General features: G+C 41.7%; 5 protein-coding genes and 1 long non-coding RNA gene across 23 annotated transcripts in view; 2 read left to right on the top strand and 4 right to left on the bottom strand.

Annotated features, from left to right (window-relative positions):
- mob2a (MOB kinase activator 2a) overlaps nt 1-31,392 on the bottom strand; it is an 82,111-nt gene extending 50,719 nt beyond the window's left edge. The window contains exon 1 of the mRNA XM_032522521.1: nt 30,875-31,392. Coding sequence (XP_032378412.1) covers nt 30,875-30,891 — 17 coding nt within the window. The 5' untranslated portion in view covers nt 30,892-31,392. The remainder of the gene's footprint in view (nt 1-30,874) is intronic.
- A 15,220-nt stretch (nt 31,393-46,612) lies between these two features.
- On the bottom strand, nt 46,613-101,203 carry dusp8a (dual specificity phosphatase 8a). 4 transcript variants are annotated; one of them, XM_032523356.1, is made up of 7 exons: nt 100,895-101,203; nt 93,976-94,390; nt 78,079-78,217; nt 51,213-51,379; nt 50,938-51,097; nt 50,612-50,735; nt 46,613-50,289 (listed from the first exon to the last, which is right to left on the bottom strand). In XM_032523356.1, exons 2-7 carry the CDS (start codon nt 94,210-94,212, stop codon nt 49,074-49,076), a joined length of 2,043 nt encoding a protein of 680 aa, XP_032379247.1. In that variant the 5' UTR covers nt 94,213-94,390; nt 100,895-101,203; the 3' UTR covers nt 46,613-49,073. The 4 variants fall into 4 exon arrangements, with proteins under 4 accessions (XP_032379247.1, XP_032379246.1, XP_032379248.1 ...); XM_032523355.1 differs by lacking the exon at nt 100,895-101,203 and adding an exon at nt 100,644-100,869; XM_032523357.1 differs by lacking the exon at nt 100,895-101,203 and adding an exon at nt 96,758-96,971.
- Nucleotides 101,204-103,084: 1,881 nt separating this feature from the next.
- Nucleotides 103,085-119,023, bottom strand: ptpn5 (protein tyrosine phosphatase non-receptor type 5). Of its 6 annotated transcripts, none has more exons than XM_032523918.1 (14): nt 118,473-119,023; nt 114,514-114,662; nt 113,180-113,444; nt 112,498-112,620; nt 112,253-112,348; nt 111,855-112,111; nt 111,583-111,775; nt 111,029-111,113; nt 110,601-110,680; nt 110,292-110,429; nt 110,072-110,182; nt 106,301-106,461; nt 105,878-105,991; nt 103,085-105,690 (listed from the first exon to the last, which is right to left on the bottom strand). In XM_032523918.1, exons 3-14 carry the CDS (start codon nt 113,435-113,437, stop codon nt 105,597-105,599), a joined length of 1,710 nt encoding a protein of 569 aa, XP_032379809.1. In that variant the 5' UTR covers nt 113,438-113,444; nt 114,514-114,662; nt 118,473-119,023; the 3' UTR covers nt 103,085-105,596. The 6 variants fall into 6 exon arrangements, with proteins under 6 accessions (XP_032379809.1, XP_032379808.1, XP_032379806.1 ...); XM_032523917.1 differs by having other exon boundaries at nt 118,655-119,023; XM_032523915.1 differs by having other exon boundaries at nt 114,553-114,662; nt 118,473-119,022.
- A 23,134-nt stretch (nt 119,024-142,157) lies between these two features.
- Nucleotides 142,158-204,129, top strand: ptprjb.1 (protein tyrosine phosphatase receptor type Jb, tandem duplicate 1). Its single transcript, XM_032523388.1, has 36 exons — nt 142,158-142,394; nt 166,852-166,873; nt 167,606-167,815; nt 168,045-168,302; nt 169,031-169,291; nt 171,779-172,036; nt 173,333-173,590; nt 176,264-176,524; nt 179,092-179,352; nt 179,637-179,894; nt 181,281-181,538; nt 181,700-181,885; nt 183,107-183,370; nt 183,814-184,068; nt 184,196-184,327; nt 184,367-184,489; nt 185,590-185,850; nt 186,022-186,282; nt 186,369-186,620; nt 187,725-187,994; nt 188,105-188,368; nt 188,508-188,771; nt 188,886-189,035; nt 190,747-190,948; nt 191,674-191,789; nt 191,895-191,982; nt 193,582-193,626; nt 193,738-193,746; nt 193,852-193,939; nt 194,248-194,338; nt 195,157-195,233; nt 195,419-195,553; nt 199,406-199,522; nt 200,677-200,837; nt 200,958-201,093; nt 201,194-204,129. The coding sequence occupies exons 1-36, from the start codon at nt 142,329-142,331 to the stop codon at nt 201,350-201,352; spliced, it is 6,477 nt and encodes a 2,158-aa protein (XP_032379279.1). The 5' UTR covers nt 142,158-142,328; the 3' UTR covers nt 201,353-204,129.
- A 3,128-nt stretch (nt 204,130-207,257) lies between these two features.
- osbpl5 (oxysterol binding protein-like 5) lies at nt 207,258-269,559 on the top strand. Of its 10 annotated transcripts, XM_032522740.1 has the most exons (24): nt 207,263-207,489; nt 228,281-228,342; nt 243,633-243,717; nt 245,595-245,750; nt 246,002-246,069; nt 247,314-247,394; nt 247,742-247,843; nt 248,958-249,161; nt 250,177-250,261; nt 250,606-250,768; nt 255,354-255,567; nt 256,985-257,169; nt 258,043-258,124; nt 260,832-260,930; nt 261,112-261,208; nt 261,424-261,522; nt 263,361-263,458; nt 263,608-263,697; nt 264,395-264,531; nt 264,865-265,044; nt 266,231-266,360; nt 267,223-267,337; nt 267,448-267,550; nt 267,785-269,559. In XM_032522740.1, exons 4-24 carry the CDS (start codon nt 245,615-245,617, stop codon nt 267,918-267,920), a joined length of 2,604 nt encoding a protein of 867 aa, XP_032378631.1. In that variant the 5' UTR covers nt 207,263-207,489; nt 228,281-228,342; nt 243,633-243,717; nt 245,595-245,614; the 3' UTR covers nt 267,921-269,559. The 10 variants fall into 10 exon arrangements, with proteins under 10 accessions (XP_032378632.1, XP_032378627.1, XP_032378631.1 ...); XM_032522739.1 differs by lacking the exon at nt 243,633-243,717; XM_032522732.1 differs by lacking the exon at nt 243,633-243,717 and having other exon boundaries at nt 245,595-245,765.
- On the bottom strand, nt 252,674-271,713 carry LOC116693644 (uncharacterized). Its single transcript, XR_004332967.1, has 3 exons — nt 271,590-271,713; nt 271,473-271,530; nt 252,674-252,773 (listed from the first exon to the last, which is right to left on the bottom strand). It is a non-coding gene; the product is annotated as an uncharacterized LOC116693644 (long non-coding RNA).
- Between the last annotated feature and the right edge of the window lie 5,787 nt (nt 271,714-277,500).

The raw sequence follows: 277,500 nt of genomic DNA, 5'->3' as shown, positions 1-277,500 counted from the left end.
ACTGGATTCAAACCCAGGATGTTTATGGTTATATGTAATGTGCTTTAGTACTTTGTACAGCCCAAAAGTTACGGTTTTAGAACTTAAATGAAGCAACCAGGAAGTGCCTTGAAAAAGGAGCTATTTTCAGCTTCAAAACTAATCCATCTCTGCTCCATTATCATGGAGATGACTTATAAAGGACAAATCATCTAAGAGCAAACACTTAGTTCAAAGAATCCTTAGAGCATGTCCACAAAAAAAAATCTTCTAAAAAGGTGCCCTGCAACACAAAACCAGTTTTGCTTGCATTTTTTGAAATATGTTAGGTCCATATCTGTTTGTGTGTTATGTGGTGAATGTGAAAATGAACTGTTACCTCCTCTGCCAGCTCTAGCCACTTAAAAGAAATAAGAGGAGAAATTCGGCCAATCACAACAGCCGGTCAGTCTGACATCATGTTGCCTGAGCTCATTACTATTCATGAGCTCACCCAGTGGCGCTGGGTAAAGGATGCTGATAACCAGGCTCTTATTGACTGGCTGTTAGCCAATCAGAGTCAAGCAGATCAGCTCGTTGATTATTACTAGGCCCGTTCGAGATGAACTGCCCCTCGCCTGTAAAGTGGACGAGAGCGGACAAAAATCCGCTCTCAAGTCGGACAGTTTATGGCCGATTCCGGCAGCCTTTAGGCTGAACAGGAAGTGACAAAAACACTGTGGTGCGATTCTGATTCCATAAAAGGGTATCAGACCCATATATCAGCTTGTACAGTCTCTAGTTATTTTAATTATGACAGAGTAGCTGTCAAAATGCTCTACGTGTGATGTGTTGCTGATGTTAATTAACAACACACTGTAGATGGTCCGTGATCTGAACAGATTTAGTCTCTCTGACTTCTAAATGGAACTATAAGCCACACAACATGTAGCAATTAAAATCAATAAAACCGTTTATACAAGACGTCATCATGTTGAGGCGATGGTGAACCAATCAGCTGTTAAATCGCCTGGGTGTTGCAGTCGGTGAACGGCAACTGCGCTGCCTGCGTCTCAGAACTGCGGCCTCCTTGATCTCGTGAGGTCATCGTTGCCTATGTGTGCATGTCAGAGCAAGTCGGGATCAAGTCGGACACAAATCTAACCGGGATGCAACGGGCGGCGATCGCCGGTGCTTGATTCTACTCAAACCTGGCTCATCTCGAGCCTACTGATAACTGGGAAAATCAAGCTGAGTCCCCCTGCGGGCTTTCCATACCACGCTAGAATGGCTTTAAAAAAAGGTAACCAAGGTATTTTTTTTCCACAAAAACGTGTGACAGAGTCCATCGTAGAACGTCAGACGTTACCATAAAGTAATGAAATACATGTGGCAGGGCCACTATAACAATATGAAATGCCTTATTGACTTTTGTCTGTATAGGTTTGGAGGGATTACGGTCACAATAAAAATAAAAATTAAAAAAAAATAGCTTTTAGGGTTATTCAGCATTACATCATGAGAGTGTGGTGCAGAGTGTGTGTGTGTGTGTGTGTGTGTGTGTGTGTGTGTGTGTGTGTGTGTGTTGGTGTGTGTGTGTGTGTGTGTTTCCTCCACTCCCGCGAAAGCACTCAGGCTCGGTTTCAATGGCTCCCAGCTCGTTTGTTACAGAAAGAACAGTCTGGCACCAGAACTGCTGATCCATCGCATCCCTGCTGCTGCTGCTGCTCAGTCGGTCACTGCAGAGTTACACAGCAGCCCCTAGAGGGAGGAAGAGGAGGAAGACTCCGGAGGGTATGGGACGAGGACGCTTGGAGTCAAGAAAGGGAGGACGGAGAAAGCAACGAAGGGTGAATACTGCAGACCACAGAGGCCCGATCAGCCTAGGCTTTTATTGATGCAGTTCCAAACAACACCCCCTTCCTTCCCCCTGCTATTCAGTCTCAATCCGTTGCTCCTTCCTGAACTTATTCATCGGCTGTACCTTAACTTTCCATGATTTTATGGCTCCTTTTGCTGTCCCTTCATTAAGCTAATTCAAGCTTTCTTGCTTCCTTCGCAATCCTCATTTGTATTCAAGCCTCTTTTCCATGCACATTCTCCTCTTTTTTCATCTTCTGTCCATCGAGCTCAATCCCTGCCCACATTTCTCTTCCTGGTGTAAAAGATGTTAACTTCGAGTGCGTGTCCATGCATACAAATGGCGTTAAAAGATGCCGATGGAAGCGTCGATACGCGATGTCTTCTCTTTTTTTAGTCTGAGGAGGAAGCTGCAGATTTTCTCGGAATGTTTCGATCATGAGGCTCAAACAAAGTATTCGTTCCAAGTGCGGAGAAGCTTCCAGAAAACAGTCACCGCTAGCCCTGGCCCCTACACAGGCTTTCGAGGAATACATTGCAAAAATGCTGGACCGCAGTGCACAAACACACTCCACTGTGGCTACAGCAACTTGAGAGCATGTGTGATAGGAGAGATTTTAGAGCGACCATGGCACTGTATATGCCAAGTCCCCCCCCCCATCCACCCACTAACACACACACCATTTCCTGCGGTTATACCAAAAAAGATCTTATGAAACTACTAACATGTGTGTATTACGCAATTTAATGTACATTTGGATACCAAGAACCTACTGTTTCTCTCACCCTCTCATCCAATATGTACACACACACACAGACACACACACACAGACACACACCAGAGATGTGAGCTGGGATTATGCCAAGGGGTGCAGTATGAATGGGCCTTTAAATACAGCCAGGCTGGGCGACGCCAGGAGTCGGTCTTTCACATACAGCCTGGCCTATAGTGAGGGGACACCATTAATAACTCGACATTAATAGTACCCTCAGTGTCTCTGTCTGAACATTTAGTCGCCCTATAGGCTTCTGTTGCTCTCTGTCTGACCCTCTAGGCTATCGCCGCAAAGCTGAGGGAGCTTGCAATAATAAAGTCTGATACTGGTCTCTTAGTATATAGAAACCCATGAGAGTTAGGTGAAATAACAGGCTAAATGACAGCGATGTTGACGTTTTCTCAAATGTCTCCTGGATGCACCCAAAGGCAAATGTTATGTCTGGGTGTTTCGGGCCTCTGCACCAAATCCGCATTATCTTTCTATATCTAGACAGCTGTAGGCTTCAATTCAAGTTCCAGGAAATGAAATGCAACCTTACCCATGCACTGATCCCCGCTCAGGCATTTTTAGAATGTAAAGCTCAGGGACAGCTTTGGGAAACCATCTAATTTGTAAAAGAAACAGTACCACTTGGTTTTCATTTTTCATTGTTATTTTACTGCTATAACAATTTTAAGAGGCCAATATACTGGTAGCCAGCAGTGAAGAAACCATTGAGTGAAACAATGAGTCCATATTGGTCTGTAGGCTCCGGACTATGACATCCAGTGACATTTTTCACCATTTTCTGACATTTTTTAAATCAAATGATGAACCAAAAAAAATAATGATATAATAGTATTGATAATAAAAATACTACTCAGTTTGGCATTTAAGAAGCCTGGAGGAAGTTTACATTCTACATTAAAAAAAAATAATTATCATTCATAGTCATGATGGACACAAGGAACTGAAGATGGGACTTGGATGCCACCTACTGTTAAATAGAAGTAATGCACCGCTCGTGTGTCAAGAACACACTAGAACAGGGGTCTCAAACTCAACTTACTTGGGGGCCGCTGGAAGTAGAGTCTGGGTTTGGCTGGGCTGCATCAAGTATTCCAAAAAAAAACCTCTATTTCCTCCAAAAAGGGCGTGGAACTGCAAGTGCTTTAAGTCCCTAGATCTGATATGGTTGGTGCATTTCACAACAGACATCACATTGTCAAACCTCAGGCATTTGCCCCAAAGGGTACTTAGCTAGCTTGACAACCGTTACGCTGCTGTCAGGAGACTACTACGGTAGCCCATAAGTGACAAGCGCAATGACAAAAAGTTTCAGAACGCGCGGGCCGCACTAACACTTATCTTCGATGTCAAGTAGGGGGCCACAAAATATCATCCCGCGGGCCGCAATTGGCCCCCGGGCCGCGAGTTTGAGACCCATGCACTAGAACCTCCGCTTTCTCATTCCCTCTCTGGGGCTGCTGTGCCCCAGAGAGGTGAAGTGCTGTGAAGTGAGTCGGGTTGGGCCGGAGGAGCCGTGATGAGAGATAGGCAGCGTGCAGAGGCGTAGGCCATCACTGATGTCCCGTTGACCTGTATGGTTGGCATGGGAATTGAGTTTTTGTCCCGGCGAAGGAAGGGAGGAGGTGAGGACAGGAGATCAAAAAAAAGGAAAATGAAAAAGACAAGGGAAGAAAGAGGAGAAGGAAAGCAGCGCTGATGCCTCAGTGATGTGTGGTATTGCTGGCATGTGAAAGACATCGAGGGCATGTAACAAATGGAGGGAGACGAGGAGAAGCAGGGCCTGTGTCGGTGGCAAAACCACTAGGGTGAGTGGTTGAGCACCCGTCCAGGATCCTTTTGGAGAGAAACCCATTTGAAAGCTTACGGCTTTTTTTTTTTTTTTTTTTTTACTCAAAATATACAATCAGTGAAAAAGACTAAATCCCAGAGAGGGTTAGGGTGGTAAGGCTGGGCGATGTGGAGAAAATCAAATATCACAATATTTTTGGCCAAATACTTGATATCAATCCCGCAACGATATTGTAGTGTTGACTATTGGTGCTTTCACAAAAAATCTGGGATATCTGAAAGGTGTCTTTCCAAGATCTTAGGCACAGGAGTGATGATAAATAAGGTGGTCATTTTTGAAGAAGCCCTTCATTGATTAATAGATAGATTAATATAAAAGATAGTGCTGATCTCGCCTGACAGAGAGGACGGGCCAGCCCACCTTCTGATATAAGACAATGATGGGGGTGGGGGGGGGGGGGGGGGGGCCCTATGGGTTGTCAGTAATAAATCTAACAGCGCTGAGAGACAGACAGCACCTAGATGTTTAAAAGGTCACATGACATGGTGCTCTGGATGCTTTTATATAGACCTTAGTGGTCCCCTAATACTGTATCTGAAGTTTCCTTTATATAGACCTTAGTGGTCCCCTAATACTGTATCGGAAGTCTCTTTTATATAGACCTTAGTGGTCCCCTAACCTACTACTGTATCTGAAGTCTCTTTTACATAGACCTTAGTGGTCCCCTAATACTGTATCTGAAGTCTCTTTTATATAGACCTTAGTGGTCCCCTAATACTGTATCTGAAGTCTCTTTTATATACCCCTTAGTGGTCCCCTAATACTGTATCTGAAGTCTCTTTTATATAGACCTTAGTGGTCCCCTAATATTGTATCTGAAGTCTCTTTTATATAGACCTTAGTGGTCCCTAATACTGTATCTGAAGTCTCCTTATATAGACCTTAGTGGTCCCCTAACCTAATACTGATCTGAAGTCTCTTTACATAGACCTTAGTGGTCCCCTAATACTGTATCTGAAGTCTCTTTTACATAGACCTTAGTGGTCCCCTAATACTGTACTGAAGTCTCTTTTATATAGACCTTAGTGGTCCCCTAACACTGTATCTAAAGTCTCTTTATATAGACCTAGTGGTCCCCTAATACTGTATCTGAAGTCTCTTTTATTTAGACCTTAGTGGTCCCCTAATACGTATCTGAAGTCTCTTTATATAGACCTTAGTGGTCCCCTAATACTGTATCTGAAGTCTCTTTTATATAGACCTTAGTGGTCCCCTAATACTGTATCTGAAGTCTCTTTTATTTAGACCTTAGTGGTCCCCTAATACTGTATCTGAAGTCTCTTTTATATAGACCTTAGTGGTCCCCTAATACTGTATCTGAAGTCTCTTTATATAGACCTTAGTGGTCCCTGATACTGTATCTGAAGTCTCTTTTATATACCCCTTAGTGGTCCCCTAATACTGTATCTGAAGTCTCTTTTATATAGAATATTATACAATATTGTGGGAAAATGACCTGATACACAAAACTACTGCATCCTTAATTTGGGACTAAAGTTGTCTACGTAGATGGGTTTTAAAAGTAAATTTGGAGACATAAATTATCAGCATCCACCAAAAGATCACAATGTGGATATCCAAAACTACCCCCTAACTTCACTTGAAATATAAAAGGAAAATAGATATAAAATAAAAGACTGTGCCTCAGCCCAGAGAAGAACAGAACTACTGATCTTTGTCTGCTTTTGGCTGGTGGAGGACTGTATCGCTGGTCTGATACGGTCATGTGAGACTGGACTGGATAGAGCCGACGGTGCCCGATGCATGCTGGGAAGGCCTGAGAGCCATGATTATGCAACAAGATCTGATCTCATGCTCACTGACTTTATGCCACCGCTGACGGTCTCTGATTGCTCCGTCTCTCGGTCTTTGGAATTGCTCCCTGTTGTCACGTCACTCTGTCACGCACCCCCCCCCCACGCGGAACACACTAACTCGTATCACCTGCTGAAATCAATATGGTTAGAAATGGTGTGCACATGCCACCTTCTGGCAGGTGCAGGACAAATGAAAACATACTGAAGTGAAAATATGTAATGTAAACAACACTGCTTTATGCTCCCATTTAATACAAAAGTCAATCTTTTGACCATAACTGGGTCTTCTTCAGGCAAATGTCGGACCCATTTGACAGAGGGATATACAGTGGCTTGCATAAGTTGATCCACCCATGCTAAAGTTGATTAAAAGGACATCTTTTGGAAATGAATCTCGATGCCTTAATTAAAATTTTTTAGAGAAATACAACCCTTTAAGGACACCAATTTTCTTTGTGATTGAATAATGTGTTGTAAATAAATAAATGTTCTTCCTTAAAATACAGGGGGTATGAGTACACACAACCCTATGTTAAATTCCCATAGAGGCAGGCAGATTATTATTATTAAAGGCCAGTTATTTCATGGATCCAGGATACTATGCATCCTGATAAAGTTCCACTGGCCTTCGGAATTAAAATAGGAATTATAAATTCCTCTTTTTAAATCAACTTTAGCGTGGGTGTGTAAACTTATGCAAGCCACTGTACATCCCTCTGTCAAATGGGTCCATTTGGGGTTCACTAACCCCTGAAGAAGACCCAGTGGGGTCAAAAGGTTGCCTTTTGTCTTCAATTATAAAGCAGTGTTGAGGAGATTACATTTTTTCACCTGACCAAACAAAGTTACTTAACTGTTGACAAGTAAGCCTTTTTTATATAACATCTTTATTAAGTTTTTCTTTCAAAGGGCACATACGGTATTAAAGAAGACAGCCATTAAGTAAAGAATAAAGCCCTCCAGGTAAGCCTTTTTTGCCTGGTAGCAGGCCCCTGCCCACTGGCCAAGCCATGTGAACTGGACAGGTGCTGCCCTCCTGTGGTGAAAAAAAAAGAAAAAAAGACACTACATCTAAATTCTGCTAACCGCAAACTATCAGTTCTTCCAGAAGTCGAGCTATAGAGTTAAAACGCACAGATAACTGCGTGCATTTCCAGTCAGAGACAACAGAGGTCCCGAGCTGTGGCTCTCTTACTGTTAAGGTAGTATTAGCAGCCCAGAGACAGATGAAAGAGTGGCAAGGTTCCAAAAGCACATCTGGATATTAGGTTCAAGGGGATTTCAATACCTTTCAAGGTTGTTCCCTCATTTCATATCCTTTGTTAGGGTCACCCTTAGCTTCATCCAAACAGAGGCTATCCAACCACATAGCAACGATTTTAAATTGTTATTTGGTGATGAGTGACAAGTGACATTGCAGAGGTCCGTTTACTTTGTTGTGGAATTGAGGCCAAATCAATGCAGAGGTTCACAGAGTTGAGGCGTATTAATAGATTTGGTATCTTGACAGTAGTTTCTTTTCTCTTTTTTTGTTTTTAAAGTAGTAGTTTTCTGGCTCTTCATATATTTTCACAAGTGTTAGATGTTGTTTTTGACAAATACACAGACTTTCAAGGATTTGTGCAGCCTGTGGGAACTCTGTGGGTATCAGTACAGTGGAGTAAAAAAAAAAAAAAAAAATTGGATTTTTTTAATTTATAAAAAAAAAATCAACAGTTTTCCAGCTACTGCCACTGAAACATCCCTAAAATGGAACTTTCGGCAGTCACATCCCTAAATGGCAGATGCAGGGGGAACAAACACACCACAAACAACGTCTAGATCAGTTACTCAATTGTTTGTACATCAGTGCAACGGAAATGTGAAGTGGCAAAACTTTTAATGTAAGTCTCCAGACTCGTTTTTATGGGGATAATGCAGCAGAAAGTGGGCTTTGAGCACATGGAGCATGTCCCAGCAGCTCTGAGCTGATGCAGGAAAAAGCCTTAGCCAGCTAGCTAATGCCCACTCTGGAAAAGACACACACACACACACACGCACACGCACACGCACACGCACAGCACACGCACACCACACAAAACGCACACCACAGCACACGCACACACACACACACACACACACACACACACACACACACACACACACACACACACACACACACACACACACACACACGGCGGCAGCTGTACAGTGCACGCTTCAGGTGTGTGTGTGCATTATCCGATCTCGGACCAGTGATCTCTAACCACAGCTGCTGACCTTCCAGCTGTTAAAGATGCACTTCAGATAGACAACTCTTATATCCCAGCTTCAGTGAAGGTCTCACTGCAATATAAGGACAGAGGAAATAATATGGCCTGGTTGGCTGCTAGGAGCAAAGCAGAGACAAAGCACAATGAAGAAATGATGTGCGTTATTTTCTGGTATAAAAAGGAAACTGCGATAAAAATATTACATTTTATAAATGGTGATCATTTTTAACAGCCTTGGAGGTAATGGGTACATTTCCTGGCCCTTGTTTTTTTTTTTTTACATCAATATCCCAGAGGTCACTTCACTACACTGTCGAATTAACTTGTATAAAATATGGCACAGAGGCTCACTATCAGTATTCAGGCATGCAGTGCTGCTGCACAGAGGGGTTAGCGGTCACAGGGAAGGGGACACGTCGACTAAGCGAGATGGAGGAGCCCGAAAGACATGCGGTTAGAGACGGAGCTCACATTGCCGCTTCTGATCAACCGAGTGCAGGGTGACAAACGCGCAGCTGGAGCCAGCATGAGGAAGGCAGCACTTCCTGTGTTTGTGTATCTCACTGTTTGCTTTCCCTTCAGTGCAACGAGGGACAAAGTCTTCCTGCGAGCTCCAGCTCCAGACTCCCTCGCCTGGCGGAGAGGCAGAACAATGAGGAGGAAAGGGGAGCATGTTACAGTACAGGGCGGGGCAGGGAAGGAGGTAAAGGAAAGAAAAAACACACACACACACACACACACACGCAAGCCAAACACGAGGCCAACACGAGGCCATATGCAAACAGAGGCACGGATCCAGGTGTACATGAAGATACACGCCCAGATAACGGATGACTGCAATAACGTCAAATACAACATGAAAAAGGAGGAAAGACAGAGACCCAAAGAAGACAAAGAGACCTTACGGCCTCCAAAATGTTAGCTCCCTTCATTCAGGCAGCGTCAGAATGCATCACAGCTCACATTCAAAAATATCTTATAGGGGCGACCTAGAGCTCACCCAGTAGGAGCGTGGCCCGGGTTCGAGTCCGACCTGTGGCCTTTTGCTGCGTGTCATCCCCCATCTCTGCCCCCCTTTCATGTCTATCCCCTGTCACTATCAAATAAAAGGGAAAAGCCCCAAAAACTAATCTTGGGCTTTTATCTATATTGTATACCCATACACATATATATACACATACTGTATATTTAGCAGGGCTAAAAATGTCTTAACATGAAAGAGTCCCTAGTCCCTACCACCTCACCAAGGATACATGCAATCCACTGTGATTATGAGATATGTCCCATCTGCATGCACTGTATTTCTGCCCCCCCCCCCCGGCTCTGAGCAACACATGAACGCAACAGAGCCGACCTAAACCCCTGACCTACTGTTCCTCTACGAGAGGAAACGGATGTGGGGAATGGCTCTCGCGCTCTCATTTTATCTCGCTCCCACACCAAACCGACGTGCAAATGGACACAGCATCAGGTTTGAGGACAGAAACGGCTTACATTGCGGATCTCCAGCGCACCAGTTTGTGCACATATAGGCTCGTTCGGAGCCATAAATAGACCTTTTCCTATTTCTATGTGTTGCTGGTCCTGGCTTTTGAAGTTGAGCCAGGAAGGTCGTCACAATGACTGAATCCAATGTGTGATTAAAAGGGGCATTCCACTTATCTTGGCTTGGACTTTCAGAGTACAAAACACAAAGCCTGCTTTACTAAAAGGTATGGGTTATTGAAAGCGGGGAAAGTCCAATGAAAGATGCTTTACACTGCATTGTGGGAAATGTAGGATTCAGTATTTTTAGAGGCTGACTAGGGATTAAAACATTAGACAGGTCAACCATTGATGCATCAATTTTGACAATCATTTTTCTAACTGTGTCACTCAGAAGTCTAAATGTAATAAATTGCTGGAGAACACAGTTTTCCTATATATTTTTGCCCTGAACTCCAGACCTTTTGAGACCTCCAGACTATGTGAAGAAAAAAAAGAAGAAACAATTTTACAGGCCAACACGTCAGTATTTTCATCCATAACTAAATTCTATATCTCTGTATGAAGTATGTCTTTGTGCAAAAATATCTCTGCTCATTAGTTTCTCCATTAGTCAACTAATTGTTTTGTCCGATAATAGTTAATCAAGCCTGTTATAAATTCCCATTGCCCAATGTGATGTTTTTCATCATCCCCCCACCTCAAAAAAAAAAAAAAAGATATTCAGTTTGCGATCAGATATTAAGGCACATTGTCACACTTGAGAAGCTAAAAGATGACTCCATAGTTGCCAATTAATGGCTGCTGATAAAGGTGAAATGAATAGTTCCAGCAATGACTCCTTGTTGTTGCTCAAATATGCACCTGAACTTTAGCTAACACTCAAATATTCCCTCTCGGCATTTAATTCCTCCTCAACTGACACGTCGAACCACGGAGGGAAACTACAGAGTCCTTTCAACAGACACGTCTTTATGACATGTGGTATATTAGTTACGTGGATGGGACCAAGTCGCGTTCAGGGCTGCAAGCAACGCTGTCAGCGACAATGAATGACAAGCACTAACTTGTTGCATAAGAATCAGACGACAGAGTATGTTGCTGGCTGCTTCTCAAAAAGCCGAACATAAGCAGCACTGCTCTGCAGAGGCAACACGAGGTGTCTGAAGTAGAGCCCGACCGATATATCGGCGGGCCGATATTATTGGCCGATATTAGGCATTTCCCAATCTATCGGTATCGGCATTCATAATGGCCAATTTAGTTTTTAAATATTCTTTCATCAGAATCATTTATAATGACAAATAAATGATTCTGATGAATGAGTATTTAAAAACTAAAAACGGACTGTCAACCATGTTATGAGCGTTGGCGTTGCGTAGTCTGTCCACCAGAGGGCGCTCTACGACGTCCCTGTTGGCAACACTGATTATTTTTTTGTTAGTGTGTTTTTGATCAAAAGGACTTTAAGTTTCATATCTTAAGTTTGCATTTTTATGCATTTTATTTATCAGAACTTTGACATATTTTGATGTCCCTCTGTTGTGTTGTGACAATAAAACAAATTATTATCATATTGTTTTAGTGAGAACTCATAAATAACAACACATAACTAATCTGTGTTTTGTAAAGCGTTTCTGGATTTTTTTGTTCTAAATACAGTATATATATATATACCGTATATAATATATATATATATCGGCCGATATATCGGCATATCGGATTTTTAAATAACCAAATATTCATATCGGTATTGGCCTTAAAAATCCTTTATCAGTCGGGCTCTAGTTTGAATGGAGGACGAAGAGGAGGGACGAGTAGCAGAGCAGCAGAGGGACAAGAGAGAAGCTAGACAGGAGGAGGTCAGGGGTCACGGTTCCCTTCTCCCTCCATCGTTGTTCAGGCTAATCTCTTCCATCTCCCCTCCACCCGCCAGCTCACTTGGCCTCATTTACCCAGCTAACGACCGGCCATAAATCACCAGCACGCTCCTCGCGCCTCTGGTCTGTAGTAGCCTGGTCTGCTCCCCGCACGGGAGTACGGGTCAGATACAGGGCTGCACCTTTTAATCACAATTCCATCGAAATCTTAATATGGACATATATATATCAAATATTTGTCAGACCGTTGTGAATTAAGTATCGTGGTCTCCCCAGCCTACAAATCATATCCTACAGATCTTTGGTACAGATCCTTGAAAAAAATCCCACTATAAATTATAAATTATTTAAATCTCTCTCTCTCTCTCTCTAATAAGTTATATTTAATCCTTGTCTCCTATATAAGTGCATTGCAGTTCTTTTAATGACGGTACTGAAACTGATGTATTGCTATTTTTAAGACCCCGCGGTTTACCGTATTACCGCCGTATTTACCGTATTAGTTTTGCCTGAAAAGAAATAGTCAACGAAAAGAACTTTCATCATTTAGATAAAGAAGCATCTGATAAAATAATAAGTAAACAAGCCTATGAAGCTGACAAAGCATTGAGCGCTGAGGGCCAGATGTACATAGCGTTATCGGCGCCATGGGCAACCCGCACGCTGCGATGCTTCAGCTTACGTCCTATTCACCAAACCTGCAAGTCGTCGGGTAATCAGCGCCTTGCTCCGCCCACTAGGCCGTAAATTGTGCTGTAGCAAAGCGTGGAGTACTCTGATACGGCTATGTCGGATATGTTGACTGTTTAAAATGATCCTGATGCCAAGACGTAGCGAGGAGTTTGACTGCTAGAATAGAACGTGAACGCTGAGGCGGAGATTCAACGTCATCATTGATGACTGCTTAATCTGTAACGCTCACTTGTGCCTATCCACAAGGATGTCATTCATTCATTCATACATTCATACATACATACATACATGCATACATGCATACATGCATGGGGAATGTTATACATTTCAGTTAAGTTTAGGTGTTGACAGACTGAGTAGGACAAGATAGTGAGAAGTCCTTCATTCCCTCCTTCCTTCCTTCCTTCCCCTGGCTTCCTGGAATAAACTGAGGCAAAGTGAGCTGCTGGCCTTGCTCCCACGCCTGAATACGTCCTAATACCCTGTGTTCACAGCCAGTCTTAAGCACAGCTAGCTTCTAACCTAGCCCCTAATGCTACCAGGCAGTTGGCTCAGTGTCGGCATTTGTCACGAGCCGCCCAGCACAGAGATCACTGGTGATTAAAAAGGCTTTTAGAAAGGTCACGTTTAGCAGGTCTACGGCAGGGAGAACAACAGAGGAGGAAAGGCCGGGGGGGGGGACATCACGCCAGACAGCTGTGTATGCCAGGCCTCGACTGTGTCAGAATGGTGTGTGGAAAGAGGAAGGCCACAGACACCGATATTTGGTTATTTTAAAATCCGATATCCTGATATATCGGCAGATATATATTTTTAAAAGAAATCCAGAAACGCGTTACGAAACAAACAGATTTCCCTAACATTAGTTATTTGTAGTTATGAGTTCTCACTGAAATAATATAAGTTTTATTGTCACAACAGAACAGAGGTACATCGAAATATATTAAAAGCCTGATAAATAAAATGTATAAAAATATAAACGTAAGATATCTTAAAGTCCTATGAACAAAAGCACAATAATCAGTGTTGTCAACAGGGACGTTGTAGAGCGTCCTCTGGTGGACAGACTACGCAACGCCAGCGCTCATAACATGGTTGACCGTGCGTTTTTATTTTTTAAATATTCATTTATCAGAATCATTTATTTGTCATTATAAATTCATTTTGAATTTTGTTTATTGGCCCCACACCACACACACACACACACAACACACACACACAACACACAACACACACACACACACACACACACCACACACACACACACACACACACACACACACACAACACACACACACACACACACACACACACACACACACACACACACACACACACACACACACACACACACACACACACACACACACACACACACACACACACACGAGGCCTTATAGGGATCATATCCTCTGTTTGTCTTATGTCCAGCCATGAACTGGAGACCCAGTCAGCAGCTACCATACAGTACTCTCCTTCTTTCCAAGTCAAACTTTTCCCTTAAAACATCTCCTCCTCCTACTACCCCTCCACATCCTTTTTTAGATGTGAAGCACCTCATTGAGCGGGCGCGTGACACGCTCCCAAATGTTCATGTTTGGCAGGCTGCAGCGGGCTGTCGGCATGGCAGCATGTTATACGTCCGCAGAGACGCTAACTGCTGCCGGTTGGACACTCAGGCTGTTTGGACATGACAAGAAATGTAAAGCTTTCTCCATTGGTTCAGGAAATACACGTTTACGTTTTTTCTTTCACATTTTGCTGACTAAAAGCTGGATCAATTTATCAAAAAAATGACTTACAAAAGTAATCATTAGGTGCATCTTCAGCACTACTTTCTTCAGTCATTAGTGGAAGTAATCAGTGGCCATTGCCCACCTCTGCTGTAAACGCCTGTGTGGAATGTTGTGTCACAACTTGTAGCTGCAAACCACTAAAGGAAATTGTGTAAATTATGTCTACTAAATCTCACGTGAAGTCTATACTGTCAACCCTGGGTTGTTCTATGCGGATAGGTGGCGTAGGTTTGAAACCACTGAATGGCATCAGCTGGGTGGGGATGGGGGTGTTCTGCAACAATTACAGTCCGTGTCCCTCTTTTAAGATCAGGCCACATCAGAGCTACACCCTGCTCCCCCTCCCTCTATCTCTGTCTACATGCTGTCCGCACCCCCTCCCCTTCCGTTGCGGTCATGGTGGCAGGAAGCGGAGATGTACTGTCCATATGGGCAGATCAGAGCCATACGGCGGGGTTGTCACATACTTATGAAACATATGGCTGCCGGGGCTGGCCTGTCAGCTATTAAGCCTTTTCTACCGCATTCTCACGCAAAACTTACTGACTGCCTCCCCGCTGTAGGTCACCTCAACCGCATCCGCCTGTGCTATGCGAGTATCAACGCACATGAAGAAACACACACAGGAAATCCTTTTTCTGCTGTATCACTTCCTATGGCTTGCTGCACGTCAGTCACTTCCTTCCATGTCTTCTCTTCAGCGATCCCTTGTCCAACAAACCTCAAACACATCTCATCATTAGGGGTGGGAATCACCAGACGCCTCCCGATAGGATATCATCACGATACGTATGCCATGATACAGTAATATTGCGATTTTAAACAATATTTTGCGATATATTGCATTTTCAACTTCTAATTGATCCAATTTCAAACATCTGTTTCATCTAAAAAGATCCATTTCTCTGTTTGTTCATATCATTTCAATGTTATTGCTGCAAAATGGGATTGTCAAGCAGACAAACTGACCGACACATATATAATAAAAGATCCATACTTGGCGCCTGTGTATCGATACAGTATTGCTACGGTAAATATCGCGATACTATGCTGTATCAACCTCCCCCCCCCCCCCCCCCACCCTACTCACCATGCCCTGCTCATTTAACACAGTAACTCCTGACCCCTTTCAGGGCACCGTTTCTTCCTTGGCAGGTCAGGCGGTACCATAAAGTCCATTTCCCTTTTTGTTTCCTGGCACAAGGCTATTCTATGGAACTGCTCCCCCCCCCCCTTACTGATAGCAAAGAGCGTGATTACTTTAATGTTTACTGGTAATGTTCATGGGGCTTTACCTTTCCCCCACTCATTCATCTATTTATTGCTGGCCTCAAAGATAGATGAACAACTAAAGTCCAATCAAAGAGACATCTCGACAGACAGACAATACATGGACAGAATAAAAGACACACCGTACCCAGTTAATGTCTAATTGAGTTTAAAGAAATTAGCCCAATCTATCACAAGCTCTATTCCAGTTCTTCCCATTTGTTGAAGTGACTAAAACTCTCTGCAGATGAAGCCATTGCATAATTCTTACTTCCTGCCCAAAGCCGCTAAACAAAAAGTTGAAAAATAAAAAGAAGGTCAAGAGTCCTCTCCCTCGCTCCAAGTCCAGTAGGGCGTCTTTATATTCACATCTATCATGTTCAGTAGGAGGGTTCCCATCGTTATCTACACTTGACTATTTTCCCCTCTCTTCTTCCTGTCCTTTAATCCCCCGAGTGTTCTCAGACTGCAGCAACTTTTGTAATCCCATTTAGAGAGGGTATGCATGGCACAGGGCCGATTTGGACACATGCACTGTGACGGGGCGCATGGCTGCACAATACACTACCTATTTTAGCCCTCAAACACAGACCTGGAATGATGCCTGTATATATATACATATATGTTTATTTAGAGAGTTCATACTTATATGTTAATGATCACAAGATTAATCTCACCTGTTAACCTAGCCATTCCTCATTGTTAATGTGAATTGTATAGTGTGTAAATGTTTAGTATATTAAATTCATTTTGGCTGTTTGTAACCTTTTAAACTGTCTAGTCACCTGAGCCACCCCTGCATTGTAGAGTTGGTATGATCCAATTTGAGGGGCCTATATACAGTGGCTTGAGAAAGTTTACATACCCAGGCTAAAGTTGATAAAAAAAAAGGAGTTTCTTTTGGAAACTGATCTTGATGCCTTCATAATGTTTTGGGGGAAAATCCAACCTTTTAAGGACACCAATTTTCTTTGTGAATGACTAATGTATTGTAAATAAATAAATGTTGTTTTTCTTCTTGTTTTTTTTTAATTTTTTTATTAAGCCAGTTACTTCATAGATCCAGGACACTATGCATATTCCCCCCCACACATCATCGCATACCCTTCACCATACCTAGAGATTGGCAGGGGATACTTTCCATAAGATCATCTCTCAATGCAAATCAAACCAGCTATTAAGCTAACTGAAATAACACCATGCCTATCTCTATGTATGGTGAAGGGTATGTGATGAGGAGGGGGAGGGGGGGGGGGGGGGGGGGAGATTTTAATTCCAAAGGCCAAGGGAATTTTAACAGGATGCTTTGTATCCAGGATCCATGAAACAACTGGCCTTTAAAAATAAACATCTGCCTGCTTCAATGGGAATTTAACATAGAGGTGTGTATATTTATGCACCGTGTATTTTTAGGAAAAACATTTATTTATTTACGATACATTATTCAATCACAAAAACAATTGGTGTCCTTAAAAGGTTGGATTTTCCTAATTTTTTTAAATTAAGGCATTCAGATCAATTTTCAAAAGATGTTTTTTTTATTCCTCTTTTTAGTCAACTTTAGCGTGGGTGTGTGTACCTTCTCAAGCCACTGTAGGTGTAGGTCACGCCAATTACTTTTATTTAGTGAAAGTGTTTTGTTTTAGCTTTCCTTAATTCCATTTATTTTTGTAACACTCTTCTGCCTGATCGGCCGTACTTGGGGTGAATAAATATCCCCTCTCACCAACATCATCTCCGACTCACCTTGTGTTTTTTCACCTGCTCACGACTACTTGCTACATCTACCCACAACATGCACGCAAACACCAACGTGCTCATACACACAAACAGGAGAATGCACACACCTACACATATACAGCCAGGGGGAATGGATGGGTTGTTGATTAAAGGGGATGAAGAAAATAACATGATGCTGAGAAAAGAGTAAAGTTTGAGAGGGGAAAAAAACGAGGTGAAGGGGGAGTACAGCCTTGAGTACTGGGATGAGCTTGGCCCCCTGAGGCGTGTGTGCTTTTAAATGCATAGTGTGTGTGTGTGTGTGTATACTTGGCTTTGCTTGCCTGATGCAACGCAGAGATCTCTAATCCAATTACAGTTCAGACCAGCCTAGCGGCCTAGCCTCAGCCGCCAAGGACAAACCAAGCTAGCTTACACCAACGCTAGCAGCCCACCAGCCTCTGCACAGATTTAGCAGCTCACTGCTCGGCTAAGGCCTCGCCCTAGGGTGCAGACCACATCCTGGTGAAAAATAAATGAAATCACAATTAAAGGCTTACACCTCCAAGACAACTTAGGTCACTTATCTCTCACTGGTTGAATAAAGATCTACTTTTCTACTGGGCAAACACTCACAATCTTGGTTTTTAGGGTTTTGGGACTCAAACCAATGAATGCAAGATCCAGAGAGTGTCTCCAATGCATATATATGTCTCTTACCTTCTGTTGGCTTTCCCTCCCTTTCTAGTCTGCACACAGCTCCATTTCTCTCTTTCACCGGCAGCCCGGGCCCCCACTGTTAAATCTCCCTCTCTGTCCTCTATTGCAGACCTCTGCTGTTTCTAATCTAGCTTTGTGACCCGCATTGCCTCTTCCCATTTATCTCCATATCTCACCTATTGCCTTGGTGCCACTTTCGTTTCCCTCCTTCCCTCGCTCTTTCTATATTCCCCTGATGCTCTCCTGCCGATCAGCTGCTCTCTCCTCTTCAGTCTTCTCTTTCTTTTCCTCTGTTTTTTTTACTTTGCTTGTTTCGGTACCCCCCCATCTTCCCATTTTCCTTTCTCCAATTCACATCCCAACTCTAAGTTTATTGCCAAAGTCAAGATGGTTACGTTGTTGAGCCGTTTGTATTGTATTGTTAGTTCCCACTTGTGATCCGATTTGAATGGGATTTGGTGGAGAATTACACATGATGCAATTAGGTTACAGTATTATAATGGAGGCGCCCCACCTCGTCATGTTATAAACAGAGGACTGAAGACTCTCAGGAGAAATGGTTAAGCTTGTATTAAGGTATATTAAACTTTGGGGAAAAACAAGCAGAGATGCTAATTCCCCAAACTGCGGGGCCGATCAATAGGTTAGACACCACATTGTGCCTCTGTGGGATAATGGGGCTTGTTTACGGACATGATTAAACATGTATCTACTGATACGGAGTCACTTTATTTTGGCGATCCCACCTAGGGCTGGGTAGCCTTTCAAAATGTTCAAAAAACCTATGCAAATTAGTTGAAATGTAGTGCTGTATTGTTGTTAAAGGGTGGGGAAAAGCCTTAATATAGTTTAAATTGTGTTAACTTTATAGTATTGACTAAGAGGCATTCCACTTCATATTCCTGATTTCCTAGGATTTTTACAGGATATTAATAATGCAACCACTGCAATTCACACACAGGCATGCTGTTAGGGTGAAATCACCAATTATTAGAAGTTATGTGGGAAAAGATTTCTTTAGATATTGAATGAACAAAACTAGATACCGTGGATAAATGTTAACTTTGACTATCCAAAGACAAAGCTATTGTTAAATTAAATGTATAGCCAGAGACAAATCTGAAAGACTGTAACCAGTCCTGAAATAAATGCAGCCAACTGTTCTGCAGAGTGTCCCTTGTGGGTGGATGGCAACAACAACCCTAAATCCTGCTGCGGGGGGGGGGGGGGGGGCATTTATTTTGGCTGATCTTAAGACAGCTCTAGCTGAAAGCTCTACATGACTATGATACACTCTGACAGAACAGTAGGGGCAGCCACCGGAGAAACCAGTGAAGTCCAGCTTACACACACACATTATATTACATTTTTGACAGGTGAGTTAGGTGAGAAAGGGGAGAGAGGGGGAAGACATGCAGGAAATCGTCACAGGTCGGACTCAAACCCGGTGTTTCTGCTCTACCACTGAGCCAACCCGGGCCGCAGAGGCTGCTGGTTAAATGTCAGCTAACTGTGCGGTTGACATTGCGAAATGCAGCCTGTTCAAGCGTTCTGAACAGGTCAAGACCCATTCGAGTGGGTGGAGAAGCTTCACAAAACACAGCCAACTCAGGTATTGAGGTTGCATTTGCCGCCTCTTGATCCTTCTCAGTATTAAATTGCACCATACCCACACTGCCTGTACTGTCCTCAGGCTTTTGAAACCTCATCTTGGATCAAACACGCTGGCGAAAAGGGGGAAAAACACCACACCTAGAGACTCTCCATCTCAGGTGCTTGTGAAAGTGCCTAATAAAGCCTTGCATGCATGCAGATTCTCCAACTATCCACTTGTGTATATTGAGTGAAAGGCAACCTGCTGAGTCATTCTGGTATCGCGTTCAGTTCTGGGACTTGCCGTGTCCCTTGCCCCTCACGACCTCATAAGGGGCAAGATTCTAGATTGACTCTTTAATGTTTAATTTCTTTACTGCATTGTAACTTTTTTTCTCATGTTTTACCTGTTTTTTATTTTTATTTTTAATCATTTTTATGCAAAGCCCTTTGAATTGCCCTGTTGCTGAAATGTGCTGTACAAATAAAGCTGCCCTTTCCTCACTCCTGACAGTAGAATAAGCCATTAACCTATATGAAACTTCCAGTCAAGCAAAAGAAGAAAAATGCCGTGATATATCCTAAAAAAAATATTGCGATACAATTTTTTGTTCATACCGCCCAGCACTAGTATGAGTCTCTTCCTCTACCCGGGCTATTTGTCTCTTCAAAAGACATTCAATAGAGCCCTTATATGTCCCTCAAGTGCACACTGATGTCCTAAAACACTTGTTGGCATTGTGTCATTGTGTGGCCTGGGGAGGGCTCACTTATAATTCATTCAGAGCTTTTCTTCACAAACCAGCTAGTTGAAAGCCACACTCCACCATGATGGTGCACTACTGAACCAACTAACATGAAATAGGTTGTACATCACTTAAGGGAAGGCAAACAGTAGTTCTTTCTGCACTGACGGCACGTGTCGCTGGTGTGTTGGAGCTGCTGGTCGGGAATGTTACTTCACCTTCGTGTTAAACCCAACGTCATCGACACCTCTGGACCACGACAGCTGAGCTTTTACGGTGTGGCGAAGACTAGAGCCCGACCGATAAAGGATTATTAAGGCCGATAATGATAAAAAATATTTGGTTATTTAAAAATCTGATATGGCGATATATTTAAATCCAGAAACGCGTTACAAAACATAAACACATTCCCTAACATTAGTTATTTGTAGTTATTTATGAGTTCTCACTAAAATTAATATGATAATTTGTTTTATTGTCACAACAGAACAGAGGAAGATCAAAATATAGTTCTGATAAATAAAATTTATAAAAATACAAACTTAAGATATGAAACTTAAAGTCCTTTGAACAAAAACACATTAACAGAAAAAAGAAAAAAATTCAGTGTTGCCTACAGGGCCGTTGTTGAGCGCCCTCTGGTGGACAGACTACGCAACGCCAATGCTAATAATAACATGGTTGACAGTCCGTTTTAATTTTTTTAATATTCATTTATCAGAATCATTTATTTGTTATGATAAATGATTCTGATGAATGAATATTTAAAAAAATAAATTGGGATGATAGAAATAGATCGGAAAATGCTTAATATCGGCCCGCCGATTTATCGGTCGGGCTCTAGCGAAGAACCCGCTGCTTACTTTTTTGCTCTGTTGTGCTACTGGGGAAGAGGATTGCCAAACGTTGCCCCCCCCCCCCCGCAAAAAAGAGTGCCACAGACGTGATGAACAGCGAACACCACCATAGATCAAAGAAGGTGGCTGATGTCAGAGATGGGAGCTGAGGACTTGTTTGTTTGGACTCTGTCCCTTTGCTTTCCAAAAAAAACCAGCACAATACAGCTTGTCCAATATTACTCTGCATATAGACCATTCTAATACACCGTGATAGCTTTTGTTGTTAAACACTTCTCAGGGAGGGCTGAGGCTGCCCTGGGCTCGGGCAGCAGACAAGCACGCAACCGTCTCTGCACATCAGCGTCCCGGGAGAGAACGAGGGGGGGTGGAATTAAAGGGAGAAGACAGCTAGACAGAGAGAAACAAACAGAAACCAGGGAGTGAAATAGAGTGAGTTGGAGGGCTGAGAGTGACTAAGATGCCCTTTCTGGGGAGTAAACAAACCAGCTAGCCTTCTCGTCATCCAGCCAATCCCTCAACGCGACAGCACACCACAGCAGAGTAGCTCCAAGCATTCGGCCGGGGCCGGGGCCGGGGCCCCGCTCCATTCAAGCAACGCCGAGTTGATCTTAGCTTTACTTGGAAACGGAGGCTCATAAACCAATGATGAGAGAAACATGAATCTCTGTGCAATTGATTGCAATCCAATAGGAATTCTCAGCAATAAATACTGATCAACCCTTTTCATTTCTGTTGTATGGCAACGTTTGAGGTGAAACATTAACTTATGTTTAAGGGAGGTGGACAATCTATTATTTGATTCAACAGCTATCTGACGGTCTTCCATTTTTCTGAGACATTAAGTTATTGCAGGACTGTACAATTGCATTGCATTTGACGGCGGTTCATTTTTTTCTGATCATAAAGTGACACAACCACCAAAACCTTTTCTTTGGTTCTAGTGAATAGAAGACAGGAAAGTCCAAGTCCCCACAGACAGTTGAGGACAGTTTGAGCAACAGCTCAACTCCCGTATTACCACTTGAAACTTAAAACTGTTTATGAATACGTTATGCACTGGACAGCACCTGTCAAAGCAACAACAATAAAATAAAACGAGGCTAACTGTCACTTGCAACACAAATTTGTAAAACTACATTGACACAAAAGATTTGGCTGGCTTACGTGGTCTTAAAAAAAGGTCTTGGCCTGGGCTGCCTTGTGTGTGTGGGGGTCGTAAAGCAACTTTAGTGCCAGACACAATAAATTGACCTTTAATAGAGCGGGATTCTTACTGACACACAGAGAGCCAACAGAAGTCGTCTTCACTGTAACACAAACAAGGTTAAGAGCCCTTTCCCAGGCAGACAGCGAGACTTTCTGCTTAGCGGACTACTGAAAGCACTGAAAACCACTGTGAATGATTGCAAAGCTAGAAATAAAGACCGGAAAGTCAGACTCCCATCCTGGCCTAGACCCACAGAACCCAGTGACAGCGTCGGTTAGTTTCTATTCTCGAGCAGGTGACTGCTTTGAGAGGATGTCTGCTCATCTGTCACAGCTTATTACATATACAGCCTATCAGCACCGCATCTGCGGAAACAGCCACCTGGGCTGAGACTGTGTGCAATGGTGTGTGCAGATGTGTGTGTGTGCGTGGAAATAAGGCGGCGGGGTTGCACGAGGACAGGGTTGCAGTGTGCAAAGTCCTCACTGGGAAGACCTACATACAAGCAGGGCTAGTACTGTAGAGATAACGGTTGATATCCAAATAGAGATTTCTGAGACCAATTTATTGACATTTTCTTAATGCCATTTTGGAGAATTTGTGTGAAAGACATGCTTTCTGTAGACCGTTTCACTGCTGTCAATCTGCCACTGCATGTCCCGTCATATATGGTTTATATATATATATATATATATATATATATAATATATATATATATATATATATATATATATAAGTGTTTTTTTCCACACTGCAAACTAGCATTTCAACATGTAAACGCAGGAGGCTGTTGCATAATTTAATCATACTACAGGTTATCGCCATCAGTTAATTAAATTTTTTGATCTTGACAATTACACTTTTTAGCTGCAATCAGGGACACAATCCTACATTCAACAGCAAATTAATCCTGAATCCGAAACAAAATGATATGCAGTCGTATCGTAGGCCTTTTGATGGTTTTTTGTTCTCCAAGGATACAACCTCTCTCTCATTTGATGGAAAGTTCCATGCACATCTATGCGTTAGAAATGCTCCAATGGCCTTTCATAGATGAGGGGGGAAATGAAAGAAACGGTTATTACAGCAACCCTGGGTGCCAGATGTGAACATGCCCACTTCACTCTACTCTATTAATATGATCAAACCACTGTGACAGGAAATAATCTCAGACTATTTGGATGGTTTGGTTTGAGGCCGAGGAATTGTCTTTATAATGTGGTGTTCCCTTCATCCTTTCAAACTTAAAATACATAATCTTGCCATACTCACATTTGACATGACAAGTGTCTTTCTTTGAAGATTATTTTTTGGGCTTTTCTGACAGGACAGTTAGGTGAGAAAGGGGGGGGGGGGGGGGGGGGGGGGGGGGGGGGAGACATGCAGGAAATTGTCACAGGTCCTCTGCGTCGAGGCATAAACCTCTTAGTACGTGCGCGCCTGCTCTACCACTGAGCCAACCTGAGCATGTCAACTTGAGTTTTGAAGTTACGAGCGAGTCACAAAATAGTTCCCACTACCACAAACAATGAGAGAACGCCACCCGTAAATAGCTCCTGTGGGACATCGCAACACACTTCTTTTTGGGTGTGAGCCACAGGGAACGTGACAGACGTCACGCACTGTAGAGGAAGTTCAGCCCGGGACTGAATTCCCCTTCTCTATCTGCCATCAGACCAATCACCTGACGAGGTCTTCACTTTCGTTATTGCTGTCAACTGCCGCTAGTTCTGGCCTGGTTCAGAGGCATTCACACCTCATGGTTCTCCAAATAATATGCCATCTGATCAAACTTGCATTTGGTGTTATTTAGTGCCAGTACAACAGTGGTGGAATATAAGGAAGTACAAATACTTAGTATAATAATTATTGTACTTAGGTACAGCTTTTTCACACACCTGTACTTAAGTAGAATCAATAGTGCATACTTTTGACTTTTACTTTGTTACATTTTGCAGCATTTATCTATACTTTCAACAACGTTACGTTACAGTTTCTGATCAGTTCCGTTCCCCCCCCCCCCCCCCCCCCCCCCAGCCAAACTGTCTTCCTGACTGCCACACGTTTGCAGTCCAGTTTATGAACACCGATCCGATACCACATAATAAAGCCCTAAAGGAAATCTAGGTTAAAGTAGTTTATTTATAATGACTGCTTGATATCAAAAGAAAGTTCACATTGTTTGTGTTTATTCATGTTTCACAAAGAGTTTAACTTGACCCAGACTGACAAAGACAGAAATTTTACCACATCCATACAGGGATAGTAGTATACAGCTGTTAAAAACGTATGAAATATATGACACACTGGTATCAGATCAGTACTCGGTATCGGCCGATACGCAAGTTCAAGTATCGGAGTCGGTATAGGGAAGCAAAAAAATGGTATTGGACCATCTCTAGCCAAGACCCGCCTTTCAATAGCATTTATTCTCCCGGCGCCTTCTGCTCCCGGTACTACCACTGCACCCGTTCCTGCTGCTGCTCCCGATACTCTGCTTGGTCATGTGTGAAGCATCCATTCATATAGGGGTAATATACGACCCGTATATATTTCTCTTAAAAACACTCCCGGTCTTCCTCAGCTGTGAAGCCACGTAGCCTGTGTCCTCGCTAGGTAAACGTGTGCAGCATTCACTGTCCTGTGGGAAATAATGCAAAGTCGACCTTCATGCACATCCCATTGATCGATAAGCAGAGTTATAATTCAGAATGTAAACTGGGCCACAGATGGTAAGCACAATTATATTAACCTAAAACTAACTTATTTAAAATGCCCCAACCCATACAGTTTTTTTTTTTATTATTATGATTAGTAGAATAAAGACATTTAGAGAATAAATCATTATGCAAGTACTTTTACTACTAAAAGTAGATTCAAAATCAGGTACTTTTTACTTTTCCTTAAGCAGGGCTGTCATTGTGGTACTTTTACTAAAGTAAACAGGTCTATTTGTACTTTTACACCACTGCAATACAATAAGCCAGGTTTCATCACGGGTAAATATGCGATTTCAATGCCTTAATTTGGAAGAAGAAATTATTTCTCTCGACAAAACAAACGTCAAACACATCAGTGTTTAATGTCATCTGTCAAGAACTTTCGCAAAAATGCCAAAATAGTCTAGATACAAATTGAGCAGAATTGGGATTTACATCTGGAAACCTCTGATCAAAAAATAATTATACATATGTAAGATTCTTACAAGAACTTAGTATTAGGGCTGCACCGTATGAGGAAAAAAATACATTATGCAATAATGCTGTTGAATATTGTGATAAAGATATTACTTGAAATAAAAAACAAACAGATGAAGTGTGCTCACTTCTGCATTTCTACTGCTTTGAAACAAATTCCTTGTTGAATTGAAAACGTTCAACATTTGAACAAATTGAACATTGAATTGAACATAAAAGGCTCCACTAAAAAAAGAATGACATATTTCAGAGTGTTTTCTACTGAGATTCTCTTTCAACTAACACAAAACAAATCTGTCTTTTGCGATATGGCGCAGCCTTTCGTGATGTGTATATTGTGCCATGTATTGTGCATCCCTATTTTAGTATCCAGCCCTAGTCATACAGAAGTTTTCTTTTGTTCCAGAAAAACATGTTCAAAACAAAGACTGCCCTCTGAAATCCCAGAACCTGACAAAAACAATAATCATGCTTAAAACTTGCTACCCACAAAATTAGAGAGGCTACACCAAGCAAGTGCTTTTTTACTGGAATCCTTCGTACTATCACGTGCATTATTCAGATGATGTGGGATAATGGTGCGCTGCCTATATTACATTAAGTCACAGGTGATGCAGCGCGAGCTAAGTGTACATTAAATCCGACTCCGGCTCAGGTCTGGCAGCTCCACTCAGCTGCTGTAGTTTCCATTCTCTTGCTCTTCGTTCAGCATTACCGATCCGACACTCAAAAGCGGGGGGATTAAACATCTGTCAAATCCTGCCTATTTTCCCCCAGCGGGAAAAGACACATTTAAGCGTCTCGCACCTCTCCAGCGATTTAAAGTCCTGTCAGATTCTGAATCTGGACCGATGAGGTCGTTCAGCTCTGAAATAATACTCTGTCCAAAATAAATACAGTACACTAGAATGCACTTTGTAAACACAACTTGGCTTGCATTTTAAAGGCAAGCACTCAATAGAATTGAAGTGATATGAACAAACAGATAAATGTATTTGTTACGATAAAACAGATGTTTTCTTTTGGGGACGTCATTTGAAATTGGGAAAAATTAGAAGTTGGAAAAAAGAATATTGCAATATGTTTAAAAACGCAAAAATATCGTATGGTGGCGTAAGTATCGTGATATCGTATCGGGAGGCGTCTGGTGATTCCCACCTCTAACTGTGTGTGTGTGAGACCCAAATACAATGAAATCTCAATTCCCACCCCTAGTAAGCACATGGGGGATACACACCAATAGAGCTGGGCGATATGGAGAAAATCAAATATCAAACACCAAATACCTCGATGTCGATATTGTGGCTAGGGTTGCAAATTGGTGCTTTCACAAAATATGCACACAATGACATTTTTCATTCATGCAACCCCCCCACCCCCAGTGGCCTTTCAAAGTTAGCATTTTGAAGCCTTAATTACAGCGCCACCATGTGGCCGATGGGTTCATATTTCTATAGAAGCACATGCACACCATTTCCAGTTATTCCTTCAAGTTTCCTGTTTCTAGCTCAAAAGGAATTTGAACCGGTGCAGCAGACAACAAATAATATCAATAATAATAATAATAAATAAATCAGACAAACATGGAATGGTTCTACCACTTCACGGTTTGAACTCTAATAATCACAATGTCGCCACAATAGGGCGCCCTCTGGTGGACAAACTTTACAACGGCAACACTCGTAACATGTTTGACCATCTGTTTTTTTATTTAATTTTTTAATTATTTATTTATGAATGAATGTTTTTGAAGAAAAAAAAAAATCAATACTGATAGTTCTGGAAATGCCTAATATGGGTTGATAATATCGACAGGGCTCTACCACTCGCTTCCGATGCATTCAGCTCCCATACACACCTCGTCCCTGCATATATGAACAGTAGACAATGTGTGGCTTTGGCATGAGGGTAAAGACAAATTGTCAGCATGCAGAAACGCCAGCGAGCACAGGCAGGCTGTGGCCTTCTCTTCTACTCCAATGTGTTTTTTTGCTTTCTTCACCTTCTCGAACACCAAGGCGTAACTGGGTGTTGCTTTGGAATTGCTGACAAATCACTACGCAAACTAGTTTAGGTATGACAGCACCAACTGTTGGGCAAAGAAGTATCCTTATTTCACAAGGAAGAGGAGGTTAAGACTTTTCAACAACATGTAAAGGAACTGATGCAACTGGAGACAAGTCAATGCAAGAACAAGTTACCAAAACCAGGAAAAGCAATGTCATAAGGAGAAGGGAATTTGAGAAAAATAAAGAATGCTCTCAGAGTGAACACCACCTCTACCAAAAGTGCACAATTCTTTTGGTTGCAACTTCTCAAAGTGTTCGCATAATGTGTTCAATTATGTCAGTCTGTGTGAAATAGTCCATGCATAAAAATACCAAAAAACACATGATAACTTTTTTTAAAGAACATCCATCTACCAAGATTGGAAGAAATGTGTGAGCTAAAGAAATGGTGGACAATGTGTGTGGGGCAAATATGAGTGAGACAAAGATAGATAGATACGTGTGAACAAGGCAGTGCCAGGGAAATTATTTTTGCTCATATGCCTCACAGTTCAGGAGTTATGAGTGAGAATGTCAACAGCTTTATAAGGGGCAATAATGTGGTGTCGTCTGCACCCAAAATCCAAAACAATTGTTGCCTAACTACCTTTGATATTACACTGAAGTTTTTAAAGGTCCCATGGCATAAAATGTGACTTTATGGAAGTTTTTTAACATTAATATGAGTTCCCCCAGCCTGCCTATGACCCCCAAGTGGCTAGAAATGGGAAAACAAAAGCTCAGATGGGCCGATCTGGAATCTTGCTCCTTATGAGGTCATAAGGGGCAAGGTTACCTACCCTCTCTCTGTTTTGACGGCCCAGAGAATTTGGCCCACCCATGAGAGAGAGACATCAAGGCTTTCAAACAAGCAAAGTGGCAGTTGGTCAACCCCCCCCCCCCCCCCCCTCTTCCTCAAAAGCTACACACTCAGAAATGGCAAGGCCTAAGGAAAGCTCATTGTGGGACTGGCTCTAGTGGCTTATATTCTGCACTAAGACTGAATTTTAAGAAAGAGACTTCAGAAACAGTATTAAGGAACCACTTAGGTCTATGTAAAATACTTCAGATACAGTATTAAGGAATCACTAAGGTCTATGTAAAAGAGACTTCAGATACAGTATTAGGGGACCACTAAGGTCTATATAAAAGCATCCAAAGAGCAGCATGTCCTGGGACCTTTAAAGTATTTTCCACAGATATCCAACCAACCGACAGACAGACACTAGCTGGATCACAAGTAATAGTTCGTCAACACTGATAGTCTGGTTGTACTCTGATTGGGGGTTTGCAGGGACTGCATTGTTATCTTTTAGCCCAAATGTTACCATGTTAAGAAACACCCCTGATAGCATGCCTTCACCCTTCCTCAGCCCTGATCCGCATACAAAGTGCTGTGGCCAGGCAGCCAACCTATTAACCAGTCAGCAAAAACAAACATCTCATACAGCGACACACCTTACTGTGCAAGTCCAAACCTTTTCGGCTATGCCAAAGAACCTGATGTTCCCCCGTTTTGGAAAGACATCTGATCCCACTGTGTTCCACAATTAAGCCTTGATATTGAGTCTTACCCATGTGCATGAAAATGTGTTCTTATAGAAGAAAAGAAACGCATCTTGGACTGTGATTTCACAACCTCTACTTTACTTACAGGCAAATATGACCCACGTTCTGACCAGACAGCCCAGTGCCTTTACGTTTGCATGGCAAATGCATTACGCAAGTCAACACATCTAAGTTCTTCAATAACAAGCTGAGATTATCACACTGATGTCCTCGATCAATCCTGATGAACATGGCCTTGATGTTGGCTGCAAAGCATGTGTCAGACTGAGACAGGTGCATCTCATGTAGAGATGTTCGCCTCCAATATTGCCTAAAATGCTAGTATCGGAGAGTACTGGAGTTTTTGCACCGATCCAATACCACGTAACAAAGCCCTAAAGAAAATCTACGTTAAAGTAGTTTATTTATTTCTTTTTGCATTATAACTGACTGGCAAACTGGATGTTAAAAGAACCTGACCCAGACCGACAACAAAGATAGAAATCGTATCACATCCATACAGTGATAGTAGCATACAGCTGTTAAATCCTAATAAAATATATGACACACTGATATCGGATCAGTACTCGGTATCGGAAGATACGCAAGTTCAGGTGTCGGAATTGGTATAGGGAAGCACAAAATGGTATTGGACCATCTCTTATCTCATCCAGTGGTAGTACTGAACACCAGCTCTCACCCAAGCCGATGACTCAATCCGTCTCAAGCCAAAAACAAAAGTGACAAATCAACATTATAGACTTCTGTTAGGTGTCTTCTGCATCATCAGTTTAAAAAAACATCTGCATAACATCTTAAACACCTGTACTGTGCATCTCACCTTGATATCTGTTGTATTTCAGTTAAATTAGTCACTGCAATTAACCAACGTCTGCGTATTTAATGTTTATTTATCATTCGACAAGGTCTTTTCTCTAAAGTATGAGAGCTCTACTATCCTCTATCAATGAGTCTCTGTTGTGTCCCAAAGGTTGCACAAACATTAGTAGGCTAACGTTAAGTTAGCATGACTGCTAACAGGTCCTGTGAGAGCGGCCAGCGCACCTTGCACTGGAAATAAATTAAAAACCGGGCATATAGCCGCGTTAGCAAGACCGACAGACTGCTAACGTTAGCCCTCTTGCTGTGTTAATCATTCCTATAAATAGGTTCCCTGTACAGCAAACTGGCGTCTACAGAGATATTCTCACAACCTAATCTGGGCGCTGCCACCGTTGGCAAGATAGCTGCAGGCCATAGAGATGCCCCAAAATACCGCCTGGCCCTGGGTCACAGTAGGCTGGTTCACCGTTACAGGATGAGACCGTTGCCAGCTTTGCTATCAAGCTAGCATCGCAGAGCTAAGCTAAGCTAGGCAAAATGCTACCCGCTTGCGGCTGTATTAATGTGTCAAAGTGGAAACGTATCAGTAGTCAACACGACAGTGCACCTGTCTAATGCTGACTGTGCTGGTGTCGACTACTGGGGGGTGAATTTGCAGCCAGCATCAGAAAGACTGCGCAGTTGACCTGACAGAGGAGAGAGTAAGCTGGCTAGGCACGTTAGCTAGCTGTCTGTAAGTTACTCACCCCATTAACCAGTCCATGGTGCCGTCTGTAGCTAGCTTAGCTAACGTTAGCTGGCAGGGGATGAATCCACCAGGAGCTGGAGGCGACCCCCTAGTTTATCCGGCCACCACCCTCGCTGCCCTGGCTGCCTGGTCCCCGAGTCCCGTCGCTGTCCCCGGGGCCCGTCCCAGCTGCTGGATCCTAGCCGGTGAAAATACAAACTTTGAGCGTTTGTCCTTATTTTGATCCTCAGCTGGCTCGGATCATGAAGTGGCAGTAACACAGTCAGATCTTAGCTGGTAGCGGGAGTGCAGGCATTGAGTGACTTTGACCTACGAAGGCGAGCGGAGGAGAGCAGGGCAGCGGTGTGCGGTGTCCAGTGTGCAGTGGCGCCGAGCGAGGCTTGTCTGTTGGGATGCCGCTGGTCAACTCGGTAACCTCTGTCATGAAGCCTTGTATGGCTACCGTGCTAGCTGACAGCCTGAACCTCCACTGGAGCTGCTGCTTTCTGAGCGAAGTCTAAAATCGGAGTCCGGAAGTAAACACAGACCCGACCCACTCTGTCTCTCAGTGCGTAAAATGCGTGTCACGCAAGGCTGAATGATGTATGCAATGTGAGCGAGTTAGAAAAAGGTAATGTCTGTTTTTTTTGGGACTGTCCACGCATTTGCAGACATAGACTACTTAAGAGTTACACTTTAATGGGAAGATGGTCCAATCTTCTGTTTAATTCTTATAACACGTTATTCTAGGGCAGTGGTTCCCAACCTCTGGGTCGGAAACCCTCAAGGGACCCAATAAATTATAGGTGTATGATTGCAGGGCTAAAGCTGACAGAACGTGCAGAAATTTTGAGATTTAAATTAGACAAACAAATCTGAGAAGAAAAAAAGCACTGCATATGGCACATATGGCAACACGAAATCTATGTGATGAGGAGAGGAGTCACAAGTAGCCTAGATTTTATTTTAAAGGGTCAGGAACCAATGTTTTATGAAAACCTGATCACCATTGGGTTAAAACTTAAGAGGACAAGCTCTTCCAGTATAATGAATTGTCTCATGGACCTAGAAATGAATACGTTGGTGCTGTCAGTCTAGACCGAGCTTGACCAACCAGACAATGCAGGCAAATGATCCGGGGCCACAGACCCCCGGGGGCCACAAATGTCACTGGGGTTCTGGTAATTTGATCAACAGCAAATGTGTTAGCAAATTTGCACCACAAAAGTGCAATATACCAAAGGCAGGTCCGGCAGTATAAACTATAATAATGAGCTTAAATATTTTAATTTGTATGGCGCTCACGTTATACATGTATGCCCATCCTTAAATAAAGTTGTAATCAGCCCATGCATTACCACAAACTATACGACATACCAAAAGCTTGGGGTCAGATAGTATAACTCCAGCCTCTTACATAGCCTACTGAGGTCTAAGTGTCTGTAGGCATAATTAAGCTGTCACTTGCAGTCTGCTATGTGCCACTGTTCTGATGAGAATCTGAGACAACATGATGCACAAAGTTTAGTAGGTTGGGAGTCAGCATTTTTTGCATCAGGTCCCACCAGATAATCTGTCCATGTCTTTGCCTTTAGTGAGCCTCCTGTGGTTTTCATAAGGGTAACATATGGAATAAAACCCAGAGAAATGGCATTGGAGCCCATACATTTCACTAAGAAAGCCTTCATGTGCACTGACCCTTCACTGTAAATCTGTGCAGGCAGGGCAGTTACAGTAATGGCCGCGATGTATCACTGACTAAACTATTATATACTATCAGCCACACTGCTCTGCTTGTTCTACATCGACTGTCCGGAGGCACAAGAGGCTGTTTTATGTCCTCACCCACTTGAGAGGTTTTAGTTAACTGATTGCAATGTTACAAAGCAACGCACCGAATCCTCAATCTCAGCAATTGGCAATTTTTCTTGATAAAGGACTTAAAGGTCCCATGGCATGAAATTTGCCTTGCCATTCAACACTCTGTTAGGTTGGGCAAGAAGACATTTGATCAGCTATATTTCAGTAATCCAAAGAGCTAACACATGTCCTCCCTCACTGATCCCGCAGTTTTTAATGCCACTAATTATCAGCCACTCAAAATTGTTATAAAACAGGTAATTAATTGATCAAGGTAAGTTTGATTGTCAATAATTTGATAACTGATTCATCCTTTAAAGGTCCCATGACATGGTGCACTTTGGATTCTTTTATATAGACCTTAGTGGTCCCCTAATACTGTATCTGAAGTATCTTTATATAGACCTTAGTGGTCCCCTAATACTGTATCTGAAGTCTCTTTTATATAGACCTTAATGGTCCCCTAATACTGTATCTGAAGTCTCTTTTATATAGACCTTAATGGTCCCCTAATACTGTATCTGAAGTCTCTTTTATATAGACCTTAGTGGTCCCCTAATACTGTATCTGAAGTCTCTTTTATATAGACCTTAGTGGTTCCCTAATACTGTATCTGAAGTCTCTTTTATATAGACCTTAGTGGTTCCTAATACTGTATCTAAAGTCTCTTTTAAATAGACCTTAGTGGTCCCCTTATACTGTATCTGAAGTCTCTTTTATATAGACCTTAGTGGTCCCTTAATACTGTATCTGAAGTCTCTTTTATATAGACCTTAGTGGTCCCCTAATACTGTATCTGAAGTCTCTTTTATATAGACCTTAGTGGTCCCTAATACTGTATCTAAAGTCTCTTTTAAATAGACCTTAGTGGTCCCCTTATACTGTATCTGAAGTCTCTTTTATATAGACCTTAGTGGTCCCCTAATACTGTATCTGAAGTCTCTTTTATATAGACCTTAGTGGTCCCCTAATACTGTATATGAAGTCTCTTTTATATAGACCTTAGTGGTCCCCTAATACTGTATCTGAAGTCTCTTTTATATAGACCTTAGTGGTCCCCTAATGCTGTATCTGAAGTCTCTTTTATATAGACCTTAGTGGTCCCTAATACTGTATCTGAAGTCTCTTTTATATAGACCTTAGTGGTCCCCTAATACTGTATATGAAGTCTCTTTTATATAGACCTTAGTGGTCCCTAATACTGTATATGAAGTCTCTTTTATGTAGACCTTAGTGGTCCCCTAATGCTGTATCTGAAGTCTCTTTTCCAAAATTCAGTCTTGGTGCAGAATTACAGCCACTGGAGCCAGTCCCACAATGAGCTTTCCTTAGTATGTGTCCCTAGTCCCTAGCTTTTGCCCCTTATGACCTCAAAAGTGGCAATATTCCAGATTGGCCCATCTGAGCTTTCATTTTCTCAAAGGCAAAAACCCGGACACTTGAATGGACACTTGACTCATGAAGTGAAGTTTTCGTACCATGGGACCTTTAAGTCATCATCAAGAAAAAATGCCAACTGCTGAGATTGAGGATGCTGTGCGTTGTTTTGTATCATTGCAATTAAAAAATGTTGAAGTATTGGAATGACGGTTGAATAAAACAAGACATATGAAGTAGCAGTGAGTATGGAGGAATATGGAAACATAATTGACAGATGAATGAAATCGATAATGAAAGCCATTGTTAGTTACAGAGAATCGTGATATATATAAATATATATATATATAGATAGATAGATAGATAGATAGATAGATAGATAGATAGATAGATAGATGTATATAGTATATATATATAGTACATCTGTATTTGCAACTCAGAAAATACAAACTGTGATTTATAACTACACAGTGGTATTTGTCTTTTCTTTTTTTTCTCTGGTGTTCTATTTTGGTACAGGAATATCTAGTTACATATTTCATAACTGACCATTATTTTAGGTTTTAATAGATCTTTCCCTTCTTCAATTCCCTCCTCTCTTTCACTCATTTTCCCCTTTAGGAACACCATCCGTCAGACGGATGCAGTTTACAAAGATGCAATCAATATGTACTTAGCCCTGCAAAAATGACTGGTCTCCTCTCTTCCTGTCTGTCTCTCTCTAAAAGACCATTAGAGCGAGACGTGGACGTCATTTTCTGTCTCACCCTCTTCCTCCCTAGTTCCTCCTCCTTTCCCTTTCTCTTCCATTCCTCTACGCAGCATCCTCCGGCTTCTATAAATAACAGTAGCCTACAGGTGACAGAGAGGGCATTCAGAACAGGAGCCCTGTTAACAGGAGGCAGAGCCACACGATTGGCTCGTTGACACTCCAGCGCCCCGCTGCCATCCAATCGGTTCGCTGAGAGGCGGAGTTACAACGATGATTGACAGGACGCCCGTGGAACCTGATGTAATGCTGTTGACAGCCACACGGGGGCGGTGTGGGATGTTTTGTTGACAGCAGGTCTGTGCAGACATTACACAGCATTAACTTAGCATCAACTCTAGTACTTAACCCTTGGTGTTGTCTTCCTGTCAAAATTGAAAATCAACACTTTTTAATCGATTCATTTTTTGTTAAGTTTTTGTCCCTTTTTCAACACTTTTTTTCAACGTTTGTCACTTTTTTGACATTTTTAACCCTACGTAGCACTAACTTATTAACTTTAGTTTTACAGTTATTTTTGGAATTTATTGTCAATAAACCTCATTTATAGGAAATCATACCTAATGTTTGATTTAGAAAAGCAGAAATTAGGAATTATTGAGATTAAAATTAAAGGAGTGGATGTTGATGGATAATCACAGACTGGAATATGTCAACTTTTACTCAATACTATTTCAAAAACACTTCCATTTGTTTTCGCCTGATGCTATAAAATTGAATAAGACACCCCAAAATGAATGAAAGTAGAGATGTGTACTTGCCAAAGTAATGTAATGTTGTGTGGAATCCGTCATGCTATTTTGGGTAGTTAAAAAAACATTGATATAGGAAAACGGGTCAATTTGACCCGAGGACAACATGAGGTTATAACGTTCAGCTGGTCCAGGATCTGTGGTATGAGTTGTCTTCCACTCAAAATGGAGAGAGTCCCCGAGATGCGAGGTGAGACCTTAGGTCAGCTCTGGTGATAGACTAATAATAACAATGTTTATTGATCCCCAGTGGGGAAATTACAATTTACACTCTGGTTGTTAATAATCACTAAACACAGGCCTGAAATACACACATGCTCAGGACCTATTCATGCACAAATGGAGAATTGTCAGAGTGAGTGGGCTGTCAGCTGGACCAGTGCCCTGAGCGGTTGGGGGGGGGGGTACGGTGCCTTGCTCAAGAGCACTTGGCAGTGCCCAGGAGGTGAAGTGGCATCTCTCCAGCTACCGATCCACACTCCGTACTTTGGTCTGTACAAGGACTTAAACCGACGACCCTCCGGTTACAGAAATAATAATTGAGGGGTTGGTTCATCCAAATTTTAACCAACATATTTTTGCTTAGTATCTACAGTACAGGCCCTTCAAAGTTTAAAGAAAGGCTTAAAATGGTCAAACCATTTATTAAAATACATTCGCATATTTACAGCTTCATAACGTCTATGTTTGGTCAGAAATTTTTTATTTGAGAAAAACAAAAGGGGACAATACATATTAATGAACATTTTCACAAATGTAAATATGCCAGATTGTAGCCTTAGGCTAATTTCCATCTGCAGACCCCCTGGCAGGTTGATGGTACACAAAAAATAATAAATGCATACAAATACACTACACACAGGCTATATACAGAGAAACAAGGACAAAAACACTGATCACATCATGTCAGAACAGACAGTCACAAGAAGAATGGAGAACAAAGGACATATAGAGACAAAAAAAAAAAAATCGACTATATTACACAAACCACAATTTTGCACATGCCCTGTCTAACCTGATATTGCACTGACCCATATAACACCACCCTATATTGCACTGACCCACATTTTTAATAATGCAGTAACTCTGTTTTACGTCTGATATATAAAAATTCACTAAACATGATCACAAGTTTGTGTGTCCCTCAGCCACACTTTTAAACGACTCCTAAAAATAGGAAGACTTGTGCTTTCCCTCACTGATAGTGGAATACTATTCCAGAAGCTCACTCCCTGATATGACAGAAATGGATTTTGACAGCATGATATTTCTTTTTTAGCAAGTAAGTAAGTGATTAAAATGAAAGTAAGTAAAGTGTAGCCCTGCAGCAAAGCGTTAGGTTTCCAGAAAGGCCTGTCCCCGCCAGAGTACAGTGGAGGTCAATGCAATTTAATTTGCGGTACTCAAAGCATCTTTTATAAAATAATTCAAATTACTATTACTACTTTATAATCTTCATCAGCCACAGAGCTAACGGTTTCCATCAGAACGACTTTCTACATATGAGCCAATGACCTACAAAAACTCTACATTAAAACCATTTAAAGGTTAATCTGGGATTACTGGAATGAAAGCAGATATCTCAGAGACTGATATTGTAAAACCTGAGCTTTGTGTGCCTTGCTCATGAGCAGGTGCAATGACCTGACCTACATGTCTCTTTACAATTTTTAAACTAGGATTCATAGTCTCTCTTGTAGCCCGTTTGCACGGCAGACATTTTAATATGTCACAGCAGAAGAAGCACAGGTGGAAATAATAAAAAATGAATGATGGCTTCAGTTTCAGGGTCCTGGCTTTGCGCTCACACTGTCCTCGCTTACTAGGAATAGAACAGAGCCATTGTTACAGCCTATTGCTCTTGGCAGTTTTAGTCTCCTCCGACCTCTCCATTAACCCTTCACCCACTGTTTATGACACCCTCCCATTACCAAATGCATGACAGCATAGCGGCATGACTACATTGACCTATGCTCAGTCTGCAGTGACCTAAGACCAGCCCAGCGAACTATGTTTACCTCTCACAAGGACTCGATCCGCAGTGGGATTTCAGAGCTGGTGCCAGAGATGTGCTCTGTGGGAAAACGAGCTGGGCTCTGGTCGGGTGCTCGACTGAGTTGGCCAATGTCACTTCCTGAAATCCATCCACCTGTCAATACTGAGCCATCCGGGGGTCGATACGTTCCCATTTCAAATCATCACAGTCGGTGCAGTGCGTGAGAGAGATCTACGTCAATTCCTCACATTTACTGTGTTCAAATTAGGTGATTTAGGTGTTGATTGGCAGTGTTTGTTTGGTTATGGATTGCAGATTAGAGACTGTACCTTACATACAGGAGGCATGGGGAGAGCAACATATTACACCTTTCAGACTGATATGATTGCAATGCATTACAATAGGCATAAATTAGAGACATTATCAATGTTTTAATCACACCTGTGCTTTTCATGGATTACCAAAATGAAAATCTTGTAATGACAACGCAGTATTTCAATTTCGCTATTATTGATGTAGAGCGGGAAAGCATCCAACAGACCACTTCACTGTCATATATTATTCACATATTACATTGGAGCTCAGTGGAGAAGTTGGTGGTTCAATCCCTGGCCCTGCAATTCCATCTCTAAGTGTCCTTGGGCACTGAACCTCGATCAGGTGGGGATGTGTGTGAGTGTGTATCTGATGAGCAGGTGACACCTTGTACAGCAGCCTCAGCCACAGTGTCGGAATGTGTGTGAAGGGTGAATGGTTCCTATACTGTGCAAAATTAGTTGTTAAGACTTGAAAAAAGCTATATAAGAACAATCCATTTACATTGCACTTACATGTCTAAATATGTCCTAGTTTATTTGACTGTTAAAGGGCAAGGAACCTTGACATATATTTTTAGTTAACAAGGATCCGGGCTGTTGCCCAGCAATGAAATTCCATTGAAAAGGTCCATTGGCTTTTTTGACCTCATTGTAGAAAAGCACAGGTGTTATAATGACCTTGACGACAGTTGCGTTGCATTCAAGTGTCCGTTTGAGCCCGGCAGCAGCTTTATGAAAAGGTCTATAGATTAGTAGGGAAGTCATCTGTACGTGAACATTTTTTTTCTACATGAGCTTCAGTGTTTGTATGGAGAGTGACTCACAACCATGCTGCGTGTTGCAATATGGTGACACACAGACACAGACACACTCCTCACACACTAGGAATGTCTTATGTTGAATGATAAGATAGGAAAAAAACGACCTTACCAGATTTTTCCTTTGTATGTGTCTCTTTTTAGAATGAGAAAGCTTTGTGCGCGCGCGCACGCACACACACACACACACACACACACACACACACACACACACACACACACACACACACACACACACACACACACACATACCTATAGATCAGCTCTGTGCTGCCAGGGTGAGTGAGGTACTGGCTGCCCCATGACTGATATGATTTATTCATAGCTGGCAGTCGTAACTTAAAAAGCCATTAGGAGGCATTAAAATGGAGACACCTCACATTACTCTTGCATGAATAATACATGTTCAAGAGATTCAATGAGGGGTGTGTACCCATTAGTGTTTGTGTGTTTACATATTTTACACAGTAACTCGATGTGACATTCGTTTTTGTAGCTTTTAAGGACAATTGTTGACAATTGACAATTGACAATTGTCCTTACTAAAACTGAAACTATGCGTGGATTGGAAGAGCTTGATTCCAGAAAAAGTTCCTACCCACATTATTTTTTTTTTTAAATGCTCAAGATCAGCACGTTACCTAAATAAGTGTGATATGATGATGATAATAAACTCCCAATTAGACATGATGTCTGTTCAAAAATAAAGGAGGTGCATTCACCTAAGTGGCTTCTTGCACACAGGCAGATGTGTGTGTGTGTGTGTGTGTGTGTGTGTGTGTGTGTGTGTGTGTGTGTGTGTGTGTTTGTGTCATAGACATGTTTACTGTTAAAGTCTGATGTCATCACTAATGGATTCATTATATCAGTTTCTCAATGATGATCACACAATATAAGGTGATGGTAATGGCCACTTGGCTTTGCGTAGTCGGCACCGCCAAGTCTGTGTCGATTCAGTTCATAATGTGTGTGTGTTTGTTCTCGTGCTTGTGTCATTGCTGGCTCCACACCGACGGCTGATGTCTTGGTGCGTGAGTCAGTCCCCGCCACATTATTACTCATGTCTGCAGACCTGCCTGGCTCCAGCGCTCCCATCCTAGAAAGAAGGCGAGAGGTGGAGGAAAGAAAGGGGGATCGATTAGAAACTCCAGATGGAGATTCGGTGTCGTAGTGTGAAAGATGGGGAGCTTGTGGGTGAAGGAGGGAGAAGAAGGGAGCAATGCAACACATTTAAGAAGAGGAGAGAAGTGAAAGCAGAAGGATGGCACTGCGCAAAAAAACAAAGTGGTGCATGCACAGGCTTGTCTCTAGTGCATCAAACCCAAATCAACCATAGAGAAATCTACAGAACAGTCAATGCATCCTGTTTTAATGCAATAACCTTTCCATGGACACAATGATACAGCCCCCCCCCACCCCTCAGATTGCAGAATTACAGCCAGTAGAGCCAGTACCACAATGAGCTGTCCTTAGTATGTGCCATTTCTGAGTCTGTAGCTTTTGAAGAGAAGGGGGGGGGGGGGGGGCAAGGTGGAGGCCGGGGGTGTGGCCTTGACCAACTGCCACTTTGCTTGTTTGAAAGTCATGATGTCTCTCTCTCATGGGTGGGCCAAATTCTCTGGCCGGGCAAAGCACAGAAAGGAAGTAACCTTGCCCCTTATGACATCATAAGGGGCAAGATTCCAGATCGGCCCATCTGAGCTTTCATTTTCTCAAAGGCAGAGCAAGATACCCAGGGCTCGGTTTACACCTATCGCCATTTCTAGCCACTGGGGGACCACAGGGAGGCTGGGGGAACTCATTTTGATGTGAAAAAAACCTCATAAAGGGACATTTTCATGCCATGGGACCTTTAAGCAAATCAGACATGAAGTCATTTTCTGCCAGAAGCAACTGAACAGAAATAGCTTGCATGTGGCTCTGAGGTCATGGGCAGAGAGAGGAGGAATGATAACAGAGCGGTAGCCACAGACGCCGTGCGTCAGCAGCAAAGAAGTCTGCTGTGTGTGACTTTCTGTCTTAGTAACACACAAGTCATCGCGTCTTTGTGCTTTTTAACACCAAAACAAGGGCGTGTGTTGACAGTAGAAATGGATTTTTGTTTTCCAAATAGGTCTATTTTAAGGTATTACAGTATTTTATGTCAACAACTTCTCAAGAGTACCCTCAGATACATCCATGTGTTATTACTGTAACACATTTTGCAGCAGATGTGCTAAGTGAATTTAAAAAAAAACACATTGGTATTTTACAAATCAACATCACCACTGATGTTGGAGTGAGAAATAATCTCTTATTTTTTTATTGAAATGATCTTCTCAATAAAAATCCAATTGTCACAACATCATTTTTTTTATTTTTTGAAACTAAAACCAAATTGGTGTGTGGCTACTTCATGGCCACCAACATGGCATGGTGATACCTAAAACACTTTGATGGTACTTCAAAATCATTTTATTATTAATATCCTATTAGTATTAATAATAATAATGTTTACTTTCTTAATCTCGCAAGGGGAAAATACAATGTTTTCACTCTGTTGTTGATACACACATTACACACACATGCTTAGTATCTATACATGCACTAATTGAGAGATGTCAGAGTGGGGGGGCTGCCCATGGAAAGGCGCCCCGAGCAGTTGGGGGTTTGGTGCCTTGCTCAAGAGCACCTTGGCAGTGCCCGGGACCACTGCCAGTCCACCACCATACTTTGGTCCGTATGGGGATTTGAACCAGCGACCTTCCGATTCCCATCCCAACTCCCTACTGACTGAGATAATGCCCCCCCCTTACAGTTTTCCCATGTCACATGATACTGTTTTTGTTACTGTCCAAATAATTTTTTACATATATCATTATAAGAGGGAAATGACAAAGGTGTGTTTTAATAGTTAAATAAATACAATTATGTGAATTTTACTGGACAAAAGTAACCACCATATTACAAAAATCAATGAGGTTTATCCCTGTCAATTTTATTTGGCATGCAAAGTGAAAGAAAAAAAATCCCTTTTACCTCTGGTGAAGAAGAAAAGTTGTGCGCCAGCTAAAGCTAAAGATCTAAAGACGAGTACGTAAGGCCGTTGAAAGTACACACAGAGCTCGAAATTACACATCTTCATGGTTAATGCAGGAAAACAATTACCTTTAATTTAAGTCTGTGAGAAAAAGTAAAGTGTGAAGAAGAGAGCAAGGCGTTCCCCAGAGGACCAGACCAGCTGAGGACCCGGGCAGGTATGGGACCTGGGTTGGTCTGGCTACCTGACGGAAAAACTTACACTTACACGTGTCAAAGCCAAACCTGGAATTAGTCTAGTCCTCATACCGGTCCTGATCACTCAGCGAGATGAGGCAGCGTCTGACCTCAGCAGGGCCACGTTGACCTGAAGCAAGTCTTCTTCGGTGGTGGTCCGGGATGTGGTTTTGGAGGTGCAGACGCTGAGCCACGGGATATGCTGAGTGTTGCCGACTTCAATGGCAGAAAGTGTGTATGTGTGTGTGTGTGTGTGTGTGTGTGTGTGTGTGTGTGTGTGTGTGTGTGTTGACGAATTGATGGGGTTTGTACCAGGGTAGAGAGTGCTGATGGGGCTGATGCTGAGAGGAGAGAGAGAGAGAGAGAGAGAGAGAGAGAGAGAGAGAGAGAGAGAGAGAGTGAGTTGCAGTTTGTTCCACCATTAGAAGGACAGAGACAGATGTCAGCACCATCAGCTGCTTTGGTCAGCACTTTGAACACACACACACACACACACACACACACACACACACACACACACACACACACACACACACACACACACACACACACACACACACACACACACACACTGACAGTGAGGAGGGGCTGCCCCACTGTTACATACAGCACACAGGGAGGAAATACAGTAACTTTCTCTTTTTTCTTTTTCCATTCATTTCGTTTTTTTTGCCGAAAAACAGAAGCTAAGCGAAACCCGAGGACTGGCAGACTGATGCACATTCAATCCGCTGCTGGCTCGACTCGCGGAACAAAAGTATTGATCGCCTCTCACCTTCCTGTCAGGGGACAAACTGAAGCTGCTGAGTTTGACTGGGCGCCAGCAGTAGGTGGCAGCAGTTAGTTACACAACACCTGCCCTGAGTGATCACAATGGAACTACTTTCTGGTTTCTGTGGACAAATCAAACCACTTTAGACTCCATCAACGCCTCAACCTCCACAAATCAACCAGATGGATCCCTAACCCGATAGAACCCATTTCTGTGATTTGGCTGTTGTTCATATCAAAGGCTCCAGACAGCACAGTGGGATCCACGCAGCCTCTTTTTTTTTTTTCTTTTTCAGTGATTTGCCAGTCTAGACACCCCCTCTTGTCTTGTCGTAATGCTGCACAGGTGGCCATGACAACACTAACTGCATTAAGTTGGATTACCTGAGGCCTACTGAGCCTCAGAGCCAGCCAGGGCTTCCTCTTCACCACAGGCCTCACAAAAACACACACATACACACACGTACACACAGAGACGCACTTGCCTGCTCCTGCAGAAAATGCCCTAATGATCTGCCTGGCTTCGTTTATTCAGCTCATTTCACTGCGGTGAGTTGTAAATCATGTTGAAATGACGACGGACTGATGAACTGTGCTCATGACTGCACAAGGGCCGCAGCAGGAAGACAGTATTGGACACATATGTGTGTGTTGAGGCTCTTGTTGGCCTGGCACATAGGAGAGGGAACTACAACAGGAGGAACTACAACAGGATGCCCGGCCTTCCAGCCCACAGGGCTCAACGTTTTCGCCCGCTCGCGTGAGAGATGGATAGGGATGAGAGAGAGGTTAGAGAGAGGGAGACAGACAGAGAGAAAGAGCAGGACGAGCAGGCTGCCAGACTACAGGGTTATATAAGGACAGGAGTTTTCCATGGAAAAAAAAGGGCAAGAAATGCTGTTTGGAGTCAGTCGTCCTTGGTGACGCGTGGAAAAGTGTGGAATGCTGTGCTGACGCAACTTTCGAGCAGTGAGCGCGTGTAATGACTGTGTTTGAGATGAAAGGGAGCAACACAGAGGGAGAACAGAGAGGACGAGAGAGTGGGCATGTTCTGTGAAAATATGTGAGTGCAATTTGGATGTTTGTGCACATGTGTGCGAGTGGAAAAGCCGAGATAGAGTGCTGTAGCCTGCTGACGTAACAGTTCCTAACTGTTTCCATGTAGAAGGCCTGGGACCAGGCGCCAGGCAGAACCCTAGCGTGGATCAGTCTGGTACCCATCAGACGATGTGAGAGGGAGGAGACTCACTCACAAGCCCGCACACACACATGCAACAAACATCCGCTAGCGCCAAACATGACCATTCATTCCCATACACACAATGCACGTACACATTTTCCACGTAGAAACACACACGTGGAGTTACGGAGACACTTACAGGCCAGATCTATACACACACGCACACACTGGCCAAGACACAGATACGGACCATGGACTGCTGGAGAGGTGCCAATTCAACTCCATGGGCACTGCCGTGGTGCCCTTGAGCAAAGCACCAAACCCTCAACTGTCTATGGGTGTTTATGGTGTTATGTGTTTATGTGTGTGTATTTCGGCATTGGCAACAACACAGTTTAAAACAATTGCTCCACTGATGGAAATGCTTCTTTCTTTCTTTCTTATATATATATAAAATATATGAATGAAAACTAAACAAAAAGCTATGCACTATGCAAAACTGCATCAGAAAGCTATTTCCGGCCACGGTAGGAGTTTACAGTACGTTGGCAAAAAGAAACCTGCGTAGAAATGCAGACTTCAGCACAGTGGACCGGAGACTGTCGACGGGCATGTTACCCGAGATCCAGATCCATATGATACCAGCTGAGGGCACCTTGGAAAAACAAAAACACACATCCCATACAGAGGAAGCATAGTGGGAAAGGATTACCCGTTGGGATCCAGGTGATATATAGAGACACCAACATGCCGGCTCATGTTAGAGAGAATGAAAGTGAAGAAGAAAGTGTGATTTACTCCATTAACACACTGGTCTTGTGATGGGGAATTCCCATTATGGCAATAAAATGAACACACACACACACACACACCACACACACACCACACACACACACACACACACACACACACACACACACACACACACACACACACACACACACACACACACACGCTAGGACAGGGACTCAGCTGGAGATGCTGGTAATGTCCTTACCTCTGCCTGGCTCCTATTGGATTGAGTGAAAAGCTCATTAAGACAGCATTGTACTCATTGAAAAAGGCCAAGGGCCATCTGGTTTTGCATCTGTATGTGTGTGGTGTGTTTCTGTGTGTGTGTGTGTGTGTGTGTGTGTGTGTTGAAAGGACTTGCTCCATCTTCTTTGCTGCTTCTCCTTACCTCACCCGTCCCAGAACAACACGCTGGTTGTTCCGGCTAGATGAAACCAAATGGTTGGGCTTTCGGGGGGGGTGCTTTATTTGCTGAGAGATGTTGTGTGATGTTGATTGCACGAGGTGAAATTCCACCATGACATCACGAAACCAAAAGTGCCTTTGTAGTCAAGCCCCCATTGAGGGGACTCGATGAATTGCATCCAAATCCAGCAGAGGGGGACGCCGTTTCTTGTAACACCGGTGTACTCTGTGTCCTCTGGGCGCAAATACTGTGTCTTTCTCTTTCTCTTTCACACGCACACACACACGCCACTAGCTCGCCTCATTCTCTCGTCCCCTGGAGGTAAACATTGTTCAAACACATCACATCATGGCAAACACTGCACCCTCAGTAGCCGCCCTTCCACTCCATAGAGTCAGTCTGAGAGGAGACGGAACATCAGGGTGACGTGTCCTGGAGGAGTGGCTAACAGGTCGCTTCGCAATTTTTTAAATATATATATATATATATATATAAATATATTCCTGAAAGGGGGCATGCCTTTGTGTGGGTCCCTCTCTCTCTCTCTCTCTCTCTTTCTCTTTTCTATGGGACTGTATCACTGATGGACGTACGCAAACAACACACACACACACACACACACACACACACACACACACACACACATATGCATACACGCTCGCATGCACGCACGCACGCACGCAGGCACACACACACACACTCACACACACAGTGCCTTAGGGAAAAGAATGTACTTTTGGGGAAGTTTTCGCTTTCTCCATCTCACTCTCATATCTACATGACTATATAACTTTTAATTTTTACACTTTGTTTTTAGTCAACAAACATATAATGTCTTAATTATTGGGATGCAGAGGTACTGGTAGGCAGATTTAGTTAGTTCTGGGTGTACATGATAGAGCCAGGCTAGCTTCTAGGCTAGCTGTTAGCCCATTTCCAGTTTTAAGCTAAACTAAGCTAACCTGGTGGTAGCCTCATGTTTAAGCACATTTAGCTCAGGATACTTTTGCACTTTTACGTTAAAGTATTATTATTAGAGCTTTACTGTAACTTGAAGTAAGACTATTTTTTACATTGTGGGACCTTTTACTTTACTTCACATTTGTACTGAATTGTCTTTCAATCTTATTTTTGCTATAAGCAACAGTTTGGTGTAATCTTAGCACAACTTGGCTTGCCTTTCCGAAAGTTATTTGGAACACATCTGCTCTATTAAATAATTCAGCATCCCGTCAGCATTTTGTGGGACAGTCTGAAAAAAAAAAAAAAAAAAGCAATCAATGAAGCCGTGCTGTGTGGTCAGAGTGGAGTTAAACACAAAATCGATATCAAGACTCCAGGACTCGGGATGTTGTAATGTGTTGTTTGTCTGTTTGGTGGGATTCCCTTCCCGGCCCCTTAGTTTAGCCCCAAACCAACACACAAGAAGAAGAAGAAGAAAAAGAAGAAGAAGAAGCAGAGAGGTTGTATTTTGTCATGTCTGTATTTTTGTCTCATCTTCACAAAACATGTACAGGGGAAGGAAAAGCCTTTCAATAGAACCTGAGGTATTTTTGCATCAAGCAGCCTAAGGTATCAGGATTTTCTTTTCAAAAACTCATCTAAATTCATCAGTGTTCTTAGATGAGTTGCTATTTACACAACAACATAATAATAATCATAATAATAACAATATAATATTCCGATAACAACGATTTAGCAAATGGGACAGCCTGCATCGTCTTTGTTACAAGTCATAAATAATTCTAAGAACATTTCTTAAAAATATGAGGAGGAGGGTGAGGAGAGGAGAGGTTGCTTGAGTCTGGGGGGGGGGGGGGGGGGGGACTTACTGTTGCTGAAGCAGCCCAGGGTCAAAGGTCAGAGATCACCATAGAGAAAAGTGAATCGAGGGTCGAAGAAAAAAATTTAAATTTAAAAAAAGAAACACATTTTTACATTTACATTTGAACCATCTCGCACCAGGAGAGCAACGTTTTCAATTTCTTTCACCTCAAGATATGAAGATCCGCTTTACTTTCATTCTGTTTCGTTACGCCGTTTTCATCAAAGCTTTGGAAAATAAGAGCAAAAAAAAAAGACAGAGAGGGGGAAAGCGAGGACGTGGATTGTGCTGATGTACCAGCAGCTGTATCTGTACCCTGGGCCGGGGCTTGGCTCACTGAAAGATCCCCTGAGAATGAGAAAAAAAAAGGGTGTGTGTAGGGCCTAGGCTTTGAATATTTGAAAAGAAGTATAAGTGCATACAGTATAGGGCGTGTGTGTGTGTGTGTTGGTTCAGCTTTGGTGGGACGCGCTATGATGATGGAGAACTGGTGCTGGCTCGGAGAGGACTCTAGGGCGAGTCTATAAATCTCAAACCTGTTGAAGAGTACGCATTTGTCTGCATATAGTTGTTTTACTCGTAATGAGTGATCAGTGTATGGAACTACTTTGTCTTCCTCAGCACACGGTCAAAACCCTTGAGCCCTCAACTGGGACAAAATCAGGAGTGTACGCTCATCCTGTTTCAGTGGGATGTCTGTGCCATCGTCCAAATATGAAACAGAGGCTCTATATGTGTACTATCAAATCTTAAGACCTTGCTTTCCAAATATCTTGTTGCCATGGGTGTGAGGGGGAACTCTACTCGGTTACTAGAACGCTGAAAAAGTGCATTTCAAAGTCATACATCACTCTCCAAAGAAGGAACGGCACATATTGCTTGAATTTGTTGAATGTGTGTATTTGTTTGAGTGTGTGCTCATAAATACCATACAGCAAATAATAATAATAATAATAATAATAATAATTCAACAAAAGAAATAAATCCACAAAACATTATATTATTTATCATTACCAGAATGAACCAATACAATAAATTAAAACTATAACTGAACAAAAAAAGTCCATTAAAATTGCTATATGTATTCATATTGTATATATAGTATTTGTCTGTCTGGAGTCAGCCTCTCTGGTGCATGCTCAGTGGTGACCATACATCGTGACTGGGAGCAATGGGGATGGGGGGGTGCGTCTATGGCGGAGCTGAAGGGCCCCGCCGCAATCCTAAAACCTCGGCCCCATCACGCTGTTAACACTGAAAACACGGGAGCCAAAGTCAGGAAGGACACACTGTGCTTTAAGAGGACGGTGGGGGGGGGGAACACTGCCTGCTGCTACGAGTCTTTAAAAGTCTTTTCAGCAAGGAAATGCTGGGGATCCTTCATTGTTTGGATACAGTACCGCTTTTAGATGAAGTCCTTGGGATCTCTCTCCCTTGTGCTGTGTGATGTGATGAGACGGTACTGTTAAGGAGTTGCTAAGCAGAGTTTGTAGCAGGCAGAGCCACTGGGACAAGGGGGGTGGGGGGGGGGGGGTGGCTGGACGTAGCCGTGCAAGGTTTTGAGGCTTTCGGACACATGGGTGAAGCTTTAGGAGGAAACATGGGACTTGGTTCAAATCACAAGTTATACACCCACTGAAGTACACTACATTTTACCGCAGGCAAGCATTTTGTGTCCAAACTCTGTCAAAATAGGGATATTCTATATAGTAAGGATGCAACATGACACTTGTCCTGGGTCACTTCTTTTTATCTCTCACAGAGCTCCGAAAAATTAAGAGTTTCAGTACCTACAGTCACACCCTTAACCCCTCCCTCCCCCAGACTTTTATTCAGATTTGTATGAGAGTTCAGGATGGCTAAGGATAACATCACAGGCTCCGTCTCAGGTGCGAATGCTAATTTTCCTGCTAACCTTTTCACATTAATTCTTTGCTTGAGTATATATTTGTCCTTCTCAGTTGGAGTCTTTAACACTGTCTGTGAGGGGAGCACAAAATGAGCCTCTTCTGCTCCCTGTCATATGTCCTCCTTTTGCACTCCCTCTAACCAGGTCCATTTGGGCCCCCAAGGGACAGCCCTGATCATATTCATTATCTGTCAGGATACCTCAATGATCTCCATGCTCCCAGAGAAGCTGGACTGCTTCCCAATCTTCCCCAGTTCTTCCCGGGATCGGGTCTCGGAGATGCCCTCCTCAAACTCCATCTGACAGCTGCGCCGCTTGAACTGCTTCTCTGATGCAGGCCCGCTGTTGTTTGCACTGTTGGACAGGGTCACTGTGGTCGACGACGTAGAGTCCCGGTGGTCTCTACGGGTCTGGGGCGATGAGGGCTTCTCCCTCTGGGATTTGTCTCGTAACCGCACACCTTCGCTGCACCCGAACGCCATATACGCCGAGCTACTCCCAAACCTTACCGACGACTCCTCTCCTCCTCCACCCCCTCCTCCTCCCAGCTCCATCTCTCCCTCACCGCCCTCCACTGCCCCAAAGTGCCAGGGAGCATCTGTGGTGGGGGTGACGGGTGTGACGGGAGTGGTGGCCTGGACAGTGTCTCTGTGTTTGGTCCACATGGCCTCAGACCCCATGGTGGGAAGGGAAGGTAGTGAGAGAAGCAGGGAGCCTTTTAGATTCTCGGCCACGCTGGGGCTCTTGTGGTCCAACGACAAGCTGAGGGACTGTGGAGGGTGGTGTGGTTGGGAGTGGGCTGGGGAACTGCCGGAGCAATGCTTGGGTTTTCTCCTGGGTCTGGATGAGGAAGAACCAGACCGATGGACTGGACCCAAACCTCCAATGCTGCCCCCGCTGCCTGGTGAGGGAAACGGTGAATCGGCGGAGCCGGGGCTGTCTAGGACGGGAGACTGGGAGCAGACACCATTGGAAGTGCCTGTTCCTGGGCTGTCAAGCTTGCACAGCTTGGGGACGTCTTCAGAGTGTGTGGGTGCCAGGCTGGGGCAGGGGGTACTGGGGGAGTAGACCGACTTAATGTCCAGGGAGAAGGAGCGTTTAAGCCGGTTAGTGTCCATGATTCGCTCTGCGGAGAGGTGTAGGCCGTTGAAGCCTTGCTGAAGGGAGGTGGGTGATGGCACCTTGGGTTCTGGTGGGATGTGTTGGTCTGCCACCGATGAGTCATAGTTGCTGTGGTGACCATTCATCTCGAAACCTCCATTAACTTCTGAGCTTTTGTTTTCAGAGATCTTGTCATCAGTGGTTGACGTTAAAGCTTGCAGTAATTGCAGGCCCTTCTCAAACTCCAGAAGCTGACCCAGGAAGTTGAAGTTGGGGGATATGGACGGCCTTCGGTCCTTAACAAACCTGTTAGGAGGAAAAAAAAGAGAGTTGGAAAATATTAGTCACAGGAAATCCGTTTTAACAAGGCCACTCTTGTAGCACTATCCCATCCCAAGGTTTGACAGGAAATCTCTTCTAAATTCATTACAAATACTGAGGGTCAGGATTACCCCAGATGACCTATAGGCGTAGGGTTTGACTGAAGCACCACACATAATCCTATGTTATGTCCATACAGTTTCCTGGCAGGGTTAAATCATCTAGCATTACTTTCAACAGTGAGTTGCCTTTTTACTGGGCCTGACACCTTAGCTCAGTTGGTGGTTGTTGGGAGGAGCAAGCCTACCTGTAGGCATCATCTGATGACAAGCCCATTGTCTTCATGATGTATGCGATGGCGATGGTTGCTGAACGTGAGATTCCAGCCAGGCAGTGCACAATGACTCTGCAGTTTGACACCTTAGCTTTGTCTGTTGGGGTGGAAACGAACAGGTATGAAGACAAACGTTTAGACCAAAGTGTCCGGAGACAATCAGCGTCTATTGAAAGCCAACTGGAAGTGTACAGGGGGGATATTGAATATCATGGCTTTCTCCAACACATAACTGGAGCTAATCTTCAGCCTCACTCCAAACACATGATTGTGTTATTACATCCCCCCACCCCCCTTACCTATGAATTCATTAGTTTTGTCCAGCCAGGGAAGCAATTTCTCGCAGTAGTTGTCATTGACTGGGATGCGCATGAAGTGGCTCTCGCTGATGAAGTCTGGCTTGGGGCAGGTGTTGCTGGCATTCAGCACATAGGTGATACCATTCTGAGCCATCAGATCCTGCAGAGATAAAGATACGTTGACTATAAGGTTATGTTTTGTTGCTAGGAAACAATAACAAGTTAGTTATCTTCCAATGGTGGTGAAGAAATGAGTGAAATTATACAAATTCTACCTTGTTGAGGACGTCCTTCTGTGACCCCAGGTAGAGGTGTGGCAGGATGCGAGTGGGCCCTACATTAGCCACAGGCAAGCAGGGCTGGGACAAGCTCATAGGTAGAGAATTGGCAGGCTTCCCTTCACACAGGCCGGGGAAACAGGAGGTAAAAGCAGCAAAACCTCCTGCAGAGAAAGGAGAGACGGAGAGAAGGGGTTAGGGACATGCTCTGTAGAAATGACTTTCTACAGAGCAGTCACACAACACACTGGGAACTCTGCAAAGACTCCTAAGAACATTGTGCCACTATTAGCAGAGCAAATAGACGTCCTGTAGGCTTTCAGGGGTGAATCTGGGCTACACTGTCTGGGCTTAGTGCAACAGGAGCAAAAAAGAGGTTCTGTGTGCTTCTGTGTGCGAGTTAGGTTAGCTGCTGGGCAGCCAGGAATGTGTGTGTCTGGCCCTTTAAGAGGCAGGCGGCTTCACTTTTGGCATATGTGTATATATCTGTGTGTGTGTGTGTGTGTGTGTGTGTATGTGTGTGTGTGTGTGTGGGGCTCTGTTTCCTGCATGAGCTCATGTCCTGTAGCAGTGCATTGCGTCAGGCTGGGGGAATGAGAGGGGCCACAGGTGCAGGGCCAGGACAGAGGCCCAGTAACATCACCCTGACGACTGCACAGCACACACACGCACACACACACACACACACACACACACACACACACACACACACACACACACACACACACACACACACACACACATACACATACACATACACATACACATACACACACACACACACACACACACACACACATCATTACTCTGCAGTATTGCATTGTATAACTACAGGGTGAGGGCCAACGAGAGGAGTTTGGGTGAGGTGTGTGTGTAAGAGGCAGGCTTCACTTTTGGCATATGTGTATATATGTGTGTGTGTGTGTGTGTGTGTGTGTGTGTGGTGTGTGTGTGTGTGTGTGTGTGTGTGTTTTGAGGAGTGGGTAATGACCTCTCTGAGGAGTGTTGGAAAGGAGGGGAGTGCTTCAAGGAAACCCTGAGCCCCAGAAAGGAGATTAGAACCTAATCTAGGTTCAGCCCTGCCTGACCCAATCTGGTACATAGCACTCTCTCTCTCACACACACACACACACACACACACACATACACATACACACACACACCCTGTCACAGAGTGAGAGTGAGTTAGACATGACATCACTGTTCTAAAGTAGCACACACAGCACAGCGCAGGCAGGACACTGCCTTCCGTTGTAACACACACCCAGCTCCGCTACTCATGTAGCACACACACACAACACACACACACACACACACACACACACACACACACACACCACACACACACACACACACACACACAACACACACACACACACACACACAAAACAATTGTCCAAAAATTGTTCAGAAGACAGCAGCTTTGGCATTTTGCACTGCTTCACAACACATTAGCTACTAAGTAGTCTTGGATAGAGCCTAAAAGCTATTATGGGTGCAGTGTCCCTTTAAGAGCAAAGTGAAGAAGGGTAGTCTGTCTTTCCAGCTATTAATGGCAACCGGTGGAGCAATGACATCAGCGCTCTACATGAGGTGGAGGGTAGATGCATAGATGTAGATGTTGTGTGTATGATCCAAAAGGTTTGGGCTCTTTAGAGTAGACTAAACAGTCTTTGTTGTTCACAATTTGGCTTTAGATGGCGCTGGCACTGTACAATTTCCACCAGAGCCTCTTTCTAGTGATCTTCTGGGCAGCCTTACAGTGTCAGTAATTGATAAAACAGAGGGAGGAAGGGTAGTTCTTTGAAGGGTTTCTTCCTGGTTTCTCTGTTCCCAAGCTGCTGCGGCGGAGCCGTTCAAACACATACACATACACAAAGAAAATAAATGATGCTAGATAGCCCCCACCACAGATATATGTACTGTATCAGTGTGAGGAAGCGGTATGTTCCTGGAGACAGTTAAATCAACAGGAAAAGCCTCACGTCACACAGCAACCATTTCCTTTTCTAAGCATGGACATTGTTAGAGAGTTGGTAGAAGGACAGGACGTTTCACAGTGGAGACAGTGTTTGTGTACACTGAAGAGAAAGTGTGTTTGTGTGTGTGAAGGGAAGTGAACACGTGAATGATATACTCTCTAAAAATATTCGCGCCCTTTGATCTTGTGTGATTGCCGTCGCTGATTTCATCTCGTGTGAAATAAGCATAAAAACGGCAGGAAGACTGGCGAGCCAGTGTGGAGAGTGAGTAAGGGTTACTGGCATTAAGGGAGACTAAAGTCAGAGATAAGAGAGCAGGACTGAGTGTGCCCGCCTGCTTTGTTTAGGGGCTATTACTGTACAGTTACATTACGTCAACACAATTACAAACACCTTCCTTGTAGTCAAAGCTTTCACAGTTGCCACAAATGGACATGTTAGTTACACAGGAGATAGCGTGTTATTGTCTCCTCGTCATCTGGCCCCACTCTACTTAGGGTTGCCATGATGGTGAGGTAGGGAAGTGCTGTTAATGACAATTGGCTCAACATGTCCCCTGAGTGCTGTCAAAATGGAATAAAACAGACATATTAGGCCTCAAAAGGTAGACGAACAAACACACACACACACACACACACACACACACACACACACACACACAGCGAGCACCAAATAACTCAGAGACATGCACTCACATTCTCCAAAAGACAACGATGACACATGCGTCCATTCCAATCGAAGCATGCAAAGCACACACATAAACACGTTATCCAGTCATACTGAGGTCACTGTAAATACCCTGTGACACACACCAGCCCAGCTGTCTGAGAAGATGACATCAGAAAGTCAACTGGGAGAGATGAGTTCACCTTCAGTGCAGCATGATAATCAGCAGAGACTTGCTACATTAAACTCGAGAGATGCAGCTAACTGGCTGCACGAGTCAAGGTAACTCATGAGATCCCTTTGTCCTAGGTTGTATCCTACCCGACTGTTTCAGTTGAAAATGTACTATTCAAACTGTTATTATTGGGATTCCGGATCACTTTTTTTTTTTTTTTTTTTACAGCTCTACGACATGTATCATGTACTTCTGGAAAATATACTTGGACAGGATGGGACTAACCCAATTTTGAAGACATACTCTGAGTGAAAAAAAGAGAAAAAAAACGGGGTAGAAAGAAAACACACAACCGGGAAAGAGGGCACTGTGTCGCCATCGGCAGTGCTAGCCAGTGGTGACTTCCTTTTTCCGTTTTCCACAGCCCACTTCATCTCTTATGAAACTGCTTATTTTCCTCCAATGCCCTGTCAGAGCCGAGAACTCAGGCCTCCTTTGTTCACTGGTTCCCCCTCCTTAGTCATTTCCTGCAACTAAATATTCCCATTTCACTTTAACCCGCCTGTTGTCTTCGGGTCAAATTTGACCCCTTTCCAAAAAGTTTCTATGTCACAAATTTGGGTTTCTTTCAAACACTTTTTTCAATTCAAGTAATGTGGATGGTTACCAACAGCACTCCTCAAAACATAAAATAAATAATCAGTTCACTACTTTCATTGAATTTGTGAGTTTTTTTCAGTTTTATAGCATTTGGAGAAAAAAACAATTGGTAAGAGAACTTTGAATAAACGAGAGAAAAATGTCAATAAAAAGTGACTAAAATGGGAACAAATGTCAAATCAAGTGACAAAAATGTGAAAAGATGTGGAAAAAAGCCAAAAAAATGTGAAAAAAATTGGACAAATGAGCTTCAAAATCTTTCAATAGGCTCAGAAAAAGTCGACAAACGTTGAAAAAGTGACAAAATTATCGGGGGAAAGACACGAAAGGGTCGACAAAGACGACCAGAGCCTCGATTAAAAGGTTTTTCATTTAAAATTTAAAATTTAAATTTAAATTTGGTGGGGACATCACCTATCCAGATTTTCTCTCAAGTAATTTCAGAGCATTCTGATGTACGATTTTAAAATTAAGGCCTTGAAACCAAGGCTATATTGACAGTTTTTCAGGCTAGTAAAGGCATATTCTTCTTTAACATTTTCCAGGTTGTCGGGAGGAAAATAGAAGGGTTAAGATTGCAAATATTATCTCCCAGACATGTGTTAGGTAGAAGCTATTTGGATCAATGTCTTAGCTTCTGGGGGCCGTGCTGCAGATCGATGCAGAGAGCTGAAAGACAAATGGAAGTGGAATCCCGGAGATATTGACACACAACACCTGCCTGGCTGCTATGGTTAATGGGAGCTCTGCTGTTACATCACTGCACAATTGACTGCCTCGTCAATAAAAGCTCACCCCCCCCCCCCCCCCCCCCCGTCCCTGTGGCCTCTGTGTGTGTGTTTCAGTCTCTGTGTAGATTTCAGTTGCCCTCTTTAACTTGTCTGTTAATGGAGAGGACAGACACACACACACAAACACACACACACACACAAACCACAGCCTGGGGGCAGTTATCTGCCAGAATGAGTCTTCCCACATCCCTCTGCCCCTCCCTCCATCGCTCTCCTCTGTGCTTCATATCGGGGGAGACATGACGCCATCCTCTGTGCCCCTCCAGCTGTCCCCTCCGCTATGAAGGGACATTAGCATCTCAATGTGACCCCCCCCCTCACACAACATGACATCATTGCAAACATGTCCCACTCAGCTCCACAAAGGGCTGTGCTCCAGCCTGGAGAAGTGATGGCAGTGTGTGTGTGTGTGTGTTTTAGGGGGTAGAGTCTGTCAGCAATGTGTAGATCGACAGACCGAAGATGAGTTGGTGGGACGATCGCTTTTCAGGTAGGACGTCGAGTCGGCGATGGCCGGAAATGACTGTATGATTAACATGTCATCCTGGCTGATGGTTAAACTGTTTATTGTCCCTCTATCTTAGTGGACAGATAGCGGGGCCATGTCTCTTTGATCGGCTGCTGTTTCAGCAGTATTGTGTTATAGCAACACAGGAACATAAACCCTCCTGTAATTTAGCCTGAATTTGCAAGTCTATTTCCACAGAGGCACTTCTATTTTTACCACGCTGATGGCAAATGTGTGATTTTGTTGATATCTTTCTCTGAGCTAGTTTTACACTTCAGGACTGGACTGTCCATGCACATGTGCACACAAAGAACCACACAACTAACAGTGTGAAGTGTGGCAGGTGTGGAGGGCTAACTGCTTTGAATCAGCTTTCTGATATGCATACAGCGTCTACATTTGCATACACACTTGTTATTTACGCCCATATTCTCATCCATTTATGACCCAAAGGATGATTATGCAGTAGATATTTTGTGCAAAAATGCATGCAAGTGGGTTGGTATATAAAAAGGATTTTTGTTTCACAGCACATCAGCTCTGCATTGCCTCATCGCTCTGTGTGAAAGGTGTTATGTTAAACACCTGCAGTGCACACTGCACACATATTGATAACATAATCTCCACAAGACACCATTCTGCAGAGGGAGAGGGAGCAGGAGCGAGAGGAAAGCCAAGAGCAGAGGAGAAGAAAGGGAAAGAGAAAGAGCCTTTGTGATAGTTTTACATCTCAATGACCACAGGCTGAGAGAGCATGAGCACTATGTCATACCGCGGGTCACAGCCCCCCCGCACCCACCCCTCATCCTTTTTCTCTCCTCTCTCTCCTCCTCTAGCTTCTCGTCTTCATCACGTCATCCCCTTAATCCTCCGTCTTCCCATTCTGTCTCTCTAAAACACATTAACTGCGCAAAAACAAAAAAGGTGAGAAAAGAATTAGGCGGGGGGGTCGAGATGTCTTCTTTTGGCCTGTTGTAGCAGGAAATCTCACTATTGATCCAGCACGCGTCCTTAAAATTCAATTCACATTTATCTTTCACTTGCAGCAGCTCTGGACTGGAATACATCCATATCTGAGGGTCCACTGTGCCTTTGTACTCATCTGCAGTGCACAAACTGTTATCAGTGGCTTTCCTTTCATACTGTACACACCTTCAACTCTATGCAACAGTGGTGCATTTTACAATCCCCAGCAATTTTTGAGTTTAGATTACATAATCCTATTAAATCCTACTCCTAGCTCTCTGTATTACAGCTCTGTAACCTCTGTATATAAAGGGCTATATATCCTCAACATATTTCTTTCTTATTAACCCGAAAGGGATACTCTCATACCCCTATTAACTTGCAGCAAAACACACACACACACACACATACACACATACATCACTTTTTTTGATCTGAATCCAGGTGGATACACACCTCGTAGATCTCTCCCCTGCTTCATTCGGCGGACCCTAATCTTCAGCCTCATGTCGGTGTCCTGCAGGTCCGGCCAAAAACAGTCCTCCGCTGGGGCAATCACCACATCCAGAGGCATCCCCCAGATCAACTCTGTGTCATGCACGCACACACAAATGGAAATGTTCGGGTTCGGGTTCCCCCCCCCCACCCCTCCTCCTTGGAGCAAGCCCTCGCCACGCAAAAAAAATGTCAGAACAAACAAACAGAAGTGTTCTCCCTTAAAGGGCTGATTGAGATGAGCCCACAGTCGGAGTGTTACAATCCCAAATAGACCAAACTTCCGCGGGTGCTCAAGTCCACTCTGGTCAAGTCAGCTGTTCCAGTGTCCATCGGAGATTGGACCCAGTATAACAAAAACTAATTCCAAATGTATGTGGACATGCTCCTCAAGTTCACCCACAGAAATGCAATGACCACAAAAATTCCTAAAATGCGTCCTGCGTCAGAATTCAGTAAATCTGTGGTTTGGTGGAGAATAGTTGCAACACAGAGAGCAAAAGGAAAAACAAAAGCGAGTCGTCTGTATTGCCTGTGCGTATGAGCCGACTGCAGCTGGTTTACAGAGAGCCTGTGTGTCCCTCTGAGCGCTCCCTCTGTCTCTGTGAGTCCACAGCCACAAGAGCAGCCCACTATTGTTGTGCTGCTCCACTATCCCCGTCTCTCATTCGCTCAGTCACTAGCTTACACTCCTCCCTCTCCCTCTCCCTCCTTCTCCCTCCCTCTCTCTCTCTCTCTCTCTCTCTGCAAAGAGGATGACGGAGCTGCACTCTCTCCTCGAGCTCTGGAGGGGAATGAGCTCACTTGCCGTGAGCTCAGACTCTATCCTCCCTCCCTCTCTCCCTCCCTCCCTCCCTCCTTCCTCCACTACCTCCCTTGCACCCTCCCTCTCTTGTGGAGCCAGCGCTCCGTCATAGCTAATGTCTAAGGCATGTAACCACATTCCTTACTCACCCAACAAATATGTGGCCACCTCAGGGGCCTAGCTGTGGAGCAGGAAGGAGGCTAAAGACACAGTACTACAACACTATGTAGATAGATAGATAGATAGATAGATAGATAGATAGATAGATAGATAGATAGATAGTTTTTGATCCGACAAAATGGGAAATTATAGTGTTACAGCAGCAAAATATCAGTCGAACAGCACAGAATTTAAATATAAATGAAATACTAGTTGATCACAGTGAGGACGGGGACATTGTGTTGGGCTTGTGTTGCATGAAATATGCTTCTTAAGATGATATTTGCAAGTTTGTTAGGCTTTGAGAAATATCAAAGCAATAATAAATAAAAACACATTCATGTGTTTTCAGTGTACCGTATTCACAGTTAATTTATATTAAATACTGAATAAGATTGTACACCTTTATCAAAGCAAAGGGATGCTTATATTTGGTCGATTGCCTTAAAAGTACTGTTGCTTCATTTGCTGCGGAGGGGGATTACGAGTGTCTGTGTGTTGAAAACTGATTTGTTTCTGAAGGTGAAGGAATGCGTGTGACTCCGCCGTGTTTCCTGCGCTGGTTCGTGTCTAACGCGCCTGTCTTTGGACACCGTTCTCCTGTTCGAGGAGGACAGGAAAGAGAAAGAAAATGAAGCTACGGAGACAGGAGGAGGAGGAAAAACAGAAAAGAAAGCAGAGGAAAAAACAGAAAGGGAAGACCGGAGGTGATGAGACGACCAAACGAGCTCGTGGTCGGCAGCCATCACCCCACGTGACGGGCCACAGACTTGGTACTTTACTATGGAATGACAAACATGCAGGCCACAAGTCCAGCTATGGAGCTACACGCAGTGCAGGACTTAACATAACATAACTGAAGTAATTATTAGGCTAATACAGCTATTTTAAATACGTTCTTAAGCCCCGAAATGTTAACGTAAGTATGTATAGCTGATTAAGTTAACATGGCAGTTCTATAGCTGTCATTTTAAGTCATTCAAATTCTTGCTGGTAATAGATAGCACAGATTCTTTTAAAAGAGCACCTGTCTAACCGTCTGTCAGTCTCAGGTTGAGACATCATGATTACTAACTACATTCACACCAGGTCAGACGGACTTCAAGTACATTCGGTCATCTCCCCAGTGAGCCGCGCTCCAAAAAAAGGCAAATAAGCTTGTGTAAGTAGTCTAGTTAGGGGGCCAGCTGCATGCTCACTGACTGACCTCATCTCATCGCTGAAGACCCCTGAATGATCACACACGGGTGAGAACGGCCGTCTGTCACCCGCTGTTTAGCAGCGGTTCACTGAGAGAGAGAAAAGGGTCACTTGGTGTTGATGAGCTCGGTTAAAAAATGCAGACATTGGTTTTGGGAGGATGTCAAACCAAGAACAAACATGGGGGATTCCACACATACACACATACCACACAACACAGCTGGTTGGAGCAGGTGTGGCACAATGGTCATCTAAGGTCACTACACTTCAAAAACACCGCTCGTGATTTTCCTGTGTGGCTCGAAGCCATAAAACCAGCTTTAAAACACAAAACTTCCTACCACCTGCCAACGCACGGCAGTGGGAGCCAACAGCAACAAAACAAAGTAGCCACTGGTGTTTTAATAGTCCAAGTCTTTGGAAATCCTAAAGCAAACACCATGCCCTCACTCTCGTTACACCCCTCTCTCTCCCCCAGTCCTCAGCAGGGTAACAAGGCTCAGAATAGTAGGCGCGTTAATTAGAGGATTACAGCCAAGACGCTATAAATGACAGCCGGGCCTTTTTTTATTGACGGCACATGTGTGCGCTGCTGCGAACAGAAATAGGTAGGACGGTCAACGCCAACACCCCCCTCCCCCTCACCCCCTCCCCTCCACTGACATCTCTTAGATTTAGAGCGTGCTTTTATGTATGGTAGAGGACTTGTTACTGGGACAACGCACAGTTTACGCAGAGACCATCCAAAACACACTGGGAGAGATTAGGTGGAGATGAGTATGAGATAGCGGTGTAAGACAGAAAAAAAGAAGGTGTATAAAGGCCAAAGGGGCCTTGGAAAGTAGAACAACATGATGCAGGTTTTCTCCGCTGGGAGTCCCATGTGTTTTGAATGGTGCAAAGAGTAGAAGAAGGGTTTGTTGGAACAGTAAGTTACACTTACGTGGAATTTGCCTTGGTGATACGTAACAAACATAATGTAGCAATTTGTTTTTATATTAACCCTCGTGTTGTCTTCCCATATACGTTTAGTTTTTCTGGGTCAAAATTTTAAGTTAAAACCTCCATAAGACACTTTTGTCACTTTTCCCAAAGATCTTTGTCGAGTTTTGTGGACATTTTTGTTGTTAATTTTGAAGTTTTTGAAAGTTTCTTCGGCCCTTGTTGTCACTTTTTGACGCTTTCTAACTTTTCCCAAAGTTCTTTCTCACATTTTACAATGTCTTTGTCGATTTCTTTCTAAGTTTTTTGGGCCGTTTTTGCTTCTTTTCCTACATTTCTGTCACTTTTTTCAGTGTTCTTAAATCTTTTTTCTTCTTAAAATGCTTTAAAATTCAATGAAACACTCAAATTCAATAAAAATAGTGAACTGATTCAACTTCTGAGGAGCGTTGTATGAAACCATCCACGTGAAACCCAAATTTCGGATTTAGAAACGTTTTGAAAAAGGGTCAAATAGGACCCCAAGGACAACAGGAGGGTTAACATATACAATGCTTTATCTGCACCTGACGGCTGTCAAAAAAAAACAAGTAAAAACATATTTGGATGACATGTTTTTTTGTGTTTTTTGTAGTTTTGTAAAGTATCACAGGTATGTGTCAGCCAATATATAACGTACTGACGTAATGGCGCTGTAAACTGACAGGTGTGGCCTGAAAGTTGCTAATCACTTTTGCACTTTGCCTGTAATTCTTTTACACAGTAGACTTAACATTTACTCAATTACGTGGGTGGGGGGGTTGACGGCGCAGTGGATGTGACACATGCCTTGGTGTGGGAGACACGGGTTCGATTCCCGCTGCGATGCATCACCATTGTGTCCCAGTGAGACACTTAACCCCTGGTTGCTCCAGAGGCGTGCGACCTCTGACATATATAGCAATTGTAATAAAAGCTTCAGCTAAATGACATGACATGTAATGTAATGTGGGTTTTGTAGATGGATGTTTTTTTCTGTTCTGTAAGAGTGATTCCCATTGCCCCCCCCCCTCTTTATTTTCTGTTAAATAAATAACTTATTTTTGGATTGTTTTAACCTTCTTTGTATATGCTTTGCGCCCATATCTATATTCTGTTTCTCTGTTTCTGCACATTGCAAACAAAACCAATTGCCCTTTGACTACTAATAAAGTTGTAATCCACAGTTTTCAAGAAGCAGCTTATGACCCCCCCAGACCTCTCAGGTCATCTGGGACAGGTCTACTTTCTGTCCCCAGAGTCAGAACTAAACAGGGTGAAGCAGCTTTCAGTTTCTATGCTCCTCATATCTGGAATAAACTCCCAGAAACCTGCAGATCCGCTGCTACTCTCAGTTCTTTGAAATCAAGGCTGAAGACCTTTCTTTTTGATGCTGCCTTTCTTTAAATGACTGCTCATTTCTTTAAATTTCTTATGCTGCACTGTAACTTTTATTCTTGTGTTTTATGTGTCCTATTCATGTGTTTTATTAGTTTTTAATGCTTATGATTTTTAACTGATTGTACTTGTGTTTTATCTGTTTAACTGATTTTGTGTAAAGCACTTTGAATTGCCCTGTTGCTGAAATGTGCTCTACAAATAAAGCTGCCTTGCCTTGCCTTGCCTATCATCACAGTCTAAAATTACCAATGCACACAATAATTCCCCAAAAATCTATCTATATTTATATTCTACACAAAAACCTAGCATGTAAGTTTGTACTAACATTATACTATAAATTAAAAATGTGTCATTTGATATATTTCATCAGAGCCCGTACCCACATCCCTCGTCTGTGAGACAGGCAGCGAAAGGAGAGTCATCCGACACCTCAGCTCATCTGTCAGGATATCACGGAAAAGAGAGACGTCATTCTCCAGATAGGGCCGGTAAGGTGATGAGGTAAAGTATTTGAGTTCATCCTTGAGTGTGTGTGTGTGTGTGTGTGTGTGTGTGTGTGTGTGTGTGTGTGTGTGTGTGTTGCAACCATGTGCGAAGAGGGTGAATGGAGCAAGGTGAGAGGAAGACAAGGGAGGACATTGCTGTGGGGGTTAGACAGGACGGGCTAGACAGTTATTTGCTCCAACATGTGTAAACACAAGCTTATGTGCACAAGTGGGTGTCTGTACGTGCATGTGTATTGGTGTGTGTGTGTGTGTGTGTGTGTGTGTGTTGATAGTGCTGGTTGTCAGGGGATCAGTAACAAGGCTTCTCTTGCAGTGATGTAATGCCTACAGGAGAACACAGCTGCCATGGTTGGGGGGTGAGGTAGTCACCAGGGGAGGGAGAGGGGAGGACGGATGGAGGGATGGAGCAATTGAAGGTGGGGGAGGTGCTGGAGGAGATTGGGGGGGGGGGGGGGGGGGGGGTATTAGCTAGCCGGGGGTACTGGAGGCAATTGGGGGTGTTTGAATCCATAGGGAAATGGTAGCTGAAATGATGTAGTCGTATTGCAAGGGGACATTAGCGGGGCTGTGGGGAATGGTGTGTGTGTATAACAAAGGACCTGGACCGATTTGAAGGCGAGGTAATGTATTCATCCATTAGATATGTCTTGATTTAAATCGGGAAACAACGGCAGAAGCATTGACTTGACTGCTTCGATTTGATTGGATGACCTACTTGGTCGGCTCAAGCCTTTCATTCACTATAAAAGAACTCATCTCAACCCAGTGAGGTTACCAGAGAGACCTGCAGTCTCTCTGAGAGTCCTGGCGTCCGGTTACCCTCGACCTCCTTCAGGCTACCTGTTTCCGCTTTGTCGCGCGCCTCTGGACTCAAAATCCTGGCGCGCCAAGCGAGATCTACGCCATTTTGACGCCAAATTGGCGCACGCACGCTTAGATGCATAGACTGTAAAACGGCCATAATACTGACACTAACAGATAGAGCACAAAAAAAGGTTACAACGCCCAAAATAAGGAATACAAAAAGTATGGTTTGTGGTTTGTATTGCAGCCCAGCATTAGTGTGTGTGTGTGTGTGTGTGTGTGTGTATATGCATCTCTCCTTATCCATGTGCCTTCCCAACTACATTTATCAAAACTCCCTTACTCTCGTTTTCAGACAGATAATTGAGCCGATTATGTCAAAAAGAAAGGTTGAGGAGATGAAGAACAGAGCAAGATGGAGGGATGTGCTTCTCAGAGGTAAAGACAGCACTGTGATTAACTACTTGGTCATGTGGGTGCGTGTGCTCGTGCATGCGGTAGTTCTCGTCTCTATCTGTGCAGCCTGGAGGGAGGCCTGAGACGCATCAGTCACGCAGAAGACCCCCTGCCCTCCAAACAACTTAACCCCCTGGAGGAGCTCAGCACCCGGGGCTACTGCAGCAGTAAATCTATCTCACTAGCCAGAAATTAGTTTACACACACACAGATATACACAGTCAAGCAAGCGCATATACAAAGACACACACACAAAGAAAGAAAGAGAAGAGGGCGAGCTATCAAACACACCAAGGGGGGCTTTCAGGACCAGACGGGCCCTCATAAACCAGATGAACTACTTAGAAATCTCAGTTGGAGATGTTGAGAAAAAAGGGGGGGGGGGGGGCAGTTAAGGCTCAATGTGAAATGCTGCTGGCAAATGCAGGAATGTGCTTATGGTATGTTTGCATGCACATAAAGCTGTGCATTGACTTTGTGTAAAAGTGTGAGTACATAAAATGTATGTTATTTTTAGCCGGGAGTGAGAGGGCTCACAGCTGTTTTCCGAGGTTGTCTATAGATAAGTACTGTGTGTGTGTGTGAGAGATTGAGAATAAAGGGTAAATATGAGCAGGAACCATGCATCGGTCTTCAGGAATAAAGTCATGAAGAATGTGTGTGTGTGTGCGATCTGCTTTTTTTCTAATTTCCCCGGAGGTGAGTTGGTCTACACAGAGTTCACTAGAGCACACCAGAGTTTTAATTGTAAACGCTGATGGCCTGTGCTGGGATGCACAGGGTTTCCTTGCAGCACTTGAACGCAATAACACACCTTAGCTCCTTCTTTCTAACTGTGTCTCGCATGTCTGGCACACACACAGACACACACAGACACACGTGACAGAGAGAAGTTGACAGCGGATCAGTTTGTTTTTAATGAGTTGGTAGCGCTGGTACATGCCGACTGACAGGCAGGCCTCAGATCAGTTCAGTGTTAGTTAGTTCCTATCAGTGCTGCAGGCGGGCTGACAGACACATCGTCCTGACAGCAGTGCTGGAAGCCAAGCCATCTGGTCAACACACACACACACACACACACACACACACACACACACACACACACACACACACACACACACACACACACACACACACACACACACACACACACACACACACACACACACACACACACACACACAGTCTACCTGTCTCATAATAACCCCCGACAGTGTCAGACCGTAGCAGGATGTTTCTCTGTAGTCCATCCAGAGTGTCTGTCTGTGCCTCTCACTGACTGCCCCCCCCCCCCCCCACCCCAATATTCTTTAACACAACAACTCCTATTATCTCATCACACACAGTATGACTCATGACACAATGGAAGGAATGAAATGTAGAAAAAAAAAATGTTTTTCCCCACTGACCTCAAATGCAAATCGGTGCCTTAGGAGAGGAGTATTTTCGAAAATCATTCCTTTTCCAAACATGAATGGAAATTAAATATTTCTGCTTCCAGTGGCACACAACTTTCATTAATTCACTCAAATACGGATACTAAATCAAAGATTGTGGAACAGATTTTTGTGAAAAAAAATACAGTGTGCCAAAAAAAAAAATGTACATATTAATTCAGATTAAAAAAAGAACATATTACTTAACTGTTCATTCAGCCTTGACATTTAAGGCGTTACACCCTGGAGACTGCATTAGGGCGTACAGGACATGGTGACAGTATCGCATCACCCGCAGTCAGGGTTGGCTTTCCTGCCATTACAGGCCCTGGAGACTGAGTGTGTGTGTGTGTGTGTGTGCGTGATTGTGTCACATCCTCAATGCTGCAGTGACATCACTCCGCCAGCCACAGAAGAACAATAGAGAAGGAATGACGCGATGCTGCGAGAGGAACTGGGCAAGCGTTTTTCTGCGTGCGCCCTGCCAATGGCTTTATGGTGCTTTAAAAAAAAACTATTTTTAAAGTGCTGGTTGTATTTCTGCCCCTTTTTTTTTTTTCTTCCTAAATCGAAAGACACTGTTAACAGTGAAAATACACAAACACTCGTGACACACATTTGTAAACATACATGGCTCAGTTGCCTAGGCGTCTCCCTCTTTCACCCCGACGAGCCCTGATGACACTTCATCAGAAACAGGAAATAGTTACACAACAGAAAGGGAAGTGGCCTCTCTGTGGGCTGCCTGCATGTGTGTGTGTGTGTGTGTGCGTGTGTGTGTGTGTGTGTGTGTGTGTGTGTGTGTGTGTGAGGGACTCTGTGAGCGTGTTTGTGTTCATGTGTGCACGGAGGGGGAAGATATCAGGAGGACCGGGAATGATCACAAACTGCTGCATTCCTCAATCTGGGGCTGTAGGCTTGACTGGAGCGCCAAAATTAGCCTGTTGCTGTGGCGATGAAAAATCTCTCGCTTTTATCAGGAAGCAGTGGCAGCCCCGGAGGTTCAGCCCAAAAGTATGTGTGGTCAGCATGAATTCATGGTAATAAGACCTCTGTTACAAGTCTTAGTAAATACCAGGAAAAGGGCTCTGCTCCAGGCAACCGTAGTCCACTCAATGCCGACGAGCCTTGAAAAGTCTTTTTTGGGGGAAATTCATCAGTAAAGTGCACATTGCAATGGATTTTCTCATACTGTTACACACTTTAGCCCTAGTGTTGTCTTCCCATCAAAATTGAGAAAATTCAGAATGGATTTTTTATCGATGTTTTTGTTTATTTTTTTACATTTTTGTCCCTTTTTTTTCAACACTTTTTTTTGGGCTTTTTTAACCCTCATGTTGCCCTCGGGTCAAATTGACCCACTTTCCTTTATCAATGTTCTTTTTAAACTACCCAACTGTAATTACCCCAAATAACATGATGGTTTCCACACAACAAATCTCTACTTTCATTCATTTTAGGGTGTCTAATTCAATTTTTATAGCGTTTTTTAAAAATGGAAGTGGTTTCGTAATAGTATCTTTTTGAGTAAAAGTTGACATAATCCAGTCTGTGGTTATCCATCAACATCCATTCCTTTAATTTTAGTCTAAATAATTCCTAATTTCTGCTTTTCAAACTCAAACATTTGGCATCATTTCCTATAAATGAGATTTATTGACCATAAATTCCAAAAGTAACTGTAAAACTAAAGTTAATAAGTTAATGTTACGTAGTGTTGAAAATCGTCAAAAAAAGTGACAAATGTTTTTAACCCTTGTGTAGTCTTTGGGTCAAACGGACCCGTTTCAATGTGTTTTATATCAGAAATATGGATTCCTTTCAACCAAATTGCCCAATAATAAAATGGATGATTCCATGCAACATTCGTCAGGTAAAGTTAATGATTTATTTAATCTTATAGCATTTCCATTCTTTTTTTTATTGGTTTCCAAACAATATCCAGACTAAACTTTGACATCTACCCATCTGAGATCCACTCAACATCCTCTGATCTTAACCATTAGTCAAAATAATTCGTAATTTCTGCCTTTTTAACTAAAAACTTATGTATAATTTGATATAAATGAGGTTTGTTGACCATGAGTTCCAGGAATAAGTGTAAAACCTGTTATTAAACCAGCTCAGGTTTTTTGAAAAGCGCCACAAGCTGAAAAAAGTGACAAATAAATCAGAAAAAGCGACAAAGACATCTGAAAAGCACAAAAAAAAAATTAAATTTTGACCTGGAAGGGCAAGTTCATGGTTAACAGGAAGACAACACGAGGGTTAAAACAGCTGGAGGGGGGAAAAAAAAGAACATGGCAACCCATTGGGTAAATAAGGAAGCAGCGCTGTGGTATGCCAGAGATAAAGTGCAACGGCTTCAAAGCGTCAAGGCAGCATAGCGATAAACAGGAATCCACCATTGTTCCAGGGAATGGCTGTGACAGGAGCGTCAGTGGGCAGTCCGAGCACGAGTGGAATCCGGTGGACGCGGGCCAGCTCCGTGTAGGATAAACTAGTATCATTTATAGCTGCTCCTTTCCTTCTGCCCTTGGAAATTTCCACTCCACATGTGCTGTGTGTCGGAGTCATCAGGATGAAGGCTGCAGTGGTAAAGTGATGGCGCAGCAGCCGAACTACGGAGCGCTTGGCCCGAATCCACGGTGAGGTCGGAGTTATGAGGTGCTGATGGGGGGTGCAGCACAGAGAAACCAGCTTGGGTTAGCACGCTGTTCAACTTCAGCTCCTGTTGACCTGATGTGTTGACACTGCCTAGGTAACAGTTTAAACAAACTATTTTTATTCCATGCTGGATGAATGCCTGACAGGGGGCGGGCGGGGATGCTCGAAAGGCTTCTAGAGATATTTAAAATGCAGCAGGAACCAGAAGGTATGCACTGTGAATGGACTGTGTACACAAAGCAGCTTAAACAGGTATGGTAGAAGTATTTAGGGCACTGTGGTACAAGCAGGAGTTCTCCGCATGCTTTACTTAACCCTTGCCTTGGGTCGTCTTCAACACTTTTATTGAGGCTTTTTATTACGTTTTTGTCCCTTTTTTTATCACTTTTGATGCTTTCTTTTCAATGTTTGTCACTTTTTTTGACGTTTTCAACACTACTAATTTCCGTTTTACAGTTATTTTTGGAATTTATGGTCAATAAATCTCATTTAAAAAGGACACTATACCTAATGTTTGAGTTAGAAAAGCAGAAATGAGTCATTATTTAGACTAAATGTATGTTGAGGGATAATCACAGACTGGGATATGTCAACTTTTACTCAATACTATTTCAAAACAACTTCAATGTTTCTTTCAAATGCTATAAAAATTGAATAAGACATTCCAAAATGAATGAAAGTAGAGATTTGTACTTCATAAGAGCGCAATGTGGAATCAATCATGTTATTTTGGGTAATAACAGTTGACCAGTAATATAGGAAAACAGGTCAATTTGACCCGAGGGCAACATGAGGGTTAATATAATACAGGCCGACTGCATTGCGTAAGAAACGGGAGCAAAGGTAATTATGCATGTCATATTTAATTTTCTGTATAAGGTCTACATTTCTTTTTTTTTTTTTTTTTTAGTCATGCTTTAGCTATGTGTTTGTATCCTCCAAAAAACTCAAGTATCTACTCTTTCTAACTGCCATTAGGTCTTAGGTTCGGGAGCAGGGCCACGCCTCCACCACACCTCTAATAACTGACCGGCCTTTATATTCCAAGCAAACCCCCCCGCCCCCCCGGTACCTCGACTTCTCCTCTGCCTCATCTCTTTATCCCCTCTTCCCTCATCCCATTCACTCTCCCCGTCCCTCCCTCCATTCATCCCTACTCTGACTTACTCATCATCTACTCCCTCATCCCTTTAGCCCCTCTTCCCTCCAACCCTCATCCCTTCATCTTCTCATCCCTCCCTCCATTCATCCCTACTCTGACTTACTCATCATCTACTTCCTCATCCCTTTAGCCCCTCATCCCTTCATCCTCTCATCCCTTCATCCCTTTCACCCAGACGGAACCCCCCCCCCCCCCCCCCCCCCCCCCCCGAGTCTCCCTCCACCCGGTCTCCAGTACACCCCCCAGGACCAACCAACCAGGCCACATCTCTTTTCAATCTCACCCACCATCCAAATTTATTCCTATGCTATCAACATTCATTAGAATCAAGCATTCTTTAAATTTCCTATTGTTGTGGCATGGCCCTTGCTTTTGAATAGTTATTTAGTGATTTTATTAACTGGGTTTTGATAAACTGTATAAACTGTACAAAAGGGTTATTATCATGGAACAATGCAACATAACTAAGATTTGGTTTTGGAGCCTGAGAATGGGAATTAAAAAAATTCAATTTTGCATTGATCTTGTGAGTTTGAGGACATAATAGTACATTGCTCATTCTGTACGCATCCCTTTGCTTTTAGCACATCGAGGCTTAAATATTGTGTGTGTGTGTGTGTGTGTGTGTGTGTGTGTGTGTGTGTGTGTGCACTGACGTCTTGAGCTTAATCTTTGTTTGCAACTGTTTGGAATTTATGACATTCCTATGTGTTAAAATCTGGGAGAAAAGTCCTTTTATTGGCATGCAAGCGTATATGCGTATGAATGTTTACTTGTCTGCTTTGAGTGTGTGTGTGTGGTGTGTGTGTGTGTGTGGTGTGTGTGTGTGTGTGTGTGTGTGTGTGTGTGTGTGTGTGCGACCCCAACCCCCTAGCCAGCAAGAGACTTTGAGTGATGGAGGAGAAGGGGAAGAGGAGCAGGAGTCAAGCAGAGCAGTGAGATTACGTCATGGTGGAAACATTTGGCAACGGCTCACATAAACACACACAGACGCATAAACACGCACGCACACACATGCTGGCCTGTTTTTGTTCTCTGGTTTTTAAGGGAAAGAAGGGGAAAATGACATCAAGCTCATCATGTGAGGCCAATCAGACAGACGAGGGAGGGGGTGAGAACTGGCAGGAACAGAACGCTGTTACATAAAACTCTGTACAGGCCTCCTCTGGGCCCAGTTACCATATTATGTGTGACTGAGTCTGCCCATGTGTGCATGCATTTGCTCGCTCGCAGGAGTGTGTGCGAGTTAAGTATTTGCACAGTCCCTCATCAAGGTGTGGGCCTAAATAAAGTTGCTCCTCACATACCTGCAGCGTGACTGTTTGCAGAAGACGGAGCATTGTGCAGCCGTGCAGCTCCACAGGTGATGTCATAGCTATTTCTGTAGGCCCTTTTCTTTGACCTTTGTGCTCCCTTGGTGCTGGTTGGGGCCGGGCTGGTGTGTGTGTGTGTCCTTGTGCGTTTGTGTATCTACAGGCCGGGGTGAGAGCACCGAGGCCACTGGCGCCAGATGTGACGACCGCAGGAGTCTGGGACTAAAAATAGAGCTCTGTTCTCAGCACCGTGAAACACAAGAGAGGAGAGAGGGAGGAGGAGAAGGAGGAGGGGAAAAAAACAGGAGGGAAGGTAAAGGGGGCTGAAGGAAGGATGGAGAGAAAGGCGAGGTCATTGAGAATAAAGTGTCAGCTCTCCCCGGGGAAGGTGAGCTCACCTCCTAATGGCCCCACTGGCTCCTTCTCAATGAAATCATTGATCTGCCGGTGCTCCCCATGGTGTAATGGAGAGGGGTCAGAGGAAGTGGGGGGGGCGGGGGGGGGGAAGGTGCAAGAAAGTGCAAAGAGGGCAGGTTAGGAGGTTAAGAAAGGGTGATGGAGAAGCTGGAGAGAGGAAGGAAGGGAGAACATGGACCTCAGGCACACAACCTCTCTGACCTGCATTAAGGCCAATCAAAAATATTTTTCCTAGTATTTCATTTATATTTATATTCTGTGCTTTGTGAGTAATTTTGCTGCTGTAACAGCGGAATTTCCCATTTTTCTTGGGATCAATAAACATCTATCTATCTATCTATCTATCTATTTATCTATCAATCAATCAGAGAGCAGAGTGGTGAATCATTTTCACTCATTGATCATGTCAACCTGATCTCCATCACACAGGTATCTCCTGCAATCGACGTTCCTGTCTAGCCCTAAAAAGGATAATACACTTTCTATGAAAAAGGTTTAACCCTCGTGTTGTCTTCTCGTCAAAATTGAAAATCAACACTTTTGTCTATCTCTTTATCAATGTTTTTTTAACGTGTTTTTGTCCCTTTGTTTCAACACGTTTGCCGCTTTTTTTCCAATGTTTGTCACTTTTTGGGACATTTTCAGAATCAGAATTAGAAATACTTTTGATCCCCAAAGGGAAAATAAAGTATTTCTGATTGAAGTTTTCAACACTACGTAAAACACTAACTTATCAACTTTAGTTTCACAGTTATTTTTGGGATTTATGGACAATAAACCTCATTTATAGGAAATTACACCCAATGTTTGAGTTAAAAAAGCAAAAATTAGGAATTATTTAGACTAAAATTAAAGGAATATATGTTGATGTATATTCACGACTGGAATATGTCAACTTTTACTCAATAGGCTACTATTACGAAACCACTTCAATTTTTTTTTTTTTTTAAATGCTATAAAATTGAATAAGACGCCCCAAAATGAATGAAAGTAGAGATTTGTACTTGCCAAAGAGCGTTGTGTGGAACCAATCATGTTATTTTCGGTAAATAAAAAGAACATTGATATAGGAAAACGGGTCAATTTGACCCGAGGACAACATGAGGGTTAAGGATTTAGCAGTTTCTAATCACATTACATTTGTGATTGGGGAATACGGAAACCCCACTTGCACTCAATAACTCTGCAGGTGTGCATGCATGCATGCGGGTGTGTGTGGTGTGTGTGTGTGTGTGTGTGGTTTATAGGAGGTGGAGACTTCCTTGGGCTCCAGAAGGAGAAAGAGAAGAAGAAACCATAAAGAAAGACTTTCAGCTCTGAGGAGGCCGAGGAACACAACTCGGGTCAGAAGGACGGGTAGTGTTTACTGAATGAGCTCTCCGACCACACACATTCTTGACTGACAGCCCCATGAGTGCACATTTAAAGTGCCAATGAACCACAACACACACCACACCCCACAACCACACACACACACACACACAAACACACACACACACACACACCACACACACACAAAACCACACACCCCACCACCACACACACAGGACCTAGGGAAAAAACAACTCGTTCAGGATGAAATGAGGAGTATTACCTCATCTCCTCAATGGCTCTCTTCTTTTTTGTTTTGTCTTTTTCTCACACATGCACTCTCAAACATTGCCTCATGCACGTGCACGCACTACTTCATATGCACATATTCATGCGCACAGACACACAAAAACACACACACACACACTGACACAAACAGACCTCCTTATGTAGCTGATTGGAATGTCTCTGTGAGCAGTTGCATTGTGAGATTCGGCCTCCCACGATTACCTCACTTGTTCAGCTTGTCTCAGATGCACGCACACGCACAAACACACACACACGCACACACACACGCACGCGCACACGCACACGCACACGCACACAGGGGTCGCCGCCCAGTTGAGTAACAGCACAGAGGAACGACACATAACTGTATTGACCTTTGCACCTCTTTTGCTGCAGTCACACCCTAACCTGATCTCATCAAAGCCCCAGGGTACACAGCAGCTCCTGTGTGTGTGTTTTTAGTGTGTGTGAGAGAAAGAAAGAGAGAGCGAGCGAAAGAAAATGAGAGAGAGGCACCTTTCATGTCCTAATACCTCTCATCAGTATGTCATCGCCATGTCTCGTCCTGTGTGCTTTTGCACTGAGCTGGCAGGCTGACAGCGTGGGAGTCAGCATGCTAACTGTGGAAACCCAAACTGCCTCCCAGTTACATACATATACTACAGTTACATACTACAGTATGTACCATATATATACTACAGTTACATACCACAGTATGTACCATATATATACTACAGTTACATACTACAGTATGTACCATATATATACTACAGTTACATACCACAGTATGTACCAAAATATTACTACGGTACAGCCACAGTATTTATCATATATACTGTATATATAATATATACACACACTATATATCATCATAATCTACTTCTTCAGTATGTACTGTACCATATAGGGATTATACAGTTACCATATACAGTATGTACCAGGGATACTGTATGTATGTATATATATAACTAAAGAAGAGTAGACTATTATGCTATATATATAATATATATATTATAGATTTAATATATATTATATTATATCTCTACATCTCATCATTGTCTACTTTTAGTTTCACAAAAACAATATCAAACAAACTTTGGAAAAGTCCTTCCATTAAACTTGAAAGAGTATTATGAAACAAAAAAATAAAATATGTACTACAACTGGGGGAAAATATTACAATTTCCCCTAGATTCTAGGTGAACTTCACAGCCTACTCAGAAATTAAGAGAATTTAGCAGTAAGATGAAATATGACTGGGTCATGTTTTAGTTTGAAAGTACAACCCATTCAAAACCTGGTCAGGGTTAGTTAGTACGGGGTATGGAACGTCAACTCAAATGTCACCAAGCCTGTTTAACTGGTACATGACAGGTGGAGGTAAGAGGGCCGATCTACAGGAACCTGTTTGGATTACAACTTGTGGACATTTCATCTTGACGGTTGAGCAGCTAGTTCTGCAAACAACTACCATAATCATGATCAAATCACCAAATCTATAGACCTTTTTGTGATGAACTGATTGATCATTTAGTCTTTAAAATGTGAGAAAATAGTAAAAAAATGCTCCAAAAACTTTCCCAAGGTGATGTCTTTAAATTGCTAGAAATACAAATATTTTCAAATTACAGGAAACATCCTCACAATTGGGGATTTGGAACCAGATTTGTTTTTCATCATGAATGACTTAACGATTAACGCTTTATCAAAATTGTTCTGTTGAATAACTTATCGTTTTGGAACTCATAATCATTGATAATTGCGGACTGAGAGTTAAGTCGGGGCTCAGATGTCACTAACACACAGAAAATCTAGAAACGTACGGCACGTGGCGCCATTCCTCATCTCTATCTCCCTAGCTTGTGCGACCCTTTTCTGTCCTTTTGCTCTCTCTCTCTTTGACTCGAATGTGTGCCGCTTTAGTAATCTGGCGAAAAACACTGGCAGATGGCGCAAGGGAAGATTAGGAGCAGCCTTGCACAACTGAAAACTCCACACACACACACACATACACACACACATACATACATACATACATACATACATACATTAGAGGGATTAAATACACACCTGCAAAGCTGCATCCCTGTCCCTATATCTTCATTCCTGAGATAAGTCTGCGTTTCCAGTCAGCCCTTTCTGTAATCTTTCTTTTGTACATTTTTTTCTATGTTCATGTCTAATATTTCAACAGAACATCTGCGCATTGAATATAAAATGCATTGTCATTTTATCTCACCACCCCCCATCCTCTTGAAACCATTATCCAACTCTCTTTTTATCTGCAGAACATGAGTGCTTCTCTCTCTCTCTCTCTCTCTCTCTCTCTCTCTCTCTCTGTCTCTGTCTCTCTCTCTTTCTGTCTCTGTCTCTCTCTCTCTGTCTCTCTCTCTGTCTCTCTCTCTCTCTCTCTCTCTCTCCTTTTTGATTATTATTCTCTTTCCATGCTGTCTCTGCAGCTTCTTCTGCTAAAACTGGAACATGCGGTTCAGATGCCAACATCAGTACATTTCATCCTGGTAGGCCTGCATGGGAGCTGATGTGACGCATGACACACACAGTTGGCATCAGCTAACACAACACCAAACTACACACTAGCAGGCAGTGTTGTCTTTGGTTTGGCTGTGTGCTGCAGATTGGTGGGAAACACGCAAACTTTAGACCCACTGGGGAGACAGCTGGTTCCAACCAAGCGATGTTCTCTTTTCTCTCCACACACAAATACACACACACACACACACACACACACACACACACACACACACACACACACACACACACACACACACACACACACACACACACACACACACACACACACACACACCACACACACACACACCACACACACACACACACACACACACACACAAAGTCCAAACTCTGAAAAAGGCAAGACACATCAGCCTGAACTCCAACTGGGTGAGATCACTGCTGTGGTGAATATACTGCTGTCCTCAGAGAGACATGTTTCTCACAAACACTTTCACACAGTCGATGAAGTAATAACGCAAACATAGCGCAAGCATACAAAGACACGTACGCATCGACATTTTCCAACTGCCACCACCACATCCTGCGTGGATGTACATTTCAAACTAAACACAGGGTGAGAGAATTATTCGCGACCCGTAATACTTGTCTCATTCACAAAAACAATTGTCCTGTTGGGACATGGCTTGCTCCATGACATCATCCCCATGGTGTCCTTTCTGAGCCTGAGTTATTGATTATTTAGTGAATGGAGAGAAACCAAAGAGGACTCACTGATAGTGTTAGATCAATACGTTCCCAGTGCACGTACTGCGGTTGTGTAACATTTCATTCAAGCAGATTATCTGCCAATCTCTCATCTTAAATACCCCTAGTCCATGGACAGTTTAAGTTATTAAAAATATAGCTGCAAATGTGAAAAACATAAACCTACTTTAGAGAAGTGTGTCTCTGCCAGACTGTGCTCTAATCTCCCATTGGCAAGCTTCTGCAGAAGTAACATTTTGGGCAGAAAATCCTCTTTCCTCCAGACAGCTCAGTGATTATTCTTCTATTCACCATGTCCATCCCATTTATGGATTTTTTTCTTTTCATCTCTCTATCTGACCCCCGTTCCTATCCCCTCCCACCCGTATTACCCCTCGCTTGATTTGCAGCAATGTCACGGTGTGTGCTGTGTGGTCTGCATACGTGAGGCTGAAAATAAGTCATGCTAAGATATGAAGTCATCGCAGGAATTATTAGCATAATAAACCTGAGGTTCAGTAGAGGGGCAAGGGGAGAGGTGGAAAAGAGGGAGCTAGGGGGAGAGGGAGGACAGGGAATGAAGGGAAGGGAGAGGAGCACTGTTTGCAATTTTAAACATTGAATCTCTAAGAATGTGAGAGGGGGCGGGGGGTAAAGCCGAGCAAAGCCAGGAATGATGGAAAGATGGAAAAAAGGTATGAACGGAAAAAAGAAGAGCCTCAACTAATGAGAACTTTATAACCATTACTGTGTTTTTTTTTACCCTATACATATTAGAAAATAGCAACATTTTCTAAAGCAGGGTGGACATTTCTGCTTCATAAATTACATTTTTATGACGTAATTGCAGCTAGCACATTTCTGTAGATCCATTTATGGTTTCAGCAATAAAATGCAGGAAAAAAAAAAGTATCCTTGTGTGCTTGAGGTTGCTTATGTATATTACGAAGAGCCCAGTTTGTTCACACTCACAGCTTGTACCACTGCAGGCTCTAAAGCTGAGCTCACTAATTCTTTGTACCCAAGATAGAAAGACATTACACCCTTTTAGACCACAGGCTCCTTGCTTTTGTTGTTTGTAACACAAAGGCTGTACAAAGAACTGAATTACTTACATAATCATCCCTGTATATTTGCTAATTCCCATCATGTCTGGCTAATTAAAATGATTTAATAAGCATTTTTTCAAAAGCTTCAAAAATCCCCCCCTCCTTCTTCTTGTCTCTCTCATTAAAACGCACCCAAATACATGCATCCACACATAAACATCAAGTATTCACAGACGCAGGTTGCTAGCTCCACTAACCCCAATAATACAACCACCCAAACAACAGCCAACGCCATTGGCTGAGTCCTTCTGGGGAATATTCTCTGCCACTGTTGTCGTGGAAACAGCAGAAAAGCGGGGACAGAAATGGAAGAAGTGCGATTCTTCTTTTCTCTCTCTAGATGAATCATAGCGAGAGCGAGCTGAGGCGACTGAAAAAAAAGAGGAGGGAATCGCTGACAAGGGGTCTGTAATTACGAAGGGTATGATGTCTGATCAAAAATCCTGGCTTTCTGAGACAATCAGCAGAAAGTGTGTGTGATTTCGAACATGGTCGCATGTGTGTGTGCCTGTGCCCGGCCTAAGCATGTGCTCAGTACATCTCTGTGACTGTGACTAATTGTGGAGCCCGGGTGCCTCGAGGCAATCCTCCTCATCTATGAATGACTCATGAAAAAGCGCTAATCTCCCAGCGGAGGGAGAAAACTGAGAGGAGGAGTGGAATGGGGATGCAGAGAAGAGAACGGAGATTTGCCTGAGCAGCGTGCTACTGCCGTCTCATTTCCAGTCCAACCGAGGCAGATTACACTCCCCGTCCTGCGCTGACACATTTGGGACGGACTCATAAGCCTCTGCTGGTGGATCTGTGCGTAATGTTGTCCCCTTGAAACGCTGCAGCCACCGCAATGGAGATATTAGCTCAACGAGGCTATTAACAGTCTTGCTGAGGCTCAATTATAAGTCTTAGTGTGCTAAGTGGACACTATGACAGGATAATAACTGCAGTAAATAAGGCCGGAGGATTGAAGTTAAGCTTCAGCTTTATTTCAGTGATGCTGGGTAAGGGAATGACTCCGGGGAAGCTTAAACATCAAAGAGTCATCAGAGGGGCTTTTTATCCGGGCTTTTACACTTCCTCCTCTCCTTTCTAACGCCGCACATACCTGTAAACCTGTGAAAGTGTGATTACTGCCAGTTGGGAAATGAGGAACATATAATGCCAGGAGATGACCCCCCCCCCTCCCCTTTTTTGCTTATCAGTGACATCTGCTGACCAAACTGTAGAATGACAAACAACTACACTCAAATCAGACAAGGGTGGTGAGGTGAGGCACACCTGCCCGCTGTACACTGAGAAGTGTGTAATGAATAGAGAAATGTCCATTTTTTACATGAAAACACAAAACGCCTTCATCATCGCATTCATGCTCCACACTCTCTCGCGTACCAGTGAGCAGGGAGACTTTGTAAAAGGTGCCTTCCAACTTCCCCATCAGGATGTGCACAAAGCCATCTTTGGACAGGTGCCCTGCTTCTTTGGAACTCTGGTCGTAAACCACCACTTCCTGCTTCCTGCCCAGCTCCACCTGCACAAAAGAAAACAACGAGGTAGAGACGAGAGCTATTAATCTGTCCTACTGAGGACAGTATGTCAAGCATTCAGTTCCAAGAAGGAAGACAGAGTCAATTAATATGACTGTAATTAAAAAAATGTATTACTGTGTAATTGAGATTTCATTGTATGTGGGTCTCACACACACACACACACACACACACACACACACACAACACCACACACACACACACACACCACACACACACACACACACACACCACACACACACACACACACACACACACACACACACACACGGGTGGGAATCACTAGACGCCTCCCGATATGATCTCATCTCAATAATTGTACCACGATACAATATTATTGCGATTTTAAACTTATTGCAATATTCTGTGATAAACTGCAATTTAAAACCTTTTTTCCAACTTCCAATTATTCAAACGATGTCCCCAAAAGGAAACTTTGTCAACATCTGAAATATCTACAAAAGATACTTTTCTCTGTTTGTACATATCACTTCAGTTTTATTGCTGCAAAATGGGATTGTCAAGCAGACAAACTGACCAACACACACATATGTATTTATATGGCGCCTGTGTATTGATACAGTATTTCCACTAAAAATATCGCAATACTATGCTGTATCGATATTTTCCCCCCACCTCTACACACAATATGTATGTACGTCCAGTATATATGTTATCAGACCAACTGATCCTTTTAAAAAGGAAGCTAAGGAGGAAATGTAGTTCACTGCTAACAGATATTGCAACAAAAAATACACATGAGATGCTGCAGGGTTGTGTCTGACACTGAGATAGCACCCTACCCTAAACACTTGACAACTCTGCAGCCCTAATGCACACCAGGAAGCAGGCATAAGCTCACAAACACACCACAGGGAGTTATGACAGTAAAACACTGGCTTTATGGACGCTCGCGACTGCAACAGTAAGCAGGATGAACTACAGGTGATGCTACGTTACAAAAGATAAAGCATAGGATTATAAATAATGCATTAGGGCTGAGTGTTGCACTGTGCATCAGTGACGGTAACATTTACTGCGCAGATACTGCTGAGAGGTTTGTTTTGTCATAATGGGAGGTAATATCAGTAAAATCATAAAAGCTGGCTACGTTGCGAAGGGTGTCGGCATCCATCGATGCATCAGTGTGATGTTGTTCATATCAGAGTGTGAGGAGATATGAGCATGCGCCAGTGTGATAGAGTGTGTGTGTGTTTTTGTATGGGAGAGTCTGAGCATGTGGCGGCGCACACACCAGCAGGGCTGTGCTGTTGCCCATGTTGTCAGGCAGGCTTTGGTCACATGACCACCAGGCAGCGCCTACTGCAGCTATGAATCACTGCATCATTGAGCCGCCACTGGACAGGAGAGGCGAGAGGGAGGAGGAGGTAGGGCGAGCGGAATGGAGGGATGAAGAGGGGTGGGGGGGGGGGGGGGGGGGGATGGAGAAAGAGGAAAATGTAGGGAAAAAGAGGAGAGGAGAAAGGAGGAAGGCACTGGAGGAGAAACAGAAGATGGAGGCAGATGAGGATTAACACACAGTGCACAATCTAAAATATACTGTTGAAAAGCCACAAGCTTCCAAGGAAAACTGCACTTTTTCTAAGCATCCTAAACCACCCATTCCTTCCCCGCTCTCTGTATGCTGAAAGGCGCACTGGTTCCCAGCTACACAGTGTGCACAGAGTGTGCCTGATAATGACTCTGCTTACAGAGTAGCTGTGGCACCGTGCCTGGGCAGCCATGCAGGTGATTTAGACAGGACAAGGTCAGTCTCTCAAGTCTGGTCCCAAGTAACCCGGGCCCAGTAAAACCCTGACGTAGCTGTGCCTGCCTGCATCGAGCACCAACACTGACATAAAGGCATGGCAAGCTGAAGCAGAAAGCCTGATCAATCACATTGATCGCGAGTGACTTCAAACAACTTGCTTTCTGGTCTTTAAAGCCCCCATATTCTCCTCATTTTTAGGTTCCTATTTGTATTTTGAGGTTGTACCAGAATAGGTTTACATGGTTTCAGTTTTAAAAAACACCATATTTGTGTTGTACTGCACATTGCTGCAGATTCTGTTTTCAACCTGTGTGTTTAGGTCTCTGTTTTTGCTACAGAGTGACACATCTAACTTCTATACTATGTTGGGAGTCACACATCCGCAGTAGCTTTTTAAGATCCCATCATCTAGATAACTCTTTCTTTGGCAGGATTAGCTGGGAGACTTCTTCTAAATGAGGGCCACTTGTGGAATACCTGCAGAACAGGGACAGGAAGTAGTTCTTTTGGAGATTATGGTCAAAAAGTGGGTGTTGTAGCAGTGTTTTGCCATTGAGAACGAGCTAGCATGCTAGCGCTAGCATGCGACGGTTAGCCACCTCGTCTCGGCTAGTGACGTAGAAAGCCGTGCAGATTTTGAACAGCTCACCCAGAGACTGAAGACAGAGGACATTCAGAAACTGGATCTCCCTTAAAACAGAAAAAAGTGATTTTGTTTTTCATAATATGGGCACTTTAAGATATTTTGATGACACATTTGATGCAAAGAGAGGTTACCAGTAATGTTTTCATTAGTCAGTGTGTGACAAAGGGGGGGGGGGGGGGGGGGGGGGGACGCACCCCGAAGAAAGCCTTTTGTGTCACTACGCGGTTGTTGTTACTATTTTAACTTTTTAATGTACTAGTAAGTTCAACATGTAATAGCCATCCAAATGAAATCTTTTAACGTTTTGCCAGTACAGAGCCTTAAACCTTTTTCTTCAATTTTTGGAAATGTTGTGTTTCCTATCAAAGAGCATCTTTTGTCTAAGCACGCCTGACCTTTTCTCTTCTTGTCTGTTCACTGATTGCTGTGTGTCGAGGCACCATGGGGGCTGAGGTGTTTAAAGAAACCGACAATAAAACCCAATGTTCCAGGTTTGAGACTGGATTAGAATCTTTATTACATGTCAATCTCCTCTCTCTATCCCTTAGTTTCCTGTAATTTCTCTACCGCTGATTGTAAGATAAAAGCACATAATACTCCCCCAAAATACTTAAAGGTCTCATTGCATGAAAATTTCACTTTATGAGGTTTCTTTTACATTAATATGCGTTTCTCCAGCCTGACTATTGTCCCCCAGTTGCTAGAAATGGGGATAGGTGTAAACCGAGCCCTGGGTATCCTGCTCTGCCTTTGAGAAAATGAAAGCTCAGATGAGCCGAACTTGAATCTTGCCCCTTATGACCTCAAAAGGGGGCAAGAGGTTCCCTCCCCTTTCTCTGCTTTGTCCACCCAGAGAATTTGCCCCCCCCCCCATGAGAGAGAGACATCACCGATTTCAAATGAGCAAAGTGGCAGTTGGTCAAGGCCACACCCCCAGCCTCCACCTTCAGACTTCAGATACAGTATCAGGGGACCACTAAGGTCTAGATAAAAGAGACTTCAGATACAGTATCAGGGGACCACTAAGGTCTATATAAAAGAGACTTCAGATACAGTATTAGGGACCACTAAGGTCTACATAAAAGAGACTTCAGATACAGTATTAGGGACCACTAAGGTCTAGATAAAAGAGACTTCAGATACAGTATCAGGGGACCACTAAGGTCTACATAAAAGAGACTTCAGATACAGTATTAGGGACCACTAAGGTCTATATAAAAGAGACTTCAGATACAGTATCAGGGGACCACTAAGGTCTATATTAAAGAGACTTCAGATACAGTATTAGGGACCACTGAGGTCTATATAAAAGAGACTTCAGATACAGTATTAGGGAACCACTAAGGTCTATATAAAAGAGACTTCAGATACAGTATTAGGGGACCACTAAGGTCTATATAAAAGAGACTTCAGATACTGTATTAGGGGACCACTAAGGTCTATATAAAAGAGACTTCAGATACAGTATAGGGGACCACTAAGGTCTATATAAAAGAGACTTCAGATACAGTATTAGGGGACCACTAAGGTCTATATAAAAGAGACTTCAGATACAGTATTAGGGGACCACTAAGGTCTATATAAAAGAGACTTCAGATACAGTATTAGGGGACCACTAAGGTCTATATAAAAGAGACTTCAGATACAGTATTAGGGAACCACTAAGGTCTATATAAAAGAGACTTCAGATACAGTATTAGGGGACCACTAAGGTGTATATAAAAGAGACTTCAGATACAATATTAGGGACCACTAAGGTCTATATAAAAGCATCCAAAGAGCACCATGTCATGGAACCTTTAACACAGATGACCTGCAATAGCATCTAGCCCAGAAAATGCTTACAAAATAATGTACAGCCTGGTGGCCTTAACACGCAACTGTCAGTGATAGATGGCAATGCAGTGTTTCAATACTTTAGTTTTGACCATCATGCTGTACTGATTTATTTGTTTTCTTTCCTTCTCACATGTTCATCTTCATGCCTTGCTTTCTTTGTTTAAATCCCCGCTATCTTTACTAACCCTGGATAATTGTGGCTAATAATCCTAATGGGATCAGATCTAATTTGAGAGCCTGATCTCAAGGCCTGAGGATTATTGGCCTTTAACCTTTACATACGTGCACAACACAAATTCACCCGCACATAAACACACAGTACAGCATAGTCAACAGTTTGGTTTGTCAGGTGCACATTACAAAAAAAGGATAAAGAAGGGACAGAGTTAACAAGGTTAAAATCTTGATTTCATCTGTATTTTTCACACAATCCATACTAAGCGAAGGAGAAGTCATTCAATGTTTCAGCTAAGAGGATAAAATTACACCACCACTCATCCCATTTTCCAGTTAGTAAGAAAACGACAGCCTCTTTATTTAATAGTAGTGTATGAATGATAGTCAAAATGGTTTTTAAATGTAGTTTGGCTATGCTTTAGATTATGCTTAAATAATACACCACAACTACAACTCCAGCTCAGTATGTGATATGCATAGAGTTTGCTGCAGTGTGAAGAGGTCAATGACCCGAGGGAGCGCGGGGCTGGCTGTCAGACTGCAGCACTAGTACAGATCTCTCATCCCTCTGCAGTGCTACAGCATCACTACTACTACTGTGCTGGCCCGGGCGCTCTGACGCATGAAAACTGCAGGTAAACGGGGAATGCCACTGGCAGAGAGAAGAAAAAAGGAGGGGCCATGGAGACAGAGTGAGGGGAAAAACCAGGAGGATACGAGGAGAGAAGGGGGAAAGGAAGCCTAAGCGGGTGACCAGAGGGAAAGCTGCACTGTAACAAATTAACGCAACATTTACAGTAACTTACTGGCAACAATTGGCCAAGCAAGTTACTGTGAATTCTTTTTACAGTAAATGTACTGCTTTTTCATTTACAGTACTTTATGTATTCATAGTAAAATACAAAACAATTAAACACAACATTAGATAAAAAAGTAAAAATACTACTTACAGTACTATAGTGGCTATATTGTGATTTGTTTTTACAGTAATATTTTGACTACTGTGATTTCAACTGTAATACTTAGACTACTGTGATTTTGTCATGTCGACAAGGTTGTAATGTAAATTTTACAGCGTTCTACTGTAAAAATCCTATACAGTAGTGTTACTGTGAAATCTAATGGAAATAACTGGAGATTTCACAGCCGTTATTTACAGTGTGAGGCAGAAGGAGGATCAGGAGGGGGAGGGGGGGGGGGGGGGTGGTGCAAAGAGAGACAGAAGGTGGCATTAGCAGACCAAATGCCAGGATCCTGCAGCGCCCAAGCTTTCTTTAAAGGATCTGAAGGCTGGCATCACAGCAGGGCAGAAACAAGGATTGGTCACGGGGGGAGAGGCTATTTTTCCTCCCATCGTTTGCGGAGGGAGACGACAAGAAAGAGGAAAAGGAGCAAGAGACCATTTCCAACCAGTTCCTATATCAGAAATTTGTGTTTCTTTCAAATTAATTTTTTTTAAAAGTAACATGGATGGTTCCCAACAACGCTCCTCACAAATTAAATAAATTACCAGTTCACTACTTTCATTGAAATTCTGAGTTTTTTGTCAATTTCATAGCATTTGGAGAAAAAACACTTGGTAAAAGAACTTTAAAAAAAAAAGTGTATAAAATAGAGAAATACGTCAAATAAAGTGACAAAAATGTGAAAAGATGTCAAAAAAGTGACAAAAATGTCAAAAAGTGACAAATGTAAAAAAAATAAAAGTAAAGGTTTGGGGATAAACACAATCCCGCTAAGAAAAAGTCGACAAATGTTGAAAAAGAGACAAAAACATTATGGGGGAAGCCACAAAAGAGTTGAAAAAGCCGACCATAACCTTGATAAAAGGTTTTTCATTTTAAATTTTGACTCAGAAAACCAAAAATGTCCAGGTCGGAAGACAACACGAGGGTTAAAGAAACAGAACAGAGATAAAGTGAGGGTAAAGAAGAATGAAAGAAGGTGTTGGGCAAGAGACAGAAGTCTCTGCATGTTTCTTACTGATCCCCTGTTATAAAATATGAAAGGAGTGGGAGAAAAAGCGTGATCTGACAGAAGGCTGCGGCCTTACTGTCAAGCTCATTTGCAAAAACAGTCTGCACGCACGCACACACGCACACACGCACCAACACAACACACACACACACACACACACACACACACACACACACAACACCCACACACACACACACACACACACACCACAACACACACACAACACACACACACACACACACACACACACAATGGGTAGCAACAAAAGTTATTTCTAGAATTGTGGAAACCCAGCCCGGGGGTACGGTAAGTGCTTGTGTAAGAAAGTGAAACATTGTTTCTCCTGAATACAGCAGCGCCTCTGACCGGTGACAAGGTCACTGCTGAGCGGGCCAGAGTGTGTGTTTGTGTGTGAACCGGCCTGTGACACAACATCAGCACAAACAGTCTAAAAATGGCCCCGCATTCCTGAAACGCAGTCCAGGTCCTCTCAGTGCGTCCTCTCCGGGATGTCCAGCAGAAAACAATTTGACTGCAGTATGAACTCTCTTCTACTGTCTTCAGCTCAGACTGTGAACATAAAGCAGTATGGAGCCTAAAAGTAGACATGGGAGAACAAGAACAAAAGATAGCAATGTCTGCAAGAGTCATCCCTTATATTGAAAATACTGTAAAATACTGTACATATCACTCTTTCATTCACTTATTATTGATTGAGTGTTTGTCACATTTTACATGGCTTATTATGTCAATGTGGCTACCAACTGGTTCCATGGACAGAGCTGCTGCAGCAGGCAGTGACCTCTCCTCGCAGTCGATCTGTCAGTTTAAGACTCCGCCACACAGGGTGTGACATATATCACTCGCCGCTGTAAGGACCCCCCCCCCCGGGTGCCAGATGATGTCATTGACTGGCACTGGCAGCTGCCACTTCCATGTACACTGTGTAGGTGTGATGTGTTTGTCACAGATTTCCTGTACTTCTATCCTTATGAGGACCAAATACAATGTAGTTTCTACTTATGAGTTTAGGTTAACAGATTCAGGTATGTGTTTAGAATTAGCATCATGTTAATGATTTAGATCATGTTTAATGGATAGGGAATCAATATCGTGAGTGGAAAAATAAGTCCTCCAAAGTACATTATATTCAAGCGTGTGTCTGTGTGCCTTTGTCATTGCTGATCATTTAGGTCACCTGAGCTGGTCACACCCTCACACCGCTGAATGTCAGAGGAGCTTTAAAACACACACACACACACACACACACCCACACCCACACACACAAAGAGCACATGTAGATCCGGTTATACCACATCATCCTCCTCACTTTGCATACAATGAAAGTCACATTTCATATCTGCAAATCATCTAAAATTCCAATTCATTCCCAATTCCCAATTCCAATTGATTCTCTCCATCTTTCATCTCTCCATCTTTCATTTCTACAGTCAGTCAGTCATTTCTGCTACAGTCAGAAATACAAAAATTCCCCAAACCAAGCCACATATCATTATTAAGCGTGACATGAAACATTTTACAGAACAAGGATTTTTTCATGACCTGTTTTATTTTGATTGGGATAAAATGTATGTTATTGCTGATGTTGAAAATGCTTGGAATTTTTTTTATGATGGTTTTAAAGAGATTGTTGACAAGCACGCTCCCCTCAGAAAATATAGAGTAAAAGGCCGAAACAATGCATGGTTCACTTCAGATTTAGCCAATTCCCTTCACGAGCGCAATACGGCCTGGGCAAAAGCCAGGAAAAACGGCCTGGATTCTGACTGGCTGCTCTTCAGGAGACTGCGCAATTTGTGCACAGTCGCTATGAGAAAAGCCAAAGCAGAACACTTTCTTACAGAAACATCAAACAATCTAAACAACCCCTTCAAATTTTGGAAGACGATTAAATCCCTGGCTGGAATTAAACATGGCATCGAGCTGCCACCATGCATTGTTAAGGATTCACATAAAATTTCCGATAAGGTTGAAATGCTTGGCTGTTTTAATGAGCATTTTATTGCTTCTGGTTCCTTGTTTGACTCCCTCAATATTTCACATCAGAATCACCCTAAATGTCATACTCATGGTCATATAGAGGGGAAATTCTTTAGTTTAACCCATTTTTAGTCTCAGAGGTGCATAAGCCCTCAAACATTTAGACAATAGAAAATACGCCGGTCCTGACAACTGTGGAGCCTTATTTTTACAGTTAGCATCTGATTTTATTGCACCACCATTGACTTATCTTTTAATCTCTCCCTGGACACAAACTGAAAATTCCACTTATATGGAAATCTGTATTTGTTCTCCTCTGTTAAAGGGGAGGACCCGACAGAGTTAAATAATTATAGACCATTTCAAAAATGTCTGTCCTGGCTAAGGTTATGGAAACTTTGGTGAATTTAATTTAATTTTTAATTTAATCTGTTTATTAATCCCAATGGGGAAATTACAATTACAATTCCCACTCTGTGAGCAAACTGAAAGAGTTTCTCACTACTAACAATTTACTGTCTAATTTTTCAATCCGGTTTTTCGTAAAAAGCATACGCACAACTACAGCAGCCCTAAAAGTAGTCAATGATTTCATTGACTCTTTAGATAAAAAAACAACATTGTGCAGCTCTCTTCATTGATCTATCAAAGGTTTTGATACTGTGGATCATGCAATATTAAAACAAAGACTATTCAGTATCGGATTGTCCGAACAAACAGTTTGTTGGTTGGAAATATCTATCAGGTAGATCTAGTGCGTGCAGGTAGATGGTCCACTTCTAGTCCTCTGCGGTATCAAGGGTGTGCCCCAGGGGTCAGTGCTGGGACCACTCCTATTTATATATATATCAACATTCTGATCAAAATGTCTCCAACGCAAATTTTCATTCTATGTAATGACACTGTGATATACTGCTCTGCATCTACACCAAACAGGCACTTTGTCAGCTACAACTTGCTTTGATACTGTACAACGTACCTTGTCTGTTTTAAAACTTGTTTTGAATGGACGACAAAACAAAAACTCATGTTGTTTTCCGGTGCAAAATCAAAGTCACGGAACCTCCCTCCATCATTACTTCTCAGGGCTTCGAGATTGAGTACGTATCTCAATACAAGTATCTTGGTATCCTAATTGATGATTCTCTTTCTTTTAAACCTCACATTCAGCAGTTGGTGAAAAAACTGAAGCTGAAGCTGGGTTTTTATTTTAGAAACAAGTCATGGTTTTCCTTTGAGGCCAAAAAGAGACTTGTTGCTGCCACTTTATGTCAGTAATGGATTATGGCGATGTTATATACATGCATTCGTCAACTCAAAGCTTGAAACTTCTGGATACTGTTTACCACGGAGCTCTTAGGTTCATTACTAACATTAGAGCCCTTACTATCACTGTTCATTGTATGACTGGGGTGGTTGCTGCATGTCCACCGTAGACTTAATATGGTACACTCTAATTTATAAGGCTAGTTGGTCTGCTTCCCCATACCTTCAAACCTACATCATAAAGAAAGGTACGGAAGATATTGTCTTTGTTCTGATGACTCATACTGTTATCCGTCCCTCAAGTCCGGGACGAATTAGGAAAGGGGCGTTTAAGTACGCGGCCCCTATGCTTGGAATCAGCTGCAAATTGTCCTGAATTTCAGGAGATGGTTTACTGGCTGCTTTTAAAGTACTTTAAAGAACATGGAGGCTGAACACACTGGCTGGAGATGTTTGATTGATTATTCTGACGATCCTGTTGTTATTCACTATTGTTTAAATTTAGATATTTATGACCTTGTTACTCACTATTATTAACAGCATAAAGTGTTTATGTTTTTGTTCATGATATATGTATTGTTATATGTCTGCAACCTTGTGTTTGTGCTGCTGCTTATCTTGGCCAGGACACTCTTGGAAAAGAGATTTTAACTCAATGAGTTGTTCTTTCTAGTTAAATAAAGGTAAAATAAATAAATAAATAAATAAATACATTTCCATCCATGAATTAAAAATCCATTTTAACATACATGTTGCTCCTTCTTTGTGGTGTGTGCAGTGAGCTGTGTCTTACGATACATACAGTATGGGAGTGTGTGTCTATGTCAAACAGTAGGAACATTAGGCAAACAATGATGACCTCATCAAAGCAAACACATGACATATCCGGCTCTGTAGAAAAACCACCGCGGGCTACAGTATCTTTTTTTTTTTTTTTAACTAGGCAAAAGGAAAACTGTCAATGAAACAAAAAAATTCCCTGACTTTGCCCTCTGGGTAATCTGGGAAACAAGCCATGCAGTGACTGAACTCATCGACAAGTTCTCAGTTCTGCTGCTGCTGTCAAGCCAGATGACACATGGAGCCCTCATGTTTTGTCATTCTTTTTTTTTTTTTTTTATAGTTACTGGGAACCCCAGTGTCCAATACTATTATGATAGCTGATGTGTTTTCCAAAGACATTACCGGTGTCTTCCTCTGTATTTTTACACAATCTCTGGAATTTTCATGTATCATGTGGAATTTCCATGAATTGTTGCAGCCCTACGAGAAAGATAAGCACAACATATGGTGCGTCATAAGTGGAATTGATGGGGATCTCCTTTGTGGCATTAGTTGGCCACGTGCAACACACACACACACACACACACACACACACACCCTGTGCTAAGCAGCAAGGGACTCAGCCAATTAAGATCACAGACCCATTGTCTGGCTCTAACAATAACTGGGCTAATATTTTGGTATCACAACACTTGAAGACATGCAAGGGTATAATTACGTATAATTATATGCAGGTCTGTGACTTTACTGTAAAAACTGGTGTCCCATTTGTAAGGAACATGCATTTGTGGGATGAGCAGCAGCGCTGAGTATGTGGGTTGCACCCATGAAAAATATGCCAAATCTTCTCTGCCAATGCTGAACAGGGGATTTTGCGTTTGCTAATTTTAGCGTCTGGTACTCCTAGGTGCTGCCAATCAGGCGCCTGATTGGCACCTGATTTGCCAGAGTGACCAACACAACCATGTTGGCTGACCCGCGACGAATGCTGGTTGGAGAATGGGATGCCATCACACAGCAGTGTGTGACCTGGCTGGTGACCAGCATTAGGAGGAGGTGCCGGGCTGTTGTGGCTGTGTATGGTTCTTCCACACGCTACTGAGGCTCCTGTCTGAGTAATGAATTAACTGTTAAATTGCCAATTTGTCTTGTTGCTTCAAACATCAATCGTCCAATCCACCAAACACCAAACGAGTCAATGGCAGAATAAGCTGTTTGGCATTGGCAGAGAAGATTTGGCATATTTTTCATGGGTGCAACCAACATACTCAGCGCTGCTGCTCATCCCACAAATGCATGTCCCTTACAAGTGGGGCACCACTTGAAAGAGAACTAAACAGGCTTTCCAAGGATATAAGATTGCTTGCCAAAAAGCCTTGTTACCACAGAGAAATAATCTACCAATCACAATTTCCTTACTTTTTGTACTAAGTTTATAAGTGACATGATACAGCTGTGTGTGGCTGAAACCAACAATTATCTTTATTGTCTATTAATCTGTTTTATTTGTTATATTTCTATTAATTTTTTATCCATTGTTTTTTTCCCAACTGATCTTTAAGTCTCTCCAGTAAAGCCGGCAGCCAGCAGAAATTAAAAGTATTCACTCTACAAATTAATAAAACAGAGAAAAGCTTGAAATAAAAATCTTTTTTACCAATGAGGACAAATAGCCATTCACAGCCACATTGTTGGCTGTGTTTCTGTCACAACAACATCCTTGTGAATGGAAATTAAATTTCGACCTCATTCCTGCACGTGACAGCTTAGAAAAGTACCATCTGTCTCTATATGAGTGAGCTGCAATATTATTTCTACTACTCAGGGTCCCATTCATCAGAGGTCTGACCTCCATACAGTAGGAAGGCGTAGGTGCTAGATCAGATCCGCTAGATGTGTCAACGTCACAGCACGTGTCTTATTTTTTTCCTTATTCTGCCTCTGATTGGTTTGCCCTGTTATTCTTACCCTATTCCTAACCAATCGCCACTCCTCATGCCCTACCCTAACTACGTCGACACATCTAGCAGATCTGATCTAGCATTTTGGAGGAAGTGAGCTTCCCCAGGCTGGCTGCTGGAAGTGAAAACCTCTGGTCCATCTGTCAGGTCGGCCTGGCCGGCTGTCCCTGTCACAGCAGCAGGGATTAGCCGGAATTAAGCCCAAAAATCAGCCACTTGCCCTCCAGCCTGTCACAAAAGGCACGAGGAAGCCCCATTCCCCGACTAAGCCTGTGCCATCCCTCTCCCAGCAGAGGTCCACCACCACCTAACCTACTGTATCTAGCTCTCTCTGACCTACATTAATAGAAAGCATTAATAAAGAGGTTGTGAAAGGATGACATGTGAATGGGAGAAAAAAAAAGGACACCATTTTGATTGCTGCTGCGCTGGTCGTGGATGTTCATTCAGCTTAGTTAACTGAAGCGTTCTATGAAAGAGGGTGAGTGCAGCGCCTTGGGGGATGCAAGCTATTAGTGCTCAATGGGATGTGAGGCGGGAGGCAGTCAGGGAGGAGGCGGAGGCAGCGGCCCAAGCATGAATACCCTCAGTGCTGCTCTCCCGCTTCTTACATTCACTTCCCTAACAAAGAGTCACAATGGTGTCCTTTGCTGTCTTGGCTGGCTGAGGCGGCTCCTGGCGATGCTCAGAGCCATGTGGGGGGTAGAATGGATGGTGTGTGTGCGTAAGGGGTTAGCTGGGAGGCTGCTTTAACATCGCACAGCCCGTCTGCACGTGCCAAGCCCGCGGCCTGCCAATGGCCGCACAAAAGGGATGATGTCATGCTTAGCCAATAACAAAAGAGTCTGCGTCCGTCAGGCCCTCCTCTCTCACACAGCTAGTTCCATCTTTATCCAGCCTAGCATTAATCGCTAGTCTTATCCTCTGTACTGGGGGTGGGGAATGGATAATAACAAACCAGCCATGGGGCAACTCGAGATAGAGAAAGGAAGAGGAGGGGGAAATGGAATAAATGATGAAGGCATGGGTTGGTGGTGGAAAGCTACAGGCTATGGTTGTGGGAAACAGACAGACAGAGCTGTCATGAGATGGAAAGTGAGAGAAATCAGAGAGGAAGCATGGCTCTGTGGGGTGCCACAGTGTGAGACGTGCCAACCACAGGGCCCCACGCAGAGATGGACCCGGCATAGAAACACACTCAGGAAAAACCTCTCACACTTCACAGCTCTACAGCTTTTTTTCTGTGCTGTTTTTTTTCCCCTTCAGTCTGAATCCGTAGTCTACAAGAGTAGGTCATGCATCATCCCCACTCAAAATCCAACCATTATCTGAGCAAAACTGGATGTTTTGGTCAGGATGAGTCACACACTCTGAGATGCAGGATCCCCCTTGTGGTCTTCAGGCTTAGCAGTCGTTTTTATCCAGGTACTTGTAACTTAGGCTGGCAGAATGCTCTAATGCAAGAGGTGTAACACAAGCTCCTTGTCCAGTTTTCAGTGAGAAGAAAGGCATGTGGGTTCGACTGCCAGAAGCCCTTGCAATAAAGTTGAATTAAAACTAATTGGTATAACAGAGAGTCGGTGAGAAACAGTAGGCGCATTGGGACTCTCTGCCAATGTACCAATTATACACACGCTATTAGCTGAACCGAGGCTCACTTGACTTGAGAAAGTAACAATAATCCACAGTTCTCTTTTTTTTTTTTACCATCGAGCCATAAGGAAGGTGTCAGTCACCTTCGAGTGTGAACTGTAAAACAACAAGGAGTGGCAAAGCAATATTGTAAAGCAATAATGTATAATTATTTGCTATTTGGTGGGCAGGGCGTGTTTTTGGTAATTACAGTTCACTAGCTGTGCAGCAAAATGTTTGTTCACCAGAACTCTAGGACTGATACAGTATCTAAAAAGGCATAAAATGGGAGCAGGTCATAATTCACGTTCATAAGTAGGTTCAACCGACGGAGCTGTGTTACAGGTCAGACTCCTGGCAACCTGGAAGTAAAACAACAAAAACGAAAGCAACAGCACTTTATGCTGCCATTCAAACCCAATGTGTCAGACCTCAGACATTTCTTTTAATCACCTGTTAGGTGTTATCGGCCTCTGTAATTCAGTGTTTTATTGCGTTGTGCGTACCACGCTCAGACATAAATTTACTACCTTAATTAATAATATTGGGCGATGGAGTGCAGCCAGGAAGAGGAATCTTATTTGCCATGTTTACAGCTTTGTGGATGCATTTGACCAATCGTGCAAAACTAATGGGTGATGTATGCACACACTTAATTCCTCCACCCCTCCCCGCATAGGTTTCCCCTCTCAGAGTTCCTTTAGTTTCACACAGCGACTAAAAATACAAGAGTCAGCATGCCACGGGTGGACAGGCCATGGAAAAAAAAAGCTGTCATATTCGGAGGAGAAGTCATGGAAAACGGGAGGATCCGATTTCAGGGCCACTGATAAGCAACAAACCTACAGTACACCCGCCTGCCCGCCAAATATAGCACCCACTGATATTAGGACGCCAATGTAAAACCACAGTAGTATGCGGGTAAGGCAGTTGGAAATGTTCGGAAAAACCCCACAGAGATGTAAGGTAGGCAGTGTCTTGCTCAAGGGCACTTCAGCAGGCAGAATTGTTGACCAGTATTTGTCCTGTGTCTCAGGAATACAGTCCCTGCTGTATTCCTGATTCTGCCACTTCTGCTGAAACAAGCACGATTATGCTGACTTGTCCCAATGCACTGTACTGTACATTTCAACTCCCAAACCTCATTTGCATAGCAGTTACCAGTTTGTACTGTATGTCGAGGGACAATCTTGAAAATCCCAAAGATCTATTAGTATACATGCATTTTTTTAAAGTCAAATAATCAAATTTTCAACCAGGTGTGTGCGAGTCTGTGGATGAGGGTATTTACTAAACACATAAAACACGTTCAAAACAGCAAGGCACATTTATGAAGACATATTGGTAAATGCACATATTTGCATTTGGATGGGTCAATGTTATGCTACAACAGGCAGCCAGTTAGCTTAGCTTAGCAGAAAGACTAGAAACATAGGGAAACTCTGAAACTCGCCAGTTAACATGTTGGCTGTTCAATTTGTGGAAAAAACAAAAAACTAAAGGGAATTTTGTGCCAGATTGTTAAAATAGTTGGGATCCAGTGTCTTGACCTCATCAGCGAGGTGGAGGCTCGCCACACAGACACTTTGAATCTAGCCTGGCACTAAAAGGAAAGGCTCTTTAATCACTCGCATCACATCCCGCCACACAAAAAGCATCTTGTGTCACGTCTGCTGTGCTTTAACTCACCTTCACCTTGCCGTTGGGTTGCAACAGCTCGGTGACAGACACCTTGTCCTGCTGCAGTCGCCTCTTCACCAGCTTGGAGCAGCAGACGTTGACCGCGCCTTGCACGTGCGACGCATTGTACTCGGAAAACGTCCGGCTGTCAATCACCAGCAAACGGCCCGTTCCTCTCTGGATCAGGCTGGCCAGGCGCTTGATGTCCATGGCGCTCCGCTTAGTCGGCCCTTTCTCCCCTGCCATGATGTACGAGGTGCAGAGTGGTCACCCCTGGGTCACAGACACGAGGGTGGTGAGGGATGGGGCGTGGAGAAAGAGGAGTGGATGAGAGAGGGAAAGGTGGAGGAAGAGATGGGGAGGAGGAGGGGAGGTCAGTGGAGGAGGACTACCACCGAAGCAGGCGCTGAGAGATCCATGGTGCCTGAAAAAGGGGAGACAAAGAGAGCAGAAGAAGATTTAAAAAAAAGAATCACACTGTAAGAAAGCATGGCATTTAATGTTTTTTTTCAGTGCTAGTAGTGGCCAGCAGTGACATTCAAATGATGTCTGTTGTTGATGAGACAGCTGATCATCACACATGAAGGGCATGATCACCTCTCGCCCTGAGCTTCACTCCACTCTTTCATTTCCAAATCACACTCAAGTGCATATTGGATTTTTATGCATTTGTAATATCTTGTCCTGGCAGACGGGGAGCACATTGAATATTAAAAATAGCCACAATGCCAAACACGAATATAAAAAGTTATTTAAAGACTTAAAAGCCGACTGGATCATCCGCTGGGATTTATCAGTCCTGAGATGTGAAGGAATATCACACATCCACATACAAAGCCAAGACTTATGATAGACATGCACAACAATAAAATGCGTATGTGTGTGCGAGTGTGTCTGCGTAAGTGTGTGTGAGGGTTGGTTGTTGTTGATCGAAGGTCTATTGGTAGCTCATGAAACAGGAAACTGGGGACGTGAGATAAATTAAGACGGGGGAATTCAGAGAGCAGGTCTGGACACAGGCAAACGGCCTGTGTGACATCCTGTGTATGTGTGTGTGAATGTGAGTGTGAGTGTATGTGTGTGCGTGTACGTGTTACAGAGAGCCGTCCATAAACTTGATGAACTGCCTCCTCCTATCTATCACTACTAATCACTCTGATATTTTCCCTGCTCACATTCACCACAGCGCTTGTACATTTAATTTGAGACACACGCACATACATGAAATCATTTATCAGGGTTGAGAGACCAATGGCTGTCTGTGTGTGTGAGCAAAAATGTACACATGACCATCACAAAAAACAAGAGAAACTATAAATAAAAACGTTCAGGTAGAGGTTCTTTTCCTTTGGTCAACCGGGCGTCACACAACAAGCAACAAGGTCAGACTGTGAATGCAGTCGTGTTGTTTTATTCATCTAGAGGCACATGATGTCATAAAAAATGAATGGGCCTTCTCTTGTTTACCCCAAAGCCTAAATGAAGGTTTAACCATCGGTTGAAAAGGGAGAGTACGACATATATCGGTGTAGTAACTGATAGCGGAGGGAGATAAAGTAGAAAATCACAAAAGCGTTGATGCCATGATTAAACAGAAGAATCCCACTATAATGAATTATATCAGCAACACTAAGCCAGTGTCATAAATAATGGAGGGAATAGAGGACATGGCAAAAGAGCTAAAAAGAAATGTGTCATGTTATGCTAATTAGATAACAGAAGAGAACTGTCAATGTGAAGCGCAGAACAAGCTCAGAACAGTGGAGAGAGAGAGACAGAGAGAGAGAGACAGAGAGAGAGAGAGAGAGACAGAGAGAGAGAGAGAGAGAGAGAGAGAGAGAGAGAGAGAGAGAGAGAGAGAGAGAGAGAGGAGAGAGACTGTTAGTTCTGATTGGTAGACGTCCAGGCAGCTCTGCAACTTTTCACCTCTGTTCTCACACCACCGCCGTGGACAGAGGGGGAGGGAGGAAGGGAGGGGGGGGGGGGGGGGGGGATATCTCCAGCCTAGCAACACAGTCAGCTCAAGGTAAAGGGAGGGGCCATTTTTGGGAAGATGGAGCAGGGAGAAAATACAAAGAAAGACACTTAAAGATTGAAGCTGAGTGACAGAAAAAGTAGAGAAATTGCCAACACTCATAAACTAAGTTGCACTTGACGATCTGCACCAACCTCAGGATGTGGAGCAGGTCATGTGATGACATGAGTTGCAGTGACGTTAGTAACAGCGAGGCAGTGCATCATTCCTCTACTGATCCGCTAAATAATGCCGGCCGAGCCTGAACATAGATGCAACACATGCTGTTGCTGCTTGGCAACGCATCTTATGCAAGAGCAGCAGCACAGGAACATGGAAGAACATCTAGATGGACAGTAGCAACTGCCTGCACTATAAACACAGCCAGGCATGGGTGTGCAGACACAAACAAAGTTATAACTGACACATCTCGGGGAACTAAAATATAGGATAGTCAGTCCATAAAGACTGCACAAACATCGTTCAGAATATGCTGTATCCTAACAAAGCAACATAGATAAATACATGCAGTTAATCTGATCTAATCTGTCCGTGTCATAGTGTTGACTGGATGCGGATTTCTGCATTAACGCTTTCAGCAAAGCACGGTGCAGTGACCTGCAGCGGCACAGCACATGCTGACACGGTGACATTTCCCCACTTTCCCACAACGTGCACCCCGGCAGCCATTCTGCAGAATTATTTCGCCATATACCCTGATACAAACAGCCCTTGCATGCTCGATTACAACCTGCCCCATCACCTGTTATATCATACCTTATATGGCGCGGAGCCCTTTAGCCGAGGAGCTAACAACAACAGCTTCCTGGGGTGTGAATCTTTCTTTTTCCCCCGCAGCTGAACATCTGACGCTGCATATGTCTAATGGCGACTGCTCTCTCTCCCACCACCCGCCCAGCCTCTCTCCCTTTTTCTCTTTGAATCCCTCCTTCCTCCTCTATCCTTCTCTTTCTTGCTCTTGAGCAGTGAACGGGCACGGGGAAGGGAGGGGTGTGCAGGTTTACATGTGTGGTGGTAGCGGCGCGCTGCACCTCTCTACGCTGCGAGACCCTGAGCCTACGGACCCTGTTTGTGTGGACAAGATCGGGGAATGAAGAGAGCAGGAGAAAGTCAAGGAAACAGAGAGAAAAGACAGGACAGGAACATATCAGAATGTGGAAAGGGGCGCGAAATAGGACTAATATTTGTATAGAGAGGGAACACAAACCCCAGTATGCTTACTCAGCATAACCACCTCAACCCAACCCCTTATGCAAAACCATCTTTCTTCCCACATCAGGAACAATAAGGGGCAACAAGAAACAAGCTCCTCGCACTAAAATAGGCTCCAGCCAGGAGCTTGCAGTGAGGCTCTGGCTGAACAGAGGAAAACAAGTCGAGAGGAGAGAAAGCAGAGACAGCGTGTACAGGCCCGGAGCAGATTCTGTTGTTGCCATAGTAACAGCCCAGTTGGAGTGAGCAAGGGGGCACGGGGAGGGTGATGGTGATGGGATGCTACTGGTGCTGCTGATGCAGGATCAGGATAGGAGAGGTGAGAAAGCTAAAACTGACAATGCATTCCCTATTAATACATTAAAGTTAACATGTTCTCTGCTGGTTCTGTCTACTCTAGTGTGAGACAGCACAATTAGCATGACCTTCTATATCTGTGCTATATCTGTCTGGTTGAAAAACCCCATCCTTCTGACCACTTTTGCAAAAACCTGGTCTACGTGCAAACAAGTGCACATAGGCCAGAGATGTAGGCAGACTAGGTTGTGCATCTTAAAGAGAAACGGTGAAGTTCTACCTTGACTAAGCTGACGGCAGAAGAACCGGAGCAGAAGGTTCCTTTTGAAGGATTTTTGATTTTTTGTTGTTTTTTACCTGAGAACCCTGAATGATAACTACATGGATCGCAACCTACATTTATACGAGAGCCCGACCGATTAAGGATTTTTAAGGCCGATACCGATGCAAATATTTGGTTAATAAAAAATCTGATATGCCGATATTTTTTTTTTTTTAATCATCCAGAAATGCGTAACAAAACATGAACACATTTCCCTAACATTAGTTATTTCTAGTTATTTATAAGTTCTCACTAAAATAATATGATAATAATTTGTTTTATTGTCACAACACAACAGAGGAACATCAAATTGTATTAAAGTTCTGCTAAATAAAATGTATAAAAATACAAACTTAAGATATGAAATGTAAAGTCCTTTGAACAAAAACACAAAAATAATAATCAGTGTAGCCAACAGGGACGTCGTAGAGCGCCCTCTGGTCGACAGACTATGCAACGCCAACGCTCATAACATGGTTGACCGTCCGTTTTTATTCAATTTTTAAATATTTGTTTATCAGAATCATTTATTTGTCATTATAAATGATTCCGATGAATGAATATAAAACAAAAAACAATCGGACATTATAAATGTCGATACCGATAGGTTGGGAAATGCCTAATATCGGCCGATAATATCGGCCTGCCGATATATCGGTCGGGCTCTAATTCATACAGAACTTACACAACTGTCAACGCTAACCCGCTAACCGCTAATGTACAAAGTAAGCACAACCTTACCATTCTCATGTCTAACCTGCTGTGTAAAACAGCTGCAATACTTCTTTTTTTTTTTTTATAATGTCACAGAAATCATCAACAGACTTTATGGTTGCTCACTTTACAATTGATAATAAAACTTTATCTCCATAAAGTGGATAAAGCATGCAGAAAGGCGCTTCGTACTAAACCATGAGCTAAGCGTGATGACGGCTCCATAATGCCATATCAGACATCAGGGAGAGAGGGAAACTGGTAACCAACGCAGATGTAATACCATCCAGGTTATTCATTAACTGCCTGCATAACGTCACCTGTGGCCAGAGCCTCGAGCAGCCCGACATTAGGCTGGCTCTTCCTTTCATACAATGAGAGACATGGGTTGCTTGTTTAGACCACAAACAATGACATCATCGCAGCATCTCATGCCCTTTACTCCGGGACGCTGGCTCTCTCATGAACTAAAAGCTCGCGTGTGTGTGTTTACACACCGTCTCGTTGGAGTGCATGTGACCACAACAAGGGACTGCGCAGGTATTCGAGCCAACGACGTCAACACAAGCCTGCTGGGGGATTATTTCCACCAGGTGGAAAATTTAGTAAAAAGAATAAGAGTCTCTAATTCTGGTTACTAAATTCTGTAAAAGCTCTAATAAAGGCCGTGTTTTGGGTATGCTGATATGCCTTCAAAACATTGCTAGATTAATTATTAGGGAACTCTTCTGATAGGAGTACTTCTAACCTATTTCCTGAACTCCAGATAAGTTATTAGGTAACTAGTCTGATATGAGAACCTATTTCCTGACAGGCTGTGTTATTGATTTCCCAACCATATTAGGTCATATTTTTATATGAAATATGGGTTTCTTTTTAACCATATTACCACAAAAAATGGATTGGATTCCATACAACGCTCTTTGCAAATACAATTAATCACTTTCATTCCTCTGATCTTAACTATCAGTCAAAATAAATCATAATTTCTGCTTTTCTAACTCAAATATTAGTTATAATTTTATATAAATCAGGGTTATTGATCATGGATTCCAAAAGGTAGTGTAAAACTAGTGGTAGTAAAGTGGTGTTATTGAAAACTAAAAAAGAAAAAAAAAAGTCTGAAAAAGGGACCAAAAATGTCAAATTTCTGTGCATTTTTGACCCGGGAGGACAACAGAAGGGCAAAAGAGTGATTTGGTTATTCTCTAGAAAAAAAATAGATTTTAAATTGAGCATCCAGTTAGCAGCAAATCAATTTTTTGTCAATAGACTAATCAATGAATTGTTTCACCTCTAGTGAAGTCAGCTGACATCAGCTGGAGCTCTCTTAAAAACACGTATTTATGAATGCTTATATGTTGTGTAAAGCTATTAATCCAAGCAGCTGGATGTTAATAATAAATGTGTGTTTGTCACAAATAGTGACGGGCCTGACGTGTGTATTGCAGAAATTGCATTGGCTGACATGGAAGAAATAGTGCAACACGAGACTGTTGCATGGACATTTTCCAATTTGGAAAATCAATTTCTGGTCAGAGTCCTGGTGGAGCAATACTGTAAACAACATAACCAGGTATAATGCTGGTGCCCTTTAATCAATACTCTCCCAGCTGCTGGCCATATAAATAACTGGGACTACCCTGGACTCCATAACAATATGCAACCTGACATGAAATACACTGTAGGCTATGGCCTGTAAATAATAAATATGTGGAAAAATCCCTTGGTGAAAAAAAATATCCTCAGATATTGTGACCAAGAGATGGGACGCACAAAGACATGGATGGGACACTGTGGCCTGTGATAACATTGTCGCGGTCGCGCGCAATATAAATAAATCGACCTAGTTTTAGAAATAAGAATTTTTAGAACACTATGCAGACATCGGTCAGTGCACAAATAACATCAGGTAATGTTAAAGTACATATTTAAGAAAAGGTTCAGTATACGCGTTGTTTGGATGGGAAATCTGTCCTGTGTTGTTATGACGCGTGAATATGTCCGCATGCGATGATGAGCCACCCATTGATCGCACACCCCATAGGCTGAAATGATCATAAACAGAAAATATATAAAAACACGTATTCTACCTACCTTGAAAAAGTCGGACGGTAAACAATCACATGTCTGTCTGAGTAAAAGATTCGATAACTTCAGCCCAGACGGCTTTAATTCCCATGATAATACGGGCGCGCACATTAAAAAGGGGGGAGTGCATGCGCGCTGACAGACTCGCCGCAGCCGCGGGGGGCACGGGCACGAGCACAGACAGAAAGCTACCGCTGCTAGCTTAGAGGGTAGCAAGGCACTTGATAACAGCTACACACACAAACACGCGCACTTACCTCGGACTCCACGAAGCTCCTGGGTTATTTAGCTGGTCTCCATGTGTGAGGGGACAGCCGCGGTGTCTTCATGGGGCTGGCCGGTGTTTACCTGGCTGTGTGACGGGGGACAGTGCAGCTGACAGCGGGTGACAGCGCCAGGGACAAACAAGACATGAAGGCGCGGTGACAGCCTTCCTTCCGCCGTTTAACTGACCGAGATACGGTCAGCTCGTGGAGGAATAGATTAGCTTTGCTAGGCTAGGTATTAGCTAAAACGATTAGTGTGTGTGGTGTGTGTGTGTGTGTGTGTGTGTGTGTGTGTTGGGGAGGGGGGTGGGTAGTTACAGAAGGTGCACTTTACCACTTTCCTGAACTAAAGCGATGAGGTCATGGTCCAGTAGGGAGAGAAAAAAAAAGAGAAAAAATATGAGGTTGACGTCACCTCCAGCCAATCAGCACGAGCGGCTCAAGGGTTGGGTGACGTCAACGTGTTGATCCTCAGATTAAAGGGACAGTCCGCCTTTTTAAAGGAGACGCTCTTGCAGTGACTGGGCTGCTACTGAAATGATGCAAAAATACAACAACAAAAAAACAGATATAATATAACTAACAAAAAATTATTTAAAAAAAAAACATGCAGTCACCAAGCCGCCACTTGAATGATGCAAAAATACGACAATAACAGATATAATATATAATATAATCAACAAAAAAAAGTAAAAAAAAGAAAGAAAAGGAGACGTTCATGCAGTCATCGGGCTGCCACTCGATGCAAAAATACAACAATAACAGATAATATATAATATAATCAACAAAAAATATATTTTTTAAAGCAAATAAGCGTTATATTGTGATAAGGATTATATTACTTTGTTGAAGTTCTTAAAATAATTTTGCTTTGACGTATCTTGTTAAAATTGGCATTAAAACAGACAATGGCTGAATTGCGTTTCTACTGTATGCGTTAACACAAAGTCTGTTTTTGGCACAGATATTGCAACATGAAACATTTTCTTTATCTTGATTTAAAGGCCCTGCATGCCAGCACAGGTGTTTTTTTAATTACCCGGGCTAATTAGATCTCCAGTGAGGGGAAATTTGGGTGGGGCCATGCTGGGATTATCATGATGTCACTAATCTCTGTGTCCTAAAAATAAAAGAGGAGAGTGAGGAGAGTAAGGGGGATGTCAATCAAGCACAGTCAGTTTACAACGTTTGGAAAAACTCTGAGCGGACATACGTGAAGAAATTTAAATCAACATCTATTATGTAAGAGAATTAGATCAAGAATATTTCAGAAACATATTGAGATTTTAGATATGGTTTACAGAAATCCACATTGATTTATCAACAGTGTCACATTTGTACTTACCACTGAATACAACAGTTGTAATGAGTGGATGTTGGGTATTTGAATTCAGAATCATGAATTCCCTTTTGTTGAGTGAAAGCCTTTGTTCTGTGGCTCTGCCAGCTAAATGTGTCAGAGAGGAAGCAGATGAATGCAGGGTAAAAAAAATTGCAATTGCCAGCTTGTGTAATTATTACAGTGTATATACTGACACCTAGTGGTAGACTTCTTTAACTGCATTCATTTCTGCAGGTCTGGTAAACTTTTGTACCAGGGTACAAGCGGCTGAAATGGGTTTCCTCAGAAGGGGGGGGGGGGCGGGGGGCTGGCGTCTCCTTTAGAGATAGGGTGAGAAGCTCAGTCATCCGAGAGGAGCTCAGAGTAGAGCCGCTGCTCCTTCGCGTCGAAAGGAGCCAGTTGAGGTGGTTCGGGGATCTGGTAAGGATGCCTCCTGGGCGCCTCCCTAGGGAGGTGTTCCAGGCACGTCCAGCTGGGAGGAGGCCTCGGGGAAGACCCAGGACTAGGTGGAGGGATTATGTCTCCAACCTGGCCTGGGAACGCCTCGGGATCCCCCAGTCGGCGCTGGTTGATGTGGCTCGGGGAAGGGAAGTTTGGGGTCCCCTGCTGGAGCTGCTGCCCCCGCTACCCAATACCGGATAACCAGATGAAGATGGATGGATGGATGGTCTGGTAAACACACAGATAGCTTTGACATCATCGTTCCTTTAAATCTCAACGCTGTAATTTCATTACAACCTTTATATTTAAATTCGGACAGACAGTAGTTAGCTTTACTGATGCCCTGGTTTAAAATGATGTTTGTGTGTGATTGAGAGTAATAGAGACAGCAACACAGATTCATGAAAATCTACCTTTATTTAGATGCAAAAACTCACAACTTAAAGCAGTACTGTAGCAGGGGAGAGGAATACTGATTGCGGGTTGGTTGTATATCTCTGATTGTTTGGCTGTTTCATCATCCCAGTTTGGATCATCAGAGGAGGACCAGGTAAGCATTGAAACCAAGCACTTAAAAATGAAAGCGTTTCAGTTGAGTACACTGGACTTTATCAGAGGATTATGTCAAACGTCTGACAACAGATCGCAGCTTTTCTTATACATCCCAGTCCTATTTTCCTGTAAATTTGGCAGTTTAATTTGCTAAATGATTTGATTTTTGACAAATTGGTCTGAGGCCACACAGTTGACTCCATCTTCGGATAATGTTCATGACCTGATCTGATGCAAGATAGTCAAGATAGAAGTTGTTTGTGGTTTGTGTTACATAAAAAATTATCTTCACTGTTTTAGCTGCCTTACACATAGCAATTATTTCTCGTGTTGTCAACCGCGATTAGGCCTAGAGTCACAGATGGAATCGAGTGGGGACTGCGTAAAAACTCAGTCTGAGGTAAAAATCTCCAAGAAAAACGATAATAACATACACAGAAAGCAAAGCATACTAAAGCAAAGCCTAAAGGCATAAAGTAATAATACTGAAGACTGAACATAATCTATTTATTTAGTTTCTGTACTGTAAGGTAACTTAGGTAGGTCACATTTTGTTCTGTCAAATCTTGCAATATAAACCAATGGTTTGATCCACAGTATGAGCTACATTCCATCATGGTGTAAACGGAAATATACACAAGGCATCTACTCGAAAGGATTGTATCAAAATGTTCTAAAAATATCTCTGGTTGGTTTCACAAAAGCAAACTGTATCAAAAGCATTGGCCGAGAGCAAGCAATATAATAGGCGGTAACCCTTTTACACAACAAAAAGCAGGACAACCAATCACGTCGCTTTGATTGTGGACCTATGGAGTCCCATACAGCACATGCAATCCATTAAACTCAACACAATCAAAACACAGTACGGGAAAAAAAGAGAACTTTTACAGCTGAACATCAGAGACAACCGTAGTCGGTCTATTGTGCTTCATACAGATTAGGCCTGGCCTGTCTATGCAACAATCATGGGCTTCTGACTTCACGGATGTGTGTCAAGCTACTGTTGAAAAGCAGAGGCATCACGGAGCATGTAACTCTGAGGGCGGCCATGACAGCAATGGGACACTTAGAAGAAGACGATTAGCTTTATGTGACCATCCGTCATCAATTCATGGTGAACTTTTATTTGCCAAATTCCCAGAGCTTGGATCGGGCTTTGTATTTATTTTTCTGATTCTACGTCCGGCCTCTGTCCCCTCAGTGTCCCCGGCTCTGTGACGCCTCTGAGTGGCCTTTATGTAGGAGTTGTTTACTGTAAACATCACGGGCCGTGAGGACTGCACAGGCAGCATGGTAAAACTGTAATACTGCAGATAGCACAGAAATCCTAATTAGTTAATTAATAACCTAATTGTTATACATTCCTATGTTCCATAACATTGCACATGCCTTTAATGAACACTTAGCACCATGCAACCTGAAGATGAGGTGGCCCCTGAATGCATCAAAAGTTGAAACAGGCCTTCTGTAAGGATTTTGTACACTAAAAGTGAGAGTCAATGAAAAAATATGTTAGTTAGCTTATGTTTCATGTGCACTTTTACATATATACAATGTGTAATATTAGGCTGGCATTTGATAATTTCTGTAGATTTAAATTATGCTGGAAGATTCTGTAGATTCTAACTTATACTGTAAAAGGCCCTTATTATTGACACTAACTTTGGGAAGTGGACTTTGGATTTAATTCTTACAGTAAACTGAGAGCGCTGCCGGTGATCTGATTATACTCCTGTTTAACCTTTTAAAATTGTACATATAGTATGCAAGGGGGCTAAATAGGCTACTAAATGAAGCCTTGATGACTAAGACTTATTAAAGTGGCTGTTTTCAATATTCAGAAAAAATGTTGCCTTCACAGACCGTTGGAGTGGGACTTCCTTCTCTGCTCAGGACTCCAATACTCGCCTATGTCTTTACGTAGCAAATAGTTGTTTACTGCTTTATAAATCTTCTGAATATCGAGTTTAACCCCTTTAACAGTAAAGTGATAAAAAAACAATCTCAGCATTGCAAATGAAATGATATAAGGAGTGCGGGTATGGATTCATTTTGGGGTCTGAGTGTTAAGACTCATCAGGATTGTGTGGCTCAGTGACACTTAAGTGTCTGATCAGGATTTCTGGGGTCTCTCTCCAATCCCACCTCTTTTGTTTGTTCTGCTCAAAGACACACAGCACGCACACATTCCATGTCGACCTATCCAGTCCTGTCTAGGGTGAGATTAACATGGTTTGAATTTGTTAAAGGGTGAGATTGAGATGATGCTAGGTACAGTGGTGCATACCACCAGAGGCGGTAAAGTGTACAGTGGTGTGTCTCGGTCTGGGTGTGGCTGTGGATGTGGCGCTCACTTTACTCCTCAGCAGTGTGAGACAGCTGCTTCTCATACAGGCTGAGGACATGATGCACAAACTGGTACTGCTCGCTCGTCTGGATCATCCCACCCCTGAGAAACACACAGAAACACACGCAATATGGTTGATAGGTCAGTCTAGGACGTGTGAAAAGATTAACAATCAATAACTCTAGCTGGTGAATTAAACCTAGATCAACTGAAACTACATCAACCATGCTCTGTTCCAATGACAAAAAAAACTGTTTGATGCCAAGAACTGAAGCTGAGAATATCTCACCTGTCCAGACGGAGCTGGCAGGTGGTTCTTAGGATGTCAACCACACCCTCAGTCCTCAGCTGCTTGCAAAGGATGGAGGTGGCAATAAAGCAGCCTGTTCGACCAATTCCAGCACTGCGGACAAAAAAAGTTGGAAAGGGAAGCGAGAGAAAAAAAATTGGATGGATTGGTGTATTGATTTGCACTGATCCCATTCATTTGATTAACGCTAAATTCTCCCTGGGGAAATTAGACAGCAGAGGATTGGAATGGGGATTCTATAATAAAAACAGCAATAACATGGGTTTCTCTAATATGAAACAGGGAAATTTCCCCTATACATGTATATTATCAGCATAGGTTTATTCAATCAGCTCTCTCACTCACTCAACACATTTTTAACTCTTTATTCGTCCCCATTTCACTACAAAGCTACTTTTGTACCTGCAGTGGACAATTATAGGGCCACTGGAGGGCGGGGCTTCCTCTCGGGCCATTTCCACTTCCTGCACCAATTCCAGAAGAGGTGGAGCCTTGTCCGGAGTCTTCTGATCAGGCCACGAGGTGTACCAATACTGCCGCAGACTGCGCTCCTCTCCCCCACACTGACACACACACACACACACACACACACACACACACACACGGATGTGACCATGTTGCACACACATGTACTGTTCCTGGTACACTCTGAGAATGATTTCCGATCAGCTGTTGCTCTGCTAGCATACCGATAGTTACGTATTGTAACTCCAGATTCTATGTGTATAGGCGAAGCCCTCTAAGAGCTGTTGCTGTTGGGTTTATCCATTTTGCATGCTCAGTCGTGAAGATTTCTTTCGCGCCCTTGTGCTCCGCACGTGCCTCTATTTCGTCCGCAGTTACTGTATATTACAGGTGCGAGGCCAGAGATCTGTTCCCAACGTCAGCATTTTTCTTCAGCCAATGTTGGTGTAGCAGGTGGCCTGAATCTGAGGCTACGTTCACATCGCATGTCTTAAAGGTCCCATGGCATTAAAATTTCACTTGGGGATGGGGATAGGTGTAAACCGAGCCCTGGGTATCCTGCTCTGCCTTTGAGAAAATGAAAGCTCAGATGGGCCGATCTGGAATCTTGCTCCTTATGAGGTCATACAGGGCAAGGTTACCTCCCCTTTTTCTGCTTTGCCCTCCCAGAGAATTTGCCCCCATTAGGAGACATCATAGCTTTCAAATGAGCAAAGTAGCAGTTGGTCAAGGCCACACCCCCAACCTCCACCTTGCCCCCCCTCTCCTCCTCAAAAGCTACAGACTCAGAAATGGCACATACTAAGGAAAGCTCATTGTGGGACTGGCTCTAGTGGCTGGAATTCTGCACCAAGGCTGAATTTTAGGAAAAAGACTTCAGATACAGTGTTAGGGACCACTAAGGTCTATATAAAAGAGACTTCAGATACTGTATTAGGGAACCACTAAGGTCTATATAAAAGAGACTTCAGATACAGTATTAGGGAACCACTAAGGTCTATATAAAAGAGACTTCAGATACAGTATTAGGGACCACTAAGGTCTATATAAAAGAGACTTCAGATACAGTATTAGGGACCACTAAGGTCTATAAAACAGACTTCAGATACAGTATTAGGGTAGCACTAAGGTTATTGACATAAAAGTTGCATCAAATCCGCCTTGGTTGATCACACTGCAGCATCATTGAAAAGAATCAAACTTTTATATGAGTGTTCACACGACTTCTGAAGAAATCTGACCTGGTCAATTGACCCCCAAAAAATTGGATTTGGGCCACTTTTGCCTACAGCCTGAACATAGCCTTAGACGCCTATTCCTATACTCATAGAATCTGAAGTTACAATACGTAACTATCTTGCTGGTATCCTTAGGATTTAGCCGGTCCGTCAGTTGGTCCATGGGTGAAAACCGCTGTTCTTCAAAGTCTTCAAACTGCTTATCGCTGAAGAGAAATATGGAGCAGATCTCTGATCTTGTGGCTGTAATATACAATAACCGCGGACGTAAGAGAGGCCTGCGTGGAGCTCAAGGGCGTGAAAGAAGTCTTCGTGAGAGATAAACCCATTAGTAACACCTCTGAGAGGGAGAAGACTATATGAAATAGAACCACATGTTTACCTACATAGGCGTTGCTACTATAATGATAAACAAGACAGAAAAAAAGAGTGAGGGTTCTAAAAAATACTGTACTCATAATAATTATTATTAATCCAATAACATAAACAACAGGCTTTTAACTTCACAGTTATATAACGGTCCCTTGGTGCTTAGTAATCAGATGCAGGCTGCATTTACTGAATTGTCATGTTTGGCTTGCTAAGTGCCAATGTTCCCATGACCCCAAATTCAATATAAAACACCCGTCATGAGCACATGAAAGGAACTAAAAAGCACGGCAAACGTCAGGAACGTTGCGCTAACCCCCGCCCGACACACATGCCTGTGGTGATTCTATATGCAGGTTCACATAATGAAAATTGTTTGGTAAGTTGAGAACCCAGGAGCAAAATCTGGTCTGATGACAGACAAGTCTACACTACAGTGCTTCATGTTTTTATGATAAGGTCTAAAATCAATCTTGAGATCGGATGAGTGCACACATGTAATCACTTGAAAGAAGAATTTGAACTGAATCAGCTGTCAACACATGTACTGTAGGTACGAGTAATGTTTTAGATTTATTTGTGTTATTTCAACTGCTGGTTGAATTGCCATAAAGTGTGGCACACACACACACATTTAATTTCCCCTCAGGATGAGTTGTGTTAATTTTGGTGATCCTGTTTAGTGCTGTTCTCTTGTCAAAATTTGAATAATAATAGTGCAAGGGAAAATTACAATGTTTTCACTCTGTTGTTATGACACACAGGGTGAAGGGGCTGCCCATGGAAAGGCGCTCTGAGCTGTTGGGGTTCGGTGCCCTGCTCAAGAGCACCTTGGCAGTGCCCAGGAGGTGAACTGGCACCTCTCCAGCTACCAGCTCACCACCATACTTTGGTCAGTATGGAGACCTGAACCAGCGACCCTTTGGTTCCCAACCCAACTCCCCTACAGGCTGAGCTACTGCCACCCCAAATGTGTCAAATACATTGATTTATGACTAAATACCCGCAAAACTAAAGACATTCCCATCAGCCACAGCTCTAGGCTATTTTGTTTTGTGCTAATTTTTATATGCTAGCTTGCTAATAGGCTAAACTAGATGGAGAACATGGTTAACACCTGCCAAACATGTTGGCATTGTCAGTGTGTGTTACCATACACACTTACAGAGCCGCTAGTGTAGCTGTCACGTTAGACTCTTCGTTTTCTTGTAAAGTTTTTAAAGTCAATGCTTTGAACAACAGAAATTAAATTACATTCATCTCCGTTGTATTCAAAAATAAAACCGAAGGTATCTGCATAGCTAGGTACCACTGGAGATGATTTGAAAAATGATCAGCAATCCTGTGCAATGCATTCACCCTTTTGTGTGACATATTACAGCAGTGCTTCTCAAAGGGGGCGCATGGGAACTGGGGAACAGGCTTTTTTTTGGGCCGTACTAGTATAAAGTGTAATTGAGCATCCACTACAGTAGGCGGCAGTGGCGCTCTCATTGTTACTTCTGTCACGTTTGCGACAGTGCAACATTTTACGACTTACAAGACAACAGGTTTGCCTTGGTTAGCGGTGTTGAGTCAACAGAAAGCTCCGACTGCGTTCTGTCTGTAGCCTCCGTTATTCAACATTACAACCCCCAACATGAAAAAGTTTTTAACACGGATGAAAAGAAAAGCGGAGAGAGACAAAGATAATGAGACAAAAGAAAGTCACCCGAAAGCTAAGACGAGGAAATACGACAAAGCGTATTTAGCGCTTGGCTTCACCGTGACTACAGTTGGAGAAGAGGAAAGACCGGTGTGTTTGCTGTGTCTAAAAATGCTCGCAGCGGACAGCATGAAGCCAAATAAATTAGCGCGTCACTTAAATACGTGACACCCCAATCACGCCGTTAAGCCGCTAGAGTTTTTTCAGCGAAAACGTGCTGAATATTGCCAACAGTCATCCCGCATTCCTTAATGTAAATAAGGATAAAATGTTATGCAGAGATGGATAGTCACGGTGGGGAGGGGGGGCGCGAATAGTTTTCTTCTTGCTAGGGGGGGCGTAACAGAAAATAATTGAGAAGCACTGTATTGCAGTAACAGTCTTACTGTGTCTTACCTTCAAAGTAAACACCCTCAGACTGTAGTCATCCTCCTGGGTTACGCTGACAACGGTGATCTTGATGCCCTCATGGGTCACAGTGTCCTCGGGCCAGTACTCTGCACATTTCTGCAACACAATGAACGCTCATGGGATATTTGTACCCATCCCAATATCCATCATCATCATCATCATCATCATCATCATCATCATCATCATCGTCATCATTCTGTCTGACCTCGTTTTTTTCCTCCAGGTTGGTGATCATCACTATTATTGGGCTTCTCTCCTGCCACACCATCCTCCAGAAGTCTCCCACAGTGTTCACGGTGGGACCCTGGGTGGCAATGTAAGCACATTCCTCATCCCCGTAGCCCTGCACACACACACACACACACACACACACACACACACACACACACACACACGGTCATATACAGGTATCTGTTCCTAGGAGTCCATGGAGAATGAATAAGGTTACAGTGGCTACATCATAGATATGTGCTGGAGCAAGACTTTGCTTAGAAATACACACATTTTCACTTACTTTGAGATAATTGGCATTGATGTAAGTGCTGAGGAAATCGTCTTCATCCTGTGACTTCAAGATCACTCTGCTGTGTGTATCTGGACGTGGACAGTGTTAGATCATCATGAGAAAGAGTGACAGATGGGTTGTAATTCAAAGAGATGACAGAAGAAGAAGATGTGAAATGATATTCATGCATTCACACTGTATTACCTCTTACATCTCGGTTTACTACAAGGCTGGTTTGTAATATTTTGTGTGCTGTGTCTCCCTGTGTGAGTATCAATATTTTTCTGCACAGAGACAGACCTTTTACAAACCCATCTGAGCCAAATTAGTTGATGAGTTTGTGAAATTATTTAAAAAAAAGCAGCACAACAATAACAAAAAAACTGCATGATTTTTTTTTCAGTGACTGTTCCGACTCTAGGTGCAGCTGTACTCACTGGGTAAGATGGTTTTGTAGCGGTTCTTTCTCACCAGCCCTGGGTAGTTGTACTCCTTAGGGTCCACAAAGTTCATGGGAGTTTCCTGCCAATGGACACAGAACAATGAGTGCAATAACAATCAATCCTTGCAGAAATGGAGGGAAAGTTCTAACCATGCCTTCTACAAGGAAAGAAAACATTCAAAAGATAATATCCAACATTAAGTCATCCACTGCCCTTCACTTTAATCTGACGTCTAAATGTATGAGATTCAAATTCTACGGACAACTTGTGTGTGTTCTTGAACGCACATCTTTCTGCCTGGCAGACACTGAAATCCTCTGTGGGTTTTCGTTTGCAAATAAGCCTGTATCTATCTTTCCTTCGCCCACTAACAGACAGTGGAAAAGCTTACGGGTGTGTGCAGAGCTCCGCTGGGTGTGTATGTGTGGGTGTGTGCATTTCTGCCTGTGTCTGTGTGTGTCAGTTTACGTATTTTCCGGCGAGTCTCAGTTCATCCCTGTTAATCTAAAGCGTGTAGGTGGGTGAGCTGCTGCTGTTGTTGCGCTCACATAAAACTCAGCCTGCAGGCTCTGGTCATCCATGGCCCGTTTGTGTAGCAGGGCAGGGGTCAGGCTGTGTGTTCCCTGTCGGAGGTACTCCTTTGCGGTCTGGTCTCTGGGGGAGAGCTGGGCTCCGTAGCCATAGGGCTCAGTGCAGCCTGGTGTACACATGTCCAAGGTCAGCGAAACGTTGGAGCCCCTCCTGTATGATACATTGTACATTATGTGTTTTTACCCATCTGCTATTTGCAATATGGATTTGAAATGCAGCCGAGTCTAACCTCTCCTGAAGGCCCACTGAATTGACAGTGAGGGTGGCGGCGTCTCCCTCCGTCTTTGAGTCAGCGCCTATGTCAAACACGGGCGTCTGCGGCACAGGGTCCATGTCCAACAGGTCCTCCTGAGCGTCCGTCCACTCGGACAGGGTGAAGGAGGGTTGGCGGCTCACAGACTGACGTCGATCACCAATGTCCTGCAACACTGTTCTTGACGACCACAACCCAGTGCCGTAACGCCACTTACACACCATGTGGATGACCTAGGGAAAGGTTAGTTGGTTATTCCTTCATGGGAAATAACAATAATTCAACATCCAACATTATCACATTCATGCCGAAATTATCAAATGTTGCACAAATAAGTTCTGGGTGGGAATTGAATGGGTCATCCAGTCTTTTACCATGATAACACAGATGGCCACTCCCATGCCTGCAGTTCCATGGACAATCCAGTTGCCCTCTTTGGTGTTCACAACCTCCCTCATCAACACCATAGACTGGCCAGTGCAGAGAGAGAAAGACAGGGGAAGAGGCAGTTGGACACAACCAACACTAGAATCAACATATCTTCAGGGTTTTCTTTTTTTCTTGCACTCTCCCTCCAAAACAAACAGCTCTAAAGGTCACATTCAGGGCCGACACTTACGTCCATTCCAAAAATTGGGTGGAAGGGTAAGATGAAGCCAAGGTAGAAGTCGATGACCTGCAGGGCTTTGTAGATGGAAGAGAAAGGTCCATTTCCTTCCACCACAAAAAACACCCAGTACCCCTGGGAGGACAGAGCAAGGGAAGGCAGATTGTCACTGTGGACTCTCCAGTCATTAATGCACTGGTAACCACGTAGCACAGTGGTTGCTCTCATGTAACAAGTGAGCAAAAGGGGAAGAAAAGAAGATGGCCTATTACGCAGGCATAGAAAATATGTAATTTGACCACATGCTGTCTGGTGTAATAATCATGGCGACGTTTACAAGGCTCTTTTTTTACATGGTAATGTTGCACCTGTGCTTTTTTGCTCATAATGAATCAAACATGAACTCACCAGAGACAGAGATTGGAAGAGGGAGAGAATACTAAAGAGGTAAAAGTACACTGTCGACTAAAGCACTTTGGAGAATATGACAATCTTATTATTTTGAGTGTCATTTGCATTGCTAATGTTGCAATTGCACGATTTTTTGTACTGGTCTGCATTTCAGGCTGAGCTAAAAACCCAAACTTGTGCAGGAAGGTAATCTCAATTTGAATCTAATTCAAAGAAGACGTTCGAGTGAAATTCAAACAAGTCATTTTTTAGATTATTTTACGATTTACGTCCATTCACGTACCGTGACTTGGGAGAGGACGAACAGTGCAGCCCAGCAGTGGATCTCAATCACCAGCGCACACACCTTGTGCATAAACACTTCCTCCTCCTTCCCTGCGGGTCCATCTTTGCATTTTGGGAGCCCGTCTTTTTTAAGTGCTCCGTCGCCTATTTTATCCGACTTTGGGGGCTCATCCAGCCAGACGGGGTCTTCGTCAGGCCTCAAGAAGATGGAGTCCTCGGTGTGGGAACGGGTGGAGCTGCTCAGCCGGCGGGTCATGATCCCCCTGTTAAAGAAGGTTTTCAACAAGTCTTACTTCTTTCCTCACTAGACTTTTACAACCGGATTCTGACTGTTTTTACATGTATTAAATGAAAATCTAACAAAATACTGAGAGAATATGAGTAATGAATATTTCGAAGAATGTAAATATACAGGATTATAGCCAATGCTAAGTTCCATCCTTAGTCCCTGACAGGTTGATGGTCCTTAGAAGTTAATTTAAATAAATAAAACAAATCAGATTTGAACATCACGATAAAAAATTACATAAATTACAAATGTAAATTTAGATGTAAAATGGTGGCACAGAGTGTGTGCTTTGACCCTGTGTAAACACAAAAAGACCAATACGGGTAGTGTTATTTTATGATTTTATACTGTGTTTGAGACGTCTGTCGTGGTGTTAGATTACATGAACAGAATTTACATAAAGACAAACTTCCCAACTCCAGAAAATAAAGGGTTTTAATTACAGCAAAAGTTCAATTACGTGCTAGCTGTGTGTGTCAGGCTGTGTGTGTTTGTCCGAATGTGTGTTTTTAAATGAGCGTGTATTATGCGAGAGAACGAGTTGAGTTTATTCCACAGGCCTATTCAGATGTGCAGCTCTCATCTCCGGATCCTCTCCTCCCTCAGATTGGACTCTATTGTGTGAATGATGAATTTGTATGTGTGTGTGTGTGTGAGTGCGTGTGTGTGAGAGAAGCTCTATTGTGGAGAGATGAGTCAGGGGTAGCGTGTTTACAGCCCTGTCCGTCACCTTGGCAACAGAGTGGCTCTCATCCCTCTCATCCGTCCTGAGCAGTATCGTCTACTGACACACACACGTACACACACACACACACACACACACACGGCCGTCTGGATCAGTCAGCAGTGTATTCAAAGGTGTTTTGTACATTTGGCTGATTACCACCACGTTGAGTGTGCGGATGTGTGATTGCGGGGGCTCGTGAGAGTGGTGGTGTAGTGCGCACTTTTTATCTAAATGCGTTGTTGATGTCTAAATTTGTCATGAGTGAGTTTGGAAGTTTTCATCAATGACTACCAACCCGCAACGCAGAATGACTTACCAGTTGGCTTACTGGAATATCAAAAAACTGTAGATTCACCTATGATAGATGGCAGGGAACTGGGGAGGGAGTCAGATCACATGATCAAGTTAAATCCTGTATCCTGTGGCAACCGCCCAATATCAGCCATTGTGTGGCCCGAGTCAAATCTGGAGGACAGAAGACAACAGCCAAACATTACATCTTATGTGTAAGGGAAAGAGAGACAAAACAGGAGTCATCAAAACATCTTTTCACACAGAAATAAGGTTGGGAATCCTATTATATGTAAAGATGGATCCGAGTAGCACCCATTTCAGCTCCCAGCTGTGATTTCATGAGCGGAGGATGGTGATGTAAGGTGACACAGTAAACTGTCAATATTTCTTCCCCTCTTTCGTTCTCCTCGGCTCGCTCCCTCCCTGCGAGGCGGGGGTGATTGGAGCCAGACTAAGCAGACACCCTCAGAAATACATTCAGATTGCTCCAGTCACATCAGTATGCATGAAGTCAAGCCTTCTCTGCTCCACTCTTGTCTCCCTCTTCCTCTCCTTCTGTGCCACTGGACACTGTTGAACGAATGAGGTGAGCTCAGCAGAATGTGAGACCACACCAGTATCAGGAGCTGTGTCTCTGTGTGTGTGTGTGTGTGTGTGTGTGAGGGTGAGAGAGAGAGAGAGAGAGAGAGAGAGAGAGTGCAGGTGTTGAACAGAGGGGAGCTGAATTGAGTCCTTTCTTGCTGCTGCGAAGGTGGTTTTGAAGTGATGACGCCAGTTAGCCCGGCCCGTTGTCATGGCAACGTGCATACATACAATGTACACACACACACACACGCAGATATATAATTTGTTCCATAAGAGAAGCTGAGAAAGTTCAGCGTGCTTCAGTTGTTTTTAAACAATAGATGGACAGGTGAGTGGATGAAGGGATGAATGAAAAGCAAGGCAGCCCTTTTTTGTGTGAAGGTTGTCTGAGGCAATGACGCAGTGAGGTTGACGTTGGGTAACTGTGGCAACCAACGTACTGTAGCACTCTCACACACACACACACACACACGCACACACACACACACTGTCTGATAAATGAAAAAAACATACATCTGCACTGGGAGAGCAGTGACAATATTCATGTTTGTCCAAAAACAGTTTGCCACTCTTAGCTTGAATTCTTTGAGGTATCTTTGTTTTTCTTTGTTGGCTGCTAGTAATGCTTGCTTGGTAAATTCTTTGGTACATTTAACCAGGACTGTAGCTCTGATTTTAAAAAACCTGAGGTCATAAGTTCAGAACTTTTGGACAAACACTGGAAATAAAGACTCAGATTCTGTAAAACATAAGTTTTCAACGGTTAAACGTCCAAATATGGTCTGTATTTTATTTCCCAACATGCCAGGAATTGTGGTACTAAATCATTAAATTATTTCTAGGCCCAAAGGTAGCAGAATTTATAGAAAATACTTAAATCAGAACATAAAATGGAACATCCCAGCCTCTCCGGAGAACATTACCTCTGCTTCCTACCGGTCCTACTGGTCCTGCCTTTTACCCTTTAACAAACTGTGTTTCTCTTTTGTTTCCCTTTTAGAGCTTTGAGATAGTTCAAATTGCCATTTGGCACACTGTAAGTTTCAGTTTCATATATAAGTTTCACATATATTCTATCTCAGCTTGTTCCAGCTACATAGCTATACATAGAAAGCTATATGATGTTAACACTGAGAAAAACCTCAAAGCAAGACTCATGCTCCAACCATCAAATAGAAATATTCTAAAATGCAGGTGTCTCATTCTAAAAGTAGGTGTTTATTGACAAATGTAGGTGTGTCAAATCCTGGTCAGGCCAATTACATCGCGTATAGAGTAGGTGGGCGGGCTCAACATGAGGACAGCAGAGCTGCGATGGTTCCGCGTGGATTTCCTGCTACTTGAAAACAAAGAAGACTGTCTTTCGAATTGGCTTTGCGTCTCTGGAAGACCTGGAGTTAAGTCATTCTGAAAAAAGGTAGATGTGTTCGGTGTTTTGCCGACCGGATACGGGAAAACTTGAATCTATCAACAAGCGGTGCTCTGGTTGGTTGGCGCGCTATCCTATTGCGTGCAGAGGGAATTTGAAACAGCCGTTTATCCCGCCCCTCGGGTTGAGCCCTGCCAACGGTGAGCTCCCAGACCCGACATCTTGATGTGGATCTGGATTGTCAGGCTAGTCTTGTGCATCATTTTGTACACATTTCTCCAAAATTGAACCTACTTTGACACACATATCTGGAGTCTGTGGAAACGTTGGGATCCCAACTAATATTTAAGATAATGCCTGTGGGTTTGAACAATGATCATGGTTCTTAACAAGTGAAATAAAAAGCTGTTTTTAGCCAAAACAAAATGTTGCTGTTGATTGTTGGGGAGCTCACAACACACACTAACGTTGAAAATGGAAAATTACGCAAAATCTGAGATTGACAATACCGAGTTGCAGTAACACGCTCAACATTAGAGTGTAGGGAAGCAGAGTGACTCTAGAATAAAGTCCCTTTGACGGTCTAATGTTAAGTAATCTCCAATTAGCAATGACACCACATAACAAACAAAGGTAAGCAGATTAATGGAAAATACGTCAAACCTGGAACTGATTCAGCCTCATTCCTCACTGAAGGTCTGCTGTCTTTGGGTCCTTACAAACACCACCCCCTCAGTCTTCAAATAGAGTACGTGTGTAGTGTTTCCATTGATCTGCGTGCATTTAAAGCACCCAACAGCATCCAGCTGAGTCTTTAACGGAGCCGTACAATAAGCCCCAACAGAACCCAGGGACCAGGAAGGACTGTCCGCTGACAGCTGTGTTTAAAGCTCTTTCCATGCAATCAGGAACAAGGGGAATTAATCTGGTTTATTTATTTTTCTTTTGGTGACAGCTGGCTTGTGTATTAATGGATATTCCTAATGCTTCAAGTGTCCATCTGGAAAAATTTTCTGTTCAAATCTGCTTTTCTACTCTATTTTTTTAAATATATGGTCAGGATTTGTTTTGCTTTGTCCCCGCCATTACGGAGAAAATCTCGCGTACAGCAGCATTTTCAGGTAAATCAAAAGTCAGGAGTGAAGTATCGAGCGCGTCGTTGGAGTGCTGAATGTGGCGGGGGGGGGGGTTGAGGTAAGCGGAAGCTCTTACTGAAAGTGATGATGGGATGGTAACGTGAGATAAAGTCATGAGGGCCAAGACCTGCCTCATCAACCTTTCTCTGTCACACACATACACACACACACACACACACACACACACACACACACACACACACACACACACACACCATAACATCTTGATATCAATACACACATAAATCTCACAATGACCTTACAATTAAATACCCAGCACGCCTGCAGCTTCCTTCTGTATATCACAGAGACAGATAATCTATGAGCTTTATTGTTTACACACACTCCTACGATCTCTTGCAGCATCTCCAGGGGCATTCCAAAGAAAAATGTCATTACTGTAAGACACTGTATAAACTTACAATTCAGCCTAAGCTAAACTGTATGAATAATTGAAATGTGCTGCATAGCGAATTGATTTACAGGCTTGCTCGAGATAAATTTGACAAAGGACAAAGGATTGTGTTACATGATTGCACTGCATCAAAACACCAGTCCAGGAATGGCATTCTCTGGCCGTCATTCATGCTAAAACAAAACACCATTCATATCACGTACATGGCTACGGTGAGCTAGAGCGACCACAAAGTGCAGAGCTGGATGGATTAGTAATGAATCACCCGGGGAGGTGGACTGTTGCATCTCTCTCTGGTAACTCCCACATTGTCAAAGAGACATATTATAACACAGAGGATATCAAGCTTTGAATAACAATAGATTGGAGAGGAAACCCACAGAACCGCAGCAAAGAACCAACCTGTTGGCAAACGATCAGTTTTAATAATCAGAAAATGAACACGCACACACAGAGGCAACATAACACATCCCTACCTTTTCACAGGCAGAAAAGCGCAGCAGCCATATGAACCGTGGGGGCTTTGCTGAGGAATTGGTATTCACCTCATGTCACACAGCCATGGAGGGGGGAAAGAGGGAGAGACATGGGGAGTAGAGGAGGGCTGGAACAGTCACTCACCCAGAGATTTAAGTCTGGTTAGGATAAGTCCTCTTACCTGGCTGAGCCCGTCTTCACATCGCCATCTGCCGCTCTGCTCCCTCTGCTCTCTCTGAGCCAAAAACCAAAGAGCCAAACACCAAGAACCACGCCAATCCCTTTGGCGCTACTCAGTCTGGGAGAATAAGGAGAAAGGACGGAGTGACAGTAAGAGGCAGAGGATGTGTGTGTGAGGGTAGGAGACACAGAATCTACGAAGGTGGGTGTGTGTGTGTCTCTGTGTGAAAGAGAAATAGAGGTATGAGAATTCTGATGGGTTTTCTTTTGTTTGTATCCTGGCGGAGAGAGAGATCCACAGGCAGCAGCTTCGTCTAGGTATATGCAGCAAGAGGCTGTACGGTAGCCTTGGCAACAGAGCCAGAATAAGGGAGAGCGAGCGAGGGAGCTGGAGAGCGAGAGAGAGAGAGAGAGAGAAAGAAAGAAAGAGAGAGAGACTGTCTGTGTTTGTATTAATCATATTGTGGCACATAAATCTATTCACACAGTCACATTATGGGAACTCACCTCCAAGTTGGAGTTAAAAGATGAGGTTGGAGATATTCAATATTTTAATTAAAACCAACAGCAGATTTATTCTACTATTATAGTAGAATAAAGTATTTAGTATTGTGTCTCCAAAGCCTGATATGTATTATTCTTCTGTGCCACAGACCTTGTTTATCCCCCCGAAAAACATAAAAAACCCATCAATGAGCCATGATGCTGTACTGGGATACATGCTCCTTTATTACCATTAACATGGGGTTGTTATTTTGACTCAATCCCACATACCACATTTTTTCATTTTCATTTAATTTGTTATACAGGAAAGTTAAAAGTAACATTACATTACAATATAAACAGGCCTGACTCAGTTTAAAAACGGGTTTCCAGCAGGTTCCTGTTCTGCAAAACGTGGTTACAGCACGTCGTGACAGAAACATTTGTACAGGACATCGATATGGACTAGACAGATTCGGACAACTAAAACAACAATGCAGTTTTTGCACACGAGGACAGAAACATTTGAACAGGACATCAGCATGGGCTAGACAAATACAGACAAACAAGGCTTGGACAATACATGAACAATTAATGTGTGCAAGTGTAAATGTTAAGAAGGAGCTGTTTGTATGGCTTTTTAAAATATGTGATGGATGATAGTTTTCTGATGTGATGGGGAATGGCATTCCAAATATTGGTTTGTTTACATAAAGTTTCTGATTCAACTTTTTTGTTTAGTCAGACACGTGTTCCCGGTATGTAAGATGCGAATCAAGTAGCACACCAAGATATACACTCACCGGCCACTTTATTAGGTACACCTGTCCAAACTGCTCGTTAACACTTAATTTCTAAGCAGCCAATCACATGGCGGCAATCAGTGGCATTTAGGCATGTAGACATGGTCAAGAGAATCTCCTGCAGTTCAAACGAGCTCAGTATGGGGAGAAAGGTGATTTGAGGACTTGAACGTGGCATGATTGTTGGTGCCAGAAGGGCTGGTCTGAGTATTCAGAAAACTGCTAATCTACTGGGATTTTCACGCACAACCATCTCTAGGGTTACAGAGAATGGTCCGAAAAAGAAAAAAACATCCAGTGGAGCGGCAGTTTGTGGGCGGAAATGCCTGTTGATGCCAGAGGTCAGAGGAGAATGGCCAGACTGGTTCGAGCTGATAGAAGGGCAACAGTGACTCAAATAACCACCGTTACAACCAAGGTGGGCAGAAGAGCATCTCTGAACGCACAGTACGTCGAACTTTGAGGCAGATGGGCTACAGCAGCAGAAGACCACATCGGGTGCACTCTGTCAGCTAAGAAAAGGAAACTGAGACTACAATTTGCAACAAGCTCATCGAAATGGACATAGAAGATTGGAAAAAAACGTTGCCTGGTCTGATGAGTCTCGATTTCTGCTGCGGACAGTCGGATGGTAGGGTCAGAATTTGGCGTCTACAACATGAAGCATGGATCCATTCTGCTTGGTATCAACGGTTCAGGCTGGTGGTGGTGGTGTTCATGGTGTGGGGGAATATTTCTTGGCACTCTTTGGGCCCCTTGGTACCAATTGAGCATCGTTGCAACGCCACAGCCTACCTGAGTATTGTTGCTGACCATGTCCATCCCTTTATGACCATAATGTACCAACTTCTGATGGCTACTTTCAGCAGGAAATGCGCCATGTCATAAAGCTGGAATCATCACGACTGGTTTCTTGAACATGACAATGAGTTCGCTGTACTCAAATGGCTCACCAGTCACCAGATCTCAATCCATTAGAGCATCTTTGGGTGTGGTGGAACGGGAGATTCGCATCATGGGATGTGCAGCCGACAAATCTGCGGCAACTGTGTGATGCCATCATGTCAATATGGACCAAAATCCCTGAGGAATGCTTCCAGCACCTTGTTGAATCTATGCCACGAAGAATTGAGGCAGTTCTGAAGGCAAAAGGGGGTCCAACCCGTTACTAGCATGGGGTACCTAATAAAGTGGCCGGTGAGTGTATGTAAGTCTTTGTGATGCAAGTTCTTGGTTAGCAAAAGTAATAGAATTGGTTAAAAAAAACAGTCATGTAGAAGCTGAAGATCAGATGATAATTTGGGATTTATGACATCTGGATTTGAATCAGAGAGAAAAATCACAGTATCATCAGCATACAGTAGACATTTTGAATGATTACACACTTGAGGGGAACCATTGATGTGTAAAAGAAAAAGTAAGGGTCCAAGAATGCTGCCTTGTGGAACGCCCATATCAGAGATTAAGGGTTGGGAGGTTGCATGATTTATTTTGACAGCTTGCAACCTGTTGGTTAAGTAGGACGAAAGCATTTCTATCACAGATGAAGACAAATTAAATGAATGAAGTTTATTAAGCAAGATCTGATGGTTCACTGTGTCAAAAGCTTTACGAAAGTCAATAAAAATAGCTCCAGTGATGTGACCTTTGTTAAGAGAGTTACGTAATTGTTCAGTGAAGAGTAGTCACTGAACCAGTTGTTTGTTTCAAGGTAAGAACTTAGCTGGTTAAGCAGGGTTTTTTCAAGCACCTTAGACATTACTGGAAGTATAACAATAGGTCTGTAGTTTGAAACAAGAGTATGATCATCAGATTTGAGCCATTTTCCAGTCAGCGGGAAAGATAGATAGACTGATACATTGATTGATTAGGTGCTGAAAATGAGGTATGAGGCTATCACCATGAGTCTTTAAAAATGAAGTGTTTACTCCATGGATATCACGGGCATGAAAATGTTTTAGTGAGTGCAGTATTTGAATCACCTTGTTCTGAGAGATCTCAGAGAATTAGAACTGATCAGATCAGAGGGAACTAGTGAGAGAGAGCAGGGAATGGGAAAATCTGTTGCCAATTCTTTAACAGATGATATAAAATAGTCTTTGAAAGCACTTAAATAAGTATCCTGCAGAGACATTTGAATAGTGACATTTTTTTCTCCTTTTCTCAGTTTCACCAGTGATGACCTTAAGGTTCTGCCAGAAAGTCTTTGGATTAGTAGCAGATTGTGTAATCAGCTGTTGAAAATAGACCGCCTTAGCCTTGCGTAGTTCAACTGTACATCTATTTCTAATTGAATGAAATTATTTTTACTCTCTGGTATTCGGCTCAACCTATGCATTTTAAGGAGAGAGGCTTTCTGTTTGAGGAGTGGAAATATTTCAGAATGTATCCATTGTAATTTACTCTGCCTAGGTCAAACCTTGCTGGCAGTGGCATATTTATTCTGTATTTTTTTAAGTTTAGTGTGACATTGCGTTAAAATTGGTTCTGGATTTTCCAGTGACAGCTCGTCATACCAGTCAGTAGCACTAAATTCAGTACTGAATTGAGGTAATTTTTAAAATTGGCATGAGGGGGCATGAGTATTGGAAGATTTTGAGATAGTGCTAACTGCATACACGAGCGAATTGTATGAAATGGCCGCATCTATGACACCTGACGTTGCATATTGTGAGGGCTGATTTGTTAAGATAAGATCCAGGACTGAGTTGAACGTTTTGCCTATTCTTCTTAGATCCTTGATTAATGAATAAAGTCCGAGTTTCATAACAGTGGCTTTAAAGATTTTGATGAGCCATCATTCCAATCAAGGTTAATATCACCCAGCTGCTGTAAATACTCTGAATGAAATCAGTCCTCACCAAATAAATTACTTCCTCCGGAAGATTTTTTGTTAAAACTACGGTTTCCATCTGTTCTAAGAAATTATTTAGCTTTAAAAAAATTGAAAACAATTTTTTTCAAATGTATGTCATTAGTAAGAATGAATGGGTTCGGGGTTGGGAGCCACAGACAAGGTAGCAAGTGAAGTCAAAATGTATTAAGAGACAAAGTGACGTATTGGAGTTTTAGTCTTGAAAAAAATACTATATTTAAGCCTTATCTTTTAAGTTAAGTCTTAATGAACAAATGTGAGTCAATGTTATGTCCTTCTATGAGACAAAAACACATTTGTGTGTGTTAAGGGGGGGTTGGAGTTGGATCATAACACATCACTGAGCAGCGAACGCTCCCCCACCGTCACCTCCTCTGCTTGGAAGTTGCAGGCTCTACCACCCACCTCTCACCCTGTTTCTCCCTCCTAACCCCCACACCCACCCACTCGTCATCACCCAGGTCTACGTCGGTTTTGTCATCCCCACGCTCTCGCTGCTCCTACTCATCATCACATGCGTTTTTTTCTTGCTTCCTACGCCCCCCCACTCCCTCCCTTCTGTTGCTCTCTCTCTCTCTCTCTGCCCTAAAAAACCTCCTCCTTTCTTTCTCTCCCCCTTTCCCTGTCTTGCTCTCTCTCTCTCCCTCCTCTTTCTCCCCTCCCCCTCTCCCCCCCTCTCTCTCTCTCTCTCCCTTTTTCCTGTCGCACCATTGGTCCCTTTCCCATGTCCTCTCTAAAATGAGCGCAGAAAACGCAACTTCTGTTTAACAAAATACGGGAAAACAAAACACTTGTTTTTTTTGGCTGTAGATCGTAGATAATAGTAGACAGATGATAGATGTAGATAATATGACAATAGATGTAGCGTGATAGATAGATAGAAATAGATGATAGATGTTTAGAAATAGATAACAGATGATGTAGATAGATAATAACGACAGATAGAAATAGTAGTATAGAGAGATGTAAAAAAAGAATACTAGATAAAATAATAGATAGTAATAGATTTTTTTTAAATCCCCCAAAAAGGGAAAATTCCGTGTTTAGCGAAAAATGTCAAAAGATCAATCTTAAAAAACAATGTTAATTTTTTTTACGTGATTTACAATGTATGATCATTTTAAATGTAAGAAAAACGACAACAGATTGTATGCACAACATACACACTGGAGCAACTGTACTAATGTGCATTACTACGGTATTCAAGGACTATTTTTGGCCAATTGGTGGCATCGGAAACAAGCTGTAACCATAACTAACATTATTTTTTTTGACATAATGCAAAGTTAGCAAACAGTTACACATCCTACTACAGACAACACAACATTCGCATTATTTTTATTCACCTCCTGTGGAAAATATGCGTCTCTTTAGCTGCTAAATGCTCCACAATGTTCAACAGCTAGCTGCTAATTTTGGCTGCTGTTTCATCGTCAAATAATTTTTTCCCACATGATTTGTAGGTAGTTTCTGTCATATTTTGGTGTCACTCCTGTACGATGGGAGGGAGTGGAAATGGATCGTCCATCTTTATAAGGCAGTAGAGCCACGTTCTTCATCATCATACAACATCTAAAACATATATAATAAATATTACAGAAAAGCATCCACAAACTGAAATCAATGCAACCCTAAATGCAACCCTAGTTTGACATTTTTGGGGGATTTCCCTTTCTTGCTGAGAGTTAGACGAGAGGATTGATGTAACTACTGCATTGAAGAGCATTTCTTCCTAATTTTATGCTTACATCCCCATTTGAACAATTGAAATAATTAATATTCGATAGGATCGGTGGCCATCTTTAAAAATGGCGTCCATCTTGAATGTTTGAGGGATAAGCATCTTTTTTCATTAACATATCCTTTAGAGTATGTATCAAATGTTATCCTTGCATCACTGTTTGAACAATTGATATGATGAGCATTGAATAGAAATGGCGTCCATCTTGAAAAATGGCCCGTAGAGAGTATCTGTGCCAAATTTCATGCTATGCTCCTATACCAAAGTGTAAAATTTTTTTTTACTAATCTGCTGCACTAATATCTGCATGGTAAATATGAAGAAACAGCTAGCCTGCTGCGAAGAAATGTAAGAGATATACTGTGTTAATTTTAATGTATTATTCTTTATGCTGTTTACATTAACTCGCTGCTATTTACCATACGTGCCATTTTGACTTGTCACTTGACCTAATTGCTCTTGTATAGTTACTTTCTTTCTCTCTTTTCTCTTTTTAACTTATACTCTTATACTAGTTGCATATAGCCTACCTTCTATTTTTTTTTCTTTTCTTTTCCTTTCTTTATTTTCTCCATTTATCTGTAGCCTGCTTCTGTTTAACTTTGTGCCTTCTGGTAATCAATAAAGGCTTATCTTATCTTCATTAGTGACGTGCTAACAGGAGAATTATGTTCCCCAGAGCCAGGCTGGCTCCTGTTTCCAGTCTTTACACCATGCTAAGCTAAGCTAAGCTAAACGGCTAAGCTTCATATTTACTGTGCAGACATGATTAAGAAATTGATCTTCTAATTTAACGCCTGACAAGAAAGCAAATACTGGAACTCAGCTTCTTTTAAATTTTTGTAATATCTCTTTTTTTTATTTAATTGTATCATTATTTAGACCAGTGCTATTTGAGTCAATTGTTAAAATACATCTAATCTCATTGAACACTCTTCCTGCCCCATCGCTCCCTTCTTTCTTCCCTATTTATGACCCCCTTCACAGTCCTCTGCGTCCATATATCTCTCTCTCCCACACATCCTCGCCTTCCCCCGCTCCAATCAACTACATTAACTTCCCTGTCCTTCCTTATCTTCTCCTCCTCATCCTTTAAAAGAAAAAAACCTCCCCCTGCCCCCTTCCCACCCACTCACAAGGTCACTGTCACACAGTGTAAACGGTGAGTGTAAAAAAGCATCATCCATCTATCGAACCTAATTAATGATACATAACAAGAGGCCGATATCCGCCAGCCTTGAGCTGTCTGGTTCTCTGTTGCATCACTTCCTCATTTTCTCTGCTACACATTGACATTCTCTGGAGCCATTTTAATGGCTGAATTTGTAAGTTTTAGAGGCATCAGAAACTTAAAAATAATTCCTGGAAAATGTGAATGTATGAGAAACAGCACATGTACTGTACAGTGTCAAATTCACCAACACAAATAATAAAAACCTGAAATTTTTCAAAATAAGAAATACAACTCTCAGTGATGTGAAGCGCCATTCCACTGGTAACAAATGGAGGCATCTAGTGGTGCTGATGGCTCACTGCTGGAATCTTTATGAATGACTAGAAGCCAGCTGAGTCTGTCTCATCACTGCATTTCTCTAGAGTGTTTAGCCAGGTGATATTTAGTGGCGTGAGTTTTCAAAATGGTTAATTGGGCTCAAAGCTTCCCTGTGTGTTTCTAAACTGATGCCAATCTCCGATTTGACTGTGACTCATCACATCACATCCAGGTGACAATGGCGGCTTACAGCCTGCGTATCTGGAGCCATAAAACCCTGTCCAACGAAGCCAGGCGGGCTAATCTTGCTGCACATTTGCATCGGAGGGAATCAGAGAGCTGTTGGGTGTTCATCTGATGACCGCAGGCAGCTTGTTTCCTGCACCCACCGACTGCGATCCTACAGATCTGCGTGGAAATGGTATTTACTGGAATGCTAAATGAAATCTAGAGAGATGCATTCAGTCCACAGGTTCATCAAAATACAAAGCAGGTATCAAAATTAAAGGTGGGAAGGCCATTCATTGTTACTGATACAATGATAACACTTTTTTTGTATTTATCTATTTATTTAATTCAGGACAATGCACATTGATGAACGTGCACAACAGTACATGTAAATGTGCCAGATTGTAGCCCGAGGGCTAATTTCCATCCGCAGTCCAATAGGCAGGTTGGTGTTACAGTAAAAAAAAAACATAGGATAGTGACATTTAGTATATAAAAACAAGAAGAAAAAAGAAAACAAGAAAAAAGAAAAAACAGGACAGTTCCTTAGTAGAAAAATGGAAACACAAGTTAGCGGTGGTATACACTTTTGGTTGGCTCTAAGCCACAGCTTCACCTGGCTCTTAAAGGAGGCCAAAGTGGGACACTCCCTCATAGTTGGAGGAAGTGTGTTCCATAATGCACTGCCTTTAACAGATAGCATTATGGCTGAAGGAGGTTTTTCTGAAAGGAGCCTCACAGTCCCCGTTTACAACGGCTCTTGTGATCCGAGTGTGTATATATTTAATAAACTCCAGCGGTGGAGGTGGCGGCAGGCCATGAAGTACTTTATAAATTAAGCACAAAGAGGAAAATGTACAATAACTATCAAAACTCAGTAATTTATATTTCTCTAAGATATTGCACCTTAGTGTGCACACTTACCTGTCTTGCTTCCATTTAAAGCTATCCTGTGCGACTGTTTTATATTAACGAACGCACATTGCATTCAAGCCATTGCCAAATGAGTTGATACAAAGCTTATTAAGCCTCCTCAGCTTCGAACAACTCTCTCTCTGTATTTTTCTGTACTACACAGTGGTGCTCATAGGGTAATAAACCCATGCTAAAAAAAGGAATACAAATATCATCTTTTGGAACTTTATCTTAATGGCTTAATGAAAAAAATCAGGAAAATCCAACCTTTTAAGGACACTAATTTTCTTTGTCAATGAATAATGCGTTGTAAATAAATAAACGTTCTTCCTTAAAAAAGGGGCATACGCATTCACACGCCTATGTTAAATTCCCCTAGAGGCAGGCACATTTTTATTTTTAAAGGCCAGCTGTTTTATGGATCAGGATACTATGCATCCTGATAAAGTTTTCTTGGTCTTTGGACTTAAAATAGCCCCTGACATCATCACAGTGTTTACAACATGTAATGCTGTAATGGAAATTACACAATAGTTTGTCTGTGAATGAGTGAGTGTGAGTCTGTGTGTGTGTTACAGACCCGTAGTGTGTACAGACATTTGCAGGATTTATTTCACGTATTTTAGTCCAGTAAAAGAGCGTGAGTCTATCTGAGCCTATACTAGGAAGTAGAACATTCTTAGAAATCAGATATCGTTCATAGAGTTCTTTTTTAATGGAGTGTGCAGAGATAATGTCTTTCCAGGGCCTCCCTGCCCTGCCTGCAGGGCCCTCGCCACCCCGCTGTTGTCAGGCAACGTCTTCGTCAACACTGGATGATCCCATCGAGGGACGAGACTTCCGATGGGACAGTATCAAACGCTAGATTAGCAGTCCCTGTTTACTCCGATGTTCAAATCTAAACAACAAGCTCCGACAGCAGAGAAAAACACATGTTCACCGGTCATAGCAGCAGTTATGACCATTTGCTCTACATAAACAAATACATGAGAGACAGTTATGCAGATGGAGAGATAGAAAGCAGAGTCACAGTAAGCATGTCCTGCTCCTGAAACCTTTGTACAAGCATAATATAAACTGTCCCCCAAATCTAAACACAAATTCAAAGGGTATGATCCTTCATACTTTAAGTAAGAATATCAACTCCACAGAACTCTCAGTGTTTATCAGCATGGCTGCGTTAGAAACTTGTGAGTAAAGATATTTACCACTTCGGAAGAGTCCACAATGTTTTTCTGAATCCTCCGTGTCGTCCTTGGCTACTAGCAACTGTGGGAGGGGGGGGGGGGATGAGGATGTGCCGACAGGAATGTTATTACTTTGAATTCCTCATGGGCGGGGGACAGAAACTTTCAGAATTAGAGGAGTTTGTGATAAGGAGAAGAAAGAAAAAAGGGACGGAGCCGCAAAGTGGACACTAGATCAGTGCCCCCCCCCCGACATTGACATTAACTAAAGTCCCCTTCATCGTACCACCCCATCTTGATCCAAATGAGGTCATTTAAATTGATTTTAAGCTAGATGGTAATGACCACTATTATGAAAAACAAGTGATCATGTTTTTTTTTCTCACAATTTACAGATTTATTTATCTGTGATTTTAGCAACCTTAGTACTTTTTAGCTATTCATTTCAACACATTAACCAACATACAGTGGGGTTCGAAAGTTTAGGCATCCCAGGCAAAAAAATTGTATTAATGTGCATAAAATTTTGCAGACGCCATTTTTTTGTTTGCTGTTATTTTGATAGTGTAAATGATGGAAATAAAATCTAACTTTTTGTGACATACAGTATAATACAAATGTCTAATCTGTCATTTGATGCCTTTTGGAGATTTTTCCATCTTTTCTTGGCTTCTTTATGCACATTAATATACATTTTTACCTCGGGTGCCTTAACTTTCGAACCCCACTGTGTTTGGCGCTATTAATCTTACTTACTTTTAGAAAATGTTTCCAACAGTTTAAATGTTAATTTAGCCAATATTCCAATTATGTATAATTATTTTTTAATTGTTTATCCATTACTTAGATGTCTCAGCCACTGACCCATTACTTTCAGCTAACTATTCCAACAGTTAACGTTGCTGTACTGTATATCTTTTACTTTTAGCTAACTATTTAGACTTTTCTTGCTTACTAATTCTAATGCACTCCAAATCAGATGTTTTTTCTATTTTTTCAAATTAGCTACAATGTTTCTACGTATCCCTTGGCAACTGCATAAATACCCCCAGTTATATCCCTGGTTACCATGTACCCCTGGTTGGGAGCCACTGCTGGAGATGATATGATTAGTTGTGTTAATGTCTGTGCTGTGATTTTTTTATGTGTTAGCCTGCAGACAGTGAGCAAAAAAGCCCTGCTATTCCCTGTTATTTTAACCTTAATGAAGATTCTGCACGCAGGAGTTGAGTCTCCATGGAAGCTCCCACAAAACTCTCCATAAAACTCACAGTATGGAGCCTGTCCAGCTGGGTCACAACCTCTTGATTAAAATAAAGTCAGAGTGCAGCTCCCTCTTCCCGCCCCGGCTATTACTTATAGCCTGTCAGATGTGAAAGTTGGGAAGTTGGGGCTGGCTGGTTTGCAATTCTGAAATGGCCACCAACCACCTAAAGTAGAAAACCAACATAACAAATAGACATGTACTGCCCATAGATTTAAGCATCTTGCAACCACAAGACAAAGTAGTTTGAATGTATTCAAAACCTTTAAAAGGCGTAAAGACGTAAGTTTTCATTCACATTACTTTTTGTAACCCTTGTTCACTTTATGTCACTTTATTCTAATGAGTTTTCTCTATGTGGTGGTAACAGTAAAACATTAAAAGTCCCATGACATGGTGCTCTTTGGATGCTTTTACATAGACCTTAGTGGCCCCCTAATACTGTATCTAAAATCTCTTTTATGTAGACCTTAGTGACCCCCTAAAACTGTATCTGAAGTCTCTTTTATATAGACCTTAGTGGTCCCCTAATACTGTATCTAAAATCTCTTTTATGTAGACCTTAGTGGCCCCCTAATACTGTATCTAAAATCTCTTTTATGTAGACCTTAGTGGCCCCCTAATACTGTATCTGAAGTCTCTTTTATATAGACCTTAGTGGTCCCCTAATACTGTATCTAAAATCTCTTTTATGTAGACCTTAGTGGCCCCCTAATACTGTATCTAAAATCTCTTTTATGTAGACCTTAGTGGTCCCCTAATACTGTATCTGAAGTCTCTTTTATATAGACCTTAGTGGTCCCCTAATACTGTATCTGAAGTCTCTTTTATATAGACCTTAATGGTCCCCTAATACTGTATCTGAAGTCTCTTTAATATAGACCTTAGTGGTCCCCTAATACTGTATCTGAAGTCTCTTTAATATAGACCTTAGTGGTCCCCTAATACTGTATCTAAAGTCTCTTTTATATAGACCTTAGTGGTCCCCTAATACTGTATCTGAAGTCTCTTTTATATAGACCTTAGTGGTCCCCTAATACTGTATCTGAAGTCTCTTTAATATAGACCTTAGTGGTCCCCTAATACTGTATCTAAAGTCTCTTTTATATAGACCTTAGTGGTCCCCTAATACTGTATCTGAAGTCTCTTTTATATAGACCTTAGTGGTCCCCTAATACTGTATCTGAAGTCTCTTTAATATAGACCTTAGTGGTCCCCTAATACTGTATCTAAAGTCTCTTTTATATAGACCTTAGTGGTCCTCTAATACTGTATCTGAAGTCTCTTTTCCAAAATTCAGCCTTGGTGCAGAATTCCAGCCACTAGAGCCAGTCCCACAATGAGCTTCCCTTAGTATGTGCCATTTCTGAGTCTGTAGCTTTTAAGCAGGAGAGGGGGGGGGGGGGGGGGGGGCACTTCTACTTGTCATACACATTCTTTAACTGGAACACTTCTTTATCTCCCCCATTTTGAGTTGGCGGCTGACAGCCAATGTCCTAACGTAATTAGGAAATTCCTCCATTGTCTTCATTATTTGATCTGGAGCTAGACATATTTTGGTTTATTTCCTGTTTTTTACTTTAACGTTCAAAGGATCACCTTTTCCGACTGATGTACTGTAGTTGGGTCACTTTGTGTCTGCTTGTGCTGCTCTTTGCAGCTCTTTCCTGCTTGCTCTGACAAAATGTGCAATCAAAATATACAGTCAATCATTACAGAGATGCCGTCTGATGTTATCAGGCCTCGTTTCTTTTCCCTCTATCCTTCATTTCTGTTTTTATCATATTACAATACAGACTCTAACGGGCAAAATTTCCATTGCGGTGTCCTTTACAGACACCGTCCCATACAATGTCCCAGGCTTTGACGTCAACCGAGAACACATTTAACAAAAACAATTTTCCTAAAAACACGACCTTGCCTGTTTATTGAAATGTGTCGGATTTGCATCACGTCAACGTTACACATGGGAGCCTTTCGTTGTGAAAAAGAATACAGAAAAAGAACTATTAACAATCGTTTGCATTTTTATTTGCATCACGTGAGTTTATTAAACAATTTCTTTTGTATGTGTCTTTGCACAGGACAAACACACAGGCCTGTGCCTGTTCCGAAAAAAGCAGCCATGCAAATTGTGTTTCTTTATGGCGGTTTTACCTTGCTAAACATTAAAGGGACAGTTCAACATTTTGGAAAATACAGTACACTTTTTTTCTTGCTAGTCATACACCCCAGTCTTTGTGTTAAGCCAACCTGACTAGCTGCTGGTTGGAGATTCATATTTAACGGATACATACTGTATGAAAGTGGTATCTATCTTTTAACTCTAGGCAAGAAAACTGATGAGCGTATTTCCTTAAACATGGTGGCCCTTGCTCTATTTTTTGCCATGCTAGCAGGATAGCAATGCCCACCACTTTGTTCCAGACTGAAAAATCTTAAAAACTATTAAATGGATTATCATGACATGTTGCAAAGACATTCATGGTCCCCACCTGAATTTGGTGATCCTCTGACTTTTCCATCTTTTCATCATCAGGTAAAACTTGTTTAATGCCAATTAGCAAATTTTAGCATTTTCGTTGTGACCATGTTAGCATTTAGTACAAACAAACCACCGCTCACAATGCTGCTAGCATGGCTAAAGACAGGGGCGCAACTACTGAGTGTCACAGGGGTATGCAGCAACAATTTTGCCCCCCCCATAAAAACAAATAAATAAAATGTTCATGCCATCTCCTTGTCAATTCTTATTCTATTTTTAATAGCAGCTTTTTTGCTTTATCCTCTCATTCCATAGACGACAACTCACTACTCGTAGGCTAGTACCTGCTTGCTCAGTGCTCATGGCACCCCCCCCCCCCCCCCCATTCCGTGTCAACGCTCTATGATGGAATCTTATGAGATAGGGCGCCTACTCTAGCCTGTTAATCCTCTAAAATGTTACACAATATTGACGAAAAGGAAAAAAAAAGCGATAGAAATGAACAGCAGCTGCGTATAGGAAGTACCCAAAAAATGTGTTTTTAATATATGTATTTTACCATTGTTTTTGCACCCCTATGCGCTGCAAATAGCGCATTTCCACTTTTTGCACCACTGGCTAAAGACCCTTAATTTATTGATTACAAACTCTAAGTGTAAATTCATCCTATTCCGCCTTATTTAGAAGTCTCACTTTGTTTTGTGGCACCTTGGCATCACTAAAGCATTGGTTGTGCTCCGTAGGCTTTTCACAAAACAGAAGTAGATCGTGATAAATTTGACACCTCACCACCCTAGTATCACTGTGGTGTGATATTTCCAGCACCAACAATAGCCTCCAAATCTAGTTCCATCTACTGTAAATGAGAGATTCTGAAAGTGGGGTCTGTTATCATGCATTGTCTCTTAAGGGGACCTAAATGAAATAAAATAAGAGTTGATGATTTCTGGGATTATTTAAAGTTAATGCTAGAATGACTGGTTTGAGGGACAGGTCATGGCTTGACCTGCTAGTACTTGTCATCATTGGTTGGCTTGGTTAGTTGGTTAGGTTTAGGCGTAAGGAGTAAGATTGGTTAGGGTTAGGGTCAGAATATCAGGGTCAGCCAATCCGAGGCCGAGTAGGGTTAGGGTTAGGGTCATCTGGTGGACCATCCTTTCTAGCATCAACCTTAACCCTTGTGTTGTCCTCCGGTCCAGTTGGACCCGTTTGTTTCATTTTTATTATCAGGAACTTGGCTCTCTTTCAACCAAACTGCCTAAAAATAACATGGATGCCACACAATGTTCTTCAGGTAAAATTAATGATTACTTTAACTTTTTAAATTTTGTTTGTATTATTGAATTTTATGACATTTTTAAAAAATGTGAACAAAACCTCGGAAGAAATGACAAAGAAAGAGACAAAAAGCGCTGAAAACAAACCGAGAAATTGTTTTTGCACAATGTGAAACATGATGTGTAATGTAATGTCAAATAAAAATTAGGCTCTGAATTAAAAAAAAAGAAAAAGCGTAGAAAAAAAACAGCTAAAACATCGGAAAAAGCAAAAGATGATGGTTTGATGGGAAGACAACAAAAGGGTTAAAGCAGTTGCATCCATTTTCAACATGGGAACAAATGGTATTTCAGTGATTTAAAAAATACTAAACAATTTATGGCAGGGAGTTCACAAAGAAACGCACAAGGTAGTGTCATTTCATGACAGCCATGCTTCATTAATTGTTGGGAATGCATGAATTAGCAGCATAATCTAATGCATATATCTATCTGCGCAACACACATCAATCAATGTATAAATGAATGACAATGAGGACAAAAAAGTTCAAGAGAAAGAGAAAAGGGGATGGATTTAAGTGAGGATAGAATGCCACCAGGATAAGTGGAACATCTGATTGGGCAATTACAAAAGATGCTCTCTAATATTTGGATGACATCATTGACATTTTGGAGAGTACAGCGGGACCATGAGCAGCCTGAGATTGATGGTGTATGATACAGACACTAGACCTCTGGGCTTATTTCTGCAAATGGAAATAACGGATGGATTTATGGACTAACTTTACTTTAACTAGTAACTTAAGTAGTAAAAATTTGCAAAAACATTTCTGCCATTCTCCAGAAAAACATGGTAAAGTTTATGATTGGTGTGTCCTATCATCCAGCTATTATACATTTCATGATGTGGCAGAGACAAAATAAAACCAGCAGTGGTGTAAAAGGAAGTTTGGAAGAACATTCACCAGCAAGATCAGACTAGACTAGAATAAAACCGGCATCCTTTACAGTACAAGCACACCCACTTCTGCAACATGCCAGTATTTTACAGTGCAGTCTTGTAAAGCAGGGACATACAGTGTTGATATTAATCTCCACTGACAGAGGACAGCGGGTAGATGGCGGGACAATAACATTTCGAGAAACACCGGCAAAATGAATGCTGTATATATTGTAGCAGAAGCACAGGCCTGCGAAAAAACTCAGACAAACGTGGTGCGACGATCCCTAAAGGATTACACATTTCCTTGGGAATGGTGGGTCAGAGTGAGTTTGTATCATGTCCGTCTCCGTTGGCCATCATCAACGGGCCTCTCACCACAGCCATTGTGAAACTGTCACAAAGCGGTGGCCGCTTTGGCATCCAGTGCACTCTTTAAAGGTCAGGAAATCACCCGCATCTTCAGTGTTAACCCTTGTGTTGTCTTCCCATCAAAATCATGAAAATCAACACTTTTGTTGAGGCCTTCTCATCAACGTTTTTAACTTTTTCTTACGGTTTTGTCTCAACGCTTTGGACGTTTTTCCCCATGTTTTCGATGATCTTTCCGATGAATTTTCAACTCTGCGTAACACTAACTTATTAACTTTAGTTTAACGGTTATTTTTGGAATTTACGTAACAAACCTCATTTACAGGAAATTATACCTAATGTTTGAGTTAGAAAAGCAAAAATTACTTAGACTGTTGAACTTAGACTAGACTATGATCTAAGACTTCATGAGACTATATTATTTAGACTGTATTTAAATAAAAATATGTTGATGGATTACACACTGGATTATGTTCACTTTTTGTCTACTTTTACACTATTTCAAAACCACTTTAATCTTTTCAAATGCTATCAAATTGAATAAACACCGCAAAATGAATGAAAGTAGAGATTTGTACTTGCCAAATAGCGTTGTATGGAATCCATCATGTTATTTTGGGTAGTTAAAAAGAACATTGACATAGGACAACAGGAGGGTTAAGAAGTTTAGTGTGAACACATCAGAGCAATTTACAACTAGAAACCTACTTTGCAGTACTAGTTATAACTGTGTTTTTATTTCCATTTTTGTGAAATGTAAAGTATTATTCTGTCCAAAAGCTGTCTTTTGATTATGGATCGCTCACCTCTTACTAGAAAGGTGATTGCTTGCAAGAGAAGGTTACACTCCACATGATTTCTGTTGAAATGGATTCCAGTGGGGACCAAGTTTCACTGTAAAAAAAGAAAAGAAAGAAAGAATCAAAACGTCTTTAAAAAAAACTTGGATTTTAGATGTTGTACAAAGGAAGGCTCGTTCTTACACTGACCTTGGTCATGCGCAAGACTAATTGCGATCTGGCATGACTTTAGTGACATTACGACAAAGCTCACTGGATGTACTTCTCACTGGATCTACTAATCTGCTCGGTAGGGAATTTTGCAACCATTAATGCACATTAGAAACTTCCAAAAGAAGTTTCTTACAGTAGCCCTCTGCTTTGCCAGGAAGTGCCTAGCCATCACATGGAAGTCGGATTCCCATCTCCCCGTGGGATTGCACGGGTTATTGCACTTGAAAGGATCACGTATACTCTATATTATTGAATGTGATATCTTTCTCGAGATGTGGCGGCCCTATTTGGCTTATATGGATACCTTGTCGACTCATATAGCAGACTACATTTTTATGCTAAATTATCTCTTCACATTCCCTCTCTTTTCTTGCTTTTTCTGCTCCTTTTGAGAAGGGTCTTTCTCCCTTGTAAGTGGGTCACGAAAGGGATTGTGAGTTATGTCTTTGTGAGTTTATGTATGTTTCAGTAAACTGAGAATTTCAAAATAAAATATTCAACAACAAAGAATATGGCTAGATGCTCTTGGCCAGGTCATGTTTGTAAATGAGAATTGGTTCTCAAACAGTTTACCTGGATAAATAAAGGTAAAAAAAAAAAAAAGATGCACTGTGTATGGTTCCATTTTTCATTTGCAAGACCGTTAATTTCTACTTAGTAAAGTATCGATTTGGGACTCAGTGTCTTGCCCAAAAAAAACTTTGGAGCTGGGGATTGGTCCGCCAACCCTGTGATTAGTAGCTGAGCAGATCTACCTGGACCATCTTCCAGATTACTGGGGAACCAAGGAGGCAACAAAGACGGTGACCAGCTCCATCAAGCAGGAGAAAGAAGTTGGAGAAACCAGGGAGGGACAATTGAAACAGCGGTGCTTTTGGGACTGTGACCCAGATATGTTGTAATGACATTCACATCCACTTCATATAGTGAGTGGCGAGATGTTCCGAGGTGAGAAAATAGGGTTTGAACTCCTCTGTCAAACTTGTTTTCATTCTTCACACAATTACTTCTTTCACTTTTTGATCTACCGGTCAGTTTTGGTTCCCCGACCTATGGTCATGAAGGCTGGGTCATGGCCGAAAGAGCAAGATCCAGGGTACAAGCTGCCCAAATGGGGTTCCTCAGATGGGGGGCCTTAGAGATAGGGTGAGAAGCTCAGTCTTCTGAGCGGAGCGCCAAAAGGAGCCAGTTGAGGTGGTTTGGGCATCTGGTAAGGATGCCTCCTGGGGGCCTCCCTAGGGAGGTGTTCCAGGCATGTCCAGCTGGGAGGAGGCCTCGGTGAAGACCCAGGACTAGGTGGAGGGATTGTATCTCCAACCTGGCCTGGGAACGCCTCGGGATCCCCCAGTCGGAGCTGGTTGATGTGGCTCGGGAAAGGGAAGTTTGGGGTCCCCTGCTGGAGCTGCTGCGCCCGCGACCCAACAATAAGCGGATGAAGATGGATGGAGGGACTTTTCGTGTACCTGCCGCTATGCCCATTTGTAAAGTTCAGTCACGCTTGTCCCTTTTCAGCAAGCTCCCCCCCACCCCTTCAGAACAGGCATAACACTTCTGCCTTTAGAATTGATTGAATGACACTTGATAAGACTTAGACTTCTCTTTATTAATCCTTTTGGGATGACTCACGCAAGGAAATTGAAATTTCCAGCAGCAGTTTTCAACAAGAATACAGAATAAGTAGAATAGAGTATAGAGGGAAAAAAGACAAAGACAGTATAAAGATAACAGTAATAATTATAACAATAAAACCCTTTGGCTATAAAAAAGCAATTTACCATGAATCAGTCAAGGCTCAGTGTCGAGTCAAGTGTTCAAGTGTCCAGGTATTTATGTGAGTCCAGGTGTGTGTGTGTATGTCCTACTGTCCTCTTTTTGTCTGTCCTTTACCATAGTTCCTCCTTCCCTTGAGTGAGGAGTTGTACAGTCTGATGGCATGAGGGACAAAGGAATCCTTGAGTCTGCAGGTCCTACACTTCAGCCATATGTTTAATACAGTAGTCTCCAGTCGAGCTGCTGAGTGTCCATCAGATCTTCCGGGTGTAAATGTGAACAGGGCATTCTTTTATAAATGAGAGCACTTTTCTTCACTACACACAGTATGTGATGGTGAATTGATGTAAACATTTAAAGCTTGAACACAGACACTACAAAAACATAAAAAAGGGTTTCTTACAAAAACTGGTGGTCAACACTGTGATGAATTAACAAAACTGTGAATGTGAAAGCTATAGGGGTACACAGCAGTTATCCATGAGGGATGAAGGGAAGGAAAAACAATGGGGGGAATAATAAGGAGATGAGTATTTTCTTGCCATGTTCCATACATTTTAATTAAACATATTTGCACGGGATCAAAGTTGAATTTCTGATCAGGTATCCATTTGTAACATTGAAGTAAAATGACAGTTTCTTTTAGTCTTTCTCGCGTCCCAAGGTGGTTTGTCTGCTGGTTTCACAGCCAGCGATGCACAAGAGCAGTCTGTTATTTGCTGTTTCCTGTTCAGCGCCCTGTGACAAAGCTGATTAAAATGCACCATAGATAAACTACATGACCAGCCCACGTCGTGCACGCTCACATTGCTAATTCTTTAAAAAGACACCTCAGGGGCACAGGGTGAATTTGAACCTGCACTGTTCCTTTTTTTGCACTTCCTCTCTGTTCAAAGTGCAAAAAACAAAAAAAAAGAACACTGCAAGTACAAAGTCACCCAATGACACTGTGGTCTTTTTTAGACTCCTTTCTAGCTCCAACACCACTGTTCTGCAGTTGAGCCGGAAATGAACTAAAACTTCTTCTTCTTTGTTTTGTGGCAGTTTGTAATCACAAAATGACCTTAAACTTAATCGCAAGTCATTCTTTATTTGGCAAACAACTTTTCCATCAGCGTTTATTGCATAAGCCGTATATCGAGATAAAGTCCGATGAGACAAACGTCCAGTATTTTCGATTTGTGAGTCGATATTCATGAAATTCCATTGAATTTTACGGTTTCCATAAGGCATTTCTCATTCGATAGATAGATAGATAGATAGATAGATAGATAGATAGATAGATAGATAGATAGATAGATAGATAGATAGATAGATAGATGTTTATTGATCCCAAGGAAAATGGCAAATTTCGGTGTTACAGCAGCAAAATCAGTCACAAAGCATGTGTGCATTTGGATGAAAACGTGTGGATGGAAACATGGCTACTAACTGAGACTTAATTGGGATTCTGTGAAAATTCACAGATCCAGTTTCTTTTTTTTATCTTCCCCTTAACATTTAAAGGAATCTACATGCATGTGTGTGTGCTCAAATATGGCTTCTGGAAAGAAAATAAAGGTTAAAAATGAATTATCAAACAGACATTAGAAGTTCCCCATACTTTCCAGAGCTACGCGTGCATTCGCCGGGAGTCCTTCTTGACGCACACCATCTCGAACATCTCTCTCAGATAAGGCCGAGGATGATCGGGAATGTCTGGCTGCCGAATCTCTGGGATCTCCGTTTACTTTATGTTTATTCATCCATATGGCCGTCCACTATGTGCTAACGTTAGCATTACAAGCCGCAATGATTCTGTCGATTCTTCTTGTAGTGGTGCGTCAAGTGCAACGTATAGTCCCATCCAATTAGATTGAATTCAGTATTGATGACGTGAAAAATAATAACGGTAACCACTGACATTATTCGAAACCAACGTGAAGAGCCAATCTTGTGAAAAAAGTAAAAAGTCGGCACAAAAATAAATAGTAAAGTAAAAATATCTGAAAAATCAACTTGATTGCAGTAACAAAGTGTTTGTATGCATACATGTTGCAGCAGTATGGGCAGGTAGGGGACATATACTGCATTTCTTTTGTCTTTCTGATACAAACGGTCGCTGAGAAAATAAAGGAAATGTAAAAAAAGTGCTGCAACTGCCCCCACTCTCCCCATCTCTTTTAATCTATTAAAAAGAGCCGCCGACCTGCAAATTTTTGTTTTTCTGAGTCAAAATTTCAAATGAAAACCTTTTTATCAACGATTTGTTTGTCTTTTTTGACCCTTTTGTGTCTTTCCGCCATTGTTTTTTGCCATTTTTTCAAAAGAAATTGTCATTTTCTGAGCCTTTTGAATTTTTTGGTGGGATTTTTCCAAAATGTTTGAAGCTTGTTTTTACATTTGTCACTATTCGTCACTACATTTAAAATGCCTAACTTTGTTCGGCATTTTGTTACATTTTTATTTATTTTTTACTTTACATTTGTTCACATTTTAGTCACTTTTGTTGATTTTTGTCTTTTTTTTTTTTTTTTTACGATTGTCACTCACAAGTTCTTTTATCAATTATTTCTTCTCTCCAAATGCTACAATATTGACAAAAAACACCCAAATTCAATGAAAGTAGTGAACTGATTATTTATTTAACTTGTGAGGAGCGTTGTAGGGAACCACCCACGTTACTTTTTTGGACAATTTGTTTGAAAGAAACCCAAATCTCTGATATAGAAACTTTTTGGAAAGGGGTCAAATTTGACCCAAAGACACCAGGAGGGTTAAGTGAAAATGGGAATGTAAAACCTGCACTAGTTGCAGTTTTTTTTGTATAAATTGAATATATTTACAGTTTGGACTGTTGGTCAAACAAACAAGCAGTGTGGAGACGCTGCCTCGGCTTCTGGGAACATGCCATGACAATTTTTTATCAACAAATAGCATCAGAGTACAGTGTATATAGAGTATTCAACAAATGTACAATTGTTTTGATGCAAACAATCACTAGCTGCAGCTGTAATTCTGGTTTTGGAGAATAAATATTCAAATAACAGGTTTGTGGTGCTCAGGAAATTTCCTCTAACAGCTTTACAGATGATTTTCTGAGGACCACAATGGAAATAAGTCCTGGACTGTATCCTCGATTGTATTTGATGTCTTTTCATGTGTAAATGACAATGACAAATGTTTGTAATGATTGAGCATGGCCACTGTCCCCTCTCCTGCTTATGAGCCTGTGATTCCTTGCTTTTTGCCTCTGCTCATGTGAAGTCAGTGGCGTGTCATGTTTGCGACAGGCCAGTAACTTCTGGGATGTTTCCCAAAAACACCAAACGTGTGCCGAGGCCGCTCGGCTTTGTGTGGTATCAGTAAACGGATCCATCCGATGCATTCCTCCACCTTGCCTGGCCAAATTATGGCAAGAATGCGGGGTTACTCTCTCCTTTCTGCATGACCGGGCAGCCCTTGCATTCAGGCTGTCGAAGCTGCAGCACATGAAGCCGTGACATTAATACACAGTCACACACCAGCTGACCAGCTTCTTACTGCAGGACAATGTGCAGGCATGCATTTACTATGGAGTGCTTTGTGTTGTAGTTTGAGTAGTTCCATCAACATTTTCAAGAATCTCATGGAATATTAATGTGCACAAAACAGGAGTCCATACGGCTTATAAGTGGGTGAAGGTATAACCTTATATGGTGAATTCATCTCTACCCTTTCTGGACCTTAAGTTCTGTTCAAAGAGAGGCCATTACATATATGTAGATATATAGATAAATATATATATGTATATATATATATATGTATATATATATATATATATATATATATATATATATATATATATATATATATATATATCTAACAATAGAGAGAGAGAGAGAGAGAGAGAGAGAGAGAGAGAGATAATTGGTACACACACACACACACACACACACACACACACACATATAGGCAATATATATGTAGGTTATGTTATCATCTCATTGACTTGACACAGTGTTTATCTGTCATAATTACTCATAATTATAATTTAAGCAGTGGTACCCCCTCGGGTAAAAGTAGTTTTTCTGCGTTTTTTTAGGCACCTAATTTTGTAATTTGTGTCTTTTCTGTTTATCATTAATAGAAAGAAAAAAAAACCACAAGCGCCAAGCGTCATCAGATTTCCCTGAATGTGTGCATGGTAAATAAATGACTTCAACGGAAACACCTGTTGTCCTTCATACATTCTTGCCGATGGACCATGACGATGCTCAACACCTAGAACCCGTCCAAATATAGATTCTACAATCATCAATGCGTGTCTGCGTGACAATTTTTGAAGGCGCATTTCAACCCTTGCAAACCAAAAATAGGCTAGGAAAACAATAAATCACTCATTTAATTGAATGTGTTTTTTATTTATAGTTTATCTATAATATATCATTTTGGCATAGATTTACACTGACTATTTTACACATGATAAAGAGACGAGTTTGCCTTTCCAAGGACATATGATGGCACTTTTTTTTTAATTTGATGCTTCTTCACAGAATCACCGGCAAATACCAGTTCTCTGCCCAACACACAGTCAGAGCCCCGCGCTCCCACCACTGTGTGTATTTACGCCCCAAAGAGAGAGGGGGAAACCGATGATGAGAGGAGTGGCACACTTCACCAAACTTCCCGGAGTGACGCGCTCGGCCGCCGCTCCTCCCCCGTTCAACAGCGAGAAGAGAAAGTTCTGACTTTTAAATCTCCTCATGTAGCGTTAGCGGTGAGCCTCTTCAAGCGACAAAGAAAGTTTGGACATGAAAGTTCTGAAGTGAAAAGTCCCTTGAATCTGTTTTCCCGAAAGCGTGCGGCACGATGAAGCCACGGCCGCGCTTCAGCGTCTCTCCGTGGACTCTCCTGGTCTTCAGCGCTCTCCTCAAGGTAAAAAAAAAAAAAGAAGGCTTTTTACTCCTTTAGATTTTCAGAACTGAACCAGCTGGTGTTTTGTTCATGACAACGGGGCGCTTTGTTTGAATGATGAAGGTCAGTTTTCATGCGCGCGTGCGTGAGCGCACCTGTTGCGCAGGTAGCTGCTGGGCTCTAAGGGGATTTACTCATCTGGGCAGGACTGGTTCCAGATTACACTTGAAAAGTTTATGAAAGCCAATATCACCTGTTACAAACCAAATTCACCCTAAGAAGGTTTGGTGCCATGGTTTTCCATGAGAAGAAGAGCCCTTTGAAGGTTTTAATTGGATTCAAATTTATGTCAGCAAGTTATTAATACCGACCTTCCGTTGGAGAGGTGCAACAATGGTGGGCCATTTATTGGAAGACGTGGTGAGCCTATATCAAGTCTAATGATGTAGGATTTATTTGTGAAAATAAAAATGCATTATTTTGAAATGTTTGACAAGTAATCTGAGATCCTATGTATATGCACTATCTTTATTGGACAGTTGTTTATCCAGGATTGCACTTGTGGTGTTGTGTTAAATGCATCCCCCCTGAACAAAGACCCACCTGACTTGTCCCACTAGTCTTTCTGGAGAGAGAGAGAGAGAGAGAGAGAGAGAGAGAGAGAGAGGGAGAAAGGGGGAGAGAGGTTGAGAATGGCATGTGAGGATGTGTGTGGCACACACTAAGGGGTCAGGAATGGAATGATGTGCACGTGTATCTGTCACTGCTGCAGCGACAACAACACACTTACTGCAAAAAAACCTCCAGGTGAGGAGCGTTGGGTGGATGTGTACTGTATGTGTACAAAAAGTACACGCAGTACAACAACTGTGTGACTCTGACACCAGAGACAGCGCTTTGAGTAACTTCTCCTACCAACGGTCAATGGTTGCTTCCTTCAGCTATAACCCCAATATTATAAAAGCATCAGATTAGAAAGCAAAGACGCTAAAAAAATTTCCTTTTAGGTATGATAACTTATTAATGTGCTAGGTTTTAATGCCAACACATCATACAAAAACACTTACACGTTTATACACAGACTGTAAGGTGGACCTCATTTGAATCACAAAATGGAATATTGAAATACACGCTTTGCATTTCATAACCTGGTGCCAACATCCAATTATTGAATCAATGGAATCTATGATTAATCTATGATGATAGTGTACAATTATACAACTATAATGTTTCTTTATGCTTTAGACTCAAGGTCCAGATAAAAAGTACACACGACACATTACAAGAGAAGTACAAACCAAACACACAAACATAAATACATATAGACAAACTGACTCCCAAAAATATCACAAAAGAGACACACAGACATACAAACCTACCAATAGCAATGCCCACTGATTAAAACAGGTACAGGTGCTTGTTCCAGTGATTCCGCATTTTTGATGAATATCTGATATCACTAAGTGCAGGATTGGTTTTAGCATTTCAAATGGTATTATTTGACTCGGTTAATCGGCGTATGAATCTGTACATAAGATTTCCTCAGCAGAGCGTGGAAGGTGGGAACATTACACAAAAGTGAATGATCTACTTCTTGTTGCAGTCAAACCGAACGTCAACAACGTTTCACTTCCTGTCTGCAGATTTCAGGCTCAAAGTGGAATTGAGTTCAAGTAGTAGTGCAAAAATTGAAAATTGTTGAAGGGTGCGTGAATGATTGGCCCATCATTTTAGTGTATTATCATGTATTGGTTTGTTCTGTCATGGTAAAATAAAACTACACATGCAATATTTGTGGACTATGATCCCACAGCTTGGAATATTATTTCATCATTAGCTTATTCTTGACCTCGGAAATATTAGTTATTAGACAAAATAATAATGATGAAGACTGTAAAGCTGCGGAATATGCATACGGGAAGGCCTAAGTCAAGATCTTTTTGTCATATTGGTTCTCAAATGTAGGCATTAATTGTGTTATGGTGAAACGCCGATGTCACATTGGAGGAAGTAAAGGTAATGGCGTGTTGACTTAATCAACAATGAAGAGAACGCGTTGGGCAAAGATGAAAACACACATGCAAATGACCTGCCACCACCACAGCTGGCTTTGATACTGTGAAGAGAGAGAGGCAGCTTTACAGACGCTGGTGATTGTCTATATAAGATTTAAGTGCATGTTACGGTGCTAAAAATCCTTTTTTATTGAGTTATACAGGTATGACAGCCCATTTTCAGGGATTCTTAATACATGTTGTGAGAAAGAGCCTACTTGACTGCTGACTACAATAATATTCCATTATAATTACATTACATTATCAATTACCATCTGACACCAGAATTTTGGGATTTCCTTGCCATAAATATAGACATTTTTACCATGAATTGGAGCCTAAAAATGTATCAGAATGCAGGAATTGAAGTCTTTTTCCCTCAAAATTGCCTGGGGATGGACCCCAGAAACACCCCTTCTTTATGTTTCCACCAAAAGGCCGATTCTAAGAAAGTAAAATCCCTGAAGTATAATCACAGACAGCCATAAAAACACACTTTAATAGCAGATCTGGAGAGTTAAAAACTGATGAAAAGATTGGGGACCAGACAGACAATATGCACAGTGTCAATAGAATGAAATACGGACAATTGAAGACTGACAGTGACAATAAAAAAAAAGAAAGACAGTATGTGTAAATTTGTTATAAACGTGTGCTCTTTAACCCAAAAAATGTTCAGACTTTTTCTAGTTTTCACTACCACCACCTTACTACCACTAGTTTTACACTACTTTATGGAATTCACAGTCGATAACCCTCATTGATATAGAACTATACCTAACATTTGAATGAAAAAAGCAGAAATTTTGAATTATTTTGACCAATAGTTAAGATCAGAGGAACGCACAGATGATTTTAGTCAGGAACTAAAGTGAGCGTTGTATGGAATCCTATCCATTTTTTGTGGTAATTTGGTTAAAACAAATAATTTTGCTTATATTATTTCACCATCTGTACAGATGTAATTAGTGAATGCATGCGTCCGTGGGTGGGGCTGCGTAGGCATGGGAATGTGGGCTGGTGTGGCTAAAGTTCCAGGGCTGAATTTTTGTCCCAGTCCGCCCCTGGAATCCGGAGTTATTTCACTTTGAATTTGACATTGTTGAGCCTAAAGTTGTGCTCAGTAATTAATAGTTCAGAGACAGTCGTGATTTTCTCATTTAGAGACAGAGACATCGTACGGTTGGATGAAATTGAAAGAGGTCGACATTTAAAAGTGTGAAGACCAAGCGAGGAACGAGTCTGTTCACACTGCCGCCAGGATATGGAAACAGAATTACAGAATTAATTATTTCCTGTGTACACGTCCCAAATATGAACACCTAAGAACCAAATATTTCCAACAATTTGAAAAACATATACCAGGCTTCACTACCTACACCGAGGACAAACCGCTTCCTTTTTTATTAGGGGAAATATGTCTTCCCCTGACACAATACAAGGCTGAATAAATAGAGAATTGCATATATTATCATTTTTATTTTCTATTCTTTTTGTACTATTATTGTTTCAATGTACCCTTTGAGGGACATACGCACATAATTTGTTTAGTATCTACAATTATATCATAAGTATCCTGTTTACTTGTATTATTAAATCAGATGTATTTAGTCCTTGTTGTTGTTTATATGTATGTCTGTTCCTATGCTTTGGCAACAAAGATGTATTTTTGTCATGCCAATAAAGCAACATGAAATTGAAAATTGAAATAGAGAGAGAGAGAGAGAGAGAGACGCCAATTATTAATCAAAACTTCGATCAAAAAAAATCCAATCGTAATAGAACCCATTGTAGACATTTAAAAATGACTGACAGGGACATCACCCGATTCAGGTATCCATGTAGCATTTTGTAAAAACATATTTCACGTGCCAAGACACATGCTAAATAATGCCTGCAGAGCGGAACTCAAGTCAACATCCCCTCCATGTTACAACTGAAAGAGCCATCACATTCTACAACCACCTGAAAACAAGCACCCCCCGTAGTTTCCACCATAAAGCACTACACTGAAGGAGAGAAACTTATAGAAAAGCCCCCTCAGTCAACTAGGCCTCAGCTCCCTCACCTCAACACAGCCCCCAGAACCCCAAGACACCCCCGCAAACCATCTGGCCCAACCAAATAATCTGCAGACAAAAGGAGAAATCACACACTGGCAAGACACTACATCACATCACACATCACTACATCAGATATACATATATATATATATATACTTGGGCCTCTCTGTGAACAAAACTTAAGGTCCAGAAGGTATAGAGATGAATTCACCATATAAGGTAATACCTTCACCCACTTATAAGCCATATGGACTCCTGTTTTGTGCACATTAATATTCCATGAGATATATAAGTGATTGTTACTTAGCTCTAATATGACGACACATTGTAGCAGAATACTTGTGCACCACACGTGAGCAAAGACTCAGAAAGACCATGAGCAGGTAAAGAGTGAGTTGCCACAGTCTGGATGTGGAAACCGGCTGCCACAGACAGACCTGGACCCCCAGAGGGGGACAGACTAGACTAGACTAGAAGTAGAGACAGAGCATCACTTTCTACTCTGCTGTGACGAATACAAACAAATTAGACAAATCTTCTACCCCAAATGTAAAAGTCAACGTAAATGATTCGAGACACTTTCAGACCGGCACAAACTGAAATTTGTTTTAGGCGAGAATTCAAACGGCTGATGACCACGGAAACACCACAAAGGAGTAAACCACCACTCCTAAACCTCCACCTAGATCAATAGTTTCCTATCAGTGCCAGTCACATGCAGATACCGCGACAAAGAGCGGCTCCTCAACCAAGAACGGGTTAGTTGCCTAAGGACTGTTAGCCAGTATCATTAACCATGCCTTTTTCTGTTGTCAGCATAGATTTTCTGTAATCTTTCTGTCATTTTTATCCACTATCAAACATTTGAAGTGGAGATAAAAAACGGCCCTGGCATTTCCATCCACCGGGGGGGGGTTTGGCAACTCGCAGATAGAACTTTTGACACATGGAAAGAAGACGCGCTTTTAATAGCCACAGTGATGGTGCACGTAAACTCCCATGCACCGAAACATAGACATATCAATGCACAACCCTAATGCCTTCCAACGCTCAGTTGGCTAAAGAAAATTATTATTGACGCTTGGAAGGGGACTGAGAGAAATGATATGGCTATGGCTATGACAATCATGCAGCTCTCTGATTGGTCGGACGGCCCAAACAGCCCACGAGGGCCCGCGGCCCCTCTGGCTTCTGCCCAAATTCCATATTACCAGTCCGCAGAGATGGCAAAAGTTCTCACTCAGCATCTGAACATGGAGTCTAATAATAATAATAAATGTAATATGTCAATGTAATATTTCAATCATGTCGCCGTCCATAATACTATGCTAACATTATCGCCATCAAGCCGCAATGATTTGCCGCCAAATCTGTCCAGTCATCTTGTAGTGGTGCGGAAGTGCAAGGTATTGTCCCATCCAATAAGTTTTACCTGAAATTAATTCAAACTAAAGTAACAAACCAATCGTTAATTGAATTGAAATACTGATATTCGTGTCAAAAATGTAAGGAGTAAAAGTAAAAAGTCGGCACAAAAATAAATAGTAAAGTAAAAAATATCTGAAAAATCTTTTTGAGTACGGTAACAAAGTATTTGTACTGCGTTACTTCCCATCTCGGCCAGTCCGTCACTTATTCCTGTATGTTAGAGATACATTATGACAACAATTTTAACAAAGTTAGCGTTCATGCTGTAGTTTATGTATATGCTATCTTCTTTGGCAATGTAAGCAATGACAATAAAGCTTTATAATTGAAATTGAGAGGGAGAGAGACGTGTTGAGTGGGATATTAGTGGCCAGATGTTGTTGATGGCCACACACAACCCAAAGGTTTAAGGGACAAAACATATTGTAATAGTTTTTCTTGTTTTTGTCTTGATTTTCCTCTTTCTTCCTGCGTGTTTTCCGCTCTTTTCTTCTGGCTTCATTATAGTCCTCTTACTCTTTTAATCTGGGTCTGAGGGTTTGTCAGCACTTCATTGCCAAATTCAGGAAGTTGTGATGGGGCGCGACACCTTTGTGTTCCTCTTTGGTCAGGTTGCAGATCATAACTTAATAATACATTAAACTAAATACTGGAGCAAATGTCTTTTCTTCCAAAAATAGTATACTGTACTGGCTGCATTTGGGTCATCGTGCGGTCTATATTGACAACATTTCCTTTACAGGATTGTCCCTCATTTACTTAATGTTTTTATTTTTGTATGTAAATTCAACATAGTCACTAAAAGCACAGAAGCGAGGAAGTTACAGTAGAAAAAGGGGAAATATGTTGCTTCCCTGAACGGAAATATTTTTTTGCATAGTGACAATTTGCCATTCTGAACACATTAACATGACCAATCAGTACGCGTCACAGTCTGCATGTTGACTACCTGTTTACAGTGAATTTTGTTGTTGTTGTTTTTTAGTTTGTATCTTGGTTTGAATTTCATTTTCCCTTTGATATTTTTTTTTTAGATTTTGATCTTAATTGTCCGAGATTGATAAGCTTGTTCACCAACCTACACAGTCCTACACCTACTGTATATTCAAATATTTGTTCTTGTATTTTATTCCTATTATTATTTCATGTATATTGTGTGTATGTACATTGTATCCTAGTATTTCATTTATATTTATTTTATTTCTGTGCTGTGTGACTGATTTTTGCTGCTGTAATGCTGTAATTTCCCATTTTATTGGATCACTATCTATCTATCTATCTATCTATCTATCTATCTATCTATCTATCTATCTATCTATCTATCTATCTATCTATCTACCTGATGATGCTATGATAGGCTGACTGAACACTACCAAGAAAAATAATACTTCCCCAGCTTCCCCAGTCTAATTTTAGTTATCTATGGGTCAATGTCATCCCTTAACCCTTGTGTTGTCTTCAGGTCAAATTGACCCGTTCCAAAGTGTTTTATGTCAGAAATATGGATTTCTTTCAATCAAATTGCCCAATAATAATATGGATGGTTCCATACAACATTCTTCAGGTAATTTCAATGATTACTTTCATTGAATTTTTTGGTTGTTTTATTTAATCTTATAGCATTTTAATTTTTTTTTTTTTTTTGGTTTCAAAACAGTATCCGGGTTAAACTTTGACATCTAGCCATTTCTGATCCACTCAACATCCTCTGATCTTAACTAATAGTCAAAATAATTCATAATTCCTGCCTTTTTAACAAAAAACCTATGTATAATTTGACATAAATGAGGTTTGTTGACCATGAATTACAAGAATAAATGTAAAACCTCTTACAAAACCAGCTCAGGTTTTTAAAAAAGCTCCAAAATTAATTAATTAAAAAGTGACAAATAAATCTGAAAAAAGTGACAAAAACATCGGAAAAGCACCATCAAAAAATTCATTTTCAGTTTTGATCAGGAAGGACAAGTTCATGGTTAATGGGAAGAAAATACAAGGGTTAAACTGGCCCTCCGCTGGTACCTCTGGGCGACTTCAACATCCAGACAGAGAAGTCAACTTTCTTTCTTCTTTTGCCCTCTCCCTCTTGCCTTCCCCAGTCATTCACAAAGCTGGCAACCCCTAGATCTCATATTCACTAGAAACTGCTCTACATCCAACCTCGCTGTTACTCCACTCCATACCTCAGACCATTTCTTCATCTCTTACTCTCTCCCACTCTCCCAAGCTCACAACCATATCTCAAGAGACACTATACCTGTCCACCGTAACATTTGTTCACTCTTCTCTGGCTGTATCTGCTTTATCAACCCTCCCTCCATCTGATTGTTTCGTACTCGTGCATCCCAACGCTGCCACAGACACTCTCATCTCTGCTCTATCCTCCTGTCTTGACTCCCTCTGCCCCCTTACTTCACGGCAGGCTCGCAAGTCCTTCCCAGCTACGTGGTTATCTGACTCAGTGCGTGTTGAAAGATCAACTGTACAGGCAGCGGAAAGGACATGGCGGAAATCTAAACACCCAGATGATATGCTTACCTATCAGTCTCTTCTTTCCTGCTTCCCTGCCTCTATTCCCGCAGCAAAAGCTCTGTTTATCACCAACCAAAAAGACTTTTCTCCATCTTCTCTAACCTTCTAGATCCCCCCGGTCCACCTCCTCCTTCCTACCAACCCACTACTTTGTAAAAAAAGATATATAACATACACTCTTCAATCTCCACCACACGTTCTGAATTCAATTTTCCATCCATCACATCCAGTACTCTTTCCTCTTTCACCCCTCTATCTACAAATCAAATTCTGACATTGATTACCTCCCCCCACCCAACCACCTGCCCCCTTTGTCCTATCCCTTTTCACCTTCTCCAGTCTATGGCTCCTGACCTTCTTCCTTTCCTCGTCCCATTTCTCTTGGAGAGGATCTACCTCAGGGATCTGTCCTGGGTCCCCTCCTCTTCTCTTTGTACACCAACTCACTCGGGTTTGTCATTCACTCGCATGGTTTTTCTTATTACAGCTACGCAGATGACACCCAACTAATTTTGTCCTTTCCGGAGTCTGAAACGCAAGTAGCAGCAAGTATCTCGGCCTGTCTGACTGACATTATTTCTTGGATGTCCACGCACCATCTGAAACCGTGACAAGACTGCTTTTCCTTCCAGGGACGGGCTCTTCTACCCAAGACCTGACTATAACAATTGACAACTCTGTACTAGTCCCCACCCAGACTGCTAGAAACCTGGGTGTGACACTTGACGACTCACTCTCCTTCACTGCCAACATTGCTGCAGCTACCCAATCGTGTAGATACATGCTGCATAACATCAGAAGGATGCGTCCCCAGAAGGTTGGTTGGCTCAGGTTCTGGTTCAGTCTCTAGTCATCTCACGTCTAGACTACTGCAACTACCTCCTGAATGGCCTGCCTGCATGCATGTGCCATCCGGCCCCTGCAGCTCATTCAGAGCGCAGCAGCTCGACTTGTCTTCAACCTCCCCGAGTTCTCTCACCCTACACCCCTCCTCCGCTCTCTTCAATGGTTACTAGTTGCTGCCTGCATCCGCTTCAAGACACTAGTACTTGCATTCAGGGCCACAAATGGATCAGCCCCAGCTTACATCCAGTTCATGGTTAAACCCTATACCCCAACCTGCCCACTCTGCTCTTCATCAGCCAACCTGCTTGCTGCCCCCTCACAGCGAGGGACAACTAATCACTCAACAAAGTGCCGACTGTTTGCTGTCCTGGCTCCAAAATGGTGGAATAAGCTCCCTATTGACAGGATGGCCAAAAGACTGCGCATCTTCCGCCAAAGGCTAAAAACACATCTCTTCCAACATTTGACTCTTTGTAGTTTTGCTTATTTAAAGCTAATGTACTTGCACTTACTACTTGTTGTCTGGAGTTTGCACCTACAGGGTTGAAAGTACCTATTTGGAAGTTATTTTGGATAAAAGCGTCAGCTAAATGACATGTAATGCAATGTAAATGTAAAACATGTCTATGGTATTCTATATGTATCTGGTGAAAATAATAATTCCTTGGGGTAAAAAGTAATTCAAGAATCTTCACTGTTATCATCACTTTTTTGGACAAGTGGAGCTAAGATGGAATAATATGAGGTCACCAAACTCCATTAATCAATAAGATCTCTGAAGAGGTATACTTAGGCAGAATAATTGAAAACACCAGAGGCACGTTCAGACTCAAAACCTTGATGTGACAGTGTGCACCGTTTCGCTACAGTTTCCTGGTTGAACATGTTTCCTCAGAACGGTGTGCAACAGGCTTTGAGAGGTTTTTTCTCATTTGGTGGTGATGATAAAAAGGCAGTGTTTCTTCTTAAATTAATATACAGTATAACACTAAATTAAACAGAACTGACACATTAACATGTTAGTGCACATTCAGTTTTTATATCTAAGTTCTTTATTGATTCTGTCCTTTCTCTCAGGCACTTCCAGTCGACAGCTCTTCTGCTTGAAATGTCCATTCAGTAGTTAATATACTGTTCTTCTTTTTTTGTATTTAGGAACATTTTGTGACTTTTGTCCGGCCATCATGGAAGTCAGAAGGAAGAAGTTTTTATTAGGCGCAGTTTAGAGAAGTGCATGCAAAGTCACAGCTTGACATATTGGTGACCCAGGAAAAGTACAACACTTTGCATAATTATGGAGCCTTTCTCTGTTCCTATCCATATCTGTTTCTCACACTCGCTCTGACTATGGCCTCCTCACAGCATGCAGAAATGGTAACTTTGCTATCAACAGAGGACATCTTGGAACAAGGAAACAGGACCTTTTCCAAGACTTAAATGAGCTGGCCTGTCTGTGGTTCTGGACTGATGAACACTGATATTCTAATGCCTTGCACTACTATAAAATGTGGATGACGTGTGATGACTTCATGACGTCTGATGTGAACACAAGTATCCCTCTCTAAAATGTATTCTTCTCGCTGTATCTAGATTAGAACGCTTGAATCCCATTATTGATCTAAAGTGCAAAAGTCAGAAGTCAAGTTCTCCTTTGTGGAATGCTGCAGCCTCCACTTTCGCCCACTCCCAACCCCCATCCATCTGTTTTAGGACGGTCCACTTTCAAATTAAATCTCGAAACCGGCTGCCGTCAACCAGGGTTGTGACTGGAAGCTCAGCGTGTACAAGATGAATTACAAAGACTCACAGTTCCCCAATCCATGTAAATGAGACACTGGTTCCTCTCTCGGCCTCAAAGGCCTTATTGTCAGCAGATAGCTATCGTTCTACCAGTGGCCTCTGAGCGAGTCACGACCATGCGAGGCTGTAGTGGGGATGAAAATTACATTTTTTCTTCTTTCACTTTTCTCTCACCCACTCGATCACACTGCCTTTCCAGATGGAGAGCTGGATTGCTTTCAATAAGATTTTTAATGCCCCATTAGTACAAAATGATCATATAACAGCCTGTCTGGGGCAGTTGTTGAAAGGAGTGTTTTTAAAGGCAAAAAGTTGGTGGGTCCACCATTTTGGTCCAGACTGCGATATCTCAAAAATTGTTGGATGCAGTGACATGACATTTTGCACAGGTATTCATGGTCCCCACGGGACATATTCTAATGACCTGCTGACGTTTCCTCTAGTACCACCAGCAGGTTTTTCTTATCAAGTGAAATTCTTCAAGAAATATTGGATATATTGCCATGAGATTTAATCCAGATATTTATGTTTCTTGAATACAACACAAAGAATCCAGTCACTAATAATACAAAACCCACACTATGTCTTCTCTGCTCTTCCTTCCCCGCAGATGAGCACACATCACACCCCACGCTCCACTTTAACACCTTTCAAACATCACACTGATCACACTTCTATGTTCAGTGTAATGGCCCAGCCCCCTGTGTCCAGAATCTGTGGGTGTACATCTCCCTCCTGTTACATTGCTGGTAGCATGAGAAGGAAGCTCCAATGACAAGTGCGTTGTACTTAGATGGGTATCTGCAGCAGCTCAGCACTCTGCACAGTGCTGGGAACAGTAAACACTACGTCACTCATTTCCATAGCCTCTGATGTGGCTCGCGATACCAGCGGCAGGACTGCGGTCTGGGAGGCTGATACTGTACCTGGAGACAAACACACTCATAGCTAAATTCGTCATGGGCAGGGAATTTTTAGAGGCAGTGGATATTTTCAGCATGAGGATGCTCGTTTATGAATTTTCCTTGTGGAGTTTTGTGCATTTCGCATGCTTACAGAAATGCTATCACTCTCAAATGCTATGTCATATATTCAGAATACAATGTTGTCCTTTGACCAAATTGACCCATTTTCAGTTAATTAGTATTTCTTTTGTCACAAAAAATGGGCCGTCGAGATAAGCGCTGAAAATGTCAGCATTAAAAATATCAAAAAACGTTGGGAAAAACACTAAAAACGTCAAAAAAAGCACCCACAACATTGACAAATTGACAAAAATGTCGGAAAAAGATAATAATGTTGAAAGAAAGTGACCATGGTTGATGGGAAGAAAACACAAGGGCTAAACACATACATCTAAAGGAATCATCTGCATGTAGACAACAAATCAACAGTAGACCAATAAAACATTTAATTCAAATGTTCTGTCGCCGGCAGCTGATTGGACGAACGCGTCACATTGATCTGGTTTCTCCGGAAATTCAAAGCCAAACTGTCATGGTGGCTTATTCAGAATATGATTTCATATTTTACTAAAATACTTCCTCGAAACGTGACATTTTAAGGAGAAATAGTCCATCCAGTTGTTGAATCTGTCTTCATTTCAGAACAGCAAAGGTCAGTTTATTTTCATTAGATTTTGAGAGACTCTAGTCACGCTCATCCCGCTCGTCATTTCCGGGTTAGCACTCCACCAATCAGATTGGTGATTTGAGTCCGACTGCCGGCAGGGCCCGCCTTCCGACCGAGCATGGCAGGTCGGCCAAAAGGAAGTCCGCCAAACCGACTCGAGTCCCCAACCTCACCAGACCCATTATTGGTCTGTCAGGGCCTTTACATCCATATAGTTATGTTGCTGCAGTCTATCAGTCCTGGCAGAAAACTGGACACATCAAAAAAGAATGACGCATTTTAATAAACATACCTGACTCTAGATTTAACTGACACTAATAAAAAAAAGACCTCTATAAGGATGGGAATTTCCCATAAAACTCCTAAACAACCGAACTGAATCTAAATGTTAAGTCTCCAGGTCTTCCCATAAAGTGGATCATAATATACATTTAATTTGATATTTTATCTTCACTAGTTAATTTTTAATAGGGTAATTCATTTTAGCAACACTTTAGGACCAATGAAGAGTTATGCATGTAGATGGTTGTATTGGGGTATTGAATATAGGGGTAATATTAGTAACAATTTGGGCCTTCATTTATGTATACAGACACTAGAGAGGTAAATAGAAAAAAAAATCCCTTGTTATTTGGATGAACTGACCCTTTAAGAGGTAAACTACAGCACAGGTTCTCTTGTAGTGCATGTAGCTTAGAAGAGGTCAAAGGCCATGGGTTCCCTTGCCACTGTGAATGAATCGGAAGCAACCATCTTAATGTTGCATGAGTCATGTGTGGTGATACAGTTAGAAACAAACTTTAATACATGACCAAACCTAGTTACTATCAATTGTATTCAGTTGAATCCCACGACTGAATCTAAATTACAATACCAAAACTTACATTATAACACATTATTCAGGGACGTTGATATTGGAAATCAAACCTAAAGGTACAGATTGACATGAGCTAATTACACATGGAAAACTGTGGAGGAAGGAACAGGACAGTCTTTTCCAGAAAATGGGAGTTGGGTTGGGAACCGGAGGGTCGCCGGTTCAAGTCCCCCATACGGACCAAAGTATGGTGGTGGACTGGTAGCTGGAGAGTTCACCTTCTGTGCACTGCCAAGGTGCTCTTGAGCAGGGAACCGAACCCCCAACTGCTCGGGGCGCCTTTCCATGGGCAGCCCCCCCACTCTGACATCTCTCCATTAAGTGCATGTATAGGTACTGAGCACGTGTGTCTAATTCAGGCCTGTGTAATAACAGCAGAGTGTAAATTGTTATTAATAAAGTATACATTATTATTATTATTTAAGGGAACCTATACCAGTTTAAGTGAGTCAACCGCTGATTTAGAAACCAATGTCATGTAGCTCTTGTCTTCCTTTATTTGACATTAATGAGCTGGGGCGTATGAAGTACACCGTCATGTTTATCTATATAGTCCTTTATGCTGTTTCCCTTTGTTATCAGTGGTATCTGGGTGGGCTCAGGAAGTGACAGGAAGTCATGTAAGAGCAGAAACAATGAGTAGGTCACTAGTGAGACACTGAGGTAATGAACTTTAAATAGCGAACAAGCTGTCAACTTATTAGAGACTGGTAGAAGAAAGTGAGAAGGAACTTGAAAAGATCTCACCACACATTAAAGCTTAGGTTGAGCCCAAAAAAATCAAGCCTGACCCACCCCCAGCCCGTGTACGTTGTAGCCGAGGCCGACACATTAACTGTAATTATGAGTAAGTACTTCGTAAGAACGTTCAGGCGACGATCTTTCCTCCTAAAAAGTTTCTATTTTTATTGTCCTGGACATTATGGAGCTCTTATTGCACAATTCAGAGAGCAGCGTTTCTGATGTTTTTTGTCAATTGTCGCCTTTTTCCAAGTTCTTTATTTCTTCCGACATTTTTGAAGCATTTACGACATTTACGTCACTTTTATCCAAGTTTTTTGTCACTTTTTACCATGTTTTTGTATGTTTTTGCCCACGCTTTTGAAGCTTTTTCCAAAATTTTTGAAGCATTTACAACATTTATGTCACTTTCTTCCAAGTTTTTTGTTACGTTTTAGTATGTTTTTGATTTTTTTTACTGCGCTTTATTTGACGTTTTCTTTGTTTTTCCCCCGTGCTTTTGAAGCTTTACCCAACATTTCTGTCAAGTATTTCAATGTTCTTTTATCAACTTTTTTTTCAAATGCAATAAAATTAAATTTTTAAAACTCAATTAAGGGAACTGATCATTTACTTTATTTGGAAGAGCGTTGCATGGAACAATCCACCTTATTTTTTTGACAATTTGGTTGAAAGAAACCAACATTTTTGGTTTAGATAACTTTTATGAAAATGGGTCAAGTTTGACCCGAGGACAAAAAAATATTAAAATATTGCACCTGCCATACAGAACAAAATATTCTGTAACCTATTTTGCCGTCAACACTGCTTTAATCCAATCAGTAGCCTATACATTTATGTTAAATAACTCTCTCCCCATATGTCCAACAAGGGTGATCCAACTCTGTCGGCGCTTTGTCCCAAGGTAGCCCCCCCTGTACGTCACCTAGCAACAGCAGCGCCGCATTAGACACGTTTTTGGTGTGTATAGGACGTAGAAAGCCGCCACAGTTGACACGCAGAAACGCCACGCTTGCGCGACGCAGCCACTGTGGAGCAGGCCTAATAAATGGCAACAGCTACTGAAAATGTCTATCATCAGTCATAAACCATGGCAACCCAAGTCTGATATTAGTAATCTGAGGTACGATGCGGCGCGCTCCTTATTTGACTCCATTAATTACACAATTTTGAAATATACACAGGGGTTGTTTTTATTGGTCATTGTGTAGAATACATCGCCTGGGCCACACAGCCGCGTTAGCCGATGATGGAAAAACAACAAAAGATGTTGACGCACACACTCTGCAAGAGGAGAAAAGCATAAAAAAATCAAATAAAGTGAAGAGTCAGCGGCAAAGACATGCACTAGACAGCTGACAATAAGCTATTACAGCACAAAAGACTGAAAAAGGTCAAATAGAAAATGGAAAGGAAAAATCAACAAAGGAAAGTAGAAGACTTGAAAACATTGCGCGTTTCTCCATTTGTTCCTCGTGAACCTTGTTTTGCGTCGCTATCATCAAGACACACACACATGCTTTGAATAGAGTCAGATAACATTATTTTGCAGAAACTACAGAAATCCTCTTTCTGTAACTCAGCAAGTCAACAAGGGCACCCCCCAGCTCTTCCTCCACCACGCAACTTTGCGTAATTCGAGGCACAGACGTAAAGTACCTTTTACATTGTTTGTTCCAAGTTTTCAGATTATGAGGAGATACGGTAAAATAGGCCGATCCCTAAGCAAACAGCTTGTAAGGTTATTTCTTGACTGTTATTGGGTCTGAGTGTTATTATGGAGGAAGGAACTGGGGCATTATCAGCAGCAAAGGCAGACTGTTGGGAATGAAAGGGAATCGGGCTGCCTTTTGGGTTGATGCAATGTTTATATAGTGGTCAGTACAGTCATTTCCCCCCCCCCCCCCCCCCCCCCCCCATGCAGACAGGCGCAGTCAAAGGGCAGAGTACATAAGTAAGGAAGTAAACTTTTATTTATATAGCACCTTTCACAGACAAGAGGGGTCACAAAGTGCTTTACAGTAAAACAAATTTTAAAAAAACAGAAAATACTAAGCCATATTGCTAGTTCAAAGCTTGTCTAAAAAGATGTGTCTTCAGGTATTTTTTAAAAGTTTCCGCAGAATCCTTAAGGCTAAAGATGGAGAGTTATAGATAGATAGATGGATGGATGGATGGATGGATGGATGGATGGATGGATAGATGGATATATATTTATTTATCCCAATAAAATGGGAAATTACAGTGTTCCAGCAGCAAAATCAGTCACACAGCACAGAATATAAACATAAATGAAATACCAGGATACAATATACATTCTGTATATACAATATACATTAATTTATAATAGGAATAAATATCAATATGCACACGGTTAAGAATACACATATGCTTAAATAGTAACATAAACAGAGCGTTGGAGGCACCACAGGAAAGGTTCCATCACCTCTGGTTTTAAAACGGGTTCTGGGACCAGTTTGAAGGTCTTGGCCTGAAGACCTCAGAGAGCAACCAGAAGTGTGATCCTTAGATCATTAGATCCTGGATGTAAGAGGGAGCTAGACCAGGATGTAAGAGGGAGCTAGACCAGGATGTAAGAGGGAGCTAGACCAGGATGTAAGAGGGAGCTAGACCAGGATGTAAGAGGGAGCTAGACCATGCAAGGCTCTATAAGTAGTGATTCAAATTTTTAAAATGCATGCTAAAACCTGTTGGTAGCATTGAAGCAATGAAGAGCCTTAAGCACCGAGTACTGTGCGATCTCCTGCTGGTCTTAGACAAAAGTCTTGCTACTGCATTGTGTACAACTTGCACTTTGTCCACAGGGAAACGTAGTCATTGGCTGAGCCAAGTGTGTTTTACAATGAGCATTAAGTAAGCTCCACAAGTGTGAGTCTAATGGTTAGAATACTTAACGTTGCAGATCTTATAACAGTGATTCCCGAGCCGGAAAGGGGGGGGTCGCAAGTTGATTTACAGAAATAAAATAAAAATTTAAAAATGATTAGAAATAGCATATGTTAGCCATTAATTCTAACACAAGATAAAGCTAGTGGCTAAATTTAAAATAAAACCAAGCAAATAAATAAAAAGGGAACAGCTCTTATGATTTTCTTTCTTTCCGAGTAGCGGTCCCAACATTAAACCAAGACTGGACTTGTTGTCCTCCAAACATACTGCACATCCATCTCATTAGGTGAGGTTAAGTTCCAATTAAAGTAATGAGTAAATAACTGTAGAATAATGTCATGGCTGTTGTGTTATTTTGTGTTGTCAATATGCTCGTGTTTGGATACGCCTATAGAGCGTGCGCGGTTGCGCGCAACGTTTATATACGTTTATAGTGGGGGGGGGTCGTAAGTCACTTGCACCGTTACTTTGGGGGTCGTGGGCTGAAAGTTTTGGGAACCCCTGTCTTAGAACTAGGAGTTGTGTGTACTAATAAGCAAAGGCATTGTTCTCCTTTTAATTTTAGTGGCTTCATGTAGTAAAAATGGGCACTACTAGTGATTTTAATCATCAGTATACATGTATTTAACCCCGTAATGAGTTGCCCAATAATTGTCCAAGTGATCCAATAAGGTCCTGAGATAAGAGACAGACTACAGCTGTGGGTTAAAGCACAGAGGGAGGATGTACACATGTGTGGGGCTGAGTACGACTACGTGCATGAAAAAAATGAGCAATTAAATGAACTTAAGTATTTCTAGGGCAGTATTTCCCAAATGGGACTTTGAGCCTGGGTTATTTCAGCTCTCTGAGTCAGAGCCAAAGCATAATGGCTTGAGACGTTGTTTTGTTTATTTAGTCAGGCGGAAAATAATTCATACTTAGGAACAGTGCCAAGGGAAATAAAACATTTGGGAATTTTAGCTCGGAGAAATCCCATCCACGGAGGTCAATTCAAAATGAACGCTTGAACTATGAAAACATGAGATTGTCATACTTGGCTTTTGCATACTGGTATGTGACCTGTAGGTTCATTTGTCAGACAGCAACAGCAATTTGTAAAATACACACATGCAGTTTTTCTAATCTAAAACATCTGCTTGCTTCCATTAAAAATGGGCTTAAAGAGAGGGACTGAACCAAATGGGAATCCCAAACTAACCTAAAGACAGGGTTGGAGAGCTAAAAGAGGCTAGCAGAGCTTGGTGATAATTATCTGTGGTTCATTAAGGCAAGTAACCCCCTGTCATTGCAGAAACTCATCTAAATAATTTGAAATCATAATTTTATCTTTTGAAAGTGTTAGGCTTTTGAAGTTTAGTTACATTAGGTTAGCATGTGAAGCTGCAGCCGGTTTACTGGAGCTACTGTAGGCCTACAGTAAAGACAAAAACTTAACATTATGAACTTAACACAAAGTAGAGCCCTGCGTGGGACTGTTTTCTTCATCCCCCCCCCCCCGCCGAATTTCTGACTATTACCGCCCGCACCCGCAATGTGTATCTATGTGAATCTATACCCGCACAATAATAGAGATGCATTGATTTTGTGTCTTCTATACGTCATTTTAAAGGCCATTCATAATCACTTTGTTTTATCGAAAATTTTGCACCATCACACAAAACATGAAAATAGATATATACCAGATTTATACCCTTGTGTTGTCTTCCTGTTGCAACTTTTGGTTTTTCTGGGTCAAAATTTGAGTTGTTCTTTTCCGACATTTGTTGACATTTGACACTTTTCCCGGGCTTGTGTGTGTTTTATTCCACATTTTTTTGTCACTTTTTTACGATGTTTTTGTAGATCTTTTTCAGTGCTTTATTGATGTTTTCATAGTTTTGTTTTTCGCAGCGTTTCTGAGGCTTTTCCCGAAAACACTTTTTTCAACGTTCAAATACTACGACGTTTCATAAAACACCCAAATTCCATGAAAGGGTGGCAGTAGCTCGGTCCGTAGGGAGTTGGGTTGGTTGGGAACCGGAGGGTCGTCGGTTCAAGTCCCCGCATGGAGAAAAGTACGGAGTGTGGATTGGTAGCTGGAGGGATACCACTGCACCTCTTGGGCACTGGGAACCCCCCCCCCCCCCCCAACTACTCAGGGCGCTGGTCCAGCTTGCAGCCCACTCACTCTGACATCTCTCCATTTGTGCATCAATTGGTCCTGAGCATGTGTGTAATTCAGACCTGTGTGTAGTGATTACTAACAAACAGAGTGTAAATTGTAATCTCCCCACTGGGGATCAATAAACAGTATAAGTTATGAACTTAAAGTAGTGAACTGAGCCTTTACTTTACTTGTGAAGAGCGTTGTAGTGAACCATCCACGTTATTTTTTGATAATTTGGTGGACAGAAATGGGTCAAATTTGACCTGAGGACAACAGGATGGTTAATGAAAAGCTGTGCATGCCTGCTGCTGGAGATGTGTGTGTGTGTGTGTGTGTGTGTGTGTGTGTGTGTGTGTGGATGTGTGTCAGCTGTAAACACCATGTTGATGTGATCTTGCTGTCCTTTATTGAACCAATAAGGAGGCCCTCCGCTGCTTTCCTTCTCCGTCTCTCTCAGTTGTACGCGCCGCTGTTGAATAATAGGGATGAAACGCCTCGTTTGAGGTTATTTTCCACATCATCCATTGACTCCACCCTGTCGCTTTGCTACATCCCGATCCCGTGATTTTGGCCGCCCATTCCCGACCGCAGCAAAATTCAAGCCACCGGCTCCAGCGAGATGTGGGACCCGATCCCAATGCAGCCCTCTCATACAAAGTAGTGTAGTTATTGGTGTAGTTTATCAGCTGGTTCTTTGGCCACACAGGCGTTACATGTTGGTAGGATCACTTTGTGGCTTTCACTGTTTTCAGTGGATTTGTTAAAAATAAGAAATGGTCTCTTTATTCTTGACCCCTGTGTTGTTTTTCTCAACATTAAAAAACACTTTTAATGTCCATATCTTAAGATGATCTTTTTTTGGGGCATTTTTAGGCCTTTATTGACAGGACAGATGAAGAAATGAAAGGAGTGTGTTTCTGGGGGGGAGGGGGGGTTTGAGGTTTTGGGGGTTGGGGGTTGGAGTTGAACCCGGCCCATTGCGTCGAGGAGCAATCCTCTATATGTAGGTGCCCACTCTACCAGCGGAGCTATCCGGGCGCCCTGCTGTCCATATCTTAGTGTTTTTGTTGTTTAAAAAAAAAAAAAAGTCCAATATTTTTATTGTATTTTTTCCCCAATGTCTTTGTCCCTTTTGTTGACGTTTTGTCATTTTTTTTTTTTTAATTTTAGCCCGTTTTTGACGCTTACTTCCACTGGGTTTTTTTGGTGTTTTTTGTAACTTTTTCCAATATTTTTTACGTTTTTTTTCCTCACTGTTTTGTTGTCTTGTTGTCGCTTTGTTGACTTTTTTGACCTCCCATATTTCCGATATAAAAAATTTCGGGAAACGGGTCAAATTTTGACCCCAAGACAACATGAGGGTTAAGTAAATATGGATTTGAGGAACTAAATACTGTTCTCCACAGCGACATAACCATTTAGCACAAACTGCTGTTATCACTCTCCAACCTCATTACTCACTCAACTGTGAACTTGGCAGATGTGTATAATAATTTTAAGCAACATTTGTCTCTATACATACACTCAGAATCTTCATCCACGTTAGTGTTATGATGATGCATGTATGTATTAGCGCTCTGCGTTTAATGTTGGATTGGCAGAGAAGGTAGAAGAAGATATATCACTGTAATAGGTCAGTAAAAGGCCAATCAAGACACAAACCTACATCCTGCACTGTGTGTGCTAATGAGCCCACACCATCAACACAGTAGTAATATAATCAATGTTGCTCTCTATAAAGCACTTTGTTAAGAAAAGTGCTTTATAAATAAAGTTTAATAATTATATTATTATTTTGGATCCAGCATTAAATAATCAATAATAATTCAATAACTGAATCTAAAGCCTTTCAATTCCCCTTTCAGTCTCTTCAGTGTATTGCATTTTTGGCTTTCAACCATTTTTAGTAGCAAAGGCTATAGATGTAATGTATACTTTTTATTAAAATTAAAATTTACACTCTGTTGTTAATACACAGGCTTGAATTACACACACATGCTCAGTACCTATGCACTAAATGGAGAGATGTCTCAAGAGCACCTTTGCAGTGCCCAGGAAGTGAACTGGCCCCTCTCCAGCTACCAGTCCACCACCATACTCTGGTCCGCATGGGGACTTGAACCAGCAACCCAACTCCCTACTGACTGAGCTGCTGCCACCACCCATATAAATCCATTTTTAGAATGTGTTAGTTAGAAAAATGAGTTTTGGATTTTGAGCAATTTGTTGGACTCGGAGCAGTGGGTGTCTTTGAACTGTCTGTCTGTCCAAACCCAACCCTAGACCCTGTGTCGAGAAAGTGAAAACGTGTGTAGCTGTGTGTAGCTGTGTGTGCCGTGCTAACGCCCTGCACAAACAGCAGAAGTTCAGTCAGAATTAGACACTGACTGAACTTCTCCTACTAGGCCGTTGTAGACTTCCTCATACAGGCGGTTCTTCCCGTTAATGTACAAAATCTGTACAGAGTGACGGGATTTTTTTAACACTACCTGATAATTCAAATGTGGTGGATGGATAGTTATTGTTGGTTTCATGAGGACTTTGATGAATGAAATGCTGACTTCCGTAAAACACGAAACACACATATGACTTATATTTCATTAAAATGTGCTTCATAGAGTTTATTCTCATACGCTATGTGCAAAGCCTCCAGCAGATCCTCAAAGCCCCTTGAACTCCCCGTGCACCTTGGGGCACTGCTGTACTTCAGAAAGAAGAATAGTCCCAGAGGAATGGGAGGAAGGGAAGGGTCACTGCTGTGAATAGAAAAAAGAAATCTAAAGGAGCGGACACCGGTCTCCAGGGATGGGTGGGTAAAGGGGGGGGGCAACAATTGATGCAGAATAAACCGTTTTTGAGTAGGTAGACCTATATAACGTGTAAGGCACGTTGGGAAACATGGCTTACATGTGGTTACACTGGAAGGACACTACTTGATACTTATACTTGATTTTTTTTGCTTTTTATTTATTTGATTTATTTTTTTTTCTAATTTTTTTTTAACAATTTATTATTTTTTAATTTAATTTTTTATTGTTATCACCGTTTCTTAATTTTATTTCTTTATTTTTTTTATTTAATTTATTTTAATTTTATTTTTTTATCAACTGTCTATATTAATCTTATCTATACATTTTGCAATTCAAATTAGCTTTTATTAGCATGACTATAATTAAGTCCAATATTGCCAAAGCATATACAAGATTTGCAATGAAAGTCTAATTCTGAATCAGAATAAATACAAGAGATACACTCAGCTGCTCATTAATAATCATTCATAATTATTACACATTAAATGGCGCAGTTTAACACAATGGCAGTGGAATGAATCCTACCTTCATGATAGTTGGAATTACAGCTGAAGTGAATAATCAGTTAGTCGACATTAACATTGACATAGCCTATATTTTTTAAAAGTACCATCTGGTTAGGTCCTGTGTGGTGCAGGGCTGCTGTAAATGATTGATCTGATTGGTTATCTTTGTGGCGATGCAGGGTTAAACTATGATGCTATGTGTTTAATGTTTAGCTGCGTGGTAAACAGACTGAAAGGCAACGGCTGATAAGTACCCTAGGTATCGGGGTTGTGTGTTTAGTCCAGATACCAGGACCGGGATGATGACCACGGGAGAAACACAGAGTCGGAGTTCTGTGGACATGAAGTCGTGTGTCCTCATGCGTGATGATATTGTTTACTGTCAGAACTTGTTTCCTATTGATTTGTGGAGCATGAGAGATACAAGGAGGAAGGAGGAAGGGCAGTATTTTCAACAGTTTCACACATTGATCATTAGCTGAGACCACAGACTGATTACCGATGGTCCGGGATTAACAGAGTCTACTATTGTTGAATCAACATCAGTTAAATTGGGACTTTCTCCCTTAATACTGAGCTTTTGTGCGTTAGTTTGCATCACTGAAAAGAACATGTCACATGGCGGTTATTTTACATGCTTATGACTGTATGTTCAGAGTTGATGTACTAACATGTGACTACTTTTGGGCAATTAAAATGAATGAATGAATAACTAGTGCTAGATATTAACATTTTGTGTCTAAATGCTACTTTATTTTTTGGAAATATAAGCTTGTTTGACCCTTCACACATTTGATAATCAGTGCTATGGGCTCAGAATGTATTGATGTTTGACACCCAGCCTTATAAAGAGCAATATTAATATACCAGAATTTAGTTCCTGGTCCATGAATCAGGCATTTTAGGCCAGACCAATCTCAAAAAGGCCACGAAGGGACTGCCTTTTTGCGTTTTTTCATGTGTTACAGTGCACATTCACCAGCAGTTTTTCTGCACTGCAAATCATTTTGTTCATACCAAGATAAAAAAAATCTTAGCTTTAGAAGTGTTAGATCATTTATCTTGTTTTAACAGTGAATTTGTTATTTTAAGTCTTTAACTTTACGCTATAATCTTAAATCAAGCATGCTTGTCAAGGGAAATCATCTCGCTGCATGGACAGGTGATTTCACTTGTTTTGATTACCTTTTCCCTCAGATTTAGTGTTTTCATCTTGTTTTTTTTGCAGTGTACGCGTAAGCTACTCCTGATTTTTCCAGTCATGGTGTCATCTCACATGCTGTGTCTCTAGGATCTTGTCTTGTCCTAGTCATGGTAGCCCAGTTGTGGACATTGTGCCGTCATCACGTGCTGTAGTAGGTCATTTTGTAGTTGATAATCCAGCATAAGGGTCCTGTGTTGGCCCGTCACGCCACTGCTCCTGGGAGTCTAGGAAGGGCTTTAGAACTTCACGTTGGGAAACATGCCTTACATGTGGTTTTACTGAAGGGACAGTACTTAATACTTATACTTGATTTTTATTTTATACATTTTTATCTTTTATTTTTTTATTTCTTTTATTTTTATTTTTATTTTATTTATTTTTTGTTTTTTTATCATTTTTTAATCATTTTTTTTTTCTTCTTATTTTTCTTATTTTTGTTTTATTTTGTGTTTTTTTTTTATAATTTTTTTATTTATTTATTGTTGTATTCTTGTACTGTCTACACTAATGACCTTAACTGTTTATTTTCTAATATGCAATGGTTGGAATGGGGAGGATATGGGGGGCTTTGGTGTGATGGCGAGCTTCTTGTCTGTCAGTATGTGTGTGTGTGTGTTTGTGACGGACATGTATGTTTTTTTTGTTAATTGTCTTGTCTAATTGTATGTCTAAATGTACCGTATTTTCTTGCCTTTAAGGACCTTCATGAAAACGAGATGCTACATCTCAAGGGGTCATTCTTAATAAAGAATTTCCATGAGACGGGATCACAAAAGACTGACAAAACCCGACCTATTTAACAGTGCTATCAGTTTCCTGATGCCTACATTACACAGGTGGCTGGGTTTGATGCATCGAAGCTGTTTTAAAGTCCATGCTGACCTCTGCTGGTGCAATTCTTTACTTTTGCTTTTCTCTCTCCACAGATCACCCAAGCACAATGTCCCAGTGAGTACCCACGTGCTCTTTCTTTCTTTTTTAACGTGCCACATTTCTGTTAAATTGTCTCTTTATATTTAATTTTCTTTTGAATGTAACATTGGCTTGTTAATTATGTCCCTACTGTCAATATGTCTGCAGAAATGCAGCTTTTTTTAGATGTATTTGTGCTCATTTCTTATTTGATTGATTGATTGATACCTTTATTTTGAACATGTAAATAAAACAAAACATCAGAAAAACATTTGTACTAAAAAACAATTAAACAACTAAATAAAGCTCCATTATTTCCAGTACTTGAAATCCTCTATTTAAACGTGCAAAAAGGAGTAGGAAGAAGTAAAACTTGTGCACTCCTACCCTTTTCTACCCTATCTACCCCCTATTAAATAAATTAGCTACAAAATAAAAGTCTACAATCAATGAAAATATATAATTAAAAGTTCTATTCACATTCATATATTTACCCACACACAACAATATTTATACACATACTACAAATTATTCAATATACGTCCAGGTTAGTATTTGTACTATGTTTTTTGTACCTCTGGAATATAATTTCTTTTTTTGAAATGGAAAATGTTTGGAAAAAAAGATGCTCAAAGAAATTATATTCCAGAGGTACTTATTGTTGGCCTTGTTTCTCTTCTTCTGCTCCTTCTTCTGCTCCTTCTTCTTCTTCTTCTTCTTCTTCTTCTTCTTCTTCTTCTTCTTCTTCTTTGCCTTTTGTGTTTTTAGGTAGTAACTGTAGCAGCAATGAAACTGTAACATTTACAACAACGACAACGACAGTCACGTTGGAATCCAGACCGAATTGCTCCCTCTCCATCAACAATCAATCACCCTCGATCAATTTCACTGAAAATGGGCCGATAACTGGTTTGACTCCTGGAACAGTTTATCCAATCTTCCTTGGTTGTTTGAACTGCTGTAAAGAGGCCACCACAAGTAAGTGTGCTTACTTTTTTAAGTCACTTACACTCCTGATGTTTACCATGTCTACAACGATGCTTTTATACTGTATAGTACCTGCAACATTGCTGCTGTCAAACAAAGATCTCTCAGCATGAATTAACCACAGATGTCAAATACATAGATGATTGTGTTACACTAATGATGAGTAACAAGAACATGGCTTATGCATTCTTTCTCCCTCCGACTTCTCTCTCACTCACAGAGCCTGAAGTGGTCAGGGACCTCCGTGTCGCTGAAGTCACAACATCCTCTATATCTCTGATGTGGACTAAACCAGAAGGAAACAGCTCCTCCTATAGAGTACAGTGGACTGATGGAAATGGAAATTACAATGAAAATGTGACTCAAACGCAGAAAAACATTACTAACCTGATTCCTGGTGTTCAGTATAAAATGACTGTTACTGCGGTGGCAGTGGATGGCAGTAGTGGACAGAGTACAGCTGTTTCTCAGTACACAAGTAAGTAGTTGTTTACATTTGGCTTATGTTGGTAGTTGGTTAAGATGGCAGTATTCCTGTACTTTGTCATATAAGAATTATATTCTGTTGTTGTTGTCTTTGCATCCACCTCTCGGTCGCTCACAGTCTCAGAGGAATCTCACTGTCACTGAAATCCCTCTGTGTGGTATTTTATTTTATATCAATCACAATTATATTAAGTCCTGCAGATTTTACTCCTAAATAATGGTTTGGTCCTCTTTGCTTTTGGACCTGGTAGTCAATCCCAAGAAAGGAAGTGTTGTTTTATTTTACAACACAGATGTTTGACTTTTGTAGCTTCTTGGATGGGCATCTGTAATCTGAAACACACAACAGTGTAGGTTCTGTACTTGACATAGTCCATTGGCTCTAAATTTGTTTTGTTTTTTCTCCCTCATCTTGTATTTATCCTGCACCCTGCTGTTGTGTTACTGGACTAGTGATCCAGGGAAGCTGCTGTTACTCTTTTATATCAGAAGTCAGATGAGGGGCTTTGGTCACTTGTTAAAGATGACGCTGGGTGTCTTAAGAAGTGTCACAACACAAAGATGCTAGATAAGCCTCCAGCTGCATGGAGGCAGCTTGATAATGTTGCTGAGGCAACATGGCTCTGGTTGTTACTATTGTGACTGACTTAAAGAAGAGTTTGTGCGATGAAATGGTTTTATAAAGTCTTTATTTTCCCATAATACCTTTTTCCCTCACAGAGCCTCAAGTAGTCAGGAACCTCACTGCCAATAAAATAACAACATCCTCTATATCTTTGATGTGGACTAAACCAGAAGGAAACAGCTCTTTCTTTACAATACAATGGACAAATGGAACAAAGAACTTAAATGCTAATGTTAAGGAAACAACCATAAATGTAACACAACTGACTGCTGGAGTGCAGTACCATTTTACTGTCATAGCAGTGGCTGGAGATAATGCAACTTTAGGAGAGGCCAAGACAATTTCCCTGTATACAAGTAAGTTGTGCAGGGGTTTTCTGATGAAGATATTCCTGTATTTTGTCATAGACATAACTTATATTTGACTATCATATCAGCATGAATGTACCACAAATATCAAACACAAAGATGATTACACTAATCCTAAGTAATGAAAACATGGCATATGTCACAACTTCACAAGAAGTGTCACAACACAAAGATGCTAGATAAACTTCCAGCTGCATGGAGGCAGCTTGATAATGTTGCTGAGGCAACATGGTTCTGGTGGCACTGTTACTATTGTGACTGACTCAAAGAAGAATTTGTGAAATGAAATGGTTTCATAAAGTCTTTATTTTCCCATAATACCTTTTCCCTCACAGAGCCTCAAGTAGTCAGGAACCTCACTGCCAATAAAATAACAGCATCCTCCATATCTCTGATGTGGACTAAACCAGAAGGAAACAGCTCTTTCTTTACAGTACAATGGACAAATGGAACAAATAACTTGACTGCTAATGTTACGGAAACAACCATAAATATAACACAACTGACTGCTGGAGGGCAGTACAATTTTGCTGTCATAGCAGTGGCTGGAGATAATGCAACTTTAGGAGAGGCCAAGACAATTTCCCTGTATACAAGTAAGATGTGCAGTGGTTCGCTATCTACATTAATATCATAGTCAGTGTTAGTTATCCTCCAGGTTAACTGTATAAGACTGTATTAGACTTAAACTTGAGTTAGTGGTTTTCTGACGAAGTTATTCCTGTATTTTGTCATAGACATAACTCATTTTTGACTATCATATAAGCATGAATTTACCACAAATATCAAATACAAAGATGATTATTTAGTTCTACACTAATTAGAAGTAATAAGAGCATGGCATATGGATTGGATCACCGGGACCAAAAGAATATTTGAGTCTGGTATGGCTGCAACCTGGAGACCTCCCGTCTCATGAACACCCAGCTGCGTGTTGTCCACAATCTTTGACTTTTCAAAACATACCTTGCGTCCGGTCCACTATGTTTTCCTACGTTGGTGTTTTTGTTGTTTTTGAACTAAACAGTACGGCAATATTGCTAAAGAATAAAATTATTTTTTTCAACAGATGTCTTAGTTACAACACAATGGAACTGCAAAGCAGTTTTGTGTTTATATGTGCGTGCAGGATTTATTCAGTTTGGGAAATCGCACGGTCTCTACAAAGCTACAGCTCAAATTGTCTGGCTGACTAAACAGGTGGGACCTATCTGCTAGCGATGGAAGGGGGGGGGGCCAGACTGAGAGAGCTACGCGGAGCTACATGAAAATGTACGGACCAAACAAGCCACTTTGAAATTTTGCTGTTTTAATGAATACAGAAGTTGTGTGACCCTCCCCTAAACTCAAAAAAAGTTGGGTGACTCTCCCCTAAACTAAAAAAAGTTGGATGACCCTCTCCTCAATAAAGTATGAAAAGACACAACCCTCCCGTATTTTCCTCCGGTGGTCCATTCCATAAATACAGAACGGTCCCTAAGTCCTACAGATTTTACTCATAATTAATGGTTTAGTCCTCTCCTCTTTGCTTTCAAACAGTCAAGTGTAGGTTGTGTACTTGCCACAGTCAGTAGTTTTATAATTTTCTCTATATATTTCTGTCTCCCTCATCTTGTATTCATCCTGCACCCTGCTGTTGTGTTACTGGACTAGTGATCCAGGGATGTGTTTATGTCAAGCTGCTGTTACTCTGTTATATCAGAAGTCAGATGAGGGGCTTTGGTCACTTGTTAAAGATGACGCTGGGTGTCTTAAGAAGTGTCACAACACAAAGATGCTAGATAAACTTCCAGCTGCATGGAGGCAGCTTGATAATGTTGCTGAGGTATCATGGCTCTGGTTGCACTGTTACTATTGAGACTGACTTAAACAAGAATTTGTGCAACGGTTTTATAAAGTCTTTATTTTCCCATAATACCTTTTCCCTCACAGAGCCTCAAATAGTCAGGAACCTCACTGCCGATAAAATAACAGCATCCTCCATATCTCTGATGTGGACTAAACCAGAAGGAAACAGCTCTTTCTTTACAGTACAATGGACAAATGGAACAAATAAATTGACTGCTAATGTAACGGAAACAACCATAAATGTAACACAACTGACTGCTGGAGTGCAGTATCATTTTACTGTCATAGCAGTGGCTGGAGATAATGCAACTTTAGGAGAGGCCAAGACAATTTCCCTGTATACAAGTAAGATGTGCAGTGGTTCGCTATCTACATTAATATCATTGTCAGTTTTAGTTATCCTCCAGGTTAACTGTATACGAGTGTATTAGACTTTGAATTGAGTTACTGGTTTGCTGATGAAGTTTTTCCTGTATTTTGACATAGACATAACTCATATTTGACTCTTATATCAGCACAAATTAACCACAGGTATCAAATACAAAAATGTCTGTGTTAAATCAATGATGAGTAACGACAACATGGCTTATGCATTCTTTCTCCCTCCGACTTCTCTCTCACTCACAGAGCCTGAAGTGGTCAGGAACCTCAGTGTCACTGAAATCACAACATCCTCTATATCTCTGATGTGGACTAAACCAGAAGGAAACAGCTCTTCCTATAGAGTACAGTGGACTGATGGAAATGGAAATTACAATGAAAATGTGACTCAAACGCAGAAAAACATTACTAACCTGATTCCTGGTGTTCAGTATAAAATGACTGTTACTGCAGTGGCGGGGGATGGCAGTACTGGACAGAGTACAGCTGTTTCTCAGTACACAAGTAAGTAGACGTTTACATTTGGCTTCTGTTTTAAGATGGTAGTATTCCTGTACTTTGTCACACATGTAATATATTCTGCTGCCATTGTTGTTGTCTTTGCATCCACCTCTTGGTTGCTCACAATCTCAGAGGAATCTCACTGTCACTGAAATCCCTCTGTGTGGTATTCTTTTTATTTCAAGGCACATCATAAGTATATTAAGTCCTGCAGATTTTACTCCTAAATAATGGTTTGGTCCTCCTCTTTGCTTTTGGACCTGTTAGCCAGTCACAAGAAAGGAAGTGTTGTTTTATTTTACAACACAAATTTTTGACTTTTGTAGCTTCTTGGATGGGCATCTCTGCTCTGAAAAACACAACAGTGTAGGTTCTGTACTGGCCACAATCAATTTTTTTCATTGGCTCTGAATTTTTTTTTTCTGTCTCCCTCATCTTGTATTTATACTGCACCCTGCTGTTGTGTTACTGGACTAGTGATCCAGGGATGTGTTTATGTCAAGCTGCTGTTACTCTGTTATATCAGAAGTCAGATGAGGGGCTTTGGTCACTTGTTAAAGATGACGCTGGGTGTCTTAAGAAGTGTCACAACACAAAGATGCTAGATAAGCCTCCAGCTGCATGGAGGCAGCTTGATAATGTTGCTGAGGTATCATGGCTCTGGTTGCACTGTTACTATTGTGACTGACTTAAACAAGAATTTGTGCAACGGTTTTATAAAGTCTTTATTTTCCCATAATACCTTTTCCCTCACAGAGCCTCAAATAGTCAGGAACCTCACTGCCGATAAAATAACAGCATCCTCCATATCTCTGATGTGGACTAAACCAGAAGGAAACAGCTCTTTCTTTACAGTACAATGGACAAATGGAACAAATAAATTGACTGCTAATGTAACGGAAACAACCATAAATGTAACACAACTGACTGCTGGAGTGCAGTATCATTTTACTGTCATAGCAGTGGCTGGAGATAATGCAACTTTAGGAGAGGCCAAGACAATTTCCCTGTATACAAGTAAGATGTGCAGTGGTTCGCTATCTACATTAATATCATTGTCAGTTTTAGTTATCCTCCAGGTTAACTGTATACGAGTGTATTAGACTTTGAATTGAGTTACTGGTTTGCTGATGAAGTTTTTCCTGTATTTTGACATAGACATAACTTATTTTTGACTCTTATATCAGCACAAATTAACCACAGGTATCAAATACAAAAATGTCTGTGTTAAATCAATGATGAGTAACGACAACATGGCTTATGCATTCTTTCTCCCTCCGACTTCTCTCTCACTCACAGAGCCTGAAGTGGTCAGGAACCTCGGTGTCACTGAAATCACAACATCCTCTATATCTCTGATGTGGACTAAACCAGAAGGAAACAGCTCTTCCTATAGAGTACAGTGGACTGATGGAAATGGAAATTACAATGAAAATGTGACTCAAACGCAGAAAAACATTACTAACCTGATTCCTGGTGTTCAGTATAAAATGACTGTTACTGCAGTGGCGGGGGATGGCAGTACTGGACAGAGTACAGCTGTTTCTCAGTACACAAGTAAGTAGACGTTTACATTTGGCTTCTGTTTTAAGATGGTAGTATTCCTGTACTTTGTCACATATGAAATATATTCTGCTGCCATTGTTGTTGTCTTTGCATCCACCTCTCGGTTGCTCACAATCTCAGAGGAATCTCACTGTCACTGAAATCCCTCTGTGTGGTATTCTTTTTATTTCAAGGCACATCATAAGTATATTAAGTCCTGCAGATTTTACTCCTAAATAATGGTTTGGTCCTCTTCAGAGATGGCAAAAGTACTCACTTTCCCTACTTAAGTAGAAGTACAGATACTTGTGTTAAAAAATACTCCGGTAAAAGTGGAAGTACTGATTAAACTTCTTTACTCAAGTAAAAGTAACAAAGTACAGGCTTGGAAATTTACTTAAAGTATAAAAGTAAAAGTAGCCTTGCGAATTTTTTATGCAAAGCTACCTGCAGCACTCAAATGTTACTAGAGAGATGCTGAGGAACTTCAGTGGACATGGAGGACATGTCTTTATATGGCAAAGGCTACATTTTAAATGGCTGTCTGCCAATAGGCCTAAAACATAACATATATGGTTATTATGACAGAAACTGGGACTCCAGGTTAATACGATTCTGACTTATTAGCAAGATATGAATTCAGTTGTGATTCTGTGAGAATTCACAGATCCAGTTTCTATTTTTAATCTTCCCCTTAACATTTCAATGAATCTACACTTATGTGTGTGCTCAAATACGGCTTCTGGAAATAAAATAAAGGATTAAAAATGAATGACTAAACAGACATTAATGAAGACGTTCCCCAGCACATTGGCCAGGAGTCCTTCTTGATGCCTACTGTCTCAAACATTTCTTTCAGATAAGGTTGAGGATGATGGGAATGTCTTGCTGTTTTCTTCATTTTCAATCATGGCGTCCCTCCATACTACTATGTGCTAACGTTAGCGCCATCCATGCTACTATGTGCTAACGTTAGCACCATCCATACTACTATGTGCTAATGTTAGCGCCATCCATACTACTATGTGCTAATGTTAGCACCATCCATACTACTATGTGCTAACGTTAGCGCCATCCATGCTGCTATGTGCTAACGTTAGCACCATCCATACTATGTGCTAACGTTAGCGCCATCCATGCTACTATGTGCTAACGTTAGCACCATCCATACTACTATGTGCTAACGTTAGCACCATCCATACTACTATGTGCTAACGTTAGCACCATCCATACTACTATGTGCTAACGTTAGCACCATCCATACTACTATGTGCTAACGTTAGCACCATCCATACTACTATGTGCTAACGTTAGCACCATCAAGCCTCAATGATTTGCTGTGAATTAATGCAGAATGCAGAATCTGTTGAGTTGTCTTAGTCGTGCGTCAAATGCAACGTACAGTAGATGTATTACCATCCATTTAGATTGAATATGGTATTGATGACGTAAACAATATTAAGGATAACTCCAGTGAAATGATGTGAAAGTTGAGGACTAGATTAGGACTGGATTAAAGCTGATTCTGGTTTCCAACTTCACCCCAAGTGTGTCTGTTAAAACACAGACGGAGACAACTTCTCTCTAGCTAAGTTTCCATCCACTTGTCAATTACATTATCTGAAGTTCGGTCAAAAAAAACAAAAACTCATGCGAATAGAGCAGGTGAAAGTGTTGATGCTTCATTAAGACCAACGTGCAACCTAGCTAACAGGTGAAGAACACACCAAAATCACTAGCTAACTTACTTTAAATGTGAAAGAACTATAGACCAATACAACAGGCTTAAGTGAACTGAAAACATGAGTTATGCGACTTACAGTTATCAAAGGCGCACACACACAATCTCAGCTGAGATGGGGGGAAAGCTTGTCTCCTTTTCATTTCTCTCACTTTATTCTCCGTGTGGCGCGCGCACCCGCTCGCGGTGTGTGGCGCGTGTCCGCGCTATTTTCCGACATGACAACCTCTTGTAAAAACTGAAGTAACGAGCCAATTTTGTAAAATGTAAGGAGTAGAAAGTACCAATATTTGTGTTAAAATGTAAGGAGTAGAAGTAAAAAGTCGCCACAAAAATAAGTAGTAAAGTAAAGTAAAAATATCAGAAAATTCTACTTGAGTAGCTACAGTAACGAAGTATTTGTACTTCGTTACTTCCCATCTCTGGTCCTCTTTGCTTTTGGACCTGTTAGTCAGTCACAAGAAAGGAAGTGTTGTTTTATTTTACAACACAAATTTTTGACTTTTGTAGCTTCTTGGATGGGCATCTCTGCTCTGAAAAACACAACAGTGTAGGTTCTGTACTGGCCACAATCAATTTTTTTCATTGGCTCTGAATTTTTTTTTTCTGTCTCCCTCATCTTGTATTTATACTGCACCCTGCTGTTGTGTTACTGGACTAGTGATCCAGGGAAGTGTTTATGTCAAGCTGCTGTTACTCTGTTATATCAGAAGTCAGATGAGGGGCTTTGGTCACTTGTTAAAGATAACGCTGGGTGTCTTAAGAAGTGTCACAACACAAAGATGCTAGATAAACTTCCAGCTGCATGAGGCAGCTTGATAATGTTGCTGAGGCAACATGGTTCTGGTGGCACTGTTACTATTGTGACTGACTTAAAGAAGAATTTGTGTGATGAAATTGTTTCATAAAGTCTTTATTTTCCCATAATACCTTTTTCCTCACAGAGCCTCAAGTAGTCAGAAACCTCACTGCCAATAAAATAACAGCATCCTCTATATCTCTGATGTGGACTAAACCAGAAGGAAACAGCTCTTTCTTTACAGTACAATGGACAAATGGAACAAATAACTTGAATGCTAATGTTACGGAAACAACCATAAATGTAACACAACTGACTGCTGGAGTGCAGTATCATTTTACTGTCATAGCAGTGGCTGGAGATAATGCAACTTTAGGAGAGGCCAAGACAATTTCCCTGTATACAAGTAAGATGTGCAGTGGTTTGCTATCTACATTAATATCATAGTCAGTTTTAGTTATCCTCCAGGTTAACTGTATAAGACTGTATTAGACTTAAACTTGAGTTACTGGTTTTCAGATGAAGTTATTCCTGTATTTTGTCATAGACATAACTCATTTTTGACTGTCATATTAGCATTAATTTACCATATATCCATCCATCTCCGTCCGCTTATCCGGTATTGGGTACCCAAACTTTCCTTTCCCGAGCCACATAAATCAGCTACAACTGGGGAATCCCGAGGCATTCCCAAACCAGGTTGGAGATATAATCCTTCCACCTAGTCCCGGGTCTTCCCAAGGCCTCCTCCCAGTTGGACGTGCCTGGAACACCTCCCTAGGGAGGCCCCCAGGAGTCATCCTTACCAGATACCCGATCCACCTCAACTGGCTCCTTTCGATTCAAAGGAGCAGTAGCTCTGAGCTCCACACGGATGACTGAGCTTCTCACTCTGTCTCTAAGGGAGACGCCAGCCCCCCTTCCTGAGGAAACCCATTTTGGCAGCTTGTACCCTGGATCTCGTTCTTTCTTTTATGACCCAGCCTCCATAACCCTAGGTGATGGTAGGAAGGAAAACTGACCGGTAGATCGAGAGCTTTGCCTTCTTGCTTGGCTCTCTTTTTGTCATAACGGTGCGATAAATTGAATGTTTTACCGCACCCGCTGCACCGATTCTCCAACCAATCTCCCGCTCCATTGTCCGTTCACTCATGAACAAGACACCAAGGTATTTAAAATCCTTCACCTGGGGTAAGGACTCATTCCGTACCTGAAGAAGGCACTCCATCGGTTTCCTACTGAGAACCATGGCCTCAGATTTAGAGGTGTTGATCCTCATCCAAGCCGCTTCACACTCGGCTAAGATCCGATACAATGAGTGCTGAAGGTCACAGGCTGATGAAGCCATCAGGACCCCATCATCTGCCAAGAGCAGCTATGAGATCCTCAGCCCACCGAACTGCAACCCCTCCCCACCCCGACTACGCCTCAATATCCTGTCCATAGATACTACAAACAGGATTGGTGACAAAGTGCAGCCCTGGCGGAGGCCAACCCTCACCTGGAACGATTCCGACTTAATGCTGAGAACCCGGACACAGCTTTTGCTTTGGTCATACAGAGATCGGATGGCCCTGAGAAGGGACCCCCTCACCCCATACTTCCGCAGCCCTTCCCACAGTATCTCTTGGGGACCATGTCATATGCCTTCTCCAGATCCACAAAACACATGTAGACCAGTTGGGCATACTCCCAGGCTCCCTCCACAATCCTTGCGAGAATGAAGATCTGACCGTGGTCACGACCAGGACGGAATCCGCGTTGTTCCTCTTCAACCCAAGGTTTGACTATCGTCTGAACCCTCCTTTCCAGCACCTTGAAGTAGACTTTACCAAGGAGGCTGAGAAGTGTGATACCCCTGTAATTGTCACACACCCTATGGTCCCCCTTTTTAAAGAGGGGAACCACCACCCCTGTGTGCCACTCCTTAGGCATCGTCCCAGACCTCCACGCAATGTTGAAGAGGCGTGTCAACCAAGACAGCCCCTCCACACCCAGAGCTTTCAGCATTTCTGGACGGATCTCATCAATCCCTGGGGCTTTGCCACTGTGAAGTTGCTTAACTACCTCAGCGACTTCCACCAGGTAAAATGACGACAAAACCCCATCATCCTCCAGCTCTGCCTCTACCATAGAAGGCGTATTAGCTTGATTTAGGAGTTCCTCAAAATGCTCCTTCCACCGCCCTATTACCTCCTCAGTTGAGGTCAACAGCAACCCATCCTTACTGTACATGGCTTGGATTATTAAATTAAAAGTCTGTTAAAAGTCTGTTGGACACGGGCCTCCTCCAAATGATCCCAATTTACCTGTATTACTTGTTTGGGCTTACCAGGTCTGTCCCGAGTCTTCCCCCACCCCCTGACCCAACTCACTACCAGATGGTGATCAGTTGACAGCTCCGCCCCTCTCTTCACCCGAATGTCCAAAACATACGGCCTCAGATCAGATGAAACGATTATAAAAATCGATCAGTGACCTTTGGCCTAAGGTGCTCCGGTACCACGTACACTTATGAGCATCCCTATGTTTAAACATGGTGTTTGTGATTGACAATCCATGACCAGCACAGAAGTCCAACAACAGACAACCACTTTGGCTTAGATCAGGGAGGCCGTTCCTCCTAATCATGCCTCTCCATCATTGCCCACGTGTGCGTTGAAATTAACCCCAAATATCAAACACAAATATCAAAGTCAAAGTACTTTAATTGGTCTCCCTAAGGAGAAATTTGTTTTGGACATTGAGTATCATACTTAACTGCGAGAGTTAAAGACACAACGACAAGCATAGGGTTAAAAACAATTAAAAGACAAATGTACAGTCAACATATGCTACTCGAGGGCCTGTGCAAATCGCGGATTTACAATTTTCTATACTAAATAAGATAAGATGACTGTGTTAAACTAATGATGAGTAACAAGAACATGGCATATGCATTCTTTCTCCCTCCGACTTCTCTCTCGCTCACAGAGCCTGAAGTGGTCAGGAACCTCAGTGTCACTGAAATCACAGCATCCTCCATATCTCTGATGTGGGCTAAACCAGAAGGAAACAGCTCTTTCTTTACAGTACAATGGACAAATGGAACAAATAACTTGAATGCCAATGTTACGGAAACAACCATAAATGTAACACAACTGACTGCTGGAGTGCAGTACCATTTTGCTGTCATAGCAGTGGCTGGAGATAATGCAACTTTAGGAGAGGCCAAGACAATTTCCCTGTATACAAGTAAGATGTGCAGTGGTTCGCTATCTACATTAATATCATAGTCAGTTTTAGTTATCCTCCAGGTTAACTGTATATGACTGTACTTGACTTAAACTTGAGTTAGTGGTTTTCTGATGAAGTTATTTCAATATTTTGTCATAGACATAACCCATATTTGACTGTCATATCAACATGAATTAACCACAGGTGTCAAATTCAAAGATGATTATACTGTGTTACACTAATGATGAGTAACAAGAACATGGCTTATGCATTCGTTCTCCCTCCGAATCTCTCACTCACAGAGCCTGAAGTGGTCAGGAACCTCAGGGTCACTGAATTCACAACATCCTCTATATCTCTGATGTGGACTAAACCAGAAGGAAACGTCTCCTCCTATAGAGTACAGTGGACCGATGGAATTGAAAATTACAATGACAATGTGGCTCAAACACAGAAAAACATTACTAACCTGACTGCTGGTGTTCAGTATAAAATGACTGTTACTGCAGTGGCAGGTGATGGCAGTACTGGACAGAGTACAGCTGTTTCTCAGTACACAAGTAAGTAAGCATTTACAGTAGATGTGGTTTATGTCAGGACGTCTGTTGAGGATACCTGGTGGAGAAGCTTCTGCAGTGGTCTTAACTTAGAGCAGTTCTGTTTGTGCTAGATTTGGGTTGTAGCTCTGGACAATTTAGTGTTGCAGATTTCTGGAGTATTTGTTTTGGCTTGACAGACAGGGTTGGATATGCTATTTTTAGCCATGTTACTGGCATGAAATATCTCTACAAAAACTTAGTGGGTTGCGATGACATGTTTTTCCACTACATGGTACCTATTTTGGGGTGGCAGTACCTCAGTCCACAGGGAGTTGGGTTGGGAGGGTTTCTGGTTCAAGTTCCGGTATGAACCGAAGTACAGAATGTAGATCGGTAGCTGGAGAGATGCCACTTCACCTCCTGGGCACTGCCAAGGTGCTCTTGAGCAAGGCACCGTACCCCCCTGCTACAAACATAGAAATGGCATGTCCTAAGGAAAGCTCATTGTGGGACTGGTTCTAGTGGCTGTAATTCTGCACCAAGGCTACATTTTGGGAAAGAGACTTCAGATACAGTATTAGGGGACCACTAAGGTCCATATAAAAGAGACTTCAGATACAGTATTAGGGGACCACTAAGGTCTACCTAAAAGAGACTTCAGATACAGTATTAGGGGACCACTAAGGTCTATATAAAAGAGACTTCAGATACGGTATTAGCGGACCATTAAGGTCTACATAAAAGAGACTTCAGATACAGTATTAGGGGACCACTAAGGTCTACATAAAAGAGACTTCAGATACCAGTATTAGCCTATATAGGCATCCAAAGAGCCCCATGGGACCTTTAAGGATGGTTTTCTAGTGATCTAAACATTTGGAGGACCTAAAGTCAAGTGTGACATTACAGGTTCAGGTTACTTTAACCTGTAATTTCATTGGGCTTGTGGGAAATGGTGTTCATAAAAGGCAGCATTAACCAAGAATTATGATGCATGTGAAGCTGCAACACTTAGTTGGTTAATTAATTAATTATTTAATTAATTACTTGATCAAAAGGCACTTAAAATCAAATTATTGTATTATATGTATATATTATCACAGTTGATAAATTGTATTGATTCACTTTTGGTAATTTGAGTTAATATATTGTCAATGTTATTTGTGTTGGCACTATTTTAGAATATATACAACATGTTTTACACTACTTTTACTATATCTTACATTAGATTGATTAGGAATACATGGATTGGAAGTATGGCGTATATACAGAATATATAGATCACATTGCAATATATTTGATGTTTTTCATTGATGAAATTTACAGCAACAAGAGTATATGTGCTTTATTATGTATTTAATTAATCATGAAAAAGACAAAACCTCCTTTTACTTCTTTATCATACAGGGCCTGAGAAGCCTGTGAACATCAGGATTACAGCAAGAGGAACCAATTTCCTGAACATCGGCTGGACTTTGCCGGCCGGGAGAGCTGATAACTACGTTGTGAACATTTCAAATGAGAGAAAGACTTTGTATAGCAACATAACAGCAGTCACCACAGCCGTCTTTACTGATTTACCTCCTGGGAGGATCTTTTTTATCACAGTGACCGCTGTAGCTGGAAACTTTAGTGCGATGTCTGATCAGTTTTCAAGTGCCACTGGTAGGTTTAACAACCTATGCTGTTATTGACTAATGATGTTAATAATTTGGTTTTCAGATCTTTTGCAGCTCGATACAAGAGTCATTTTTTCTAATAGTGTTTTGCAATTGGATTTAGTTTTATGGTACATGAATAATGCACCTGTTATTCATACCTCTTAGATCCCACACCTCCTGGCGCCATCGTCTTCAGTCAGAGGACAAACTCTTCGCTCTCTCTGAAGTGGGCGACTCCGGCTTTAATGGAGGATGCCTCAAACATCAGCTACTATATCACCTACCAGCCTGTTGGTGGCAAACTACAAAATAAAAATGCCTCGGCAAACACATGCTGGACCCTTTCCCTTGAACTTTCCACAATATAAATTTCAAAAAAGGTCGGACCCCTGATTTTTGGCCATTGTCTTATTTTACTTTCCTTGTAAGTACTTTATATACATTTCAAATTTATGTTGTAGTTTTTCCATTCTTTGTTTAACCCCATTTTTTATCCGAACCACACCCAAATTTTACTGGTTTTTCAAACTAATTAAAATAATATTAAAAGATATTATGATCTACTTATTTAAATTTCTTGTATTTAAAATTTGACTTTTTCATTTTTTCCCGTGCCCAACCCTGTGTTACCTTTTAGCCCCCTTTCTACCACCCCTCGTAAAGGGAAATGGGCTAACCCCCAGGATGCCAGACATTTACCAAAACTTTAAAATCAAACCCACGTAAAACCGGGACCCCTGTTAAACCAAAAATCACATACCGCACTGTTACCCCCCCGGACCGGGAAATAATACAACCGTTCCACAATAGCACAACAGGAAATGAACCCCCCGTGGAAAAACTCGTTACACGAAAGGGCCTTTCTTTAAACATATATTAATTATTTTGTATTCAAAACTCCTTAATCTTGAAGGTCCCCGACATGGGGCTCTTTTGTGTTTTTTGTGGCCCTTAGGGTCCCTAATCTGTTCTGAAGCCCCCTTTTTATAACCTTAGTGGTCCCCAATACGTACGAAATCCTTTTATAACCTTAGTGGGCCCCAATACTGTATCTGAAGTCTCTTCCCCCCAAAATTTAGCCTTGGCGAATTCCCCACTAAGCCAGTCCCCAAAGACTTTCTTTAGTATTCCCTTTTTTTTTTGTCTGTCTTATAGGGAGACTGGGGGCAAGGTGGAGGTTGGGGGTTTGGGGCCCGCCCCCTCTGCTCATTTTAAAACCCTGATGTCTCTCTCTCATGGGTGGGCCAAATTCTCTGGGCGGCAAAGCAGAAAAAGGGGAGGTAACCTTAGTCCTTACGACCTCATAAGGGGCAAGATTCCAGATCGAGCCATCTGGGCTTTCATCTTCTCAAAGGCAGAGCAGGATACCCAGGAATCAGTTTAAACTTATCGCCATTTCTAGCCATTGGCCATAGGCAGGCTGGGGGAACTCATATTAATGTTTAAAAAAATAAAGTAAAAGGTTCATGCCATGGGACCTTTAAAAAGATTCAGTATACCAAAAAAATGTAAAATGCCCTTTTTCTATTGTGGCCTTTGGTCTCCCATAACTCTCTGCTGTATTTGCTGCAGTGCCCAAAGCCGTGACCAACCTCTCAGTGGAGGATGTGAACACCACGACCATCCGGCTGAAGTGGCTCAGACAAAGTGACCACAAGCCTTCCTACACCTACCTGGTGTACGCGCTCCTGAACGCCACGCTGGTTCAGAATGGTTCAACTGAGACGGAGACTTACACCTTCTTCAATCTGACCCCTGGGAATTTTTACTCTTTTAAAGTGCTTACAGTTGTAGAAGGTGTTATGTCTGCAGTTGAAAACACATCAGGTTACACAAGTATGTATTCAAAGCTTTGGAAAAATTTTGCTTAATCAAAAATGCATTCAGCACTATTCAAAGGAATGCAGAAATGCAAGTGTTTTGAAAGACCAGAAAACTAAATATCCTTAAGGCTGTTTGATATTACTATTATTTTCTATGGTTCCTTTAATCTGAGCTTCATGTGTAAAATCGCTGGAGTGCCCTTTGAAAATAATTTGCTAAAATTAAAGGTGAAGTTCCTGCACAGAGAATGAAAAATGAAGAATTACAGGTTTAGAAAATGCATTTTAAGATATTTCTATACCAAGTTGTCAGAATACAGTTACATTTTGATTGCATATAGAATACAAAGCTGTGTAAGAATTATTCTGTTAGGTCTAGTTAATTGAACATGTTCAGGCAGAGCTAAAACTAAGGAGTTTCTAAATGTTTATTACATAATATATTTTATTTTACAGAACCTGAAGCTGTTACTGCCATCATGGCCATAGGAAGCACAACAAGCATGTCAGTGAGCTGGACACCAGCATTTGGGCAGGTGGACTCCTACGCTGTCCAGCTGTTCAGAGGGGGGCAGTTGGTGAAAAAAAGCCCAAATCTGAGTACCACCACTTTTAAGTTTCCGGGCCTGACACCAGGAGTGTCTTACTGTGCAGTGGTGATCACAAAAAGTGGCCCTTACGAGAATAACAACTCCGTTTGCAACGCAACTTGTGAGTTACATCGACATTGGGATTTTTAAACCTTATGTTCTACCGGATTTTGCCAAACATTCATTTAAGAAATGCCTGTAGCGTCTGAATCTAGCAATAACAAAACAGAATTCCTTTTTCTGATCAGTTCCCAACCCTCCTGGACCCATCACGGTGACGTCTCAGACTGTGGAGTCCATCAACTTCACCTGGCCCTTTCCAAATGGCATGGACCACAATCAGTACAACTTCAGCGTGTACAGCTTTAAAGGCTCCTTAAATGGACCGGGGCCCTTTCCAGTTGTGTCCAACTCTACCTTAAGTGGAAAAAACTGGTTCCTGCTGGACCAACTCCAGTCTGGGAGCCTCTACAGTATCGCTGTCGTTACGGAAGGCGTGCTGAACTATCAGAGCAGTGCAGTGACTACAGAAAACTACACCAGTGAGTGTGACTAACACACCAGGGTTATTTACTTATTATTTCTATTTTTCAAAGGTTTGTCCAAGTGTGGGTTTCTAGATTAGTCATCCATCTATTTCCAAATTTGATCTTTGATCTTGTTATTTGTTAACTGGTATACTTTCTTTATCTGATTCTGGCTATCATTTTTATTATTGTGATATAGTAACAGTTACAAGTCCCTAAAGAGATATTACACGTCTCAATTGTTTTTATATAGTTTCTCAATTGTAATTAAGTAAACACAGTTTACACAATACTTGAATTTATTTTTTACTTTTACTACTCAAGTTTTTTTTATGTAGTAACCTTTATACATGTACAATCTGCCATTCGGAAGTGCCAATTTACATATTAGATTAGATTAGATTAGATTAGATTAGATTCAACTTTAATGTCATTACACAGGTACAGGTACAAGGCAACAAAATGCAGTTTAGGTCTAACCAGAAGTGCAATAGCAGTAAGTGCAGGATATACACTGGTTCCATAAGTGCAGGACATGGATAAGTACTGAATACGTTTAGAAATGGATACTATTATAAACAGAATTTTACAGATGGGTTTTAGTCCTATGAATATAACATATAGATAACAAGTATTGTGAGCAAGATTTACAGCTGGATATACAGGTGGATATTACTATAAGTAGAAATTTTACAGATATGTACAATGGACATAATATACTAATGGTTTATAGAGGTTACAGGTAAAAATGTACAGGCGGCTATTATTATAGACAGAATTTTTACAGATAGATATAATAAGTTAGGCTAAAATGAGCAGTATAACATTGATTTAAGGTAGTACAAATAAGGTTTTGGCAGAAGCTATCCGAATTAAAGTGCAGTGGAAAGTAATTGCATATTACCGTTAAAGTACGGTATTGCAGATGTATATGTAAACAATTGGTACTGTAAATAAACAGTCAGCATTGAGTAATCACGACAGCACGAACTTCCAAACTCCTCGTGCCTGTGTGGCGGACCACATACGTTATTTATAGTATTCCAAAATCTGACACATAAAAACAGATATCTGTTCTGCACATCCACTATTTCTTATCTGTCTCATTTGCTCAGGACCGTATCCTGTAACCAATCTGACCCAGACACAAATCACCACAAATTCAGTGACGTTGATGTGGGAACAGCCACAGAGCAAGCCTTACTACTCGTACGTGGTGCGGACCAACAACGGCTCCATTGTTTCATCTGAAGTAGTCTCAAACAAACAGAAAGAGGTCACTGGACTTCTCTCTGGGAGCAACTACAGCTTCACTGTCACCACACGGACACCAGATGGCACTGAGGCAGCACCTGGGACAGTGTCCTACTTTACACGTATGTATATATATCCAATCTAAGATACTGTCCCTGCACCTGGGAGAGTCCCTACACCATATCTTTAAGTTTTAGCCATCTCTGTAGCCTTTGCACTGAGGCGAGAGCTGCATATTTAATAGTGAGGGAATATAAAAGAAGATTATTGCTTTATATTGATTCTGTTTGTAGGTCCTCATGGAATTAGATCTTTGGAACCTGAAACCTTAAGCACAACTGCTGTACGTCTGATTTGGGCAAAACCACTGGAGCACAAGCCTGATTACACATATTGGGTTGGGACTACAGACTGCGGGTCCCGAAACAATATCGTCGCAGGAGAAGTCGCCGAGATCTCAGAGCTTCCCCCCGGGACCAACTGCACCTTCTGCGTTGTTGTCAGAGCAGCAAATGGCATCGAAGGAAAAGCAATCTGCACCTCCCAGTACACTAGTAAGACCTGCCATTTCTGTTTTTGGTTGTTGTTTTTTATTGTCATGGAGATTGACAATAATCCTTCCTCCTCCGCACATTAACAGAGCCTGAAGCAGTGCAACCCAGTATCTCCAGCCTGGGATCCAATAGTTCAATCCAGGTGTCGTGGACCAAACCTCCTGGGAAAGTGGAGCGTTATGAAGTTTCCCTAAGCAGCAGTTCCAAAGTCTCCCTGGACTCCACCAGTACTTACTATGAGTTTAAAGACTTGTCTGCTGGAAGGCTTTACACTGCCATGGTAACCACATATAGTGGACCCTTCAATGCGTCATCTGGATTCATCACTAACGCAACCTGTAAGTATGACACAATTGTTAGATTTTTTCCGTTATTTCGTATTTAGTAAATTACACAATTGCATTCATTTTATAGCAGTTTTTCAGTATTTTTTTTGCCAATCTTCCATTCCATGGGCATCCAGTGGTTTTTATTGTGTTCACTTGACCATGAAAATGTGGGACATTTGGAATCCACAACAGTGCAACATTGTTTGACTTCAATTTTTAATGATTAGTTTAACATGTGTCATCATGTGGCACTGCCTGCTGATGCTCATACCTTCATGGTGCTTTCAAGTAGCTGATGCACTATAACTTAATAACGGTTCCTCACACTGGTCACACAAGACAATAATGCAAGACAAAAAATCCTCTTTCTAATCAGCTGTTATTGATTGGTTAAAGAAATCCAATGAATATGTTAATTATTGTAATGGCTGTGTGGTCATTTCACAAATAAATGTTTTTTTTAATAACAGCTTTATTGTAACAAAGCCCAAACATAAAAGGCAATGAAATAGTTACTGTAATGGTTTACCTGTTTTAAATCTTATGAAATATAAAATAAAAAATATATTAAATATGTTTTAAATATGATCCATTTTTTTTATTTAAACAGCCAAACAAAAGTGCAAACATTGGTCCAGATGACAACATTCAGAAAAATACCTGTTGTAAATTGATTATAAATTTCTGTGATGTGATGTGTATATATACATATATATATATATATATAAATGTGTGTATATATATATATATACATATATGTATATAAATGTGTGTATATATATATGTATATAAATGTATGTATATATATATATATATATATGTATATATATATTATATATATATGTATATAAATGTGTGTATATATATATGTATATAAATGTGTATATATATATATATGTGTGTGTGTGTGTGTGTGTGTACAATAGTACATATGTATATGTATACAGTAGTTATGTAGGACAACTAAAAGGTTATGGCAAAATGGACTGTGATTCTGGAAAATCTTAGTGTTACATATGTTATAGAAAACATAAAACACTATTAGTATGGCCCTTTGAGTGTTCATATTTTGGTTACTCTGCTTGTTGAAATTCTGCAATTTCTTCCCTCCAGTCCCTAACCCTCCCGGGCCGATTGAGATCCTGTCCAAGACAACCAGCTCCATTGATATCAGGTGGGCGGAAGCACCGCTGATGAACGGTGCATCGTTCTTCTACCAGTTGACTAAACCATCAGCCCAGGGAGAAAAATACATCAATACCTCCAAAACTAGTCATACTTTTGATACCCTTCTTTCTGGAACTTCTTACAACTTCTCCGTTGCAACAGTGGGTGCGATGGGTTTTGAGAGTGAGAGGGTTCAGATCTACATGGTCAATACAAGTAAGGGTTTTATTTATGTACCCAAGCCGTGTGCAGACACACACACTTCTATGCTTCACCTTTACTATCCACTAACATTTAATTCGCTGAAATTTCTTTCACACAACCAGGGCCGTTCCATGTGCAGAATCTTATGACTTCTACAAATGAGGAGACCATCACAGTCACGTGGAACAAACCCGACGAATACAAGGAAAGCTATCGTTACTATCTGACCTCGCAAGGCTCAGATGGGACTATGAGTAATATAACAATTAAAGATACAACGTATACGTTCATTGATCTAGTTCCTGGCAGCAGCTATGACTTTAATGTGACCACAGTGACCTCCGATGGAACCAAAGGTGCTCCAAGAGGGATTTCCAAATGCACAAGTATGGTCACACCATCTTGATTCATTTTAGTACACTGATTGCAATCTTATTTTCAAATCATTTTGTCTTTCAACTGAGTACATATAAAAAAAACTGTGCAACAATGATAAATCCAATGCAATTCTGTTTGATGCTACAGATGCAAGCCCGGTGACAAACCTTACATGTACTGGGCCAAACACAGAAAACGCAGAAATCCTCCTGTCCTGGACCAAACCCAAGGGCCAATACTCTGGCTTCCAGGTGACTGTGGACAACAGCAAGAACTACTCAATGAACACCTGCTGCAATAAAACTGTGTCCGACCTTCGTCACTATACTGAATACAGGCTGACAGTGGAGACTCAGAGCTGTGGACTACCCAGCACTCCAGAGTCTCGTCTCTGCAGGACAGGCATCACAAGTAGGACATTTTGCTCCGTGAACATTAGAATTACGAAGCTGTTGCATGCGTACTAATAATGTACAGTTGAGCAAAAGTCTCAAAATCTAAATCATTTTTATTTTATTTTTAAAGATCCACCCATTTCAGCGAACTATGCGTCACTGGTAAAGGTGTCTTCCAAGGAATACAACAAGTTCACCCTTCAGATTGACTCCAACCTGCTGGACAACGTCAACGGGCCAATCACAGATGTTGGGGTGCTGGTGACAGGCACCTTCTCCGGTGGGTTTCTTGTTCTCTTTTTAATGTCAGGAAGTGTAATATTATGTTGTGCTATTGTAATCCATAGTGCTGAAGTGACCCTTTGCTGGACATCAGATTATGTACACTTGTGTTTGAAATAATAGCAGTCCAACATTACTAACCTCCTGAATAATATTTTTGGGAGAAGTGATATTTCTACACTAGTGAGTGTTGTATACAATTATGAACCTGAAAAGGAAAACCAACAGACCCAACAGTCTTGACATGCTGCTCATTCTGTGTAATTGAATCTGTAATTGAAAGAGGCATGTTCAAAATGATAGCAGTGTTGTGGTCAATTAGTGAGGTGAGTGATTGTGTGAAGAAACAGGTGTAAATTATGGCCCATATTTAAGGAAGGAAGGAAGGAAGGAAGGAAGCAAATTTGCATGAGGAATAGTGGATTTTGATTAAAAAGTTGAAAAAACATATAAAGAAGTGCAGATAATTATAGGCTGCTCAGCTAAAATGATTTCAAATGCCTTAAAAATGGCATTGAAAGCCTGAACGACGTGGGAAAACTACCATTCAAATGGATTGAACAATTGCCAAAATGACAATTGCTAAACCAATGATCAGCTCCAGGAAAATCAAAGAAGACTTAAAGTTACCTGTGAGTACTGTTCCGATCAGAAGAAGGCTATGTGAAGCAAAGCTATCAGCTAGAAGCCCCCCCAAAGTCCCATTGCTGAAAAAAGACATGTACTGAATAGGTTAAAATCTGCCAAAGGACACATTGACTGGCCAAAGGAGACATAGCTCAACATTCTGTGGACTGATGAGGGCAAAATTGTTCTTTTTGGGTCTCGGGGCCGCAGACAGTTTGTCCTCTGACCCCCATGTACTGAATTCAAACCACAGTACACTGAAGACAGTAAAGCATGGTGGTTATGGGGATGTTTCTCATACTGTGGTGTTGGGCCTATTTATCGCATACCAGGGATCATGGATCAGTTTCAATACATCAAAATACTTGAAGAGGTCATGTTCCCTTATGCTGAAGAAGAAATGCCTTTGAAACGGGTCTTTCAACTAGACAATGACCCAAACCACACCAGTAAGCGAGCAAAGTCTTAGTTCCAGAGGAACCAGATGGACGTTGTGGAGTGGCCAGCCCAATCCCCTGGACCTCCATCCCATAGAACACTTGTGGGGTGACATCGAAAATGCCGTTTCTGAGGCCAAACCCAGTAATGCAGATGAATTGTAGGATGTAGTTCAATGGTCCTGGTCTGGAATACCTGTTAACAGGTGCCAGAAGTTGGTTGAGTCCATGCAACACAGACATGAAGCAGTTCTCAGAAATAATGGTTATGCAACTAAATATTAGTGCAGTGATTCAAAGTAAAGCAAACCCTTGAGATATTTATCAGTTTTGCCAGTGAATGTTTGAGTTTGTTAAGGAAAAATGCAAATAATGCTATTTTTTTGAACAGACTAATACTCCTTTTTCTTCACTTTCTGTAAAGGTAGAACACAAACTTGATCAATTTTGGTCATGTTTTGATTTGGAATTGAATGTGCAGTGTTCCCAATGCATTGATATTATGGAATTAAAAGCTATTCTAAGGATTTTGAGCATTATTCACTTTTTTTTAAACACACTGCTATTATTGTGAACACAACTGTATGTCTACATTACAACTTACTTACTGTCGAAAGCCAATTGCTGTAATTTCTGTCCTTCCAGGTGACACTTCTGATTCATTGAAGTACGTGGGGAAAACTTACAATCAGTGGAAGGAAAAGGAAACTTCAGGATACATGGCAACGGCAGTCGAACTACAGACACAAACGCGCAGTGGAGCGAGCTATCTGAACATAGTAATTGGAGATGAAACCAATTGGGCGGGCTACACTAACGGTGCTCTGGACGCTAATGGACAATACCAGTAAGAGCACAAACAATATTGTGTTGAGTGAATAAGTGTCCATAAGCAGATAATATATAGAAGTAACTCTCTCTCTATAATACATCTTTAACCCTTGTGTTGTCTTCCCGTTTACCATGAACTTGTCCTTCCAGGTCAAAATTGAAAATTAACGTTTTTTTGTCCTTTTCCGATGTTTTTGGAATTCTTTCTGATTTATTTGTAACTTTTTCCGCGCTTTTAAAAAAAACCTGAGCTGGTTTAATAATAGGTTTTACACTTATTCTTGGACTTCATGGTCAACAAACCTCATTTATATCAAATTATACAAACGTTTTTAGTTAAAGAGGCAGAAATTATGAATTATTTTGACTAGTAGTTAAAATCAGAGGATGTTGAGTGGATTACAGATGGGTATATGTCAAAGTTTAGTGCGGATACTAATTTGAAACCATTAAAAAAAAAAAGAATTCAGATGCTATAAGCTTAAATAAAACACCCAAAAAATTCAATGAAAGTAATCATTAATTTTACCTGAAGAACGTTGTATGGAATCATCCATGTAATTTTGCAATGCAATTTGGTTGAAAGAAATCCATATTTCTGATATTAAACACTTTGAAACGGGTCAATTTGACCCAAGGAGAACACAAGGGTTAAGATATTCAGTAACAGAAATGAACAGATTAAAAAATGAAAGTTTCAGATATGTGTATGTCTCTTAACGCATTTGTTCAATCCGGCAGATTTGCTATTGTGTTGTTCACCCATCTGAATTTCCAAAACAACCTTGTGAATGTTCAAGACTCAGTTTTTTCAGTAACAAACTATTATAACGCTGTCATACTCCCACAGAGCCCAGGTACAGTAGAACATTCAGAACATAGGTTTTTGCCATGAAATGTTCCCATAAGTAAAGAAAAAAAATATAATGCTCACTGGCCTCTTTTCCTTGTCAACATTTCAGCTGTCATTGGCATTGCTGTTGGGGTAACATTGGGGATTTTTTGCATTCTCCTCATCATCTTCATCGGCTTCGTAATTTACTGGAAAAGGTTTGTATGTCTTTGTATATCCGTCCCCCATGCCCCAGAGTCTCTAGCGGTCATTTATCTTAGCTGCGAAAGACAACCTGGTGTCATTTGGTCACGTATAGTAAGAAAATGTCCCAGGTCTGCACCCTTATCGATAAACATAGCTCTGGACATTTGTATCTTTCAGACTAGAGGGCACAGCTGTCGACTCGGCTTCAGGGAGGACACATACAAAAATGAATTGAATGAAGTCATTTAACACAAAGACGTAGCAATGAATAATATTCAGTTCAGTTCAATTTGATTTACATTACATAGCACCAAATCTCACTGCACTTTTCATAAAACAGCAGGTCTAGACCGTACTCAGTGATGTTATTTACAGAAACCCAACAGTTCCCACCAAGAGCAAGCACTAGGCAACAGAGGCAGAGGCAGAAACCTTGAGCAGAACCATGGCTCAGGGTGGGGGGGGGGGCATCTGCCTCGTTGGGGGTGAGAGAAAGAGACAGAGAAGAGACAGACAGAGAGAGAGAGAGCAAGACATGGAGAATTGTAGCAGAGGGTGTCGTCCAGGAGAGAGCCCAAGACTCTGGGAAAGGGAAGAAGTTGAGTTAGTAACATGCAATAATGGTATGTGGTTGCATACAGATAGAGAGAAGGAGGAGGAGAGAGGTGCTCAGTGCATTATGGGAAGTCCCCCGGCATAATTTGAATAATACTATGATTATATGAATACTTCAGAAGGATGTATGAAATCATGCTTAAATGTAATTTTACCAGTACGGTTTCCTGTTTATTTTTGGTCTGGTTGTCTGTATTGTCTTGTTTTAACTTCTTTTGTTTTTTTCCGCCTTTGTGATTTTTTGATGTCTTTCACCTGTTCCAAGCCCTAGTGTCACCTGTCTCTTGTGTCCTCGTTACGTCCTATATATATAGTCTCTGTGTTTTCTTTGTCCCTTGTCAGGTTATTGCATTGTTCAGGGCAGGGGTCTTCAACAGGGGGTCCGCGACCCCTAGGGGGTCCGCGGAGGTACTGCATGGGGGTCGCGAAGGTTTTGGTTGATTAGACTTTTTTTTATATTCCCCCCCCCCCTGCAATTTTTTCCACTAATTGAAATGTCTTTAAATAAACATTAACATGAATTCAACACACTGTAGTAAACAGATAAATGGAGGCAGAAGATGTCTTTCAGTCATCAATGCACACATGGCGCTATAGGACCAGTTTGATATAACACAATTTTATACAATATATATAATTAGGGGGTCCCCGCTCCATCTCGCCATCAGTTTGGGGGTCCTTGGCCTGGAAAACAATGAAGACCCCTGGTTTAGGGTGTTTGTGTTTGTGGAGTTCACCCCGTTGTCTTTGGGTACCAGTCTTTTGTTTCCTGTTTTTTTTGTTTCCACTGCATTCCGAGATGATTTTTGCCTGCTGTATTCAAGAATCCTTTTGTTGGTTTAGACTTTATGACATTAAATCCTCAAGCTCGACCTCGCTGCATTTGGGCCCGACATTCTCTGAACCATACGACGGTTTGTCATTGTCATCTTAATTAAAAACAAGACCCCTGAGTCAGTGTCCATAGGACTAAACTCGCTATTCATGTACTTTAGGTCATCCAAAAAAGAATCGCCCGACATCCAGATACATGCAATGAGGTGAGGTTTTTATTTAATTGTTATTTTACATGTATTTAACATTTAAAGTAAATGGACAATTGTTTCTTTAACTGTTGGTTAACATTGCTTTTCCCCTCTCCATTTTTCCAGAGCCAAAGTGTAAGTACATATCACGAAGTATGATCCGATCAACCAAATGTAACACATTATGAAATTAAGAGACCGTGTTTTTCTAAACACAACTTCCGGTGTTCATTTGAGCAGAAGTGTGGCTGTGAGGCTGGAGGACTACGAAGCTTACTACAAGAAGCAGAAAGCAGACTCCAACTGTGGCTTTGCTGAAGAGTTTGAGGTGAAACATGAGCTTAATATTCCAATTAATTAAAAAAAATTAAATTAAATTAGCCTATCCATATTGCTAAGAAATATACTTAGTTATCATTGGAACCAATATCTAAACAATGTTAAATATATTATGTATGTTAATCTATGTTGAATCATGTCATTTATTCATTTTGACAATGGAGATTGGAGATTGTGCATCCTCACTAATATTAATAGTTGCTGGGGATTTTTTTTGGTATTGCACATGCACTAGATTTTGGGCATAAAGTGTGCCATCCAGTCATTAATCACACTTTTTTGTCTTTCTTTCAAAAGGACCTGAAGCTTGTTGGTACAGCTCAGTCAAAAATACATGCTCAGATGTTGGAGAACAAGCCTAAGAACCGCTACAACAACGTGCTTCCCTGTTAGTTATCTCAGCCAATCGACAATAACACTCCTCACTCTTTAAACTACATCATCGCCTTTCACACTGTCTCATTATCTCTCTTTTAGCTACACATTAACCCTTGTGTTGTCTTCCCGTCATAATTGAAAATCAACACTTTTTTGACTGAATTCTTTCTCACGTTTTTTGTCCCATTTTGACGCTTTTTGTCAATGAATCTCACTTTTTTTTTTGAAGTTTTCAACACTGCGTAACAGAGGCTTTTTATCAACGTTTTTTCTTTTCTTTTTTACTTTTTCTCATGTTTTTGTCCCTTTTTTCATCACTTTTGATGCTTTTTTTTCAATGTTTGTCGCTTTTTTGGACGTTTTCAACACCAGTTTTAGGACACAGTTATTTTTGGAAATTATGGTCTATAAACCTCATTCATAGGAAATTATACCTAATGCTTGAGTTAGAAAAGCAGAAATTAGGATTTTTTTCGACTAAAATTAAAGGAATGGATGTTGATGGATAATCACAGACTGGAATATGTCAACTTTTACTCAATACTATTTCAAAAACACTTCAATTGTTTTCCCCAAATGCTATTAAATTGAATAAGAAACCCCAAAATGGATGAAAGTAGAGATTTGTACTTGCCAAAGAGCGTTGTGTGGAATCAATCATGTTACTTTGGGTTATTAAAAAGAACATTGATATAGGAAAATGGGTCAATTTGACCCGAGGACAACACGAGGGTTAAATCAAAATGATCACACATTCACACAGTCACGCATCAGTACAACCTTTTGTATTTTCTTCATTTCATTTACCCCCTTTTTCTCACCTCCCAGATGACTCCTCTAGGGTGAAACTCTCTATTATCCATGGGAATCCATATGATGACTACATCAATGCTAACTACATGCCGGTGCGTACTGACCCTCTGCCTCGGCCATTGCTTCAGTCTCAGTAAACATCCTGCTGAACAACAATATCTGCTCATTCTTTCCCTTAATGCCATGCCAATCAAACTATTCCACCTTCATCCACCGTGATGTTGGAAACAGAATGAAAGTGTGTGTTCTGAGTCCGGCCTGATGTTTTACTTGACAGGGTTACGAGTCCAGGAAGGAGTACATCGCGGCTCAGGGTCCGTTGCCCGGCACGGTCAGCGACTTCTGGAGGATGATCTGGGAGAAGAACGTGCTGACGCTGGTCATGCTGACACGCTGTAATGAACAGGGACGAGTGAGTATGAACACAGATGCCAAGCAGCAACGTGCATGTTTACGTGCATGGACACACGTGTCTTTGCCAGTGTTGGCGAGGGTGACCATATTTTGATTTCCAAAAAAGAGGACACTCAGCCGGCCTCGAAACACAAATTCAGACATGCTTCTCAAAGGTTAATGAGCATGCTTTATTATGCCTCAATGGTGCAAAAACTAACAAAATATGTAACAACCTGTAACAAAATAATAGCTCGTTTTAAATAAATACACATAAAACAATGTTCTAAATATGACCTATTCTGTGTCAGCTTCAAAATCCAGCTTCAACAAAATATCTCTTAAAACCTTTTCAATGTAATAAGATAAGGTTTTTCGGTGTCCATGTCAGCTTTTGAGCCCAAAAGGCAGCCTCTCTGGGATTACTACGCGCGACAGAGTACCGTAGTATTGTGTGCAAAGCGCTAACCCCCCCGGACACCCCGGACAGTATGTAAAAAGTGGACATGTCCGGGCAAAAGAGGACGTTTGGTCACCCTAGTGTTAATTAGCATACTGTTGTGCCTGATATCTCATCCTACATGGAGTCACTGTCAGTAACATAGTCCATGAATGGGGCCGGCAGTAGCTCAGCCCGTAGGTTGGGTTGGGAATTGGAGGGTCGCTGGTTCAAGTCCCCATACGGACCAAAGTATGACGGTGGACTTGTAGCCACTGGTAGGTCCCAGTTCACCTCCTGGGCACTGCCAAGGTGCTCTTGAGCAAGGCACCGAACCCCCAACTGCTCAGGGCGCCTTTCCTTGGGCAGCCCCCCCACTCTGACATCTCTCCATTAGTGCGTGTATAGGTACTGAGCATGTGTGTGTAATTCAGGCCTGTGTGTAATGTGTGTATTAACAACAGAGGGAAAACATTGTTATTTCCCCTTGGGGGATTAATAAAGTATACATTATTATGAATGCATTCTCTATGTTAAACCAATTGTGCGCTATCATCTTCATGCACATATATTACAATGTATGCATTACATGTACATACATACATGATTGCTTAATTAATGTAAAGCAGTTCATCTCCATTAGCAGGGATTCATATACATTGTATGAAACATGTTTGACCTGACCACTAAAACATTGTACCAGGTTAATAAGAAAGAAAATGTTTTTTTTTTTTAACCTTTATTTATGCAGGGGAGGTTCACTGAGAGCTAGCCTCTCTTTTCCAGGAACACCCTGATCCCATTCGTACCTGGAAGCTGCCCAGTACAACCTGACCTGCTGGCCACCCTGGTTGGGGTATAGGGCCTTGCTTAAGGGCACCTTAGTGCCTCGGGGGTGGTAATGAGGGAGGGGCAAGAGCTGCTCTTTCACTTTCCCCACCCAGATTTTATTCTGTTGGTATTAGAGGATGGATACCCGACCCGAGCCCGACGGGACCCGACGGTACCCGACGGGCCGGGCCGGGTTCGAACAGATTTTCAGAAAGGATGCTCGGGTTCGGGTCGGGCTCGGTCACATCAGCGCGATAAGGCATTGAACATTTTGAATTTAAAACAGCTTATTATGTTGGTAATGGCGCTTGTTGCCCCGTGTGCATTGATGCGCTCATCTGTTGACATTTCCGAATGCCTTCCTACAATTGCTTAATAAAAGCGGCTTTCCACACAAACAAACGTACATGTGTCATTAGTATGAGAAACAAATGCGATTTTAACTGTGTCGGGTCGGGCTCGGACATAAATATCTCAATGCCTGTCGGGCTCGGGTCGGGTTCGGTTACTGCTCTGTCGGACGCGGGCCGGGCTCGGACAGAAAAATCCGGCCCGATCCGCACTCTAGTTGGTATGGTATGGTTGGCACCGTGCCTTGCTCTTGGTCCATATGGGGACTTGAACCAGCAACCCTCCGTTATGGGGATCGTACTGACATCCTTCCAGTCACAAGCTCTCTTCTCTGACCTCTAGGCCACCCCTGTCCAAATGAAATGAAAAGTGTGATGAATTTCCACATCTCACACAGTACTATTATAAACACTATAACAGAAGCACAACAGCTGATTGACACAAATGTCAGTGTTGGTTTACTGGTTTAAAAATCTCACAAAATGAAAAAAAGTGTTCTCCTTAACCCTCCTGTTGTCCTCGGGTCAAATCTGACCCCTTTAAAAAAATGGCCATGTCTGAAATATGGGTTTCTTTTTAACCAAATTACCACAAAATTGGATTGGATTCCATGCAACGCTCTTTGCAAATACAATTGATCACTTTCGTTCCTCTGATCTTAACTATTAGTCAAAATAATTCATAATTTCTGCTTTTTTAACTCAAATAGTAGGTATGATTGTATATAAATCAAGGTTATTGACCATGAATTCCAAAAAGTAGTGTAAAACTAGTGGTAGTAAGGTGGCGTTTGTGAAAACTGAAAAAAAAATCTGAAGAAGGGACAAAAAACGTCACGTTTTTGTCCGTTTTTGACCCGGGAGGACAACACGAGGGTTAAAATGTACCTGCACTTTAAATAGTATTTAAATGGTGGTATTACCGAACGCTGGGGGTGTGGCGAGACGCTTACTCCACGAGACGAGACACATCACGAGATTGGGTTCACGAGAACGAGACAAGACGAGATTTAAAAAAAAAATGTAAAGAAATCCTCGATGAAATATATGAATGGAAAATAGTTTTTTTATTCAACTGAAAAATCACAAAATGCAAAACAATTTAGGTGCATTTTGAAATCAACTATTAACGATGAATGTTATTTAACTTTTTTTTCTTTTTTTACTATTTTAATGAATTATATGCAGTAAAGGACGTGCAAACACTGCCAAATGTTTTGTATAAACTCTACCAACCGGCTTCTGCCCTGTAACAATTTCACACGAGAAATCTAACTCCTTTCCACAAACCGAACATAAAAAAATAAACAGTATAAATAAAATAAATGTGTAAATAACAGAAACTTAACACTTTAAATGCAAACAGTAAGTGTATCAATAACCAAAGTACTGCTCTCTCAAAACTACAAGTGCAAACAGAAAAAAAAAATTTCTTCAAGCATGAAAAAGAGAGAAACTACACAGAGCAGCCTGAGATATGGTCATGTTCTTTTTCAAGAATATAAGCGTGTCGGCTGTTTCTGGCAGTTTTAAAAGTGGCAGGGGGGTCTTCAATAGTAATTTCACGCTCCATCACGCTGACATCACATCGCCTCACGAGACAACTTTTCACCTCGACGACAAATCTCGTCACGTTTTTTTCAAACCTTTATTTAACCAGGATAAAAAACTCCTTGAGATTAAAAATCTCTTTTACAAGAGTGTCCTGGCAAGTGGCAGCAGCACGTTTCAGACAGAGACACTTACATGTAAATACATAAACACACTTTCACTCATATTCAAACAACAATGTCATCATAAAATACCAGGGTCCTAAATCAATTTAAAAACAGTGACATGCAGACTGCCCTTCTGTAAGGTCCTTTAACAAGCCTTTAAAAGAATAAAATGAGACCAACTCCTTCAAATGGAGTTCATTTTGAAGCTGATTCCATGCAGATGGGGCTGCAAAATTAAAAGCCTTTTTGCCAAAGTCAGTGCGGGCTTTAGGGACTGTCAATAAAACCAGATCCTGTGAGCGCAGGTGATATGTCCCTGCAGACCTCGGGACGATGTAGGTGTTCAAATAAAGAGGAAGAAGTCCTAATACTGCCTTATAAATAAAAAGATGCCAGTGCATCCAACGCCGAATCGAGAGTGAAAACCACCCGACCCGAGAATACAATTTAATCTCGTCACACCCTTAACGAATGCAGCTTTCTATATTCTGACAACGAATACAACGACTGTCTTTTCATTTTTATTTTTAAAGGTCAAATGCGAGCAATACTGGGATCACGGCACCAAGCATTATGAAAACATCACAGTGACAACGACCTCTGAAATACCTCTAGAAGACTGGACCATCAGGGACTTTCACATAAAAAATGTAAGTGGCTAAATAGATCTTTAGAAGAGGGTGAAAATCAACGCTGTCAGTAGAAGCCATCAGCCATTAGTGCTCATTTAACGCCTTATTTGTAGTTTAATAGTTTATTTGAACAAAAGAAAAAAACATTAAAATAAAAGATTTACATACATGCAATCCTGCATACATATATCATTAAAATAACAGATAAATAAGGTCTTAGCACAGTTTTCCAAAATTGAAAGTCGTTCAAACAAAACCACATTTTTTTTCCATGTTCAAAAGGAGTAGGAAGAAGTTGATGAACAACTTATCGGGTCCGACCCCCTTTCTCTACTTTTGTCCTTTAGTAAATCGCATGCTTCAGTTATTTACGCATTATTATTTACACATCATAGACACAGATGCATACATACCCACAACTTTTTTTTTTCTTCCCTTTCTTGTACTTTCCATACCATCTATTTATAGCAGATTAAATAACATCCATACTAGACTTAGTATATAGACATGTTAGTATGTAGATATATTAGCATATAGATATACCAGTATATAGACATATCGACATATAAACATATTAGTATATAGACATACCAGCATATGAATGCCAAGAAACCATACAGTCTTTCTACAATACTATCACTTTAAATCCTTTTCGTATCCCTTTAATATATTAATTTTAAATAATCTCTTGAAATGGCTCATTGTTATAGATGATTTCATCTCTTCCCTGCAGCTGTTCCATAAAGTAACTTTAAAGTTGTGATGCAGTGATATTTAGCATTTGTTCTTATAGGTTTCGTTTTATATACAAATGTTCCTCTTAAATGATGTTTGCTCTCTCTTATTTGGAACATCCCTTGGACACTGTTCGACAGCTGATGATTATTTATTTTGTACATAATTCAAAATGTCAGCTGTTAGTGAACAAACCACACTCTATTGAACACTTGTCAATAATCTCAAGAGAGTCCGATGAAAAGGCCCAGTTCACAAAACATGAATCTTTGCAACCAATAAATTAGAATTTAAAAAAAATAAGACTTTTGTGATCTAACTTGTCGATAATTGTGAAAATGTCTTTCTGTGCATAACAGCCTGCGGCTGTACTTTCACGAAATCATACACTTTTTACAGTATTTTTGAATGTGTCTGTTTTTTTTTTCCTCCTTCAGGTGAAAACAGCAGAGACCCGTTCAATTCGTCACTTCCACTTCACCGCCTGGCCGGATCACGGCGTCCCACAAACCACCGAGCTCCTCATCAGCTTCAGACACCTGGTCAGAGAGCACATGGACCAGTACTCCAGACACTCTCCCACTGTGGTCCACTGCAGGTCCGACAGAACACACACACTCCTTTTGCCTTCAATTCTTTAAAATCAAAATTGGCAAAATAATTCATTGAATGTTCGGTTTTCCTCTCCTCCCTCCCTTGTCTTTGTGCCTACACTCAGTGCTGGTGTTGGACGAACGGGCACCTTCATAGCCATAGACCGCTTGATCTTCCAGATTGAAAGGGAAAACATTGTGGACGTGTACGGCATCGTCCACGATCAGCGCATGCACCGGCCCCTCATGGTGCAGACAGAGGTAGGAAACGGTCATATTTAATCACTGGTGCATGCATGTGAGGAGTATATAAAAAATGTGCTGCAGCTCAATAAACTTGTATATATAATTATCCCTGCAGGACCAGTATGTGTTCCTAAACCAGTGTGCCATGGACATCATCAGATCAAGAACTGGAACCAACGTGGATCTAATCTACCAAAACACCGGTGCACTCTCTATTTATGAAAACATAGACCCAAAAAAAGGGTTTCCCAAAAAGGGGGACCACAATGCATAGGCCCGAGAAACCACTCAGGTCTTCCACTTTTCTCTTTACTCTCAGCAAGGAGCCGAGCAGAGATTTGCAAAGGGAACGCAGATTGTGCTAAAAAAGAAATCATTTTGACCTGTCATGCTTTTGTTAAGTTAATGTTGGAGCTTTCTGAGCGCCTAGGTAGCTCACCCGGTAGAGCAGGCGCCCATGTATAGAGGCAGGGGCCACAGGTTCGAAACAATTTATTTTATTTTATTTTTATTTAACCTTTATTTAACCAGGAAGTCCCTTGAGATTTAAATCTCTTTTTCGAGGGAGACCTGAAATACAGCGTAGACAAAATCACACAGAGAGGAAAGGACCAGGTCACATGTGGCAGTTGCATTTTTGAATTACATGACATTTTAACATGGCCTTAAATTCATTTAAATGGGACTAGATCATTTAGATGGGGCAAGTTTTGCAAGTTATTCCAAGACCATGGAGCGAAGTAAGAGAAGGCTTTTTCCCCCCAGCTCAGTAAAAACCCTCGGAACCTGGTAGGAGCGCCACCTGGTGGACCGGAGATGAAAACAGCTGGAATTCAGCTTGAGGAGATTACATAAATACGCCGGCAGTTGACCCAACATGGCCTTGTACAGAAAAATACACAAATGAAGTTGTCTACGTAGACTTATCAGCGTACCAGTTCATACAGCGTACAATGATGAGTACGGGAATAAGAGTTAGTTAACCCTCTATTGCGTGGTGTTGCCACATGGCATCAAATTCTTTTTCTTAGTGTGCATGCATTGTTTTTTGTTCAACTGTGTAAACATGTCTTTTATTTTGAAATGGTATTAATTTGATGACTTCACATTACCGAATCCTGTTTCCCGCCCCTTTTCCGGACATGTGCCACACTAATCCAGCCAAAATGTAGTTCAACTGTTATCTGGAGTAAGTAATCTTATATTTTTCATCATTTAAACCAGTTAAACCCTCCCATTTAAAGTCAATACACCCTTCTAGTATAAACAGGGATTTCCTACAGGAAGCTTATGTATCCGACATATTTTTCCAGTGGCCATGTAGTTCAGAAATTGTAAGTGTAGTCAGTGTGTTGGGCTTATTTTGCCCCTAATCAAGTAAATTGTATCCGTGTCTTCTTTCAGGTGTATATGACGGACTTATTACAGTGTTATTAGTAATAATCCTCAAAAACTACAATTAAAACTTAACTAATTTGACTGTAAACACATTGGGCAATACATTATTTTTTTTTTGCAATTGCATTATTTAAGCATCCTGGAGTAATAAAAACACATCAAGACATTTTTTACCATGTTTAAAAAATAATGTATGCAATAGAGGGTTAGATTAGATTAGATTCAACTTTACTGTCATTACACATGCGTACAGGTACAATGCAACGAAATACAGTTTAGAGGGTTTAGAGAGCCTCCGGGCCGCAGCTAGTGAAAGCGCCGCCACACGCACTCCGAAAAGGATTTATGCAGATAGCTGGATAATACATGACAAAACAACACAATGCACAAGACTACATACATGGAGGAATATTTGGTGTATGGTGTCTGTGGATGTGAGCGTGTGTGTGTGTGTATGGGAGGTATGAGACGGACTGTACGCGTTGTTGAAAAACAGCCCAGTTCAGTCCGGCCTTGTGTGTGTGTGTGTGTGTGTGTGTGTGTGTGTGTGTGTGTGTGTGTGTATGGGAAATATGAGAGACAGACTGTATGCGTTGTTGAAAAACTACTACAATTCAGTCCGGCCTTGACCATGGACTTGGGGGGGGGGGGGGGGGGGGGGAGAGAACACAAAAAGAAAGAAAGAAGAAGTTAAGAAGCGCAGAGCACTATGGGACACCGAATCTAACAGGTGGAGAGTACTAGAGGCTGCACGCATGTAGACAACTTCACCATAGTCCAGAACACTCAAAAAAGTAGCCTGCACTTTTCAACATGAACTATGAAATAAAGTTTATTGTCCAGCCAACCATTTCATTCCCTCTCCCTCTCTCTCTCACTCTCCCCTCCCTTTCCTGTCTTCATCTGTCCTATATAAACAAAAGCCTAAAATGCCCAAAAAAGAATCTTAAAAAAAAAAAAAAAGAATTGTGTAGCTTTCTGAATGTAAATCTCTATTTTGTGATATTTATTGGTGAAAATGATGCATTTTTGACAATGGAGGGAGCTATACTGCATGTAGAGATAAAGTAACGGACATAACCACTGACCAAAGATATTTGGATCGTGTGTCAATTTTGGTCAATTATAAAATTGGATTCTCTTATAACTGCAGATTTGTATATTGCTGTGTATTGTTTTTTACATGTTGTGCGTGTTTACTACTGTATATGACTTACTGATGATTAAATATTCTGCTCAGGTAATATGTTGGATGCTGTATTACAAGGAAATACATCATCAATGGAACCTTTGGTATTGCATTGTACAATGATTTTCTGGTATAATCACTATGCGCCTTTTAAAAATCTGTTTGCTTTAGTGCCACTCCATTATGTTTGTCTTTTAACTTAAAAAAAAAAGACAAAAAAGGACCTATTGGTGCATGATATTACCTTGTTACAGAACCATAATTTTAAGTTCCCCAATGCATCAAATTTTATTGATGTTTGTCATATCATCCAGTCAATTCAATATGCACCTTTTAAACCAATTTGAACTATGCAATGCCTTTAAATGAAGGAGTTTTGTAAAGACTTTGTATGTGTATGCACTGTTGTGAATAATGCACTGGATGCATTTGTTTTCCTATACACTGTCCACTTTTTTAATATATATATACAGTATATATATATATATATATATATATATATATATATATATATACATATATGTATGTGTAGAGATCCGTACCGTTGCTTCCATTCTGGCCACGGGCTTTTTGACACTGGATGGGACATTTTGCTATCCACCCCTCATTTGATTGTTACAATTTTACTTTGAAAATTTGGATCACGTCACACAACAGCTCAGGAACTTAACCCTTTTGTTGTCTTCCCGTCGACCATGAAAAATCGCATTTTCCGACATTTTTGTCACTTTTTTTAAAAGTAGTGGGTCCTTTTTTTTTTCTTTCTTTTTTTTTCAAAAGTTGTTCGATATTTCTCAGGTTCACATGTTCATCTTATTTTGAAGGCCCATTTTTTTGTGATGAAAAAAACTGAAAATGGGTCAAATTTGACCCGAGGACAACAACATGAGGGTTAAACAATCAAAATGGGACATTGGACAATGGAGTATGGTGTTAGAAAATCCATACTGCACCAGTGTATACTTTCAAGTCCCACCGATTGCTTTTTAATATTTATGTCCTTCTCTACATTGAATATTCCTCAAAGAAACAACCATGTTATGACTCTTCCTGCAGCATATCTGGTTTATCTATGGGCATTTACTCTGTTGTTAAAATACCCAAATGGAGCTTTTTTTCTGCCTCTAAAGGGCAGATTTTTCCACGAGGCAGGTACATTTTTCAAGATATTTGATGTGTGTGTGGTTAGCCTGTAGATGTTAATATTCCATCTTTGTATTTTATCATAATGTACTTAATAATTCAAAGCACTTGGCGAATAGTCACAAAGTTGTGTGATGTTTTTGAAATGCTTTATTTGATGTTTGCTGGTACAATGCAAATAAATGTAAAAAGAGCAAGAACGTTTAATGTGTGTATCCCTCAATCTGTAAAACAAAATGTGATTGGAGGTGTCGTTATTTTTTTACTCCACATTTGTGTATGGTTGTGTATTGTGTGGTAGTGTTCCTATAACCCTATCGCTTTTGACTCTCACTCACTCACCATGATGTTATACAAATCTACAAAATATTTCACAATCTAATATCATTGATGGCATACTTGCATAATCTGTAGACACTCTTAATACCTATATTATTTCTGAATTGCTTCAGTAGATAGATCAAAAGAAGCAAGAATAAGCTGCATGCTGCAGAGGAGGACTGGGCAGGTACACGTCTGCATTATTCAGAGCAACTTTGAGGTTGCAGGTTGCTAAGTGCACCCTCAAAGAATGAATAAATAATGCCGTTTCTGTTTCTGACTTCATGAGGAAAAAGCCTTTTACACGGAGACTTCAAAAAGTTCTATTTTTACAGCTCACAGCAGGCCTACACTCATGGGATTCTGTGCAATATGGAGGTGTTTTAAGGGCAATCATTTTCACACACAGGGCACTCCCCGCCATGGCGGTAATATTACATTTTGTCAGCACGTCTGCTTCAATAAGCCTGATATTTCACACTCGTCTTTGTTTCATGTATTGCAGATCCACAAGTGGAATCTAAAAATAGATGTGGTATTTGAATGCTTCTTTCTAGTTCCCTATGCCGTGTCTTGCATTACAAGTTATACAGAGAGATGGAGCTTACCTTCGGGTACAAAGTTAAAATAAGACATAAGATAACTGGGTGAGCCAAATTTAACAATGAACTCAAATGCGCATATGCCAGAAATCCCCCATAATGGATGGATTGGCACAAATGAAGTATGAAAAGGCCTTGGCAGAGGAGGAAGCAATGCTTCAGAGAAGCAAAAGTGGTGTACAGCGCAAAGCAAAGTTCATATTTTTACTTGATAAAAATTAATATCCGTGACATTTACTTGATATATACTTTGATAATATTTATACTGTTGTATGTACTGGGAAATTACAACTTACACTCTGTTTTGTTAGTAGTCAGTCCACACAGGCAATACACACACACATGCTTAGGACCTATTCATGCACTGAAGGAGAGATGTCAGAGTGAGTGGGCTGCCAGTGCCTTGCTCAAGAGCACCTGGCAGTGCCCAGGAGGTGAAGGGGGATCTCTCCAGCTACCGATCCACATTCCTTGCTCTGGTCCGTATGGGGACTTGAACCACGGACGGTCCGGTTCTTAACCCAACTCCCTACGGACTAAGCTACTGCCACCCCTAATAAGCTTCATACAACTGATACAATTTAATAAATAAAGTCATAAAGTCATAAAGTATTTTTATATTTTTTGTTATGCAGCCAATGTTGCCAGGTCTGGTGGACCCACCACATTATCAGGCTTTTAAATCGATACAGCCATAATAATTTAGTTAAAAATACTAAAGAGATGTTTACTTTAGCTCAAATTCCAATGATATATACATCATGTATGGCTCATATTTGCCATTTGAACTATTTCGTTTTTTGTGAGAATACAAGGTAATTCAATTAGAAAAAAACAGGAAAAAACAAAATAGAAACAGGATTTTTGATCATAATTGGTGCTTATTTCTTAGTACTTATTCAGAACAGGTGAAAGTGCCTGACATGTAACAATTGTGTAACTTTGTGTGGTAATAATAGCATAACAGCAGGTGCAGAAAAACAACATTCCCGCACACAGAAACCTACACACTCACACACACACACACACACACACACACACACACACACACACACACACACACACACACACACACACACACACACACACACACACACACACCAAGCCCAGTTAGGGGGAGGCCACAGTTAAGTTTCATAGCACCTAAAACTATTACACAATTATTACACTCGGGTCCAGTAGACCCGAAAACCTCATAAGTAATAGATATGTGTGTGTGTGTGTGTGGGGGGTGTACTGTGTGTAGTCGTTGAAAATAAGTTATTTTTGAATGTTCTTCAGAGAAAATGAGCCATGGCCAATGAGTTTGAAGAAATAAGAAATAGCAAAAATTTTCTTTTAGCAAATATTGAAAAAGGATCCCACAGACCCGAACACCTACCAAGGATTAAATACTAAATTTGTGATAATAAAAATGTATGATGATCATGTTTGCTCTTGTAGGTAATATGCGTAACTACTTGCAGCGGGTGTAGTTCGCTGCTGCGGCCACAGGTGTCGCCAGAGCGCCCTGTGCAGCAGCAGCGGCGGCAGCAGCAGCAGCCAGATGAACGGTCCGTAGCCTGTCTATGGGAGGATCCAGTCCACTCTCTCCATGTTGAAACGGAGCAACTTCTCCTCCAGCCGACTCCTACCCTCCACCACAGCCCGCCTGCTGTTCCCCTCAACCCAGCTATCTCCCACAGTCCCGTGCTATGACGCTGGACTGGAAAAGAAGCTCGGACACAACTGTATGAGCACCACGCTACTCGACACGGAGTAAGTTTCCATTTTAACTGAGCTCCTAATGCACCACGCCAACACGTCGATAAAGATACATTGCTATTTTTTTTTTTGCCAACATTATTTGTATTTGTTTAACTAACGTATGTTGTATGTGCTAACTTACGTTAGCTAACGGAGCTCAGATAGAATGAACTGGTAGAAAGAGGAGGCTTTGCTTTTTCCGGACGGTAGTTTCGAGGCTCACAACGTCGCAATATTCGGAGGAATTTGGTCAGTCAGTGGTGGTAGTAACGTTATCTGTGTCTGTGTGGTGTGTGTCAGGCCGGGTAGTGGCTAATGTTACAAGCTAGCTAGCTACATAAAGTAAAACCTCATCCCCCTGTTAGCAGACCATGCCCCATGCGGCTGCAGATTGACTGTCACTTGTTTGCATGGCAACCATGAACCTGTAACGTTACCTCTTTATGATTTCCTCGTATTTATTCGGTTTGCCTTCCTGTCACCACCTGCTTAAAGTGTAACGGAATGGATAACGTTACTCTATAACGGTATAACAGCGCGTGTAGTAACGTAAGAGCAATTACCGCAGCAATAACCATATAACGATTCATGCTACTTCCAATAAAACCTCCATTACTTGTTATACAAAATATAATACCAGCAACGTAACAGCTCCGTAACGCCATGCAGGGCGCGACGTGCAATAATGTTAAGACATAATGCGGTGTGTGTATATGATTCAGTGGTAGGCATATTAATTGTCAAATACCTGTACCCTGCTGTAGTACAGGCCATGACACCTTCAGCATGGTTCAGCTCCAGTATTTCTGGTGTAATGCCAAAGCTGTAACCTCTGGCATGTTTCCTCACCATATGACTGTCAACAACCTTTTCTACAGAGACAATTTATATCAAGAACACTGGGTAATTGAGTTTTTGTGTGATATATTGTACAAAATGAAGCCCTTATATTGAGAATTGGCATCGCCTATCAACTGTGTTGACATGCCAAATTAAATATTGAATGAGCGAATCAAATATGACCATCTTTACTAATATAAGAGATGGTCCAGTACCGATTCTGATACATGAACTTACGTATGGGCCAATACCGAGTACTAGTCCAATACCAGTGTGTTATGTATTTTCTTATGTTTTAACAGCTTTATACTTCTATCCCTATATGGATGTGATATGATTTCTATCTTTGTTGTCCATGTGGCTCAGGTTAAACTCTCAAACGCCACAGAACTTTCTTTTATTATCTAGTTTTCTATTATAACAGAAAAAGAACATAAATAAGTCACTTTAACATTTATTACGTTGTATCGGATCGTGCATGAACTCCAGTACTTCTAAGACTACTGATACTAGTGTTTTAGGCAGTATCGGAGGCGATACCGATACTGGTATCGGAACATCTCTAATTAATATTTAGTGTGTTTGTGATTAGAACTAGACCGATAAATTGGCCAGTGTTGTCTTATTGCAGACATATTGATACCAGTCACAACTTAAAAAAAAAAAAAAACTAATTTGAGGAATCCTTTTCAAAAATGTTTGTTTAATGTATGTGTTTGTGGGAAAAAAAGTAATATATCATAATCATATTTTTTTAAACTCTCAAATACTGACATTGGTGTCATCCTCAAAAATCTAGTGTGTTTTGGGCTGTAGTGTACTTCTAATTAGGGCTGTAGATTTGGGGAGAAATATGAATCCCAATTTTTTAGCTTAGAATTAATAGACTTAGACTTCGCTTTATTAATCCTTTTGGGATGACTCCCGCAAGGAAATTTAAATTCCGGCATCCGTTTTGGCAAGAAATACAGTAAAAGACAGAATAGAGAGAAAAAAGAGGTTTAAATAAGTAAATAGAGCTAAAAAGAGCTAAAAACTGGAGAGCTACTGGAGAGGCAGCTGTCTGCCACAGCACCATTGCAATTTTAATAGTAAATAATATCACGATTCTCCTCCACCATTTTTTTGCTCACTAACTGGAATGTTTATTGCACACCTGAACCATGACAACACAAAACAAATTGCAGATTTATTTTGGCACCTATAGCACATTAATCATCACTACCAGCCTGTAAACACAGAGGCTTCAATGAAGAGAAGGGAGAGCATTAAAACCTATTTTATACAGTCTATCTTTAAAACTCAGAAGAAAGTAGTAGAGTTTGTGATCATGCAGTTGGCTTGTAAAAATTAAATGAGAATCAAGGTCATTTAAAAAAAAAAAAAAAAAGTATATATTAATTTTTATTTAAAAATGACACCGTGAACAGAGTGAATTAGAGCTGGGCAATATGGAGAAAATCAAATATCACGATATTTTTGACCAAACACCTCGATATAGACATTGCGACGATATTGTATGGTTCGTATTGGTGCTTTAACAAAATGTTATTTACACAATGATATTTATGATAAATATTCACCAGAAAGGATTTAACGACTTAGTGGGTAAAGGTAAATAATGGAACAGCTGGAACAGTCTGGTAAGTTCAGGAAATGACATCACTTTACTGTAATGCAGCCTGTAAAACCAGGAAAAGACACCACTTACCATATTACGATATGACAATATATCCAAAATCTAAGATGATATCTAGTCTCATATCGCGATATATTGCCCGGCCCTAGGGTGAATCGAGATCGGGATTTTCTGACGGCCTACTTGTAATATTAGATCTTGATGATGACTGAATGTGGAGATTTTTACAGTGCCTCATCCATCTCGGTCTATAACCAGTACAGGAAAAGATCATCTTTAATCGTGTGGTATTATGTGGGGTTGGGTGTGGTGGAGATGAGTAGAGCACAGAAGTGCACTTTAGTTAATAGTTAAAAGGATGACTGGGATGTGTCACTCGAAATACTGAAAAACAAACAACGCTCATGAGCAGGCTACCCGAGCACAGGAGGAAACCATTACCGGAGTGCTAAAAGTGAAATGTCGGGTGATATTAGGGCGATCACAGCTGAGGGAGAAGAGACAAACAGTCTTCCTCTTGTTCCCCTCTTTCTCTTGTTGTCAAAGCTCTGCACAGTCCTTATTTTTCTGTCTCAGTGTTTCTGTGATCTGTCTGTAATTTCAGTTGACTCCATCTTTCAGAGTTTGTTATACAGAACAATAACGGCCCGATATCCAGTATTAGTATTCTCTGTCAGACTGGCAGGCACTGTACCAAAATCTATCAGGTATTGAATGACCGCAAAATGTCAGACTGCGAGGCGTGTCAATAACGGGGAGGAAACATATCAGGCATGTGAAGGTCATTAATAATGTGTGTGTAAATAATGTGAGACTACTCTTATTTGCTTCTCTGGTTTTGACCAAGTCTGTGTTGCTCTAAATACTCCATGTCTAATGCTCACATTAAGTGAGGATTTGTGGTCGCCATGGTGTTCCCGAGGTGCGGGAGCCATAAAATGACATCACCACAGCTGTTGTTTCCTGGACAAAGGCTCCGCAAGTTGTTGAGGCGCGCGGTCGTGCACCTCGGGGTGCTGTGCTTCCAGTTCAGTTCAACGCGGTCGGCTGGGAAGAGGGGCCGAGCAGGTTCACCAGGGTTAGCATGTTGGCGTTAGCCACGGTTTGCCAGGACCAGTCGGGATTACTTTACTGGCAGTGTGTCAACTGTTTTTGCGAGTAACCAACTCGGGTAACATTACTCTAGCTTTATAATTCAATGTGAGTAAACAAATGTTGAAATGACATAAAATGCCTGTCCCTTACCAGGATAAATTAGCCTGAAGCTAATGCTTCGCTACCTGTTCTGGGGGAAGAGGCTCTCAGCTGCCTTCATCTTTCAAATTCATCTCCAATATTTACCCGGGGGAGGTTTGCAACGTCTCTGGTCACGCAACTGTTGTTGTTTTTTGCACTGTAGCTTTTGAAAAGATGCCTGGAAGTCAGGAATGTGTCTGGGGACGCTTGTTGTTGCACTGTGACCGTTAAATGAACTTGAATATGTTGTTCTGTGCTCTACTGCACAGTCTAAGTCTAAGTCTAAGTCTAAGTCTTGAATATGTTGTTCTGCACAGGTTTTGAATGTCTTGTTATGACATTTTGATATTTTTTCAAATATTTAAAAAAACAAGTTCATGTTTAAGTACATTGATTCTTAGAAAATCCTTTTTTATTACCCTGGTATCAAAATCGGCATCGAGAATCGTGTTATTTTACTGGTATTGGCGCCGACTACTGAATTGTTGGTATCGTGACCCCCCTACCTTGCACTAATCAGGTGGGGGTATTGGTGTTGGTCACCACTAAGCCTGTTAACCAGAACTGTGGCTTTGCACTGCCGTGCATGACAAATGGGGAGAGAGTAGCACTGAATGAAGGAAAGACAAAAGGGTGTTGAGAATGTGAAGAGCTGTTTGAGCTATTTCTGTGGGTGGTTAGTTCTGTTTTTTTGTTGTTGGTTTTTTTAATCAATGCTTTTTCTAGCAGGAAGACACAGCAACAGATGTCCTAACATTCATGCTGTGCTGTGAGAAATACTCATGAAGTGACTCCATGTCCAACGAGCCTACATACATACATATCGATCTGACTCTACAGGAGAAGCCATTATGGATGACTAAAGAACCGATACTAGAGACGGTTCTTGCTTTTCGACAGTACCTCAGGTACAATGTAGAACCCGATCGATAAAGTATTTTAAAGACTGATACAAATATTTGGTTATTTAGAAATCCGATATGCCGATATATCAGGCAATATGCTGTATATAAAAAAAAATAATCCAGAAACGCGTAACAAAACAAACAGATTTCCCTAAAATAAGTGAAATAATATGATAATAATTTGTTTTATTGTCACACTAGAACAGGGGAACATCAAAATATATTAAAGTTCTGATAAATGAAATGTACAAAAATACAAAATTAAGAAATGAATCTTTGAACAAAAACACATTAACAAAATAACCAGTGTTGTAGAGCACCCTCTGGTGGACAAACTATGCAACGCCAACTCTCATAACACGGTCGACCGTTTTTATATTAATAGTCATTTATCATAATCATTTATTTGTCATTATAAATCATTCTGATGAATGAATATTTAAGAAATTGATATATATATATATATATATATATATATATATATATATATATATATATATATGTATATATATTTTATTGGCCATTATAAATGTTGATACCGATAGTGTGGGAAATTCCTAATATTGGCCATTAATATTGGCCCGTCGATATATCGGTCGAAGCTCTAGTACAGTGCAATTCCTTTTCGATATATCTGGTATTGTGACACCCATAGAAGCCACCCAAGGGCGTCCTGGTGGCCTTACCACGCTGACTGCTGTGTCACTGTGATCCAGTCCAGCTGGGGGCTTTTGTTACAGGTCATCTCTCATCTCTCCCCCAAATGTCCAATCAGCTAGGATTGGGATTTTATTTATCAGGATATCAGTGCAATGACAACAACTGGCAGTGCACAAATGCCAAAAGATTCCATGAGTAGATCCTCACCTAGCTTCTGGATTGTACTGGGCTTCTTATTCATTTAGCAGGTTGGATCATCACTGCTTTCCCATAAGCCCACATGTTGATGTCAGCGCTGTAATGGTTTATTTGGCCCACGTAGTGTTTCAGATATACTGACAAAAAAAAACTAGTTAACAATGTCATTGACCTTTCAGCTAGCTGCCCTGAGTTGTTGTTGTCATTTCATCATGCACATTTTCCTATCCAATCCACTTTATTTATATAGCACGATTCTAACAAACACAAGGTTTCCAAAGTGCTGCACAAAAAGATAATACAGAATAAATAGATAATACAATAAAAAGATGAGGTACCAAATATAAAGATAAAAGCAATAAAACAACAATAAAATAAGTAGAAAAAATAAAATAACTAAATTGCACTGCCAGGATATGGTAAAAATATGCAAGTATACACATATGATCAGCACTCTACCTGGTGTTAAAAGCCAAAGAAAATAATTGTTTTGTCTCACCACTGACATGCATTGCCATAGCGATGCATTAACAGTGGCAGCAATAAGAAGAGATGGCATCATTTTGAATGCCAATAATAAGTGAAGCTTTTGCCTGAATGGCAAAATACAAAACATCAGCACAAGGTGAAAAGAATATACTGACACAGTTCCTAAATGGGTCATTTTGTAAAAAAGATTGTCACTTTACACTGTACAAAAAGAACATGTCTTCCTAGTAATTTTCCAAAAGATACTGAGCCCTAGGAATTATTGACTGCCCTTAACAATGGTAGTGTCCTACTCCAGGGTTTGATAAATGGCCCAGTGCAGGTCCAGTTCCCCTGAGAAAGCGAAATGCTTTCCCCAACACCTAGGGGGGGGGGGGAATCTAGGCTAATACTGCTCCATATTGAATCTGTCTCTCTGTCCCCAGAGAACAAATGCACTTTTAGCAGCCTTTATCGTGCCAAGATTTCCTTCTCCTCCGGTGCTCTTGCAGAGTATTTTTGCCAGAAGTTACTTTACAGCTGTTAGTCGGCCTTTATATCTAAAAACAGGTACAGAATGTCACTTTGTTTCCAGAGAAACCTCATCTTTGTAAATCAGAGTGCGGATCTGGCCTGAGCCCGACAGGCATTAAGATATTTATGTCCGAGCTCGACCTGAGCCAGACAAGACACTTGAAAATACATGCTCTTCTCTCCTAAATGTTTTACCAAAAAAATAAATTAACACATAAGTTGGCCCTCTGGGATGTGCCTGAGGTCATTGGGGCGTTAACACTCTCAATTTTTTGTTCCTAGTGTCAGTGGGATTCTAGGCCTTACTGACACAGAGCTACAGAGGTTAGAAAAGAGAATTTCTATTTCCGTTCAAGTAAAGCATCTGTACAATGATTAAAAAACACTACTGTAAGCATATTAGATGGGCTACACACAAAACTAGTACCACAGCCACATGTGCCAACTTTATACAGACAAAATCCAGAAGAAAAACACTCAGAAATGACTTATCCACTCCACTGACGTATGTCTGTGCGTTTTTCTTATTTTCTTTAAGAAAAAATGCCAAAAAAGTGCAAAATACAAAACTTCTCAAATACAAAAACACATCCACATCAATCACACACATACTTGAAATAACTATATACATACATTTATAGAAACAAGTAATTATAAATTGATGAAATGGTGAAATGCAATAACTAAGGCCCTATTTTAGCATTGACACTGCTGCAGCCATCACAGGGTTAAAATTTTCTGGTCAAATTTGGTATCAATCAATTTGTCTTCTTCTTGGCTAAACAGGTCCACCGGTTTTATAACATCTAGTTTGAACTGGAAGGAATAGCTGTCAATCTTTCCCACGTTGGTCCTCCCTGAACTCTGCGACATGATTGGCTTCTATTAGGGCCTTCTCGGGTTACACTAGACTGATTGGCTGACACGACTTGTCAATCAAATCCTTAGACGCCAGAGAATCCGCCAGTGTGCTGAGTAACAGTGTCGACTTTAGACATTTGCGGCGCAGAATCTTTCTATATTTCTTTACTTCATAACAGGATTATAACCGCTATAAGCCATCTTATGCTTTGTGTGTGGGCTTAGTTGAATCATGAGACTTTAAGCTTTCATGGTTTTGCTGCATGAGCGTGTTTATGAAGATTTAATGCTTGCAATTTATGAGTGGAGAAAACGGTTTCTCTTAATTGGAGAAAACGGTCCCGTTGGCGGTACAATACCGCTAAAGAGGTTAAAATCTCATTTATTTTCCTCATATTATTAACATGTACGTTTGTTTGTGTGGAAAGACACACACACACACACACACACACACACACACACACACACACACACACACACACATACTATGCTCTCTTAAAGGAGTCTGAACCGGGCCCGGCTCGTCGTCGGTTTGCGTATCCATCCACTAGTGTAAATACAATATGAAAGTACTGCATGCTGTAAATGAACGCATTATTTGTAGATATCAAAGTATAAAAGCCACATTAAATCATTGACTTTTGTTACACTTGTCTGTATAGCTGCAATGTTACTGCTGTAATATTACCTGATGATTACCATGATGACACCAGCTTTATAACCCAGTAAAATGTCAGTAGACAGTAGTCTTTTGTTATAGTACCACATTAGCCTGGGGAAGCAGCTGTCCCTTTTCTTGTTAAAAAGTGAGACAAAGACAAACTGTAACGGTTCAAAGACCTCTGAAACCATATTTATGATTAGATGTTTTTTTCCATTTAATGCATGAGATTTTCATGCAGAGTGCACAGTGTTGGCAATATTATTTGCATAATTATAATATGAAACGTAATAATCTTTGTCTCCTAAGTAGGCCTGCACGATTTGGGGAAAAATATGAATCATGATTTTTCTCACGAAGTGTAATGTTTATTGCAAACATGAACCATGACAAAACAACAACAAGGAAAGCTCATTGTGGGAATGGGTCCAGTGGCTGTAATTCTGCACCAAGGCTGAATTTTGGGAAAGAGACTTCAGATACACTATTAGGGGACCACTAAGGTCTATATAAAAGAGACTTCAGATACAGTATTAGGGGACCACTAAGGTCTTTATAAAAGAGACTTCAGATACAGTATTAGGGGACAACTAAGGTCTTTATAAAAGAGACTTCAGATACAGTATTAGGGACCACTAAGGTCTATATAAAAGAGACTTCAGATACAGTATTAGGGGACCACTAAGGTCTTTATAAAAGAGACTTCAGATACAGTATTAGGGACCACTAAGGTCTTTATAAAAGAGACTTCAGATACAGTATTAGGGGACCACTAAGGTCTATATAAAAGAGACTTCAGATACAGTATTAGGGACCACTAAGGTCTATATAAAAGAGTCTTCAGATACGGTATTAGGGGACCACTAAGGTCTACATAAAAGAGACTTCAGATACAGTATTAGGGGACAACTAAGGTCTTTATAAAAGAGACTTCAGATACAGTATTAGGGACCACCAAGGTCTTTATAAAAGAGACTTCAGATACAGTATTAGGGACCACTAAGGTCTATATAAAAGAGACTTCAGATACGGTATTAGGGGACCACTAAGGTCTACATAAAAGAGACTTCAGATACAGTTTTAAGGACCACTAATGTCTATATAAAAGAGACTTCAGATACAGTATTAGGGGACCACTAATGTCTATATAAAAGAGACTTCAGATACAGTATTAGGGGACCACTAAGGTCTATATAAAAGAGACTTCAGATACAGTATTAGCGGACCGCTAAGGTCTATATAAAAGAGACTTCAGATACAGTATTAGGGGACCACTAAGGTCTATATAAAAGAGACTTCAGGTACAGTATTAGGGACCGCTAAGGTCTAAATAAAAGAGACTTCAGATACAGTATTAGGGACTACTAAGGTCTATATAAAGCATCCAAAAAGCACCATGTCACGGGACCTTTAACACACACACAAATAGAGTTTTATTGTGATTTACCTCCTGACCCCTTGACATTAGTTCCTAGGCAGCTGGGTAGATGGTGTGTGTATTTATAGAGCAGGTTTAACATCAGAGATCCTCTACTCTTCTTTTAACAAAGGCAGTGGTGGCTGGAGCATTCTCAAGGTAGCTAGCGCCTCTGCAATCAATATCCACCTCTCACTCATCTCTGGCTCAATGTATGGAGCAGATTGTTATGTAAATGCTGCCAGCTTTACTCTGCACCGAGTTTTTTTTTTTACTTTGAGGAACTTGTAGGTACTGTCGCAACACATCTTACATAAAATCACACAAATGCAAAGTTTAGTTCTATGTAAGGCTTCTCTGTGTATGATGCATCCTGGCAGGTTCTGTGTACATGGAGAACATTATTGACATATTATTGTGTTATTAGATGATAAGAGAGCATTCCGACTGAGGGTTGTTGCATCCTGTCTGTGCTGCGCTCATTTTTAATGTGGATATTCTGTTTTGATTTACACATTTGCAAATCACCTACAGTCTACATCTGTTTTATACTTAGTGACAGGCCATGCACGGGGAATTTGTCCAGTCCCTGCACGTGATTGGCACTGTGGACAGCCAAAATGCTGATAAGCTGTAGTTTCAAGAGATAAACTGCTGTGCCTGTGTTCAGTTTATAGAGGGCCTGATAGTAGGTAGGCAGGTTTTTGGCATGCTTTTAGTAAATTGAGTGTTTTATTACGAAAGAGGTGATTCTGGGAGGCTTGATTGCATCATGGGTTTAATTTCAGCCTGTTAAAGCCCTTTTTCAGATGGTCAGCATTTTGCTTTGTTAGATTGGCTCTAATTTTTGGCATCTGCCTGTGCCTGCCTGATATCTTCATGTCATGGCATTTCAATGCAGACAAATCCGAAACTTTGTTGCTTCAGAAAAGGAATACCCTGTTTTGTCAGCATTGTATTAATGAGGCAGTGTACCGTGTGTAGTCTCTGTTTTCCTAATGGTGTAGTCCGTGAGGGGAGAAAGTGACACTAAAAGGATACATGTGACACTCAGTCGTAGCTGTCCATGCCAAGAAAACAAGCATCACCTTAAGCTTAAAGAAAGAACTCAGGTTTCACAACATGGACGGTTTCCTCAACATGGCACCATCAACTAGGGCTGGGCGACATAGAGAAAATCAAATGTGTAAATGCTATTTACACAATGAGATTTTTGATAGATATTCTCCAGAAATGATTTAATGACTTAGTGGGTAAAGGCAAATAATAGAACAGCTGGAACAGTCCGGTAAGTTCAGAAAATGACATCACTTCACTGTAATGCAGCCTGTAAAACCAGGTAAAGACAACACTTACCATATCACGATATGACAGTATATCCAAAATGTAAGACGATATCTAGTCTCATATTGCAATATACAACATTGATATATTGGCCAGTCCTACTATTACCTGACTTAAGTCTTGTAGTGGTACTATACCCAAAATCTATGTCTTGGGTAACACTCGCTCTCGATATATAAAGGATGACTGAAAATGGGTTGTAGCTTTGACTTTAACTCAGTGAAGCTGAATGGGGGTTTATCTGATTCGCAGCTGTTTCTCCCTTCCTGGGTTGAATGCAGGTCAGACCCTGTCTGTCACGTTGGTGGAAAGGCATCTCCATCAGGGTCTGGGTACTTATTTTAATGATATGAATGTAATTTAACCGACTCCCAGCAGAGAGAGAAAAGGCAAGAGAGAGCACCAGAATGGAGAGAACTAAAACTAAAATGTATTTGGTACTTATGTACTGTACACCTCAGTAGAAGCACATCATATGTATGTTTCCTGTATTGAAGGGGTAGTCCACACACCCTTGTTTTCTCTTTGTAGACTATAACTCCCAGGCTGCTTTGCAATTGTGCTTCAGGTCTGATGCCTTCAACAAACAACCTGGTGATCACAGCCTAAATTAAAAACTTGGCTGCCCACAGCCACAGTTCACGTGTGAAGATGAATTGACATTTATGGTTAAATAATAATAATAATAATAATAATATATTCAATTTTATTTATAGTATCAATTCACAACAAGAGTTATCTTGAGACATTTTACAGATAATTTATAATTATAAATCATTTTATAACATGTATATATTTGTGTGTATATATTGTTTGGTTGTTTTTTATGTGTGAGCAATGATGTTCTAAAGAAAAATTCCTCGTATGTGTCCTCATACCTGGCAAATAAAGCGCATTCTGATTCTAATCCCACAGTTCTAGTAGTTCCCTCCAGAGCGCGCAATATATTTTTGGTAATTATAATGCAGAATGTTGAGCTCTACATCAAGAAGAACGATAATGTCTGTTAGTGGTTATGTGTACAGCAACATCTATTTTAGTAGTGGTGCTTTGTCAGAGCAAAACAAAGGCTCAGCCAATACTTTGTGAAAATAGTGCAGGGCATTGCATTATCTCTGCTAGACATACATACCTTCAGAAATATATTTCCATGGCAGGGCTGTCATGGTTACCATATCAAGGCTAACGTTGACATACTGCTCTTGTGTATCCGATCCACTCTCCTCTAACTAAGGTCAGGCAGGCAAGCGACGAAACTCCAGCAGGAATGATGGAATTAATGTTACGTGTAATGGGGTCGGGCATATCACGTCAAATGCATCATAACATAATCATAACAAGACTTAGAGACTTAGACTTAGACTTCCCTTTATTGATCCTTTGGGATGACTCCCGCAGGAAATTGAAAGTTCCAGCAGCAGTTTTTAGCAAGAACAAAGAAATAAAAAATAGATAAAAAGACAGTATAAAGACAACAAAATCAACAAAATACCAATAAAAATAATAACAACAATAAGAACATTTGTCAAATAAACAAAGAAAAGACCATAAATTATTATTAAAGTGTCAGTGTTGAGTCCAGTGTTAAAAATTATTATAAAGTGACCAGGTGTGAATTTAAGTCCAGGTGTGCATGTATGTATGTATGTATGTATGTATGTATGTATGTATGTATTGTCCTCTGCCCTATTTCCTCCTCCCCCCTAGTGAGGAGTTGTATAGACTAATGGCATGAGGGACAAAGGAGTCTTTGAGTCTGTTGGTCCGGCACTTGGGGAGGAGCAGCCTTCCACTGAACCGGCTCCTCTGGGTGCTGATGACGGGGTGCAGCGGGTGGCTGGCATTGTCAGTAATGTCCAGCAGTTTGTCCAATGTCCTCCTCTCTGCCACCGTCACCAGTGAGTCCAGCTTCATGCCGACCACAGAGCCGGCCCGCCTGATCAGTTTATCAACAACTGTTCAAGTCTGTGGTTGTGGTTTAATTTTGATGTTGAAAAGTTATGTTTAAAATGAAGTGATCATAATATTACAAGCCAAACCAGTTCAAGACATTTTAATGGCGAAGTTAAAGGTACAATATGTAACAATTTTGCATTAAAATGTCTAAAAACGACTAAAACTGTGTTATATACAGTATTTTGTGGAGTTGTATACTTACACTGTCCTAAATGTTTCCAGCAACATTCAAACTAGGAGAAATCTGTTGTTTAATTTTAATGAGACGGGCGTTTCATTTAGTCATAAAACCTTTGACCCCTCTAAACACGGGCACCCAGACGATGCGTTCAAGAGTAATCGTAAATCATACAGTGTCACAGAATACTATAATACTCAGTAACCGTTATACAGCTTGTTTTCTGCCACACAGCATCATTTTGTCATTGATTTCAACACTTTAATAAAGCAAAGATCTTATTTACTGATACATTTCAATATCGACTGATCCAGCTTAGTGACGTTAGCGTTAGCTCACGCTAATGCTCAGTGGGGAACATTAACGTTATGAGGTTAGTTTTCAATGGAGGCCCAGTGCGGCGCATTGTACCATCTGTGTAGTTTATTTGGCCCAGTTACTTGAAACGAGTAGAATTTGAAAATAAACCCACAAACCCACAAGCCTCTACAGCAGGGGGGGCAATTAATGTTCCTAAGAGTCCACATGAGAAGTGGGGACTGTTGTGGAGGGCCGGACCAATAGGCTAAACTCAATTCTAGTCCACCAAACACTCTTTAAAGAACTCCCCTTCAGAAAATGGCTTTCCGTTTTTGGCGGTGCTGCAGCCTCCCTGGATGTGCAACGCTTGGTCAAAAAGCCTGGTTGCTTACACAGTTTAACTAGCAAAGCTTTGGATGTCCGTACCTGCTTTGCATCAGTCAAGTTGTATTTTTCTGCAGGTTTAGTAGTAGTCGTAGTAGTAGTAGTAGTAGTAGTAGTAGTAGTAGTTGGGGATTCAAATTATAATCCTTTAACGCGGCAATCTGTTCCCCGCAAACTAAGCACACGGCTTTACTTTTGACTTTGGTTAATAAATGGCGACGTGGATATGACACATGCCTTTTGTGTGGGAGACCAGGGTTCAATTCCCACAGCAACGTGTCCCTCAACAAGACATTTGCTCCAGAGGCGTGCAACCTCTGCCAGATATAGCAATTGTAAGTTGCTTTGGATAAAAGCGTCAGCTAAATGATGTGTAATGTCATAAGTACTTAGAAGTACAGCTCATTCACGTCCATGCTAACATCTCGTGAGCTCAGTTCACGGCTCTCAGACGCATTGCCGTTCTTCTTCTATTTATTTTTAATTGCGACTTGCAATCAGAGAAGACGGAGCTGCATATGTTTGCACAAAATAAAGCAACAACAAAAAATAGACGCCTTCAAAATAAAAGCAATGCATTTGAATTCCATGCATGATGTACACCTATTCAGATTTGATTGCTACTTCCCAGTGACCTCACGTGGGCCGGTTAGGGCTGCCCAAAGGGCCGGATGTGGCCCGGGGGCCTTACATTGCCCAGGTCTGCTCTACAGTAAGTGATAGTGTTGTACAGTAGTACATATAGTAGTTTTTATATGTCTGGCTGTGGGTGTTACTGAAATCCATCACTAAAGGGTTTGCAAGTGGAGCTAGAAAGGAATACAGGTCATGAATGCAAACTCACGATCATCCAAGTCTACATGGCATGTTTTTTTTTTTATTGCACTGTGAATTGATTCCAAGAACAGACTTAAACGTCTGGTCCTAGTGAGAAGATGTAGGCCAGCTAGGAGTGTGAATTAAAAAGTGGTGTAGTTCTGGAGTCCTTCCATCCAACCATGCCACATGTGGGTCACAGTGTCTTATGTCACTTATTGCTCTTGTCCCATATGTTGGGTATCATACAAATCCTTCTTTTATGTAGGACAAGATACATACTTAAATCAATTAATCAATTACATGTTTTTATTGTAAAATCACCATTGAACATGGTCTCAGTGCACTTAAAATGAAAGGAACTGAAATAACAGACAGCAGCAAAACAATTGAACAGTAATAACAAACAATACGAAACCAGCAAAGACTTTGATGGTTGAGCACGGAAGGGATAGAGAGACCCCGCCCGGAGGAAGCCCGGGGCCCCCGTCTGGAGCCAGGCCCAGACGGTGGGCTCGTGAGCGAGCGTCTGTGGCCGGGTTTGCCACGGAGCCCGGTCGGGCACAGCCCGAAAAAGCAACGTGGCACCTCTCCCTCCAGCCCATGGGCCCACCACCTGTGGGAGATCCAAAGGGGTCGGTGTGCGCTGCTATATGGGTGGCAGCGAAGGTCAGGGGCTTCGACGGACCAGAACCGGGCGGCAGAGGCTGGCTCTGGGGACGTGGAATGTCACCTCTCTGTGGGGGAATGGAGCCGGAACTTGTGCGGGAGGTGGAGCGCTACCGGTTAGATCTGGTGGGCTTACCTCTACGCACAGTCTCGGTTCTGGAACCGTTCTCCTGGATAGGGGGTGGGACTCTGTCCTACTCCGGAGTTTGCCCATGGTTGTGAGGCGCCGGGCGGGTGTGGGGATACTCACAAGCCCCCGGCTGAGCGCCGCTGCGTTGGAGTTTACCCCGGTGGACGAGAGGGTCGCCTCCCTACGCCTGCGGGTGATGGGGGGAAAACTCTGACTGTTGTTTGTGCATATGCACCAAACAAGAGTTCGGAGTATTCGGCCTTCTTGGAGACCTTGAATGGAGTCCTGTATGGGGCTCCAGTAGGGGACTCCATAGTTCTGCTGGGGGACTTCAATGCACACGTGGGCATGATGGAGATACTTGGAGAGGCGTGATTGGGAGGAACGGCCTCCCTGATCTAAACCAGAGTGGTTGTCTGTTGTTGGACTTCTGTGCTAGTCATGGATTGTCCATCACAAACACCATGTTCGAACATAGGATGCTCATAAGTGTACTTGGTACCAGAGCACCCTAGGCCAAAGGTCAATGATCGATTTTATAATCGTTTCATCTGATCTGAGCCGTATGTTTTGGACACTCGGTGAAGAGAGGGGCAGAGCTGTCAACTGATCACCATCTGGTGGGAGTTGGGTCAGGGGGTGGGGGAAGACTCTGGACAGACCTGGTAAGCCCAAACGGGTAGTGCGGGTAACTGGAACGTCTGGAGGAGGCCCCTGTCCGACGGACTTTCAACTCACACCTCCGGCGGAGCTTTTCGTGCATCCCTGTGGAGGTTGGGGGCATTGAACCTGAGTGGACAATGTTCAAAGCTTCCATTGCTAAGCTGCGGCGGCGAGCTGTGGTCTTAGGGTTTTAGGTGCCTCAAGGGGCGGTAACCCACGAACACCCTGGTGGACCACCGGTGGTCAGGGAAGCCGTCCGACTGAAGAAGGAGTCTTTCCGGGATATGTTGTCTCGGAGGACTCCGGAGGCAGTTGCAGGGTACCGACGGGCCCAAGGGCTGCAGCCTCTGCTGTGACAGAGGCAAAGCAGCGGGTGTGGGAGAAGTTCGGAGAAGACATGGAGAAGGACTTTCGGTCGGCACCAAGGTGCTTCTGGAAAACCGTTCGCCACCTCAGGAAGGGGAAGCGAGGAATCATCCAAGCTGTATACAGTAAGGGTGGGACCTTGTTGACCTCAACTGAGGAGGTAATAGGGCGGTGGAAGGAGCACTTTGAGGAACTCCTAAATCCAGCTGACACGCCCTCTTTGGTGGAGGCAGAGCTGGAGGATGATGGGGGATTGTCGTCAATTTCCCTGGTGGAAGTCGCTGAGGTAGTCAAACAACTCCACAGCGGCAAAGCCCCAGGGATTGATGAGATCCGTCCAGAAATGCTGAAAGCTCTGGGTGTGGAGGGGCTGTCTTGGTTGACACGCCTCTTCAACATTGCGTGGAAGTCTGGGACGGTGCCTAAGGAGTGGCAGACCGGGGTGGTGGTTCCCTCTTCAAAAGGGGACCAGAGGGTGTGTGCCAATTACAGGGGTATCACACTTCTCAGCCTCCCTGGTAAAGTCTACTCCAAGGTGCTGGAAAGGAGGGTTCGGCCGATAGTCGAACCTCGGATTGAAGAGAACAATGCGGATTCCGTCCTGGTCGTGGAACAACGGATCAGATCTTTACTCTCGCAAGGATCTTGGAGGGGGCCTGGGAGTATGCCCAACCAGTCTACATGTGTTTTGTGGATCTGGAAGGCGTGACCGGTCCCCCGGGAGAAATTGTGGGAGGTGCTGCGGGAATATGGGTGAGGGGGTCCCTTCTTAGGGCCATCCAATCTCTGTATGACCAAGCGAGAGCTGTGTCCGGGTTCTCGGCAGTAAGTCGGACTCGTTCCAGGTGAGGGTTGGCCTCCGCCAGGGCTGCGCTTTGTCACCATCCTGTTTTAATATTATGGACAGGATATCGAGGCGTAGTCGGGGCGGGGAGGGTTGCAGTTCGGGTGGGCTCGGATCTCATCGCTGCTTTTGCAGATGATGTGGTCCTGATGGCATCATCGGTCTGTGACCTTCAGCACTCACTGGATCGGTTCGCAGCCGAGTGTGAAGCGGCTGGGATGAGGGGATGGCAACCTCTAACTAGGCCATGTTCTCACAGAAACCGTGGCAGGTTTCTTGGTGGGGTGAGTCCGTACCCCAATGAAGGTTAAGTAGCTTGGGTCTTGTTCGCGAGTGAGGGATATGGAGTAGATGGTCGGAGAATCGGAGCAGCCGTGCGGTATTCTTCCATTTATCGCACCGTTGTCGAAAAGAGAGCTGAAGCCAGAAGGCAAGCTCTCGTTCTACCTGCAATTTCGTGCTACCCTCACCTATGTCACTGAGGCTGTGTCATGACCGAAGAACGGATCCGGGTACAAGCGGCCAAATGGTTTCATGACAGGGGCTGCGTCTCCCTAGAGATAGGTAGAAGCTCATCATCCAGAGAGCTCGAGTAGAGCCACTGCTCCTTCGCGTCGAAGGGGCCAGTTGGTGGTTCGGGCATCTGTAAGGATCCTCCTGGGCGCCTTCCCTAGGATTTCCAGGCACTCCCTGGAGGAGGCCTCGGGAAGACCAGATGGGGAGAGTTGTATCTCCAACCTGCCTGGGAACGCCTCGGGATCCCCCAGTCGGAGCTGGTTGATGTGGCCTCGGAAAGGAAGTTTGGGGTCCCTACTGGAGCTGCTGCCCCCGCGCCCGATACCGGATAAGCGGATGAGATGGGTGGATGGATGGATGGACGAAACCAGCAACATAAGAGAACAAGTAAAAAAGGTAGGCAGGAGGACGGTGTGTTATGGTACAATGAGTAGAGGTGGGTTTTCAATCTAGATTTAAAAATGTCAACCAGGTAAGTGGACTGTTCTTATATAGGGCTCTTCTAGTCTTAACAACTACTCAAAGCTCTTTTACATAGTACAGGAACCATTCACACACATTCACACACTGTGGCCGAGGCTGCCGTACAAGGGGCCACCTGCTCGTCAAATACACACTCACTCACATTTAGACAACAACTCGGGCCCAGGGACACTTTGACATGGAACTACAGGGCCAGGGATCGAACTACCAACCTTCCGATTGGCCGGCCTCTACCCCCTGAGCCACAGCCGCCCAGTGAGCTTCTTTAACATGGAGCGGGAGGCCAATCCAAAGATGAGGGGCATGATAGGAGAATATTTTTGATGCTCTTATAAATATAAATTACATTAAAGCTGCAACTTTACATTACAAAGTTGACGCTTTTTATCCAAAGCAATTTACAATTTTGCGATATATCAGAGGTTATACACCTCTGGAGCAACTAGGGGTTAAGTGTCTTACTCATTGGTTGATGTGTTACAGTGGGAATTGAACCCAGATCTCCCACACCGAAGGCATGTGTCATATCCACTGCACCATCACTAATGATCATTTTCATAGTTGATTAATCTGTTGATTATTTTCCCAAATAATCGATTAGTTGTTTGGATTATAAAATATCAGAAAATGGTGAAAAATGTGGATCAGTGTTTCCCTCGACGTCCTCAAATGTATTGTTTTGTCCACAACTCAAAGATATTCACAGACGTCAAAGAGGAGAGAAGAAACTAGAACATATTCACATTTAACAAGGCTAAAGTCCAAGAATTTTTTACTTTTTACTATTTTGAAGATGCCGTGGCCCTCTCAGCCAATCTTAGATTACCCCTTCCTTGCATCTTCCTCGTGTCTTTCTGTTTTCCTCTGCTTCTTACTTACTTACTATCTGTGTTATGCTTACATGTCCTCAGCACGGCCTCCCCCCGTTTTTGGCCCCCAAGCGCCCATCAGCTCAGGGATTCTCTCTCAGTTCACTTCTTATTTAGGTTAGACGTACTCAAGTGTTGTGGCTTTTGCTTAGTGACAGGATTTAAAAGGCACAGATTCTATCGCTTCTGCCCAAGCCCTTTTCCACTTGTTGGTCTGCCGGTAGATCATTAACTGTCATCGGCAGAGAGCCATGCCAAGGTCTTTATCTTTTGAACAGCTGAAATTATGTTTACTGCAGAAAGACTGGTGCAAAGCTGAAATGTTTGTGGTTGAGTGGTTACAATATTATTACTGGGGATGTGACGCCGCATCTGTTAGGAATCATATTAATGTACTTGTTATGTGTTTGCATGTGTGTGTCTGTTGTTGCGTGACTTGATGTATTGTTTTTGGCTTTGGCTTTTGGATTTGTGGCTTATCACACATCCCACCTCTTTGAGAATGCATTGTTCTTTTTACTGGCAGAATAAAGAGGGGGAAACAAAAGTAAGACCAGTACGGGGTGTGGATAAAAGCATTTTTAGCTGTTATCCACACAACCTGCTACGTTTTGCGGTGCCCTGCTGTGTCCTACTGGGCCCTGCTGTGCCCTGCTGTGTCCTGATGTGTCCTGCTGGGTCTTGCTGAACCCTGCTGTGTCCTGCTGGGTTCTGCTGTGTCCTGCTGGGTCTTGCTGAACCCTGCTGTGTCCTGCTGGGTCCTGCTGGGTCCTGCTGTGTCCTGCTGAACCCTGCTGGGTCCTGCTGAACCCTGCTGGGTCCTGCTGTGCCCTGCTGTGTCCTGCTGGGTCCTGCTGAACCCTGCTGAGTCCTGCTACGTCCAGCTATGCCCTGCTGTGCCACACTACATACTGTGACGCCCTGCAGCGCCCTGCTATGAAATGAACTACTATGACTACCATTTGTAGCCACTGCTCTATCATCTTTATTGTGACTATTATTGCCACTGTGCATCACACCCCCATCACACCGGCTCCGTCAGACACCGCCTGCCAAGAGCCTGGTTCTGTCCGAGGTTTCTCCCTAAAAGGGAGTTTTTCCTCGCACTGTGCTTGCTCTTGGGGGAATTACTAGAATTGTTGGGACTTTATAAATTATAGAGTGGTCTAGACCTACTCTATCTGTAAAGTGTCTCGAGATAACTCTTGTTATGACTTTATACTATGAATAAAATTGAATTGAATTGAATTAGCTGTAAACACACAATATAAGCGCAACCAATTAGAATGCGAGTCAAAATGAACATCTAAATAAGAAGTGGATTGAAAATGTACATTCACGTCAGTCTTTCTGCATTCACATTCTACTAGGGTGTGTATTTGTTTAGTGTAAGTAGCCTGTGTGTGTGTGTGTGTGTGTGTGTGTGTGTGTGTGTGTGTGGTGGGGTGATGTGACTCCTGCAGTGTTTCTATTGACTCAGTAAACACACACTGAATAGAATCCTGTTTCTTTCCATGAAAAAAGGGACTGTTATCAGTTACACTGTTACTTTCAATGACCTTTTTTTGTATTGGATGACTGATAGACTGTTTAAGTAGCTCTTTAGCTCCAAATCTACATTAGCTAGAGACCAGCTGTAACCAACTAACGAGTGTGTGCCGGTGGCAAAAGGACAAGTGCATTTGGCCCAGACAGAGTTAACGGATCCCATAGGAGTGGGACTGAGTCAGATGGGGCTCCACCCTCCTTCACACAGTGGTGTGACCAGGAGGAGCATGGGAAGGAGAGACACCGGGAGGCTGTTTGTCTGTTCATACTCTGTGAGTTAAAGTGAAACCTTACTCTTACTTTTGTACATTTCTGCAGGTGAGACACGTTGCTCCAACAAAGGCTTCTGGATGCGGTGTCTCCCGCGGCTCAGGTGAAAGGTAAGCTGAGCTCTCACCTGCAGACCCGCTCTTTATCATCTTAATAATGCATATGCTCAGCTAAATGGGCCAGCTTTATGTTTTAACTAGCTGTCCGTCACCATTCACATGTTACAGTCCAAGGTTATGGGTTCATTTTTTAACGAATGCAACTACATTTGACCCAGGAGGGATAACTCACTTTTTGAGCAGAAGAGAGAATTAGGGCATGCCTCTTAATGTGAAAAGTAGATTAACTTTCTGTGTATGTCAGTTTTTATTCCATTTGAAGTATACTTGCTTTCTGCAGCTCTTTGACCACGTCAGTCAGTGCTCTAAAGCATACATCTGTGCTGTTTCCTTCGGCATATCCACGTGAGCAATTGTGTGTCACTGTTGAAAAGTTGTAGCGCAGTGCAGCACTGAAGGAAACGGTTTGACAGAAATGAGATCAGCCGCTTACAGGGTGTGCCCGATTCATTTGGGTTAGAAGGGAGTAAATGTTTGGGGTTGCACGAGGACAGTTGGCTACAGGCTGATACTTCAGAGAGATACGCAAAGGCCTAAAACAGGCAGTTTGCCTGGAGTACATGTTGATCTTTCATTCAGTGGCAGGGGAAGTGTAATGACTAGCTGCTATTTCTTGTTTCAGCCTCCCACCCTGAGCACACTGTGTATTTTGGTCTCTCCTAGAAGGAGAAGTGCACTATTGTCTTTATGCGTGTTGGTTAGTTGTATTAACAGGACTGGAGGCAGTCAGCTGTCTAGCACATCTTTCCATTGGGCTTAAAAATGCAGCCGAACTAATGACTTTTTTCCATGACATGGTAACTCCTCGGCTCGCCTCGACTCTACTCGCCTTTTTTGGTTTTTCCATTATGAAAAAAAAGTCCCTGTTACCTGCTAACAAGTACCTTTTTTAGTACCACCTCAGTTGAGGTTCCCAGAGAGCTAAGGCAAAACCCAAAGGTGATGTGAAAACCTGCAGACTCCTGATTGGTCGGAGAGAATCGTCACTAATCATGTTATTGCGAACGACTGGCTGTCCTGAACAACTCCGCCATGTTTAAAGCACCCATATTCTGCTCATTTTCAGGTTCGTAATTGTATTTTGAGGTTGTACCAGAATAAGTTTAGATGGTTTCATTTTCAAAAAACACCATATTTTTGTCGTACTGCACATTGCTGCAGAGCCTCTATTTACCCTGTGTGTTTAGGTCTCTGTTTTAGCTCCAGAGTGAGACATCTCACTTCTATACTATCTTTGTTGGGAGTTGCACATGCTCAGTAGCTCTGTAAGATCCCATCAACTAGATAACTCTTTCTCCAGCTCTGGTCAGTCCAAGGCAGGATTAGCTGGGAGACTTCTTCTAGACGAGGACACTTGTGGAATACCTGCAGGACAGGGACAGGAAGTAGTTCTTTTGGAGATTATGGTCAACTAGTGGGTGTTGTAGCAGTGTTTTGCCGTTGAGAACGAGCTAGCATCCTAGCGCTAGCATGTGCTACGGTTAGCCACCTCGTCTCGGCTAGTGACGTTGAGAGCCGCGCAGATTTTGAACAGCTCACCCGGAGACTGAAGACAGAGGACATTCAGAAACCGGATCTCACTCAAAACACCATGGATTTTTCATACATAGTATAGTTTATATTTTATATATATTTTTTAATATACAGTATATAAGTTTGTATATGTGAGGAAGCACCAGAGACACAAAATAACCCCCCAAATCCAAGAAAAAGTGATTTTTTCATAACATTGGCACTTTAAGTAGTTTAGCCATCGGTGGGTTTTTTTTCTGCCTCCAGCTTCTTTAGAAACCAAATTTGTCTTCTGGCAAACAGCCACATGCAGAGAATCGAAAACTACACACCTCTGACGTTCTGTGTGTGTGTCGAAGCATTTTTCTGCGGCGTCGCTATGACGACCAGCCACGCTCGGCGGTACTAAATCTGCAATGGAGCCGAGTTGAGTAGAGCTGATACTAGTAGTGGGTAAGGGCCAAAAGTTTATTAATGTAACACCTTTCACAGACACCAGTCACCAAGTGCTTTATAGTCAAAGAAATAAAGAAATGATAAAACAACCAGATAAGCTAATGGCCTAAACCAGGTGTTATAATTACACTTACTTAAATGAATGTACCCTTCTTATGTTTTTTTTTCTTTTAACTTGCGTGCTCGGGTTTTGATATCCCGAAACTGTGACGTACAGCCCGCAGGCTGCTCCTCGGTAGCTGTGAAAAAACACCACTTGCCCGCGCATATCAGTCAGGAAGTGTTTGGATTCAGCCTTGCTCAAGCTGTTTATCTTGGCACGTGTCCGCAGCATGGAAACGCATGAGATTTAACTGCAAATTACACATTAACCAGGCAAAATGTCTCGACGTGAACCCAGCAGCCCACACCCAGGGCCTACTCCTGTCTCACTTTTTGTCTGCCTCAAAAGCCACACACGTTCACACTTTGATTTACTACAATGTTGAGATTAGGGTTATAAATACTTTAGAATTTATCTTTCTGTCTAGTGACTAACTGGTCACATAGTTCCCTTATCTGTTCTGCTTTCCATTTTAAGGCTTGGTACAGTGCACACAATGTAGTGTCTGTCTACTGGGCAGATGAGAAAATCATGTACTGTTGTTTAACAGTTAGAGGATGTCTTATTTTTCTCTACCTTCCCAAATTACTACATCAGCTTCATTTAATAATAGTGTTAGGATGATCACAATTTGGTTTACACAAGTGAACTTTAAACTTTATTATAATAGCTAAGGAGACTTCATAGCCTTTGCTAACTGTTCATTCAATTTAAAAGACAGATTCACCTGGACTTTGACTGGTAGAGAGGAATAACAAGATATATATGGAAGTTGTTTTATTGGAAAACTGCTCTTAAAACTGCTCTATTCCTTATTTAAGGTCCAGTTTTGTTTATTTGAAACGCAAGTATCATGCGTCAAATGAAAGTAGCTTTGTGGGCGGATCTCGCCCGACGCAAATCTAAACTGGGTTGGTCGGAAGCAGTTACATTACTCAGAGGTGTGGTTTGGGCGTAATGTGCAGTAAACCAATCAAAGCGTTATTTCACATTTCCTTTAAAAGCAGGATTGCTATTATAACGGTGGATTTGCTAGACGCACACTCTTGATCCATGATCCATCGACGCATGCCAGTTCACAACAGACCGACGTTTGCTATTTACTTTTCTGTTTGACAAAAACGTAAATAAAACAATGTCACAAAAACATACTCTCTGATGTTTTGGGCTCCATCTCACTGAATCACGAGGTTATGAACGCATGGTCATATTTTTGCAATGTGGTCTAACATTAGACCGAGATTACCTCACAATAGACGATGCAGCTCTTCTGTCTCTCCTCTCCCGGGCTGCTGGGGCATTTGGGTTAAGTGGCATTGGCACATGCTTTTCAACGCCTTAAGTCCTCTAATAGTTCCTCATTTATGTCATCAACACATCCACGACTCCTGGAAATGTTGTGTAAAACTAGGTCATATATTTCCTGGTATTTACGTATGGTTTGCAAAAATGGGAACTGTTGGGTCCGTGACATGGGAGAAGCAAAGTGTATGCACGGCGTGCACACTCTACATTGCGGCCAATATATATTATATAATATATATTGGTACTGGTGCTGCGATTAATCACATTAATGTCATGGTTAACTCACAGTTAATCGCACATTTTTATCTATTGCAAATGTCCCTTGATTTCTTGTTGTCCCATTATTTTTTCTCATTTTAATGCTCTTATCAAAATGGAAAAGTGGATCGGCTTACTTTGTGCAAATGTTTTTTTATTGAAAACAACATTGGCATATAGCCTACTGTAGTTTGTGTGTGTGTGTGTGTGTGTGTGTATATATATATTTATAGAGCCTACTGTAGTGTTCAATTTCACACTAACATTCTCACTTGGAGCAAATAATCTCTCACACAATGTAACACTGTCCATCAATAAAAGGGTGAAAATAATACTTTGACGGGGGGGGGGGGGGGGGGGGGGACGAATTGGCATCAGCTGTGTGCTTGGCCATCATGTGGTATTTCAGACTGGACGTGCTGCGACGATAGCTCAGTTCTCAACGACAACACACACAGATCACTTTGGTCTTGTCAATGGAACGTTTGGAAACTTATAAAAAGTAAACTTTCTATTCCGAATCTTCTCGGCGTCCATTTCAGCGTCTGGCGCTCGCCATCCACTCAAAACGTAACGTTACTACTCTTTGGCCGGCTCGCAAGCCCAAACAGCGTGTGGTGGGCGGGTCTATGGTCTACTATGCTATAACTGCTTTCACAAAATGTTATTTACACAATGAGATTTTTGATACATATTCTCCAGAAATGATAATGTCTTAATGGGTAAATGTAAATAATAGAACATTTACCACAGTCTGGTAAGTTCAGAAATTGACATCACTTTACTGTAATGCAGCCTGTAAAACCAGGTAAAGACAACACTTACCATATCACGACATGACGATATATCCAAAATCAAAGACGATATCTAGTCTCATATCGCGATATGGATACAACATCGATATATTGCCCAGCTCTAGTATGCTACACACTAAGCTAATCCCCCAACGGAGCTATTAACTCCTGTAACCAGAGTTGTCATTCTCAACCGTTGTTTCTCTCAACGACGCAATGCATTTTAACTAGCATGCTGTTTTATGATTTTCGTCTTTGATGTAAACAAGCCTGTCTGTGTCTGTCTTCACGCCGTCTGACAGAGCAGAGGGAAGTCTTAGAGAGTGGAGCAGACGCACGTCGCTTGCTCGTTCACTTCTTCGAGCGCTGGCACCTGGCTAGTTGTATTTTCCGGTCTGCTGTAACTTATAACTGGTTCCGGCCGGGGCATGGGGAAATCCTCTTTGTTGGGCCCTGTGTTGAGTGGGTGAGTCGGGCAGTGAGAGAGTGGGAGCGGGGTCACGCAGAGTGTGCGAGAGGGGTGAGTTGGCACGGCTTTAGAGAAGAAGTAGATTATGTAACGCAACTATATCGAAACGGAAATTTCTCATCCCATATCTCGTTTAAAAATATAGTCATTGGGATGATATGAATGATTAATACTCGTCAATGCTACTGTATGATGCCGCCGGTGCATGATGCCCCCGCTTGTCTGATGGGAGGGGCTGGACAGAGAGGCGAGAGGGAGAGAGCTGCAGCAGGAGGTTTCACTCATAACTTTAACTCCATAAAACGGTTCCAGATAGGCCTGCGCGATTAATCGTCAAAAAATGGCGATCTTGATTTACCCTGTTCACGATTTAATTTTTCAATTGCGGCCCCAGTCTACAGGCTTGTGGTGATGCACAATGCGCTATAGGTGCCACGAAAATCGATGTTTGGTACTGTCAGTTTGTTTTGTTTTGTCATGGTCAAACAAATCGTGGCAGAGAATTGGGATATCAATTTGAAACAAAAAATAAAATTAAAAATGTCATATTCATATTTTCCCTGAATCGTGCAGGCCTAGTTCCACAGGTCTGTGCATCTTTATTATTGATGTCAAAACAGCACTGGTTGCATTTTTTTTTATAACGCTGGCCAATATTGAGTTTAAAAAAAAATCTAAACAGGAGTGTAAATGGAGCACAATGGCTGTTCAGTCATCAGACATATTTAAAAAGTCTATCTTCATTACTTTACATTAATTTAGCTCCTGGGCTGGCTTGTGACTTGACTGTGAAGTGACTGCTTCAACAAACGGCAGAACTTGCTCTCTAAGCAGATTGACCCAATTACTTCACATTCAATGTTGCACAAATTATGAGCAAGTCTTGGTGTGGCGGTATTCATTCATCTCGGTTGCGAGGGCACCCGGCAGTAAGACGGACAGTCAGCCAGCTTTTCTTGTCTTTGGCGAAAGGTTTTTTTTTCCTCCAGGTGAGAGGGGCTCGGGGTTTGGTGAGAGGTGACGTGAAGTTGTTCAGAGGTGGTTGATCAGAGGCTGGAGGAGGATAGCAGCTCACGGATCTCACCCAGTATCAGTTTTATGAAGAGGGTTGCGGCTAACGCAATTGCAAGCGTAGATTGATGTAAAATGTCTCTTGTATGATGCATGCATTGGAAAAACTGCTAGAGGCTCTGGTGTCTGAAAGTTGGATTTGGAAACACGTTATGCTCTTTAGTTGGAGGAAGAAACCTTGAAGAGGATAAACAAACATGGACATTTTGAAATGGATAGAGTATAACAGTATGGTAAGGCTGAATACAAATCCTAATTTTATAGGGGTGGGGGGAAAAAATCGATACAGCGTAGTATCACGATATTTTCAGTGGCAATACTGTATCAATACACAGACACCAAGCATTGAGCTTTTATCATAAATGTGTTGGTCAGTTTTGCTGCTTAACAATCCCATTTTTTGGAGCAATAAAATTGAAGTGATATGAACAAAGAGACAAATGTTTTTTTTTTAGATAAAACAGATGTTGACAAAGTGTCCTTCTGGGGACGTCATTCGAAATTGGGACAAATTAGGAGCTGGAAAAATAAATCACAGAATATTTGCAATCGCAACGATATTGTATCTTGGCATAAATATCGTGATGATACCGTATCGGGAGGCGTCTGTTGATTCCCACCCCTGTAATCTTACCATAATCACACATTTTCTACCAAATAGGGCCATTTCCAGAGTGACTTATTTATTTATTTTATTAGAGTGGCTGGTAGCTTTAATGTGAGGACAGACAGATGTGCATTTAAAGGGTTTTTCCTAAAGCTTTTGCAAGGACTTACAGTATGTAAGCCATGATAGTGGGTTGAAAGTTGTTTAGTGTAACAGAAGTTGTGCGTTGTTGTTAAATTAATTGCACTAACTTGACTACTAAAGTGTTTTGCAATGCATTGAAAATACAGACATCATGTGTGTCTAGCCAGCTGCATTCACCAGCCTCGCCTGTGCTGAATAGACCTGTGTAGGTGTGGAACAGCTGACTCATTTCAAAACTTCCCAGGAACTATAGCGCTTCTTTTCCCTGCATCCTCTGCTTTTTTCTCCAGTTTGTTCATTCATGAAGAGCTTCAGCTGCAGTGTAGGCAGTTTGATACTTCTCATACAGCGGCTTGCATAAGTTTACACACCCACGCTAAAGTTGATTAAAAAGAGCAATAAAAAAAAAACATCTTTTGGAAATTGATCCTAATGGTTTAATTCAAAAACATTTAGGAAAATCCAACCTTTTAAGAACACCACTTTTCTTTGTGAACGAATAATGTACTGTAAATAAATAAATGTTCTTCCATAAAATACAGCAGGCATAGATATACACACACCCCTATGTTAAATTCCCATAGTGGCATAGTGGTTTTTATTTTTAAAGGCCAGTCATTTCATGGATCCAGGATAATATGCATCCTGATAAAGATAAAGAAAAATAAATAACTGGCTTAAAATAAACTTGTGCCTGCCTCTATAGGAATTTAACATAGGGGCGTGTTTACCTATGCCCCTGTGTTTTAAGGAAGAACATTTATTTATTTACAATACATTATTATATAGCCATGGTGTGTTTGCTCTTGAGTTGATGGGAAGGTAGAAGCAGCAGGTTTGTGTTGGCAAGAGATACCATTGCAGAACTCAAAACAATCTAGCTCAAAGTTGCCAGTTAAAATTCCCAAATTACATTTGATTTCAGAAAATGTATGAGCCCTAATGTATTCATCGTTGGCAGCTGGTGAGATTAAATGGTGTATTACAGTCTGAGGAGTCTGCAATGGGCTCCTATCCTCTGCCTCCCACTGCGCTACTCTTTGCTTTCGCATAATTCATTTGAGTTATTTTATCTCACACCTTCGCCTCATTGATTGTGCCTTGCTTAATGACCCTCCTCGTGTCCAGTCAGGATAGGCAGCCTCCAGGTCTGAGCTGGCAGATATCTTCCTCCCAGTCCCCTGTCCTCCTGTCTCTACAGTAGACAGGCATACCCTCACTGCACTCACTCCCCTGAGTACCACCCTTTGCCCAGCCCGGAGCCTGTTCTGGCTTAATCCGACACCAGCTCATTTTCTGCCCCTTTTATCTGTATCTATTTCTTTCACCACGTATCCTCCACATCTCATTATTTCCTTTTCTGCTGCAGAGGTCTTCAGCTCTATAGAAATGTCTTATCATAATGCAACAGGGCCTTTTAAATCGCTGCAGTGACTTAAAGTAGAGCAGAAGAGAGAATCCGATTTGCATAGCCTTTTATATATAATTCAGGGTGCAACGTGATAAGTAAAAAGTGACTGATACATTGCGTTTTTGTGCGTTGGCTTTTTCAGCAGTGGGAGTGGAAATACGGGAGTGGCATTTAGAGCTGGAGGGAAGCAACATGTGAGATTTGTTGTTGATACTGTGAAACTCTTAGATGGGCATTTTCTAGTGCTGTCAAGCGATTCAAATATTTAATCGTGATTCATCGCATTAATATCAACTCGCAATTAATCACAATTATTTGCACATTTTTATCTATTGCAAATGTCCCTTGATTTCTTTTTGTCCCATTATTTAAAATGGGTTGGCATTAACACCGTTAATAACATTTTTTTTTTTTTGTATTTTTATAAATAAACTGCTCTTGTCATGTACATGCCATATATTCTGTTTCCACCATGGAAACTTAGGGTGACCTTGTAAATACCAAGTCAATTGCTGTTAACCCCTACTCTTCCTTGTTGCAGTTTGGTATTAAGTGGGAACTTAGTTAGAAAATAACTTGAAGCTCTCCCCCCGGGGCAGGACATTCAGATCAACAGCGGTGATGTTACCAGCCTACTTTCTTTAGTTAGTCGTGTCCCATCTCATTCAGCCGCTCTGCTCCCCGTCTCTGGAACTCATTACCCCCCCCCCCGACTCAGAAACATTGATTCATTCCCCCATTTCAAGTCTCAACTCAAAACACATCGGTTTAAAACTGCCTATTCCACTTAAATGTCTATTGTTCTGCCTCTTCCGTTGTTTTGCTGTATAGTATTTGTTTTGCTGTTTTATAATACATAGTATTTGTTTTGCTGTATAGTATTTGTTTTGCTGTTTTATAATGTATAGTATTTGTTTTGCTGTTTTTAATATATGAATACCCTGTGTGGCGTCCCTGAGTGCCGAGAAAGGCGCCTTTAAATAAAATGTATTATTATTATTATTATTATTATTATTATTATTATTATTATTATTATTATTATTATTATCTCTGGTTGAGTCTTTCCAATCCACTTCTTTCCTGTTCTATCTCACTAGTGATTTAGGAGAATTTCATTGGTTGAGCCAGTCCCACTGACTGTGTGTTACACTGTTTGAGTAAAAGTGCATACAGTGCTAAGGACAACAAATGCAGAGACAAACACACCCAAATAAATGTCAACTAATGACACTTAAAACAATTGTTTTACGAATCGACACATTCATTTAACAATTTCAATAATAAATATCCAAATAAGAAGTGGTTCTACTACAAGTGAGATTTTCCCATTAATTACTTAAAATTGTAGTAAGTGGTTAGTTGTGCCTTATTCTGTACAAAACACAACGATTTGATTCTAAACCAATTATCCATGCATTTCAATACGACCGTTTTTCATGTACATTTTCATGCATGATTTAAAAAATATATACATACGAATCTGAGTTTGTTAGATTTTAACATGTGCAGTGTTTGTCACACACAAGTTGTAACGCAACGTTTTGTCTGATTTTTATTTTGTAGTCATTCCATGCTTTAGCCTTAAAGGTCCCATGGCATGGAATTCTCACTTTATGAGGTTTTTTAACATTAATATGCATTCCCCCAGCCTGCCTATGGCCCCCCCAGTGGCTAGAAATGGTGATAGGTGTAAACCGAGCTCTGGGTATCCTGCTCTGCCTTTGAGAAAATGAAAGCCGATCTGGAATCTTGCCCCTTATGAGGTCATACATAACATAAAGGTTTTTTGTTATCACGTTAAGAGGACTAAATATATGTCAAGATACATGGTACAACACAAAAATGATACAGATACTGGTGTATTGCATGGTAGCAATGGGAATTTTACAGGCCATTTCAGGCCGTGTGCGTGTGTTAGGTCAGACACTTTGTAAAGTGTGATCATTTGTATTAGGAAGTTGAGGGCTCAAAGTAGGCATGTGATTGGTTCACACATGGATCTTAGAGGGATCTGTGCTTGTGTTTTGCTGTAACCTTATCTCTGGCTCTGTTTTCAGTACATGAATCGGGGAAAAATACAAATCCCAATTTTTTTTAGCTTAGATTCTCTGACACGATTTTTTTTTTTTTCACACAAAGTGTAATGTTTATTGCATCAACCGTGACAAATAAGAAAAAATTGGCACTACCAAACAGATTTTTTTATTGGTGCCTATAGTACGTTAATCATCACCATAAGCCTGTAGAAATAGAGGCTAAAAATGAAGAGAAGGGAGAGCATTAAAACCTATTTTATACAGTCATATGTTTGAAACTCACAGAAGAAAGTAGTAGCGTGTGTGATGCAGTTGGCCCGTAAAATTAAATGAAAATCAAAGTCATAAAAAAAAAAATTCGTGAACAGGGTTAATCGAGATCTCAATTTTATAACAATAATCGTGCAGGCCTAGTTTTCAGATAATTGTTAGTAAATCTTTTCTCTCCTACTTTTCACCCTCAGCCTGAACCAGAATCTGAGCCCCTTTCCCACCCCCCTTGTAGGGAATCGTAGGTCTCAGGCTATGTTTATCTTGCTCTTTCCCTTCTCCCTGACAGAAGCCGGCTGTGTGCACGAAGGGAGGTTGTGTCTCCTGCCAGTCTAACCTGAAACACAGAGAACAGTGGAGGCTGTCTTCCAAAGTGACAAATCCCTAGCCCCTCTCCTCCCCCCCCAATGCTCAGGTCAAATCTGGGCAAGAACTCGGATAACCTCTGACAACTTTCCTGGACTACACACAAGCTTAGACTTAGCTTAGAAAGTTAAAAGATGGTCATATAATAGCTACATGATATAGATTGTTAAAATAACTGCAGGGTGGAGGTTGTGGTAGTGTAGTGAAACTATACCATGGTAACGGACCACCACAGTCCGCACACAACAAAGGGAGTTACCTATTTTAAGTAAGATTAAATGGGAAGTCTGGCAACATACAACCCCCCCACCTCACCCCTCCCCTCCCGCAAGACTCAGAATAGAACAACTAAACCAAACCACACATCCTCCCACAGAGTGTATCAAAATTAGTCTCCTTTTAAAACTGTAAAAGTTGACCTAGTTCTGCCTTCTTCGTGTCTTCTTAGAAACCGTATTTCCCATTTTGATTTACCATTTGTTTTTATTTAGTAGAGACATTTAGATGTTTAGAATGTCATTGAAAATGCCAGTTTCTAAGGCTACTTCTCCAATTTCTTAGGCAGCTGTGACAACTTGATGGATCTGGGACCATCACTTAAAATATTTCTATTGCCTTAAGGCATTTACTAGGACTGACCTAAGGCCAGTTTTATTGAGATGTTATTATGTAGATTTGGGTGCATAAACATGCCAGATACTGGGTGGCTTTGTCAATGTTTTGACCTGAATTCTAAATTCTTTCAGCCATGTTTTTGCATAGTATGGCAATCGCAGGGTCAAATTCCCAGTAATGTAGTTGTTTCAGTTAATTTTGTAGTGCCCATAGTATTTACTTTTGTAGGTTTTTAGAACATGGTCTTAGAGTATGGGTTAGTTTTTGTACATCATAATGACTAGAAAAAAACATAAATATCATGTTTTGCTTCTTCATTTCTTGATTGTGTTTCTTAGCAAGAGTTTACAGGATGGTTGAGTAGATGAAAAATGACACGATGCTTCTGATTTTTCTTTTTCTAGAACTAATGCAACGGAACAGGTGGCTGCTGTTAGGATAGAAACAATGTCTGAGCAATCCTGCAGCAGAAGCAGCGGTGGAAATGCACTGCACGTTTCCAAATGAAAAAACAAATGTCTGCTTCATCATCCCACCACATCCCCACTCTCCCCATTATACACTTTAAAGAGAAATAAGTGTGCTGTCTGCTACTGGGTGCTGGAGTGTTAATTGTTGCTGCAGATGCTGGTGCCACCCTATTGGTGTATATCTAGGTCATATGGCCATCCATTAGTCCTGTCCTCACTGGAGACGGGGGTTAACAGAGTTGGGGGTGCTAAAGGGAGGACAGATGGTTGTGATGGAAGGATGGAGTGAGAGTCTGGACTTAATGTATGCCATCACATTAGCAACAGCTGGCTTGATGTCTGTCAGTATTGCAATTTGCAAGACTCACACATAAGCTTAGCACGTACTCTGCAGTGTGCACATGCACACACAATGGAGTTTTTAGTCAAGACCACGTTTGTGTTGGTCACTTAGTCTTCTTTGAAAATTGAGATTATGATAGTGAGTACTGTTTAAGAATGGTGTCCTTCTGTACCTATTTTCTTCTCTATCTTTGTCTTTAAAATATTGATAGCTCTTGTGTCCAATTCTCAAAGGCTAGGTTTCCATTTTGGGGGTATTGTTAACTACGTATGTCTTTTATTTTTTATGTTATGTGTTTGTCAGAGACAAAAGTTAGTGTGTCTGCGTGTGTGTGTACTTGGCCGGCCAGTTTCAGCTTAATCAGATGCCTTTGACATTTTTTTAAATGTAGCATAGTGACATCATTCATGGCAGAACTTGTTGATTTATTAATACGCATATTATAATCCCATAGAGCTCCTGATAGTGCAGTAGCAACCAGCGGTGTGTTAGCTGAAGATGTATAACCAACCCTTCCCAACCTTTTTTTTTTTTACCTTAGTGGTCCCCTAATACTGTATCTGAAGTCTCTTTTATATAGACCTTAGTGGTCCCCTAATACTGTATCTGAAGTCTCTTTTATATAGACCTTAGTGGTCCCCTAATACTGTATCTGAAGTCTCTTTTATATAGACCTTAGTGGTCCCCTAATACTGTATCTGAAGTCTCTTTTATATAGACCTTAGTGGTCCCCTAATACTGTATCTGAAGTCTCTTTTATATAGACCTTAGTGGTCCCCTAATACTGTATCTGAAGTCTCTTTTATATAGACCTTAGTGGTCCCCTAATACTGTATCTGAAGTCTCTTTTATATAGACCTTAGTGGTCCCTAATACTGTATCTGAAGTCTCTTTTATATAGACCTTAGTGGTCCCCTAATACTGTATCTGAAGTCTCTTTTATATAGACCTTAGTGGTCCCCTAATACTGTATCTGAAGTCTCTTTTATATAGACCTTAGTGGTCCCCTAATGCTGTATCTGAAGTCTTTTTCCAAAAATTCAGCCTTGGTGCAGAATTACTGCCACTTGAGCCAGTCTCACAATGAGTATGTGCCATTTCTGAGTCTGTAGCTTCTGAGGATGAGAGAGTGGAGGGGGGGGGCAAGGTGGGGGCTGGGGGTGTGGCCTTGACCAACTGCCACTTTGCTTGTTTGAAAGCCATGATGTCTGAACCTTGCCCCTTATGACCTCATAATGGGCAAGGTTACTTTTGGCCGATAATACTATAATATATCGGTCAGATTCTAATAAATACCTAGTTTTTCTCTTTGAGGTGGTAAAATAAGTTAGTTGTATAGCCCCCCCTTTGATGTCTTCTTCCATTTCTTACATATTACCATAGTTTGTTGTTCATCTGATATTTTGTAACCAAACCCCTTCCACGGTACTCTAGTCACTTCCTTTTTTGGACCTAACTCATCCTCATAGTTAGACCAGTCAAGCATGCTAACAATATACAGGTTAGAACATGTAAACAAGTTCCCTTCCCGACATCTCGCTCTGTTTTCCCTCCCTTGTCCTCCCACTCATTTAATGATTACTAAAAACGAGCATGCCCCTTGGCCATGTGACAGCAAGACCAGTGCTTTCACCACAACAAGGTAACTGCGGGTCAGAATTTTTGTTTTCTGTCCTTCTCATAGTGCGAGGTCAGTGTGTGAAACAGGTATGCATGTTATTGACTGGCCCGGTGCTGCCCCCTCAGGGTTATCTATCTTATCTTCAGGTTGTTCCTGTCACTGGGTAAATATTGGCCTAGCGCCTTTGTAGCCTGACAGCAGTAGATGGAGTAAATGTTAGCCTAGCTTGGGAAACTGTAGGTGCTGTGTACAGTGAGCGGTGAGAGCCGAGGTTTAGCACCACTGCATGTTGTGTTTCAGTTTTAATAGAAGGTCAGTCAAAGGGAAGAAGGGCTGCTTAGAACAAGCAAAATGGGGCTTGAATTTCTCCTTGGATTCTCATTGGACCAGTTCCTCTCATGTTTTTTTTCTTTCCTTTTTAAATATATTTTGATCTAATGCGACTTGAAAAACTGAGAAAAAAAATAATGTTCTTCTATTTAGTGATAGACAGATTTTTTCCCATATGCGGCTGCAGCGTTTGCCGATATTTTTTCCCCGGCATTATTTACAGACGAGGTCCACAGGCAGCTCTGTGTTGCTGGAGACGCTACAGTTCACGTGTAGACCATGCACAAAGGACATTTTGTGATGACCCGATTATATCGGTCTTATAGTATAATAATATATTAGTAACATAATAGTCTTAAAATATGTCAGCAAGCAACGCATCATCACGGCTGTGTTGTAGATGATGACGTACGCCTTTTACCCTTGCATAGTTAACCGTATGCAGTGCACGCATCCAAATGTTGCACATTACACACATCATTTGGCTGATGGAGAAAAAGAAATCGGTCGACCCCTACTTCTATTACAGTGTTGCTCCTAGCCAGGTCACATAAGGTTAAAGGTCCCATGACATGGTGCTCTTTGGATGCTTTTATGTAGACCTTCGTTGTCCCACAAGCCGTATCTGAAGTATGTCTTAAAGGGGAAGGGTCGGCCGGTCATAAGCATGTAAAAGGAGAACGGTGAGAGTTTACTTTTCTATCAAGCAGCAAAAAAGTTTTAGCGTCAACACGATGTCGATGCTAAAACACGATATCGTTCTGCCCTACTCAGCGCAGCCCGCTCCTCCTCTGTTGCTGGGATTGGAGTGGAGCATTTTCTCCCTCCTTTTGCGCTACATCCTGTGCATGTGTAATCCTCCATTCAGTCTGCAGCAGCAAGGCACACACACACACACTCCCGGCCACGTATGCTCATCCACGAACACAGTTTCTATGCTTACGTCATTCAACAAACACCTCAGAAACACTATTGGAATGGCCTCCGTACACGCTCAACTGACAGACCCGCACACAATGACACACAAAGCATGTGAGATTCCACAGCCCATGCTTAGTCTAGACTGTGTAATGTGCTCATACACACTGTCTTTCTCCCAGCAAATCTCCGCCCTGCAGCTGTGATTGGTTTGTCCTGTCAGTCTCCATGTCTGCCCACATCTTGACCCGCCCTAGGGCCTGCACTGTAAGTGGTATTAATTCTCCATGTGTGTCCGTCCTGATACAGTTTGGCAGCCTGTTGTTTACTGTTGTGTAATGCTAAAGCTTCATGCTCTTTTCCATGCAGCCTGCAGCGCACTGAGGCTTCAGCATGCTATTTATAGACCTGCTTCACAAGGAAAAAAAAGGCTCCTTTTCAGGAAGAATAAATATACCTTTTCCCTTTCATATCTCGGTTGGTCATAAGCTGTCTCTTTGAAAGGACAAAAGAGCAAAGGGCAAGAGGAATAAATGCACAGATGTGATTGCAAGATCCAAAATGAGAAGGGAGTCAGGAGGCTGAGAGAATGAGAGAATGAGTCACAGAGGCAGGGTGAAACGGAGGGAAGCCGGGAGTGGTGTGACAAGTCTACGGACGGATGTGAGTGTGCTTGTGTATTTTTAATATTTGCATATATCTATTTGTAGAGGGAGGGTACAGTTTGTTAACCGCCAGGACTCCTCCAGCACTACATGTGGTTTCCAAACAACCAGCACTTTCCTCATGCACCAGTGTAATCACAGTTGAATGATGTGGGAGAGTCAAATGATGAATCAGGCTGTGAAAATGTTCTATGAATGAATTTTATGTAACACACACTTCTTGGATGTTGTAATTGTGGTCTTGTGGGCGAGACGGCTCTCGAGGCTGGGAGTCAGAGGGTCTTGTCTACTGTATGTGTTTGTGCATTGAAAGAAAATGAACGGGACTATATTGATCTGAGCAGAGAAGAGTGTGGCCGTCCAGACAGACCCAGGTGGTAACGGCCACGCTCCATTAACCTCAACGTTCTACCGTCAGCTCCGGTTTGCTGTGATCAGCTCTCCACTCGTTTGAACAAGCATAATGTTTAAATCTGTCTGGAAACAGCCGTGACCCTCAGCAGTTGTTAATAACACGCTTTGAATAGTTTGCCACTTGTCAATAGCTAGAGAGCTCAGTAGAGGAGAAAACAAGGCACGAGAGAGAGAGTGAGAGAGAGAGAGAGAGAGCGCAGAAAACAAGGCAAGGAGAGGCTACGTCATTGTGTCATTAAGAATTAAAAGTCTTGACACAGTTCTGTCTCTATACATGCAGACTTGTAGACACTATACTGATGTGTATCTTCTTTGTCTCCTTTATTTGGCCTAAAAACATGACTAATCCACCCACTGCTGCAAAATGAACGATCATGAAACTGCAGAGCCACGGTTTGATCCCGACCACATCTGCAGTAGTTGCATTTGTCCCATTATGTGCGCTAAAATATGCATCTCATTTGTTTATGGAATCCTTGTGGATTTCAAGGGAATGTCTGAAGAAGCAGCATTGAGGAGGCAAAGCAATTTCTGGACTGAATCCGGTTGATGCCGGCTAGCAGGGAGAATGGAGGAGTAGTGGCAATGGTGGTGGGGGTTTTCTTGGACAGTGAGTCTCTGTAGACAGAGTGACAGGACTTGGTGGGAGACGCTCTCTGTCGTACACACTGACAATGTGCGTTCTGAACGGCTTGTCACTGCCACTCACTGTGGTATAATGTTGAAAGGCTGACATGTTCTGGTACAGTAGGTCTTTGTTAGTGTTAGAGATGAGAGAAGGGGCGGGGGTCCAGACAGACCGATAGATATACACAAATAGGAGTGAGGGTTGAGGAGCTCAGAGTTAGTGACGCAGGAAGAGACAACAAGTAAGATCCTATTCAAAAGACGAAGAGCTACAAACACAGGGTTAATCACTTGTTTTGAAATCCTAATATTAGATGAACAAATGCATGCGAAAAAATCGTAATGTTTTTGATCTAATCCGAATTTTCTTTCTTCCATTCCTCTGTTTCCTCCTTCCTTTACAAATGTCCCCTTCCCTCCGCGCCTCTCCCCCTGCAGAGGACGAGCAGGTTGTCAGGATGAAGGAGGAGAATTTGTTCCATCGGAGGTTTTCTCTGTGCCCCAACGCCACCTCCCCACCCAAAATTGACCCCCGCACTCTCACCCGGAACATGTCTTATGGAGGAGAAGACGAGCTCTACAACCTCAGTCCAGGTAAAAGGACCAGAGGTGAAAGCTGTCAAATGAAATTGGAATATAACCAAATATGATATTTCAGTGATGGGGCCGGTCAATGTGTATGGATGGAAGCAATGTTGTGCTGTACTGTACTTATTCCATAAGAATCAACATACCGCAGCCTTGCTCATTATCTGCTTTTGACGCTGCCATGCTTGAATTGTCTGTCAGCCGGTTTATTTCCAGAGTGCATTTGTATGTGACTGTGTGTTGTGGGTTCCCACCAGACACAGACAGGAACGGTCTCTCCATGCCGAGTAATGAACTTAGCCCTGCCCAATCACCAGGCAGCAAGGTAAGATCAACGTTCCTGATTGGGCAGCTCACTCTAACTGACTTACTAGGTGAGCCCTTTTCCTTTTGTATGATATGCTAGCTTGCAGTGTTAGCAACCTGAACAACAACCTACAATTGTTTTCATTAAATATATGAGATGATTACCACCTTGGTTTAAACATTCAGTGCATTTGAAATGGAAACTAGAAGTATTGGTAAATCAGCACTAACAAATTAGGAATTAATAACATTTTTAGGTCATGTAACTGCACAAATGTAAGTCCTATAAAAGCTATGGGAATTGATATGTCCGGGCCATGGTGGGAACTGTGTCTTTAGCGCAACAAGCCATGTATTGGATCCAGACCTTCATTGTCCTGGTGCTGCCTGTGTTGTATTAGTCCTGGCAATCTGTTCCCATTCTTTAGTAATACTAATTAGGAGTGGTCAATGAATGTTTCCATTGGCAACAAGGTAATCTCATCTTGTCCACGCTCCTCTTGTCGCTTTGCCTCACCTCGCAATATCGCCTATTTATATGAGGAATAATTTACAGGCGCAGCTGCGGCTCTGGCCTTTTGCCCCTCCATCCTGAAAGCCCTTAAAGGACAAAAGGAGACTGAGCACATCCTTACCCTCGCATGTTGTCATTTACACAGAGTTGTAACAGTGTACTACACTTTTAAGTACGGCACATGTGTGGGCTCACCAAAAAAAATATTGTGAGTCATATTAGATTACTCCGTACAGAACAAGTGGTTATGTAATTACGTATCCTAGTGAAATCACAGTACAATTTACCACTGAGATTCCAATCTCTACTTATGATCAGTGGAGACCATCAAACAGTCGATGCCCTTTGATGTTTAAAGCAAGGAAGTTATTTGCTTTGTGGTAACAATACCAGAACTGCCTGCTAAGTTGCCTTTGGGACTGAATGGGCCACCCGCCTGCTTCATACATGGCTGATCAGATGAGCTACATGGCAACAGCAACAATTAAACCATGTGCTTTTCAAGCGAGTTAAGTCAGTTGTCTCTTGTGGCAGTACATCACAAGAGCTAACTGTGTGTTGTTCGCCTCATAGGGCTATGATCCTGAAAAATTTGTTTAAAATGCTATTGTGATCTTTAATCATAGGTTATTAATCTAGATTTGATCCGAAAAAATATATAGAGAAGTTGCAAAAGTTAAATCTCTATTTACCCTCCGCTTAATCCTCAATGACTCTCTCCTCTCCTCCCTCCTCCCTCCTTCCTCCAGTCTGAGTCCAGGATGTTTAATGGTGTTGAGAAGGACTGCCCCTCCCCCACAGAGAAGCTGGCCCGGAAGGAGTCTCTCAAGGTACATGTCACTTCCTTGCTTGAGACAGATGTGCCCAATTTTGTGCATTACTATGCAATGTGGAAATATCGTGTGAAGTGCATATGATTCTGCTCTTCAGTATCAATATGAGTCTTAGCTCGGAGTGATAAATGTTTTCAAACCTTTTGTGTATTTTAAATACTTACCCTTTTGTCTGTTTCAAATGATTAACAGTGAGTCATGTCAATGCTACCCAAAGACAACAGTGTGATTGCTACCATTCGTTTGACTCTTCTTCCACCTAGTGTTGGCACTCTTGAATCAGTCCTTTGATCCGTAACACTGGTGACTCATTCTTCTGTTGTTGTTGTTTTTCTTCTCCACAGGTCCAAAAGCAGAATTACAGGCAAGAGAAGAAACGGGCAGCCAAAGAACTGTTTAGCGCACTAAAGGATCCCAGTGTTGTCATTATGTCCAACTGGCTAAAGGTGTGGGGATGTTGTCTGTTAGACAGAGTGGTTACCTTGACACCCAGAATATTAATATCTCTGCAGTCACACTATTCAGACTTTGTATCATCTGTCATTAATGCCTTTTGTTAATTATCCACCTAGTAATTTGCACTTTCCCTGTTACAAATAATTGTGTTACAATGATACTAACCTACAGCTCATAAGGAATTTATGAAATGTTCAGTTCACAGTTTTGCTCCTTGCATCTCAATCCTGTACTTTCTTGTTATGTGCAATAACATTACATCAACAACCATATTTAGAAGGTTTACACACCCATGCTAAAGTTGATTAAAAAGAGGAATAAAAAAACATGTTTTGGAAATTGATCTTAATTCCTTAATTCAAAAAATTTAGGTAAATCCAACCTTTAAGGACATCAATTTTCTTTGTGAATGAATAATGTATTGTAAATAATAAATGCTATTCTTTAAAATACAGGAGGCATAAGCATACACACCCCCTATGTTAAATTCCCATAGAGGCAGGCACGTTTTTATTTTTAAAGGCCAGTTATTTCATGGATCAGGATACTATGCATTCTGATAAAGTTCCCTTGGCCCCTCCCCCCCCCATCGTCACATACCCTTCACCATATCTAGATATTGGCATGGTTTTATTTCAGTTAGCCTAATAGCTGGTTTGATTTGCATTGAGAGATGATCTTATGGAAAGTTCCCCATGCCAATCTCTATGTATGGTGAAGGGTATGTGATGATGGGGGGGGGGGGGGGGGGTTATCAGGATGCATAGTATCCTGATCCATGAAATAACTGGCCTTTAATAATAAAAATGTGCCTGCCTCTAAGGGAATTTAACATAGGGGTGTGTATACTTATGCCCCCTCTATTTTTGTTACAATACATTATTCATTCACAAAGAAAATTGGTGTCCTTAAAAGTTTGGATTTCCCTAAATTGTTTGAATTAAGGCCTTAAGATCAGTTTCCTTTTTTTTTTGTATTCCTCTTTTTAATCAACTTTAGCATGGTTGTGTAAACGTTCTCAAACCCCTGTATACACCCTTTTTGTGTTCCCATTATGTTCTGGTACTAAAATCCCCTCCTATTCCATTCCTTGTCCATCTTTAGATCCGTGGCTCTTTGAAGAGTTGGACCAAGCTGTGGTGTGCCCTGAAGCCCGGAGTCCTTTTGATCTATAAGACCCCCAAAGTGGACCACTGGGTGGGAACCATCCTGCTTAGCGCATGCAAGCTGATTGAGAGACCTTCCAAAAAAGACGGCTTCTGCTTCAAGCTCTACCACCCACTGGATAAATCCATCTGGGCTGTCAAGGTCAGACAAGTTTGTAGAATCACTGGCAATTTATAAATAACAGATGATCAAGTAGACGCCAGTGATCATCGTCAGCCAAGATCTAAATAAAACTGTTCAATCAACACTAGGATAATTCTACATTGTTTTCAACAGTAGTAGCATCATGTAACTCTGAATTAGTTTTTTGCAACATGCAAACAGAGGTTTGTCTATACAAACCCTGACTTTGGTGCCTTCTAATGGTAGCATAAAAAGCCACTGTGGCTAATAGTAATGCACATTCAAATTGATGTATGGCTACTAGTTAGAAATTAATTGGCATACATGAGTTTATCCAGCTAGCATTGAAGCTGTAATATTTTTTTGGGGGGGCTTTATTGTTGTGGGTATTTATTCAAATTTTGTTTAGCAACTTAAAATGGGTTTTACTTGCACTGCAAGGTTAAAAGAAAAGCCATTGTATATGTCAGGGGTCTTCAACAGGGGGTCCGCGGAGGTACTGCATGGGGGTCGCGGAAGTTTTGGTTGATTAGACTTTTTTTTATATTCCCCCCCCCCCTGCAATTTTTTCCACTAATTGAAATGTCTTTAAATAAACATTAACATGAATTCAACACACTGTAGTAAACAGATAAATGGAGGCAGAAGATGTCTTTCAGTCATCAATGCACACATGGCGCTATAGGACCAGTTTGATATAACACAATTTTATACAATATATATAATTAGGGGGTCCCCGCTCCATCTTGCCATCAGTTTGGGGGTCCTTGGCCTGGAAAACGTTGAAGACCCCTGGTATATGTAATTAGGTTTAATTTCTGTTCATTTTTAATTTAGTTTCATTTAGTTTTGTCTGTGCTTTATTTGACATTTCATTTGTATTCACCCAACAGTTTAGATGTCTTAAGTGTGTGTTACCCAGTTCAGTGCTCTATTGAGCGTATAACCCTTGAGAGAGCCATGTAAATATTTTGGTATATGACATCACTAAAGTGGCGTGAAGCGTAACTCACCGTTCCATCCGTATGCTCAGGGTCCCAAAGGAGAGAACGTTGGCTCCATCACGCAGCCGCTACCCAGCAACTACCTGATCTTCAGAGCAGCGTCTGAGTCTGACGGTTAGGCTTGTGTGTGGTTGTTTTGTTTGAACATTCTTAGGTTAGGTTTCTTTATTATTGCCTAAGGGTAAAATTGATGTGGAGACAGGGTACAGCAGACCAAGTAATTGTAGTGCTTCTGGTGAATTGTGTTTACGGGCAGAATTTAACAATAATTTAAAAATACATACTGTTTATTGATCCGCAGTGGGGAAATTACTTACACTTTACACTCTGTTTTTGTTAGAAATCACTACACACAGGCCTGAAATACACACACACACATACTCAGGACCTATTCATGCACAAATGGAGAGATGTCAGAATTTATTCAAGGCGTCTCTAAAATATATCCGTTTCTCCAGGGCGATGCTGGATGGATGCCTTGGAGCTGGCTCTCAGCTGCTCCAGTCTCTCCAAGCTGACACCCAAAGGCGGGAAAGAAGGAGACATCAGCACGTCTTCCGAGTCCTCCCATATCCTCCACCTGCTGCAGTCTACTGCACTCACTGATGCAGAGCTGCTACAGTAAGTACAACACTCACACAGCTGCAGACACTGAAAGCCTCTCACGTATCATTTATCTCCATCTTACATTTATTAGTTGTTGTTATTGGGTGAATTATGTTTCCTGTAATCACACTCCCAAGTTGTTGCGCTTGCCAATTCCCACACAAGACCGTTGGTTTTCTGCCAAACACATTTATGCTGTTATTTATGTAGTCAGAAATTCACAGATGGTAGGTCTGAAATATATAGTCTCTGCGGTTTCTGGTCAATTTAGAATAACAGCTAAGGAACAACGGGGTGCACCATCCTAGTAAAATGTTGGTTTATTTGGGCCCTGCCACATGTATTTCATTACTTTGTGGTAATGACTGAACTTCTACCATGGACTCTGTAACATTTTTTGTGGAAAATAAATGCCTTGGTTACCTTGGCTACCTTGTTTCAAGCCATTCTAGCGTGGTATAGAAAGCCTGCAGGAAGACTCAGCTCCATTTGTGCCCGTTCTCATTAGTATTCAACGAGCTAAGCTACTTGACTCTGATTGGCTAACAGCTATCCAATGAGAGCCTGTCTATCAGCATCCTTTACCCAGCTCATGAATAGTAATGAGCTCAGGCAACATGATGTCAGACTGACCAGCTGTTGTGATTGGTCTGATTTCTCCTCTTATTTCTTTTCAGTGGCTAGAGCTGACAGAGGAGGTAGCAGTTCATCTTCACATTCACCACATAACACACACACACACGTACAAACCTGACATATTTAAAAAAAGAAAATGCGACTTTAAACTTTTTATCATGCAGTGCCAGACAATTTATCTTGTGTTTACATACATAAACACTTTTTACAGCTGGTCTCAGGGAACTACCTCCTGTTTGCTATTGTGTTAGTTTAATTAACAGTTACACACTAAATACTTAAGGTACATGCTCATGCATGGAATTTATGAATTTATACTTTAGGTAGGTTGCATTAAAAAAACTAATTCATGTAGACATTACTCTGTCTGGTTTTCCCGAGACTGTAACATGAAACCATACCAACCACTAGTTAGATGCAGGTACTGTATATACACAATCAAGGCGCTCATAAATATGCAGTAAAGAGTGTGATGCTGTGACATCAACTACAAAGACAGGGACAGCATGAAGGAAAAATAGGTGATCCTGCTATTAATAATCATCTTCAAGCCTTGACTATAGTGTTTGCCCAGTTTCCCCAAGCAACCAGCTTTGGACCATGTGATCTTGTCATCTTGTGGGAGGTAGCTACTGTCGCCACTGTGCTTATTGTAGCTAACTTAACCTAAAAATCCATTACTCTGCAAATGGAATCCCAATGGAATACACTTCTGCCAAAATTAGCCTGTCACTGTTTTATTTTGCTTTAGTGGCAAAGCTGTACAACACGGGTCATTAATTATGGTCATTAAGGTAATTACAGTAGTTATGTGTATACAGTATATACTGTATGTGTACTCATGCGTTTGTGCGGGTGTGATGCATAGAGAGAGAGAGAGAGAGAGAGAGAGAGAGAGAGATTAGTCATTTTTAATTGATAACCTGTGGCGGCATATGATTACATGGGATCAGTGTGATTCTATTCTGTTGAGCTGGAACAGTGTAATCATAGTATGATGTTGGCCTAGTTTGTGCCTTTAATGTATTTACCTTTTATGCATTTGAACTTTGGAACCAGTAAACTCCTGGTAGTCACCTTTGCTTTGTAGGGTGTATAAAGTGGCACCTTGTGAGACTGGTAAATGTGCTCATTTCACTTACCTTATGGTGTTATATATCTTGTTTGTGCACGTTATAGATTTAAAAAGTGAAAAAACCCAAAGTCCCCCCCAAAGGGACGTACCATCTCCAACAGAAAACACTGTTCCCCAACTGCTCCAAACAGCTCTATTGTATATGCTAGTATGGCACGTCCTCATACTCTGCTTCTGACTGGCTAGTAGTCCTTGCTGCTGTCAGGGCACGTCCTCATTCTCTGCTTCTGACTGGCTAGTAGTCATTACCTATCTATTGCACATGTGCAACTCCCAACAAAGATGGAATAGAAGTTAGATGCCTCACTCTGTGGCTAAAACAGAGAGCTCAACACACAGGGTGAAAAGAGGAGCTGCAGCAATGTGCAGTACAACAAACATATGGTGTTTTTTGAAACCATATAAACATATTTTTATATAACCTCTAAATACAATCCTGAAACTGAAAATGAGCATAATATTGGCACTTTAAAATCTGCTTTACTGGGCACTGCATAGAATAATAATTATCATAGAAGGATAGAAGAGTCATGAAACAACATTGAAATGTATTCCAAACTGCTGAGGTTTTTAAAGCCTTTGGAATTAGGCCGACATTTAATTTTTTCCATAAGAATATTTTAAATTCTTTCAAAGCAGATTTTTAAATTCAAAATAGAGTGTTGAGATTGTTGTGTAAATAGTGACAGTGCAGACAGGAAATGTGAATGCAAGCAGAACAACTAGTTGTTCCTGTAATGAATGTGGAACCAAATGAATGTGATAAGGGTAATTACAAAGGAAGCAAATAATGCGTGTGTGTGTGTGTGTGTGTGTGTGTTGTGTGTGTGTGTGTGTGTGTGTGTGTGTGTGTGTGCGTGTGTGTGTGTGTGTGTGCGTGTGTGTGCTCCACTTTGGCAGTCTGTTAACTGATGACAAAAGTACAGTTGTGTAACAAAAAAAGCCCCATAACTATCATCACATGCAAATGTGTCTTTCTTACTTTTTACATGTTTTACATGGACCTATCTATAGTTATTTTCACATTTCCTTTTAAAAGTGTGCGTCACTGTTAGTGTGCTGTTTACATTCTACATTAGACATCCATTTCCCTGCCCCTCCCCCTTCCGCCCCTCCTTCATGGCTGCTCCCTCCCTCTGGCCATCCATCCCAGCTCTCCCTCCTCTCCTGCTCCTCTCCCAGCCAATCAGAGCAGCCCGTACGATCATATGACTGACAGAGGAGCAGGAAGATGATGTAGAATGAGAACCATACACCCCCCAGAAAGAGACAGCAACACCGCAGCATTTGCAAGCCCGCACAAACACACGTGCATGCACTGGCACACAGACCGGATCTGCACACACACACACACACACACACACACACACACACACACACACACACATTCAGGAAGCAGGTGTGCTGGAGTCGAGGAAACAAACTGCACTTTTTAGTCATTAGATTAAAAACACTACCACAGGCACAGCAGAGGAGAGGAGGAAAGGACAGACTGTGTTTGGATTTACTGGTGACATCGTCGGTGGTGTTTTGATTCCTGAGGAAAAATTTGTCCGCATGCTGTATGTCTTCGAGGTAAGGAAAGCAGCCTCTGTTCCAGGGTGTGTTTGGGTTAATAAATAACACAACTGGTTGGTTAGTGTTACACAGAGGGAGCAGGAATGTGACTCTTCTCTCCTGTCGAGCCCTAGGGGCATTTTGAAAATTGAACTCCCTTCTTATTGTTCTTTGAGCAGAATCCCATCATTGAATGTGCTTTTGAAAGCTGACACACTCCAATTATCTACCGCTGCTCTAACATTTGACTGTATTTGTTAGAATCCCATGCATATGATTAAGACCTGCTTTCATTTCTGTGTCTGTCTGCTAGTGTAGCCCATTGAATGTGACGCACAGATGTCCACTGTCTGACTTATAAAATGGCTGTAAAATTGGTACCATGATGTTCCCTATTTGCAATCGATTTAACCCCCTCTTCCCTTTCTCTCTTTCATTCTCGCTTCTCCTTTCTTTGGCTATTTACAAGTTAATGCATGACTTTCTTCACTGTGTTTCCCTCTTTTTTTCAACTTTGTTCTCTTAGTTCTTGACATCTGAGGTTTGGGTTTTCCAAGACTGGCAAATTCACATTAAGAAAATGAGAAATAAGCAAAGAATGCAGTTTCAATAAGTTATTTCTCAGCCTGTCTGTGTCTGTGTGCCCTGATTGCATTCCAACCGGGAAATGAGGTGATGTGGTCTGGTTGTCCTGGCAACCAGGCGGGTCAGATTTACTTAATCCATAAGGCCCTCTAGGACTGCCTGGTTTTTATAGTGGATAGTCTCACACATAGCCAGAAGAGGAGGATGCCATTTGATCACAGATTCAATACACATTTACAGCCGTCAAGGTTCATTTCTGTTTCTCTCAGACGTCTGTGCCAGTTTGAGCTCTTTATTCTCTGCTTTACTGGAGAAGCAATGTTAAAAGCTTGAAGCACTGAAGTATAATCAAGTTGCTCAAGATGTTTGTAATGCCATGTGACGTTACTCATCTTTAATGTCTAATCACAGTCCGCTTACATCATCCCTGGTTATGACTTGCCGGCATTTATTTTGAGAGCCACTTATGACACCATTTCAGATCTATTCAGAAACAACCTGTCAAAGATCAGCACTCACATTTTTTACAGGGTTACTACCTCATTTATCCTGTGATTATGTATCTGTAATTTGTTTCCAGAAGAGCTTTGTCTAAGCTGGACATGCAGTAGCAGTAAAATGGTGGAATATCAAGGTCGCTTAATAAAATTCTAACCTTGGTGTTCACTTCTCCTCTCTTACTGTTAGGTTAAATGAAACTGCGCTGCTGGGCAATCACCACATGGAGCATGACGGCTTTTCAGACAAATCGGAGCGAGAGGCTCATGATGACTGGGACACTACAGCCAATGAGAACGGTGGAAGGCTAACAGAGGAGAGCGACATGGACCAATCGGACGACCTGTCCCCCGGGCCACAGGCCACAGCCTATGTAGAGCAGAGCACAGAGGAGATGGCTGAGGTGAGTTGCTTAGGTTATGGCTACAGTATTTATAGTCTAGATCAATGGAAGTACATTTCCAGGATAAAGCCTAATATCCGGCGGCGCGGGGTGTTAGCTTTAAAGAAAATGTATGCAACAAGGCAGGCCTGCTTGGTTCTTTTGTGGAATGATTTTAAAGCTTTACAAAGAATATGCTTACCGCATTTACCATATAACTGGGACATTTGGGACCGATAAGTGTGATTTGTGTGGACAAAGTACACATGGCAATACACTGGTAAGTTTTAACCATGTACCAGCAGCTCGTGTTACTTTATTGTGTAAAAAGTTAACTTTCTTTTATAGTGTATGTGGTGTGTTATTTTTGTGGGGTGAAAATGTTCCACCCAAACAAGTTCCTTCCCAAGACCACTTTACAAAGCCCACGTCACTGCGTCCAAAACTGGCCAAGGCCGGCCAAGACGAGTGTGATTGGTTTAAAGAAATGCAAACAACCCAGAGCGTTTTTCTCCTGTCTCATGGACTGTATAAAAATAATGGACGTAGCATTGGTGACGTCACCAATTGGTTTGTGGACTGCCGTTTTGAAGCCAGGAGTTTGCATTTTGGGCGTCGCCGTCTTGGTATTTTGGGGGCAGATAGACCATATTTGTACAAATGGTTGTAGCTGAGGAGAACGGCACGTTTAAGCCAGAGTTGTGTATGGTTGCAATGGCGCTGCCATAAGCTAATCACCTAAAAAGAGAAAGCTGATGATTTTCAACCCTTCTGATTAGAGTAATCCAGTGTTTTAGCAGAGTTTTACTGGCGGGTGAACACAGAACACAGCAGTACACAGAGCTGGAAAAATCAGCCGACTTTCTTGTAAGTTTTCAGCTAACACTAGCGCTAGCTAGCTTGGTTAGCAGAACACTGAACAAAACATGTATTGGCAACCTAAGTGTTCCATTTAACTTTAAAAGTTAATGGCACTTAAAGTTAATGGCTATTTAAATGTACACAGTGCCATGGATACGCATTGCTAAGCCTGTATTATGATTGACAGGTCGGCGTGTAGCTACGCCCCTAAAGCATCCCTTGCTTTATCATAAATTTTAAAATAAATGGGATCATAATTTACAAAATGAACATCCTACTGTATTAAAGAAGACTTGAAACTAACGATTGAGGCCATCAACTCATTAGGAAAATGATTTCCCCCATAACAGACTTCTTTTTGGAGCCAGTGGACGCCCCATGCTACCAGAATTGGCTTCACTTTTCAGGCGGTTGTTGCCGCTTGGTGTAGCCAGCCAGGCAATACGAGACTATAGTTGGGAGCTTTGCCTGGTTTGGTGTGGGTTACTGTTCCCTCGCAGTAGTTTTTATCTTGTTTTATGTCCAATGAGGCTGCAAGATAATGTAAAAAAAAAAAAATATGTATGTGTTATTTCAGGCTGGGGAAGCCTCCCAGGTGGAGACTGTCTCAGAGGAGAACAAGGGTCTGATCTGGAGCCTGCTGAAGCAGCTGCGGCCGGGCATGGACCTGTCCAAAGTGGTGCTGCCCACCTTCATCCTGGAGCCTCGCTCCTTCCTGGACAAGCTGTCTGACTACTACTACCACGCTGATCTGCTGTCACAGTCAGTAACTGATAATCACACACAAGTGTGTGTGTGTGTGTGTGTGTGTGTGTGTGTGTGTGTGTGTGTGTGTGTGTGTGTGTGTGTGTGTGTGTGTGTGTGTGTGTGTGTGTGTGTGTGTGTGCAAAGCTAGGTGACAGCGCTCCATGTTAACGCCTGTTCTCTCCAAGCCGAGGCGCAGAGCATGACCTTGTGTTGTTACGTTACTAGTCCAAGATCAAGTTCAACTTTATTTATCCTTAAAAAGGAAATTTAGTGTGCAGCAAGATATGTTAAAAAAACAGGTAGAGTGAGCTACTACTGACAGGGAGAGCGAGAGAGAGAGAGAGACTGTCCAATCCAGCCAATCCAGTCTGATAGGTGGAATGATTAGGCATGTAGATTTTCAACTGTATTTCCTCTATTCTAAGGATCTTCCACAGAGGGCTTAGTTTGAGGTAACAAGATCCCACAGCTAAGGAATAGATTGGTACTTTATGTGTAAAACTATTAAGTGTCTTATCAAATAAGGAATTGTTTCACAGGTAACCATGTTTCCCAGAAATAGATTAACTGACTGGTGCAGGACAAGAAGACTATAAGAAACGCAGTCAGTCTGATGTTCAGAGAGACACTTTGGGTACACACCGTCCAGTGCCCGCGACTAGGACTAGATTGTGTGTGACAGGGTGGGGGGTGTGGTGTTACGTTGGCTCTCCATCATGATGATATTGTCCATCGGCACAACCCTAGCGCACGTGCGTGTGTCCGTCCATCCATAAGAGTGTGCACATGTTAGTATTTTCCTTCAAAGTCAGATGAGGGCTGGAACTATTATCTGTCTGCTTTTCTTGTTGTGATTGTGTCCGTCTCCTTCCATCTTTCCCGCCACAGAGCTGCCCTGGAGGAGAACGCATACGGTCGGATCAAGCAGGTTTTGAGATGGTACTTGTCTGGCTTCTACAAGAAGCCTAAGGTAAGATTTCCCTCACTATTGTACCAGATGGTAACTCTGATTATCAAATGCAACACCTGTTTTGACTTTTTAAAGATAAGGACACATCTATAGCATATTTAAAGTTGACACATTTTTCAAATTAGCTCTTTAGTAATATTAAATATAGTAAACACAAATAACTATAGCTTAGTTGTCTGTCAAATGCCATTTTTCCATGTCAAAGATCAGCAGTAACAAGAGGATTCAGCCGTTTGGTGATTGCCAAAGCTTTTAACTGATTAAGGCTGTGTTTACATAGACCTAAGCACTCCTCCTGTGTGTGAACACATCTCTTCTTTCAGGTATCTTTCCACAGGCCCTGAAAACTGCAGTAATCAAGCCACTCTTAAAAAAGAACAATCTAGACAAGTCACTAATGAGCAACTATAGGCCAATATCAAACCTTCCGTTTTTAAGTAAAATCATTGAAAAAGTAGTCTTTCAACAACTCAACCATTTCTTGTCACTAAGCAACAGTTTTGATACCTTTCAGTCGGGTTTCCGACCACACCACAGCACTGAAACGGCTCTTGTCAAAGTCTTTTAAAGACATCCACCTTAACACAGATAATGGCAAAATTTCAATCTTAGTATTACTTGATCTCAGTGCTGCATTTGACACGGTCGACCATGACATACTACTAGACCGATTGGAAAACTGCGTTGGCCTTTCTGGCTCAGTACTAAACTGGTTTGAATCTACCTAAAGAATAGGGATACTTGTGTCTATAGGTAATTATGCATCTGAGCGTACAAATATGACGTGCGGAGTTCCGCAAGGCTCCATTCTGGGGCCTCTTCTGTTTAACATCTACATGCTTCCACTGGCTCAGATTATGGAGAAAAACAAAATAAGTTACCATAGTTATGCGGACGACACACAAATTTACATAACCTTATCGCCAGGGGACTATAGTCCAATACAAAAACTGACTAAGTGCATCGAACAAATTAACGGCTGGATGTGCCAGAACTTTCTGAAATTAAATGAAGGAAAAAACTGAGGTGGTTGTTTTTGGAGCAAGAGAGGAACGATTAAAAGTCTGCGCTCAGCTTCAAACAACAATGTTAAAAACAACAGACAAAGCCAGAAATCTTGGTGTAGTCATGGACTCAGACCTGAACTTTAACAGCCACATTAAGACAATTACAAAGTCAGCCTACTATCACCTTAAGAATATATCAAGGGTTAAAGGACTTATGTGTCAACAGGATTTGGAAAACTTGTCCATGCCTTATCTTCAGTAGACTTGACTACTGTAACGGGGTCTTTACAGGTCTCCCTAAAAAATCAATCAGACAGCTGCAGCTGATTCAGAACGCTGCTGCTCGAGTCCTCACTAAGACCAAGAGACTGGATCACATCACTCCAGTTCTGAAGTCTTTACACGGCTTCCTGTGTCTCAAAGAATTGATTTCAAAGTACTCTTGCTAGTTTATAAATCACTTAACGGTTTAGGTCCAAAATATATTGCTGATCTGCTACTACACTATGAACCACCCAGACCTCTCAGGTCATCTGGGACAGGTCTGCTTTCTGTCCCCAGAGTCAGAACTAAACAGGGTGAAGCAGCTTTCAGTTTCTATGCTCCTCATATCTGGAATAAACTCCCAGAAACCTGTAGATCCGCTGCTACTCTCAGTTCTTTTAAATCAAGGCTGAAGACCTTTCTATTGATGCTGCCTTTCTTTAAATGACTAATCATTTCTTTAAATTTCTTATGCTGCACTGTAAATTTATTCTTGTGTTTTATGTTTCTCTTTGTTTTTAACTGTCTATTCATGTGTTTACCGGTTTTTAATGCTTGTGATTTTTAACTGTTTTTACTTGTGTTTTATCTGTTTAACTGATTTTGTGTAAAGCACTTTGAATTGCCTTGTTGCTGAAATGTGCTATACAAATAAAGCTGCCTTGCCTTGCCTTGCCTTGCCTGCCTCAGGCAATCATTCTGAAAGGGTGTACTGGATTTAGGTGGCAGCAGTTATGCCCGCAGGGTGGTGCGGGAAAAACCGCAGCGAAAAGTTGCACAACCCTTCAGTGAATTGACGGACAGACTGATCTTGTGTGAATGAACCCGAACGGCTCTCAGTCACACACTCTCCTGTCTGACTCTCGGAAGTGGTAGAGTTTGGAGCACTGGGAGTGTTTTAGCATTTTTCAGACTGCTCTTTTTTGGTCTCACCACCTTCTAACATGACATTCTGTGACACTGTATTTCTTGGCCGCTTGACAAATGACTGCCCTGGGTCGAGTTCTGCAGTAAAAACGTCAGGAGGCACTTCCCACTTGTTCCCACTCGGTATGAATGTATTTTCTTAGTGGCAACAAAACCCCCAACATGAGCCAGCCTGTAGATTAAACTAGGCTCGCTCAACACTTTTTGGGCTGACTGCCTAGGAGGCTCCCTGGAGATAAACGGGTAAAAACCTGTTAACCTCTGTAATCTGTAATCAATATAAGGAAATCTACTGTAGGGTTTTCCGCCTGGAGTCCAGACAAGTGCTGATGTGTTCCATGCCTTATTTTCTGTAACTTAACTGTTGAAATGTCATGGGTGAGGCCGGTTTGATCCAGTAATCATCTTCAATGTAATTGGTCCTCACCATTGGGTACTGGCTAAGTGTCCTTGTCTCAGAAGATGCTTAAATTAATATTAATGTGTATGTATGTGTTTGCATTTCCCAGGGTCTGAAGAAGCCTTACAACCCAATCCTGGGGGAAAGGTTTCGCTGCTGCTGGCTTCATCCTCAAACCGACAGCTGCACTTTCTACATAGCGGAACAGGTGAAACCAGATAGACACGATTCATCCCTTTGTCTGATATATTTTGCACAATTCTGCAAACTCACAGAGCACAAACCTGTGAAATGCAACAAGTGTAAAATGAATATTTGCCAGAGGGTATCTGATACCTCCTTCCCTTACACCGATGCTCAAATGTCTCTCTCTCTCTCTCCTCTGATAGGTGTCTCACCATCCGCCCATCTCTGCCTTTTATGTCTGCAATAGGAAGGATGGTTTTTCTATTAGTGGAAGCATCCTGGCCAAATCCAAGTTCTATGGTACACAGCATAATACAATATGTAATCTTTTGTCCAGTGTGACCAATACACATTTACACGCACATTTAAAGTTATGCAAGGGCACAGCAATTGGTCACGGGATATCTTTTCTGCTTTGTGGCGCAACAAATGACCGTCAGTATAAGCTTTTTAAGGCGGATCTACAAGGACAGTTGGTTATTGTGTTTTTAATCAAGTTGCCTTCTCTGTTGTAGGTAACTCTCTGTCAGCTATCCTGGATGGAAAAGCCAGGCTGCTCTTCCTGGGCAGGGATGAGGAGTATATCATCACAATGCCGTACGCACACTGCAAAGGTAACAGAGGTTTAGAAGGTTTTATTGCAATAAGTCGTCCTTTTTGGTGTTGTTGTCCATATTAATCCTGCTGTGTTAATAACAATTCAATATTTTTCACACGTAACAGTCAGCTTTACTGTCCCATTAAATACTATTGAATCCATCTGCCACCTGACTTATTCAGTGCCAATACCGATGCCTGGGCTTTGTGTGTCTGTCGATACCCGTTACCAAGCCGACACCATTGTTGAATTAATAATAAACTGTACACCTTCCACCATATACCTTTTTTCTACCATGTGGAAGGGACTAAAGGCACCAGACTTTCCTAACTAAACGTTACTTTCCTAACTAAGACAAAATAACATCAATGTAATGTATTGAATTTGCATGGTGCTTTTAGACGTGCTTGATTAAATTGGTAGTATTGTACTACCACCAACCCTCCAAACATTAACCTTGCATCTAAATTGAAATAAATCCTTTGAACTTGTTTAACAATTTAGGATGTTGATACCTCAGTTCAGTTTAATACACCCGTCATTCTTACCATCACATGGAACAATGCAACGTTTTTACACAGCAGTTGAGCATAAATTTAACTCAGAAAATAGTTTTCCGTTTGCACAGAGCTGAAGATGTGTCTGTCAAGGAGGCTCTTAAGCCATGTCTCACAAGAGTCTGATAGAACATATGCTTTCCTTCTTTAATGATTACACCTGTTTACACAGGCTGCGTGACGGCCTTTTTAAAATTTATTTAATTTTTATTTTTTTAAACGGCTCGTGCTAACCACCCCTCTAGATGCATACTTTAAAAACGCTTAAAGTGTACTTTCTTCTGTTTGACACACACAACTACTAGGGGTGGGAATCACCAGAGGCCTCATGATACAATATCATCACAATACGATATTATTGCGTTTTTAAACATATTGCAATATTCTGCAATCTATTGCAATTTATAACCTTTTTTCCAACTTCGAATTTTTCCCAATTTCAAACAATGTCACCAAAAAGAAACTTTGTCAACATCTGTTTTATCTAAAAAGATACATTTCTCTGTTTGTTCATATCAGTTTAATTGTATTGCTACAAAAGGGGAGTGCCAAGCAGACAAACTTTCGATACAGTATTGCTACTGAAAATACCGCGATACTATGCTGTATCGTTTTTTTTCCACCCCTAATAACTACATTGATTAAGTGTTGGACTAAACCAAGCACAGGTGACCTACACTCAATACTGTGCCTAAACACATCCTGTGTTGACACACTGAAGCTGCTGCTCTGCTAATGCGCCACTCACGCTGCACTTCCTGTGTAGACACAGGTTTACAAAGTATCATTACAGAACAAGTTTGCTTTTTTCCTGGATGATTTTAGTTTGGACTTCCTGTCTCACCCAACTGGCCTTAGCTCTTGCTAAGCTCCTCATTGTCACCCTTGAGTTAGCAAACATAGCTACGGTGCATGAGGTCAACACACAAGCTCATCTTCCACAGTTCCGATGAAATCGGTCGTCTGTGACAAATCATGGGTGTGGTGTGGGCTGTACCCTTTGCAGCTATCTGTCTTGCCAATGCGTCTGAGCTACTGGAAATAAAATAGCACTCAGAACATGAACTCTCAAATGGCAGAGGGCCAAAATTGGAGATAGATGATGGATGGAATGGAAGTCGGGTCTAGTTTCTATTTATTCTCCGAGTGTACAGTGTATGGGTGTATTGTAAATCACCGTCTTCATCTTGTCTCACAGTCAAGTCAAGTGTCTAGATCATAAATGATATTCCTAACGTTGTGTTCATTGATGTGCTGTTGATCTGATGCTGTCACACTGTATCTGTACCTCCTGAAGGTATCCTGTACGGCACCATGACACTAGAGCTGGGTGGGAAGGTCACCATTGAGTGTGAGAAAACCAAATGTTTCACAGAGCTGGAGTTTAAACTCAAGGTATATCTTTGAACAAGTTTGCATCATATTCTTAGTTACTAGTTACTTTTTCTTACGCTGTAATAGTTGCTTGACTAGTCAGCGATTGAAACTCTGTATGATCTGAGATAAGGGCAGTTTTATTAAATGTGTTTACACTTTAACTGCAGCCTTTCCTTGGAGGCTCCTGCTCTGTGAATCAGATCAGCGGGAAGATCTATGCGGGAGAGGAGCTCCTGGCCACCGTTGATGGACACTGGGTGAGAGCTTTTATCCAGTTTTTATCCCTTTGACCCCACTTGCCGTCTCAATCTCCCTCTTAAATTAATCTTTTACAATCTTTCTCTGCCACTCCCTCATTGCCACTCAGTATTTTGTGATTCTCTGTAGTAGTTAGAGTCAGAATTAGTAATTAACCCTTGTGTTGTCTTCCCGTCGACCATGTAACTTTTTGTTTTTTCCGAGTCAACATTTTGACGTTTTTGTGACTTTTCTACAAGTCTTTCTGTCACTTTTTTCGGATGTTTATATACTATGCCTTTTGACATTTTTGTGGACTTTTTCCTGCATTTTTAATGCTTTTTCTAACATTTTGCAATGCAATAAAATTAAATAAAACTTCCAAATTAAATTAAAGTAGAGAACTGATCATTTTACTTGTGAAGAGCTTTGTAGACAAACATCCATGTTGCTTTTTGTTGTTTTGAATTTCTGACATTATTAACTTTTTGAAAATGGGAACATTTTGGAAAATTTGGCCCTAGGACAACAGGAGGGTTAAAGGATTTAGGAGCAGCAGTGAGATAGAGGGCTCTCACAGCGGGCTGAACAAATATGAAAAAGCATCGAAAGGTTTAACATTTGACGTACTGGAAATCGTTAACACCAACCAAAGATATTTTGCCGTTGTTTCCAGCGGTGTGGGACTGAACATTGTGTTGCCTTTGCTGTATTCAGGACAGTGAGGTGTTCATTAATGAGAAGCGCTCGGGCCAGCAGGAGACGCTGTGGAACCCGACCTCGGACATTCGCAGCAGACGCCTCAAAAGACAAGTGGTCCAGACAGACCAGCAGGGAGAGTTTGAGTCTGAAAGGTAAAGCACCCATGCTTATTTCCCAAGTTAAATCATTCGTTTGTCAAACACTACAAACTCGCAGAATACATTTGGCTGGTAAAACACAGGCATACTACATGATATTAATAATGGTGTACATTTAGGTGTGTCAGGATGTCAACATGCACAATACCAGGGCTCTCTCACAGACACCTCAATTAAATGCAGCCTTTAGAAATGGTATTAGCCATAGCCACATCTTTGCTTGACAAGGTAAAATAGACAATGACAAAACTACTGCTGACTTCAGTGACACTTATATGTACAACATGCATGCCCTGTGTTCATTCCGTTTTAATATGCTCTCCACAGACTGTGGCAGCATGTGACCAGTGCCATCATGGACCGGGACCAGCTGCGGGCCACCCAGGAGAAGTTTGTGCTGGAGGAAGCTCAGCGGGCGGAGGCCAGGGAGAGAGGCGACAAACCCTGGACCTCCACACTTTTCCATCAGGACCCAGTCACCTGCGAGTGGACCTACAGGCATATGGAGTATGAGCACTAATACGTTGGGTTGGGTACCGAAACCCGTTGCAAATATGGCACCGATGCCTAAACAACCGGTATCTACCGGATTGAAAGACCAACGCGGATTTCAGCGCCTCATTTTGGTGCCACCTAAACGTCTGCGCTGCTCTTTGGTGCTCCGAAACGAACGTTACAGGCGACAGAAGCATCGCTGCACGCGGCGCTAGCTAACACTACACTTGACAGCAGTCGACGTCAGCCTACTGTAAGCTAGTAGCAGTTGAAATGCTCACAGCTAACGTTAAAAGGTGTAAAGTGGGACTGTATTTCCAACGCTGGCACATAACAGTCTGCAGCTGCCGTCGTCGGAAAACACAGACCAACCTGTAGCCTTGTGGTGCGTTCAAAGTTGTTGTAAAATACCCTTCTCCCATCTGGTGGTTGTTTTTGTCGTTAAACGGCAATTTACTGGTGAAATAAGTTATTTTTATAATAAATCATTTAATTCATTTTGACCATATGGCAGCACTTTTTTTTAAAGTATCAGCACATGCACCGTTTAATAATTATTGCTTTAGCACTGGTATCGGAAAAATGACACCCAACCCTACTCATACCAAGCAAATAATTTCAATTCAATTCAATTTTATTTATAGTATCAAATCACAACAAGAGTTATCTCAAGACACTTTACAGATAGAGCAGGTCTAGACCACACTCCAGAATCCACAAGGACCCAACAGTTCCAGTAGTTTCCTCCAGAGCAAGCAACAGTGCGACAGTGGCGAGGAAAAACTTCCTTTTAGGCAGAAACCTCGGTCAGACCCAGGCTCTTGGGAGGCGGTGTCTGACGACCGGTAGGGATTAGAATGAAGAGTTTGTTTGTAGTAGTTCTTTGTAGCATAGCAGGGCACTGTGGGCGTTACAAGGCACAGCAGGACGTAGCTGGGCACCGCAGAGCGTAGCAGGATGTAACATGGCATCGCAGGACATGTAGCGGGACCATGGACAGCTGCTACCCTGATTTTTGGCGCCTCCCTGATCCGAGGAAACACAACAATGGACTGTTCCCCCTGTATTAGTGTAGATTCTATGTCATCATAACAAGGATTAAACTGTAAAGTAATAAGAGGAAAACACATGGAAATTATTAAGATGTTGAGATTTAAATGACTGCATCCACAGCTTATCACATTGTCCTGTTTGGCAGCACGCGGCCGTGGGACCCGGAGCGCTGTCTGGTTCAGTTTGAGAAGGAAGGCGTGGTCCAGACGCACGAGAAAAGCCAGAGGCGACACAACGGACTCTCCTACAGCCACAGCTGGGCCAGCCAACAAAAGGTTAGCCAGACCAATCACACACCTCCAAACTAGAGCTATATTGATCTATCAAAGGGTGTGTCATTGGCATTTCATCCAAAGGTAAGCTCAGAATCAGAATCAGAATCCGCTTTATTCGCCAGGTATGAGGACACATACGAGGAATTTTTCTTTGGAGCATCGTTGCTCACAATGTGCTTACACACAAAACAACCAAAACAAAAAATATACACACAAATGTATACACACAATATATACATACTCTAAACAGAACAATATAGAGGCATGAGTGAACAAAGAGTGCAATAAAAATTATTTAAATATGGAGCATAGTGCAAGGATACTGGAATAAATAGTGTTATGTTATTATATTACAATATGAACAGTATGAACATTATGGACAGTTCTGAAATAGAAAATGAGAATGATGACTGAATAACAAATAAGAGAGATGGGAGAATGGGAATGATGAGTAAATAGTAAATAATAAATAATAAGTGAGATATGAGAATGAGAATGATGAATAATAGTAAATAGGTGGAATAATAAGTGGAACCAGTGACCAGGTGCTGTAGAGACAGTGTTACTGGGTTATTGACCAGAATTGAACCTGACACTGACGGTAAGAAGTCAGCTGTTCATCAGAGAGATGGCTTGTAGCAGCTGCACTGCTTCCTGTCAGGCCAGACTGCACTTTCTGTTTAAGTGCATCAAAAATCACTGACAAACAAGACCAGCCCCTTTCTTTCTCACTTGTTATTCGCCGCAGTGATGCCCAGACAGCTACACCCGATCTTTGCTGCGTCCGCTAGCATTTTATTGTCAATTTGTCTGCAGTGAAGTGTAAATAACTTACACTTAAGACTCTTCTGCCCCCTGCCAGGCTGAGATGAATGGGAAACGACGAAAGGCCAGTAGCCAGCCATCCAGCTGCAGCCAGAACACGGAGAGCAGCAGCACCACACCAGAACCCACACACGAGTCCTCAGACAATGAAGGTGAGACACGCACACACACACACACACACACACACAGACACACACTCAAAACTAACAAAATCTTAAACTGCGATACAATAGTCTATTATTCTTGTCTGTACTGTGCCCAGGCTTCTCAAACCAGTGTGCACGGTGCAATAAAGAGGTGAAGGACATCGCCCTGATGGAGGCCTCCATCACGTCCATACAGAAGACACAGCAGGACATCCAGCGGTGAAAAGAACACACATTTACATGCACGCACACATTTGTAGAGGGAATTGGGGTAGCATGATGTCTAGAAAGTCCCACATTGATATCCACTATTGGATGAATACAAAATGGTGCCAGGAGCCTGTTCTGTTGTAGTACAGACTTTTGTGTTTTTCTGTGATCGTTCTAGATTGTTTAGACTTAACTACTGCTGATTGTTAAACCGTTCTCCTAACCCGTCTCTCTCCCCCGTAGGAACCTGGCGGCTCTGAGTCGTCAGCTGACTCGTCAGAGGGCGACGGACGACGGCGTGTCGCTAACCGGCCGTCACTGTCTCATCCTCTGTGTCCTGCTCCTCTCCCAGCTCCTCCTCAACTACGTCTTCACCTGAGCCCGCTCCTCAGGGAGGAGTTTCCCTCCGGCACTGATCTACCATCCGATCCCTCCACCAAAAAAACAAAAAAAAAAACAAAAAAGTTAAAAGCACAGACTCCAATCAGCAGATTAGGGCAGAGACCTCAGATCAGTGTTCGGAGGGCAACTTCATCCCGTTGTTTTTTCTGTGAGGGGAGCAGCACTGGACACGAAAGCAATAAACACAGCCACAGCCACCGCCTGTCAGCCATCTGCAGAGAGGAACAGCACCACCTAGTGTAGCCAGACTGAGTCAGCGCCGGCACCCATGCACTTTGGACAGGAGAGGAGAGCATGGCTAAAAAGATTTTGAATAAAAAGATGAAATGTATGATGAAGAATGATTTTACAAAAAGAGAAATGACAAAGAGGATGTTTCACCATTCCTTAGTATCTTTTTATATTGCCCTGCAATACTGTCTATCTGTCGGTGTGCCTGCCTGTATGTGTTGTCCGTACCTACAGTACAGTAGGCCCTAAGGGTGCAGGCAGATCTCCGCTTGGACTTCTCCTACTCCCCTTTCTCTCCAGATTTGGGCCTTAACGCTGAAGCCAAAAAAAAAGAAGAAGAATAAGAAAAACAGGGCAAACTACGAAGGAATATCTTCCAACAGTGCAATTCTGTCTGTTTTGTATCAATGTACACTCAAATACACTCTGTCTTTTAATGATGATAATTTTACCAAAACAGTATTTATAATCCGAGAGGACAGAGTACTTGTTTACAGGGAGCACTGTGTGTGTTTGTAGTGACACATAGGGAGGGAGGATAATGGGAAGGAGGAGGGGCAGAGAGCCAAACAGAGTGTCTTTGTATTTGTGTGCCTGTAGTGCTGTAACAGAAGGGATAATAGCATAGCACTGCTCTTTGGTCTAGACCACAACACTAGTGTGTACAATCAGTTACATAGAGAAGCAGCGTGTGGGGGGGGGAAAGAGAGAGAGGAAACTACGGCCTAAAAGAAGGAGTTCATGTGTCCATCTTGGTCCACACCACGTTCAAGTGACTGTTTTAACACGTAAACACTTAGAAGTGAGTTTTTTTTTTCTTTTCTTCTTTTAATCAAGTTGTATATATTTGTCCGGAGGTCTGTGTTTTCAAAAAGAGATTTCAGAATGTATTTATTGGGTGATTAACCTCGACTTTCCTAATCTAATTCAGCTTGGAGGACGGAGACCAGGGGCGACAATCGCTCTCCCAGGGTGGATTTGTCATTTTTGTGTATGTATGGATGTGAGTTTGTGTGTGTGTGTGTGTCAGTGTGAGGGAGCACACGTGTGCAAGTAAGCCATTAAGGTTGTGCTATACAAAGCCAGATCTGTGATCTTGGTTTTTAACTCTTCAATTTCAGTCTCCATTGCCAGTACACTGATCTGCCCGATGGGAGAAAGTCGGAGAGCACAAGAAGGAGGTCGACTCTTTGAATGCTTTTATTTACACCTTAATTTGTTATTTCATTCTTTTCCTGTTTTCTACTCTACTGCCATGTTGTGGGAATTCTACATGCCAGATATTTTTGTCATATGGAAAGAAACAAGAGAACAAGGTGTTGTCCAATGTTTTCATTCATACATGTTGCGTACTGTAGCACTACAGTAAAAGCATTTTAACCCTGTCACTGGCCTTGGTTGTCGTTAATGTCTTGTATTAACCCTCCTGGTGTCTTCGGGTCAAATTGGACCCCTTTCCAAAAAGTTTTTATATCAGAAATTTGGGCTTCCTTCAAACAAATTGTCTAAAAAAGTAACGTTGATGGTTCCCAACAACACTCCTCACAACTTAAATAAATAATCATGTCAATACTTTCATTGAATTTGGGTGTTTTTTTGTCAAATTCATAGCGTTTGGAGAAAAATAAATTGATAAAAGAATTTAAAAAAAAAGTAGAGAAATATGTAAAAGTGACAAAAATGTTATAAAGAATTGGGGGGAAAACCCATATAAATGTCAAAAGGCTCAGAAAAAGGGACAAAAACATTGGGCCAAAGCCACAAGAGAGCCGAAAAAGACGACCAAAACCTTGATTAAAAAAAATTAAAAAATGTCCAGGTCAGCGGGAAGACAACACAAGGGTTAAAAAAGATGTTTCCACTGGGTTTTACAAAGACAAACACTTTACTAACTTAGAAAATACTTTCCTCTGAAGGCAGATATTCTCCACCAGAGGGAGATGTTGATGTGTGTAAACTGGGACTGGTAACCAAAGCAGTACCTGCAGTACTGCGTGGGACCAGTACCCTTTACACAACTAGACCGCAGCAGTCAAGCTCCAGGTGTAACCACGTACCCAAGTACTACTGTACGTAAGTACAATCTTGAGGTACTTAGTTGAGTATTTCCATTTATGCTTTTAGTTCACTGCATTTCATAGATACATATTGTGCATTTCACTTCACTACCTTTATTAGAGAGCTACAGTTACTTTTCAAATTGATATTTTAAGTGTGATCCATTGTTACAGTTTAAACTACTATAACGTATTTTTTTTAGGAAGTAGTTCAAATTAGCTCCAACTTGACTAATGACCATATTAAAGTACTACTTACATATTAATATATCAATGAGTATGGTTTAGTAATATAATAGTTTAGCTCTGACAGCAGCCACTTTACATTTGCAGTTCTTTTACTTTGGGTTTTTTGAGTACTTGTATGCATTTACCCAAGTGAGATTCTGAATGCAGGACTTTCAAATGGAGTTTTTATTATGGCATTGATACTTTTAAAGTGCTCATATTATGCTTTTTGGCTTTATTGTATCATTTTTTGTGCACGTTATAGGTTTACAAAGTAAAAAAATCCCAAAGTCCCCCCCCAAGGGACTTCCCATCACCAACAGAAAACATTCTTCACCAACTGCTCCAAACAGCTCTATTGTAGTCCAGCCTTTACTTCAGAGACAAACGTGCGTCACTTTGTAACATATGATAGCATGGCACGCCCTCATACTCTGCTTCTGACTGGCTAGTAGTCCTTACCTAGGTACTGTCAGGGCACGCCCTCATACTCTGCTTCTGACTGGCTAGTAGTCCTTACCTAGGTACTGTCAGGGCCTTCATACTCTGCTTCTGACTGGCTAGTAGTCCTTACCTAGGTACTGTCAGGGCCCTCATACTCTGCTTCTGACTGGCTAGTAGTCCTTACCTAGGTACTGTCAGGGCCTCATACTCTGCTTCTGACTGGCTAGTAGTCCTTACCTAGGTACTGGCAGGGCCCTCATAAGCTGCTTCTGACTGGCTAGTAGTCCTTACCTAGGTACTGTCAGGGCACGCCCTCATACTCTGCTCCTGACTGGCTAGTAGTCCTTACCTAGGTACTGTCATGGCCCTCATACTCTGCTTCTGATTGGCTAGTAGTCCTTACCTAGGTACTGTCAGGGCACGCCCTCATACTCTGCTCCTGACTGGCTAGTAGTCCTTACCTAGGTACTGTCATGGCCCTCATACTCTGCTTCTGACTGGATAGTAGTCCTTACCTAGGTACTGTCAGGGCCTTCATACTCTGCTTCTGACTGGCTAGTAGTCCTTACCTAGGTACTGTCAGGGCACGCCCTCATACTCTGCTCCTGACTGGCTAGTAGTCCTTACCTAGGTACTGTCATGGCCCTCATACTCTGCTTCTGACTGGATAGTAGTCCTTACAGTACCTAGCTACAGCGCATGTGCGAGTCCCAACAAAGATGGAACAGAAGTGAGATGCCTCACTCTGGAGCTAAAACAGAGCTCAACACACAAAAAGACGAGCTGCAGCAATGTGCAGTACAAAGAAATATGGTGTTTTTTGAAAATTAAATCATGTAAACCTATTCTGGTCCAACCTTAAAATATCATTATGAACCTGAAAATCAGCAGTATATGGGCACTTGAACCGTTGTGTTGTCTTCCCGTCAAAATTGAAAATCAGCAATTTTGTTGATGCTTTTTATCCATGTTTTTAAGTTTTTAAGTTTTTCTTTAGTTTTTGTCCTTTTTTTTCCAACACTTTTGACGCTTTTTTCCCATGTTTGTCACTTTTTTGACGTTTTCAACACTACATAACACTAAGTTATTAACTTTAGTTTTACAGTTATTTTTGGAATATATGGTCAGTAAACCTCATTTATAGGAAATTATACCCAGTGTTTGAGTTAGAAAAGCAGAAATTAGGAATTATTGAGACTAAAATTAAAGGAATGGATTTTGATGGATAACCACAGACTGGAATATGTCAACTTTTACTCAATACTATTTCAACAACACTTCAATTTGTTTTTCAAATGCTATAAAATTGAATACAACACCTCCAAATCACCCCAGAGAGCGTTGTGTGGAATCAATCATGTGATTTTGGGGAATCAAAAAGAACATTGATATGGGAAAACGGGTCAATTTGACCCCGGGACGACACAAGGGTTAAGTAAATTATTTGAATACTCCACCACTGGGTATAGATTAAAAAGAGACAAAGCAAGAAGGCAACTAGAGGTGACAATCCTTCCCGAAATACAACCAGGATCCTAACAGTAGCTCACACACAAAACGTAACCACATCGGTGGCGATATTTTTGCGCAAACTACATGAGAATTGAGATGAGTGGTTGACACAGTATCTGCAAAGCCCTGTCACAGGCCTGAGAGTTAAACCTGAGCAGGTGAAAATCTCTTGGTAGACGTCACATGGATTAACATCTCGGCCACACACACAGATTTAAACCCCCGCGGGGGGAACCCGGATGGTGTTTAGGAGCCTCTCCACAATGCACGAGGCCTTCAGAGTGACTGATGTTTAACCCTTGTGTTGTCTTCCCATCAACCATCATATTTTTTCTACACTTTTTTTTTTAATTCGTACTCAATAAACCTACTTTCTACGACATTCTACAAAAACATTTATTTTCAATTTTTTTCAGCGCTTATTGTCTCTTTTTTGTCATTTTTTTCCGCGGTTTTGGTCGCTTTTTTTTAAAATGCCATACAGTTTAATAAAACCAAAATTCAGTTCAATGAAAGTCATCATTAATTTTACCTGAAGAACATTGTATGGCGCCCGTGTTATTTTTAGGCAATATTCATGAAAGAAAGCCAAGTTTTCTCTTAACCCTCTTTGGGTTAAATTGACCCGTTTTCCCATATCAATGTTCTTTTTAATTCCCCAAAATAACATGATTGGTTCCACACAACGCTCTTTGCCAAGTACAAATCTCTACTTTCATTCATTTTGGGGCGTCTTATTCAATTTTATAGCATTTGAAAAGTATTGAGTAAAAGTTGACATATTCCAGTCTGTGAATATCCATCAACATCCATTCCTTTGATTTAAGTCTAAATAATTCCTAATTTCCGCTTTTCTAACTCAAACATTAGGTATAATTTCCTATAAATGAGGTTTCTTGACAATAAATTCCAAAAATAACTGAAATTAATGTTAATGAGTCAGTGTTACGTGGTGTTGAAAATGTCAAAAAAGTGACAAAAACATGATAAAAAGTCAATAACATTGATAAAAAGCGTCAACTAAAGTGTTGATTTTGACGGGAAGACAACACAAGGGCTAAAGAAAGCGGTGACACCTGGGATGAGATGATATTTTATTATTATGTATTAAGTTATTCAGAAAGCAAATTTCTTCTGTTACAGTCCTGTCACTTCCTCCGCTTTACAGAGAAAGCCTTTGTGGGATGGATACCTGGCATATCCAGTGTCAAGCTTGTTCAAACAGAGATTAATCTGCACATGTAGGTATGTGTGTGTGTGTGTGTGTGAGTGTCGATTTCAGCTAACAAAACAGGGTGTAAATTGTTTTCTCCACTGGGGATCCATAAACAGTATGAATTATTATTATAACCTGAACTAAACTCCCTTTCTGAAACTGAAAACAGTTACATGTTAGAACCTGCCAACCGCGTATTATACCAAGGGTCACATTATTAATACAGCCTGCAGCCATGTCACATTGTACCATACATTCTGTCTTCAAGTCACCTTAAAAGCAAACGAATAAATTGGGATGGCTTTAAATTATGCTCTGAACCTGCAGATATTGGCTAAAAAAAAAATCTTAATATTGCAATTCTCAATGTGTCACCCTGGATAGACTTGCGTTGAGTGAACAGCTCAGCTCTAACTGCGGATCTAAACCAGCAACGCCACATTTCTACCAACTCTTACCCAAATCTTAAGATAGTCACACTGTTTTCTACTGAAGCAGCAGAGTGGGCCGATTGGAAGCAGGTTAAAGGTCAAGTGGTGAACCCCCTTCCCGGTGGTGTGTTTCTATTCTCCAGAGTTAGCTGGATGGTCTGAGTGGGTGCACACTGGACCATTGTGTTGTGCGACTGTATGTGTGGGGCTGTCCAAATTAGGCCATTGGAGAGTGCGGGTGTGTTTATTTTCCAGGCAGTAAGCACTCCATCAAAAGAGGGTCCTTTCAATGTGTGGGACTGAGTTTGTAACAGTTTTCGTGCCCTGGATCCCTCTTTGTCTGTCTCCATGTGTCATTTGGTGTCTACTGTAAATACTTGGCCTGGTAATGGGTGGTGTGTGTAAACCCAGTATATACACACTGCCAGCACCAATGAAGACAATGAGGGGAACATTACAACTACACTGAGTCAGATGAAAGGGGAGGAATATGACATCAACCAGACTAAATTTTATTTTTCAAACGTTTCTTTTCTCAGCCGAAATGTTTGTCACATGCCCAGGGGAAAGTTATGTTTCATTGCTGAAAATTTAAAGAAACAGTTCCACATTTTGAGAAATAAGTTTGTCTTCTGTGTTCTTGGCTAACGTGTGGTTAGCTTAGCAATAGTTAGCTTAGCTAAGCACAAAGACGGGAAACAGCTCTGACACAACGCCCGCCTACAAACTCATCAATTAACACAATATATCTTTTAAAGGTACAAATATACAAAGTGTACTGATGACACATTGAGACCCAAAACCAAGAAATAGTCCGGACCGGAACATAAGCCCTCGTAAAACCACATTAAAGGTGCTCTAAGTGATGTTGGGTGACATTACTTCTTGTTGACGTTCTATAATGGGGATATTTTCCTTTTCAGAAATCAATTTTTTTTAGATTACATTTATTTTATTAGGAAAATGCACATTTAATAAGATTTCTGTAAATACACCAGTGTGGGGAGAACATGCAAACTCCACACAGAAAGGCCCGGAACGACCTGGATTCGAACCCAGGACCTCCTTGCTAACCGCTGAGCCACCATGCTCAGCACGCTGTCATGTTTTTTTTTAGCTTTAGCATCGAGCCACACAAAAATAATCCTTTTATTTTCCCTCTAGGATCCATGCCCTCCCACCCTTCTTCCTATGTATTTCCTCCCCAGGTGAGTGAGTGAAAGGCCAGCTGCACCGAGGCGTGTCCTGCTTGTTTTGGCTCAAGGGCGGGGGGGAATCAGGTCGGATGTTTGCTCTGCGGGTTGCGGCTCGGTTGCAGCTCGGGCCTGTCCTGAATATATGCAAAAGGGAGACGGAGGACCTGTCTGGACTTGCCTTTCAGAGAGCAGAGGAGAGGCAGTCTGGCAGTCTGGTGCACCCTGAGGCAATGTGTGTGTATTTGTCACAAGATCACATGTTGCCAGGTTAACTCCACTTAGTGAACCAGTAAATCATTGCGGATGTGTTGATTTTAACCGTTCTTTCTGGCACGTGAACTACATAATCCAGCTAACTCTTCCCTGGAAAGTACTTAATTGTACTTGTTTACTTGAGTATTAATGGTGTCACTTCAGTATTTTCAATATATGTAGACCGAGAGAGAGCTTGGTCAGATGAGTGGTTCCCAAAAAATGTTCATGTCAAGGACCCCTATAGAAATTAGACCCCACAGAGCCCCATTTTGGTAAGATTACTTCCCAGGCACCCCCATCTCATCAGGCTTTGAGATGTTTTAATATAGGTTGTATAATATATTTCCATAGCAACTACTCAAAGTGCTTTTACGTAGTACAGGAACCATTCACAAGCATCAGAGACACTCTCAAGCACATTCAAGGTTCAGCTACTCGAGGTTCAGTGTCTTGCCCAAGGACCCTTCAGCATGGGACTGCGGGGCCAGGGATTGAACCACCAACCGTTCAATTGGCAGACGACCACTCTACCACTGAGCAAAGGCCGCCCTAATACAGTAAGTGTAAAAAACCTGACCATATTAGTCAAACATTCTGTCATTGTGTTACTTATGGGGGGAATTATAGTGAATATAAATGATTCCCCTTTGCTTTGGGGATGCCCTGAAACCCCCTCAAGGACCCCTAGTGTTCCCCGGACCCCACTTTGGGAACCACTGAGTTACAGTGGGCAACAAGTATTTTACTCAAATGAAAGAACAAGTGTTCAAAGACATCTGATAAAAGTCCTTAGTTGTTTTAGATTTGACTTGAATCTTCTTTTGTCTAAAGAGATAGGAATAACATATGTCAGAGTCCTTGGGTTTATGATGTTAACCTTATTCAGTTATATGTTATTTAATGCAATTATATAGGGGGTGTATTTGGGTCCTGGGACGTCTATACTCAGAATTTCCAGTGTGTGTTAATATGTCTAACATGGTGTGTTTCCTTAGTATTAACTGAGCCTGACCATCTCTGTTTCCCTCGTGTTGTCTTCCCGTCAAAATTGTAAAATCAACACTTTTGTTGATGCTTTTTAATCCATGTTTTGAACTTTTTCTTACGTTTTTATCCCTATTTTCAACACCTTTTTCAATATTTGTCACTTTTTTGACGTTTAACACTACGTAACACTAACATATTAACTTTCGTTTTACAGTTATTTTTGGAATTTATGGTCAATAAACCTCATTTATAGGAAATTATACCTAATGTTTGAGTTAGAAAAGCAGAAATTAGGAATTATTTAGACTAAAATTAAAGGAACGGATGTTGATGGATAATCACAGACTGGAACATGTCAACTTTTACTCAATAATATTTCAAAACCACTTACATTTTCCCTCTGAAATGCTATAAAATTGAATAAGACACCCCAAAATGAAGGAAAGTAGAGATGTGTACTTGCCAAAGAGCGTTGTGTGGAATCAATCATGTTATTTTGGGGAATTAAAAAGAACATTGATATAGGAAAATGGGTCAATTTGACCCATTTTCACAACCCTAAGAGACATGGTTCCATTGTAATCCATTCATTAAATTTGGACTTTGAGGATTCAAATCCAGAATCCTTTGTTTTTCACTTTAAAGGGAAACCTCTTAAAGGCAAGTACTGATTTGTCGGGGAACCTGCAGCAATTCCCGGCCCGTCTGTTGCCGTGCCAACCACCCACAGCATGTGATGTAAATGCGAGGAAAAGGACATGGGGGTGGTCGTCTTTCACTAAGTTCTAAGGTAAGAAACTCACTACCAACCACACATTTGTTTTAACCTTCAAACGCTGTCATTACCCGTTGTGCTGTGTCATGCTTTGATTCGTTGCCATGGCAGCAGCCTGTGGGACTTTCATTCAGAGTTATACTCTTGTCTAGTCTTGTCCCGGAGCACTCGGGCCGTCCCATAGTTTAACTTGTCACACCACCTCACTATAACTTCAATTCTGCT

The sequence above is a fragment of the Etheostoma spectabile genome, chromosome 8 (assembly GCF_008692095.1).
Source record: "Etheostoma spectabile isolate EspeVRDwgs_2016 chromosome 8, UIUC_Espe_1.0, whole genome shotgun sequence".
Classification (NCBI taxonomy): Eukaryota; Metazoa; Chordata; class Actinopteri; order Perciformes; family Percidae; genus Etheostoma; species Etheostoma spectabile.
This window is presented reverse-complemented; position numbering and strand designations above follow the sequence as displayed.

Excerpts from the sequence above, each read along its gene's own strand:
- dusp8a (XM_032523356.1), bottom strand. The coding sequence starts at position 94,212 with ATGGCAGGGGAGAAAGGGCCGACTAAGCGGAGCGCCATGGACATCAAG. Across the intron at positions 78,218-93,975 it reads AACCCAACGGCAAGGTGAAG|GTGGAGCTGGGCAGGAAGCA; the intron begins GTGAGTTAAAGC and ends TCTTTTGTGCAG. Across the intron at positions 51,380-78,078 it reads CAAAGTCTCCCTGCTCACTG|GAGGTTTTGCTGCTTTTACC; the intron begins GTACGCGAGAGA and ends CTTTCTCTGCAG.
- ptpn5 (XM_032523918.1), bottom strand. The coding sequence starts at position 113,437 with ATGACCCGCCGGCTGAGCAGCTCCACCCGTTCCCACACCGAGGACTCC. Across the intron at positions 112,621-113,179 it reads TCGTCCTCTCCCAAGTCACG|GGGTACTGGGTGTTTTTTGT; the intron begins GTACGTGAATGG and ends CTGTCCTCCCAG. Across the intron at positions 110,430-110,600 it reads TCAATGCCAATTATCTCAAA|GGCTACGGGGATGAGGAATG; the intron begins GTAAGTGAAAAT and ends GTGTGTGTGCAG.
- ptprjb.1 (XM_032523388.1), top strand. The coding sequence starts at position 142,329 with ATGAAGCCACGGCCGCGCTTCAGCGTCTCTCCGTGGACTCTCCTGGTC. Across the intron at positions 172,037-173,332 it reads AGCTGTTTCTCAGTACACAA|AGCCTGAAGTGGTCAGGAAC; the intron begins GTAAGTAGACGT and ends TCTCACTCACAG. Across the intron at positions 179,353-179,636 it reads GACAATTTCCCTGTATACAA|AGCCTGAAGTGGTCAGGAAC; the intron begins GTAAGATGTGCA and ends TCTCACTCACAG.
- osbpl5 (XM_032522736.1), top strand. The coding sequence starts at position 245,615 with ATGAAGGAGGAGAATTTGTTCCATCGGAGGTTTTCTCTGTGCCCCAAC. Across the intron at positions 250,262-250,605 it reads AGCAGCGTCTGAGTCTGACG|GGCGATGCTGGATGGATGCC; the intron begins GTTAGGCTTGTG and ends CCGTTTCTCCAG. Across the intron at positions 258,125-260,831 it reads GCTTCTACAAGAAGCCTAAG|GGTCTGAAGAAGCCTTACAA; the intron begins GTAAGATTTCCC and ends TGCATTTCCCAG.